The 288,358-nt window shown below is 42.5% G+C and overlaps 2 protein-coding genes across 2 annotated transcripts; both read left to right on the forward strand.

Moving 5' to 3' along the window:
* The first annotated feature begins 44,179 nt into the window (after positions 1–44,179).
* On the forward strand, positions 44,180–174,364 carry LOC148540777 (dimethylaniline monooxygenase [N-oxide-forming] 2-like). Its single transcript, XM_088481714.1, has 9 exons — positions 44,180–44,252; positions 105,197–105,336; positions 106,065–106,253; positions 110,737–110,899; positions 156,507–156,649; positions 160,336–160,532; positions 165,470–165,825; positions 165,948–166,020; positions 174,019–174,364. The coding sequence occupies exons 2-9, from the start codon at positions 105,205–105,207 to the stop codon at positions 174,362–174,364; spliced, it is 1,599 nt and encodes a 532-aa protein (XP_088337840.1). The 5' UTR covers positions 44,180–44,252; positions 105,197–105,204.
* A 104,444-nt stretch (positions 174,365–278,808) lies between these two features.
* Positions 278,809–281,716, forward strand: LOC148540778 (dimethylaniline monooxygenase [N-oxide-forming] 2-like). The gene is made up of 3 exons (XM_088481726.1): positions 278,809–278,963; positions 280,609–280,964; positions 281,640–281,716. The coding sequence occupies exons 1-3, from the start codon at positions 278,824–278,826 to the stop codon at positions 281,714–281,716; spliced, it is 573 nt and encodes a 190-aa protein (XP_088337852.1). The 5' UTR covers positions 278,809–278,823.
* Positions 281,717–288,358: the final 6,642 nt, after the last annotated feature.

The raw sequence follows: 288,358 nt of genomic DNA on the forward strand, positions 1-288,358 counted from the left end.
TGGTCATGTCCAGTGCCACTTGAGCTGACAATTTGCTTGCAAGAAGCACAAGATCTGTCAGTTAGAAATAAAACATTATATAGGATTTAAACCTAGGATCAAACAAGGTTGCCAAAATGTAGTGATCCACTTTCAAAATCATGGAAAGCCTTTGGTCCTGGTGAAGGAAATAACTTGAACTACAAGTCCAAATACTTAGCGGAACCACTTCATTTCATCTCCTCCTTCAGTTTCTTTAGCTGCTTTTCTCGTAGTTTAACTAATGGAATCACCTGATAATGTCTGAACTCACTTAATTGGTTACTATTTCAAATGGTTTCAGTATCTTTCATAAAACCGGGAGTATTCTCTACTACATTCCCGCTCCTCTTCCTATGTCATAGCTTGAAGTGTAGGGTTGAATGGCTTTTGCTGTTTCTACAATCACATAAGCATAGCAGGGTTAGAATTCCACCAGGTTACTACCTCATGCTTTTGTAGCTGCTGCAATCTTTTACATGTGGTGGCTAAATGCCTATAGTACCCAGAATTTTTTACATGCCATAGACAGTATCACCTGCAAGCACCTGTAATTTTTTTAAAATTCTGAACAACCAAATTTGTTGTGTGTGCAAAACATGGTAGGTGTTCAAATTCACCCATTTGTAATGCATGTATAATGTTAGTTGCATAATCAGAAATGACAAATCCTTAGGCGGTCTTAGCGGGGTAAGACATTTTGCTATGACATCCTTGAATTTTTTCATTAGGGTTACAAAAGGTATGCCTTTTAGTGAAGCTGGTAAAACATAGAGTAGCCTGCCTGTGAATGAGCTGACATTGTATGTTAGATAGTGCTGCTGCTCAAGGCAATACAGCCACACAGTAGGCTGTCACAGTCATGTAATCTTTCGTTTGACCAGCACTGCTTATCCACATATCTGTAGCTAAGTTGATACTTGGCACAATGGCATTTACTAGGCCAAAAATAAAAAAAAAATTATAGGTGAGAAATTGCTGTTCTGGTAAAATGGAATCGTGATGGAATTTGGCATCAGGGACTCAAATAAATGTTTAAAGCCAGATGCATTGATGGTGAAAGTTGGATGCAGATCTGATCCTAGCATATGCATCATGGCTTGAGTGATTCTCTGTGCAACTGGATGATAGCTTTCATACTTGCTTCTTTTTGCAAAGGATTTCTCCACAGTCATTTCTTTTTTAAACTACTAGTCTTCTTGGTCCCCTTCTATGATGAAGATTCACCACCACCACCAGCAGCAGCCATAGTGTGGTAGTAATAGCAACAATTATACAGTAAAAATAAAAATTCTATGAAAAATAGGTATCAATTGATAATTGTTGAAAATAATATCAATTCTCAAAGTCCAAGCTATATGAGAAAACAACACTCCTAGAGAAACCCTCTTCATTTTTTTCTCATATAACTTGGGGCCTGATTCAGACCCACTCGCAAGCGGCTGTCCGCTCGCAAGTGGGTCGATGTTGTGCTCTGCGCATGCGCACGACGGCGGGAGCTCCGTCGTGCGCATGCGCCAGACGTGATGAGCGAAGGACTTTCCTTCGCTTGTTGTGTCTGATCAAAGGGGGCGTGCTGTCGATGTTGATTGACAGCACGCCCCCTTTGGTGGGCGTGCTGGGGGCGTGCCTCCCTGATGGGGGCGTTCCCACGGGAACGCCTCCCATCAGAAGCCGGCCCACTGACATCACTAGTGATGTCAGTGGGAGTGATTTTGGCTCTGATAGAGCCAAAATCACTCCGGAGCTTGCGGTTGAGGTTTTCAACCGCAGACTCCGGCTCGCAGTTTCGATGGTCGCGATGGTCATGGCCATCGCGGCCATCAAACTGCACACTCGTATAGGCTGTGGGTGGTGACCCACAGCTATACGAGCGTCCAGGAGGACGCTCCATTTTTATGGAGGGCGGCCCTCATTCAGAGCGTGCGCTCTGCTCAGAGCGTACGGCTCTGAATGAGGGCCTTGGACTTTGAGAATTTATATTATTTTTACCCATTATACAATTATCAATTGATACCTATTTTTCATAGAATTGTTATTTTTACTGTTTAATTTTTGCTATTACTACCAAAAAAATATTTTTTTATATGTGCTCGCATAGTTGTATATTTTAAAGAATGAATTAAAAGTTATATTTTAATATTTCTTTCTTTTTTGATATACAGTAATAAGCAAGTAGTGCCCCCTCTTTTTGCATCAATACTTTTCCAGTATTCATTGGTGCAGAAATGTTGGAAGGAGGCTTCTCTAGGACTACAGTGTCAGAAATGTCAGACTCGCACATAGCACTTGTGAACACCCATAGACTTTCCTCTGGGATTTGTGAAGTGTGTGAACGCACAGTTTGTTCTTCAAATTTTAGTGGGATATTTTGTGCACTGATTTGTCTGTTTTAAAGGTGATATCTCTAGACTAAGAATGAGAAGGCATTGCATTTGAGGTTACAGAAGATACCTGACTGTGGCCCTCATTCAGAGCCGTACGCTCTGAGCAGAGCGCACGCTCTGAATGAGGGCCGGCCTCCATGAAAATGGAGCGTCCTTCTGGACGCTCGTATAGCTGTGGGTCACCACCCACAGGCTATACGAGCGTGCATTTTGATGGTCGCGAAGGTCGAGACCATCGCGACCATCGAAATTGCGAGCCGGAGCCTGCGGTTGAGGTTTTCAACCGCAAGCTCCGGAGTGATTTTGGCTCTATCAGAGCCAAAATCACTCCCACTGACATCACTAGTGATGTCAGTGGGCCGGCTTTTGACGGGAGGCGTTCCCGTGGGAACGCCCCCGTCAGGGAGGCACGCCCCCGGTACGCCCACCAAAGGGGGCGTGCTGTCAATCAACATTGACAGCACGCCCCCTTTGATCGGACACAACGAGCGAAGGACTTTCCTTCGCTTGTCGCGTCTGGCGCATGCGCACGACGGAGCTCCCTCCGTCGTGCGCATGCTCAGTCCAGAACATCGACCCACTTGCGAGCGGACAGCCGCTCGCGAGTGGGTCTGAATCAGGCCCTGTGTTTGGCCCTGGTTTCCATAATAGGCATTCTAGTGAATGAAACAGTAGTAGCAGGACCACCACTCACAAAGAAAGGCCATGGTCTGAGCCTTTTCTTGCCACTGCATGTGGTGTATAGCATGCTGGCAATTTTTCAGTAGTAAATTTTCCCAATATTGTTAGATGGGGATGTAGTTATGAGACTGGCGGCCACAATCTCAAACATAGTAGAGTGTTTTTTGGACAGGTGAACAATATGTATACGGCAGAAAAAAAAGGTGCAGTTTCACTTTTAGAAACAAAAATCAACAGCAACACAGACAGTAGTTAGCCTCTTTGTTTGTACTGCAGTATGTGAGTGTGCAGTGTGTGTAACAAAAATACATACACTACACTGACAAGTGAAAATGATGCCTACAGTTACACTAATTTCCTAGACACCTACTCCTGTCTCCAGATCTACCTTTTAAACTCCTAAATCTAACTCCTTCTAACCTAATGCTCAAGGCACTTTACTATAACAGCGCCTCGCAGTGCTCTTGCCCACAGTCCAACACCATCTCTCTCTGCTCTCCTTTGTTAAATTTTTCCTGATCATGAGGGAGGACTTTTATATGCAATCCAAAACACGTGAGTTCTGACACCAGGAAGATGATGTTTTGCCTCATTTTGGGATCCAAACTTGATGGGAAGACCTGAGCATGGAAACACTCTGGAAACCCTAAATGTGGGTGTGTTCAGTTTCTCTAATAATCTCTTAGTGGTATATTTATTAATGTGTGGGTGTTTAGAAGTGGGGTTGTTCCCCATAGCAACCAATCAGACTCTACAGTAGCTATTATTTTCTAGAAGGTGCTAGATAAATGCTAAGTAAAATCTGATTGGTTGCTATAGGCAGCAACTCCACTTCTAAAAACCCACATTTTAGTAAATATACCGCTTAATGTATCAAAAGTTAAATACCAGAGAGATCAGATATTTCTCTATTACTCACCTTAATAGCATCAAGTATTTACAATTAATTTATCAAGTGACAAAAGACAAAGCTTTTATCTCTTAGGTAAGTAAGGAAAGAAAATAATCCAGGCACTAAAGTCTATGGGTGTCCAACCTAAGCAAAACTTAATGACTTTAACCCCATTTGCTGCTCACCTCATAAATTGCATTACTTTTACCAAGAAATGAGGGACCAGCAAAACAAGGTAAAACTATTGTGCACATGACTGTTAGTTCACCTCCCATGAGCATTTTACTGTAACTGAATGAATTAAAATAAAGCATAAGAAATACATCAGAGACATGCAAATTATGACTATATATGATAGAATAAAGAAAAGTTATATAATAGAAGAAACTGTTTATACAAATCTAGAGAATGGAGGGAACAACAGGAAACCAAAGATATAATTTCAACCAGCACAACAGAGACATCATAAACCATTTGATCCCAGATTTATCCATGGATATTAAGACACTCAACATCCTAAAGGAGAGAATAATAGAACTAGATGACAGAAACTTCCATGGAGGAACATGACTAGACAACAAGAATTAAGAATAGGACCTAAATGATTAAATTCTTTTCAAATCAAATATACAACTACAAGAGAAGAAGAAGCAAAAAGAAGATAATGTTACGATTGTCTGTGATCCGACATCCAAGAATCCCTGTGGAAGAGCAGTACAGACAAGGTGGAAAGAGACGTTTTTAAATTGCCGTTTAGAAGAAGTCTTGTCGATGGTAGAAGACACCGGTGGAGGCATTTGCGCCAGATAGCTGTAGCAGTTGGCCAACCGGTGAAGATGAACCTGGTGCCAAAGATTTGGCTGAATGGCTGGGCAGAGCAGCTGAGGCCAAGGTAGCGGCTTGAGGCCGATGTTGCGGCTTGAGGCCAGTGTTGTAACTCAGGCCGATGTTGCAGCTTGAGGCCAATGTTGTGGCTAAAGCCCGATGTTGCGGCTTGAGGCCAATGTTGCGGCTTGAGGCCGATGTTGCAGCTTGAGGCCAATGTTGTGGCTAGAGCCCAATGTTGTGGCCTTAGGCCGATGTTCTGGCTTGAGGGCCTGACTCAGACCCAGTCGCAAGCGCTGAGCACTTGCAACTGGGTTGATGTTTGCCAATGGGCATACGCACGACAGAGCCGGCTCCATCGTGTGCATGCGCAAGATCCGGCTAGTGATGGGTGCTCCGTCGCTCCGGGTCTTGCACCAAAGGGGGCGAGCTGTCGATGGTGATTGATAGCTCACCCCATTTGGTAGGCGGGCAGGGGGGTGGCTGGCCAAACGGAGGCATTCCCGAAGGAATGCCTGCCATTTGGGGTGGCCCCACTGACATCACCAGTGATGTCAGTGGGAGAACTTCTGGCTCTATTAGAGCCTGAAGCTCTCTGGGGCTTGCGGCCATGAGACTCTACCACAAGGGTCTCGTCACAAGCCCGATGGTCATGATGTTCTTGACCATCATGACCATCAACCTAGCCGCTCGCAATAGCTGTGGGTGGTCACCCACAGCTATGCGAGTGGCCAGGAGGCCGAACAAAAAAAAAAAATGCCCTGATTCAGAGCGAGCGCTCATTCAGAGCATCCATCTCTGAATCAGGCCCTGAGTCCGATGTTGTGGAAGAATGGCTGCTGAGGTGGCTAAGAAGCCAGGAGTGCAGGCTGTTCGAGAATGGCTGCTGGAATGGCTAAGAAGCCGGGTATGCAGGCTGTGGGAGAACGGCTGCTGAAATGGATAAGAAGCCAGGTATGAAGGCTGTGGGAGAACGGCTGCTGGAGTGGCTAAGAAGCTGGGTGTGCAGGCTGTGGAAGAATGGCTGCTGGAGTGGCTTAAAAGTCGGTAAACAGTCCTCAGTATAATAGTTGGGAGAAAATAGCTGACCATACAGCTGAGCTGAGTGCTGTGAAATAAATGCTATAGCCGGGAAGGCAGCTAGAATCCAATGTGTAAAAATAGAGGAAGGACTCATCAGGTGACATGGGAGGAACCCAGCCCAAGTCTCAGATGTCCCGATCTCCTGGGAGCAGATCCAGTGGGGAGAGGAGCAGGATAATCTTGAGCTATGTACAAGTCCTGGACTGGACTTGTAACAATACCCTCCCCCTTGATGCTGGGTTGAATAACCCCTAGAGCCCAGTTTAAATGGAAAGTCCTGGATTAACACCTTCTTCAGCCTGGGAGCATGTAAGGTGTGTTCTGCACCCATGACCGCTCTTCAGGTCCATAACCCTTCCAGTGCAACAGAAACTGAAGGTGACCCCTAGAAACTCTATAATCCAGGATTCTTTCAACAATAAATTCTTGTTGGCCTCGAACCTCCACTGGTCTGGGTGTGGATACCTGAGGACTCCTGAACTTGGCAGAGGTGAAAACAGCCTTGAGAAGAGAGCAGTGGAAGGAGTTGTTGATCTTGAGAGAAGCTGGTAACTGAAGTCTGAAAGTCACCAGGTTGACCTGTGAGATGATCCAAAAAGGACCAATGAACTTGGGACCGAACTTCCTAGTGGGTTTATGAAGTCTGATGTCCCTGGTAGAAAGACAGACCAGATCTCCTCTCTGAAAGGTACATGGCCTTATATGTTTGGCAACTATCCACTTGGCCCAGGCAGCGGCTTCGATCAAATTGGCATGGACCTTTCCCCAAATGCATTGTAATCTAGAGATCGCAGGAGGATCTGTGGATGAAGAGAAGCTGATGTCAATGAATAAGCCCTAGGGTATTGGCCCATGACGCAGAAGAATGGTGACACAGCGGAAGCAAAATGCCAGAAGTTGTTGTAGGCAAATTCAGCTAAAGGCAAATGTGACACCCAGTCACTCTGGCACTGTAGATATTGCTCTAGGGTCTGATTGGCTCTTTCTGTTTGCCCATTGGATTGTGGATATTATCCAGATGGCAGGCTAAGATGTATCCTCAGGGCAGAACAGAAATGTTTCCAGAATATCGCAATGAATTTTGACCCCTGGTCGGATACCACATCGACTGGTAACCCGTGCAGACGGAAGACATGCTGAATGAAAAGTTTGCAAATACTTTAGCAGATGGAAACTTTGGCAGTGGGATACAATGGACCATCTTGCTGAACTTGTCCACCACTGTCCAAATCATGGAACAATCTGCCAAAATGGGAATATCCACAATAAAGCCCATGGCAATGTGGACCATGGCCTTTTGGGAACAGATAGTGGTAGCAGGAAGCCCGGAGAAGCGGTGCTAAAAGTCTTATTACGGGCACAAGTCTCACAAGCGAAAACAAATCCACGAGTATCCGCAAAGGCCAACACACAGTCTGGGACAACAATTCCATGGTCTTGATGATACCAGGGTGTCCAAAGGCTCGTCGGGCATGAAATTCCAGAAGAACCTGTCACCTGACTCTTTCGGGCACAAAGAGCAGATGTGGAGGTTTGTCTGCAGGTACTTCCATTTGATGAGCACAGATGATCTGCACTAAACCTTGGGTAAGTGCCAAGTGAAGACAGGAGTTGGGCGCAATAATTTCAAGATGAGCTTCACCCTGCTGTATGGGAAAGAAGCTCCTGGAGAGGGAATCCGATTTAGCATTCCTGGACCCAGGTCTAAAGGAAATGGTATAGTTAAAGCGAGTAAAGAATAGTGCCCAACAAGCTTGTCAGGCATTAAGTCTCTTGGCTGCCCCGATGTACGTCAGATTCTTGTGATCAGTAAAGATGGAGATCTGGTGCTTGTCCCCCTCCAGCCAATGTCTCCAGTCTTCAAAGGCCCACTTGATGGCCAATAGTTCATGGTTCCCCACATCGTAGTTTCTCTCAGCCAATGAAAATTTTGTGAGAAGAAGGACATCACAGGGATCTTTCTGGGACAACACTGCTCCTGCTCCGATCTCAGAAGCGTCTACCTCAACCAAGTAAGGAAGGTCCATATCTGGATGACAAAGAACCAGAGCACTGATGAAAGCATTCTTAAGGACAACAAAAGAGTGTGCATCCTTGTCTGACCAGTGAATGGTGTCCACACCCTTCTTAGTGAGCTCAACGATGGGAGCCGCAATGGTGGAGAAGGACCCAATGAACCTCTTGTAATAGTTGGCAAAGCTGACGAAACACTGAATGGCCTTTAAAGTGGTTAGCTGGACCCAGTCTAGGATGGCCTTAACCTTCTTTGGTTCCATAGCAAACCCATGGGGGGAAATAACGTACCCTAGAAACGTGACCTGTTGCACAAACTTTGACAAATTTTGCCCAGAAAATCCCGAAGGACATCTTTGATGAAATCCTGAAAGATAGCGGGAGCATGGCTAAGAGGAAGACTAAAAACCCAGGTCTGTGGGTCTCCTTGGAAAAGTGAGATTATAATCCCGACTCGCTGGGTCTCCGAGCCAGGGGAGAGAGGCTGCAGTCGGAAATAAAGTTTACAGCTTTCTCTAAAATTGGAGAACTGGTCCCTGTTCCTGAAGAACCGATCCAGGAGGTTAATCTTAGGTTCTCGGATGGTAGATGAAAGAGTAGCTGGCCGAACCTCCGTGATGCTAATGGATAGTTCCTGGAGCTTCTGGGTCAGGGCAGAAATCTGCGTAGCAAGCGCTTGCGCCAGACTCTGTGACTGCTCCATAACTAGTCTGTGGGGTCTCTCCCGAGGTGGCCTGCTATAATGTTATGATTATTGGTGATCCGACACCCAAGAATCCCTGTGGAAGAGCCATACAGACAAGGTGGAAAGAGAAGTTTATAAATTGCCCTGGACAACTGGCTGAAAGCCAGTAGAAGAAGTCTTGTCAATGGTAGAAGACACAAGTGGAGACATTTGCGCCAGATAGCTTTAGCGGTTGGCCAACCAGTGAAGATGAAGCTGGTGCCAAAGGTTTGGCTGAGTGGCTGGGTGGAGCAGCTGAGGCCGAGGTAGCAGCTTGAGGCCGATGTTGCAGCTAGAGGCCGATGGAGCGGCTTGAGGCCGGTGTTGTAACCGAGGCCAATGTTGTGGCTTGAGGGCGATGTTGTGGCTAGAGCCTGATGTTGTGGCTTGAGACCGATGTTTGCGGCTTGAGGCAGATGTTGCGGCTTGAGGCCGATGTTGCGGCTTGAGAACAATATTCTGGCCTGAGGCCGACATAGTGGCTTGAGGCCGATGTTGTGGGAGAATGGCTGCGGAGGCGGCTAAGAAGCCAGGAGTGCAGGCTGTGGGAGAATGGCTGCTGGAGTGGCTAAGTAGCTTTGTATGCAGGCTGTGGTCGAATGTCTGCTAGACTAGCTGAGAAGCTGGGAAACAGTCCATGGTGTAATAGTTGGGAGAAAATAGCTGACCATGCAGCTGAGCTGAGTGCTGTGAAATTAATGTTATAGCCAGCAAGGCAGCTAGAATCCAGTGTGTAAAAATAGAGGAAGGAGCCATCAGGTGACATGGGAGGAACCCAGCCCAGGTCTCAGATATCCCGATCTCCTGGGAGCAGATCCAGTGGGGAGAGGAGCAGGAGAATCTTGAGCCATGTACAAGTCCTGGACTGGACCTGTAACAGATACCAGGATGGCCTAAAACAGCGGAAGCCACAACCTACCAAACTTAAAGATAGAAAAGAACAATGAAAAAAATACACCGAAATATATATTCCAGGAACAGGAAGATGACACAGAGGATTTTTTAGAGATCGCCACCAACATTATGCAGTGCCCAGTCACACAATTTGGATTTACACCTCCAAGAAACAAGCTGGTGGACAATAGGAGACCCTGGTCATTCTCGAAAGGGAATATGACATCAAAAGCCATCTATTGGAATATAAAATAACTTACAGTATATGTTCAGGAAGCTGGCCGTTGCAATGCCAACAGCCAGCTTCCCTACTACTTAATCCCAGCGATTGTTAAAAGACAGGCATCTAAATCTAGACGCTTGTCATTTTACCAGCACCAGGAGACTAGCTTTGATCGGGATGCCGGACGCCGGGGCGAGATCAGCCGTGGGGGGAGGGTTAGGTTAAGGACACCCTGGGGGGACTTAGGGTTAGGAACCCCCCCGGGAGGTTAGGGTTAGGCTAGGGGGAGGGAGGTTTAGGGTTAGGCACCCCCGGGGGGAGGTTAGGGTTAGGCACTCACCTGGGGGAATTAAGTTTAGGTGGCGGGGAAGGCGGGGTTAGGTTTATTCACTTAGAGGGGGGATTAGGCAAAGGGGGGGAGGGTTAGGGTTAGGCACCCTAAAGGAGGGTTAGGGTTAGGGGGCAGAATTAGATTAGTTTATACTTACCTTTAGGATGATAGGGATTTCCTCCTCTGTCAGGCTCATGTTGCCGGTGGTGATTCATAACGAATGCCAATTTACAGTATGAGTAAATCCAACTGCCAGCTACCAATAAGACCTACGGTAGGGCTGTCACGAACCCGGGCTGACTCGCAGATACAACAATCTGGATCAGCTGGTTGTGATGCTGGCGCACCGCGGTCACTTATCAAAATACACGGTTCTTCTGCCACCACGCAGACTGTTCTCCGGAGGTCTGTGATCTCCCAAAAGATTAATAATAAATCACATTCAAATGACACACAAATATGTATCATGGGCCTATCCAGGCACGCAAGTTCAATAAGAATCACGGAGATTAAATGTGTTTAATCCAAAAAATATTTTCAAGGTTTAGTTACAAAAATATTAATAAAATGACAAACAGAATATAATGCAAATATTCTCTTACAAAATAAAAGAGAGAAATAATTCAGAGTCCCTAAGACAACTTACACTAACGTTCTTAGCACTGCTGATGGGGTGGGGGATCTCACCCACAGGAATATCCTGATGCACTCCCAGACCTGACTGTCTGAACCCCAAGGAGTGAACATGAGTGTTGGATGGTATTCCCTTTTTATACATCCCTAATTCTTTGTTCATACTTAACAGGGTCTCCCAATCAGGTCAGCAGGGTTTGAGATTAATAGATTTCCAATACAGGGTTACCTGGCCAAACTAGCAGGGTCCCTGCATTAAAGATAAGTGATGATATAACTCACTCTTCAACTTCCCCCTTCTAGACCTATAGTAAATACCAGAATCCTTATCTTAGCCTCTATAGCATAACAATAGTCTTTTGAAGTAGGGCACTGAAGTAACAGGAGGTCTGGTTCTGGGATTATGATCTAGGACACTGACTTCAGGGGTCATAAAAAGGGAGAGTTGTTCACACATGGCCTCACACTGTGAGGGATATACATTATTTTGTTACCTGACAGCCATTCACTTGCTAATTCCAGCCCTTTCTGACCTGCACACCAAATAGCAATGGACATACCATGTTTATACAGTCTATAGAACTAAAGGACACACAGTTATATAACACTCCTCAAATCATAGGACATAGATCATTATCAACCCCTCTTCCTGGAATGCCTATCTTCAAAAGAGGTGGGGTAATACCTCAGCCCTTCTAGACACACACAGTTCCATTAAAGGACTTCATAGTTCACAAAATATTATTTCTGGCGATTATTCTTGCGATTAATCGTCACACGCCCCCCTGAAGTTGGACACAGGAGAGGCAGCTGCTAAATTTACCAAGGGGTCAGGTTTCTGATCATTTTCATTTAGGTGACACATGGCTATTACACAAGTTTCCATGTCATGCCAAGCTCTGAGCAAATTACTGTGGTACACAGTCTCGCTCTTCCATCCCTCCCCTGCTGCCAACACATAATTGACATCTTGGAGATGTGGCACTATTAGCTAGGGACTTTCCCAGGCAGCCTGTAGCTTGGTCAGCTGCATAGGGCTCTTCACCAGGCCCTTGTGGCCCAACTCATAGGTGCCCTCCCTCATGCTGCAGTCATACCAGAGCTTTTGTTTCATCTGTGCAGGGTTCAGGTCATTCTGCGCCATTCCCCTTAGGGACTGTAACTCCTCCCTGAACATCACCATATACGACACCACTGACGTTTCATGGGGAATCAATTTACCTTCCCACTCTTTCTTAACCAAATCTCTGCACCCATATAGGAGTCCAGAGGGTGAGAAGCCAGAGTGTTCCTGCGGCATCTCGCAGTATGCAAAGAGGCGACGTGCAGGAACCCCTCCTGGTCTCTTCCCTGAGACTCCACGAAAGTCCTAAGTATTTGGTTTAAGGTGATAGATTGGGATTCAGAAAGGGAGTATTTGGCAGTACCTAACATAGACATGACCTTCTCATCAACCTTAGGGGTAGACCCTGAAGCTAAAGTCTCCCCCAGTTCTGGTAGTGGGTGAAGGATACCTCCTTTTTTATTATTATTATTATCCTTTATTTATATGGCGCCACAAGGGTTCCGCAGCGCCTTACAAAGTACAAAAACAAACGAGCACACAAGACAACAGTTAGTAACAGTACAGACAATGCAGGACAAGTACATGATTTATAAACAATGCTGCATAACACCTAAATAAGCAGCAGGGTGTCAGTAAGCAGTTTTAGGCACCATTGTAAATGAAAGTAAAAGTAAGGCAAGAAGAAGTACGTGAGGAAAGAGGGCCCTGCTCGTGAGAGCTTACATTCTGAGGGGAGGGTCAGACAAACAGGGGTGACACAGATGGGCTAGATAGTGAGGAAGGAGCATAGAGTAGTGGGTTAGGATGAGCGCTGGAAAGCATTGAGGAAGAAATGGGTCTTGAGGGCCCAGTTGAAGATTAAAAGCCAGGAAGCCAAGTGATGGAGGAATTTTGTAGGAGCAGTGGTGTCAGAGGGGTATAGCCAGGGTTTGGTGATGGCAAGGAGATTCAAGGCATTACAGATGAAGTGCTCTTGAACAGGGACCAGTTTATTATAGACAAAACTGGCTTTCCAGAGGGAACAGGAGAGAGGGACAGAGTTAAGAGGCGAGAGGAGAATGAGATTATTAGGGTTGATGTAGTGTGGCGGTGATATTGATCTAGAGAAGGGGGGTAAGGAGTGTGGGGTTATGTGGCTGGCTTCTGAATGAGGAAGGGTGACAGCAGGTGATGGGTAAGGTGGAGGTTTAGTGTGGTGTGGGGGGGGAGAAGGATAAGTATCTTGGAGAAAAGAGAGGGTGCAGAGTTTAGTGGTGGTGCAGCAGGACCATGGTGGGAGAGTAGAGAATAATACCGGAGTTGTGGGAGATGCAGTTGAGAGACTAATATGTGATGAAGAGAGACAGAGGAGGGGGAGAATGTAGAGGGGACTATGGATGGAGAAAAGAGGCGAAAACTGGTGGTAGAGGAGAAAATAATGTAGCAGCTGAGTGAGGGAGGAGTAGAAGAAAAGAGACATTGTGTAGATGAGGCAGTCGGGGGGGGGAAGTCAGTAGTAGTAATGAGTGTGAGATGAGGGAGCAGTACAGGTCAAAGGTCAAAATCAGATAAAAGGAAGAACAGTGCTGGACGATGTAAAGGCACAACTACAATAGTATATTATAACCAAAAAAAGAGTATAGAGCTGTTGAAGTAGCAAGACTTGAGAATTAGTCTAAAGCATGAATATATATATATATATATATATATATATATATATATAAAAAGACAAAGGTATACGTGTGAAACAATGGTAGGTACTACAGTGGTATAAAGATAAATTGACAGTGGTATTGGAATGATTTAAACAATGTAGAGAAGAAACGCAAACATACAAGTATTAAATGTTCAGTAAGCAGGTAGTTGCTTACAATGATGAAGCAGGGTGTTGGCAAAAGGTGTGTCCAGGTTATAATGGAAGCTGGTTGCTCAGTAGTAGGGTTTCCAGAAGCTCAGAAGATCCTTTGCTTTTTTTCCCAAGTTATAGAGAGTTCTTTTAAAATGTTGTCCTCCTGTCTTCCTCCTGCTTAACTCCTGACTAACTCTTTAAGTTATGCTGTACATGTAGTCCCACTTAGAAAAAAAACACTTTGAAATAAAACCTAGCAGCCTTGTACAAGCCTAAAGCCTTGTAACCTACTGATTATATAGTTAAGCATAACATGTGTAGTCACTGATTACACCCACCCTCAATACCCTCACCCACACCAGAGACAAGTCATAAAATTCTAATACAAACAAGCAGAGCCAAAACAGCATCCCATGAAGCTAGGAGATAAGATCTGACTATATAATTACATTTAAAGTTACTCTGGATTTTACAGATATTAATTAAAGACAGTATACCTAGCAAATGAGAATTCCAAACAGCATTGGTTTTTCTATAATAGATGCCTGGTGCAAATATATGATTACCTAGCAAATGAGAATTCCAAACAGCATTGGTTTTTCTATAATAGATGCCTGGTGCAAATATATGATTACCTAGCAAATGAGAATTCCAAACAGCATCCTTCTACCCTGTGCCTTGAGTACGGCACCTCACTCATGTCTTCTGGGCAGTCCTGGGCCTCCAGCTCATCTGACCTGGTCTGAATCACTGCTGGCTCAGGTAGAGAGTACTTCCCTTTTTCACTCTGCCCTGGCTCCATCTCCTTACACAGTATCTGGGAGTGATCATTGTCAATTTCTAGCTCCCTGAGACCTGCAACAGGAAAGGGAACTTTTGCAACCTCAATGTCAGTCATTGGAGACAAAGTACAATCCGACACCACATTTTTAAAAAGTTGATCACCAGCCTGCTTTTCTAATTCAAGGGGTAGGATCAGCTGTGACTCTAACACACCCTCCTCCCTCACAGGATCATCTAATGCATTGCTATCCAGCATTCCAGTCAGGTCCTTATCCAACAGCCCAGTGGGGGGGGGTGTGGCTTATGACTAGGTCAGTGGTGTGTGACAGGATCACAAGCTCAGCAGCAGGAAGTTTGAGGCTAAGGTTCTCTCTGTCATAGTTAGTTGGGGCTTGAATCCTTTCCTCCCCCTCATGACCCATCTTAGCACAGAAGTACATCACATACTGAGAATCATATGATTTGGCCCTGATCTCTTGACTATCAGTTCCCATTCAAACAAGGGTAGACTCTAACACATTACTGACCCTACCAGTCTTCCTAGATCTGCTGGAATGAGGGTCTCTGTGTGAGGGTGGGGAGACTTTGGACACACAATATTAATGTCCTCTGTGACTGCTAGCAGACCACTGCTCATTCCTTCAGTGATTACTGCACAGCTCCTCTGTGCTGCTTCCTCCCAGATACTTACAATTATGGCAGGAGTCACATCAGACACATGTTTACACATTTCATTACCATCAATCCCTGGTAGTTGTAATTTTTCCAGATCATTTGCACAAGGGACTGGAGTAATTTCACCAGTACCATATACAGCGGGACACTCGGCTATGCCAGTAACTGCACCTTGTTGTACAACTCTGACACTTCTCTCCCAAGATATTTCATTTTCCAGAAAAATTATATCTGGCTCCCCTTCCTGGTATTCCTGGCTGATTCTAACATGTTTCCCTTCCTGACCTGCTCGGCTAACTTGTGCTCTTACAGATTCCAGGCTAAGGTCAGTGTCCTGTGCAGCTTTGATAGCATCCCTCTGGAATACCTGGTCATTGTGAGGAGTTAGGGCAGCAGCTGCCCTGCCCTTTCCTAATTCAGTGTCTGAGACTGACCTGTGTACAGGGAGGGAGGGGGGATGAGGGGGATTAACCTCTATTGAGCTGGTTTCCACACCTGCAAGGGTTAACTCTCAGCCCATCTGCGCTGCTGTGGGCCGGGTCATTACTGTAAATGAAGGGGTTACATTGGACTCATTGTTGCATACAGTATTAACTTCAAATACTGCTAAGGGAACAGTTATCAAATCATTTGCTAACCCCATATCACACATATTTGCAATGTAACACGGTTCTGCCTGCCTAGATTCTGCACTGGGAAACTGCAAAGGGTTAGTTTCTGGGACAGACAGATCAGCAATATTTTTGTCATCACATACTGTTATAGCCAAATTGCACTGGTCATCATAATTCACCTGGGGGAAAACAGGGTTAGCTTGTATTATGATCGCAGCATTACCAACATCAGCAATGACATCATCCTCACATGTCTCTGTCACCTTCCAAAATGCAAAAGGATCACTGAGCATTACAGGTTCTTGACACAAAGTCACAACATTGCAAGATTCAGTATGAACACATACTACCTGAGATGAGTCACACGGTGCAATAGAAGCAATAGAGATAGCAGGAACAATATTTGCAGGAACATATTGGGATGAGAATCGTCCAACTTCAGTGTCCACTAACACATTTGTGGGATTATTTGCAGACATTCCTACCTCTCTCATAGAAGTAGGAATCTGAACAATTATGTCCTGTGCAAAATTGGCCTCCCCCTGTAGCAAATTCTGGGCGTCCTGTGGTGGTACGCTGCTAGTACCATCAGCTTTCTTCAGCAGCGTGAACTTGGCCTCCGGACACAATAACTCAGCAGAATACTCCACGTTGACTGTAGCTGGTGAGGGCATCTTTTCCTTGCGGGCCACCTCTGTAGGCTGGGTGGCTGCTTCTCTAGCTTGTGTAATAAGCTGTTGCAGGCGGTGCCTTTCAGCATCCACCCGGCTACACTGGTCTTGCCAAAATGGGGAATGGAGTTTCCCCCAATCACATGCTCCTTGAAAAGCGCATTCAAAACACTCCTCTAGACACCACAGCTGGTATGCAAGACTCATCTTTGGACCCGGAGGAAGAATACACATGCGATAATCGCTAAAAGCATTGGCTGGGTCTTCTTGTGCAGATATTAGCTCCTTGATTATCTCACTGCGATTATTGCTGTGGCAGGAGACACCTTGCAGCTGACATTCTTCAATTAGCTCTGCTATACTCATCATGGGCAATGGATCATCCGGATCTGGTACAACATGCTCACTCTGATCCCGTGGTGCTGATGGGGTTCTCAGCTCAGGTTCCAGCACAAGGAAATTCTCTGGGAGAGTGACATGTAAGTCTTTAGCTGCAGGCTGATACTGTAACCCAACCTGGTCCAGCTGGTATAAGCACTCTGCTTGGCATTCTGCAGCTTCACATTCTGTAACCTCCCGGGTTCCTTGTCTGCCGCACGTTCCGCCACTTCCCATTCTGCAACCTCCCGGGCAGCTTCCCTAGCAGCAGCAGCAGCACGTTCCGCTGCTTCCCTGGCTTGGGACTGCTGCATTAGCTGCATTTGCTGCAGGAGCAACACAAAGTCCTTTTCCCCAAAATCTTTGCGGGCGTTTTTCAAGAACTTATAAAAGGCCATAACCTCACTGGAACTAGCAAAGGTATCCGACCTTTCCCTAATATCGGTGGTAATGTCCAGTGTCAGAGGATTTCTCCCAACAAAGTTTGCCTCAGCTTTATCCTTTCCAGCATCCTGGCCCTTATCTGCCTCTAGGAGTGCTTGGATCAGCTGATCTTTGCTCTTGTTGGTGCCGACAAGCCCTCTGTCTTTACATAGGTCACAAAGCTCATCCTTCTTTAGATGCTTGTACCCAGCGGCCATCTCGGATCTCACTTCTTGCCAAATAAAAATAGAAAAGGAAAACCAAGAGAAGGGGGGGGGACAGAAAGTATTTGCAACTGTATGTCTTTTACAATATTATAAGCCTTGAGCTTACTCTCCGGTCAATTAGAATGCTGATCCTATCCAGAATCACACAACTAATTGACTTAAGTTCTTATACAAATAAAAATGATTATCCCACCGCTTGCCACCAATTTGTCACGAACCCAGGCTGACTCGCAGATACAACAATCTGGATCAGCTGGTTGTGATGCTGGCGCACCGCGGTCACTTATCAAAATACGCGGTTCTTCTGCCACCATGCAGACTGTTCTCTGGAGGTCTGTGATCTCCCAACAGATTAATAATAAATCACATTCAAATGACACACAAATATGTAGCATGGGCCTATCCAGGCACGCAAGTTCAATAAGAATCACGGAGAATATGCTAAATTAAATGTGTTTAATCCAAAAAATATTTTCAAGGTTTAGTAACAAAAATATTAAGAAAATGACAAACAGATTATAATGCAAATATTCTCTTACAAAATAAAAGAGAGAAATAATTCAGAGTCCCTAAGACAACTTACACTAAAGTTCTTAGCACTGCTGATGGGGTGGGGGATCTCACCCACAGGAATATCCTGATGCACTCCCAGACCTGACTGTCTGAACCCCAAGGAGTGAACATGAGTGTTGGATGGTATTCCCTTTTTATACATCCCTAATTCTTTGTTCATACTTAACAGGGTCTCCCAATCAGGTCAGCAGGGTTTGAGATTAATAGATTTCCAATACAGGGTTACATGGCCAAACTAGCAGGGTCCCTGCTTTAAAGATAAGTGATGATATAACTCACTCTTCAACTTCCCCCTTCTAGACCTATAGTAAATACCAGAATCCTTATCTTAGCCTCTATAGCATAACAATAGTCTTTTGAAGTAGGGCACTGAAGTAACAGGAGGTCTGGTTCTGGGATTATGATCTAGGACACTGACATCAGGGGTCATAAAAAGGGAGAGTTGTTTACACATGGCCTCACACTGTGAGGGATATACATTATTTTGTTACCTGAAAGTCATTCACTTGCTAATTCCAGCCCTTTCTGACCTGCACACCAAATAGCAATGGACATACCATGTTTATACAGTCTATAGAACTAAAGGACACACAGTTATATAACACTCCTCAAATCATAGGACATAGATCATTATCAACCCCTCTTCCTGGAATGCCTATCTTCAAAAGAGGTGGGGTAATACCTCAGCCCTTCTAGACACACACAGTTCAATTAAAGGACTTCATAGTTCACAAAATATTATTTCTGGCGATTATTCTTGCGATTAATCGTCACAAGGGCTCAATCCAATTAGGTATGAGTTTGCAAATGTGAGTTTGTTTCATTAAACTCGCGCAATTTGCACTAATGTAGGCTCCCGGGATAAATGAGATCCAATTAGAAATGCCAATTTGCAGTACTAGCAGCGAGGTTGTACCCATTTTATACAAAAAGCGATCTGGGAAAAGAACATGAAAAAGTGTGAATCCATCCTTGACCCCCAAAAATTGAAGATAGCAGGACCAGTTGCAGCCTAAGTGGCTGGTGCAGAGGTCTGGATGTAATTGCATGTGGGGGACCTATCGGTGGATATCCCTGGAGGTAGGCATGTCCCCTGGCTTGATAGGAAAACAGTGCAAGCTAAGGCTATTAATTACATGAGCTCATAGGGGTATAATTAACCCTTGCTATGCTAATAAGTGCATTAGGCATATAAGAAAACTACTGTATTGGGTGGCAGTAACCTAGTATGAAAAAAACAAGATGAGAGGAAGTATAACATTTAATAATATGCATGTGTACCATGGCTAATTTATAGATGAGTTGAGCTCAATGAGAAAGGATGGTACAAAAACAATAAGGAAACATAATAATAAAAATGCCACACTATATAAACAATTATAAAATGCATCATTTAGAAAAAAGAAGAAAGGGCAAGATTTAATATCAGGTGCATTAATTAGATCAAATAATTTTCTTTTACAATCCTCTGGAGAAAAAAATAATAAAACATTAATCTTTATTCATTATTATTTAAAAGATGTAGTCCAAAATTTAGGTGAAATATTGTATAATATCAAAAGAGAACACCAGAATAAAGAATGTGTATTAGATATATAGAAAAGTGATATAGATTTAAAATAAATTCCTACTGCCGTCTGACCTATTACTGTCTAATATCCATACTCCCAAAGTCAATTTAATAAAGTGATGTAAGATTACAGGTAGGTATAATGTAATCCTGAGATAGTGATACAATAAGTGTTATAATACTATGTTTATTAGAATGGGTATCAATTTAGTGGGTTTATCGGTATGTCAGAAGAAATATATATACCTTGTATGTTCTTCATTACATTTACATACCCTCCTTATCCTTCCATCTCTCCAATGAGATTTTATATATGTAGGATGTCTTAGGTATCTTTAATATTGTCAATTACAAGTTTGGGATTACTGTCCCATTTTAATCAGAAACACTGTAATTCCTGCATTAATAGCTGATATCTTGTTTTAATGACCACATACTGTAACTGCATCGTAATATCTGATAGTATCCCTTCTTTCATATTACAAAGTAATTATGAAGTTAAGTACTAATGTCAAAGAATGTATTCCTATGACTGGGTATATAGAAAATGCAGTAAAACCGATCCCTGCGTGATATCAGTTTGTCCTGACCTTTGACTATTAAACACTTACATGCTCCCATGTATCACTATAACCTCCATCTCATATCACATTCGGGATTGAGTACTTAGTCATTCAAAACATTTGGTACATTATAGCATAGTGTTGCTAAGTCCAGCGGAAGCATGTGGTTTGCCAACGCGCGTTTTTTCGCCAAGTGACTGCTTTAACAAGGCAGTGCAACCAGAGTGTCTTCTGTTATACTGTCTCCGTGGACCTTATTCATCTGTTAAAATTTCTCATTGTCCAGCTCATCATCTGGTTGGTTGTTACATTCCTTCACATATGTCCAGGTTGATGACATCATCTTATTTGTTACTTTAGTTACATCAATACTTTCTTATTAATTTTAATCAATTAAAGTTATTGATTTAGTATACACTTTATACAAATAATTTATCCCTTATACGTGTATACGTAGTATTTCCGCGACATAGCTTTATATTCCATAAATTTAATAGCTTAGAAAGAATCATAGTTCTTATAACATAATGGATTATATGCACATAGTATCAATTATATCATTCCTGTAGCTCATTAGCATATATAACAGTTATTTAAGTTGATATGAATTACTATTATTGTTTATTTTCTCTGACCATCTTATCACTGTAGCATTGGTACAATTTTATTAGTTGTCATATAGATTTATTGTATAGTACTGTCCAAGAAATCAAAAGGGGAACCTAAATTGATGTTAATTTATCCCTTCACAATATAATTAGCGTTCTGTTAGATGTTGTTACTATCCCTCATTCTACATGTGAATTCCTTTAATAAGTTTTATTTTTAGAGAATTCTTATTTTTACATGGTTGACAATGCATATTAATTACATATTATTTACTTTTGCATAAGTTGATTTCTAACAATATTTATATAGCTTGTTGAGAATCGATTATCCTATAACATTCTATTAAATTTTATGCAAAAAATATATGTATATTTGTCATGACATTATTAGATCAAGTAATAAATCCCAATTATTATTAAGTTTTTCACATTTCTTTATATGATGGTTTCAGTTCTATCACATTTCTATCATTTTAAATCGTCTTTTTGTAATATCTGATATCCACTTGGAGTATAATTTTAGCCAGATTATTATACAGAGGGATATATATGGAGGCACAGGTGTAACTATATATCCCAGCATATTCCTAAATAATTTAGTTTAATAACCTCATATCATTTTAAACTACATAATTTAGTTTGATAGCCTCATAATATTTTATTATATTATATCTTATCAGTGACATATTCCTAAAGTGCATATAGTATCATTGTATAAATATTGTGTTCCTTATATCTACTATGTTTATCTACATATTTTGTATCATAAATCAAAATAATTATTATATTATTTTAGTATATAAATGTAAAAATAAAAGTCTCAAACTATATCATCTCTGGATCAGTTATTTATCAATACATATGGTGTGGGACCATTCAAGTTATTTGGATAATTATAAAATGGGATAAGTAGAAAAACAAAAAAGTAAACATAATGAAACTGCAACACTGTATAAAAATAATAAGAGAAGATATAAAAAGTTATCAAGGTGAGTGCTGTCTAATATCTTGACAGCCAGATTATCCAAGCCCTAAATGAGCTGCTGCTCATGTAAACAAAGCCCCATCATCCGTATTGTGCAAGGAGTTCTCTTTGTGGTCAGCAAAAAGCCGTAGGTAGGGGTTGTGTGCCATACAAAACTTTTTGGCTGATGGGACTCCAGAAAATACAAGAAAAATTTTGTATTCATTATGCTAATATTGCAATAATACAGCTTAAAGGTTATAAAGGGAAAGGTAAGTGAATACCTACACTGATAATTATAATAGATGATAATGAACAGCATATAAAAAATGTATATGCATAGCAACTATTAGAGAAAACTAAATAAAGAAAGCTAGGATCGCATCTAATAATCTAAATTAATCTTATTCACATTTAGAAAAGTGATGCTATTGAGATATAAATGTACATATAGATAGTAAGCACTACATGGGTCATCTTGAAGAGAGTCTCATGTGGGGTGGCGAGTTCACTGCAAACCAGGAGGTATATTTACTATGGTTCGATTTTGCTTTCTGTTCGATTTTGCATTCGATTTCCGTTTGATTTTGGTTCGATTTTTTATGAAGGGATTTACTAAAGGCCAAATCAAATGTCAAATCGAACAGAAAAAGGAATTTGAAATAAATTTCTGAAAACATTAATGTTTTCACATAGCGGACAATAGGATCCCTTCATATACTAACATTCGATTTGTAAATCGAATGAAATATGAACTCAAACTCGAACTGCAAATCCCCAAATGAATAGATGAACTTCATGCATTTGTTTTCAGCATGATCAGTTCAATTTCACACAGATACATGCATACATCACTGTAAAAAGCTTGTAAAGAGTTAGTGTTTTTTAAAAAATGACGTAGGGTCCCCCCCAATACACAATCGGCCCCAGACTTTGCATAATCCTGGTTGTGTAAGTACAGGAAAATAATTGCGTAGGGTTCCCCTGTAGTTAGCACAACCAGTACCAGGCTCAGATCCGATCCTGGTTCTGGAATTATAGGGGAACAAATATGTAGGGTTTCCCTGTAATTCCCACAACCAGCACGGACTCTTTCTAGTGGGGGTGTAATGTCACAGCCAGGGAAAACCTATCACTGGGTTCCACAGCCAAACATTACCCCTGACCACTAGTCAGCCCAGGACTTAAGGGCCCGCTGGTACCTGTAGTTCACCTGTAAAGAAATGTTTAAATAAACACAATACATGCACACCATGACAGTATAGTTTTAATACAAACATACACACTCACACGTACTCACCTACACTACCTGGACTGGTCCATTTCTCCATGTAGACATCCTAGGTCTTAATAAAATAAAAAAAATAGTAAACATGAGCCACACAACAGGTAAAACCACGATGGTTGTTAATGAAGAGCTTAGACATGGCTCTTCCCTTTGTAGAGTCGTGTCTGTGCATTTATTGACTGAGAGATGTTAGCCCTTGCCTCTCTCTGCCAATGAACAGTTTCCACCATTGAAGTCAATGGTGGGAACTGCAGAATCACCTTTAGTAACTATGCGTCTCTGGGGCAGGAAGTCTGCATCTTGTGCTGCGGTCTCTGTGCGTATACATTGATTAGCATATTCTCACAGTGGCCGGGTGCATGCATTTGCTAGCATGCATTCCTTGCTGATTCAGGCCCTTTATCCATTTTAAAAGCAATCAACAAAAGTTGGCTCTAAAACATTCCCTCAGGACAAACTAGACATCTACAGTATACAGAAATTGTAGAAAAAAAACGAATTTTGAGGAACAATCTATTGTTCTCATGGAAGCTTTTAGAGAATAAGAATACCCGTTGTCCCTTCTGAATGAAACTTTTAATAGGATTTCTACCCTTGACAGAACTTCCATCTTGACCTAGAGTTCTAATACCAGCAAGAATAGTCAGAAGAGTGCATTTCAGAACTCATCAAAATTTATCACAAGATTTAATACATCAAGCACTATTAAAAAAATTATAAAAACTAATCAGAAAATATTATCCAATTCTCAGAGATGATTTAGGAACAGGAGTGAGAGTAATTTTTCGGAAAGCAAAGAATTTAGGAAACTACTTAGCACCTTACCTTTTGAGGACTGAAGAAACCGAGATGTTAAAATCTACAAATTGGTTAGCCCCAGTCATAGGCAGCTTTAACTGTGGTGCAAAATAAGTCTTCTACCTTTACTTCTTTTAAAACAAAAGAGATGTTCACTAATAAATCACATATGAACTGCAACTCATCTTTTATCATTTATCTTTTGCATTGCAAATGTGACATGCAGTACATCGGATGTAGCACACGCCATCTGAAGGATAGGTTTCTTGAACATCGCCGGAATGTTCTGCACAAAAATGTTTAGACCATTCTGTAGCTAAGCATCTTGTGGAAGAACATGATGGAAATATACTATTTTTGTCTATTAAGGGATATAATTAGTCGGAAAAACCAAGAGGGGGGAGATACAACAGGTTGTCCCTGAGGGAAGCATTTTGGATCCAAAAAATTAGAACATTTAAACTGGAGGGTCTCAACGAAACATTTGATAAAGATGTTGATTTTTAGGTAATATTGTATATATTCCCTTTTTCATATTGTCAGTCATTTAAATATTAGCCCAATTTAACATCATGTTCAAGGGTATCCATTTCTGATCCCTGTTCAATTGAGGTCCCTCAGGGTCTGGGGACAGTGATGTTACTTTACCTTAGAGCTCATTGAGGTTATTATTTATATTTCAATAGCATCACTTTTCTAAATGCGAATCTGATTAATTTTAATTATTAGATGCGATTCTGAAGTTGGAAGCATTCCAGTCTCCTAGCTTTCTTTATTTTGTTTTTCTCTTATAGTTGCTTTGTATATACATTTTTTATATGTTATTCATTATCATCTAGTCTAATTATCAGTGTAGGTATTCACTTATCTTCATCTTTATAAACTGCAAGCTGTATTATTGCAATGTTAGTGTAATGAATAAAAAGTTTTCTTGTATTTTCTGAAGCGATTTGCCTTGAGTGAATAATTAGTCATACTTTACAATCCCATAGTGACAGATTTCTCTTTTAATGCAGTTGTTTTTAGCAATTTACATATGTAAATATTAGTTTAATTTTTTCATCCAGTAATTATTGGTCTCAAGAAAAATGTTTTTCTTTTTTCGTTTTGTAGATGATTCATTATTGTTATAAATATTTGAACATTGTTTTATTCTTAATTTCTTTCCTGCTATAACAGTGTTTCCAAATGGATTCACTTATGTATTATCAGCAAGGCGATACATCTGTGTAGCAACCAATTACGCTACCAATTAGTTACATTGCTGGCTATAACAAAACCCTCAGAGAAGGGTTTTCTTATCAGCTCCTGAAGAAAGTGTCATCTGACACAGAAAAATACATTGAGCACCTGTACCTGTATCCTAATGAAATGTCCAGGAAGAACCGCCCGGTCCACAATCAGAGCTCCGGAGCTCCATCAGCCTTGTACGGCACACAGACCCTACCTATGGGTTATCTCTGTACACACAGAGAACTCCTTGCAACATATGGATGGAGGGGCTTTGTCTACACGAGCAGCAGCTCATTTGGGGCATGGATAATTTTGCTGCCTTAAAATCCATCCTGGATTTTAAACCACGCCTGCAAGTAAGTCGGCAGTGGCAGAGATACAGTATAACATAGCTCGATATACCTATCTTCTATAAGTGTTGTTTACACAAGCTGATTATCAAACAATGATTGATGACTTTGACTGCTGCATTGCCTTATAGTAAGTTGGCACTGGCCGGGACATATTACAACACAGGCTGATAGACCTGCCTTCCATAAGCACTGTGTGTACAGGCAAGTTGTGAAACAATGTCTGATGACTAAAATTGTTATATTGCCTTACATTGGAATTGAGGTGTTACGAGACACAAATTTGTTAACCCTTGTGGTGCAGTTTACTGTATTTTTTGATTTCTCTATTATTTAATAGGACAACATAGAAGTTGTTAGTGGGCATAAGTTTAGTACAGGAGGTTATTAACATTTGTTAAATATCTGTGTTTTGCACTCTTTAATAATGGTTGAAAAATGATAAAAAGCAAATTAAAGAGGCAGCACAGATGAACTAATAAAAAATACAATTTACTTCAAATATTCTGCCTCACAATTCAATGACACAGTAAATAATATAATAAAAAGTCAATGCAATATAAACAGACAATATAAAAAATACAATGTAAAAATACAATATAAAGTATAAAAATCCCCAGATACCACTGTTCATAAATACACATACACGCATGTGGTTAAAAAATGGAAATTTAGAATGATGTACATATCCCAGTCAGAAAAAGACACATGTAGTGAAACTGTTAGTTATGTTTTAAATTGTAGTCTATTCAGTGTAGACAGAAACAACAGCTACCAATCAGTGGCTGCAGCAATGACAATAGGTATTTTGCAAAAAAACAAACATATAATGCCATCCCTAAATGCTGTTATATACTGAAAATCCTTATTTCAGAAAAAACTGCACTTACAGAGGAATCTTATCCAATCAGTCCTTGCAGCCAGCTGGAGTTAAAGAAATATGACATTGATCACCAGATAGCCATTGCATATACACCATAGCAGAATTGTGTCAGCCAGTGGGCCAGTTACAATATTATGGAGAGTGCGCAGACTCTGCTGAGTGATGTGGACCTAGAAAAGTGTTTTTGGGTAGAAGCAGTGTCTACCGCGGTATACCTGAAGAAATGTGCACCCACAGTAGATGTAAAAGGCAAAACAGGGGCGTGGCCTAGCAAGCACTGGAGGAAGACGTGTGTTTGGGGAGCTCCTGCCTTTCTCTGCCCTCCTTGAAGCCTACCTGTCACTCCTGCCTACCCTCTTTACCAGCCCACATGAAGGGGCACGGTCCACAGAATCGGAAGGCATCAATACTCCTTTGCGGGTTGCACCTGCCCTCCCCTTTGAAGCTGGGGACTAGATTTTGGTACTTACCTGCCATGGCACCTATGTGTCATGGTGTCTGGTCCTCCTGCACCACCAGTCATCTGCTGAGCCTCCCCCTGCCTCAGACCACCCAAAAGGACTTATCCGCTCCTGACCCAGGCCATTGGTGTGACATTCTCCTCCTCTGGAAGCTCTGCGCTCCGATCCCCACGCCTACACCCTGCAGCTGAAGATGCCCCCAACCTGCATCCTGTAATGCGGATGAAGGCTGTACTGTCTCCGACCTGGCTGTCATGACTGTGGCTGCGCGAGTTCCCGGTGGTGCCTCGTTTGTTCCCCGGTCATCTGGCTGGAGGGTGGTGAGTGGATCTGACCCCGCAGCTTCCCCTTGCTCTGTCTCCCTCTCGCCTAACAGCTGCCACACTGCCTATTCCCTTACTCTGATTGTGGGGTGTCACACTTGGTACCATAGCCTGGTGTTTAGGGGCTGCAGTGTCTTTGCAGTGTCTGTGACTTTCTGTGCCTGTGTCACAGGCCTTCAATTATAAGATATACAGAACCACTTTTTATATGGGTTTAGCTCCCTCCTGTGGCACTTCTCTGTAACTACACAATTACTGGGAGAAATTGCATCTCATATATATTTTGTTTCTCCCTATTGTACTCTTTCTCCCTGACTCTACCTTTACATTAACGGCTGGCAGTGGAGCCTGCCCCCCTTACAGGTGGGTTCTAATGTGAAGCCTGTGACTCTCTGTGACCATCCCATGCTTGCTATGTAGTTTCACTAACAGGAGAATGTGACCTCCACCATCCATTTATCTAACACACGGCCTGATCATATGACTACTCACACCTATTCCTGATGGGCAGGACCAAGAGAGGTACAGAGAAAAAGGATCCCCAGATGCCAAAGGTCAGTTCTTCTCAACTGAATCTGCATTCATATGCATCCATCTCACACGTTGCAGAGTCCCCTGTGTCTGCACCTGCACATGTACTGATCACCTCTCCCACCATGGCCAACTCTCCCTCATCCGGATATCTTCATGCTCAACTATCTCAACTGCAAGGAGAAATTACAGAAGTTCTGACTCATGTTCAAGCTCTGGAATCATGAATACAGGACTCTATGCATACGCAGATTTCTCTGGTACAAGCTGATGTTAAACACCTGGGTTCTTGCACTATCACCCTCAAAGAAGAGAAAGAGTCTGTTGACAAAAAGTTATCCCATCTTCATGAGTTACTTACTCAACAATCCTCGGATATGAGGGCTATGCAAAACAGATTGGATGACCAAGACAACAGAGGACGCAGGTACAATATTCGTGTTTGGGGGCTTCTTGAAGATGTTCCTCCATCTGGCCTGATTGATGCACTCAATAAAATCTTTGGCGAAATTCTAGAACTTGACCCTAATGACCCTATTGAATTCAATTGAGCCCACTGAGCTCTTCATCCAAAGGGTCTTACAATTGATCGTCCGAGACATGTTATTTGCCAGGTCCACTGCTTCTCACAAAAAGAGGAGCTTCTCTGGAAAGTCCGCAAACTTGAGGGCGTGGACTTCAATGGTACTCATCTTCATATCTTCCAGGAACTCTCTTGGCGGACTCTCCAACAGCGAAGGTTATTGAAACCCTTAACAGATTCCCTGCATAAACACAAAATCAAATATAGATGGGGGTTCCTATTCTCTCTTCACGTCACCCATGCTGGTAAACATCTGGTGCTCCAGTCTCCTACAGACTTACCTGACTTCTGTTCTACACTCAGCTTGGAGCTTATTACACTCCCCGATTGTCAGGCCTTTTCACTCCCTCTATCTGTTCTTCCTGGCTGTCCAAGGAGAGACCAATGGCAGCAAGTACAGCACCATAAAAGAAGTCTAGAAGTGCTGACTCTCCATTAACGTCTGATCCCACTTGATATATGACCAGTTTGTTCTGAAGATATCCCCGGTTGAACCTGTAATCAATATTAGCTTTTGCCTCTGATTGATTACAGAAATTAGTGGAATTGGGCCTCTTTGGCCTCTCTCGTTCTATTTACCATTACCAGAGTCTTGATGTTATTTCTAATTCCTCAATGTTAATTTATAGCCAAATATATTGGATGTGACAAGTCGCTCTTATTTTATTTCCTTGTCTAAAATTGCTTTTAAAAGCTGTTTCTCCTTTTGCCTGCCGTTATAGCTATTTAAATTATGTTTAATTTCTTCTGAAGAGTTGTATGACTATAATTCTGTTTATTTAATTTATATTGATAATATTCTGTGTTTTCTTTATATAGTGTTCATTTTTACAGTATGGCGTGGTCATTATACCCCTATATGCCCCTTACCGCTAAGTTTTCCTGTGACATTGGTACCCTGGTGGTCCCCTCATTGTCCAGCAGTGGTTCTTTTTTCTTCCCATTAATATATTGTTGCATTAATATATTTTTTGACCCTGTGTGTCTCTTCCTGTCTTCCTCTTGTTTTTTCCTTTTTCCCCTTTTTCTCTTTATCCTTCTGCTTTTCCCTCCACTATTTTTACTACATTTCTTGTTTCCACTTACAGTACCAAGTTGCTTTTTCCCTCCTTTTCATCCATGGCTATGTCTCTTTGTATAATCTCTATTAATGCCAGAGGGCTGAATGTCCCTGAGAAGAGAGCCCAGTCCCTCCGCTCTTTCCATGCAGATGGAGTGATATCATCCTTGTACAAAAAACGCACTTCCTCATTCCCCTTCTGCCCCACAGCTTAGTAATCGATTTATCCCATGGAATATTATAGTAATTATGCCCAATCGAAATCTAACACAGGGTCAAAAACCATGAAGTACATATTTTGGAGGAGGGGAGATGTCTGCTTGGCAAATGCTCTATTTTTAATATATTTTTCACATTTGTTAATATTTATGCCCCAAACCAGAGTCAACCAATTGTTTTTGAGAGGGTGTTGGATAAAATTGACATGCTTCAACAGGGGATCCTGATAGTAGGTGGGGACCTCAACTAGGCTTTAGACCACCTCCTGGACACTTCATCTGGCTCTTCAATGGTTCCTTGCTGTACTTTGAGGAAGGTAAGGTGCTTGCTTTATACTCATCAGCTGTCCAATGTTTGGCGTATATCTCATCCCTCAGAAAGAGATTACTCATATTATTCTAATTACCACCAGTCCTATTCCAGAATAAATTATATACTGGTTGGCCATAGATTTCTCCATCTGGTACAGGCTACTTCCATAAGATTGACAACATGGTCTGATCATGCCCCAGTTAGTGTAGAGCTCTCCCTCTGATTTTCTGACCCAATCTGCAGATCCTGGCACTTTAATGAGTCCCTTCTGTCTGACCCTTAATGTAAATCTCAAGTGGAATAGGCGATTGATGTTTATCTAGAATGTAATACCATTCCGGACGTATCTAAACTCACTATATGGGAAGCCCATAAATGTGTTATTATAGGAAAATGCATCTAATTGGGTTGCTATATAAAGAAAAAAATGGTGGGACAGATACAGGACTTACTGCAGAAAATACAGGTTTTGGAGACTACCCATAAAGCTTCCCATTCCTCTGATGTTTATGTAGACAGTCCAGGCTCAATCAGCTTTAAATAAGCTTTTACTGGAAAAGGTCAAATATTATTTTCAAAAATGCTGTAGCCAATATTATCGCTTGGGTAATAAACCTGGAAAAATGTTAGCTAGAGCTCTGTGAACTCAAAGAGCTCGATCCTTTATGCCCTCTATTAAATATGGGAGGGGACAGGTCTCCCATGATACTCGCAATATTGCGGAGGCTTTCTGTTCTTATTATTCATCACTGTATAGTCTACCTGTCCCTTTGGCCTTCCCTGATGCTTTTGGGAAACAACAGGCTATTGAGGCCTACCTCTCTAGGATCGAGTTTCCCCAAACTTGAATACCTTGTCAGTGAGGACTTAGAAAGACCCTTTACTTTACCTGAGCTAGAAGAGGCCATTAAATCCACCCTTTTGGGGAAAAGTCCTGGCCCTGATGGCTTCACTATCCATTATTACAAAGCCTTTAGGTACAAATTGGCTCCTCCACTCTTGGAGGCCTTTAATTAAATTTCTGATAAGACCCCCTTCTCCTTCCAATCCCTTGAAGCCTATATAACAGTTATTCCCAAGGAATGCAAAGACCCTTCCCTCTATCCCAGCTATCGTCCCATCTCCCTTCTCAATGTAGACATTAAACTGTATGCGAAACTCCTCGCAAGCAGATTAAAATGTTTCCTACCTTCCTTGATTCATAGCGACCAGGTAGGTTTTGTTCTGAGCGATAAAGCTAGGGGCAATCCCTCAAAACATATAGCTCTCATCCACTATATCTTGTTTATAGATACCCTGGCTATTCTGCTGTCTACTGATGCCAAGAAGGCATTCAACAGGGTAGACAGGAATTTTATGTCTGGAGTACTGAGACATTTGGGACTGGGCCCCATTTGCCTTCAATGTGTCCTTGCTCTTTACCATTCCCCCTCTGCCCACATTAGAGTTAATGGTTCCCTTTCTGACTCCTTCTCCATTAACAATGGGACTAGACAAGGCTGTCCTTTATCCCACCTGATTTTTGTCATCTGGCATGATCGATCAGGCTGAAACTGAATATATCGGGCTTTAGAATACATGGTGATGAATACAAATTGGCTCTCTTTGCCGATGATTTATTGGCTACAATCACAAATCCTGTTATCTCATTACCAAATCTATTAGAGGAATTCAAGATTTTCCCTTGAATATTACAGCACCCCCACAGATGGTTGAAGGCCTTAAATCAGCGTTCCCGTTCACTTGGCACTCTTCTCAGCTAAAATATCTGGGGGTTACTGGGAGATTTTTCCCTCCTGTTTGCAGCTATTTTCACTCCCCGCTTAGACAAACTGCCAAGAAGAAGAGACCACCAAAAGCACCCCACCATCAGGATAAGAAGAAAGGACAGGATAATACAGGTGGCAATACGGCTTATGTGATTTTTTCAATCATCTTTCACCTCAAGTGTTCTATACATCAGTTTGCACTATATTATTATTAATATTACTATATTGCCATTTGCTGGACATTGCATATTTTGATACCCATCGGTTCATATATATGTGTGCTCACTTAACAGGACATTGGTCTCTGTTAACTTACTATTTTATATGTGACTAATCAGAACTTTTTGACATTATTAAAATAATTATTTATTTTCCACGATTCTATCAACATACTTTCATTTAGTCTAAAAGGTTGAGCGCAGCCCCTGGCTATCTTTTCATATTATCCCCATTGGATGAGGTCAGACATCCCCCAGGACAGCAGCACACCTTTTTGAAGTCTACACCATTTACTTAAAGTGCGCTAGACCAATATCCCTTATATAAAAACCAGTTGAGCTCGAAATCAATATTAAGACCTTTTGGAGACAAAGTGTCTAAATTAAAAATCCACCTCATCTCACTAGTGGCTAGGCGTTTTTCTGTATTTTTACATCTCCAATTAGGTTTAATTAGCTGAATCCCCCAGAAGTTTTTTATATGGTTTTCATTTTTGTTATGAATTTTTGATAGTTTTAGATGAAGGATGTTTGATTTAAAAGAAAAATCCTATAGAATTGATACGGGAGTGATCCGGTTGGACGGTAGAGAAATCTCTTCCAAAATGGCGGCAATTGGAGCCTAATCCGTCCCCTATTGAAGTAAGAATGTTAATACAACACCCAGCAGGAGAATAAAGAAATCCCTTACAAAATGGCGGCGACTGAAGTTCAATTCATTCCCTAGTGAAGCAAGAATGAATAAAACGACTTCCGCGCTATGGAACGCACTCAACTTCTGGCCAAAGAGGAAGTTGTAATCAGTGGAACGCAGATGACTTCCGGTAAACACCGGAAGTGACGTAATCGCCGCGTGTGTCCGCATTTTAGCGGGAATTGGAAGACCAATAAGGAACTATTAGAGGGTATAAATTAGATACCATATCCACACCACAAGCCACCTTTGCCTGAGGAAGGATCTTTAAAGATCCGAAACACGTTGCAGGAGGTGTTTTGTGGAATACGAAGGAACTTGAAATTTGGGAATCCAGTTATCCTGGGATTGTTAAAGCTCCCTGCGGTGGTGCCGAGCTATTGAGGCCCAGGACCCTTTGCTGGTAACTAGCACTTGCCCACCGCAGCACCTTATTTAAGTGAGAGGCTCTTTCTGGAATCCCAATCTTATGTGCCTGTATTGGTATACACCATTTTGATATTGCATGTGATATATTTTTAATTGTTTTTATTTTAAGTGTGTAATAAATTAGATTGTTTTTCACACTCTGGGTAATTTATCCATTATCCTATCTATAGGTCTCAACAATAAGCGCTATTAGACACACTTCTGTTTCGTAAAGATTATGTTTTAGAAGTTTGGTATTACTTCTGTTTCTGTGTTGTCTACAGCTGCAGGATTGTTTTTTGCGCAAGTCAGCTCAACTCATTTTATCGATTTATAATTTTTTGTCAGCAGACAATAGCCTCTCTCTTCCTAATTTCACTAAGGTATGGGTCTGGGAACTTGGAGTTCCCGGTTATGGAATGGTTAACTATATTAGATTTATATATGGAAATGGAGGATATACTGACCTCTGCTGATGGTGATGATGAGTCTTTTAGAGATACCTGGTTCTGCTGGTTAGATTTCAAAGACCTTCAAGAATATCCTATCCTCTTCCCGCCCTTCAATTCTCTAGACCTGACCCTACCTGTGGTAAAACCTATGCCCTTACACCTGGTTAATAGGTTGTACAACAGCTATACTATACATCTCTTATTACTTTTTCTACCCATTACAACAGGTACTGATGGTTATGAAATTACATCGTTTGATTTGAGGTTACTGTTCTCTCTTTTTCTGACTTATTTCTATTTCCTTTCCTTCCCTCCTCCCTTCTTCCTTACTCTATTGTCTCATGGTTTCTTTGTTTGTTTTCTTTTACTGTATGTGTTTTCCTTGTTTATATATATATTCTCTCTTGTATTTTTTCTGAGGATCCATGATATCACTGGTGATTTCTTCTTATTGAGTTTTAATTTCTTCCAGTGTATTACTATTTTTGAAGTATGTCTTATGACTATGACTCTGATATTGTCTAAGTATTTGTACAGTTATTTAATTGTTTCTGACAATTTCCTTATAATAATAAAATAAAATACATTTTGCACTAAAAGGCAAAACAGCACTATTGGGGATATTATTTACTGTGGGTTTTTAGGTAGTGGAGATGTTACCCATAGCAACCAATCAGGTTCTACTTAACATTTATCTAGCACCTTCTAGAAGATAATATCTAGAATCTGACTGGTTGCAACATCTCCACTTATAAAAACCCACACTTTAGTAAATATACCCCTAGGAGTGATCTGACAGTAAGCCAAACATCAATCATCTAAGAGTCTCATATGCACACATATCTAAGGAGAAGAGATGTAAGCTGAATCCCAAGTCATGGTAGGGTACAGGAGGCTTAACAAGACATTGGCCCTCATTCAGAGGTGGTCGGCAGAAGCGATCGCTCTCTCTGAATGAGGGCGGGCGCTTCATTTTTTTTGTGCGGCCTCCTGGTTGCTAGCTAAGCTGTGGGTTACCCATCACCCACATTCCATCAGGACCGCCTCCATTTGTGTAGCCACCCCCCTGCCCCACCTACAAAACGGGCCGAGCTGTCGATCTACATCGACAGCCGGCCCTTTTGTAGTGAGCTACACAGCGAGAGAGTTTCTCTCTCGCTCTGGGGCTCGCACACGTGCAGTGCGGCAGCTGCGCGTGTGCAGGACCAAAACATCAACCCGGTTGCGAGCTTGCAGTGCATGCGACCGAGTCTGAATGAGGTCCATAGTGCCTTGTGCCAGAAAGAGTGTTGTTGTTCCCGCCCCCCGCCATTTGAAAAAAAAGGACATTAGGCAAAAGGGGCATGGCTTTGTGGGGAAGGGGCATGGCCTCTCTATAATGTTACAAAAAAAGCAACAAGAAAATGTTTATATCTCCTTTGCTCATACTTTCTTTCTGATGTTCTGCTACACATGCGCCTACCACCACTTCGGAGCCCTTATATCTGTTCTTCCTCATACCTTTGCCTTATCGTAGACATACAAATACTGTACATTTCTCCAGCTACAACATAAACCACAAAAAAAACGAATCTCCCAATATTACCCTCACTGAAACACCAACACTTGCCCTTTTGCCCATTTTTGAACTAGCAGCAAGACTGGCTGCTAAATTACTAACTGGGTTCCAGACATATAAAGGGCTTCTTTGACACTGCCCAGTTTTGATCACTAGCCTTCACCAGGTGCCCAGGTCCAGCCCTCTCTCAGCTGTGCATTTATTTTTACTGCGGAGCAGGAGGCGGCATCATGGGGAAGAAAAGGCAGGGCACAGTATGGAGGAAGAGGCACCTGTATGGGGAGGAGATGGCAGAACAGGGAATAGAAGGTTGATATTATGGTGAGCTCCTTTATCTAAGATCGATGTGTCAGTAAATCTGGGTTATTTGGGGGTGCTGCCCTGGATAGTGGAAGGTCTTTCCTACCAGCCTAGCAGAATCTGTCAAACTTAGAGGTGATATCCTTAATGTCTCAACCCTTTAAATTTTGCTTAAATTAATTAGAGTGACAGTTCTGCAGTGCAGGTTAGATTATTTTATAACATTGAATGTGTTAAAAATGCACTTTACAGTATGTTGACTTCATAATACATTATCAAATTGAAAAACAAAATTGTTATATAAAATGGGATAGAATATACAGACACTTTTAAAATGTGGATGAACAGAGGTTGCAGCTAAAAAGGCAGAGCAAAAATGAGAGAGTAATAACATAGCTCATAAAACAGGCAAGGATAGGTAGTCTTTTATAAACTGGGTTTTATAGAGTGCCATAATAAAGATATCAGGAATGTTTTTTAGATCCTGTTTTAATATTATGTGAACTTCTGATTGAAGTGCCATTCAATGCAACTCTGATTTGATGCAGCTGATTCTGTATATAGGAACCGGGGTTGCGGGCATGCACACCACCTACCTGCTAGATGGATCTGGGGAGGAGGCTGTAATAGCCTTCAGTGTGAAGAAGTGAGTCCCCGGGTGTGTTGTAGGGTGGTACCGCAATTGCACCTGGTCTACACACGCCGCAGGCTGAGCTAATAGCTGGCGGGGAGGATTCCATGGGTCTCCCATTACCTGTTACCTGGAGCTGTCAGACTAGAGTGAGGTCCTAACACTTCCTGGTTTTCAGGAAGGGGGAGAGATAAGGAGGCAGCTCGGGGAGGAGGAAAAGGACAAGACAGGCAGGTGGAGGTGAGACAAAGTAGGGGAGGCCGTGGAGCAGAGGGCATTGCACTCTGTGCAACAGCACCGCTCGCACACCCGTAGTTATGGCCCTGGAGGGTACCATGCTTGGAAACTGCCAATAAAGTTAATGATATGGGACAATACAAATAAAAAGCTTATAAAATACAGAGATGTGGTGTTCTAAGTGACAGTGCCACCTAACGTTAGGCTAAAATATGAATCTTGTTATGCTGGATATGCAGATAGCTGGAGGTCAGTCTGAATCAGAGACTGACAATGTAGATACACAATCACAGAGCAGGAATTTGGTGAGAAACCATAAAGGAAAAAAAACCCTGGAAATATTATGAGGACTTTGCAAATATGGCATAAATTATCCAATAAGCAAAGTCAAGCAACAACTGGGAGAAATTAAAATTAGCAGTAGATAAAGAAATAATGTCATTGCATGACAATGATACAGAGACTGTTGTTAACAGGCCAAGTCATTGCAAGACAGTCAAGAACAAGCAAGTCTTTTGTAAAAAGTTAAATGCAGACAGAACCATTGCCCATTATAAAGCATGTCTTGTCACTAAAGGATATACTGGAATTGACTAAAGTGAAATCTGTGGCAAGGTACAGTACATTACGGTTAGTCATTGCTATATCTGCCATGCATGATTTGTTGCTCTACAAGTTAGACTATGACCCAGCTTTCTTAAATGGAGAGTTAATTGAAGAAATGTATATGGAACCTGTAGAGCATTACAATGAGGACATGTTCCAGTATGAAAAAAGTCAGTTTATTGAAGAAAGCATTGCATGGTCTAAAGAAAGAGGTTGTTATTGGTACCTTAAGCTAGATACTGAAAGGAACTTTTTATGTTCATAGACTGATCACTGTCTTTACCACAAGACAATAGAGCATACATTTTTTATCATAGTCATGTATGTGGATGGTCTGTTGCTAGCAAGTCATGAAAAGTACATAGTGTCAACCATCTGCTTTGGCAGCCTCCCTGGGACCACCACAGTCTAGCACACAGCATCATGTACTGGGCTGGGGAGAGAGGATGCTGCCATTGACAGGTAAGAAGGGGGGCACTGGACCAGAGGATCTCCACCAAGCCCAGGCCCAGGTAATTAGTACTCGCTTAACCCCCCTCTTATGCTCCTAGATACCTGTTTGTCGGTATATAGGAGCAGTCAGCTGGGCAAGCAGAAAGCAACCCACTGTAGCCTTTTCCACCACTGAGGTGGAATACATGGCACTTACAGAAACTGCCAATAGACTTTGGTGTTTATTTACTAAGTGTTGTGTAAAATCTAACACTTTTGTTTGTGTTCATGCCCGATATTTAAAAAGTCAGTGCTTTACTAGCTATGCCTTGCTAGTAAAAGCACTGCCCTTTTAAATACCAGGCATGAACACAAACAAAAGTGTCTATACTCGCACATTTTTAGAATTCACCCTATGTACTATGGTGCAAAACCATGCAAACTCTTGTGTTTCTTTCACCCCTGCAACTCGCATTGGTAAAAATTAACATAGGGGGTAAAATACATAGGGTTCCCCTGTATTTTCAGCAACCAACACCGGGTTTAGTGAGCCAGTCCTGGTTGTGTAAATACAAGGCACAAAATGAGTAGGGGTCCCCTGTATTTTCCACAACCAGCGTCAGACTCTTTCTTACTAGCGGGGGTGTAATGTCACAGTCGTGGGACCCTTTTACTTGATCCCCAGTCAAAACCTTCATCACATGACCGCTAGTGTGAGATTACCAGCAGTTTAACTCACACGCTCTCGCATGTGAGTCAAACTGGTGCACTCTAACTCGCACCCGTTTACATTTGCGAGTTTCGGGACAAACTCACACCTTCCAAATGTAAGAGAAGGTCCAAGTTTGTCCCGACTGAAACTTGCTCCCTATTACATTTGACTCTTAGTAAATTAACTCCTTTGTGTTAATTAAATCTTCTTGGTCATGGTGAGACTATTAACACAGAGTGTGATAACAAGTGTGCAATTGACTTGTCCTACAGCACCAATGTTGGTCCAAGCACATTGCTATCAGTCACCACTTCATCCGGGAGTTAGTGGAGAGAAAGTCTATAAGTATCACATTTGTAGCAAGAGAACATAATGCTGCTATGTTAATAAAGATACTGCCATCACAACTACTACATGTGTTCATGAGAAAATGTGTACTGATGTATATTTTAATATTTTATATGTTGCTATGTTTCACTGTTTATTTGTTGCATAACCTCATGTCTCTTGGGTAAAGCTGGACTTTGCCAAAATGTATTTGAGTGAAGTGTAAATCTATTATATGTTTATGTAACTGCATAAGAGCGAGGGGGGTTTGTATGAGAGTAGTGCACTCAGGCACCGACCTAAAGTGAGGAAGGGGTGTATGAGAGAAGTGCGTTCAGGCATTGGGCCAGGAGCCAGCCTGAGACGCGACCCATCCAATGATGTCATGGCGCATATGCAGCCCTGCACACAACACTGTATATATATACATATATATATATATATATTTATATATATGCCTATTGGCTGTGAGTGTCCTGAATGTCAATCACCAGGCTCTGGATTTTGTTATTTTTATTGCACGGGAAGCTACTGGAGAAAAGGACCTACCTGTACAAAGGGTTAGATGAGTATTCTTTTCCCAAACAGCGGAATTCTACTGGACAAGAGGACTGAACACCACTGACAAGGTGAGTATATTGTGAGTACGAGTGTATGTACAGTATGTTGGTGTATGTTCCAAATACACCAGATATCTGCAAAAGTGTTCATGAATTGCTGAGCCCATCTGTCTCACCAACTCTGACATCCTTTTCCCCTGTTTCAGGAGAGGAAGTCATGGCCCTAATACGGTCCTCCCCTCCTTGACACTATCCCTTCCCGTCTCCTCTGTTACCTGTCTCCTTCTGCCTGTTCCCATCTTGCCCACCTCCTCAATCTCTCCCTATCATCTGGCACTGTCTCTTCTGCATTCAAACATTCCATTGTCTCCCCCATTCTTAAAAAACCTACACATTTTCCTAACATACTCTCCAACTACCAACCCATCTCTCTCCTCCCTTTTGCTTCCAAACTCCTTGAGCGGATTAAGATAAATGATACTGACGCACTGTCAATCAAGCAGCTGGTAAAGGGATCGTCAGTCCCATCAGTAGTAGTGAAAAAATATGGTACAAGAACCAGAGCTGAATAATCACAGAAATCACAATGATAAAATAAAATAATAGACTAAGATTGGATGGTTTTCAGCTAAAAATCAAGATACATTTAATTCATTAAAAAGAATAATACACGAAAAGCTTTGCACATAAAAATTCACATTTAGATGTTAATACACAATAAATAGAATGCAGATCTTGCAAATATTAGCAATTCCAATTTTGTTTATACTAGGATTAGGGCTCCCTTAAGTGTCCAAAGGATAATATTAAGCAGCGCAAGAGATTACCAGTCTGTGGAGTGTGTTCCAAAAGTTCCTTTTAGAAACCGCTGTGCAGTTCATAAGGTTCAGTAAAAATGGAAACATCTGGGTTTCTTGTAACGCCACAATCCTTGCCAAGGAGGTTGTAATAAAAGTCCAGAGTACATCCAGTGAGTTAGGGAATTTGCAGAAATAGCCCTCTCAGCGCGGTTTGCTGGTATATTGTCCCCCAGCTTCCTCAGGAGTATAGGTGAATGAGTATGTGGGTTACTGGTAGGATTTAAATATCCATTCATAGATTGGAAATTTTGAACACATGCAATAATTAAATACGCACTTAGAAAAAAAATCGTTCATCAAAACCATAAGTTTATACCTAGTTAATCTTACTTGCTCTTTAATAGAACAGATGTTTCACAATACATCAAGTTAAGAAAAGAAGTTACATATACAGCTACCCCGTTTTGTTGTAGTTTACGATCTCCCATTGTTGTTAACCTGGTTTTGTAAATAGCCCGGTCACATGGTCAGATCTCCCAAATAGTGTTCAATCCGATCACGTGACTATTCAGACCACGTGTTTAGATCATCACCAATGAAATCAAGTTTATGTAAGGCATCCCGATCATGTGGTTCAGATTGTGATTATATTATCTAGCATAGAAAGTAGTGGTTACTATTAATAGCCAGTAATGATAACGTTGTTATTACGACCAAGGGGTAAAATTGTCAAAGGTCGATTTGGTATTTTGAGTGATTTGAGGAGCGATTTTCAATTGAATCATGTTCGATTTAGCATTTGGGTATTTACTAAAGGCCAAATCGAATGTAAAATCGAATTTCAAATCGAATTTTAGTCAAATCTGCCCCAAATCGAACATCGGGAAAACATTGCTACTTTTACATAGCCCAACTACCAAAACCCTTATTAACTATCATTCGATTTGAAATCGACCTCAAAATCAGACTTCAAATCGAACTTTAAATCACCAAATGAATAAACCTGCTTCATTCTTTCGATTTGAGCATGATCAGGTCAGATTGACACAGATACATGCAGACATCAGTGAGATGCCTGCATGTATCTGACTGTAAAAAGCAAATAAAGAGTTAAATGTAAAAAAAATTGATGTGAGGTCTCCCCCCAAAACAGAACCAGCCCCAGGCTTTGCAAACCAAGTTCTGGTTGACTAAGTACAGGGAAAAGATTACGTAGGGTCTCTCTCTACTTAGTACAACCAGCACTGGGCTATGGGAATCAGTGTTGGTACTGGAATTACAGGGAAAAATTTGCATAGGGTCTCCCTGTAATTCACAGAACCAGCCCTGGACCCTTTCAAATGGGGGACTGATGCCACAGCCAGGGGACAGGGGAACCCTATAACCGGGCCCCCCAGCCGCAGCATAAGCCCTGACTGCTAGTCAGCCCAGGCCAGGGATCCCTGGGGAGTTGAAGACCCCTCCAATAAAAGGGTCTCCCTCTCTAGGGCACCCCTAGTCTAGGCTGATAGCCCAGGGCTATCCCCGCCACACCTGGGAGGTGGGTGGCAGGTTGATTGTGTTAGTGTAGTGTAAAAATAGAAGAATAAAAACATTGTCTTTACAGTAGAACTGCAGGTCCCAGCAAGCCTCCACCACATGCTGGTACTTGTAGAACCACAATTACCAGCATGCGGGGCATTAAGGGCCTACTGGGACCTGTAGTTCACCTGTAAAGAAATGTTGAAAGAAACACACACCTTACACAGTATAAGTTTAATACATTCATACATAAACACTCACACAATACTCACCTATATTACCTCGAGTGGTCCCCTTGTCCAGTAGGCATCCCAGGTGTTGTTAAAATATCAAAACGATAAAGCCGACCCTTGCACTAAGCAATAACCATCCTTTCCTGGATGATTATTCCTTCCCTAATGAAGAGCTCAGATGCGCCTTCCTCCTTTGAAGGTCCGTGCCTGAACATTCATTGGCTGAGAGGTCAGGCCCCACCTCTCAGCCAATGAAGGGCTTCCTCCATTGAACTCAATGGAGAGCCACAGGGTAACTAAAGTGTTTACTTATTGCCCTAGGCTCAGGGTACAAATTGTTAATGTCTGTGGTTTCCTCACTTGAAGCAGGGATCAAAGAGTGGAGTCTGGTTATAACAACACAGGGGGTCAGGCTTACAGGCCAAGGAGAGACAGACTGACCAGCAAGGTGTCGAATCCTTCCCCTAGCCAGCTGTAAGAAGTGTCCAGTTCTTTGTACACAGGCCTAATCTCTGAGGTCAAAACAGGATGGAGTGAGCAATGATTAACTAAATAAAATAACCCCTGCTCAAATGTCTGGAACTCTAGTTAGAGGGACACTGCCCTCTGAGTTGACAAGGGTTAAAATCAGCCCAGGGGGAGATGAGGGGGGGTGTCTGGATATACAGGCATAAAACTGTAACTGACTTCTGGGTCAGCGTTCATTTCTGAGGGGCTATCGTGCGGTACAGAGTGATCCAGAGTTTGTCATTGAGACTGCCCCGTCTCACACCACGCACAGTCAATGTGGTTTGTTTATTCCCCTTTATTTTATTTCTGAAATTGTAAGTAATTTGTGTGCAACCTTTTATTTAATATTATTATAACTTTTTGTAACTAAGCTTTGAATGTATTCTTGAATGAAAACATTAATTCTAGTTCTGGAACTGTGTTTTTATGACCCAAGGCCTAACTTGGCCCATGTTACCTATGTTTACTAAGTGTGCATAATTGTTTAGCAGGTAAGAGCAAAGGCTTACCCTGTATTTAATACTAAAGTTCCCCTTTGCTGGTGGCAGCTCTCAGGTTTATTTAACCACAAGTGCTGAGTTAACTTGTAAAAGTCACGGGTGGCGATTCTCAGTTTGGCGTATCTGGAAAGATCAGCCGGAGGTCCGTGACAGAGAGGATCATTTATCAGTGGATGTGCAGACTGTTTTCTATCTATATGGTTGATGCTAATGAGGATGTTGATAATGAGGGTGTTGTTTGTGTATATCGGCCACCAGTGGCAGCAGTTCTGCTTGTGATAAAAAGAGATCTTTTGTCATGCCTTGGCATAAGACCAGAAAAGACACCTCTTGGGTGTGGAATTATTTTTACCCAAATCCTGACAACATTTGAGTAGGCATCTGTACCATTTGTGAAGCCAAAGTTAGTAGAGTTAGGTACGTTAACCATCTAGGCACCTCTTCCCTGTTACGTCATTTGCAGTGAGTTCATGCAACTTAATTAACAAAATTATAATCATTTATAAAATAATAACTAGCAGTCCAGTATTAGCTTCCAGCAGTTTGGACCAGCACATGCAATCTCCACCACCAACAACATAATCATCAACCTCCTCATTAATGGACAGAGGTAGTCCTTCCAAAAAAATGTTTTGTGGGGGGACAAATAGTTTTTTAATACATTTGACTGTATTATTATTCCCTGGCATTCATGAGGGAATACTGAACACTTATATAGTACAGTACCATTTGTCTTTAGGTGGTATGCCTCGATACTAACTTCATGCTGAATGGCAGTGGCAAATTTCCCACATTCTCATAAGGCATATGTCTAAGGGCACCAGCTGCTGGTGGTGACACAGCAGGTCACCCACTTCCCCTGCATCAGTGTCGCTGATCCCAAAGTAATCTCAAGGGCCATTTGAACAGAGCATCAGCACAAAAGCAATACCCCATAAGGGTGCTTTGCAGCCAAGACCCGATCAAGATTGGTGGAAACCACACACCGCCAGTTCTAACTTTGCGCTTAAGCAGCTTTGGAGTCCTACTGACAGGTGAGAAGTCTTCTGTGGGGGGTTGAGGCAATAATTCATGTATTTTATTTTTTTACTATGGGGGGCAATGTGTTTTTTTTCTGTAAGGGCCAATGTCTTTGTTTGTTTGTTTTTCTGTGGGGGACAATGTGTGTGTGTGAGTTTTTTTCCAATTGAAGAAAATGTGTTTTTTTTTTATATATATAAACTGAAAAATGCTGCTTGTACAAGTATTCAATTCCTGTGCTGTGGAAGCTCCAAGTTTACACATATGAAAGATATTGCCCCAACTACTGGCGTTCAATTGGCATCTAACTTTGAATTATTTAAAAAGGTCAGCTTTTATGGATAAATACAATTGCCCATACTCAGAGGCTTGTACTGCCAAATGGCAAAAAAAACTCACAAATAAACATGGTATAGAATAGAAAGACAGTTGTGACCCAATGGCACCTGCACCCACAGCACATATGGAGGATTTGCCCTTAGTCATACTATAACTCTGAATGAAAGCTGTGAAAATGAGGACATAGGGGTATATTTACTAAATGATGATTTTAATCGATTTTGATCTAATTAAATTCGATCAAAATCTGTCAATATCAATGTTGTGTTTCTGGGGCTAAATAACACATTTACTAACAGACAAATTTTATTCATTTTTGAAGTCTTAGTAAATATGTGATTTAGCCCAGAAACACAACATTGATGTTGTTTTTATCGATTATATATTGTTCATAATCTTTAAAATCAACCTTTAGTAAATATATCCCAAAGAGCATTCTAAGAGAATTAAATATAAATTTATAGAGATGCACAAAATAGGAAAGGCTGCAAAATAATTAGTACTTGGATATCCCAGTCTGCATTGTTGGATTGACATGTGTTTGTCAGCATCACAAAATATATGGGCTGTGTCTCCAAACTTGTTACTGTAGATTATTAAGAAAAAAAAAACATGAATGTTTAACTACCTTGTCCTCCCTTTCTCACATTTCATTCAGTTCCATCCTCCCTGTGGCAAGCTGACTAACCTGCGATTGTGAAAGAGACAAGAATATTTCCAAGTTAATAAACTAAACTGTGAGTATTTATGCTACAATGCTAAAGTCATTTTTGTGCTACTAAAACTTTTACAGAGAAAAAATGTATTTTGAAATGATATTATAACAGTAGATTTGAGATTTTTATTCATCAGCATGTTACTCTACATTAAATTAGGGGTGTGCACCGGCCACTTTTCGTGTTTTGTGTTTTGGTTTTGGATCTGGATCTTTCTTCGTGTTTTGGATCTGGATTGGTTTTGCCAAAACCACCCTTCCGTGTTTTGGGTTCTGGGTTTTGTGTTTTGGATCTGTATTTTTTTTTAAAAAAAGCATAAAAACAGCTAAAATCACAGAATTTGTTGGTTTCTCTGCTCCTATGCTATTATTAACCTCAATAACCTTAATTTCCACTCATTTCCAGTCTATTCTGAACACCTCACACCTCACAATAGTGTTTTCATGTCCAAAAGGTTGCACCGAGGTAGCTGGATGACTATGCTAAGCGACACGAGTGGGCGGCACAAACACGTGACCCATCTAGGAGTGACACTGCAGTGGCAGACAGGATGGCAGTTAGAAAAACTAGGCCCCAAACTGTACATAATGCAAAGAAAAAAAAGAAGTGCAAGATGGAATTGTCCTTGGGCCCTCCCACCCACCCTTATGTTGTATAAACAGGACATGCACACTTTAACAAATCAATCATTTCAGCGCCAGGGTCTGCCACACAACTGTGGCTGAAATGATTGGTTCGTTTGGGCCCCCACAAAACAAGCTGGCAATTAATGTGTCCCTGCACAAACTGGCTCTACGGAGGCAAGATGTCATCCTCATCCTCCTCATCCACCGATTCCTCACCCTCTTCAGTGTGTACATCCTCATCCTCACAGAGTATTAATTCGTCCCTGCTGGAACCACAGGTCCCTCTGTACGTTCTGGAGGCTGGTCTCCCTGGAAGAGTTGATAATTCATTTTATGAACATCATCTTCTCCACATTTTGTGGAAGCAACCTCCTACGCCTTTCGCTGACAAGGTTCCCGGCTGCACTAAACACTCTTTCGGAGTACACACTGGAGGGGGGGCAACTCAGGTAAAATAGAGCCAGTTTGTACAGGGACCTCCAAATTGCTTCTTTTTCCTGCCAGTACAGGTACGGACTGTCTGACATGCCTACGTGGATGCTGTCACCGATGTAATCCTTTAACAGACAGACGCACGCTTGTCGCTGCTGCTTTGAGGATTCAAGTGCGGCTACAGCCCACACAATTCACAAAGACAGAAAAAAAAAAAGAATATTTTTATTGTTTGTGGAGCACACTTTGAGGGTTACACCACCCTTTAACAGACAGACGCACGCTTGTCGCTGCTGCTTTGAGGATGCAAGTGCGGCTACAGCCCACACAATTCACAAAGACAGAAAAAAGAAGAAGAATATTTTAATTGTTTGTGTAGAACACTTTGAGGTGTCACCACCCTTTAACAGACAGACGCACGCTTGTCGCTGCTGCTTTAAGGATGCAGGTGCGGCTACAGCCCACACATTTCACAAAGACCGGAAAAAAAAAGAACAATATTTTAATTGTTTGTGTAGAACACTTTGAGGTGTCATCACCCTTTAACAGACAGACGCACGCTTGTCGCTGCTGCTTTAAGGATGCAGGTGCGGCTACAGCCCACACAATTCACATAGACAGAAAAAAAAAGAACAATATTTTAATTGTTTCTGTAGCACACTTTGAGGGTGTCACCACCCTTTAACAGACAGACGCACGCTTGTCGCTGCTGCTTTGAGGATGCAAGTGTGGCTACATCGCACACAAGTCACAAACACATTAAAAAAATAGTTTTTTATTTTTTGGAACACTTTGAGAGTTACACCACCCTTTAACAGATAGACGCACGCTTGTCGCTGCTGCTTTAAGGATGCAGGTGCGGCTACAGCCCACACATTTCACAAAGACCGAAAAAAAAAGAACAATATTTTAATTGTTTGTGTAGAACACTTTGAGGGTGTCACCACCCTTTAACAGACAGACGCACGCTTGTCGCTGCTGCTTTAAGGATGCAGGTGCGGCTACAGCCCACACATTTCACAAAGACCAAAAAAAAAAGAACAATATTTTAATTGTTTGTGTAGCACACTTTGAGGGTGTCACCACCCTTTAACAGACAGACGCACGCTTGTCGCTGCTGCTTTAAGGATGCAGGTGCGGCTACAGCCCACACAAATCACAAAGACAGAAAAAAGAACAATATTTTAATTGTTTGTGTAGCACACTTTGAGGGTGTCACCACCCTTTAACAGACAGACGCACGCTTGTCGCTGCTGCTTTAAGGATGCAGGTGTGGCTACAGCCCACACATTTCACAAAGACCAAAAAAAAAAGAACAATATTTTAATTGTTTGTGTAGCACACTTTGAGGGTGTCACCACCCTTTAACAGACAGACGCACGCTTGTCGCTGCTGCTTTGAGGATGCAAGTGTGGCTACATCGCACACAAGTCACAAACACATTAAAAAAATAGTTTTTTATTTTTTGGAACACTTTGAGGGTGTCACCACCCTTTAACAGACAGACGCACGCTTGTCGCTGCTGCTTTGAGGATGCAGGTGGAATCTAGACGGGATTTGGAACCGAGGACACACTACCTCCATCAATTGTCTAAATCCCGACTAATGTCGGATACCGGACGCACGTCTAACACCAACATAGCAGTCAAGGCCTCAGTTATACGTTTTGCTTCAGGATGACTGCTGTCGTACTTCATCCTCATCGCTAGGGACTGTTGGAGGGTCAATTGTTTAGTAAAAGTAGTGATGTTCCTACTTCCTCTCTGGGATGATGAACAACTCCCAGCAGCAGCAACAGCACTAGGAGGAAGAGGTTCTTGATCTTTCCCTATTTTATTTTTATCGGAGAAAGTTTGGTCCTCCATTTATGTTATATTGATATATATACGTGCGGCTAAAGCGCACACAAACAGAGAAAATATTATTTTATTTTTGCTGGAGAGTAGTGCACTTTGTGGGTTACACCACCCTTTAAGAAATGAGCCAGCCGGCTCTTTACTTATGGGACACAGGCGCACGCTTGGCGCTGCTCCTTTGTTGATGCACGTGCAGCCACAGTGCACACAATTCACAAACACAGAAAATAATTTTTTTTTTGGTTTGGACTGGAGTGTACTTTCGGGGGTTACAGCACCCTTAACGGTCAAGCCAGCCGGCCCTTTACTTATGACACAGGCGCACGCTTGGCACTACTTTGTTGATGCACGTGCGGCTACTGCGCACACAATTCACAAACACAGAAAATAATTTTTTTTTAGGTTTGGACTGGAGTGTACTTTCGGGGGTTACAGCACCCTTAACGGTCAAGCCAGCCGGCCCTTTACTTATGACACAGGCGCACGCTTGGCACTACTTTGTTGATGCACGTGCGGCTACTGCGCACACAATTCACAAACACAGAAAATAATTTTTTTTTGGTTTGGACTGGAGTGTACTTTCGGGGGTTACAGCACCCTTTAACGGTCAAGCCAGCCAGCCCTTTACTTATGACACAGGCGCACGCTTGGCACTACTTTGTTGATGCACGTGCGGCTACTGCGCACACAATTCACAAACACAGAAAATAATTTTTTTTTAGGTTTGGACTGGAGTGTACTTTCGGGGGTTACAGCACCCTTAACGGTCAAGCCAGCCGGCCCTTTACTTATGACACAGGCGCACGCTTGGCACTACTTTGTTGATGCACGTGCGGCTACTGCGCACACAATTCACAAACACAGAAAATAATTTTTTTTTTGGTTTGGACTGGAGTGTACTTTCGGGGGTTACAGCACCCTTAACGGTCAAGCCAGCCGGCCCTTTACTTATGACACAGGCGCACGCTTGGCACTACTTTGTTGATGCACGTGCGGCTACTGCGCACACAATTCACAAACACAGAAAATATATTATTTTTTTAGCACTTGGGGGGAGCACCCCTGATGGACAGAGCACCCCCTGGACAACACTACAGCACTCCTTTAGGACTGGGACACTGCACAGGACTTTGGAGTGGACACAGCCCCTATGGAGAACTGACTGCACAACACAGTGCAGCCAGCCCCTATGGACTTTGAAGTAGTGGACACAGCCCCTATTAACAACAGCAGCACAGCACAACACAGCCAGCCCCTATGGACTTTGAAGTAGTGGACAACAGCAGCACTACACTACACTACACTACACTACACAGCCCTAACTCCCACCCTCCCTCTTCACTGTCCACAGCCGAGTGAGAAAATGGCGCCGACGCGGGTACCTTATATAGGATCCAAAACCCGCGAGACTCGGAAGGCGGGATGATGACGTTTTGCCTCGATTTCAGATCCGAGTCAGGCGGGAAAAGTCGAGCCTGATTCGGATCGGACTCGGATCGGGGGGGCTCGGGGGGGTTCGGATTTCAGAAATCCGAACCCGCTCACCCCTACATTAAATAATTACATTTTATAATCTCAATAAAAATGCAAATCAATAGAATTTCTCCAAGCATGTTTTTTTTTACAATTACTTAATGCAATGGTACAGAGCAATTTCTCAGTGGTCAGTAGGTGTGTTCACAGCCACTAGCCTAGTGAGCAAATGTTAAGTCTAGTACACAAAGTGAAGACCAATTGTATGATTTTCAGCTGCTGTATGTTATTGTTCTTGGAAATATGTTTTACACATAGGGACATATTCAATTAGGTGCGAAAAGTCGAATAGCCGGACTTTTCACCGTCATCGCTGGTTTTCTATGCGAAAAAGTGTCGCATGTGTCACCGCTTTTCCCCGTATTCAATAAGAAAGCGGCGAAAACGGCACCTGGCGAATTCGGAACCAGTGAAAAGTCCTGTCAAAAATTGGAAAAACAGTCTGTACCCTCCGAAAAGCTGCACTAACATAGGGATCACTATAGGGGTGTTCTAGTACCCCTAATAAAGCTAATCTGTTGTTTTTCTCCAAAAGTTTGATATTAGCGTCTTTGCATAAGTGGTGAAGGATGGCACTAAGCAATATTTTTTCAACAAAATAATTAGTCCCAGCAAATTTGGAGTACATGAAAATGGGTGCTAGCATATTTGGAAGTTGCTTATGTGAAGTTTTAAAAAAACGTGAAAAATCCACCTGCAATCTTAAAATCACCTGGGGCATACTTGGGGAGTCTATTTCGCTAGTTTTTAAGTTTGTCCCCAAACTTTGGTGTTTTTCGCCCCCAAAATGAAAGTACTTTTTTGGGGTGTTCTTAAGTTTTTTTGTACTGTTTTGACACAGTTTACCTTTGGCGGGCTGTCCCAAGGGTACAGTGTGGTTCCCGCAAGTTTGCACCCCAAAACCCCAATTCTGCACTTTTTTTGACAGCTTTCATAGGCAAATCTTTTTTGCCTATTCTAGTGCATTGACTTTCCGCACCAGTGAAAAGTATTTGGAATTGAGAACGGGGATAAGTTTTCACCGGGCGAAATGACATTACCGGCGAAATTTTTTCACCGAAAACGGCTTTTCGCACCTAATTGAATACCCCCCATAACCTCTAATCTAATGTGTACAATGTACCTACACTCATCTTAAACATTATTAATGCTATTCAAGCTTATTTAAGTTGTACTCTATATTTAAGGTATGCTCTGTATTAAAATCAGGGAATTAGTTCCACCTATTGCAATACATGTTAGACTGACCAACTCACGCCAATGTCTTCACTTTCTGGCAAGCTCTACACTAAATATAAGCACATATTTCTTTATACTGTAAATATTCACATAATCATACTATACAGTAATAGGGCAGATTTGCCAATAACCAGGAGATCCGGCTGTTATATTGTATAGTGTGTAGACACGATCGTCTCTGCACTTTGACAATAAAGCGGTTAAAAAGTGGTCGCAAATGGACTCCTGCGATTATACGATAGATCAACCTTGGCAGAACATACCAGCTAAAATTGTCCAAATAATGCAGTGTGTGGACATTGGAATGAATGATTGCCTCATCATCCTTGTGGTCATACATATGCAAATTAACTGCAAAATTCACCAGGTATTTATTTAAATTGTGTAGTGTGTGTCCCAGATATTGGCCTCTTCCAGTTGCTAAAAAATCATGCTCTCATCGACCAAATAAAATTGAATAGTGTGTAGATAGCTTTATGCCTTCCCTGCAACCAGCTTGTAAAGGTAAGGACATCCCAAGCAATAGCAGCAGACACCTAGGGAATTACCTGACATACAACAGATAATACTATAGGTTTGTGCTATACGGAATGGGTATGTAATACTGACAGTCGGAATGCCTCCTGTCAAAATACTGACAGCAGCATCCCAATGGTCGGTATCCCAACAGGGGTTGGGTAAGTATACTTACCCTGCCCCCTACTCCCCCTAACCCTCCCTACTTGTAGCCTAACCCTCCCCACCCCGCATCATAACCCTCCCCGTTAGTGCCTAAACTTAAGTCTCTCCCCTTCATGCCTAAACCTAGCCCTCCCCTCTTAGTGCCTAAACCTACCACCCGTGGTGCCTAACCCTAACCTCCCCCCCAAATAACTCTGACCCTGCTACGCTGCCTAAACCTAACACTCCCCCCCTGCAGCTAACAGCTAAAATGACCCGGACTTTCCTCGTTCGGGATGGCACTGGGATTAAGGCGTCGGGATTAAGATAGGCTTTGGCATTTGGATGCAGGGGCGTATCTACCCATTGGCCAGGGGTGCCGGCCAAAGGGGGCACCATCTGGCAGTGCCACCAGCAGCCAATGGGTGGACTGCCACAGGGGCTTGAACTAGCCCCTCTAGTTCCTCCGGCCCCACAAGTGTAGGGCAGACCGCAGTGTGAGCAGTCTGTCCTACACAGTAACAAACACACACAGCCGCCACTGTTTGTGTTTGTTATAGCAGCCAGCCAATTAGTCAGACAGACTCTCATTGGCTGCTGCATCCATGGAGGGAGCCGGCTGGAGCTCACTCATGATCTCCACCTTCCGGCACCCCCCATGATGTCTCTCCCATTCCAGTGCAGAGCGAGAGTGGGCCCAGAGGAGTGGACAGCAGCAAACGTTGGCAGGAGCGGGGATCAGGTAAGTTGCTTTTTTTCTGTGTGTGTGGTTTTTTTTCTGGCACATCACAGGGAGTGTGGCTACTAGGGGGCACTGTATAGGGGGTGGCCACTACTGGGGGCACTTTATGGGGAGGTGGCCACTACTGGGGGCACTGTATAGGGGGGACTACTACTGGGGGCAATGTATAGGAGGGATTACTACTGGGGACAATGCATTATGGGGACTACTACAGGGGGCACTGCATAGGGTGGACTACTGCTGGGGCACTGCATAGAGGGGACTACTACTGGGGGCACTGCATAGAGGGCACTACCACTGGGGGCAATGCATAGAGGGGACTACCACTGGGGGCACTGCCTAGGAGGGGCTGCTACTGGTGGCACTTCCTGAAATTATGGGGGGGAGGGGGCGCCAGTCCATTACTTTGCCAGGGGCGCTCGGATCCCTAGATACACCCCTGTTTGGATGCCTAGCTTAAGTCCCGTGTCGGGCTTTCCCCATTGGGATTTAGACCAGTGGCATCCCAGCCTCCGGTCTGCTAACTACATTCCGTGCTATACCACCATTAATGTAAAAAACAGAAAAACTGGAGTGCAACAGAGGTGTAACCACGTTCTACAAACAAAAATACAGGATCCTCTGGACTTAAATGAGATATTATTAATGCAGAGAGATAAAGAGAGAAAACGTGGAGAGAGTTAAAGTACCAACCAATTCACTCAGTTTACAGGCTATGTTTAAGAAATGACAGTTAGGAGCTATTTGGTTGGTACTTTAACTCTCTCCACATTATCTCTCCAAGGCTTAGTAGATCAATTCCTAAATTTCCAATAAAACTTCAGAAAATGCTGTTTCTGATTCGCTACTTTACTGGTCCCTCGGCAGAGCAGCCCCCATAGGTTTCTATGGGGCTACGATCTGTATGAATTTATCAAGCTATGCTTTCCAGAGCCTGGCCTCAATAGCTAATATCATGTTTAGCCATTGTAGCCTATGGGCAGATTTTCCCTGAGAGGGATCCTTTTGATCCCTCACTGTTGGTCACTGTTTGCATCACAACTCCAAGTCAGAAACCCAGAACTAGCTACATCACCGATACACAGCTGTCCCGGCACGATTTAGATGAAGCCTTCCCTGAAGATACAAATGCTGGTAAGCTGCAATTATCCGGGGAAATGGCCACAAACAATTACAATCATTGATACATATCACCTATTGGATATTCTGCACACACCTGAAACATTATTAATGCTATTCAAGCTATATATCCATTTTTACATGTCAGAACTCAAGCCTAACTTTGCTCTTGACATCAGTGTTATTAATGATTGTGGATTACATTCTGTTCTAGGAGCCCAATTAGAGTTACATTTATGTTTGTGTTTATATCTGCTAAATAAAAGTGCTAGAGGTTGGTATTAGTTGATGCTCTATGTTACAGGTAATAGCAATTATAACCAGTTCAACTGATATAGAAAGCACAAAACATCATCTTGACACCTACATATCTAGCATTAAATGTAAATGTTACCTTTTTGGTGGACAACAGTATCAGATTATAGTAAGGGTGCTTTAGCCAGTGGTCAGCAGTCATCCAACACCAATATGGTAAAGTAATATTAAGATAAACAGCTCAATGTACAGTCCAAAACATTTTGTGAGATATTTTTGGTGTTAATTGCAAGTATTTCATACATATGTATTAGTACAGTAATAGTGAGAAGATTGTTGTGTGTCTTAATGCCCCCAAATTATTTTAAATTAAAATTAACATATAAATGGATATTGACATTATAAGACATGAAAAAGCATGCAGAATGGGCGTCCTTAGATGCAAAATCAGCCAGGTTTATAGTAGTTTACAGTTTGTGCCACTGCTAACCACTGATAAAGTAGTTGATTAACTACACAACCTGAAATGCGATCCTGTTCAGTGTACACTGTTATACAACCAGTCATTTGGCCAATACCGTTGAGGCATTTAACCTATAAAAAGATTAAACCATTAGCTGAATCTGAGAAAATTGTAATGCTATTTTTCTAGAGCATTTCCTAATCCGGGAGATGCAGTTAATGATTTATGATTCAAGAATTATTATTGGGTTTATTCAAGTTTAAATATTTGATGTGCCCAACCTCAAATCCACTTTGCAACCATTTGAGCTGAGAAATACTTACTGAAATTCTGCAGGTTTAATCATGATATTGAAATGTGTATTACTATTAACATTATTAATGCTAGGAGACATCTATGATGTTCCAAAAATACAGACTCACATCCTAAATTCAGTCTTGTCTGATTTCTGTGTTGTTGCTCTCCATAGCATTGCTTGTCAATATGGTACAACAGTATGGATATAAAATTATTAGTTTTAAAGGGAGGTGATGGGCCAAGCAGGGAGTTTTGGCTAAATGTGCAATACACCCAGAATATTTTGTTGCATCATATGATACTTAAATAAGCTAAAAACATTTAAGATTGTGCATTGGTGAGGGGGAAGCGGGGGAGGGGGTGTTAGTAAGGATTTTGATTTCTGCAGTGAACTGATTTGATCTTTACACATTTTTAAGGTGACAGTAATGAGGCTTTATGCTCTCTCTTTATGATGTCAGTCAAGCACACTTTATACCATACTCACCAACTTTTATCTGGTCTTCTCTGTGAGATCTCAGAGATGAGAATTCATGGATGGGGTCATGCATAGAGAATCACATAATCTAAGTCCCGTCCCTGTGGTACAATGCCATAATTTTACACATGGTGCTACAGGGGGCGAGGGTAAGAATGACACATTTTACCACAAATATACCTCAGCCCATTGCACTGGGAAGTGGGCTATATACAAGAGGCTGGTCTACTCTCCCAGGAGTCTAGGAGGACTTCCTGTAACTCTGGAGTCTTGTGGAAAATCTGGGAGAGCAGGAAAGTAAGTTTTATACAGGATTGCATATTCAGTAACACAATTCCACCAATGTATAAATATACATTTATAAAGCACACATGTGGCACATGAAATAGAGACACTTCCAATGTCCCCTTACTATTGATTTATTTAAGGCATAAATGGGGTTATGACCTGCAGAATATTATAAGAAAAGTAAAATTGTGCAATTATTATGGGGAAAGGCAGAATCAAACTCCAATTATGATCCTGATTCTAAGTAGAATACTGCAGCATCCATGTGTGCAAGTTCTGCCGGTACTGTTTCTGTGACTATATGCAAATACCGCTACAAGTCCTTCACTGATGCACCTCCATACATCTGCAAGAACTGAGATGCACACTTCAAGCGTCTGTCATGTCCTGGCCCTTGAGGTTTCCAGCCAGAGGACTGGGAGTCGGGGTGACTAGGTGGCAGTGGCGGACCTAGAGAGTGATGGGCCCAGGTGCAAGAATATGCCCAGTAGTGGCTCCCCCATGCAGTGCCCCAAGAAGTGGTCCCCCTTATGCAGTGCCCCTAGTAGTAGTCCCACCTATGCATTGCCCCCAGTAGTAGTCCCCCCTATGCAGTGCCCCCAGTAGTGGTCTCCCCTATGCAGTGCCCCCAGTAGTGGTCCCCACTATGCAGTGCCCCCAGTACTAGTCCCCCAAGTTGTAACCCCCTCTATGCAGTTCCCCCAGTTGTAGTCCCCCCGATACAGTTCACCCAGTTGTAATCCCCCCTATGCAGTTCACCCAGTAGTAATCACCCTATGCAGTTCCCCCAGTAATAATCCCCCTATGCAGTGCACCCAGTAGTAATCCCCTATGCAGTTCCCCCAGTTGAAATCCCCCTATGCAGTTCCCCCAGTTGTAGTCCCCCCTATGCAGTTCCCCCAGTAGTAGTCCCCTCTATGCATTGCCCCCAGCAGTAGCCCCCTATGCAGTGCCCCCAGTAGTAGTCCCCCCTATACAGTGACTCCAGTAGTGACCAGCCCCCCCATACAATGCCCCCAGTAGCAGCCATGCCTATACAGGGACCATAGTAGCACCCCCCCACCCTATAAAGTGCCCCCAGTAGCTCATATGCTGTGCCAATGCCCCCATAGTAGCACCCCCTCCCCTTATGCTGTGCAAGTGCCCTCTTACACAAAAAAAAAAAAACAACCCACACAACTTACCTGATTCCCCGCTCCTGCGGATGACTGCCACTGTCTGGACACTCCTCCCGGCCCGCTCTCGCTCTGCACCATGGGATGAGAGAGACGTCAAGACGTGACGTCTCTCCAATCACCGGCTGCAGAGGGAGCCGGAAGACGGAGCTCATGAGTGAGCTCCAGCCGGCTCCCTCCGTGGATGACACAGCAGCCAATGAAAGTCTGTCTGACTCTCATCGGCTGCTATTACAAACACACAGCCGCCGCTGGCAGCTGTGTGTTTGTAAACTGTGTAGGGCAGACCGCTCTCACTGTGGTCTGTCCTACACTTGTGGGGCCCGGGGGACTAGCGGCGGTGCAGGAGTGGCTATGGGCCCCTGCACCACATCGGCCCCTGTTGCAATGCACTGGCTGCACCGCCGCTAGTTCCGCCCCTGCTAGGTGGGGAGGCAGCAGTAAATGAGGAGGATTCTGGGTGTTGACGAGATCTGACCAGAGGTGCAGAGTCTAACTCATTGCTGGTTTTCCCCAGTGACCCCTCTAATTGGGATATGGGTTTTAGCTGTGCCCAATGAGCAGGTCTCGGCCCCCGGTCAGGGACCCAGGAATTAGCAACTGACAGGGAGAAAAGAAGACAAGTGAGTCACTGGAGATTATACCAGTACCAGAATATCAGTAATCACTAATGTTAGTAATACTGAAATATATTGGTAGATACCAATGTAGAATATCACTGTAGAAATATCGGTTGTAACCGATGTTGAATACCACTGGTAGTGACTGATGTTGAATTTCACTGAAGTGACTGATGTTGAGTATCACTGAAGTGACTGATGTTGAACATCACTGAAGATTATTGGTAGTGACCGATGTTGCACATCACTGGTAGTGACTGATTTCAAATATCACTGAAGTGACCGATGTAGAATATCACTGGTAGTGACTGGTGTTGAATATCACTGAAGTGACGGATGTCGAATATCACTTGAAACAGCGATCCGAAGCAAGCAGCTACTGGAGAAGAGAAGTTGTTCAGGTGACTTCCTAGTTCCTGGAGAACTGCTTTATACCCTTAGGTAGCCGTCCATTGGAGGAGAGAGTCAGCTGAGAGGTGACCAGGCTACCATTGGTGGAGGGTCCGATCAGATTAGACAGACAATATGGCTGCACCCATGACCGCCGCCGCAGGAACTCTGATATGGAGCATTGCATGGAAGTCAACTGGGCCCATAGGATAATACACTGTACTGTATGTCACTCACCACCCTATCTGGCGTCTGACCGCACGACTATACAGGGGAAGTCAGCGCCGAGTAATGGCCAATCCCAGGCTGAATCCTGACAGCATGTTCATATGGTTGGTGCATCTTTAGATGCACTATTGGTTGCATTATCAAACTTGCACCAGCGCGAAGACAGTGCAGATTAACCATTTGAACATGGCCATCTGCATCTCTTTACTCAACCATTATTAGGGAAATGTCTGCAACCTCAACTGTTGTAAAAAGTTACTAGTCAGTATAATGCTTTGGTTTTCTCCCATAGTGCCTCACACCCTTTGTCACATATACTGTAGAAGTACACCTCTGTGTAGCAGGCCTGATTCAGAAATTTACGCAAACCCGATGGTTTACGTACATTTCCGATGGAAAAGCGCCTGTACATGTGTAGAATGAGTCTTGCATGATTGCAGGCAGTGCCCCCAAGCTGCAGCATGATTGACATGGTACGGCAGTTTGGGAGCGGAAAGAGGGTGGCATCAGACTGTGGGCCCGATTCAGACCCGCTCGCTAGATGCGTTCGCACGCAGCCATCAGCTGCCAAAGTATGCAAATCCAGCGATCGCATGGCAAGACAATAGCATGTGTATTTAGATGCCCACCATCCTGTCTTAAGACGCCCACTTAAAACGTCATATCCAGGGAGTGTATGCAACAATCAGTAACATCGAGTACCACTGGAAGCGTACGCAGCACTTGTGGCTGACCATACCCTACCGCAAGCACTGCGATTGCTTCAGTGTGTACTTCAGCCATGTGACGTGTCTTATGATGCTACATCTTAATTATGCACTCCTCTGAAATGGCGTTAAGACGCTCAGACACGCTTGCGTTCGCACCACCACTCCCCCGTTTCCATCGACCAACCTTTGTCACCACCCACAAACGGCTCACCTTGTCACTCAATCTAGTGATCAATCTATGCTTAAGGGGCGATTGCTTTGTGATTGCATGGACTAGTTCGCGTATGTGCACTGCGATGCATGCGCACATTGCAAACATTGGCAGGCTATGTGTGAATGCAGCCTAGCGAGCAGGTCTGAATTGGGCCCTATGTTCCAGGAAATGGAGGCGTGCCATCCCCTTTCCTGGGACTGCCACTGCCAGGGTCTGCGTTGTTTGCAATGTCGATCCGATGCTACGCCTTCAGATGCAGCACTCGGATCTGCAATGCCAGCTGGATTTTCCCTCAATTTTTGTGCATATTCTTCACTTTTAAAGTGTCAGCCATTCAGTAGGGATGGGACATCAAAAGCCACCATGGATGGTTTGTGACCAATATTCTAATGGTATTGAGATACGGAGTGTGCTGCTACGCATTTTCCATGAGCTCTTTTAAGGAAGCATCAATACATAACCAAGATGGCCACCCTTAAATCTTCTGCAAATAGTGGCGGGCTGGGCCAGTGGTCCAGTGTGTTATTCTGCTTTGCTGCTACAGCCTTGGCTGCGTTCCGAGTTTGACTGTTGGGGGAGCCACATTCACAGGCTCTTACTATGTGTCCTGCAGGGCTACAGAAGCCCTGTGGGTAAACAATTAACTAAGGCCAGCAGCACGTGCATGGAGGAGTGGTGTCTGAATAACCAGAAACCCCCCCTGCCCACCGATCAGTAAGTGTACTGCCGACCGCAGTTAGTGCAGTCTGCACTACACCAGGGGCAGAACTATGGGAGACAATGAAAGCGCCTGCTGCCGGGCTCCAGCTCTGAAGGGGCACCTCCTCAATTGTCCACAACATATTCACCCCACTTAGGGCTGTAATTATGTACCCAGATTATACCGTGATATCCATCCAATACATAGCACCCCTACCCGGCACCTGAGAAGCCACCATACAGTAGTGGAGAGCTCCATGTTAGACCATCAGCTGCTGCCTTCGTCTATCTATAGCCTGTCTGCATGCGAATTGCTACATTACAGTGTCAGCGGATGTGATGGGGGCATCAAATTATAACTTGCCTCTGGGCACCTGGGATGAATTTACGCCACTGCACTCCACAGTGACAAACACACAGCCGCTGCCACTGCGGCGGCGGTGTGTTTGTTTTAGCAGCCAATGAGAGTCAAACAGACTATCATTGGCTGTTGCATCCACGGAGGGAGCCATGCTGGAGCTCACTCATAAGCTCCGCCTTCCAGCTCCCACAGTGGGTGATGGGCGAGATGTCATGATGTCTCTCCCATAGTGCCGAGTGGAAGGACTAAGGAGCAAATGGTGGCGGGTGTAGGAAAGAGGATTCAGGTAAGTAGTCTGTGTGTGTGTCATGTGTTATATATGTAAGGGGCACTGCATAGGGGGACCAATACTGGAGGCACTGTATAAGGGGACCACTACTGGTGGCACTGTCTAAGGGGAAATACTGGGGGCACTGCATATGGGGGACCCACTACTGAGTGCACTACATAAGGGGGCACTGTATATGGGGCACTGTATATGGGGCACTGTATAAGGACCACTACTGGGAGCACTGTATAAGGGGCACTACAGATAACACAGTATATGGGGCACTACTGGGGGTACTGCATAGGGGGACCACTACTGGGGGCACTACATAGTGGGGCACTGTATATGGGGTACTACTGGGGGCACTGCATAAGGGGCACTATTGGGGACACTGTATAAGGGGCACTACTGGGGGCACTGTATTAGGGGCACTACTGGGGGCACTGCATAAGGGGCACTACTGGGGGGCACTGCATAGGGTGGCCACTATTGAGGTGCACTGTATAAGGGGCACTACTAGGGGCACTTCATAGGGAGACCACTACTAAGGGCACTGTATAAGGGACACTACTAAGAACCCTGTATAAGGGGCACTACATAGGGGGGCACTGTATATGGGGCACTAATGGGGGCACTGTATAGTGGGCACTACAGGGGGTACTGTTTAAAGGACATTGTTTAAAGGGCACTGCATAGGGGGACCACTACTGGGGGCACTATTTACGGGGCACTGTACAGGGGACACTACTGGGGGCACTGTATAAGGGGCACTACTGGGGGCACTGCATAGAAGGGGCCACTACTGAGGGCACTATATAAAGGTCACTACTGTGGGCACTGCATAGGGGGACCACTACTGGGGGCACTGTATAAGTGGTACTACTGAGGTGCACTGTATAAGGAAAATTAATGGGGACACTGCAGTGGAGGACCACTACTGGGGGCACTACATTAGGGGCACTGTTTATGGGACACTACTGGGGGCACTGCAAAAGGGCCACTGCATAGGGGGACCATTACTGGGGGCACTGCATAGAGGGGAGGGGAGTCTTTGAAAATCATGCTGGCTGTATTTACTTGCTTGCTGCATTCATGTTTTTTAGTGATAGAGGTATGTGTGTGCGTGTCTGTCTGTGTCAGTTAGTGTGTGTGGCCCCGTCATAGGCTGAGTGGTATATTTTACTGCAGTGGTCCTAAATCCTGTGTAAACTGTGCTATAAATATATATATATATATATATATATAAAAGGTTTTGTAAACCCCCCCTTTCAAAATCCTGTGTGCCGTGCCACCCTGCTGCTAGGTGCCATGGTTACCCTGGAGCCCCACGCCCTCACAGATTGGCAGTGGCAGGGACTGCAGTGAATCACAAAGTAGAAAACCTATCTGCTGTGTGGTTAAAAACATACAATGAGCTAATTTCATCATCTGTTATGTTTATCAAATGGAACAAACAGTACAGTACAACTTTAGAAAACCACCTGGGCTATTTGGGGGTTACATTTTAGTCTCCCTTAATTTAAAATAGCATTATTTTTTTTTAATTACTTGTATTTTGGATGTGTCAGTAAATATTTTATGGCAGAGTAACATAAAATGTCACCCCCCAAATGTACTCACTTGGCCAGAACATTAATATTATTGCAGACCATTAAGCTGTCCGAGCTGCCAAGAAAAGGCAAAGACCTGGTCTCTCCTAAGATCTCCTCTGTTTTTTATCAGCTTGATTGAGTGCTCCATGTAATACCTGGAGGGGAGCACTGTGTAGGATGTGGATTGGGAAGGGAATCGCCGAGTGTGGGATGCGGAAGGAGAGCGCAGTGTATGGGATGCGGAAGGGGAGCACAGTGTGTGGGACGCGGAAGGTGAGTGCAGTGTGTGGGATGTGGATGGGGTGCACAATGTGTGGGATGTAGATAGGGGAGGGGGAGCGCAGTGTGGGATATAGATAGGGACAGTGGCGACACTAGGGGGGGGTGCGGAGGGTGTGTCCCGCACCGGGTGTCACCCTTCAAGGGGGTGACACCAAGAAGAGCAGCACATCACACCCACGGGCCTCACTCCCATGGAACCACCGCCGGCGCAGACCATGAGCTGCTGGAGCCAGAGATTGTCTGTTCTGTTCCCGATTCCCGCTGGTCCGTCCTACCGCTGGTCCGTCCTCTGCTCTGCCCAGCCGCCGCAGGGTTTCAGCTGCTGTTGCACATTCTCAGTCTCACCGCGCCCGGCATCCAGAGCCACACACAGGCACAGAGAATCTCTGTGCCTGTGTGTGGTTCTGGACGCCAGACGCGATGACGTCATCGTGCACGCCGGCTCCGCAAGTAATTCTGGAAGCCGCTCAGCCTGTAGAAGGAGGAGGGACTATGCGCCTGCTGTGAGCGCGCTGCCAAGTGCAAGAGGGATGTCTCAAGTCAAGTGCGCACTCCACCTGGACAGACCCAGTGCAGGCCAGAAGGTCTTGAGGAGAGGCAAGTACTGACTGACTGCACAGGGGGAGGGGGCACTGCATAAGGGGCAGTACTGGGGGTACTGTATAAGGGGAATTACTGGGTTACTGTATAAGGGCTCTATAGGGGCACTCTATAAGGGGCGCTACTGGGTATACTGTATAAGGGGCACTACTAGGGGCACTGCATAAGGGGAGCTCCTGGGGGTATTGTATAAGGGGCAATACATAAGAGCACTACTGGGGAAACTGTATAAGGGCACTACTGTCTGGTGGCACTCCTGGGGGCACTGCATAAGAGGAGCTACTGGGGGTAATGTATAAGGGGCACTACTGGGGGCACTGCATAAGAGGAGCTACTGGGGGTAATGTATAAGGGGCACTACTGGGGGCACTGCATAAGGGGAGCTACTGGTGGCACTGCATAAGGGGAGCTACAGGTGGCACTGCATAAGGGGCACTACTGGGGGCACAGCACAAAGGGCTATAATATAGGGGGCATTGCATAATGGGCTCTAATATAGGAGGCATTGCATATTGGGCACAACTACAGGGGGCATTGCATAAAGGGGTACTACTAAGGGGGGAACTGCATAATGGGCACTACTACTGGGGGCATTAAATAAGGGGCACTACTACTGTGGACGTGGTGTATAAGGGTCAATAATGTGGTCATTGTGTAAAATGGGCACTACTGTGTGTCAGAACATAAATAAGGACACTACTTTATGGTGTAATGTGAATCAGGGGCACTATGTGCAGTGTAATGTGGATAAGATTGTGCTACTGTGTGGCGTAATTCGAATTGGGGATAGTATTGAATGACCATGCCTCTATCTTTCAAGATCATGCCCCTTTTTTGTGCCACACACCTTAGGCGCACGCTGTCCTTTTATTGATAAATCGCCGGGGGAAGGGGGGTTGTTCCAATTCGTCTCTAGGACCACTTTAAGCTCTGCTACCCAGAAAATCAGGCGTGGCATCATCATGCCCGCTGGGTGTGCCTGGCATTCTGGGAGGAGCACAGTGTGACTGCTGGACTGGTAAGGGGAAAGAGTTTGCGGAGCTGCGCACCTTGGTCCTGATTTTTAATTTTTCTTTGGTAGAGAGGGGGGATGTCACCATGCATTACAGCACCGGGTCACACCAACCCTAGTGATGCCTCTGAATAGGGAAGAGGGAGCGCAGTGTGGGATGTAGGTAGGGGAGAGGGAGTGCAGTTTGGGATGTAGATAGGGAAGAGGGAGCGCAGTGTGGGATGCAGATAGGGGAGAGGGAGTGCAGTGTGGGATGTAGATAGGGGAGAGGGAGCGCAGTGTGGGATGTAGGTAGGGAAGATGGAGCGTAGTGTGGGATGTAGGTAGGGGATAGGGAGTGCAGTGTGGGATGTAGATAGGGGAGAGGGAGTGCAGTGTGGGATGTAGATAGGGGAGAGGGAGTGCAGTTTGGGATGTAGATAGGGGAGAGGGAGCGCAGTGTGGGATGTAGGTAGGGAAGAGGGAGCGCAGTGTGGGATGCAGATAGGGGAGAGGGAGTGCAGTGTGGGATGTAGATAGGGAAGAGGGAGCACAGTGTGGGATGTATATAGGGGGAGAAGGAGCACAGTGTGGGATGCGAATAGGGGAGGGGGAGCACAGTGTGGGATGTGGATAGGGGATAGGGAGCGCAGTGTGGGATGTGGATAAGGGAGGGGAGGACAGTGTGCGATGTAGATAGGGGACATGGAGCACAGTGTGGGATGTAGACAGTGGATATGGAGCACAGTGTGGGATGTAGATAGGGGACAGGGAGTGCAGTGTGGAATGTAGATAGGGGAGGGGGAGCACAGTGTGTGGGATGTAGATCGGGAAGATAGAGCACAGTGTGGGATGTAGATAGGGGAGAGGGAGCACAGTGTGGGATGTAGAAAGGGAAGAGGGAGCACAGTGTGGGATGTAGATAAGGGAGAGGGATCACAGTGTTGGATGGAGATAGGGAGAGGGAGCACAGTGTGGGATGTATATAGGGGAGAGGGAGAGCAGTGTGTGATGTAGATAGGGGAGGGGGAGCACAGTGTGGGATGTAGACAGGGGACATGGAGTACAGTGTGGGATGTAGATAGGTGAGAGGGAGGGCAGTGTGGGATGTAGATAGGGGAGAGGGAGCATAGTGTGGAATGTAGATAGGGGACATGGAGCACAGTGTGGGATGTAGACAGTGGATATGGAGCACAGTGTGGGATGTAGATAGGGGACAGGGAGTGCAGTGTGGAATGTAGATAGGGGAGGGGGAGCACAGTGTGTGGGATGTAGATCGGGAAGATAGAGCACAGTGTGGGATGTAGATAGGGGAGAGGGAGCACAGTGTGGGATGTAGAAAGGGAAGAGGGAGCACAGTGTGGGATGTAGATAAGGGAGAGGGATCACAGTGTTGGATGGAGATAGGGAGAGGGAGCACAGTGTGGGATGTAGATAGGGGACAGGGAGAGCAGTGTGTGATGTAGATAGGGGAGGGGGAGCACAGTGTGGGATGTAGACAGGGGACATGGAGTACAGTGTGGGATGTAGATAGGTGAGAGGGAGGGCAGTGTGGGATGTAGATAGGGGAGAGGGAGCATAGTGTGGAATGTAGATAGGGGAGAGGGAGCACAGTGTGGGATGTAGATAGGGGAGAGGGAGCAGTGTATGGGATGTAGATAGGGGAGAGGGAGCACAGTGTGGGATGCTGATAGGGGAGAGGGAGCGCAGTATGGGATGTGGATAAGGGAGGGGGTGCACAGTGTGTTATGTAGATAGGGGAGGGGGAGCACAGTGTGGGATGCAAATAGGGGACATGGAGTACAGTGTGGGATGTAGATAGATGAGAGGGAGGACAGTGTGGGATGTAGATAGGGGAGGGGGAGCACAGTGTGGGATGTAGATAGGGGAGAGCGAGTGCAGTGTGGGGTGTAGATAGGGGAGATGGAGTGCAGTGTGGGATGTAGATAGGGGAGAGGGAGTGCAGTGTGGGATGTACATAGGGGAGAGTGAGCGCAGTGTGGGATGTAGGTAGGGGAGAGGGAGCGCAGTGTGGGATGCGGATAGGGGAGGGGGAGTGCAGTGTGGGATGTAGATAGGGTAGAGGGAGCACAGTGTGGGATGTAAATAGGGGGAGAAGAAGCACAGTGTGGGATACGGATAGTGGAGGGGGAGCACAGTGTGGGATGTGGATAGGGGACATGGAGCACAGTGTGGGATGTGGATAAGGGAGGGGAGGACAGTGTGCGATGTAGATAGGGGACATGGAGCACAGTGTGGGATGTAGACAGTGGATAAGTAGCACAGTGTGGGATGTAGATAGGGGAGAGGGAGCACAGTGTGGGATGTAGATAGGGGAGAGGGACCACAGTGTGGGATGCAGATAGGGAAGGGGAGCGCAGTGTGGGATGTGGATAAGGGAGGGGTAGCACAGTCTGGGTTGTGGATAGGGGAGGGGGAGCGCAGTGTGGGTTATGGATAGAGGAGGGGGAGCGCTGTGTGGGATGTAGATTATTATTAATATATACATTGCGTATATTTATATATATATATATATATATATACATATACACACATGTACATATATACATACTAGATAGATATAATATTAGGGATGTGCACCGGACCCTTTTTGGCGGATTTGGTTCTAATTCGTCGTGCAGATTTGGATTGGCCAAACTACGGTGACTGGCTTTGGATTTGGATTTGGAGCTAAAGCTAAAATCACATAAATTGGGCTTTTTTTCTTCCTAGAGTATTATTAACCTCAATAACCTTAATTTCCAGTCATTTACAGTCAATTTAGACCACCTCACAGTTTAAATTATAGTTTTCACCATGATTGGCCAAAGGTTGCAGTGAGCTGACTGGTTACCAAGCGACAAAGCAGTGGCACAGACACCCCAGTTCAAAGCACATCTATGACACATTGCCACACAGCAGTTTCAGAAATGAAAAGTAGTGCACCCACCCAGTGGGGCACGGCCAGCAGAATCACAGTACTTGTTTACAAATATGGGCTACGGCCCTAGGACTCACAGTGCACAATCTTATTCACATTACACTGCACATAGTGTCCCTCATTCACATTACACCATAAAGTAGTGTCTCTTATTTATGTTATGTCACACAGTAGTGTCCCTTTTACACAATGCCCACAGCAGTGACCCTTATATACAAAGCCCACAGTAGTAATGCCCCTTATACAATGCCCACAGTAGTAGTGCCACTTATACAATGCCCCCAGCAGTGGTGTCCCTTACACAATGCCTCCAGTAGTGGTGCCCCCTATGCAGTCCCCTTAGTAGTTGGGCCCCCTATGCAGTTCCCCCAGTAGTAGTATGCCCCCCAGTAGCAGTGCCCCCATTAGCAGGCCCCCAGTAGTGGTGCCCCCATTAGAATGCCCCCAGTAGTAGTATGCCCCCCAGTAGCAGTTCCCCCAGTAGTGTGCCCCCAGTAGTAGTGCCCCCATTAGCATGCCCCCAGTAGTAGTATTCCCCCCAGTAGTATGCACCCAGTAGCAGGCCCCCAGTAGTAGTGCCCCCAGTAGCATGCCCCCAGTAGTAGTATGCCCCCCAGTAGCAGTGCCCCCAGTAGCAGGCCCCCAGTAGTAGTGCCCCCATTAGCAGGCCCTCAGTAGTAGTGCCCCCATTAGCAGGCCCCCAGTAGTAGTATGCCCCCCAGTAGCAGTGCCCCCATTAGCATGCCCCCAGTAGCGGCCCCTTACAAACACACAAATAAAAAAAGACAAAAAAAAACTTACCTGAATCCCCGCTCCTGCCGCCGTCCGCTCTGCTCTATTACGTGCGGAGGAAGCCGGAGCTCATGAGTGAGCTCCAACCGGCTCCCTCCATGCAGCAGCCAATGAGAGTCTGCCTGACTCTCATTGGCTGCTATTACAAACACACAGCTGCCGCTGGTGGCTGTGTTTTTGTGTCTGTGTATGGCAGACCGCTATCACAGCGGTCTTCCCTACACTAGAGGAGCCCTGACGTCAGATTCTCTTGCGAGAATCCGTAATCAGGAGGCCGCCATTTGGCCCCAAACGGGGATCCGAGTCAAGCGGGGAACACCCGAACAGGGTTTGCCCCCAGCCTGAAAGTTGCCAGCCATCCCCTGTCGGCACACATGCTGTGCCATCTTGTCACTGTGAATGAGCACCACATTGGGGCACAGATGTGTCCCACATAGCTCTGAGAGACCCTGTGATATCCTGCATTATATGCCTCTGTCACTGCTTATTACAAGCACCGTTACCCACATAAGTCATCGGCTGGTGACCTGTATGCTTTGAACAAGCTCTGCTACATCCAAGAGTCTGTACATGCATAACTGTGCATAACTGCATATAGCTGTTTAAAAAAACACCCCACTGATTATGTACTGGGCTGTTCCGTGACTTGAGGGATCCACTGGTGTATACTATTACACTGCTATTACCATCACCAATAGTACACACATATTGAATAGGTTATGGGCCCAGACACAAAAGTGCTAGACACACATGTGTCCAGCACCTGATACACCCAGCAGTACACAGACACCATTAGACATGTGCAAGCATAGATTGAATAGCACAGTGTTCCAGAACAGAGTGTTTTATAGCACAGATTGTTTCAAGCATAGCTGTCACTACACAGTGTTAACTAAAGCACTTAAGCTGCATAACTATGAGCCTGATTCAGAGTTGTCCAGTATAGCATAGCCACAGGGAAGCAATTCCATACAACTAATGCAGCAGCAGGTGTGTGGTGTAAATAGCCCTGAGGTTACGCAAATTGCCCCTCACAGTCTGTAGCCCAGGCCAGGAAGTCTGCATCTGCACTTCTAGAAAATGGGGGTGATACGCACCCATTTTCTGGAACAGAGGCCGGCCAACTCTCTGCCCCCAAACATTAGCAACCTGTCAGTCAGGCTGCAGTATGGGGGAACTGTGAGCGATCTCACAGACCTGCACAGAGAGACCTGCACATGTGCAGTACAGGCCCTGCACATGCGCAGGTCTCTCACAATCAATGTTGTGCGCAAATCATCAGGTTTGCATACAATACTGAATCAGGCCCTATGTCAGTACACAACATATAGGAGCTAAACCCATGATGGTGTTCATTAAGCTAAAAGGTGCAGATAATTATACTACATCATAGTTTGCAATGTAAATGCAATTAAAGTGTAAAAGGTTGTGGAAAGTTACAGTTTACTTGGGGGACAGTCCAAGCCCAGATGATTTAGATCCATGGGAAAAATTGGCTTACATGTTGAGCAACACGAGTATTCTATCATACATGGGAACATGTCAGCAAATGACATGTGCAGCACTGCAGGCAGCATATGAGGACTGGGATTTGATGAGAAGAAATAATTTGAGACAAGTACTATATAACATAAAGTTAAATGATTGCACAAGTAAGGATCACTACATTGCCAAACTAATGTCCATATCCCAGCAATTAACGTCTGTATACACTATGCGACAGAACTTAATGCCTGAGTTTGACTTTCTGTTAGTAGCATTAGAAGCAAACACAGCCTAATTACAGAACTTATCAGACCAAAACTGCTACAGTTCCAAGCAGGAATGGACTGTATATCAGCCCTGGCAGTCCGCCCTGCACTTCCGTGTTGAGGTGGGCATGGCAAATGCAAGGGGGCGTGCCACGAGTCACGGCGGCTGGTGTCGTGGCACGCCCCTGTCTCTTTTCGGCCCAGCATAGTCGCCGCCGGCCCATACACACCTCCACTCCTTCCGGCTCTGTGAAATCTTAATGATTTCAGAGCCGTTGGGTGGAGGGCGTGGGTCTTTTTCCTTCACCCCTCCTCAAGCCAGCACTTAGGCCATTGGCCCTTCTGGCATATGCCAGAAGTGCCTGATGGCCTGTCCAGCCCTGGTTCCAAGAATGTGTGCCAGTTCAGTTAAATGCTGAGAATAGGGCGGGTTCTTGGCGGGTTCAACTTAATATTTTAAAGCAGCAGTCAGGGGCATTGGAACAATTTTATGTTGGGAGGGCTAAACTGTAGTCTTAAACAGTTCCAAGGGTCTTATACTGTACACCTGCTGGTAAACAGAAGAAAAGAGTCAGGCAAAAGCATATAAATGGTCTGATGCATGTGAGGACAAAGAATAGTCAACACAACTATAAAGTGTAAATGGAGTATACACAGAGAAATCAGTACATAGGGTATCACAGGAGCAGATTATGATGGTCAGCAAGCTAGAAGTGCCACAGACAAGTCAACCATCTAGCACTGAGTAAAAGGTCTGGACATCCTATGTATCTGATAGAGGTAGAGAACAAGGTTACATGAGGCTGTTATTACCATTATGCATGCAAAGAGAATTGAAGACAGTGATGCTGGTATTTCTTGACTTCAGTCTGCAAGCAGTCCTACTATTTAGTTGTGACTCAAATCACTTTGCAGAAAAAAAGGAAAATGCAGGTGTACACTCTAAGCACCAAGATTTCTGATTATCAGAAATAAACTGTAACAATTAACATGTTTTTTTAAGTAAGGTTTTTAATAAATGTTTTGTATAAGATGTTTGCCCGCCTACCACGTCACGGTGAACCTCATTAGGTGGGTCACAGTGTGAAGAGGTTGTCATTTGTTAAAAATGTAAAACCTTTTTCTTTAATAAAAGTTGTGTGTTACAATAATGATCAGTAGGTGCCGTGCCACCATATTAATAATATAAGCATTGTGTGACTCACAGTGTAAAGTGGTTGTCAGTTTTTAAAAACTTAATAGAATTATGGAGCATATTTAGTATTATTCAGTAATATGCACAAGATCATTTAATATATTTTTCACAACAGTCAACAGATATGCTTGCAAGCTTGTAGATCATGGATAAGCAGAACATCTCTCTGCTTGTGGACTAGATTTAGGAGAAAAAACATGGTATTTTCTCATACTCAGACTCTCTGCTGCACCTCATAAATGTACAGTACTGTTACCTGATTATGAGAGAGGGGGTAGTGTGGCCTGCAGGTCAGCCTTCTATTATTTGTCAGTATGAGATTTTGAGTTTGCTGCTCTGCAGTGAAACTATTTATTTTTTTGGCTTCTATTTCAACTCTTGTGAGGAAATCTTGGCTATTAACAATGTGTTCTTTTTTGGCCTTAAATGTAATTTTCTTAATCAATTATAATTAATTCATGAATGAATCAATCAAGAATTCTGCACCACTATCATCCATTTTGGGTGCTTGATTTTTACTAGCATTTTCCACTTTCCACTCTGATTTTTTTTACAGTAGCAATAAAATGATGATTAAAAAATCAATTAATCAATCCCTGTACTTCCCTCTGGCCTCTAATCTAGTTTTTGATTAATGAAAACATGCTATAGCATCGTTATATTAAACTGCCATCCTGTCTGCCACTGCAGTGCCACTCTGTTTCCTAGATGTGTCATGCTTAATGTTGAACTGCCACATGTTTGTGCCACCCTCTGTTGTCACTTAGTATAGTCAGCCAGCTAGCTCGGTGCAACCTTTTGGCCTAAACTGAGTGAAAAATATACTGTGAGCTGTGAGGAGATCAAAATTTACTGGAAATTAATGTTATTAAGGTTAAATATACTATAGGAGCAAAAACAGGGCCAATTTACATGATTTTAGTTGTTTTTAAAAAAAACAAAAAAAACAAATCCAGATCCAAAACAAAAACACACGAGGGAGGTTTTGTAAAACAAACACCCTAACATGAAGATGAATTTACAAACAAAACCAAAACACCGGGGTCCATGCACATCTCTAGTTCTAAGACTTTAAATGTCTTTATTACCCATATTAATTAGAAATGCTGGCTGTTGTTTATTATCTGCCTTTTGGTTTTATCTCCATTGAGCAATATGTAAATCGTTAATTAATGTTTTAAAAATGTATTTTACATGTGCAGATCTTACTATTCACGCTGGAAACAGGAAAAGGTTGAAAATTAAATCTAGTTGGTAAAAAATAGATCAGACAAGGTAGAAGAATCTTAGGCCCTCATTCAGAGCCGCTCGTTAACAGCAGTACGCTCGTTGCGTTCTGATGTAGAGAATGCGCGCATGCGTCGGTGTAACACTGCGCATGTGCGTACGGCATATTGCGAGTTTTTTTTCTCTCGCTCGTCAAATTGCGTACAGGAAGTGACATGTCAAATGTGATTGACAGAACAGGGCGTTTTTGGGCGTTGACGGGGGTGGAGATGGAAAAATGCAGGAGTGGCGAGGCGTTTTTTGGGCGTACATACGAACATATCTGATGCGAACGTCAAATGTGTTCGTACCAAGTCATATGTCACTGGATGATCCTCTTTCCATTCAAACTGCTCGCACAGCTTGGGGTCTGGATTACTCGACCACATTGGCGATGGCCTTCTCCTCGGTCCCGGCCCTCCACGATGTTTCATCGATTAATCACGGCTTGTCAGAAAAACAATCAGTTTTGTATTGAAAACCAGCTTGTAATGTGTTTTGAAAACAGTTTTTTTGGTTAGCACAAAACCGTACGCAGGTGGAAATTATAGCTGCTAATTTCAGGATTACACAATCAATTAGCGTACATTTGTTGGTCTGGTTTTTTTGGTTGATATTTGGTTTTTGTGCTATTGTAACAATAATGTCATCATGTTTGTGGGTATTTTTCCATTTTGATTTTGTCTGGAGAATTTGCATCCTTATGTAAATTTTAAAGTGTTCCTTAAAGTGCCCTTTTTTTTTTTTCGTTTTTATTTTTTGGGAGCTCGTTTTTGCCTTGTGGGCCAGGATTAAATGTAAACCATTTCTAAAATATTGTCAGAATACAATGTCAAACATTTTTTCACAATTTATTGGAAACTAAAAACATTTTCTGGCACATTTTTGGCCCCAACATTTTTGGCAGTGTTATTCCCAAAAAAATTATAATTTGTGCAAACATAAAAGGTATGGAAACTTAAATAAAAAAATTAAAAACAATTCACAAGAAAGGAGAGGGAAGTTTTGGCAAGAAAGGAATATGGGGCAAGCACAGAAGGAGTGTGGGAAAAGTAGCCACTGCTGTCAACGTTTTTCCCCCGTTTGGCTGGGGGAGGGAGGGCGCCAGACCGGGTCCGGGATGTCATCGGGCTGGCCTGTCCAGAGGCAGATGTTGTGGCCTCTGGACTAGGCACAGGGCTAGGCACATTTGGAGGATTGGCTGATGTTGTGCCAGAGGTGGAGGATCCTGATGTTCCGGCTGGAAGGGAGGTCGGCTCCACCATGTGCTGGCGAACGAGCTGCTCCAGGGCATTGGCGATGCGGATGTTGGCCCTGGTATTTTCCGCCAGGGCCTGACCAATGGTCACGTTGGCTGCAGCATTTTGCTCCAGGTCCTCAGCCACCCGTACCAGACTGCTGTCCATCCTCTGCAGAATCTCCGTATGGAAATCCGATTTAAAATTGAGTTCTGTGAGGAGGGACACTGCTTGCGAGGGGGATTGCCCTGGACTGGCTTCTGCAGGGTCCTCAGCCGGATGTACTGGTTCCTCCCCTGCAGAGCCAGCAGAAATTCTGTGGCCAAGGCTCCCCTCTGGAGCAGACTCATCCGCCTGTGTCTCTGTTTGAAAAATTAGAAAAGAGTCACATTAGAATCTACATATTGGCACAATAACATTTCACAGTTGGTGACATCACAATATTTACCTGGGACAACATGAGGAGCCGCAAAGTCTGGCATGTCCATATCCATGTTGGACACACCAAACACCTCCACAGCCTGCACACACCCCTGTGCCAGCTCTTCTAAATCATTCAACTACAATGACACAGGGGTGGGACCCCCACCTGTCCCCCTTGCATGCCTAGCCCTGTCCGCCATTTTTTGTTTCAGGCGATATTTGAAGGCTTGCCATCTGTGGGTGAAAAAGGAACCATTATTCCATTTTTTGGGGGGGTTTTGGTTTTAGTGGGGTCAAGTTTTTACTTACCGCCGTTTGACATCCCGGGCTAGACGGACATAATCACCCACCCTATTGACAGCACTGGCTACCTCCTCCTACATTCTCCACTTCTGGCTTGCACCCATATTCCTGTCTGCCTGTGGCAGGATGTCCACACACTTCTGAACCAAAACCTCCATCTCCTTTCTTGTGAATTGTGGCTGCCTTTTCTTTATCCCTGCTTTGCCCGGAATACTCCAGCAGCCTCTTCCATGTCATCCTCCTCACCTATTTGTTTAAACGTTGTGAAATTTAAGCTTGCAAACTTGCACTATATTATGTTTCAAAATAATCCTTGTTTGGAAATGCATGAAATACTTACCGGCAGACTCTTGGCCATTGTTTCCCTGGTCGGTAGCCATTTCTTATCTCCAAACAAAAAATACACCAGAACGTTTTTTTTGGGTCGTGACATATTTATACATGCGTCCTTATTTTTCGTCCGCATCATTGATTGTGCGTTCCTATGATCCCTCCTTAATTTGTGCTGGAAAATAAACACTATTTATGGCTTGGGGCGTCTCGAGTCGAGGTGGCGGGTGTTGGTTGTTGGAGGTTACGTTGGTCGGAGTGGATTGTTGGTGGGATTTGTATTTGGCGTTGTTTGGAGTTGTTTTTGGTTTGTCTTTTTGGAGTTTTTTTTTCCGTTCGCTTTTTTTGGTGTGGTTGTTTTCTTTGTCGTGTTTTTTTTTGGTAAGTTTTTGCCCGTCTTATTTTTGTTCACTTTTTGTCTCCTTCTTTTTGTGAATTTTGGCTCGTTCATTTTTTCAAAAATCTCCTTTGTTAGGTTTCTTTTGGCTCTGCCCCAACGACCTTTTTATCCGGTGACTTATATATCCTCTATTGGTAAGTTTATTTTTTCACTTGTTTATTAAATGTTCATGTTTTTTTTAACGCAACTTTGTTTGACCTTACACTTTTAACCTTTGGTTTTGTGATTCCGAAATGTATGAACTAATTTTCGCTTCTTTATCTGCGTATTTTTTGACTTGTATTTGTGAACTAATTAGCGCATTTTTATCTGCTTATTTTTTTACTTGTATTTGCGAACTAATTAGCGCATTTTTATCTGCTTATTTTTTGTCTTGTATTTGCGAACTAATTAGCGCATTTTTATCTGCGTATTTTTTTACTTGTATTTGCGAACTAATTAGTGCATTTTTATCTGCTTATTTTGTACCGTGAAATTGGTTGGGATTTCCCTTTAGCATTTTTTTAATACATTTGGGCCCAAATTGAGGGAGTCTGCGCACTGTTGTTTTGCTCTTTGCCCAAATGTGTGTTTCTCCCCTTTTCTGTTTTGTCTTGCACCCAATTTAGATTCCTAAATGCCCACCCTAAATTGTTGCATTGTTTATTTGTTATTATTTATAGGTTTGGAAAATCATGACAATACCCCGGCATGTAAGCATCATTGGATTGTATCATCAAGCTAAGTAATTTTTCAAATATTTTTTGGCCCAAAAAGCCTTACATTGAAATCTTGCCATTTCAGGTTGATCTTGGTCGGATTGTTCTGGCCATGCTCCTGGAAGCCGACTAACCTCAATCTCGTCCCAGGCATAGGCATCGTAGGCGTGCAAGGCCCCAGATATATTGAACACGTGTCACCCTTTTTGGAATGCCCGATGATGAGGTGTTAAGACGCTACCGTCTTCCGCCCCAAATCATCATAGACACTCTCTCATTAATAGAGAGTGATCTTGAGCAGCAAATTGACAGTCCTACAGCAATACCACCACTTACGCAATTTATGGCGGTGTTACATTTCTGTGCCTCAGGATCGTTTCAAACAACGGTGGGAATAGTGGCGGGAGTCTCCCAATCCTCCTTTTCCTGGATCCTGAGGGCAGTGATGGAGGCCCTTTTCAAGCACCTCCATCATTTTATTCAATGCCTTTGGATATGGGTGCCCTTAGTGTGGCCAAGGCAAATTTTTACCAAATAGCTGGCTTCCCACACATCATAGGGGTTGTGGATGGTACTCACATACCACTTCAGCCTCCAGCACAGCTGGAGGCCATATTTCGCAACCGGAAACACTATCACTCCCTGAATGTAATGGTGGTATGTGATGCCTCCCTCCAGATCCTGTCCCTCATTCGTCATCCGGCAATCAGGGATATGGCACAAATTAAACAACCTACAAGCTGGTGATGCGTGGCTTCTGGGTAAGTGGAGACCTTTAGTACATAACAATGTTAAGCATGATACACAGTGATCCTGATGTTGTCACTTCTTTTTCACAGGAGATAGTGGCTACCCTTGCACGCCCTGGCTGCTCACTCCTTATTTGGCTCCCACACCAGGGCTACAAAGTAATTTTAATTCCGCACTTACAGCCACCAGGCAAGTGGTGGAGCGCTGTATCGGCCTTTATCATGTATTTGGTTTCGAAAATTGTGGTCCTGTGTGGGATATTTCACAACATCGCCATAAGGAGTGGTGTCCCAATGCAGCCAGAGGATGCCTTGCCTGAGGATGGCCCCCCGAGGTTGGTCGGAGGTCAGTATGTGGGGGGGCCATACGCGATGATGTGGTGGCCAGATATTTTAGGTAATTATTGGCACCTAAGAAGTTTTTTGACACAATGTGGTAATGATTTTTGGAGACCATCTAATTAATTTGTTTTTTGTTTCCCATCTTCTGTTTGATTTCATAATCTTTGGGACTCAAACGATGACTACTTCCTGCTACCAAAAACAAACCTTCATGGGGACACATTGGATATATATTCTGGAACCAATATTGAAACGCAACATTTGTGGAATCATGTTGGCATGCTCCTTCGTCAACCAGTTCTTGATTTTTCTTAACTTTTTTCATATGGTTTTTATGGGTTGTATTTTTTGTTATCACTGTGTGTATTGTTTGTGAGTCAACACTTTGGTTTTTTAGTTATGTTGTGAATAAATGTTTTGAGAGTGTAATTTTGCAAATTTTATTGACCATTGCAAGCAAGTGTAACCAGGTTCACCCATGTTAAAATTGCTTAAGGGTTAATCCTGTAATGATGCAATTTGATCTAAATTTAAATATGCTTTCTGTGTCAAAACCAACACCAAAAGGTATTCTGTACAATCAGTAAGCTTTGTAATCTCGGCCTAAGCAGGTTGCCCCCCAAATTGGAACATGTAAAATGTAGTAATATATAAATTGTCACACACAAAAAAAGGCCAAGAAGATTGTTACTGTTAGCTGTTTCATGTGCCTGTTTCCAAAAAAACTACAACACACAATCTTAGTGACATTAATTGCAAATACTTGCTGGAAGAGTCTACTTATGTCAGTGTAAACAATCTAAGATTTGGAGACAAGGAATGAGACAGAACGCTAAGTTTAAATTTTTTATTAATACAAATATTTTTAAATGAAAAAAAAAAATTAGGGACGCAGGATCACAGACATATGGTCAAGGACCACCAGCAGCCCGATGACGTAGCCCCGCATCCTTTGGATGCACCCGGCTAGGTCCGCCAAACGCCTCTGGCCCTCTGTGGGTTAGAAAAGTGTGGGGCTTAATACATAATTAATGAAACCCAATGAAAAAACAAGCCAAACAAAGGTATCCAAAAATGACAATATTGTGACCAAAAGCACATTTAACCCAAAAAATCCAAGGACACAAAAATGGACACCCAAAAAATTGCACCAAAAAACAACAAATTTTGACAGGTGGTATATGTGTATGGGGAAATCAGCAGTAAAAGGTAAAGACAAACAGAGATCTACACCAAATTCTGACAAACCAAAAAAAGTAAAAGGCACAGAGACAGGATTAGATCCAAACATTTAAAAAAAAAAAAAAGATAAAAGGGAAACATACCGTTCAAAATGACGCCTGGCCCAGAAGCAACTCCCTCGTCCTCCTCGGAGGTGGCAACATTCCCCAACGAGGTGGGAGGGGTGATTTGGGATTCAGGGGAGGGTGTAGTTACGAGAGGGGTGGTTGGAGGGGAGGGGGAATTGGGATGGAGGGGAAGGAGCCCCGACACATGTGCCACAGGGTCTGTGCAGGCTGGGGAGGAGGGGGAATTTAGGGAATTTTGGGGTGTGGATGTTTGGCTGGGGGTTGGGGAGAGGGGCAGAGAGCGCCGTCTTTGACGGTGATGACGCCGTAGTCTTCGCTCTGCCCCTAAAAGATGGAAAACAAATTGTGGTTATTTTCGAACATGACCTTGTTAAACGCAAATTTTTTACACCACAAATATGTAAACATGCCCATGCAGATATGAGTACAAAGAATAAATAGGCCATACATGAAAACATGCACATGCAGATATGAGTACAAAGAATAAATAGGCCATACATGAAAATATGCACATGCAGATATGAGTACAAAGAATAAATAGGCCATACATGAAAACATGCCCATGCAGATATGAGTACAAAGAATAAATAGGCCATACATGAAAACATGCACATGCAGATATGAGTACAAAGAATAAATAGGCCATACGTGAAAACATGCACATGCAGTTAGGGCCACAAAGATAAACATGAAAACCACAGTAAAAAAAACTTACTTTCCGCGATCTGCATGCGAAAGCATGCCAGCAAGCGGGGCGTCTGCCGTTGCAGGTCGGACCACCTGCGCTCCAGCTGGCCGATCTGGCGGCGTGAGCCGAAGGAACGCAGGCGGCCACGTAACTCCGCATATGCGGAACGCTTTTCCCTATTGGTGATGGGGGGAGGCTGGCTGGTGATTCGCCTGTCCATCACCTCGGTTAACACCATCAGCTCGCGCCTGGTGAATGCCGAGGCTCTCTTGATGGCAATGGTGTATTTTATAAAAAACTATTTTAATAAAGACCCGAAAAAAATTTTGATTGGCTAATGTATTTGGGTAATTAACAGGACAAATTCTATTGGTTAGTGTATGAGTCATGTGTTCGACAGGGCCACAAACCTATTGCGAGTTATGATAGGCTTGATGCAGTGACATGCGTAAGCTAATTTAAATAAAGAAATGAACCCAGTAAAATATGCGTGGTTAAAAACAAAGAAAACAAATGGATAATTGGCTCAAACATGTATTTTGACAAATAAAAGCGAATGTTTAAGCCGTACGTATTCTGTGGGTAAACACAAACACGGACAAGAGTAAAGTTTATTGCATTGCCAAAAAAAAAAATTGACGAGCAATTAAGATAATTGATATATTGATTGGCATGATACGATTGAGGGAGGTAGGCAGAATAAAGGAGCAGGTAATCGGAATCTGACAGGCCCACTTCCGGGTTGAACTTGTGCGTGCGTTCCCTGCAAGCCACACTGGGGATGTACGCTCACTATTTGGCACGCTCGTTAGTTAGAGGAGGGGTTGGTAGAGTTTGGGGAGGATGTTTAGATGCGTTCGAAATTACGAGCGAGTGCTTGAATTAACATATTTCTGTACGTACGCCGAACGTACGAACGCCCACTTGCGTCCGGGTCTGAATGAGGGCCTTAGTCTGAAAATGGACAATTGTGCCCAGATATCCTGCTGAAAATTGCTATAGCCATGCATATATTGACCCAAGCATTGGTTTACCCTTTATGTTTGCAGTTGGTAACCAGGGGACTACTTTAACTGGACATTTTGGAATTCACAACATACTCTCCAAAAACAAGATACAAATTGAGTGCCCCTATATGAGAAAATGGTTTCGGGACAGCCGTGCATCTTGCATTGTGGGCCTGATTCAGAGCCGCTCGTAAGCGGCCGCTCGTTCGCTCTGAGCGATGTTCGCACAACTGCGCATGCATCGTAATACGCATGCGCGAACCATTCATTGCGGTCGTAAATTGTGTGCTCGCAAAATAGCGAATGCCTGCTAATTTGAGTGACAGAATCAGGTGTTTGTGGGTGGTAACAGGGGAAGGTGCTTGAAAACGGGGAGTGGTGATCCGAACGCAGGCGTGCCAAAAGGTCAAAACGGGCGTTTTAAGGGTGTGCATAATTAACAAAGCAGTGTCATCGACCACGTCACTTGGTTGTTTCTTAGCCTGAACTGTTCGCATGATTGCGGTAGGAAAATCCAACCACAAGCACTGCGAGCAGTTCAGATGCCTTTCGATGTACTCGATTAATCAAATAAATAGCGGAGATGACGTATGATGCGAGCGGCCAGGGGGCGTCTTTACAAAATAGCGAGCGCATATTTTGTTCGCTCGCTCAGACATAGAGGCGTCAACAGACCGCAAAGAGCGAGCGCTCAATTTAAATAGCCGGACCCTTTTTATGAATGAGCGAGCGCAAATAGCGTCCGGCTCTGAATCAGGCCCTGTGTTTGATAAAGAGCTGAGCTGTCTATGGGCAATTTAGACAAAGGGAAACAATTTGCAATTGATTTCTAACACAGTTTGATCAGTCTTTAATAAACCAGTAAACAGACTTAGTGAATTCTGGTAACAAAAATAGATGGGAAACCAATTCCAGAATGGTCAGCAGTAGGTGTAAAATTATGTTGCTCTAGGATGCCTTTTCGAAGATTATGAGTAGAAGTGTACAGTAAATCAAGACTTCATAAACAAGCATCATTGTCTAATTGCTTGGCACCTGAGGCCAAAAGTTTACTTTTTACTGGGAATCTCATCTGATGTGTAGTCATGGCTATGCTGTCCTCTAAAGATGTGCGCCGAGCCCCATATTTTGGTTTTGGTTCTAATTCATTGTTGGGTTAAATGAAAAAAAAAAACACAGCTAAAATCACATCATTTGGGCCTATTTTTGTTCCTACAGTAATATTAACTGCAATATCATTAATTTCCAATAATTTCTAGTTAATTTTGACAACCTCACAGCTCACAATATTGTTTTTATACAGTTTAGGCCAAAAGGGTAGGCAGCACACGTGGCAGTTCAACTTCCAACATGGCACATCTAGGGAACAGTGGTACTGTAGTGGCAGACAGGATGGCAGTTTAATAAACTACATGACCTCATATTAGAAACCGAGTAGGTATTTATTAATCAAGAACTAGATCAGGGGCCCAAGGAAGGTGGAGTATGTATGTAGTGGAAGGCAGGGAATGGAAGGAAGGATTGATTCATTTGTAAATTTAAGTTACGTTTTTGATTCCGAAGGAAATTGATGAGGGAGGAGGGGTGCGGTTTACAGAGATCATTTTCGCATTTGCATCAGTTCCTGCCCCAGTGGAACTTACAACAATCTATGTTCCCTATGATATGATGATACTAGTCTGCATCTGCAAAGAAGCTGCAGGAAATGGGGCCTATATGCTTGGATGAGAAACTGGTGATGGATGACAATGCAGGATGCAAAAGAACGTGAATGCCCCAGTAAAGTACAGTAATATACAGTGCACTGCCTGCAAACACAATGTTGGCAAAGCCCATAATGAAAAGTGGTGCATGATGGAATTATCCTTGGCCCTCCTACTCTTATGTTGTATATTAAAAAGGACATGCACAGTTTAACAAATCAATGCACACACACATATACACTAGGGCAAATTTTTGTAGGGAGCCAATTATTAAATTACCAGTATATTTTTGGAGTGTGGGAGGAATATACAATCTCTACACATGATTAATGTTATTAATTACTAGGGGTGTGCATCGGCCACTTTTCGTGTTTTGTGTTTTGGTTTTGGATCTGGATCTTTCTTCGTGTTTTGGATCTGGATTGGTTTGGCCAAAACCACCCTTCGGTGTTTTGGGTTCTGGGTTTTGTGTTTTGGATCTGTATTTTTTTTTTAAAAAGTATAAAAACAGCTAAAATCACAGAATGTGTTGATTTTTCTTCTCCTATGCTATTATTAAACTCAAAAACCTTAATTTCCACTAATTTCCAGTTTATTCTGAACACCTCACACCTCACAATAGTGTTTGTATGTCCAAAAGGTTGCACGGAGGTAGATGGATGACTATGCTAAGCGACACGAGTGGGCGGCACAAACACGTGGCCCATCTAGGAGTGACACTGCAGTGGCAGACAGGATGGCAGTTTGAAAAACTAGGCCCCAAACAGTACATAATGCAAAGAAAAAAAAGAGGTGCAAGATGGAATTGTCCTTGGGCCCTTCCACCCACCCTTATGTTGTATAAACAGGACATGCACACTTTAACAAACCAATCATTTCAGCGCCAGGGTCTGCCACACGACTGTGGCTGAAATGATTGGTTCGTTTGGGCCCCCACAAAACAATCTGGCAATTAATCTGGCCCTGCATAAACTGGCTCTACGGAGGCAAGATGTCGTCCTCATCCTCCTCATTCACCGATTCTTCACGCTCTTCAGTCTTGTGCACATCCTCATCCTCACAGAGTATTAATTCTTCCCTGCTGGAATCCACCACCACAGGTCCCTCTCTACATTCTGGAGGCTGGTCTCCCTGGAAAAGTTGATAATTAATTTTTATGAACATCATCTTCTCCACATTTTGTGGAAGCAACCTCCTACACCTTTTGCTGACAAGGTTCCCGGCTGCACTAAACACTCTTTCGGAGTGCACACTGGAGGGGGGGCAACTCAGGTAAAATAGAGCCAGTTTGTACAGGGGCCTCCAAATTTCCTCTTTTTCCTGCCAGTACATGTATGGACTGTCTGACATTCCTACTTGGATGCTGTCACTGATGTAATCCTTTAACAGACAGATGCACGCTTGTGGCAGCTGCTTTGCTTTGAGGATGCAGGTGCGGCTACAGCCCACACAATTCACAAAGACAGGAAAAAAAAGAAGAATTTTTTTATTGTTTGTGGAGAGTAATTTGAGGGTTACACCACCCTTTAACAGACAGACGCATGCTTGTCGCTGCTGCTTTAAGGATGCAGGTGTGGCTACAGCCCACACATTTCACAAAGACAGAAAAAAAAGAAGAATTTTTTTATTGTTTGTGGAGCACACTTTGAGGGTGTCACCACCCTTTAACAGACAGACGCACGCTTGTCGCTGCTGCTTTAAGGATGCAGGTGCGGCTATAGCCCACACATTTCACAAAGACAGAAAAAAAAAGAAGAATTTTTTTATTGTTTGTGGAGCGCACTTTGAGGGTTACACCACCCTTTAACAGACAGATGCACGCTTGTCGCTGCTGCTTTAAGGAAGTAGGTGTGGCTACAGCCCACACATTTTCACAAAGAGAAAAAAAAGAAGAATTTTTTAATTGTTTGTGGAGTGCACTTTGAGGGTTACACCACCCTTTAACAGACAGATGCATGCTTGTCACTGCTGCTTTAAGGATGCAGGCGCGGCTACAGCCCACACATTTCACAAAGACAGAAAAAAAAGATGAATTTTTTTATTGTTTGTGGAGCGCACTTTGAGGGTTACACCACCCTTTAACAGATAGACGCATGCTTGTCGCTGCTGCTTTGAGGATGCAGATGCGGCTACAGCCCACACAATTCACATAGACAGAAAAAAAAAGAAGAAATTTTTTATTGTATGTGGAGTGCACTTTGAGGGTTACACCACCCTTCAACAGACAGATGCACGCTTGTCGCTGCTTTAAAGATGCAGGTGAGGCTACAGCGCAGACATTTTCACAAAGAGAAAAAAAGAAGAATTTTTTATTGTTTGTGGAGTGCACTTTGAGGGTTACACCACCCTTTAACAGACAGACGCATGCTTGTCGCTGCTGCTTTAAGGATGCAGGCATGGCTACAGCCCACACATTTCACAAAGACAGAAAAAAAAGAAGAATTTTTTTATTGTTTGTGGAGCGCACTTTGAGTGTTACACCACCCTTTAACAGATAGACGCACGCTTGTCTCTGCTGCTTTGAGGATGCAGGTGCGGCTACAGCCCACACAATTCACATAGACAGAAAAAAAAAGAAGAATTTTTTTATTGTTTGTGGAGTGCACTTTGAGGGTTACACCACCCTTTAACAGACAGACGCATGCTTGTCGCTGCTGCTTTGAGGATTCAGGCGCGGCTACAGCCCACACATTTTACAGAGACAGAAAAAAAAGAAGAATTTTTTTATTGTTTGTGGAGCGCACTTTGAGGGTTACACCACCCTTTAACAGATAGACGCACGCTTGTCGCTGCTGCTTTGAGGATGCAGGTGCGGCTACAGCCCACACAATTCACATAGACAGAAAAAAAAAGAATTTTTTTATTGTTTGTGGAGTGCACTTTGAGGGTTACACCACCCTTTAACAGACAGACGCACGCTTGTCGCTGCTGCCTTAAAGATGCAGGTGTGGCTACAGCCCACACATTTCACAAAGACAGAAAAAAATAAGAATTTTTTTATTGTTTCAGGAGCACACTTTGAGGGTTACACCACCCTTTAACAGACAGACGCACGCTTGTTGCTGCTGCTTTATGGATGCAGGTGTGGCTACAGCCCACACATTTCACAAAGACAGAAAAAAAAGAATTTTTTTATTGTTTGTGGAGCGCACTTTGAGGGTTACACCACCCTTTAACAGACAGACGCACGCTTGTCGCTGCTGCTTTGAGGATGCAGGTGGAATCTAAATGGGATTTGGAACCGGGGACACACTACCTCCATCAATTGTCTAAATCCCACTGCACTAATGGCGGATACCAGACGCACGTCTAACACCAACATAGCAGTCAAGGCCTCAGTTATACGTTTTGCTTCAGGATGACTGCTGTCGTACTTCATCCTCCTCGCTAGGGACTGTTGGAGGGTCAATTGTTTAGTAAAAGTAGTGGTGTTCCTACTTCCTCTCTGGGATGATGAACAACTCCCAGCAGCAGCAACAGCACTAGGAGCAAGTGGTTCTTGATCTTTCCCTATTTTATTTTTATCGGAGAAAGTTTGGTCCTCCATTTATGTTATATTTATATATACGTGCGGCTAAGGCGCACACAAACGCAGAAAATATTTTTTATTTTTGCTGGAGAGTAGTGCACTTTGTGGGTTACACCACCCTTTAAGAAATGAGCCAGCCAGCCCTTTACTTATGGGACACAGGCGCACGCTTGGCTCTGCTCCTTGTTGATGCACGTGCAGCCACAGTGCACACAATTCACAAACACAGAAAATGTTTTCTTATTTTGTTTGGAGTGCCCTTTGGGGGTTACAGCACCCTTTAGCGGTCAATCCAGCTTGCCCTTTATTTATGGGACACAGGCGCACGCTTGGCACTACTTTGTTGATGCACGTGCGGCTACTGCGCACACAATTCACAAACACATAAAAATATATATTTTTATTTTGTTTGGAGTGCCCTTTGGGGTTTACAACACCCTTTAGCGGTCAATCCAGCCGGCCCTTTATTTATGGGACACAGGCGCACGCTTGGCACTACTTTGTTGATGCACGTGCGGCTACTGCGCACACAATTCAGAAACACAGAAAATATTTTTTTATTTTGTTTGGAGTGTACTTTGGGGGTTACAGCACCCTTTAACGGACAAGCCAGCCGGCCCTTTACTTATGACACAGGCGCACGCTTGGCACTACTTTGTTGATGCACGTGCGGCTACTGCGCACACAATTCACAAACACAGAAAATATTTTTTTATTTGGTTTGGAGTGTACTTTGGGGGTTACAGCACCCTTTAATGGTCAAGCCAGCCGGCCCTTTACTTATGACACAGGCGCACGCTTGGCACTACTTTGTTGATGCACGTGCGGCTACTGCGCACACAATTCACAAACACAGAAAGTATTTTTTTTTTTGCACTTGGGGGGAGCACCCCTGATGGACAGAGCACCCCCTGGACAGCACTACAGCACCACTTTAGGACTGGGACTCTGCACAGGACTTTGGAGTGGACACAGCCCCTATGGACAACTGACTGCACAACACAGTCCAGCCAGCCCCTATGGACTTTGGAGGAGTGGACACAGCCCCTATGGACAACAGCAGCACAGCAAAACACAGCCAGCACCTATGGACTTTGGAGGAGTGGACACAGCCCCTATGGACAACAGCAGCACAGCACAACACAGCCAGCCCCTATGGACTTTGGAGGAGTGGACACAGCCCTTATGGACAACAGCAGCACAGCACAGCACAGCACAGCATAACACTACACTGCACTACACTACACTACACTACACAGCCCAGCCAGCCCTAACTCCCACACTCCCTCTTCACTGTCCACAGCCGAGTGAGAAAATGGCGCCGATGCGGGTACCTTATATAGGATCCAAAACCCGCGAGACCCGGAAGGCGGGATGATGATATTTTGCCTCGATTTCAGATCCGAGTCAGGCGGGAAAAGTCGAGCCTGACTCGGATCGGCCTCGGATCGGGGGGGCTCGGGGGGGTTCGGATTTCTGAAATCCGAACCCGCTCACCCCAATTTATTACCAGTTATTTATATAGCGCACACATATTCCGCAGCACTTTACAGATAATATTTGTCCATTTACATCAGTTCCATCCCCCAATGGAGCTTACACTCTTTATTCCCTATCACATGAACACACACTTACACACTAGGGTTAATTTTGTTATGACCCACTTAACCTACCAGTATATTTTTGGAGTGTGGGAGGAAACTGGAGCACCCGGAGGAAACTCACGCAAGCACAGGGAGAATATACAAACTCCACACAGTTAGGGCCGTAGTGGGAATCGAACCCAAGACCTCAGTGCTGTGAGGCAGTAATGCTAACCATTACACTGTCTGTGCTGCCCCAGTGTTGATAATTTAACCATGAAAAAGCAAAACAAAGATGTGGAAAGCATAAAAAAAAACAAGCAACCAAAATACCAATGATTTTGATTCCGCAGGAATTAAAGCCTAGTCAAATTGAATAATTATTTATGTGATATGATGATCCTAGTCTGCATCTGCTGAGAAGCTGCAGGAAATGGGGCCTATATGCTTGGATGAGAAACTGGTGATGGATGACAATGCAGGATACAAAAGAACGTGAATGCCCCAGTAAAGTACAGTAATATACAGTGCACTGCCTGCCAAACACAATGTTGGCAAAGCCCATAATGAAAAGTGGTGCATGATGGAATTATCCTTGGCTCTCCTACTCTTATGTTGTATATTAAAATGGACATGCACAGTTTAACAAATCAATCACTTCAGCGACAGGGACTCATGTTATTGGTTTGTTTGGGCCCCCATAAAATAAAAAAATAGAAAAACTATAATGAACTGTTCTAGTGTTATTAATAGTAAATGTTTGATTGATTGATTAATAGTAAGGCTTTTTTTAGTACAAAAACATTTAATCAATATAACATATATAATGCACATATAAATATTAAAATAGGTAAATCAAATATCTAAATGAAGCAATAGGTATATGTGCTGCCTATAGTGGGTACATATTGCACTGATATAAAAATCATGCTATGAACTGAGGGCCTGATTCAGACCCGGTCGCAAGGCTGCTTTTGCACGCAGCCATCCGCATCCAAAGTATGCAAATCTCACGATCGCTAGCAAGACATTAGAACGCCCACTATGTTTTGCCGTGCGATCACGGTATGAAATTAGACGCCCACCAGCCTCACACAAGATACCCACTTTCCCTTAGTAACATACGTAATCTCCAGGAAGTGTATTAAACAATCTGTAACATCAGCTGACTTCGGACCTATATGCACCACTTGCCGTACCGCAAGCACTGCGAGTGCTGCGGTGTTTAATTCAGCCATGTGACATGTTTGCTGACGATGTGTCTTAATTATGCACGCCCCTGAAATGGCATTGCACTGCACAGAGATGCCTGCGCTCGCACCACCACACCCCCATTGCCATCGACCACCCCCTGTCACCACCCACAAATAGCACATCCTGTCACTCATGCTTGTGGTGTGTCTGTGTACTGGGTACAATCGCTTCCAGATCACAGTGACTGGTTTGCACGTACTGCATCTTGATACATGCGCAGATTGCCAACATCGGCAGGCTGCGTGCGAATGCAGCCTTTCAACTGGGTCTGAATCAGGCCTTGAATTCCTAATGCTCTATGCAATCAATAATCAATAGGAGCTATTAGCCTTATGCTCACCGGCTGGCTTTGTGGTCAGAATATCAGTCCAATATAGTAATAGTGTAGTTAAGAGTTATAGCAAGCTTGGAATGAAAAACGGACCTTTGACACAAAGTATCCACAGAAAATGCTGGTAATGTGATCCTTCCTGGATAATGAGCTCACGGTTCACTGCTCCTTTGGCGCTGCTGCTTAAACAGTGTCCTTGTCTCCCTCCTCTCTGCCTCTGGTCTCTATGGGTGGGGGTGTGGCACACCATGCTAACAGTGTGTTCTCTTGTCCATACAGAGCTCTCCTCCAGTTATTTAGGCTGTGTGGCTGTGTACAAGTTCTGTAGCCAATATAGAGCAATAAGGATATTCAAGCTGCTACCAATGGGCAGCTAATAGTGTTGTTGTTAATGATGGGCTTAAGTCAACTAAGCTAACAGTGCTGTCAATGATCTTTACAGTGGCAAGATGTTATCATCATTATCATTCTCAACCTCATCAGTGTTTACTGTACGTCATCTCTACACATTAATTCATCCCCGCTGGTATCCACCATTACAGAAGTCTCTGTATTTTGGCATAATTGGTAAAGATCTTCCTCATGGATTTTATAGTTCATTTTTCCACATTTTGAGGAAGTAGCCTCCTACACCAATCGCTCTGTGCTGAAAACTCTTTCCAAGTACACACTAGAGGGTGGGCAGCTTAATTAAAGCAAAGTCAATTTGTACAAGGGCCTACAAAATGCCTTATTTTCCATCCAGTACTGTCTGATATGTCTGTTTGTACAGTGTCATTAAAATAATCCTCCACCTTTCTATGATTAGTGACCATATAAGATTGCATTATGGTAGGGTGTCACAAATTTTGGGCAACTCTTTTAAACCTGTCCAGATGTCAAAATGCTGTGTGGACTCATAAGCATCACCAGTGGGTCTCTTGGGAAAGCTCTGTTTTCTCCTGGCAGCCGCAGTTGCTGGAGAAACTGAAGTAGGAGATGTCATTATGTCATGTGCCACTTCAACTGACAAATTGCTCACCAGGAGCTCTTTGCATCTCTTAAGATCTGTGTCAATTGGAAAGAAAGACATGATGTATGACTTAAACCTAGGATCTAGCACAGTCGACAAAATGTAGTGATCCAATTTCAAGATGTTGACAACCCTTGGATTCTGGCAAAGCGAATAAAGAGCTTGATCTACAAGTCCAACAAAACTTAGTAGAATCACTTTGTTTCATCTCCTCCTTCAGTTTCTCAAGCTGCTTTTACAAAAGTCTAATTATGGGAATCACCTGACTCAAGCTGGCAGTGTCTGACCTCAGGAGCTGATTCTGACCCACTCTCTAGGATGCTTTCACTTGTACCTAGGTGATTGTTTCTATTTTCTATTTCTATTTTCCACATGTGTATGCATTGCAATGCGCATGCGCGAACCACTGCGAGAGATTGGGAAGTGTTTGCTCGCCCAGCATAGACAGCCCAGCAGAGTGAGTGACAGGAGAAGGTATTTGTGGATGGTAACATGGGCTAGCCACTAGAAACGGGGGAGTGGAGGTGCAAACGCAGGCATGCCTGAATGACTTTATGCTGTTGCAGAGGCATGCATAATTAACAGGCAGTGTCATTGTACACATCACCTGGTTGTATTTCACACTGAAGTTATCACAGTGCTTGCGGCAGGGTATAGTCAACCTCAAGCGCTGCAATCGCATCCGATGGTGGGCAATGTACCAATGGTTTCATGCACTTCCAGGAGATGATGTGCACAAGTGGGCATCTTATAAATGGCTGGTGGGCATCTGCATACACATAGTGATCACATGCAAAGACATAGTGGGCATGCTAATGCCATGCCATGTGATTGCCTGCCTTGCTGGGTGTGTGCTGGATTTGCATACGCTGGGTGCGAGCAAACGCATCTAGCGAGCGAGTCTGAATGAGCTCCTCACTTCACAAGTGACAGCTTTGATAAGTTTTAGCACCTTGCACAATACAAAAAATATTCCCCACTGTACTGGACTAAGGTACTTTCCCCCTCCTCGCTCTATGTCATGGCTTATTGTGTAGGTTTGGATAGCATGTTACAGCTACTCCATTCAATGAAGCATATAAAGGGTGGAAGTCCACCTTGTTACTACCTCTTGCTGCAACTGGTGGCATGGCAAACTTAACTTTTCTTGCAGCCACTGCAACCTTCTACATGCAGTTGCTGAATTGTGAAAATGTCCCAAATTTTTGGGCCCACAGGCAAGAACTGTTTCCACCATTGCCTCACTTACACAAACAACATCCTCATCATCAATGTCATGAACCTGTCTAGTTTTTACCTTTTGCCTGTTGACTTACCACTGCCAGCTGTCTCCATGGATCTGTATGTGTAATTTGCCTGGAGGACCTGTTCTGATCATGCTGCTGCAGCACTTCTCTATGCATTCCTTCCACAGTGATTATTTCACCTGGGTCCTTTCCTGTCTGTGAACACTGCTAACCCTGATTGGAATCACAGGTGTAGTTCTGACTCAGTGCTGCAGAGATGAATACTCCCTCTGCATGTTGTGCCTTCCACCACTCAGAATGCTACTGCTAGACCACCTGTTCATATCCACCAATTGCAGCCAGACCCAGGATATATATATCCTCCCCTGATAGCATTCTGGGCCTGAACATCTTGTTACTTCCTGTGGTGTATGGTTCGTGCTGTTTCTGTGTACATGTGTATCCCTGGCTCCTGCTGACAGCAACCCCTGGTGCATTCAGAAAACCTGCTGGTTCCCAGACCAGTTAATTTCCCCTGGCAATCCAGAATACCTGCTACAGCAATACCTGGCAATCCAAAAAAACCTGCTATAGCAATACCTGGCAATCCAGATGTCCTGCTACAGCAATACCTGGCAATCCAGTAATCCAGCTAGTTCCCAGGCCAGTGCAACTCCTGTGTTTTCAGCATCAGCTATAAGTGAGTTCCTGTGCTTCTGACCTAAGTCCTGTGCTCTGCTGCTAGCCATACTCCTGGTTGGTCCCTGGCACCCTGCAAACCTGTATCGTGTTACCCTGCATCGTGCTTCCTGCTGTGGATCAACTCCTGCTCCTTCTACCTACCCACCCCCTCCCTGAACCTAAAATCCCAAACCTACCCATTCCTTCCTGAACCTGTTATTCCCAATTACCCTATCCAGCCTGCACCTGAGTTCCAGCCTTTGTCACACTTTTTCCAGATTACCCTGTTTAGCCCTCGTCTCAGCATTACCTGATTTCCCTTCAGCCATTGTCACGTTATTCCAGTCCAGAGTCAAGTTCCAAGTTCTTCAGTTCAATCCATGTTATTCCAGTCCAGAATCAAGTTCCAAGTTCTTCAGTTCAATCCACGTTATTCCAGTCCAGAGTCAAGTTCCAAGTTCATGAGTTCAATCCACATTATTCCAGTCCAGAGTCAAGTTCTAAGTCCACCAGTTCAACTGAATAAGTCTTCCTGCTGGTCCCAGTCTGGTTCCTCCAAGTTCCTGTCATTCATCATCAAAGGCAGTTCTCACTGCTACATAAATCTCGCAATAGAGCTATCTACATCATCTGTGGTTCCAATCATGTCGGTCTCTGTTGAATCCCACTCATCACCTGAGACAGGTAACTCGCAGACACCATTCGTGACAATCAACACCTCATTAATGGCATCAGCATCTTTACTTGTGCTGCTTATCCCCACATTTGTAGAGGGCACATAAATGGTGGAAGGAGGTTTCTCTATGAGTACAGTATAAGAAAGGTGAGGCTCACACATAGAACTCATGGACACACTTAGAGTCTGATTCAGAGATGGATAGATTTGCAGAGCCACACACAAGCAGCTGTGCAAATCTGTCCATCTCACATGCAAATACAGAAGGATGTGTTAGATGATCCCAGCACTGTGGCCAATGTTGCAGGCTGGGATCACGTTTGCAACCATTATGATCAATAGTCATGATGGCTGCTCCTTTGGTCAGGCTGCAGGAGCAGGAGCTTCCCGCATCTGGACTGGGTGCTGGCCACCTAAGAGGCAAGGAATCTGCATCCACCAATGCAGACCCTGGCTTTATCCCTCCCAGAAAACTTGGGTGACACGCCCCCATTTCTAGGATTGATGATCAGCCACTCCACCTCCCCAAGCACCACAGCTTGTCAACAATGCATTACAGGACCCATTCTGCACCTATACAGAATGAGTCCTGCAGAGGCTCAGACCTGGAGACATCTAAGATGTACATTCATCATTGGATGAACATACATCTCTGAATCAGGCCCTTAGACTCTCCTTGGAGATTTGCAGTTTTTTCTTCTGCCTTAAGATTTTTTTTTAGCACTGATTTTCCAGGTTAAATTTTTTTTACACCTTCTCTAGCACCTAAGTGAGAGGGTCTTGCATCATCAGGTTAGGCAGAAATAGATGCCTGACTGATAACAGTTTTAGAACCACCACTCAGAAATAAAGGCCATGGCCTGAGCCTTTCTTTGACACTGCATGTGGCAAATGACATGTTGGCAAACTTATGTTTTTCTGCAGTCGACATTCTTTTTATTAGAGGCATTTTTTTTCTTTAGCAATATTAAATGTTATTTTGATTTCAGTTGCCTTACTTAAACCCTTTATGCCCTTGAGCACCCACTTTAGTAGATGACGTTGAAGGACTAGTATCATCCTCATGACTGGAGGCAGCAGCTGCAGTGCTAGTACTTGGTTGCTGCTCCTACTGTTCTATTGATTAATCTTCCTGAACCATTTTGATACACTGTGCAGATATTATTAACATTGTGACTCTGAAGCTACTGTGCATTAGTCTTGTATCACAGGCCTGCTGGCGTTCACTAGTCTGAAAGAAACAAATGATTTAAAACAAGAAAAATATTATCTTATTTTTTATAACTTTGCACAAACTGTCTGTGACACACTATGCAGGTAACACTGTGACCCTGAAGCTACTGTACGTTAGTCTTGTATCATGGGCCTGCCTGGTGTTCACTCATCTGAAAGACACAAATTTTTTAAGTTATTCTTCTAAAAAGTGAGTTGGACTAGCACAATAAAGGCATTTTTGAAATTCTCTGTATTGAAGGCACAGGGTTTATGTATTGGTATTGTATTTGGGTTTATGTTAAATAAATAATCCTTTTATGGAAGGATTTCTCCTGATTTCCTCTCATTTTTGCAACCTACTTTTATAACTTTCTCATGTATGATGACACTATGCTCTTAATGCTCTTAATATTTGTCCATAGAGGGACCCTAGTTTTAAAGAGTACTTAATACAGGTCTCAAAAAAATGTGCAACATGGGAACACTTTGGATTCTGATGAACATGATCAAAGCGGGAGACCTGATAAATGTACAATGCTTGGCAAATATTGTAAATAGAGATGATCGAACCATTCATATATCATGTCTTAAAATAATAGTTTGTCGAAAGAATGAATACGTCTTAAAAAACAGATGATACTGTTGTGGTTAGCTTCCTGGCTCACAACATCGAGTTCTTGGGATTGATTCACACCAGGTAATTTGAATTAATAAAATGTAAAAAAAAAAATTATTATTTAGAAATATTATTTAACATCAATAATATTTATTGAAAATTTTCAAGGAAGGGGTACAGAAGAAAAAAAGGGAGAAGGGAAAAAATTTAAGGGGGAAACAATAAATCACAATCCAAAAGACATACTGTACAATGTAATGTCAAGCAAAATGAATCAACTATATGAGCATATATAATGAACCTATCGAAATGCATAAAAAGGAATGATTCAGTTAAGTGTGGCAGATTCATTAAGACTGAATTGTAAGGGACTGACAAAGATGAATTGGAAACCAATATAGCTCCTTCTCCATCAGTTTTTATTCATGCCAGGCCTTCCACTTCATCAGTGGGGAAGATAGAGAAGTAGAATACAGCATAGCTTCTGTCTCCATCAAAAAATGAAAATGGACTTTATGAAACACTTTAAGTAAAGGGGAAGGAAGGGTTTATTTCCAGCATTGAGCCAAAGCAACTCTCGCCGAAATACAAATGTGGCCCAACACCAGTGCCTGACTGGAACTAAAAAGAGGCCCTGGCATTTAAAGAGCACACAGGCCCACCTCGCGTCAGCATCTGGCTCCAGGCAAAGACTCCTCCCCTTACTATTCATGACCCCTCCCACTTCTTAGTCTATGCTCATACATATATAATTAATATTAGAAAAACATACAAGCAGTGGCGTAACAAGGGCATTTAGAGCCCAGGGCAAATTTAAAAATGGAGCCCCCTCCTATGTGCGCATCAATTAAATGGACGTGGTCACTTAAAAATGGGGCGTGTCAACATGACTCACACCCCTTTATCGTCACTCTGAACATGCCTTTCCATATGCACCTTAACAAAGGTTCACTCTAGCTCCGGCGGCAGGCAGGGCGCTGGTGCTAGAGAGGGCACTTCTGTGCGCGCACCGAATGCGCGCGCGCCTGAAAAGGGGGCGTGGCCATTGAAAAGGGGGCATGTCTACAAGACGCGTCCCCTTTTCATCACTCTTGGGGCATGCCGGGCAGCCCCCTTATATAGTGCCCTACATGCGCCAAGCGTCTATTCTCCGGCGGTGACAGGGTCATCGCACATTTCCCCACCTGCGAGACACTGCAACCCGCGGGTGAAGACGGCATCCACAGGCTGTGAGGGAAGGGCGCATTTTGCCCTCCTTCTGGAGGGCAGGGTGCTTTTGCCGTCTAGAAGGAGAGCAGGGCATTGCGCCCTGCTAAAACAGCATAGCGGCAACGCTACTTAACCCCAGTAGTGCCCCTTATACAGTACCCCCAGTATGCAATGTCCCCAGTTGTGGTCCTTCTTATGCAGGCCCCTAGTAGTGCCCCTTATACAGTACTCCCAGTAGTGGTCCCCCTTATACTGTATTCCATTAGTTCCCCTTATACTGTACCCCCTGTATGCAATGCCCCCAGGAGTGGTCCCCCTTATACAGCCCTCCATTAGTGCCCCTTATACAGTGCCCCCAGGAATGGTCCCCCTTATGCAGTGCCCCTTATATAGTGCCCCCAGTAGTAGTCCCCCCAAATGCAGTGCCCCCAGTAGTGGTACCCCCTATGCAGTGCCCTTTATATAGTGCCCCCAGTAGTAGTCCCCCCCATGCAGTGCCCCCAATAGTGGTCCCCTTTATGCAGGCCCCCAGTAGTGATCCCCCTATTCAATGCCCCCAGTATTGGTCCCCCCAGTGCAGTGTCCCTTGTAGTAAGCCCCTTATATTGTGCCCCCAGTAGAAGCCCCCATCAGTAGTAGTCCCCCCTCCTGATACAGTGCTCCCAGCAGTAGTCTCCCCCCCAGTAGTAGTATCCACCCCAGTAGAGGGTCCCCCCCCAGTAGTGGTCCCCCCGATGCAGTGCCCCCAGCAATAACAGTAGCCCCTCCAACAGTAGTCCCCAGTAGAAGACCCCCCCAGTAGTGGTGCCCCCAGAAGTGACCCCCCTCCTGCAGTGCAGATACAAACATGTAAAAAAATTAAAACAAATACACTTACCTGAATCCACGCTCCAGCCGCAGCTTCTGCCATCGTACGTCAGTACTCCCGGGCTGGAGTGCTCTGCATTATGGGAGAGACATCATGACGCCTCTCCCATTACCCACTGCAAGAGCCGGAAGGCGGAGCTCATGAGTGAACTCCAGCCTGGCTCTTGCAGTGGGCGCAGCAGCCAATGAGAGTCTGTCTGACTCTCCTTGGCTGCTGATTAACACACACATCGCCGCCGCATGGTGGCGATGTGTGTGCAGCAGCCATCCTCAAACCCGGCCTCCGCTCGCGTAATGACGTCATGACGTGGCCACGTCATGACACCATCACGCAATGATGCGGCCGCGGCGAGAGGTGAACCCAGTCGCGTAAGCCTGTGCTCGCCCAGACTGGCCCATCTGGCCATCGGCCCTTCTGGCATTTGCCAGAAGTGCCTGATGGCCAGTCCGGCCCTGCCCAACACACATCGCTGTTAAGGTAGAACACTTGCGGGAAAATAAGGAAATGCCAAGCACTCTACTCTTCAGCAAAAATAAGACAAGATCAGAAAACATGAAACACATGACCCACCTCCCCACAATTGCAGCCACAGTACTTAGGGCCTGATTCAGCAAGGATCGCTATTCTGCTACAACGCACGCACCACAGATGCTATTATTAGCGGTGAAATGCAAATGTTTGCAATCGCATTGCTATCACAGCTTACCATAAGAACGCCCATTTCCCCTTGCGCAAATCCGTATAATTGGGCAACATAGCAAAATAATCAGTAACATCGGATCCATACACACGGTTAAGGCAGGTCAGAACTCACTCAGGAATTGCTAACTACTAGTCAAGCTATGAGGCCTCAGACTGCGTATGGTATTGCAGTGAATAATTTATGCACGCCCCTACAACGCCGTCCCAACACACTGGCACGCCTGCGTTTGTCCAACCACACACCCCCAGTCACCACCCACAAATGGCTCTTCCTGTCAATCACTGTGCTCGGGGTCTGCGTAGCCTCTGCAAACGCATTTTCCATTGCAATTGCTAGTTTGCACACTGCGATGTATACGCATGCACAATGTGAAATGATCTACTGATTGCGTGCATCTTTGCAACTGCAATCCTTGCTGAATCAGGCCCATAGAACATGAGGGCCAATAGGTGTGTAGTCTATCAGGAGTCAGGTATAATCTATGCAACAGTTTAATAGGCATTTCTGAATGGTTCAAGCATTGAGACATGTGGATAGACATAGAGTAGATCATCTACCACTGTGAATCATAAATATGGGGGTATATTTACTATGGTTCGATTTTGTTTTCTGTTCGATTTCGGTTTGATTTTTTATAAAGGGAATTACTAAAGGCAAAATCAAATGTCAAATCGAACAGGGGAAAAAATGTGTAGAGTTCCCCTGTAATTTCCACAACCAGCAGCGGACCCTTTATAGCGGGGTGTAATGTCACAGCCAGGGAAACCCTGTCACTGGGTTACCCAGCCGAAACTTTACCCTTTACCCCTGACCACTAGTCAGCCCAGGCCGGGGATCCCTGGGGAGTTGTGGACCCCCCCAATAAATATGCCCTCCTCTCCAGGGCATCCCAGGCCTAGGCTCATAGCCCGGGGCCATCTCGCCACCCGTGGGCAGTGGGTGGCGGGTTGATAGTGTAAGTGTAGTGTAAAAAAAATAATAGTAAACATTGTCTTTATGAGTAGAACTACAGGTCCCAGCAAGCCTCCCACACATGCTTGTACTTGGAGAACCACAGCATGCAGGGCATTAAGGGCCCACTGGTACCTGTAGTTCACTGTAAAGAAATGTTTAAATAAACACAATACATACTCACACATTCTCACCTACATTACCTGGACTGGTCCTCCTCTCCCAGTAGGCATCCTTGGTCTTCGTAAAATAAAAAAAATGAGAAAACCCGAGCCATGCAATAGGTAACAACCACGATGGTTATTACCTCCTGAATGAATAGATCAGCTTTTCCCTTTGTAGGGCCGAATCTGAGCATTCATTGGCTGAGAGAGGACAGCCCCCACCTCTCTCAGCCAATGAATAGCTACCATCATTGAAGTCAATGGTGGGTACCGCAGAATTACCTTTAGTATGCCTGCATCTGTGTCAAAACAAACTGCTCGTGCTGAAAATGAAAGCATGCAGCAGTTCGATTCATTTGGGGCTTTGAAGTTCATTTTGGAGTGGGAATTGCTGTTCGATTTGGACATGAACATGCAAAATCAAAGAGCACATCCCTTCTTAAACTGAAACAAGACGGAATTTGAGTTGAAAATCGAAAGCATAATCCATTCTTAGTAAATTTAAGATTTGCTAAGGGATTTTGCTGTTCAAGTACAATTCGATCTCAGGAGATTTCAGTGATTCATAATAATGAATCTCTAATCAACTTTAGTAAATTTACCACATGGTGTCATAAGTCTAATTCTCAGTGAAGTTGTTGGGAAGATTTAACAACAGAACATAATTCTAAAATAAATTTATACCATTAAAAGATACTCCCTCTACTCCCACCCAATCTCAAAGGGGATAAAAGGACATTGGGAGGACATTGTAGAGACCCAGAAGAATGCACCACAATTTGGAACAAATTACAAATCTGGAGATACTGAAATAGTTCCTTGAGTGGGAAGTAAGTAATAATTTTGCAGTATAGTAACTGAGATGAAACTACCCCCATCCTCGAGATCTCCTAGAACTGTTACACCATGGTCAAATCAGAGGGATTAACTGAGCTATAGCCTTAAGGGAAAGATTGGGGGATGGTACATGTGTAATCATCCTAACCCAAACTTGTAACAAAGCTTTGACAAAGTAGAATAGAGGAAAAGCAAAGGGCCTCATATGTTTAGGAATCCACAATATATCTACTAAGGGGAAGCCAGAACTACATGTCTGTTCTAAGGGCACCCAACAAGTGGGAACAGGCTGACAAAACCAATCCTGAAGGCACACACTAAACATGCCTCTTGATACCGAGCTAAGTTAGGTAAAGCTAATCCAACCCACATTTTTGGAAGGATCATACGGGATCATGCCAGTTTCGAGGAATGATTCTTCCACAAATAACAGGATAATATAGACTGACATTTATCTAGATATTTACTGGGGAAAGCCAAATAAATTGAATGAAAGATAAACATAAGTTTAGGCAAGAAAGTAATCTTATACGCCGCTAAATGGCCCAGCCAAGATATCTCGTTGGAAAGCCTTGACTTAGTGAAACTTATCAAACATTCAATCAGAAGTGGATGGTTAAAATCAAAAACAGATACAAAGGATGGAGGGATAGAAATACCAAGATAACAAATAGTAGTTTTTCAATTATATGAAAATGAGGAACTGAGAGGATAAAGAACAGAGATATCAAGATTAATAGGCAGAGCATCAGTCTTAGTCATATTGAGCTTATAGTAGGAAACAGCACTAAAGTCCTCAAGAACCTCATGTAAATGACGTGATGAGATTAAAGGACCCATCAAAAAAGGAGGATATCATCTGCGAAGAGGCAAAGTTTATAAATCGTAGACCCCACCCCAACTCCAGGAAAGAGACCTTCAATCCAGAGTTTAGGGGCCAATGGCTTAATGGCCAAAACAAAAATTAAGAAAACCATTACTAAACACCCTGGCAGAGGGATGACTATATAATACTAATATAAAAATAAATATCTGGTCACTAAAACAAAACCTGGAGAGAGCAGCTTGCATGTACATTCAATTTAACCAGTCAAATACCTTCTCAGCACCAAGAGCAAGCAGGAGAAGACTACAGTTGGAAGTATTAATATATTCAATAATATTGAACACTCTATGGGTATTATCAATTTGGCATATAATTTAACATATCCATTAAGAAGGGCAATGGAACAGTAATTTTGACAAGGAACTGGGTCTTTCCTAGGTTTAGGGAGGGTCACTACTACTACTCCAGCATCTCTTTGCGGAATGCCCCTGAATGAGTTACATCATTAAACAAAGACATCAAGGTGTGAACTAGATGACCTGGAACATCATTCATAAAACCATCTGGTCCCAGCACTTTCCCACGAGGGAGGGACCTAATAGTGGCCTCCACCTTTTGTGAAGTCCAGGGAGCATTTAAATCAGTTAATTGTTCATCTGACAGAAAAGGTAAACCAATATTCAATAGGAAAGATTCAATAGAAGAAATGGAGGGTTGAGAAAGCGAAGAATTGATAAGTTATAAAGTTGAGAGTAATGATTGGCAAAGTGATTACCAATAACAGAAGGGTTTGAAATCTTGGCACATATGGGGGAAAGAAGATGTTACGTTTGTAACATCGGTATGCATGAAGAACACTGCAAAAGACAGCTCTCTTGCTAAGATCTGTCCTTTGTGAATGAGGACTTCCAGGTCTATGGCGTTCTGCACTGCTGGATACCTGTATCGCGGGGATGGGGGGTGCTGGGAGGGATTCCATTGGATCCCTCTCACAACACTCTCCTCATGTCTCTATGGGGATACACCATCTGAAAATGGTGTTACCCATCGCATCCAAGCCATTACGAGACTTGGTGCATATGAGAGATGCAGTCAAACCTGCATTCTTGGGGTTTGAATGCATTTCTCTTTGCTGCATCCTGCCCCATATTGTCAGTAGCCAGGGGCAGGTTGGGCCACCAGGAAAGCGGGAGAGTTCCCACTGGGCTGGTCCCATGCACCCCTCTGCTGGCCCGGATGGCTGCTGCCGCGATCGGAGCTTAGCTCAGCTCCGATCAGGCAGCTGTCAGAGCGAGGCTGGCAGCTGTAGTTTAAGTTAATGGCCATGGGACGGGGGGGCTGCTGCACATGCTGACTCAGACACTGCAGCTCCTCCCATGGCCCTAGAGGTAGTAGGTCACAGCCCCATCTGCAGCGGTGACAGCCAGCAACACAGGAGCTGGTAAGTTGTCAGGGACACGCAGCGTTGGGGCGAGCTAGTAAGGGGCACACAGAGTTGGGGTGGGCTGCACAGGAGGACACTGGGACACTTACTCGGCTGGTCCTATTTTAAATGCTTTGTGCCAGCAAGTCTTTCCCCTCTGTCATTGGGGAGGATGATGTTTTTTTTATTATTATTTTACAGTAGGAGTTGGTTGTGAGGCATTTGCTCTGCTGCATGGCCCCTACCTTTCAACTTGCCCCATATAGTGTGAGACTGTGAGTGAGACACTGACTCTTCATCTGTCTCCTTCCTCTGCACAGCAGGGCTCCTCCCCTTCCTCCTTGCAGACAGTGTTACAGTACCTCCCCTCATTCCTCTGCAGAGCGGGATGTTGTTGTTCTTCTAAGTTCTAACAGCTCCCATGTATCAGAGGTGTGCCAGTGAAGTGCTGGCTGAATGATACATAGCAAGGTAATGAGCTGTGGGGAGTGAGCAGAAATGTAGCATAACTGAGGGAAGTTACTGATGAGGGAGTCAGGTATGATCATATTGGAGAGGGGGTGCTTAATAATCTTAGCAGTTATGTTCATGCATGCCTGGCCCAGTGTGCATTATATCCAACCCCTGCAATACCTTTATTATTGTACTGTATGCACCAGATGGGAGCACTGCAGGGGGACCTGGGCCCACCTCAGCTGGCAATGCCACTGCATATAGAACTTCATGGTCTTACCCCATTTCCAGCACTGCCTGAGTGATATGGCTGGACATGGCTCTCTATTCCCTCTCTCTGTAGCTTTCCTATGACTGACTTTACCTTTCTGCTGTATGTCTCTCCTTCTGATAGTCACTTCCCTCTGTCTTCTCTCTTTCTGTCTCTTCCCTCTTTGTCTCCCTTCCTACTGTCCTCTCACATCCTCTGTCTGTCTGTCTCTTCCCTCTGTATCTTTCTCCTATCTGTGTCTCTGCCAGTATTGTGTTTCTTTTGGATATATGAATTGGAGTTTTTAGAGTACTCTGTGGGGGTACATGCATTTATAGAGGAGACTTTATTTAGTGCATACAGCCGCTTACATTGGATGACCCATACTTATTTACAGAATAGGTTAACTGTCATCTGTCAGTGGCATACCCATTTAATGCCAGTTGCTGAGGTGTGAGGATGTATTGCTGATGAGTATAGATGAGAGTACAGATGGGTCCTCTTACTCCTTGCGCTTTAAACAGCCCTTCTAGTAGCGCCATGCCGTGGTGTGACTCTGTATCGCTGAGCGTCTTCTCTGCAACTTTTTACCTTCAAATGCATGTTATTTATACAGTGATGCGACTAGATACTACAAGCAGCTTCTGCTGATTAAAATGATATGCAGCATGCCCATGTTCTCTGAGCGTGCGTGGCTGTATCTGCATTTCAAAAAGCTGCGTTACAGTGTCAGTGACTGTAACACTGTAATGTAGTGATTTGCGTGCAGATACAGCTGCAGTAGCACCCAGAACATAGGCATGCTGCACATCATTTTAATCAGCAGAAGCTGCTTGTTGTATCTAGTCACATCTCTGTGTAAATAAGATGCATTTGAAGGTAAATAGTCACACAAAAGATGCTCTGCCCTACCAAGTCACAAGGGGCGCCTGCATTATGTGTGGCACGACTTGAAGCGCACAGAGGATAGATGTATGTGGACACATCTGTAACTGTTTCTTATTTGTGGATACTTGTATGTACTTTAATAAACTGAGAGGAAAAAAGCTGCCTGTTATCTGTCTATATCTCTTTGTAATGAGGATGTTAGTGGTGGTCTCCATGGTGCTCAGGGTTAAAGCATGGTACAGCACAGCCCATCCCCTTGAGCTGATGCGTATAACACCGACCATGAATAGAGCAACGTTATTACAGGAACTCCTATATCGTCAGTGAGTGGTGAGAATGCACAGCAATGGCCAATGTGGGGACAATGTGTGTGTTTTTTTTCTGTAGGGGCCACTGTACTTTATTTTTTTCCTGTGAGGGACAATGTGTGTGTTTTATTCATGTGGGGACCAACGTCTTTTATTTTTTTCTTGTGCAATGTTTTTCGTCTGCGCATGTGTCTGAGTTTCACTTTGCATACATCCTGATGGTGTTCGTACAGAGGGCCTGATTCAGAGCCAGATGCTCTGACAGAGCGCTCACTCTGAATCAGGGCCGGCCCTCTGGTTTTTTAGAGCGGTCTCCTGGCCGCTCGCATAGCTGTGGGTGACCACCCACAGCTATAGCAAGCGGCCATGATGATGGTTGCGATGGTCAAGACCATCGCGACCATCGGGCTTGCGACGAGACCCTTGTGGTAGGGTCTCATTGCCGCAAGCCCAAGAGTGCTTTCAGCTCAAACAGAGCCGAAAGCACTCCCACTGACATCACTCGTGATGTCAGTGGGGCCGGCCCCCGACGGTAGGCATTCCCATGTAAACGCCTACGTCTGGGCAGCCACGCCCCTGGCCCGCCCACCGAAGGGGGCGTGCTGTCACTCAACATCGACAGCACGCCCCCTTTGGTACGTGACCCGGAGCGATGGTTTGCCCGTTGCTATACGGGTCTCGCGCATGCGCACGACGGAGCCGGCTCCGTAGTGCGCATGCACACTGGGCCACCATCGACCTGCTTGCGAACAAATAGCGCTCGCGAGCGGGTCTGAATCAGGGCCAGAGTTGCAGAACAGAATCAGATGCACACACATGGAAGTGTATTCCCGGCCGGTTACATGGGGTTAGCTGATCATACGTAGATGAAACACTGTATGGGCATGTTATTGGAGTGACATGGACATGTTGTTGAAAGTGATTGTGTACAGAGATGATGAATTGCTCACATTGGAGGCCATGCTCGCATGAGCCGCACCTAGCATAGGGATATGCAAGATTCAATGGTGCGACCGATGGTGGCTTCTAAAGATGCTCAAATTATAATTACAGCATCTGTAGATTCAGTCCTGGCACTTTCAGATGCACGAATGTACACCAGGGAAGGGCTTTGTAGCAGCACTAAAATAAAGTCACTACACAACTGCAGCAAAAGATGCAAAGAAGGTCGCAACTCAGTTGGAGCTGCATCCAGAAATTTCCCGGGGCTGGTTTTCCATCCCAATCCACCCCTGTCAGTAGATAAGGATTCCTCACAAGGGTTGAAAGAGAAGCCAAGAAACTTAATAGTTGCACTGCAGAGCAGCTAACTCCATATCAGACTATTGTATACTAAAAAGAGGAGACTGACCTGCTGGCCATACTGCCCCCCAAAATTGGGTAACACCCCCCCATAGTACATTTATGAGCATTAGAAATTCTGAGGCATAATACACAGATTAACATTTTGACACAGCGCTTATATGTACGTGAACAAAACACACTGGCTGACAGCACACAGACGTAGTACAAATAACTAGAAGAAATTATTTTTGTCACCTTTTAAATTCGTAGCTCAACTAAAACTGCGTGCAGTCACATCGCTTATATGTATGTGAAGAAAAATGCACTGGCAAACAGCGCCCACAGGTTGTACAAAACAAATTTTCTTTTTAACTTAATTGTTTTTTTCACTTTTTCTGCAAATGACAACTGTGGAGTCACACTACATATATCGCAGTGGGGTATGTAATGCGGAGTCACAGTGCAGCACTACTCTGTTACAGTTAGACTACTATAATAATATATGAACTATAAAGATAATAAACAATGATCTGCTATCTGCCTGTACTGTAAATCTAGCTCGGCCAATATTATTATTAGCAGTGTTTAACACTAAGGGGGCTGGACAGGATACAGCACAGCAGCAGCCACTGGAGGTTGAGAGGATGGAAACAGCAGCACTGCAGACACTGGACAAAGGGAGTGGATGAACACAGCAGCAGCCACTGGACACAGGGACTGGAGTGGACAAAGCACAGCAGCAGCCACTGGAGGTGGAGAGGATGAACACAGCACAGCAGCCACTGGACACGTTAGCTAGACTGGAATGAGTGTCATATAGAGCCCGAATCACCACGGGAGGGACTTATATAGAATCCAAAACCCACAAGAATCCGTGATGATGTCCTTTTGCCTTAAGTTTAAATCTGAGCAAGACAGGAACATCCGAGCAACTGCTCAGGTTCACACGGATCAGAAAGTTCGGGGGGCTCAGTTTTCAGAAAACCAAGCCCGCACATCTCTAATAAAAATGCTCTGCCACCACACACTAACCAGACAATTCCACATGTACAGTATGCATTCACTCCATCCTTTGCATTATCTTGTCCAGGAGAACATAATCTAATTTTTGCATGTACTGTATAAAATATTTAGGATTCTGCGCTGGAGTATAAAATTCAATCAATAAATGTATTATTCACATATAGTGGCATGAATAAATGAAAAATAAGATAACATTTTAAATACAAATTATAAATTGATTACCCTAAAAGCCAACTTGTAAAAGCTCCCTTGCATACATCTCAAGCAATGTGCGATAATTGTAATTAAGTGCAATATAATAAGTAGGGATGATCGGGTTCGGATTTACTTGGTTCTTATCGTCACATTACTGCAAGTTCGGATTAGTTCGGATTTATTTTATTGGCTATCCAAAACACGTGATAGCCGATAGCCAATAAAATGCAGTTTTGAGAACCGAGTAAATCCGTGTAAATCTGAACCCGCTCATCTCTAATAATAAGTAGCAGCATGTGATTTATAGTTGTAGCAGCTTTAATTCGATAGATACTTTTCCTTGTTTTTTAATACTCAGTCACAGTAAAGTATAACTATAGGTAGAGTCAATAATGTTTATACTGATAGGCAATTTGCAATCCACACTCACAGTAAGAAGATCATTTAGCAGGGCTGTAGAAGCCAATAGTTAATTTTCATATACAGGCCACTCAATTATCCGGAGCACAGACGCAGAAAGTTCCAGGTTCCCAACAGAGGGTCTCTATCGGCAAATACGGGTGTCCTCCTTACAGGTCTTTGTAACCTGTTTCTGTGCCCGGTGATTGCGGTATGCTTGTCCGGGCATCTGATTGCGGGCAGGTGTTGAATGCAGTGACACCGACGCTGCTGGATCCTGTCTTTCTCCAGGCGTGCGCTGAATGCCATATTATCACCACAGCCACTGGGTCTGAATTATCCAAAGCTGTATACGGGGAAACATCAGGATGCTTGGAGCAACTACGCATTTCGGTCACTCCTGTGACCTTTTTCAAGTTGCATGTAGCAGCAAATCAATTGGCATGGATGCACATAGCCAACATATAGCTAGGAAAGCCCTGATATGCTCAATAGATGTAATCATGAAATTTTAAATATTGCAAGCACATACTACTGACAAATATACATAATTTTATAGGGCTTGTGTTTACATATATCTAAGGGTGTACAAAATAGCATATCATGGGAAGGATAAGTCTCTTATTAGTGGAAATTATACTGGAAATTACATTTTACAGAACCATTATGATTGTAGTAATTTCCAGTATGCACACTATTGACCTTGCTATGAAATATACTTGGTGCCAGGGCCGGATTATTGGTGGGGTGGTCACCCAGGGGTCCCCACACTTTGGGGGCCCTCACATTGCCACAAACATTGTCTCTCCCTCCCTCTCTCTGTCTCTCTCTCCTTCTCACTCTCTATCTCACCCTCTATCTCTACCTCCCTCCCTCTCTCCTCCTCCCCACTGTCTCTCTCCCTCCCCTTCCATAGCTCTCTCTGTCTCCCTCACCATCTGTCTCTCCCTTTCTCTTCCCCTTCTGTCTCGGTCACCATCCTTGTCCCTCCCTCTCTCTCTCCCTCACTCTCTCTCTCCCTCCCTCTCCCTCCCTCTGTCCCTCTCTCTCCCTCTCTGTCCCCTCCTCTCTACCTCTCTCTTGTCCTCTATCCTCCCACCCACCCTCCTACCTCACTCTCTCTGTCTCCATCGCCCCCTCCCTCTATTCCTCTTTCTCACTCTATCTCTCCCTCCCCCTTTCACTCCATCTCCCTCCTTCTCTCACTCCATCCATCCCTTCTTCCCTTCCTCTCTCTCTCCTTCTCATACTCTCTCTTTTGTCTCCCTCCCTGTCCCTCTCTCCCTGTCTCACTCCATCTCCCTCCATTTCTCTCCCTCCTCTCTCCCTCTCCTCTCTCTCTCTAACTCCATCTCCCTTCATCTCTCTCCCTCCTCTCTCCCTCCCCTCTCTCTCTGCCTTCCTATCTGTCCCTGCCTCCCTCCCACTCTCTCTCTTTCCATCCCTCACTATATCTATACTTCTGTGTCTCCCTTCTGTGTCTCTCTCCCCCTCTCACAATCCTGCATTTGCCTCTGGAAATTTACTAGGACCATGTCCATTATGCTGCCGGGAGTAGGCACCCAGCAGTGTTGCGGACATAATGTAGTATGATGTGATCTTGACGGTTAGTGGAGAATCCAGAGACAAGTTAAGGGGCATAGTAGTCGCTGTGTGGGGCAGTTGCAATTTTATTGATAGGCCTCCACAACTTATTTGCCCTGGGTCCCCCACTAGCCTTAATATAGTCCTACTTGGTGCTTCTCCACTTGTTGAATGATGTGAATGTAAGGTTTAAAACTTACAGAATTTTTTTTTCAATCCTTAGAAAACACAATGGTTAAGACTGTTGCAATCATTGGAGCTGGATTCAGTGGTTTGGGAGCTATCAAAGCATGTGTGGAAGAAGGTTTGGAGCCCACCTGCTTCGAAAGAAGTGATGACCTTGGAGGTCTCTGGAGGTTCACAGTAAGTGCACATTTATTATATTTCCTTGTATTTATATATGACATTAAAAATCTAAATTTAAGTAATATAATAAAAATAAACTAATATTAAGTATCTATGGCCCTCATTCAGAGCCGTTCGCTATTTGCGGTCGTTCGTTTAAAAACAAGGGGTGGCTATTCAAATGATCCGTACGCACATTGCAGTCTGTTCACACCTCTAAGTCTGAACGAGCGAGCAAAACATACGCTCGTTTATTTCTTAAAAACGCCCCCTGGCCGCTCGCATCCTACGTCATGTCCGCTATTTATTAGATTAATCGAGTACATCGACCAGCGTATGAACTGCTCGCTATTCTTGTGGTTGGTGTTTGCTACCACAAATTTGCGAGCAGTTCTGGCTATAAAATAACCCAGTGACGTGAACAATGACGCTGCTGTTTTAAATATCCACACCCATAAAACGCCCGTTTTGACCTTTAAGCACGCCTGCGTTCGGATCTCCACTCCCCATTTTCAAGCACCTTCCCCTGTTACCACCCACATACGCCTCATTCTGTCATTCAAAATAGCAGGCACTCGCTATATTGCGTACCAATGATTTTCGGCCGCACTGACTGGTTCGCGCATGCGTACTAAAAACCGTACGCATGCGCAGATGTGCAAACATCGCTCGGAACGAGCGTACTGCCGCTAACGAGCGGCTCTGAATGAGGGCCAATGTGACATATTAAATATACCCTGTTTTAGGATAAAGTGGAGGATGGAAAAGCCAGCATATACCGGTCCTTGGTCACCAATGTTTCCAAAGAAATAATGTGTCTCAGTGACTTTCCAATGCCAGATGATTTTCCCAACTTCCTACCCAACAGCAAGACTTTAGAATACATCAAATTGTATGCTGAGAATTTTAGACTGCAGCAATATATAAAATTCAAGGTAAGATATATTTATAATTTACAAGTTAGTCACATTTAACATAAATCCCAAACCATAGAGAGATATATAACATTGGGGCATATTCAATTAGCCGCAGGATTTCACCCGCTGCTAATTGACAGGCTAAAGTCCCGCAACGCGGGGTTTAGCTATTCAATTAAATAGCTATTACCCCGTGTCATTAGACCGGGACTCTCGCGCGAGAACACACTGATTCCGCGAGAACTGCGGAATCAGTGTGTAATGACCTCTCGCGCGAGGCCGAATAGGGCGGCCTCACGGTGATTTTACCACGCACCTCATGTAGTCAAACAGCGGGGACTCGCGCGCGGGGTCTCATGGACACCCGTGCATGGAATCCCCGCTAAATGAATCCTGTCCAGCGCAAAAATTTTTACCCCGCGGCTAATTGAATATGCCCCATAGAGTCACTAATTTTAATTCCTTTAAAAAGTTGTTGACCTTCAAGAAACTTGGAGGTCGCAGTAATTGGAACGTAACTATAAATCTAATTTGAATAACTTTTATTCTGTTCAGAATGTAACAGAAGAATATGCACAAATATACAAACTAAAAATGTAATATTCTAACGCAGGTGTTGTCAATGTGCCCTTAGTGTATTTGTTATGTTCTGGGTTATTTGTGGACCTGGGATGGTAGCAGGAGCGATCACAGGAGCAGATTTAAAGGTAAATGTGGAACTTTTAATGATAGCCTTAACAGACATGGGAATGGCAAGAAATAGTCCTGGTATACTACTAAAGTGCACTTAATAACTGTAGTGGAGTAAATGGGAGAATGTCCAGAAAGTGACAGGCAGGAACAGTCCAGTTTGCAGGTATGGTGGGCTGTAACAAAATGCAGGTAGAGGTAACGAAGTCCAGCTTGGTGTAAATGGAGGTAAGGTGCAGGGAAACAGCAGGTTCAGGTTCTCAGGCAGGGGAAAAGGTAAATGGAGGGTGCAGGGTAAGTCTAGCCGACACAGGTGCTCAGGCAATAGGAAAGTAAATTGGAGGAGGCAGGGGAATCCAGCAGGGTTGGAGCAGGTCAGGTGAAGCAGGCTTAGGCAATGAAACCAGGTGAAAGCACAGGAACTCACTCTCTCAGCTCTCACTGAGAAACACGTTGCACTGGCAATCCATCTGAGCTCTGAACTCCCGTAAATCCCCAGTGCTCAGCCGTGACTGGTCAGAGAGGAGCATGTGACACAACAGGATAGGGAAACTAGGTCACCTGACCGGAGACAAGATGGCGGCGCCCATGCCAGAACGGAACAGAAGCACCACCAGGCCTAACCAGACCAGAGTGACAGTATGCCCACATGGAACCACGCACAGCCAATGCTCCCCGCCAGGCACCAGTGCCACCACCAGATGCCCCTCGCCATAGCGTCCTCACAGGTATTACCCATCGACTACCATGCCGAGAAACCCTGGTCGTGACAGTACCCCCCCCTTTATGGGTGGCCTCAGGACACCTTCTAGGCTTTACAGGGTGAGCCAAGTGAACTATGTTTTCAGGACTGGAAGCATGGACATCCTCAGCTTTGGACCAACAGGAACCGGAACTGGAAACTGAAAACCCCTCCTGGGGTATGAGACTTGAGGCCTCTTCCTGGGGTGCTAGATTTGAAATCCCCTCCTGGGGAACAAAACTTGAAACATCCTCTCGAGGTATGGGGCTGAAAACCCCATCCTGGGGCTGGACACTCAGAAATCCCTTAAGGGGCTGAGGCTCTGGAGTCACCCCTCCTGGGGCTACAAAGGACCTCCCAACAGGCGGTTGTAGTGGTATAGCTGTGAAAACTTTTGCCCCAAGCATGGGTGTATTCTGCAGTGTTTCTAGACCACTATTAGGGGATAATGACCGTGACAAGGCATCGGTCTTCGGAAGGCAAGACACTTGACATTCCACACTCCATGACTGAACCTGCATAGTGTTCCAATCAATTCTGGGGTTGTGCTTACACATCCACGGGTATCCGAGTATAACTTCATGGGAAGTCTTGATTATAATGAAGAAACTGATATGTTCAACATGGAGGTCTCCAACACGAACTAAAACAGGTTGAGTTCTCTTAGACACAGTTCCATTACAAAGAGATTTACCATCAATGGAGGTCCAGGAGTCAGAATGATCCAAGGTGCTGCAGGGAATTTGTAATTTATCTGCCAACCGAGACGACATGAAACTCCCCGCTGCCCCGAAGTCCAAAAGGGCAGACACAAACACAGGGCTAGAATTAATGTCTAAGGCTATGGACAACACAGAGTCAATACGTTTAGAGGACGGAAGAATTGCTCCTAGCTGAGTGCACCCAAAATTAGCTAGAAATGGGACGCTTCGCGGCTTGCGGGTACAGGAAGCCACCAGGTGACCCGAGTCTCCACAGTATAGACAAAGGTTCTCTTTAAAGCGTCTCTGACGTTCTTCGTTAGAGAGATGGGTATGATTTACCTGCATGGGTTCTTCCTCGGAAAGGGAGGGTGTGGGACGGGTAGGGGAAGGGAAACGCTTAGCTCTGTGTTTTTCATCTTGGTGCTCTCTAAAGCGTATATCAACTTTATTACAAAGGGAAATTAGATCACTAAGACTAGAGGGTAATTCGCGAGTCATTAGATCATCCTTTAAACGATCTGATAGACCTTGCCAAAAGGCCAATGTCAAGGCTTCTTCATTCCACTTGAGTTCAGATGCCAAAGTCTGAAACTGAATGACGTACTGGCTGACAGGACGGGTCCCTTGTTTTAACTTCATAATACTGGAGGAAGCAGAGGAAGTTCTTCCAGGCTAGTCGAAAATCCTCCTGAATGTTGCTAGGAACTCTGGGTAATTGTCCAGAAGTGGATCTGAATGCTCCCAGAGTGGAGAAACCCATTCTAGGGCGGAGCCGGATAACAAGGACACAATGTAAGCCACTTTGGTTCTAGGAGCAGGAAAATTAGAGGGTTGCAAAGTAAAGTGCACATCGCACTGATTGAGAAATCCACGACACAGTTTTGGAGTACCATCAAACTTATCAGGTGTGGGAAGATTCAAACAAGGAGTAGATCCGGAGGAATAAATCACAGGAATGGGGCTAGGAGTAGCTGCAAGCACACTAGGAGCCGTTGATGTAGCTTGTACAGTATCCAGACGGTGTGCAATGTCCTGCACAAACTGTGCCATCTGTCGCTGTATAGTCTCCACACTCTCCAAGCGAGTTGCTATGCTCTGAATTAAGTCCATGAACTGAGCCATTTGGTGCTGCATAGCTTCCAAGTTTTCCAAACGACCTGCAATACTTTGGAATAAATCCACACCAGACTCCTGTCCCGTGGCCGGACCCATGGGGCCAGTGCAAACTGTTATGTTCTGGGTTGTTTGTGGACCTAGGGTGGTAGCAGGAGTGATCACAGGAGCAGATTTAAAGGTAAATGTGGAACTTTTAATGATTGGCTTAACAGACATGGGAATGGCAAGAAATAGTCCAGGTATAGCACTAAAGTGCACTTAATAACTGTAGGGGAGTAAATGGGAGAATGTCCAGAAAGTTACAGGCAGGAACAGTCCAGTATGCAGGTATGGTGGGCTGTAACAAAATGCAGGTAGAGGTAACGAAGTCCAGCTGGGTGTAAATGGAGGTAAGGTGCAGGGAAACAGCAGGTTCAGGTTCTCAGGCAGGGGAAAATGTAAATGGAGGGTGCAGGGTAAGTCTAGCCGACACAGGTGCTCAGGCAATAGGAAAGTAAATTGGAGGAGGCAGGGGAATCCAGCAGGGTTGGAGCAGGTCAGGTGAAGCAGGCTTAGGCAATGAAACCAGGTGAAAGCACAGGAACTCACTCTTTCAGCTCTCACTGGGAAACACGTTGCACTGGCAATGCAAGGGAGCTCTGAACTCCCTTAAATCCCCAGTGCTCAGCCGTGACTGGTCAGAGAGGAGCATGTGACACAACAGGATAGGGAAACTAGGTCACCTGACCGGAGACAAGATGGCGGCGCCCATGCCAGAACGGAACAGAAGCACCACCAGGCCTAACCAGACCAGAGTGACAGTATGTCCACATGGAACCACGCACAGCCAATGCTCCCCGCCAGGCACCAGTGCCACCGCCAGACGCCCCTCACCATAGCATCCTCACAGGTATTACCAGTCGACTACCATGCCAAGAAACCCTGGTGGTGACAGTATTATGTTATATAAGACATGCAAGGGTGCCAAAAAATCAATATTTTAGCTGAAGAAATGAAACGTAAAAATGACTTAGAATGTGGCAATTTGTAATGTTTTTACTGATGTCAGCATCAGTATTTCTGTTACTGGTGATAAAATCAACCACAAAGTGGCGCCTTTACAGAAGAAAACTATAAAGAAGATGCATTTGTGCAAAATAAAAAATGCACATGTTTCCTGTGTGTAAATTACTGTAGCTAAATTTGACTTAATTTCCTCCTATTGACATCATGTATTCCTTGATGTATGTATGCTTGTGTTTGTTCTTAGACAGCAGTTTGTAGAGTGGAGAAGACTTCAGACTTTTCTCTTACTGGACAGTGGTTAGTTACTACGGAAACCGATGGAGACAAAAAGACAGACATCTTTGATGCAGTCATGGTTTGCAGCGGTCAATATGCACAGCCCGTGTCATCAGTCAACACCATTCAAGGTAATTTTTAGAGTGCATATACATATATGATATATGTAGCTGTCGCTGTTCCCCAGAGAATAAACTATGGGCCTGATTCAGCACGGATCGCACAGCTGCGTTCACACACACCCTCTAGCTGCGAAAATATGTTAATGAATGCAATCGCACGGCAACCACAGCATTATACCAAGATGCCCACCACTATATAAAGCCGCCCACTTCCCATGACATACATCTGCAAGTCAGTGAAAACATTGGTAACATCTAGTAACATCTAGTAACATCTAGTAACATTGGAACCCTCCACACAGTTGTGGTTGACCTGACCTACATCGCAAACTGCTAAACTTCCTGTCGCCATCTAGACCTCGTATACAATTGCAGGGGCTTAATTATGCATGCATGCCCCTGTAATGGTGTTCAAATACACAGGCATGTCTGCGTTCCGCCAACCACCCCCCTCTCCACCCCCAAACGGTCACTTCCTGTCAATCACTATTAGATGGGACTGAGGGCCTCATTCAGAGGCAGTCGTAGGATGCAAGCGGTCGTTCTGAAACAGGGTGGCTGCTTGCATCCTGAACGGCCGCCTCCATGTCGGTCGTTAGGCTGTGGGTTAACACCCACAGCTCTAACGACCGCTAAGGGTGATGGTCGCGATGGTCAAGACCATTGCGACCATCGGGGCTTACGACGAGACCCTAAGGTAGGGTCTCGTCAACCTTAAGCCCCAAGGAGCTTCCTGCTCTGTTTGAGCAGGAAGCTCCCCACTGAAATCACTGATGATGTCAGTGGGGCCGCCCCCAAACAGCAAGCGTTCCGATAGGAACACCTCCATTTGGCCGGCCATGCCCCCGGCCCGCCCAGCAAAACGAAGCGAGCTGTCACTCAACATCGAAAGCTCGCCCCGTCTGCTACGAGACCTCTAACGACGGATCACCCGTCGTTAACCGGGTCTCGCGCATGTGCGCGACGGAGCCGGCTCCGTCGTGCGCAATGCGCACTGGAGCAACATCGACCCGGTTACGAGCTCATAGAGCTAACGACCAGGTCTGAATAAGCTCCTGAGTGCTCACTGCGATCGCTTCCCGATCGCAGCAGCCGGTTCACGCATGCTCAGTGCACAAACATTGACTGTCTACGCGCAAACGCAGTCATGCGATCCAATCTGAATAAGTCCTTATGTTCCCTAGATTAACAAACTCTTATGTTTTAAAATATTGCTTTCATGAAACTCCCTATATCACAACCCCGTGAAAGAAAGAGCATGATCATCATTTGTGCCTCAAACAGTTAATTGAAAAGAAGAGATGTGCACGAACCCCCATGTGTTAGTTTTGGTTTTGGCAAATCCACCCGCAAATTTTATGGTTTTATTTTTGGCAAAACCACTCACAAGTGTTTTGGCTTAGATTCATTTTTGGTTTGCTTTAAAATTGATAAAAACAGCTAAAATCATGTACCTTGAACCTGTTTACATGCAATCCGAACTTACAGCAAACCCGAGCCGATACTTGGCTCCACTCAGAACCCCAAAAGTGATCCGAGCCAGGATTCGATTCAACTCGGAGTTCGGTTGTGTTCATTTTTCAGGAAAACCAAACTATACATCTCTAGTGACAAGGCACACACATAAAAAAGTGCATTTACTTGCATGTGTTTGGTCAGATCCACCTTTACAACAGTAATGCACCAGGTGGTCATCAAGAGCAGCAAGTGTAGCATAAAGAAAGTGCAGCGATGTGGCTTCACAGTATTAGTAAATACACAGTATAATAATGTAATGCTGTGTCACTTACAAAACTGCTAATATTTCTAGATAGTGTAATTAATATGTCAAGGTCTCATTTACTATTTAACAATTATATGCAAATATGAATAAAAGCCTAACTAGAAATTTTAATACATTTTCTTAATTTAAAACATATAATTTATCCTTTAAAAAATACTTTCCTGCCAATGTTCAAATAGAAATGTCTAATAAATAATGCAAACAAACGGCTATGACTTCATATAATGCAGCAGCCATAGCAATGTAATAAGTATCAGCAGGGATTTTTGTGGGGCCCGGGAATAAATAGATAGATAGATAGATAGATAGATAGATAGATAGATAGATAGATAGATAGATAGATAGATAGATAGCAAAAAATAACGGACGGCACTCCAGGTCTCAATAATGAAAATCACGACAAAACTAAAGTAGTGAAGTCATGATTTTCATTATTGAGACCTGGAGTGCTGACCATTTAACTGACCCTCAAAAAGAATAACAATGTATAGTGCAAGTGCACAGTCTGAAACTGACATTAGAGCAAGTGATAGGGCCGTCAGGCAGTGGGGCCCACCAGGGATTTCCCCTGTACCCCTGTGGGCCAGACCAACCCTGGTTGCAGTTATACCTCTTTAGGTGTGTTTTCCCATAGAAGCAAGATCCCAAGGCTTCACAGGGAGGATGGTATCAGAGGTAGAGACACTAGTAGTGGTTTGATAAGTAGGAAGGGAGTCATGAAAGAACTGCATTATGAGCAAAGTAAAGGATGAGCATGAGAACAGGATAATCAACAGTACTTAAAATATTTTAGAGGTCCAGATGGACCAGTGTGGAGAAGTAATTAGTGCAGTTTCAGTGGAATGTCTGAGTGGGAGCCCAATTGCAGTTGAGAATGGAGTAAGATGAAAGAAAGTTAGATGTCACAAAACTGGGACTTAGTCATTCTTGCCCTATCCAGAAGTGCTTCATTGAGCTGGGTCACTCAGTCCCAGAGCGCTGTCACTTCATTTCTGTGGGTCATGGGTGCAGCCATGTTGACTTTGATCAGGTGAGCACTGGTATGCAGCCTCTACCTGTTTTCTGAACTCACATGACCACCTCATCATATCCCTGACAAGAGTGCCCTATTTAATCCTGCATCGGAATAATGTGGTTCTTCACTTCCCATTGCTCTCCCTCACTAGTGAATAAGTGCTACCTCCAATCCACTGCCTGAACCTGCAGTGCTGACTATTGAATTCCAGTTCAAGCCTGAGGTTACACTTTGGCTGGCTGCTACCCTCTCCTGTCCCATTCCGGATTAAGCCTGTTGTTCCATTTTGACTGGCTGCTGTTCTCTCTGGTCCCATTTCAGTTTAAGCCTAAGGTTCCACTTTGGGTGGCTGCTGCTTTGTCTGATCCCATTGCGATGTCACTTTGGTTGGTTTCTGTCCTCTCCGGAACCAATCTGATTGAAGCCTGAATTTTCACTCCGGCTGGCTGTTACTCTCTCCAGCACCATTACGGTTCAAGCCTGCGGTTGAGCCCGGGCTTGCTGCATCCTCACTAGTTCTACTCCAACTAAGCTGCTGTTGCCATCGGTCTCATTCTGGTTCAAGCCTGAAGTTCCACTCTGGCTCAGTGGCTGTTACCACAGGTCCAAGTCTGGTACAAGTCTGTGGTTCCTGTCTGTGTCCACATCTGCTACCTATGGTACCAATCTGGTTCAAGTAAGGTCCAAGGCTATGACTTATCCTTATTTCCAGCCTGAATAGTAGTCTGAAGTCTACTAGGCATCCCATATACTTTTCCTAGTGCTTCCAGTGCCAAGTGTACTTCTTATAGTGATCCTGACTACATGAAATTACTCTCCTTTCCTGCTCATTACAGGTTTAAGTGGACTATACTTTCACTGTACTGATGTGCCCAGCTATAACGTGGCATCACAGCGCTATCTCTCACGCCACGCATGGCGCGCCACACACCACGCCATGAGTCGCGCCACAAAGAAAGTTTAGTAGTGAAAAAAGTCATTACGTGTAATACAACATTTTGCCCACCAGATGTCACTTTTCCTAAACTACATAGCACATGCGTCTGATTTCATTACGTGTAATACAACATTTTGCCCACCAGGTGTCACTTTTCCTAAACTACATAGCGCATGCGTGTGATTTCATTACGTGTAATACAACATTTTGCCCACCAGGTGTCACTTTTCCTAAACTACATAGCGCATGCGTGTGATTTCCAATGTACCGTACGGTATGTTCTGTATCACCGCCCGATGATTGTTTGACAGAAGCGGTGATTCGGTACACTATTCAGTATTACAGTGTTTTCCACATGGAATCAGGAATGTACGGTATAATAAAGCGGTAGAAGAATGTCTAATCCAGTTTGAAATCATTAAGCTCTGTATTATCCACTGACTGTGCGGTTGAAATCATACTGTGTTTGCGCAAATGTAAATACTGTCGGCACTGTCCCAGACTTAGACATTAGACGTTACAAACTACAGAACTCTAGTAATGGGTGAAGCGTGTGGCCTAGCGGTCTAATGCCTAGTCTCACTGCTTCTCCCCTCTTCTTGTTCCATGGGTTCGAGACCTTGAAAATACAGTATGTTTTTTTAATTTATTTTTAAAATCTTCACTTAAAATATTCAGTATTCAATACAGTACATATGGAGCGCAAGTCTGCCCAGTGCTTCGGGAGTCAAACAGCGAAACTAGGATTTTTATTATTGTACATACAGTACTGTACCTTAGAACGCAAACTTGAATCAATGCCGGCGCTGACATGAACGTGGACATTATAGTGATTTATTATGACCATCAAGTGGCAATGGGCCCTGTTAAAGAGACTGGTTTCTGTATATCAAACTGACTGCGCGTTTAAACCGCAAAATTGCGTCAATGTCTGCGCGTGCCCAGTGGTCGGGTTTTAATCACAATGGAATGTGTGCCGCATATCCAGTGGAGCCAAGCCATACATTAAGTAGCGCTATTTTATGGCGCATGCCCAGTTGTCTATATTGCTAACAGTACTGTTGAATTTTCACACTAGTGCCATTCTGCACTGTCCGAGACTTACCGCACAGTATACACAATAGTAAATTCATGACTTCATAAGGTGCTACAGTAGTGGACTAACAGCAGTTTGTAGGGCAGATGCAGATGCAGAGCGCAAACTTGCGTCAATTAAAATGCTGTCCTAGACTTGGAAACTTTAGTAATTTAATATGTTTAGTAACTGATAGTTAACTGTGTATAAGAGAGGGGTCTCTATAGAGCAAACTGACTCCGCGTTTAAACCGCAAAATTGCGTCAATGTCAGCACAGTTTGCGTTGTGGTAACTTATAGCCAGTTCTGATGGGTTACGGTACAAATAGGATCTCTGGCGCGTGCCCAGTGGTGGGGTTGCAATGCATTGCCAGTGGTGCTGCGCCATAGCCATACCCTTGAAGCGCTATGGCTATGTACTGTACGCCATGGCGTACAGTATGGAATATCATACTGTACAGTAGCGGGTCATGATTCACACACAGTGAAAGTGTGTTATTATTATTACACTGACTGTGTAATAATAATATTAAAAATAAAAAGTGTAACCTTGACTGTCTAATAATCAATCTATTGTACTGTAGATGTGCCCAGCTACAGTACTGTAGTTTGTTGCTCCATACGGTACGCCATACAGTATACCGCATTGCTAGTTGCGCGCTACACTGTGGCGTATTGAGTCTCATAGCACTTCGCATGCCCAGTTGTCTGTATTATACGGTACTTACAACTGTAGTTGTAAGTACAATACGATAGACATTGTAGTGATTCCCTGACTCTAGGAACTACAGTACAGTAGATGCAGTAGTCTAGGGGGCTAATGCCTAGCCCTACTGCATCTACCATTTTCTTGTCCCGCTGGTTCGAGACCTTTAAAGTACATACTGTTTACGGTAATTTTATTTCGTTTTAAATCTTCACTAATACATTATCCAGAAATTCTGGTATTTCTATGCCACAGTACTTTATGACAAAAAAGTGTAACCTTGACTGTGTAATAATAAAAAATAAAAAGTGTAACCTTTCAAGCTTCGAACCCGCAAAAGGGTTGTACAGGCAGCGTAATGTATTGGTTTGATTATTTACCTTTACACTACAGCCGCCTGCAATACCAAGGTTGCACCTGGCTTGAGTGTTTCCTACAATACTGTACAGCATCTTATCTCAGGCGCATGCCCAGATCTACTGTATACCCATGTAGCGCTTTTTTTTTTTTTTTTTAAAGTCTTCGCTACTTTTGTTCAGTATTGTTATCCAACCCTTACTAAACTCAGCACATTTTATATATTAGGGGGTAAATGTACTAAGATTGGAGTGCTATTAAGAAGTGATGTTGCCCATAGCAACCAATCTGATTCCAGGTATTACTGTACAGTATCTTCTAGAAGGTGCTACTGTAGATAAATGCTAAGTAGAATCTAATTGGATGCTATGGGCAACATACAGTACAGTAACTTCTTAAATAGAACTCCCATCTTAGTAAATTTACCCCTACAAGTTTCACTTTTTCCCCCCAATTTTTTTTCTTCCACCCCCAAAATGAAAGTGAATTTTTAGTGTGTTCTGACTTTTTTTTAAAAAAAATTACGCATTTACAGTACCTTTAGGGGACGTTGAAGGCTTCCCGCAACATTGCACCCCAATTCAACAAATTTTTCCGCCTGCTATTCATACAGTAGGCAAAACTTTTTCACATACTGTCTTACTGTACATTGCATTGACTTCCCGCCTACGGTAGGCAGAAAAGCTTTCAAATTGAATACAGCGATAATTTTACGGCTGGCGAAATGACGTAATCTCCTAAACTTTTTTTAGCCAATCACGTGTTTTTGCTCCAATGGGTGAAAAAGTGCCAACCAATGTTCTCCCAACTGTCATCTCACAGGCTGTTTTTGAAAAATGACAGTTGGGAGCTGATTGACTGACACCTTATCACTTTTTTATCACTTCTCACTGTCTCCTAACACTGCTTAGTACAGTAAACACACCCCTTGGAGTGAAAATACCAGACCGGCTAAAAAAAGTAAATAGACCACCCCTAAATTGAAAACGTCCCTCAGTGTATACAGTACTGTATGTCTACTGTACTGTATTCTACTGTAAGTGCCGGGCAGCTGTGAAATCACTGTGATGGGCAACAGGGACACTGTACAGTATATGACTGTGGGCGGCAACCCCCATCGGCCGGCGCGCCCCTGGTGAGTGAAATCCTGGCCAATAGGACGATACACCCCTACATCTGTGTGTTATTGAGTTTTTGTACCTTTTTAATGACAGATGCACGTGTTGGGTCTCAGGCGCACTTAAAGACTGAATTATATACAGTACAAACACCAATTGTATAAATTAATGACAATTTTTATTTAACCTACTGTAACATGCTTTACAGAGGGGGGGGGAACTTCTTTAGCTTTCCACCCCCATAGTCCTCTACTGTCCCACGCTTCTTTCTCCTGCCGCTGGTATGTCCTGGAGTTCCAAGCTGGACACGGACATGACTACTGTACAGTACCTAGGAGGAAAGAGATGACGTGAGAACAGTCCTTCCTCAATGCCGACCGATACACCCTACTGGACCGAGGACTACACAAAAAGATTAGGCTTTTAAGTTAAAATCATCACTGGCACTTTTGGCCTCAGATGCAGAGTTTCACCTATACCAGGTGCAGACTCTACCGTGCATCAGAGTGCAAGGTCCACTGTACGCCCTGAAGAAAGGAGGATAGGCAGAGACAGACAGTAAAAGACAGACACACAGGTTCTCACCGGAGATGCTCTTGTTCTTCATCCTGCTTGATCCCACACACCCTGTACTGTAGGAGAGAGAATCCGCTGTGCAGGGCCCTTCCCTGCTCTAACAGTGTCACACTAATCCACTTCTCCACATTAATATATGCCCTAACTAACCAGACTAACAAATTTATTAATAACTAATTTGTATTATAATTAAGCCTGGTGGTGAAATACTGTAAGCAGTGCCCCTAGGCCCACAGCCCATAATATAACGATAAAAAAAAAAATACATGAAACAAGACAGTATTTGGGTGCCCCAGATGGAGGTGAACACCAGCTGTCTGAATACGATAACAGAGCACTACCATTATCAAAAATGCTTTTCTCACCTTATCCTGATGTCAAAGGGACCGCCGGTCCAACCATACAGTAGATGTACAGTAGAAGCCTGTCTCTCAATTCACGGTGCACCCACTACTGTACAGTACTGTATGCCTGCAACTATGGATGTGGATGTTGAAGCAGCCACTACTACTGTACTGTATATGAACTAAAGGAACCTGAAAACTTGAAACATCTGCATTACAAACGGCAACATCAAGCGTAGTAGCAGAAACTGGCAGCTGCAGCACAATCTGTGACGATGCCAATGTGTGCCTTGGAACAGGGGGCAATGTACAGTAAAAGTAGGTGTAAGGAAAAGAGGAAAAGTATGAAGTACACTACATAAGGTACAGTAAGGGAAAGTTATTGTAGATAAAGAGCTTATAAAATAAATTAGGAGAATACTGTATAATGTAGGGACAGAAAGCACAACCACAATACTGTACATACAGTATGGACACAGTGTACAGTACTTAGCAGTCCGGATCACAAACTGAAAAGTGGAAGTTAAACCCCTCCTCCACATTACTAATTATATACAGTACAGTATAAGCTACATAGCAGTTGCTTGACCATTTCTTTCGATGACAAATGGTAAGACTGTATGGAGATGATCAATATAATTGTTACACTGGGCACGTTTCAATACTGTTCTCCAAAACTTCATTATCCCATCCAAAAGTTCCTGTTTAGTTGTTGGTTTCACATCAGACCTGATGAACCTCTTCAACTGGGCCCAGACCATTTCAATGGGATTCATGTCCGGTGACCTACAGGTAAGTAAAAAAAAAAATTCAGTCACAGTACTGTACTTTAGTAAAAAGTGTACTAGAATAATTACTGCTCGGTACTTTTTGGTACAATAAACAGTTAATACAGTACTATAGGACAATACTCACTCTGGTGGTGTGCGTTCCCAATTTATCCCTCTCTCTTCCATGAATTTTGCTGAAGCCGAATGTTTGGGATCATTATCCTGGAATAATCGATGTCCTGATGGAAAGCATTTTCTCACAAATGGCACCATACAGCAATCTACTATTTTTTCTTGGAAGAAGGTCTTATCCATGATGCCTAAAGAGATGAGAAATTGTCAGTAACAAGCGTACACTGTACAGGACTGTAAATAATTTTTGGAACAAACATTACTGTAATGCACCTTCAAAAATATAGATCGGTCCTGCACCCCAACGAGATATACCTCCCCATACATGGACCTTTAACGAATGCTTCGGACGTGGTTTAAGTGAGAGATGTGCACGGTGTCGGAAGGACAGTCTTGAGAACCTCTCGAGAGAAACTGAAGTTTCATCTGTGAAAATGACGTCATTAAAATTCTTTCCACTATCTATCCACCGTCGTGCTTGTTCAACTCTCTTTACTTTATTAACATCCCTTATCATGGGATTTATCCTGTGGAATAAAAACAAGTTTTAGTTTACTGTCATGTAAAATCAGTGCATTATTAATATACAGTATATATATATATTTTACAGTATGTACAGTACCTTGTAGGGCCAAAAGTCCATCCCAGTTCCTTACGCATCCGTTTGATGCTGGAACAGGAGATGTCCAGGTCACATTCTGCTTTTAGAATACGTTTGATTTGTAAAGATGTACGCTCATCATCCTCACAAGTCAATTTGTGCACAATCTTTTTGACGCTCCTACGGTAGAACACATACAGAGCATATAGCAATTATTGAACAGTTAGTGTTAAAATTGGAACACAATACAGTAGCAATCTAGCAACATACAGTATACTGTAATAAAAAAGGTTGATGTAAAGTACCTACCATGTGCATTTAGAAGGAAATCTATATCTGGTCCGCGTTCTCTCAAATGCATGATAGCGCACAGTCTGTAAACTAACAAGAACACCACACTCTTTCAGCCAGGCCTGGATCTATTGTGTTGTTTTGTGTTCTTTTTTCATGCTTGCAATTATCTTGCTGATGGCTTTGCTGATTTTTGCCATGTTTGATGACAAAATCTGTGTAAAGAACAAGAGAAATACGTTACAGTACTGTTGCTGAGTATACAGACTGAGTACAGTATACAGTACATAATTTAATGTTCAGTATCTTAAACACAGGGGGGTATTACATTCTTACTTTACATCAGCCGTAACATGTGTATACCGGTATATACTGTACTGTACAGTATAACCAGCTAGTAAATTTCATTTTGCAGGCTGTGTTTAATAAATGATAGTTTTGAGCTAATTAGTGATATATGTTTCCCAATTTAAACTCACATCAAGCTTTCATACAGTATGCCCCTAAATACGCAAATATGCATCTACCATATGAAGGAGACAAACAGGACAATAAACACAGCAATATTGCTACTGAAACTAAGATGGCCGCCGAGCAAAACAAGATGGCAACGGTCACTCACGGGAGACTATGAGGGGCAGCGGGAGGCATGGGGATGATCGTTGTGTGTGTGATAGTTACTCCATACACAAATAAGCGTCTACGGGGATGGGTGAAGGACGGGGTATACCGAGGCAGCGGGACGTTAAACACAGCAATATTGCGACTGAAACTAAGATGGCCGACGAGCAAAACAAGATGGCGGCGGTCATTCACGGGAGACTATGAGGGGCAGCGGGAGGCTAGGGAACGATCGGTATGTGTGTGATAGTTACTGGATTCACAAATAAGCCTCTACGGGGATGGGTGAAGGATGGGGCATACCGAGGCAGCGGGACGTTAAACAGCAATATTGCAACTGAAACTAAGATGGCCGACGAGTAAAACAAGATGGCGGTGGGTACAGGACGGTCACTCACGGGAGACTATGAGGGGCAACGGGAGGCTAGGAACGATCGGTGTGTGTGTGATAGTTAGTCCATACACAAATAAGCATCTACGGGGATGGGTGAAGGACGGGGCATACCGAGGCAGCAGGACGATAAACACAGCAATATTGCGACTGAAACTAAAATGCCCGCCGAGCAAAACAAAACGGTACCGTATATGCATTGAAAACTTGCTGCGCAAATCAGCATCTAACACAGCAAACTGCAAAATGACCGTGAACCTAGCAAGCTCCCATACTTACAGTACCAGCGGGTTGATACTGTAAGAAACACCTGTAGAAGCTCAGGGCACAGCAATGAGCAGCAACAACAGCGACTTAGAAGTCAGGCAGCATTGCAGGTAGTAGTAGTAGTAGTAGCTCAAGGGTTCGTACTGTTGATACGTGCCGATGAGACAATCCAAGTAGCAAGTCCATATAGTTAAGTAGCAGATTCACAGTGTGGATAGCTAGTGCGGTCTGAGACGCTCTTTTATGCTACCAGAGACAAAATAATTCCTTCCCGCAGAAAATCTGCCCGCTGATTGGTGTATTTGAAAAATGCATATCCTTGTGGTCCAATGGCATGGCAGAGTTTTGGCGGCAAGGTTTTCTGCGGGAACATAGCACTACATGGCGTATGGCTTGGCGCCACAGATCCCATTGTACCCCCCTCCATTTCTAATCCATCGCAGATGGCTGACAGCCACCATAGTGGCAACCGTTTAATACAGAGAGCTCTCTCTCATACAGATCCCACTACTACCATACTTAGCGTGCAAGGTTGGAGCAGCATCACCAATGTCATAAGTTTGCGATGCAACGTTATTTTGTGCTTCAAACGCACAGTCAGCTTTGAATACAGAGCGCTCTCTCACAGATGGAAACCACTCTCAGACTCAGTCCAAGGGACGTAGCCATAGTGCACAAGGCTGAGACTGCATATGCGTTGTCGCATGTTTGCGTTTTGTGTTTTGGGCGCACAGTTTGTGATGCAGAGCCCTGTCTCACATTCTAGACAGTAGATTCACTAGCAGTTTCTGCAGTTATGAAATCACTATTCTGTGGTGCTAAATTGTATGGCACCATCAGTTTTTAATATTCAGTACAGGCACATTCATAGCGGCACACTAGTTGTCCTAGCAGACGGGGGATGGTGTCCTTGGCAATGGTGACAATTCGTAGCATTTTTCAGGACACTAGGGCAGAGCTGACTGCTTACAGTAAATGGATTAACAAAGCTTCCTTTATTATGGTAATGTGAGGCTCTTTGCTTGCTTTGGGGGAAGGGACCTGATGCACTGTGTATGACTGTCGGCCCACTGGGCATGCGCCAGAAATCCCATCGCAACCCTCCTACTGGGCATGCGCCCGCCAGAGATGGAAATGCAACAGCATACAATACTGTACCGACTGCAGTAATACAGCCAACTGTGCATGCTCAGTGATAGCATAGCGCTACATGGCATATGGCTTGGCGCCACAGATCCCATTGTACCCCCCTCCATTTCTAATCCATCGCCGATGGCTGACAGCCACCATAGCGCGAACCGTGTAATGCAGAGAGCTCTCTCTCATACAGATCCCACTACTACCGTACTTAGTGTGCAAGGTTGGAGCAGCATCACCAATGTCATACGTTTGCAATGCAACGCTATTTTGCGCTTCAAACGCACAGTCAGCTTTGAACACAGAGCGCTCTCTCACAGACGGAAACCACTCTCAGACTCAGTCCAAGGGACGTAGCCATAGTGCACAAGGCTGAGACCGCATATGCGTTGTCGCATGTTTGCATTTTGCATTTTGGGTGCACAGTTTGTGATGCAGAGCCCTGTCTCACATTCTAGACAGTAGATTCACTAGCAGTTTCTGCAGTTATGAAATCACTATTCTGTGGTGCTAAATTGTATGGCACCGTCAGTTTTTAATATTCAGTACAGGCACATTCATAGTGGCACACTAGTTGTCCTAGCAGACGGGGGATGGTGTCCTTGGCAATGGTGACAATTCCTAGCATTTTTCAGGACACTAGGGCAGAGCTGACTGCTTACAGTAAATGGATTAACAAAGCTTCCTTTATTATGGTAATGTGAGGCTCTTTGCTTGCTTTGGGGGAAGGGACCTGATGCACTGTGTATGACTGTCGGCCCACTGGGCATGCGCCAGAAATCCCATCGCAACCCTCCTACTGGGCATGCGCCCACCAGAGATGGAAATGCAACAGCATACAATACTGTACCGACTGCAGTAATACAGCCAACTGCGTATGCTCAGTGATAGCATAGCGCTACATGGTGTTACAGTATGAAATCACTATTCATTGAAATACAGAGCCCTCTCTGGGCACTACAGATCCCATTGTAAACCCTCCACTGGGCATGCGCATGAAATCCCATTGCAACCCCTCGAAGCAGACAGCCACCACAGCGCAGACATTGACGAAAGTTTTGCACTATTGAAACACACAATCTGTTTGTAATATCTTACTTTTAAGCAGCCTTTTAAACAACAACACTACAGTATTACAGTACAGTACAACACTACTAAAGTAGTTTCACTATAGTGTCCAGAGCAGACAGTGACAAAAAAAAAATATACGGTACGGTATATTCTTTTCCAGGTATCGAACCGGGACCATAATTCTACCAAAGTGATCACCTAACCACTAGCCCACACGACAGCTACAGTGAACCACAGAGAGTGGCCTCATCCTTGTGCACTCCTCCCGCTGCTGTTTTTTAATTAAAAAAAAAATTGTCATACTGTAATGCATCCCATATCAGTGAAAGCTGTGCGTGCATCTCATTAATCTACAGTATCGGTTATACTGTGACAACAACTCCGGCAACTTCTCTACTATTCAGTTACTGCACCGTACCGTATGTACAATACAGTATGTGCAGTGATTTGCATCCTGTTATAAGATGTTACGTACGGTACAGTACTATATACTGTATATGTATATTATGCGACATTAAAAATACAGTATTGGTTGTGCGTACATGCAAATGCTGTGAATGTGATATCCATCAAATTTAGTGCACAGTAAGTTTAACAGTATGGCATTCTGGTCAAGGCATTCAGTACAGTGGAGCACTCGCCACCCAGCGGTTAAGCACTATATTACATGCAATTACAAAAGTGGAGCACTCGCCACCCAGCGGTTAAGCACTGTATTACATGCCGTAGCATATCCTTCGTTGAAGAATACCACGGTATTCCACAAGTCCATGGCGCAACTCAGAGGCCTGCACGCTACGCCACAAGTCCATGGCGCAACTCACGCCACGCCATGAGCAACAAAATAGTTGGGCAGATCTGTACTTCAGATTACCTTTCTGATCTGCAATTACATGCTTACTCTCAGCATTGTAGCTCCTAACCTACCCTGAGTCATTCTACTTTCTATACCATCAGTACCTTTCTTGATGGTGGTTGTTGCCCTGATGTTCCTCTCTTGGAGTGTTAGGGTTCACACTGAGTTTCTGCTCAGTGTTCATTCTGGTTGCTGGGAACTGGGTGCTGGATCTAAATTCCTTTTTGAGGGTCTAAGCTCCAGTGACCCAGCTCTGGTAATCGGTTTGCAGCATCTGTCAGCAAATTCCAGATTGGCTACCGATTACCTGTATTACACACTGCTCTGTTCCCTGAGATCTAAAACACTGGTTCTCGTACCTTATTCCTATATTCAGGGGTTGAGTTCCATTCAATGAGTTCCAGGGACAGACTGGGAGCCTTCCAGGTGTCACTGACTTCTCTGAAGGCACCAGGCATTTACCACAAGGGTCAAACCGATTGTCACGATCCGGACTATTTAAATTACTTTCTTACCTCTCCGGTGTCTATCCAGGATGGCACAGTGGGGGTCATTCAGACCCACTCGCGAGCGAAGGTCACTCGCAAGCGGGTCGATGTTGGGCGAACGCGCATGCGCACGACGGAGGGAGCTCCGCCGTGCACATGCGCGAGACCCGGCGAGTGACGAGGAATACGTCGCTCGGGGTCTCGCACCAAAGGGGGCATGCTGTCGATGGTGACTGACTGCACTCCCCCTTTGGTGGGCATGCTGGGGGTGTGGCTCCCAGACAGAGGCGTTCCCATGGGAACGCCTACCGTCTGGATCCGGCCCCACTGACATCACTAGTGATGGTACCACCATCAGTCATGATCAATTAGCATATTATTATTCTTCAAACATTGGATCCTCAGCAAACCAATTATTATTCTTCAAACATTGGATCTTCATCAAATCAATTACTATTCTTCAAACATCGGATCCTCATCAAATCAATTATTATTCCTCCAACATCAGATCCTCATCAAATCAACTTATTATTCTTCAACATCGAACTCATCAAATGAAGTTATTGTTCTACAACATCGGACTCTTATCAAAGCAAGTTATATTATTCAACATTGTACTTCTAGTAAATCAAACATTTGATTCCTCATCTCAACTAATTAATAAATTTGACTTTGTTTATTCTGTCATTGTCTTTTGGGCACTTCATTAACTACCGTATCTTCATATCAATATATGAGGAGGTCCTGGCTAAAGCCACCCAAGTTTGTCCACACTCATCCAATCTCTCCTTCAGCCTCCCAAACCTGTTCCTACTAAAGCCATTCCTCAAGCTTGACTCCCATGAGTAGACCTCTGATTCAACCACTGCCATTCTGCTATGACCCGACAGCCCAGTCCATGGGTCCTGACTAAAAATATTAAACTCCATATGTGACATGAGCTAAACAAATATTCACCCTTACAGTGCTTTTTATTTTATACAGGTCCATTTAACCATGTGTCATATAGGTTTACAGAATGAACTATATAGATTCTAGCTTCAAACCATCCAGAACAAAAGTTTCTTATCTTACTTACTGTGATTCGGACAATTCATTTAGTTGTACTTTCTGTATGATGATGGAATTCAAGTTTAAACCAACAAAGAGGATATTTATCTGAAACGTGTTGGTCCTTTTGCTGCCTTTTGGGGACCCCTAACTATCAGACCGGACTTTGTACACCTGCGGAGGAATGGGTTCTTCTCTCCTTGACCTTTCTGGGCTTTTTGAAGGAGGTTTTGACACCATGTGACTGTTAAGTTCATCTATTCACTGTTCAATGATTGCTTTCCAATCTCAATAGTGTGGTTCCAAAGCACAAAGTGATTTAATAATAACAGATAGCAGATTAACAATTAATGCAATAAGTACAAAGTACAGCCAATACAAACGCATGCGCCTGGGATCCAGCAAACAGCCATTCAATCCTGAAGTCTGTGGTCACACAAAGGAGACTGTTTGCTGGTCCCAGGGCTCAGAGATATATACAGTTTGTTACACAGATAACAAAGGAGGTGATTTGGCATGTTTCCAATGGTTCAGGCTTCAGGTCAGTCTGGTGTGAAACAGGAAATTGGCAAGTTCAAAGGGTGCCCACAAAAGGTGGGGGTCAGATCTCCAACTGCTGAAACATGATTTCCCTCCGAAAAACCTAGTTCAAACTGGTCTATTTAAATTACACAGACAATAGCATTCTGATCATTAATTCCCTATCATTCATAACTTGCATACGCAAGGTGCGATCTCTTTGCCGATAGGAACGGATGTCTGCGAATAAATAGGGATTTAGAATGATACCAAACATGATATGTCCTCTGTATTCTGAACCTTAGATCTCTATATGGTATATCATATTATTATTATTAACTATAACCCTGATTATAAACAACTGTGTGTTGGAACTATTTTATAAGTGAATGTGTACGTGTGCAAATGTATAAATATGCATATGTATAAAAATGCGTTCGCATGTGATGTGCAAATACACGCTAGCACGCCGTGGCGTGCTAGCCGCATGTTTTCATTCAAACGACTTCATCCAATTATTTGACTTCGACAGCTCGTATTCAATTAGCCAAGAAAAGTGCCATTTGGAGAAAAGTTTTTGCCAATTTGGACTTTTCATCTGTTTTCAACTTATCTCCGTGTTCAATTCCAGGAGTTTTCACCTAAGCAGAAAAAAAACAGGCAAAAAGTTTTCTCTATGTATAGGCAGGCTAATTGGAAGTGCAAAATCTCTATTTTGAGGTGCAAATGTTGGGATTTTGGCCAGAACCCTTTGGACACCACCCTTAATGACTAGTCAGTCCAAAAAACTTTAAACATTTTTTGAGAAGATCCCAAAAATTACATGTCATGAAAAAAGTGTTGGAAAATGGGTAAAAAGTGGGGGCCCGGTACTTTGGGTGGCTAGATGGATGGGACAGGTGTTTTTGGGATTGCACGAGGCTGCAGCAGGTGTCCTTTTAAGATTTTTTAAATCTTCACTTTAGAGACATCAAAATATGCTAGTACCCATTTTCATGTGCCCCAAATTTGACCTCGGTACTTATTTCTCCCAAAAGAAATTGCTTTTATCATTTTTTAGCACTTATGCATATAAGCATATAACATCCAATTCTGACACTTTAAGAACACAAAACACTTTTATTAGGGTTATTAGGACACTTCTATATTGAATTCTAATGTTAGTGCAGCTTTTCCTGCAGTACAAACTGATTTCCCCCAAATTTTAGGGACTTTGCGCCAGTTTTACTTTCTGACGATTTCACTTGTTTGCCTTTTCACGTCTTTTGGAATTGAATACAGAGATAAGTGGGAGCGCGCAGGGAAAAAGTATCGCCTAAAAGCACGCAAAGGTGGCGAAAGCATCGCGGCATTCAAGGGCTAGCGTGCATGTTAGCAGAACCCATTCTGCACACTCGCAGAACGGGTCCTGCGCGTAACCTGGAATCTGCGTGCACTGCTGAATCAGCCCCAGAGAACCATATCTATAATCCTATTACATAGGAGTGACACTAACAGCGCTTAATTGGCCTGCGTAGTGTGCCTCTGGATATGAGGAAGATGTTTCTGTAAATGCAGATTATTATCTTGCAGTTTAAACCAACTCCAAATTTATTTTTCTGTAAGTTTGCACATTTCGTTACAGATTAAACATAATTTTAAGGCTGGCAAATAATTAATCTGCAGTCATAGGCCCTGATTCAGACCCACTTGCGAGCGGCTGTCCGCTCGCAAGTGGGTCGATGGTCTGCACTGAGCATGCGCACGACGGAGGGAGCTCCGTCGTGCGCATGCGCCAGACACGACGAGCGAAGGAAAGTCCTTCGCTCGTTGTGTCTGATCAAAGGGGGCGTGCTGTCGATGTTCCCATGGGAACGCCTCCCGTCAGAAGCCGGCCCACTGACGTCACTAGTGATGTCAGTGGGAGTGATTTTGGCTCTGATAGAGCCCAAATCACTCCGGGGCTTGCGTTTGAAAACCTCAACCGCAGGCTCCAGCTCGCAGTTTCGATGGTCGCGATGGACACGACCATCGCGGCCATCAAACTGCACACTCGTATAGGCTGTGGGTGGTGACCCACAGCTATACGAGCGTCCAGGAGGACGCTCCATTTTTATTGAGGGCGGCCCTCATTCAGAGCGTGCGCTCTGCTCAGAGCGTACGGCTCTGAATGAGGGCCATAGTACGAGGGATGTAGCACAATAGTTAAAAATAACCCAACCAAATGTATTTAATGTTTATGTAACACGGGATTTCTTTTTTTAAATGATGATACATGTGTTAAAAAAAACATATTTAAAACAATGGGTCAGGCGCTCTCAGATGTGTACCCTCTTGATCATCTAAATAAGGTTAATTTATTCGCTTTATCCAATTCAATTTCTTATATTCTTTTGTCTGTCAAATATCAACAGAGGAATCTTCATCAGTCATAGTCATTCTATGTAACTTTTCCAGCAATTTCTCTCATCCATCCCCACAATCAAGCACATAGGGGAGAAAATAAAATCAAAGACAAAGATGTAATTAGTACACCAGCATGCGTATGTTAAAACAGATTTAACACCGGATTTAAAACCTGTAGCAGCGCATTCCAGTGCAGATGATTTCTTAGATGTTATTCCATGGATTTATGGCCCCCACACATCAGAACGATATCGTTCCAACCAGCCAACTAGTTGGCTGGTTGGAATGATAATCGTCTAGTGTGTGGGAGCAAACGATTGTCAGCCGTTTGCTCCCACATGCTGAAAAATGGGCAGAAACGGTCATTCCAACCAGTTGGTGAAAATCAAACATGTTTAATTTTCACCAACTATCGTTCCAGTGTAGGGGGAGCTTCCGGCCCAAATAGCAGCTATTTAACTACATATAATAAACAAATACGACAATTTAGCTGGCCACACACTAGAACAATATCGTTCCAACCAGCCAACTAGTTGGCTGGTTGGAATGATAGTCATCTAGTGTGTGGGAGCAAACGATAGTCAGCCATTTGCTCCCACACGCTGAAAAATGGCCAAAAACGGTCATTCCAACTAGTTGGTGAAAATCAAACATGTTTGATTTTCACCAACTATCGTTCTAGTGTAGGGGGAACTTCCCCCCAACTGAATGATAAGTAGGTGGACACTGGCCGGCGGCAGTGTCAGCCTACTTCTGTCACCATACTCACCTACATCACAGGAGCAGCCTATGGCAATCCATCAGTGCCAGGCTGCTCCTGTTACCCGGTCCATACTGCCGGACTGCCCCTGTCATTGGCAGTGGAGTGGGCGGAGGATGAGGGGCATTCCATTACTGCCGGGCTACCCATCATCCTGGGACACCTGGCAGCAGTGGCGGAGCGCTAAGAAGATAAGGGGCAGTCCATACTCCTGGGCTCCCCCTGTCATCGATGGCAGAGCATGGTGAGAATGAGGGGAAATCCATCACTGCCAGACTGCCCCTATCACCATGGGACCCTTGGCAGTAGCAGCGGCAGAGTGGTAGGAGGCTCAGGGGCGGGCTACATCATGTCCCCTGTCTCTCTATCACCTGGCTCCAGTACAGTCGGCCCTGTACACCACAGCTGCCCCTACCAGCTCTATCTCAGATGTAGTGGACATCCAGGGCACTCTGGTGATCCAAGTTTAGGTGCCTACTAGGAATGGCACTATGGGGGCACCTTGGTCACCCATATCTATGTGCCTGCTAATGTAGTGATATCTCATCACCCCCCCCTCTTGACCTGTTCCCCTGACAAGCTGCTACCTAAATATATGTATAATATATGTGTGCAAATGCATAAATGTATATATATGTGTGTGTGTGTGTGTTCATAATTTATATGATTTTGGGGTTCTGTTGCCTGTCTCTTGGCCTTGGAGCTGATAGACAGGGTGGACTGATTGAATCCTCCTCGGGATTCAACAGTCCCAACAGTATGTTGCCTCTCACCTGGCCAGGTCCCCTGGGTGCACCAAGACAGAGCCCCCCACTCTGCGGCAACGCTTTGCTGACTCATGGTGTCCAAGCAGCTCCAGCACATCCTGAATTTGGAGCATGCGCAATACTAGATAGAAAGGACAGCCTTTTTGGACAAAACGCCATATAAAAATTATTGGAGAATGGTTTGGAGAAGAGAAGATTTTTCTTCTCTCCTTAAGGGGACCATTTATTAATGTTCACATTGCAATGCGATCTGGACGCGATCATCGCATTGCAAGATGCAATCATACCACCCGCGTGTGTCACTAAACACCCGCAGGAACAGGGGCTCCGAAAGGAGCTCGTACCTGCAATGTGCCCGGAAGTGAATTGTCCGCATCAGCAGTCTCTTAACCCATGTGTCGGGGATCCTGCGCATCGAAGATCTACAGACCACGCATGTGCAGCAACCATTGCTGGTAAGTGTATTGCTGGCGATGCATAGCACATAGGCTACAGTGGCTTACTGGGACCAAATTCTGTAATGCTATGCATTCGGGAACCTGGTAAAGCTGACAGCATCGCATCCCCCATAGAATCCTATGGGGGTTGCGTTGCTGGTGGAAATGGAGGGACAGCAGCAGATATCGGAGAATACTTAATATTTGTGGCTTTCCCCTCAAAATGGGTGTTTTAGGAGAATACTGTATGAGAAATGGGCACCTATATATTTTCTATATACTGTATATAAAAACTACCTTGAAGTATATGCCAAGTTATACAGCAGGAAACCAGCACACCACCATTTAAATTGAAAGAAGCCAGAAAATATTTATTACATTTGTAAATTTTGTTCCCCTAGTCACAGGATGGGCAGCACGGTTCCACAGCTTGTGTTCCGTTGGTGTTTGCTGGGCGATGCTGGTGGGCGTGCTGGTCCTGAATAAGGGGCACTACTGGGAACACTGCATAGGGGGGACCTCTACTGGGGGCACTACAAGCGGTACTGTATAAGTGGCATTGCACTGTATAAGGGGCATTACTGGGGGGCACTGTTTATGTGGTACTACTGGGGGCACTGTATAAGGGGCACTACTGGGGGTACTGTATAAGGGTGAATTACAGGGGGTATTTTATAAGGGTGCACTATTGGAGGCACTGTATAAAGAGCACTACTGGGGGCACTGTATAGGGGCACTGCTACTGGGGACATTGCATAAGGGGCACTACTACAGTGGGCATTGCAAGAGGGGCAATACTACTTGGGGCATTAAGGTGCATATGGAAAAGAGAGGAATGTTCCCAGAGTGACAGTGGTGTGTCATGTTACTACGTCCCCATTTTCTGGTGGCCATGCCCCTTGTGCAGCTACTTTTTCGGTGCGCGCAACTACTTGGGGGGGGGCGTTGTTTAACTTGCCCTGGGCTCCAAGTACCCTAGTTACACCACTGGCTGGACGTGATGTTCGCAAACTTCTGGTTTGGCGTGGCAGGTGTTCTCTCGCTGTGCCGGCGCGACTGATTCTCGAGGTTACACTGTGGGTGTGGTGGATCTCTGGGATTTGGATGCAGCTCAGATGGAGGTCATGGATGCATAGGTAGGTGTTATTAATTATGTTTGCTCTTGCTATATTAAGCCGGTTTTCTGTGCTCATTTGTACAGCTAACCCTTGACAAAGGTGGAAAATATACCGAAACTGCCGTCGGGCAGGCCGTGAGCCATGTGGGGACTTGCACTTCATTATGTGCTGATAAGTTAGCCTCTATTACATCGAATGGCTTATATGGCTTATAAGGATGATTTTATGACAAATTTTATAAATATTTTCTGACTCTATTCTTATTAAATGGTGGTGTGCTAGTTTCCTGCTATATATTGTCGAAGCTTGGTAATTGGCTGAGACAAGATCAGTTTAAAATTGGATCGCAGCGACGCCATCTTGCGACTGGCCGTAAGACGCCATCTTGGAAATGAACTCGCAAGACGCCATTTTGCGAATGGCCGCCAAAGCGACATTTTAGATAAACTCACACTTAAGTACATGTGGTGATATTACTATTAGCATCATGCGACTGCAGCTTTCACCATTTCTCATAAACACATTAATATGCACAATTGCGCTGTTAACTAGTCGCATATTAGCGAATGCATAAGATCCTGTACGAAAATGCTGAATATTAGCTTCATGCACACCCATCTGCCCCAAGTTAACCAGCGTCTTTACATCAAATCCCGCATATTCACACATTACATGTTCACATACAAGGTTCCATAAGCTTTAAGGTATAAGATTTAAGTATGTTAATTTATTATAATTGCTGTGAAATAAAGATTATTTGGTAACTAAGGTTTTATACGTGATAAGTAAGCCATGTTTGGTATTCTACTGATGCATACTCTTTCAACAGTATTCCAGTAACATCGATGTGATCACAACATGCATTCTCAACTTATGGACCGTAGAGACTTCAAGCAACAAAATGTACATTATATGACCAACTGTAAGAATTAGCATGAGGCGGGAAACCAGAGACCACCAGTTGTTAGAGGCTGGACTGTGTCTATTTGAACCAACCTGTTAGATGCCTTGTAACAAACTTCTCTATTGTGTTGTCTATTTCTGGGGGGTTATAAATATGTGTGCTCTGACCCTGGGTTTCTAGTCTTCGTGCTGAATGCTGATTGACGGGGGTTTCTTGCTGATGCCTACATCTGGTCCAGAGCGCTGCGTATGTATAACTGTACTTGGGTCTGTATAATTCCTTTGCGATAAATTGTACTTAGATCATAGCATGTAACTGACTGTACTTTTACTTGAATAATACTTTGTGCTTTAGAACCATAAGTTCTAGAGTCTTTATTTACTATATGACTGCGTATGCAAAATAGCGTCATCCTTAGAGGTTTATAGGCAGGATATCAGAAGGTATAGGTAGGAGTGTATAGAGGTTCTAAAGCAGTATCGTTAATATCTTCACGAATACTTCAAGGTGGTTTTTGGTGAATGCATTTTTTGACAGGGCAGCCATATGTACCTAAAGGTGTGTGCGACTTACTTCTTATATATGCATAAACATATGCCTTGAAGAAAGATGTAATAAACATCTGAGAAGTTGCTGTAAACAAGCCTTTCTCATCTGTTGACTGTGGAGTGCTGCCTAAACCAAGTTTATATACTGTGTGTATATATATATATATATATATATATATATATTACATACACAGATATATATGTGCATGTGTGTTCAATATATTTATTTATTCAAAACATGCAGAACTAGGCAGGCACTCTCCGCCTAATTCTGTGACATCACAAGTTGGACAGAGGGGGTCAAACAGACCCGCTCGCGAGCAGCAGGACGCTCGCAAGAGGGTCGATGTTCCCCACTGCGCATGCGCACGACGGAGGGAGCTCAGTCGTGCACATGCGCGAGACCCGGCGAGCTACGGACTCACCATTGCTCCGGGTCTTGCACCAAAGGGGGCGTGCTGTCGATGTTGATGTCGATGTTGATTGACAGCACGCCCCCTTTGGTGGGCGTGCCGGGGGCGTGCCTGCCAGATGGAGGCGTTCCCATGGGAATGCCTACCGCCTCAAGCCGGCCCCAATGACATCACTAGTGATGTCAGTGGGAGTGATTTTGTCTCTGATAGAGCCAAAATCACTCCAGGGCTTGCGGCAGCGAGACCATACTGCAGGGTCTCCATTGCAAGCCCGATGTTCGCGACCATCATCATGGACACTCATTATAGCTGTGGGTGGTAACCCACAGCTATGCGAGCGTCCATGAGGACGCTTCAAAAAAAGGTAGGAGGGCCCTGATTCAGAGCGAGCGCTCTGGTCAGAGCGTTCAGCTCTGAATCAGGCCCAGAATTGGCTAGTCTGTTGAAAAAGTTGTCTGGTTGCCTGGTTGGATGAAAAGTTGGTTAGATGTGTGGGGAAGCATTTTAGTTGGACAGACAAGTTGGACGGTTGGTCAGTTGGTTGTTGGAGGAAAGTTGTTCTGATGTGTGGCCAGCTTAATTCAGGAGAATATTACAAAGACATACATTTACACAGCTAAAACAATTACGGTTATATATACACACACATAATACTATATATATATATATATATAAATATATATATATATATATATATATAAATAAATATACATACAGCGATCAGGGCATGCCAGTAACATCCCTGCAATGCTTCCGGAGAGCGGCCGACCACTACAGTCTCATGGACTGCACATGCACATCCACCATAGCTGAGGAGGGTTCCGGCGGATCCCTCCGCTGGCTAATAGTGCGCAAAGCTGACTTAAACTTCCATAGATGTGGAAGTAGCCTTCTTAAAGCTTATCTGGGTGTGTGGAGCCGTTTTCTTCAAATCTCCGCAGGTGTGTGGGCACGGCCGTTTAAATCGTCCACAGTCTTTCACCAGTTTAAATCTTTATTGAAAAACGTAGGAGTTGTCTTGGAATAGGAGCCACGCAAACAATAGAGATGTTAGACAATGATGTGCTGCTAATGAAAGCGCCGCTTGGATCGGCCCGTCGTATTATGCATATTAAGTACGGTACTTATGCAATAAGGTATTGTGATGTATGGTTTAAAATGACGATGAAGAGTGTTAGACCGTTTCCCAGAATTGGTAGTTTTGATAAAGATGTTTTAGATAATTTCCAGGATCACATCAGTCTGATGCGCTCCTGAGAGAAAAAATGTCAAATATTATGAATGTTTAAAGTTGTGGCAGCATGAAGGGGATGCGTGGCTTAAAAATGTGCAAGCGACGCAAACTAGTGTTGCGAGCGCATTGCCAGAGAATACATCCATGACGCTCAATTGCAATGCGGGCGAGCCACAAAATGGCGCGCATGTGCAGCAAGGTAGCGTTGCGGAAGGCATTGCCAGCAGTTCACGCGCACCACCCCCACCTTATGTGGATGGAGGTGCAAGTACAGTTATCAAAAATACCCATAAAAATGTAACAAGCAATTTGTACCCTCTCTTAAGCACCTATAAAGAAAATGTTCATGATGTGGATGATGAGCCTATTGTAATGTCTGCCATTTCCCATGCTGTACAAATGATAGATGCTACGCCATGACAATCACGAGTGGTGCCGCCATCTCCATCGGTAACAGCAAGGGAAGTGCTAACACCCTCTGCACCCGTAGAGGAAGTTGTTAATACCATACGTAGCAACAACAGATTAAACCCCCAGCCAGGTAACAAGGTCAAAGGCAGCAATGCTACTGGTCTGCATCCCATTCGGACAATAACTGTTCTGAATGGAAATGCAGATGCGAACGGTGTAGTGCCCACAAAGGAAGTGGTAATGCATTGTCCTTGGACAAGAGCAGAATTAAATTCTATCATAAATGATTTCCCCAATCCCAAAAAGGAACTAGCCAAATGTCAAAGATTTTTGAGGAATTTGGGTAGTTCTCATGAGCCAACTAATAAAGATTGGCGTGTGGTGTTAAGGGCCTGTCTACCACTCAATACCGACATGACAAAATTTATCACGGATTGTGTATTGGATGGTGACGTTCCCTTAACAGACCAAGTAAACCAAGGTAACATTTCCCACATTGTAACTCAATTGGGTATATATCTTCTGGTAGTAGTTAACTGGAACAAAATTTTCACCATAAAGCAAAAGGAGAGTGAATCTGCAGAAGAATATTGCGACCGGGCTCTGCAGGCTATCACCCAGTACACTGGGATAGAAGATATTAAAGATAGCACTCACCAAATGGCAATGATAGTCACGGAACTTATGGACGGTCTTAAAGAAAACTTAAAGACTTGGGTTCGGACCTCACAACCTGGCTGGAGGGGAGTCACAATAGATACACTCATAGAATTTGCCATAGAACATGATAAGAACATCTCAAAGAAGAGAGAGACCCAGAGCGAAAAACTAATGGCTGTCAGTATTCAAGCTCTGGAATAAATGACGGTAACATCACAGCCAACAGACACACTTGCATCTACACACACACTTACACCTGCACAGTTATATGCCCTCACTAATCCCATGCAACAGCAAAAACAGCTCTATTCTACTAACCCTACACAACCACAGGTCCCACACTACTCACAAACTTCATACCCCCCACAATACCCTTATCCTCCATATCAATACCCATATCCACCACCTTTTACCCCTGCTCAAACCTCACAACAACCCGTGTCTTCATCTGATTCACGAATATGTTTTAATTGTAACCAGCCAGGACATTTTATTAGAAAATGCAGAGTAAAAAGGGTAGGACCCCCAAACCAGAGAGTATCTGGATATCCCCATAAGGGATATGCACAGAGAACAGCAAATGTCCAGCAGGCACCAGCTCCAATTGTGGCCGTTAATGCTTTATTGGAGAATGGTAGCCAATGCTACGGGTCAGGTCATACCTGTAGTCTAGAGATAGTCAGGTTAACGGGAAGTACTAGGGAAGAACCGGTCATGATGGTTGATGTAGCTGGTACTGAATATCCTTTTCTTGTAGACACAGGGGCGACCAGGTCAGTGATAAAATCTCCCGTTAATTTACAGGTGACCAACGAGACAGTACCAACAATGGGTGTAACAGGTAAAGTGGAACATTATCGTTTAACAAAGTCCACAGAGGTTACTATTGGGCCGTTGCACACCAGGCATTCTTTTCTTTTGGCTGCTGCGGCTCCTACTAACTTGCTGGGTAGAGACTTGTTATGAAAGATGGGATGTGTTATCTATTGCACCCAGGGCTGTATTAAGGTCTGTGGGGGCCCCTGGGCAACAAACGTGTGGGGGCCCCATCAATAAGTTATATATATATAAATAAATATATTATATATATATATATATATAGTATATACATATATATATATACACACACACATACACACACTGGTCTATCTGCCTGATGTCCAATGCCCCCTGTAGTTGTGCCCCTGCCCCCTGTAGTTGTGCCCCTTCTGCAATGCCCCCAGCAGTTGTGCCCCTTCTGCAATGCCCCCTGTAGTTGTGTCCCTTCTTTAATGCCCCCAGTAATTGTGCCTCTTCTTAAATGCCCCCAGTAGTTGTGCCCCTTGCAGTGCCCCCAGTAGTTGTGCCTCTTCTTAAATGCCCCCAATAGTTGTGCCCCTTGCAATGCCCCTAGTAGTTGTGCCTCTTCTTAAATGCCCCTAGTAGTTGTGCCCCTTGCAATGCCCCCAGTAATTGTGCCTCTTCTTAAATGCCCCCAGTAGTTGTGCCCCTTGCAATGCCCCCAGTAGTTGTGCCTCTTCTCAAATACCCCCAGTAGTTGTGCCCCTTGCAATGCCCCTAGTAGTTGTGCCTCTTCTCAAATACCCCCAGTAGTTGTGCCCCTTGCAATGCCCCAGTAGTTGTGCCTCTTCTTAAATGCCCCCAGTAGTTGTGCTCCTTGCAATGCCCCAGTAGTTGTGACTCTTCTTAAATGTCCCCTGTAGATGTGCCCCATAAAGTAGTGCCCCCAGTAGCTCTCCCTCCCCTCCCACACCCCTGTTAAAAAAACTTACCTGTCTTCGCTCCACGCTGTCATGGCTCCCGAGTCCCGGCATCACTGCTACTGCTGCTGCCGCTGTCTGCTGGATCCAGTAGAGGCGCGCAGGCTCCTCTCCTCTGCAGTGTGCAGGTGACGTCATGATATCACCCGCGCAATGCATCACTGGGAACGATGGCCTCTGAAGCGATCAGTATTCAGAGGCCAACGTTCCCATTTACCTTAGTTGATCGCGATCTACAGGCGGGAGCTCCGCAAGCTTCCAGTAGATCGCGATCAACCTTTTCGCTGGGCATGTGGCCAGGGGTCGGGGACAGTGTGTGGGGGCCCCTGGACGACCGCCCCTGTCGCCCTGCCCTTAATCCGGCCCTGATTGCACCCCTGATGGTGTATTTTCAGATATCCCTGAGAGAGTTGCGCACGAGGTGCGGGATATGTTGGATACTCTCCAAAGGATAATGTATCACTCTACTAGTTTAAATGAAAATCCATCCCAGATAGATCAAATGTTGTCCCAAATTCCAGATTCCCTTTGGACTAAGGATGGACAGGACACTGGATTAATGCCAAACGTAAGCCACGTAATGGTACTTTTTAAAAAGCGGTAGGCAAGCTCCAAAAATTCCCCAGTACCCACTAAAACAGGAGGTAGAATTAGGGTTTTTTCCAATAATTGAACGATTATTGCAACAGGGAATTTTAGTCCGTACAGTTAGTGTAGCCAACAGTCCCATCTTTCTGGTGAAAAAGAGTGGTGGGAGGGGTTATAGGCTGGTACAAGACCTTAGAGGTGTTAATAAGGTCGTAGAGAGCCAATTCCCCGTAGTGCCAAATCCAGCTGTCATCCTGATGCAGATCCCACCATGTGCAACCCATTTCACTGTCATTGACCTCTGTTCTGCTTTCTTCTCTGTGCCTCTCCACCCTGACTATCAGTATCTATTCGCAATTACATACAGAGTTGTACAATATACATGGACACGGTTTCCCCAAGGTTTCATAGACAGCCCCATTATCTTTTCCCAGGCATTGCATGACTGTTTACAATCTTTTCAACCTGCCAATGGATCTGTTCTAATTCAATATGTGGATGATTTATTGCTATGTTCTGATTCATTTATGTCATGTTTGAATGATACTAAACTGTTGTTGCTTCATCTCTCGCATACAGGACACTAGGTGGCTAAGGACAAACTACAGCCATGCCAATCCAGAGTTAAATATTTGGGACACTGCCTAACCCAGGGGTTAAGACATCTCACAAATGATAGAATCCAGGCCATACAGAACATGACACTGCCGCAGAATCAACAGCAAATTCGTACCTTCTTGGGAATGTGTGTATAATGTAGAATGTGGATCCCAGGTTTTTCTATTTTGGCCTTGCCTTTACAGGACTTAGGCCCTCATTCAGAGCCGTACGCTCTGAGCAGAGCGCACGCTCTGAATGAGGGCCGGGCTCCATGAAAATGGAGCGTCCTCCTGGACGCTCGTATAGCTGTGGGTCACCACCCACAGGCTATACGAGCGTGCATTGTGATGGCCGCGATGGTCGTGACCATTGCGACCATCGAAATTGTGAGCCGGAGCCTGCGGTTGAGGTTTTCAACTGCAAGCTCCGGAGTGATTTTGGCTCTATCAGAGCCAAAATCACTCCCACTGACATCACTAGTGATGTCAGTGGGCCGGCTTTTGATGGGAGGCGTTCCCGTGGGAACGCCCCGTCAGGGAGGCACACCCCCGGCATGCCCACCAAAGGGGGCGTGCTGTCAATCAACATTGACAGCACGCCCCCTTTGATCGGACACAACGAGCGAAGGACTTTCCTTCGCTCGTCGTGTCTGGCGCATGCGTACGACGGAGCTCCCTCCGTCGTGCGCATGCTCAGTCCATAACATCGACCCACTTGCGAGCGGACAGCCGCTCGCGAGTGGGTCTGAATCAGGCCCTTAATCTCTTCCTCAAAGCCTGATCATGTCATACACACAGAGGAATCAGACTAGGCTTTCCTTAATCTTAAGGATAGTCTGACAAAAGCACCTGCATTGGGAATACCTCATTATGAAAAACCTTTTGATTTGTATTGTACGGAAGCCGATGGTTGTGCTGCAGGTGTCCTTACACAAAAACATGGTGATGCCAGTAGGCCCGTAGCATACTACAGTGCCCAATTGGACACTGTGGCAAGATCACTCCCCACCTGTTTGAGAAGTGTAGCAGCTACCGCTCTATTGGTGAGTAAAAGTGAGGACGTAGTATTGGGTCATGATATGATTGTATACACTCCCCACGCTGTATCTGCTCTGCTAAATTCTACTCAAACCAGACACGTCTCTTCGGCTAGGTTTACCAAATGGGAACTAGCTCTAATTGCACCTGCAATCATCTCTGTTAAACGTTGCAGCACGCTGAATCCAGCAACGTATTTACTATATGTACAACATGATGTACAAAGGGTGGAAGGAGACGAGTTGCTGCCAGGAGGTGAGTTCAGCGGACATAATGATACACACGATTGTATGGAATATCTGAATCAGACCTTTACTGCTAGATCTGACATACATGACACACCTTTAGAGAATGTAGATGTAACTTTTTACATGGATGGGAGTTGTCATAGACAAACAGACACAGGTGAATTATGTACAGGTTATGCTGTTGTAAATGATACAGACATCATAGAAGCTAAACCTCTTGGTGCTCCTCACTCAGCCCAGGTGGCAGAGTTAGTAGCACTAACTAGAGCGTCTGAACTAGCAGCAGGCAAATCTGCTAACATTTACACTGACACGAGGTACGCGTTCGGGGTGGTGCACGATTTCGGGGCTCTATAGCGTCTGAGAAATTTCATGACTGCAGCAGGCACACCAGTTGCACATTCCTGACACATAAAACATCTTTTAGAAGCAATCCAACTGCCCAAAGCGGTGGCAGTAATCAAGTGTAAAGCCCATACATGTGAAGATGATCCAGTGTCACTGGGCAACAACAGAGCCGATGAAGCTGCAAAATGGGTAGCAGGGTTAAATGTTTTCTCCCACTGAAAAAATTATGTCTTTCCAAACAATTGATATGCTGAAATTAATTGAGATGCAAAATTTGTGTTCAGTTCAGGAAAAGTCCATTTGGAAGTCCAAGGGATGTGGGCAAGAGTCCTCCGGGCTCTGGAGGGATGGACAAGGTAAGCCAGTAGCCTCGAAGGCATATTATCCCAGCCTGGCTGATGCAGCACATGGTCTGACTCATCTGGGAAAGCAAGGTATGTGTAAGTCGGTGAGAGCATACTGGTGCGCACCAGGTTTTTCTTCACAAGCAGAAAAGATAGCAATGTCCTGTCAGACCTGCTGGGGGAAGAGCATAGGGAAAGCGATCCCTACCGAACCGTCCCACATTCCACCGACTGATGGACCTTTCCAGGTTATACAAATTGATTTCATCCAATTACTACCCTGCAGGAATCTTAAGAATGTATTAGTGTGCACTGATGTATTTTCTAATTGGGTTGAGGCCTACCCAGCGGCCACTTATACTGCTGCATTTACTGCCAAGAAAATAGTTCAGGAATTTGTATGCAGGTACGGTATCCCTAAAATCATTGAGAGTGATATTGGTACTCATTTCACTGGTGATGTTTTTCAAAATATGTGTACGCTGATGGGTATTAATAGCCGACTTCACACCCCCTATCGACCACAAGCCAGTTCAAAGGTGGAGAGGATGAACGGGACTATTAAAAATAAGTTGAGTAAAATCATGGCAGAGACTGGACTAGGATGGCCAGAAGCATTACCTTTGGTCCTACATAGTATAAGGACCACTCCTAGACCCCCTCTAAATCTGTCCCCATTTGAAATACTGTTTGGTAGACAACCTCATTTGATTATAAGTCCACAGGAAGACTTGAAGGGTAACAACGAGGTAACTGTAAAGTATCTTATATCAATGAGTAAGCAGTTAAAGCAACAGCAGCAGAAACTGAAATTGTTGTCCAATGATATGCCTGAAACTAACTGTCATGATGTTGAACCAGGAGAATATGTTATGATCAGAAATTTCTTGCATTCAGGTTGCTTGATTGATCGGTGGGAAGGTGGCTGAGAGAGATACCTGGGTCCATTCCACTCACTGCAAAAAGGTCAATTAACCAGTGGAGAAACAAGTCAGAGACAAGGCTGATAGTGTGGACCTGTCACTCGCGAACTTGTTCCGGGAGGATTGAAAAGGTCGTAGTGAGATACCTGAATTTAAAGAAATCTGCAGGTTTTGTTGTGGCAATGGACGGGCCTGCTGTGTTCATTTTCATGTTCTCTTTTAGAGTGTTCACCATCCTGGTCGGTTCGGGAATGTCCGGTTTCTGTGAAGGGGGACCGATTGTGGAAAGGGGAGTTGATGGCAGTGCTGATGGAATGGAGTCAAAAGGAGTGCAATGCCAATCATGGGACTGTCTGACCAATCTTAGTACTGTTATTGTTAAGAGAGCTGTTATTCTGGATACTCGGACGGTGTGGAGGTTTCTGAAGATTCCTGTATTTGTGAGCTTTGTGGGTCCCTAGTTGATGAGAACTGTATCCAATGGTGCCAGCCTAAATATAACTCCTACTGGGGTGGGTATCCTTTAAAGGATTATCATTGCATGGTAGGCAAAGTGTTAAATCAAACTGATTGCTGGGTGTGTTCACATGTGCCACAGGGACAGCATAATGTAGGGTTGGTGCCATTTCCGCTGAATATCACGGAAATTTTAGAATTGCAAAAAGGGAAAACATTGGATGGAAAATTCCTCTCATCCAAACCACCTCATTTCAAACTCTATCAATTCCAAGTAGATAGATCACTTTTGTGTTTAAACATAACCAACCCCAATAAACCCGGGAGTTGGGAAGTGACAGGGAATAATCAGACGATGACCTTCTCACAGAGAGCTGATAATGAGTCCATAAACCATGATCTGTTATGCTCAATTAAATCTAGTGGGAAACATTTTAGGTACTGGTATACATTGAGTTCCACCAAAGAAATTATTGGTAAGGTGCCAGATAGTTATTGTGCTAAAATAATACAGCCAGAGACTTGCATGTACCTGATGGAAGACGCAGAAATAGGATTGTTTGCAAGGGAAATGTGCTTAATGATAATGATGCATACCATTCCTTATGTTCTCCCTGATAATGTGTATTTTATATGTGGAAGAAAGGCGTATAAGTGGCTCTCCCCAAGTTCTGAAGGTTTGTGTTACCTGGGAAGAGTAGTCCCAGAAGTTATGACCCTCACACATGTTGAAAAGCTTGGTATACATAAAAACACACCATCACCATATCTTCAAACGCAATATGAACACAGAGGAAAATGAAATATGATACCTGGTGACGTGCATAAAGCCACTCAGTTAATTAGTGAGACAACTGGCTTTCAAGTTTTAGTCGCATTGGATCCCACCAGGATCGCTCGGGATACATTAAATTTTAGATATATTCAGGAACTTGCTAAATTGATATATAATATCACCGAGATGTACAATGACACATTCAGGTATACAGGGAGAGAATTGCAAGTGTACCAGAAAGAACTGGTGCAACACAGGCTAGTGTCAAATTATTTAACTGCTGTTAGTGGAGGGTATTGCGTAACATTGGCCACCCAATTTGGAGTAAAATGTTGCACCTATGGCACCAATGATACCAGCGACCCCAAGGAGGTGATAGACCGAAAGATGGATGAAATTCTGCAGCTAAAATGGGAATTCCGTAAGAACCATAATGCTTCAGTGGCTGAAGTAGGGGAGAAGATAGAAGGATGGGTTTCATGGCTGAACCCAGTGAAATGGTTCTCAGGTCTAGGGGAATGGGTCCAGGATGTAATCGCCAGCATAGGCAAATTCTTGATCCTTATACTGATTGTCATCATAATAATTGGCATATGTGTCTGGTGTGTTCCTATTGTGTTGAAGTGTGGAAATGGAAAAATAGAGTAAAATGAAAGAACAAAATTACGATGGTGGTCAGTATGAATACCGAGGTGAATAAAGAACTGCATTTGAACCCTGAACTAGGAAATACCATAATTTAGTGTATTATATTTAGACCTGCATAGAATGTATTATTGAAATGTTATTTTTAAAACACCTCAGATAATGTAAAGTCTCAAATTTCCCCTTCAAGACTGCCTTTATAGGACTGGTGTATCCCCACACCTTCCACATAATCTTCCAAGATCCGCAGTGTGCATATAATAGTAGTTTTATGTCCCCACTCAGAGACACATTATTGATGGATTAAGAACCACCTTGTGCCATCCCATAATAACACTTGATAATCTTTAAATGTAAGCCTACATTATATTTTTAAAATCAGATTGTGATAGCATGTTGTTCGCTTTCAAAGGGTGGACTGTCGAAGCTGGGTAATTGGCTGAAACAAGATCAGTTTAAAATTGGATCGCAGCGACGCCATCTTGCGACTGGCCGCAAGACGCCATCTTGGAAATGAACTCGAAAGACGCCATTTTGCGAATGGCCACCCAAGCGACATTTTAGATAAACTCACACTTAAGTACATGTGGCGATATTACTATTAGCATCATGCGACTGCAGCTTTCACCATTTCTCATACACACATTAATACGCACAATTGTGCTGTCAACTAGTCACATATTAGCGAATGCATAAGATCCTGTATGAAAACGCTGAATATTAGCTTCATGCACATGCATCTGCCCCAAGTTAACCAGCATCTTTACATCAAACCCCGCATATTCACACATTACATGTTTACATACAAGGTTCCATAAGCTTTAAGGTATAAGATTTAAGTATGTTCATTTATTATAATTGCTGTAAAATAAAGATTATTTGGTAACTAAGGTTTTATACGTGATAAGTAAGCTATGTTTGGTATTGTACTGATGCGTACTCTTTCAACAGTATTCCGGTAACATCGATGTAGAGATCGCAACATGCATTCTCAACTTATGGACCGCAGAGACTTCAAGCAACAAAATGTACATTATATGGCCAACTGTTAGGATTTGCATGAGGTGGGAAACCAGAGACCACCAGTTGTTAGAGGCTGGACTGTGTCTATTTAAACCAACCTGTTAGATGCCTTGTAACACATGTCCACTCCTTTAGGACCAATGGTAATAGCAACAAACTTCTCTATTGTGTTGTCTATTTCTGGGGGGTTATAAATATGTGTGCTCTGACCCTGGGTTTCTAGTCTTCGTGCTGAATGCTGATTGACGGGGGTTTCTTGCTGATGCCTACATCTGGTCCAGAGGGCTGCGTATGTATAACTGTACTTGGGTCTGTATAATTCCTTTGCAATAAATTGTACTTAGATCATAGCGTGTAACTGACTGTACTTTTACTTGAATAATACTTTGTGCTTTAGAACCACAAGTTCTAGGTCTGGAGTCTTTATTTACTATATGAATGCATATGCAAAATAGCGTCATCCTTAGGGAGGAGAGTATAGAGGTTCTAAAGCAGTATCGTTAATATCTTCACGAATACTTCAAGGTGGTTTTTGGTGAATGCATTTTTTGACCGGGCAGCCATATGTACCTAAAGGTGTGTGCGACTTACTTCTTATATATGCATAAACATATGCCTTGAAGAAAGATGTAATAAACATCTGAGAAGTTGCTGTTAACAAGCCTTTCTCATCTGTTGTCTGTGGAGTTCTGCCTAAACCAAGTGTATATACTGTGTATATATATATATATATATATATTACATACACAGATATATATGTGCATGTGTGTTCAATATATTTATTTATTCAAAACATGCAGAACTAGGCAGGCACTCTCTGCCTAATTCTGTGACATCACAAGTTGGACAGAATTGGCTAGTCTGTTGAAAAGTTGTTTGGTTGCCTGGTTGGATGAAAAGTTGGTTAGATGTGTGGGGAAGCATTTTAGTTGGACAGGCAAGTTGGACGGTTGGTCAGTTGGTTGGTTGGAGGAAAGTTGGTCTGATGTGTGGCCAGCTTAATTCAGGAGAATATTACAAAGACATACATTTGCACAGCTAAAACAATTACAGTAATATATACACACACATAATACTATATAGATATATATATATATAGAGAGAGAGAGAGAGAGAGAGAAGGAACCAAAATTGGTACACCAGCACACCAATGTTCAATGCAAGAAAAAAATTTTTTAGAATTCCATATCAAAAAATCGTCAGAAACAACATCATATCAGTTCACTAAAAGTGCCAAACAGTGCTAGGTAGTGCATATCCAAAGGGTACTTATCAGTGACCATACAGCGTGAACCGATATAGCAGCATCGTGAGAGGAAGCCCGACAGCTGTTTCGGCGCCCAACGGCACCTTCCTCCTGGGGCGTAACAAACAGTGCGCGTCTGTCCCATATGTACCATCACAAATGAATCGCACCTGTTGATCAATCAAATGCACCTGCTTAACTCACCTTAATCATGTTTTAGTATCCATGGCCATGCTGTCCGCCGCGTCCAACGGGGACCCGGAAGTGACGCGTGTGTGCCAATGGAGTTTGCGTGTCAATAACCGGAAATGACTTTCCGGTCAAGCGAACACTGCAGTAAATCTAATCTTTCAGCATTCTGACTGTTTTGCCAACATAGAGATGGTTACATGGGTATTTAATGATATATACCACAAATTTGCTTTCACAGTTAAGACGATAATTGATGTGATATAATCTCTTAGTCTTGGGGTCTTCAAATTGGTCACCAGTAAGTAAAAACCTACAATTAATGCACCCTGAGCAACGGAATACTCCTTTCTTCAAAGACAGCCAAGTTCTAGGGCTCTTAATGCTGATGTCAGACTTGGTAATGCTATCTTTCAAATTATTACTTCTTCTGTAACTGAAGAGTGGTGGATTTTTACAGCATTCTGATAGAAAAGGATCCGTTTGCACTATGTGCCAATGACGTAGCACTGCACTTTTTATAATTTGAAAGATATCATTACCAAGTCTGACATCAGCATTAAGAGCCCTAGAACTTGACTGTCTTTGAAGAAAGGAGTATTCCGTTGCTCAGGGTGCATTAATTGTAGGTTTTTACTTACTGGTGACCAATTTGAAGACCCCAAGACTAAGAGATTATATCACATCAATTATCGTCTTAACTGTGAAAGCAAATTTGTGGTATATATCATTAAATGCCCATGTAACCATCTCTATGTTGGCAAAACAGTCAGAATGCTGAAAGAATGTATTGCGTTACACAGATCTTCTATACGCAAAGCATTCCAGACTATTGATGGTAATACTCCTCCTGTTGCCAGACATTTCGTGGAGAATAAACATAATCCTTTGGATTTTAAAGTTATGCCTATTGACCACATACCTCCATTTCCAAGAGGCGGGGATCGTAATAAACATCTGCTTCAGAGTGAAAGTCGATGGATATATAATCTACGAACACTATCACCTCTAGGTTTAAATGAAGAATTTAATTTTAATTGCTTTTTGTGATTAAGTTTTGTTAGTACAGCAATATACTTTTTTCTTTTTTTCTCTTATATATAAGTGTTTAATTGTTTGTTTGTCCCGTATTCTGTCACATAGTGTAAGCGCTACTAAGGTCATTACCTTTTGCACCGAGTAAGTTATTTTAAAGTATTAGATTTACTGCAGTGTTCGCTTGACCGGAAAGTCATTTCTGGTTATTGACACGCAAACTCCATTGGCACGCACGCGTCACTTCCGGGTCCCCGTTGGACGCGGCGGACAGCATGGCCATGGATACTAAAACATGATTAAGGTGAGTTAAGCAGGTGCATTTGATTGATCAACAGGTGCAATTCATTTGTGATGGTACATATGGGACAGACGCGCCCTGTGTTTGTTATGCCCCAGGAGGAAGGTGCCGGTGGGCGCCGAAACAGCTGTCGGGCTTCCTCTCAAGATGCTGCTATATCGGTTCACACTGTATGGTCACTGATAAGTACCCTTTGGATATGCACTACCTAGCACTGTTTGGCACTTTTAGTGAACTGATATGATGTTGTTTCTGACGATTTTTTGACATGGAATTATAAAAAAAATTTTTCTTGCATTGAACATTGGTGTGCTGGTGTACCAATTTTGGTTCCTTCTCTATATGCACTATATGACCAAGCACCCAGCATTTTAAATATATGTTTGAGTGTGCAGGACTTGCAAAATATTCTATATATATATATATATATATATATATATATACATACAGCGATCAGGGCATGCCAGTAACATCCCTGCAATGCTTCCGGAGAGCGGCCGACCACTACAGTCTCATGGACTGCACATGCACATCCGCCATAGCTGAGGAGGGTTCCGGCGGATCCCTCCGCTGGCTAATAGTGCGCAAAGTAGCCCATAGGCTACAGTGGCCAACGCCGTCTTCAGATGGTGGTTAGCTGCGGGGGCCAATATCTGGACATCGCATTCCGGATATTAGTAAATTTGGCATCTATGGGGGAGGCGGCTGCCAGCGGTAATGGAGGATTGCAGCAGGTATCCCCTTCTTAATACATTTGGGGAATACTTTGTATTTGAGGTAAACCCCCGGGGATTTTACCTCAAATACATTTTGATAAATGTGCCCCTATATATGAGCTTGATTCAGAGATGAATGGCAATTCAAACGCAACTGGATACTCTCACAGATTGCAGTTACTAAAATTTACTAATGCCTTATAAAGCATACCCCAGAATAGGGTCACCCACTGATGCCTTCTCATATCCGTACAACGTGCAACAGTGTACTTATCGGTACCATTGATGCACATTAGGCAGTCACACAGCATATAAATCATGTCTGACCAACCACTAACACTGCAGTTCTGACACACAGAGAGCTCTTATGCTGCACATAAGAGTGCAATGATTCATTTATGCCAAACACAAAACAGCGTTTAAATAGTCAGACACGCCTGAGTTTTTCTAATCACCCTCCCACCCGTTTCCATCCCCAAATGCTGACTACATGTCACTCACTTTGTGCGTGGACCCTCTGTGTGTGCGTGATAGTGATGGAATAGCTGCGCATGCAGTACTGCGTTCGTACATGCGCAGTAGCAAACAATTGCCGAATCTGCGTAAAAATCACCATTGCGTCCGTCTCTGAATCAGGTCAACAGGGTAACAGGAGAGAGGGTGTCATGTGTGTCTGGGTGACGTTAGGAGGTGTCAGGTACTATATGGGCACACAGCATTATAGGAGTCAGTTATTATATGGGTGTGCACCTTGTCAGGAAGAGGGTGTCAGGGCCAGGCATTACACGGGCTCACAGGTTACCAGGCAGTACAGTGGGGACACATTGGGTAATTAGTACATTCCTCATCTCTGTCCCCAGGAAAATGGTTTCATCTATAAAAAAATATATTAATTCTATAAATATTAAATATTTAAATATAAATAAGCTATCCCTGGGCTTGAACCCTGGACCATTGCATCAAGTTACTTGCACTGTAACCACTAGCCTACCATTGCCTGTTGCAGGTGCCATCAGGAGGGGAGGTGAGTGAGGATGGCCAGGCATTACACGGGCTCACAGGTTGCCAGGCAGTACAGTGGGGACACATTGGGTAATTAGTACATTCCTCATCTCTGTCCCCAGGAAAATGGTTTAATCTATAAAAAAATATATTAATTCTATAAATATAAAATATTTAAATATAAATAAGCTATCCCTGGGCTTGAACCCTGGACCATTGCATCAAGTTACCTGCACTGTAACCACTAGCCTACCATAGCCTGTTGCAGGTGCCATCAGGATGGGAGGTGAGTGAGGATGGGGCACATAGAGAGGCCAGGAGTAGTTGTTTGCCATTCGTGGGAAGGGGGTTGTGAGTAGTCTGTAGAGTTGAAGGTAAGCCCCACTTGTACTGGGGGGGAAGAGTATGGGGGGGGTGTAGCACCCACGGGGGGGTACACCTGTGACCGCATGGGGGGGACCACTGTGATCGCGGGTAGCACCCATGAGGGGTACATCTGCGATCGTGGGTGGGGGGAGTGGGGGTGGCACCCATGGGGGGTAAATCTTTGATTGTGGTGGGGGGACAGCACCTGCGGGGGGTACATCTGTGATTGTGGGGGTACATCTTTGATTATGGGGGGTAGCACCTGTGGGGGTTACATCTGCGATAATGGGGGGGGTGGCTCCCGTGGGGAGTACATCTTTGATCGCCGGGAGGGGGGTACATCTGTGATTGCGGGGGTAGCACCCATGGGGGATACATCTTTGATTATGGGGGGGCAGCACCCACGGGGGGGAGCACCCACGGGGTAAATATGTGATCGCAGTAGTGGTGGTCGGCACCCATGGGGGTACATCTTTGATTGCAGGGGGGGTTACATCTGAGATCACGGGGGGGAGGGTCAGCACCCGCGGGGTTACATCTTTGATCGCAGGGGTGGGGGGCGGCACCCACAGAGAGTACATCTGTGAACATAGGGGTGGTGGAGAAGACTTAGATTAATAAATGAGCACTATTATGTCATAAAAACTGATTATTAATGCGGCACCTGTGAAAAAAATTATGTGGCTAGATTATTTATAGCAGCGTATGTTTATAGCTCCTTTATGAACATTTGATTTTTGGATTCAAAATGAACACAGTCACTCTGTCCCGTTATTGAAGACCCTGACTTTCCCTACCTTTCCAGACTCCATCCCTCTGATGGCAAAAGTCCAGGCTGTGGGGAGGCTAGTGCTGCAAGAGCTGTCCTCAGCCCATGTGTGTTTGTTGGCGTGCCGCCGATTGCGGCCATGGATGATGATGTCACACGAGTAGTGGTGGGCAGAGTGAACGACTGTGAAGCCGGAATATCCAGTGTTTGGTTGAGTTACAGACTCCAACGCGTTTCGTGCCTCCAGGCACTTTATCAAGGATGGCTTAGGATCCATTGGGGAAGGTTTAAATACCCTAAAAACTTTATTGAATTTAATTAATAAAACGGAAGTTGATTGCCGGAAGTGGTAATAAAAAAGTGGTATCCATGTGTTCAGCTTCCAGTTTTTTTAAGGAAGATGTATTAATAAGGATATATATTCTTTAATTAAAAAATACTTTTCAATAAAATATTCAATTAAGGTGCCATATATTACTAAAATGTAAGGGATGACTTAGGAAAAGTATATTTATATATAAGCAAATAGGTAAATTACATTTTTATAAAAAGGCATTTAATTCAATGTCTATATTAAGACCATGAGGTTGTAGGGTTCCTAATTGGTATATCCATTTTGTTTCGAAAATTTTTAAGTTCTTTGCTATGTCCCCACCTCTCAAATTATGGTGGACTTTTTGAATAGCTGTGAACTTTAAACCTTCTGGATTCTTGTTATGAGCTTCCAGAAAGTGATTTGAGACACTATGTGTTGTTAGGCCTCTTTTTATATTATAAATGTGTTTGGTCAATCTGGTTTTGAGCTTCCTTTTTGTTTGACCTACATACTGTAGCATGCAAGGACATTTCAATAAATATATTCCCTCTTCGCTTTCACATGATAGGAATTCTCTAATAGGGAATATTTCTCCACTACGGTTTGATTTAAACTATTTTATTGGTTTTGTAGTTTTTTCTTTGAATTTTTACAGGCTACACATCTTAAACAGTAGTGGTAACCTTTATTTGAAAAACAGGTTTCTTCTTCTGGAGTTGAGTTCTGTATCCAGTTTCAAAATGTGCCAATGCTTTTTTATCAAATTTTCTATTGCATTGTTATTGCTATTGAATTGTGTTATGAATGGTAAATAGAAAGAAAAGGGATATAAACCAAGCATTCTGGAAACTCAAATGAAAAAAGTAGAACAATTAGAAAGAAAAGATTTAATCACATACAAAAGAAAAAACAAAGATGGAAAAATTGACCTACCATTCATAACACAATTCAATAGCAATAACAATGCTATAGAAAATTTGATAAAAAAAGCATTGGCACATTTTGGAACTGGATACTAAACTCAACTCCATACTTCCAAGAAACCCTTGCATTATCTACCGTAAAGCAAAGAATATAAAACAAGAATTGGTGAAAAGCTTCATTCCCCTAGAAGAAAAAAACCTGTTTTTCAAATAAAGGTTACCACTAGTGTTTAAGATGTGTAGCCTGTAAAAATTCAAAGAAAAAACTACAAAACCAATAAAAGAGTTTAAATCAAACCGTAGTGGAAAAATATTCCCTATTAGAGAATTCCTATCATGTGAAAGCGAAGAGGTAATATATTTATTGGAATGTCCTTGCATGCTACAGTATGTAGGTCAAACAAAAAGGAAGTTCAAAACCAGATTGGCCGAACACATTTATAATATAAAAAGAGGCCTAACAACACATAGGGGCATATTCAATTGTGTGCGAGAATAGCAAAACAACTGCACCTGCGAGGTTTTTCCTCTGGGTTTTTTGCTATTCTATTAGGTGCGTGGTTTTTTAAAAACACGCATCGGGAGGTTTTTTTTCACGCACCTCCTGAGCAAGCGTGATTTTTCCTAAACGCCATGATTTAAGGAAAAATCTCCGGGACTTGCTCTGACACCCACGAGGCACCCCCCCTGAGGACTAATGAAGCAATTGGAAGTATCCAATTAGCTTAATTAGTCCTTAATTACTTACCTTCGTCAGCACTGTCTTCTGCATCTTCTCTTCTTCTGCATCTAGCGTCGGGAGACGGCTCTTCTGCAGCAGCGGTGAGTATGTCAGTGTGTGTGGTGTATGTAAGTGTGTATGAGTGAGTGAGTGTGTGTGTGTGACTCCCGGTGCGGTTTGACCCCCCGGAATGGGCGCTGGGAGAACTACATCTCCCAGCAGCCCTTGCTCCTCCCATTAGCCCCCGGGACTCCTAGCAGCCCCCTCTCCAGTAAGAAGAGAGAGGGGAAGCCACTGAGAGACGCGGAGACCCCCTGCCAGGTAGGTGTTTTGTTTTTTTTTTTCATTTTACGCGGCGCAGGGTTTTCAGAGCTGAAAATCCTGCGACCCCTATTTTTTCAATTGAATACCACGGGTAGCGGGAGTGAGCATACCCGTGGTATTCCAGAATTTGGCACGAGGTGTGCAAGGTTTTTAACTCTCTAAACCTTGCACCCAATTGTATATGCCCCATAGTGTCTCAAATCACTTTCTGGAAGCTCATAACAAGAATCCAGAAGGTTTGCCGTTCACAGCTATTCAAAAAGTCCACCATAATTTGAGAGGTGGAGACATAGTAAAGAACTTAAAAATGGTTGAAACAAAATGGATATACCAATTAGGAACCCTACAACCTCATGGTCTTAATATAGACATTGAATTAAATGCCTTTTTATAAAAATTTAATTTATCTATTTGCTTATATATAAATTTACTTTCCCTAAGTCATCCCTTACATTTTAGTAATATGTGGCACCTTAATTGAATATTTTATTGAAAAGTATTTTTTAATTAAAGAAAATATATTCTTATTAATACATCTTCCTTAAAAAAATGGAAGCTGAACACATGGATACCGCTTTTTTATTACCACTTCCGGCTATCAACTTCCATTTTATTAATTAAATTCAATAAAGTTTTTAGGGTATTTAAACCTTCCCCAATGGATCCTAAGCCATCCTTGATAAAGTGCCTGGAGGCACGAAACGCGTTGGAGTCTGTAACCCAACCAAACACTGGATATTCCGGCTTCACAGCCGTTCACTCTGCCCACCACTACTCGTGTGACGTCATCATCCATGGCCGCAATCAGCGGCACGCCAACAAACACACATGGGCTGAGGACAGCTCTTGCAGCACCGGCCTCCCCACCAGCCCGGACTTTTGCCATCAGAGGGATGGAGTCTGGAAAAGTAGGGGAAGGGAGCACAGGTCCTACAGTATGATACTGACCTTGAGGACCTGTGTGCAGCAGCTGCACTGATCCTCACACTCAGCCGGGCCCGCTATCAATGACAGACAGGGGGATCCAAAGCTGACAGGGGCAGCACAGTCGGTAATGAAGTAGGCGGACACTAGCGGCCAGGTGTCCGTCTACTTATCGTTCAGTTGGGGTCAGCTCCCACCTTCCACCAATGCGTTTCAACTCTTGGAGTCTTTCTCAAGGTGTAATTTTTTGGTGGATGCAAACCCTTATATCCCCCTCCCTTCCTGTTATTGGTTCATAATTGGGAAGTGGAAGTAACAGTCCCAAACAATGTTAAACACGTTTTCTAAACATAACTTATATTATGAGCACATTCCATTCAAATATAAGAGTAATAATTACCTTTTATGGGTATCTGAAACAAAAAAGCGAGGTTTACAGTAATTTCCAGTATCGATGTTCTAATTTGGAATGCACCCATAGCCTTATGGGTAAACCTACTCCTCTATTTAGATACACTGATACCGACCACACAGTCAGCCCTAATCACTCCTGGAACGCTATCTACGGATGACAGCTCCGTCACATCTGGTTTACTAGCCAATTCCTGGATAGGCAGCCTCATATCGCTGTCCTATCACCGATGAGACAAGGTATTTCCTGTGTGATGTTTGCTCCGTTTGGTGGAACGCAAACTTTCCCCCATGTAGTAGCGATCTTTCCTCCTTCTATATCTCCGGACTCTGACCCAAAAGTTTGCGTTCCACCTTGGAACGCAGACTTACTACTATGGGGAATGTTTTACTAAAAAGGATGTATATACAGTATTTACAATCAACCTCTATTAAGGTGCTTCCCAATATACCAAGTATAGGAATGCATACAATGTTTTAAAGTGCTTGGTGCTCAAGAATGCAATGTGCACATAATTGACATAAAAATATCCAATACGACCCATATATAAACCTTTAAATAAATATATATATATATATATATGGCCCAGTTTCAAGGTATATAGACTATAATATTATAAAGAGACATATCAATTGTAATAAAAATATCTAAAATTTAAAAATTGATAAAATTCATAAAAACCATTTAATTTTAAAATCATTATTAAGGTCCCATGGAAACAGGGTTGTTAAATCATAAATTGCTTTCATTTCTTTTTTGGCCAATTCATTATCCATCCCCCTTTTTCTCCAATGTGGTCTCACTTGTTTAATCCCAACTACTCTCCTAATGCCTTTAACTAGGCAGGTGTGGCATTCTTTAAAATGGTTTGAGAGTGAATGATTTTCATATCCTATTTTGATTTTTCTTTAGGTTTGTGCATTTTGTTACAGATGAAACTTAGGCCCTGATTCAGACCCACTCGCGAGCGGCTGTCCGCTCGCAAGTGGGTCGATGTTCTGCACTGAGCATGCGCACGACGGAGGGAGCTCCGTCGTGCGCATGCGCCAGACGCGACGAGCGAAGGAAAGTCCTTCGCTCGTTGTGTCTGATCAAAGGGGGCGTGCTGTCGATGTTGATTGACAGCACGCCCCCTTTGGTGGGCGTGCCGGGGGCGTGCCTCCCTGACGGGGGCGTTCCCACGGGAACGCCTCCCGTCAGAAGCCGGCCCACTGACATCACTACTGATAGAGCCAAAATCACTCCGGAGCTTGCGGTTGAAAACCTCAACCGCAGGCTCCGGCTCGCAGTTTCGATGGTCGCGATGGTCACGACCATCGCGGCAATCAAACTGCACGCTCGTATAGGCTGTGGGTGGTGACCCACAGCTATACGAGCGTCCAGGAGGATGCTCCATTTTTATGGAGGGCGGCCCTCATTCAGAGCGTGCGCTCTGCTCAGAGCGTACGGCTCTGAATGAGGGCCTTAATTTTAAGGCTGGCAAATAATTAGTGTGCAGTCATAGTACAAGGGTTGTAGCACAATAGTAATAAAACCGACCCAAATGCATTTCATGTTTATGTAACACAGGATTTCTTTTTTAAATGATGATACGTGTGCTAAAACATACTTCCACCAAGTTCTGCTCCCAAAGCTCCTAAATACATTTTTATGGCAGTTACCTGAGCCATACTAATTCATTAAGTATTTTTTTTCCTAACCATCACCAATGAGTAATACAGCATAGCTAACTGCACATTAAATGTGGGGGCAAAGATATTTTCAACAGACATAAGGGGTCCTTTTGGAGGATCTGTAAAGAGATTGCTTTATTTGTCCCAAAATTCAATCAAATCCCCTTAATTAATAATGTAATATGGATATCATGGTTTGTTTCCATAAAGGTATTGAAAAGTTTAAAGGACAAGTTATACATTGTCGAGAATACAAGAGGCCAGTTGGGTTTGATGGCAAACGAGTATTAATAGTCGGAATGGGTAACACTGGAGTTGATATCGCAAATGAACTGTCTACACAAACCTCACAGGTATATTTCAATGAATTTGTATTTTCTCTAAATAACAAGTGGAGAATGTTATTTTTATTCAATATGACAACTGTGGTTTCTAATATAAGGGCCATAGTGTTTATTGTAACCTATGTGTAGTATTATGCAAGTATCAACAGCAAATTCTCATAATTATGACCACTATACTGTACATATTAGAGATTCATAATAGTGGGTAATACTCTATGTACAACAGAGCATCATAGTGATGATTGGTATACACAGGGAAGCATTAAGGGCCTAAGGGCCTGATTCAGGTTGGTTTGCAAGGCTGCATTCGCACGCATCCCGCTCGCTGCAGAAATATGCTAATGAATGCAATCACACTGCAACCGCAGCACTATTCCAAGACGCCCATCACTGTATAAAGCCGCCCACTTCCCATAACATGCATCCGCAATTCAGCAAAAACATCGGTACCATCGAGTAACATCGGAACCATTCGCACAGTTGTGGTTGACCTGACCCTACCGCAGAAACTGCTAAACTTCCTATCGCCATCTAGACCTCTGCAAGCGTACGCTATCGCAGGGGCTTCATTATGCACACCCCTGTAAAGGTGTTTAAACACCCAGGCACGCCTGCATTTCTCTGACCACCCCCGTCACCACCCTCAAATGGTCACTTTCTGACAATCACTGTGTGAAGACTCTGCGTGCTCACTGCTATGGCTTTCCCGATCGCTGTGGCCGGTTCACGCCCTGCGTCTTATACGCATGCGCAGAATGCAAACATCGTATCACTGCGTGTGAACGCAGCCTTGCGAATCAACCTGAATCAGGCTCGAATTCAGCGTTCCCCACTGAATGCAGATTCACGATGTTCGGGAATCTGCGCAGGTACCAGTCCCGTTCTGCTCATGTGCAGAATGGGTGTAAGAGTCTGCAGGTAAACTGGCAGCAGACTGTCAGTGATTGACAGTCTGCTGCCATTTGGGGGTGGGGAGGGGGCGGCGATGCCCTCAGTTTCCCAAAACAGAGGCGTGTCGCCACCGTTGTGGGGGAGGGAAGAAGCCAGGATCTCCATTGGCTGATGGAGATTTCCTGACCCCTTCCTCTAAACTGTGGCAGCTGGCTGCGGGACCCCATGGGTCACCGCAGCTGGCCGATGGTAAACAGTTTATCCGATGCTGTGTTGTACAATGCAGCTCGGATAAGTAATGCACAGAAGGCGTGATGCCTCCTGCTGTATTACCATATCTGCATGGATTGCAATTGCAAAGCTGTCTGCTTGCATACATCATATCTATAGCCTGTGTGCAGCTTTGCAATTACAATCCTTGCAAAATCAGGCCCCAAGTCACCTGCTGATCCTCTATGATTAAATACTAATATCTGAAGCAGGTAGAGCACAAATATTAGGCTCAGTGGCTTAGGATCTGAAGGTGCAGATATAAAGCACCATGGGGCATCTTTATCACAGTCTGCAATTTTTAATTTTAATACAGTTGTGATTTGATATTTTCACCCCAACTCACAATGTGAAAATTAATCTTTTTGCTTGTATTTATCACAGATTGGGTACCGGGACACAGTTTCCGAGAAAGCCCAGTCCCGGAAAAGGGTTAGACGTGTATTCACAGTCAGTGACATAACAAGGCGGCAGTGGCAGTGTGCACTGTGCTGGCCCTGCCCCCTCAATGTATGACATCATAATGTCATGATGAGGGGTGGTTCCACTAACACCGGGAAGTACAGCACTGCCTAGAGCAGGCTGTACAGACTGCAGGATGCATGCCTGGTGCGTCCAAAGGACACTACAGGCGGCACTGCAGCAGTGAAACTGGCTGCAGGGTATCATTCCAGTCACCATGCTAGCCAGATGCAGGGGCATTGATGGTACCGCCAACAGAGCCCTGTGCTCAGTACCACGTCACCACTTGCACACCCCTAGTTACGGCCCTGGTGGTAGTTACTGCTATCACTTTGCTCCCCGGTATAGACACGGTGAGAATAATGTGCATGCCTGGTCATGAAACAGTAGTGCATAGTGATTGTCTGTGTGATAAGTGAACTGTTTCTATACCACAATTTTTTTTTCTGGTGTCCAAGGGATCTATTTACTAAGCATTGGATGGAGATAAAGTGAACAGAGATAAAGTTCCAACCAATCAGCTCCTAACTGCCATGTCACAGGCTGTGTTTGAAAAATGACAGTTAGGAACTGATTGGGATTTTATCGCCGCTCACTTTATCTTAATCCAAAGCTTAGTAAATAGACCCCCAAGTCTTAAATACTTACAGTAGTTGGTAGAAAATATACACCAGAAAATATATCACTACAGTAAAACGTTCCTTCTGGAATTTTTGAAAACTCTGCGGGATGCACGAGACTCTCTGAGAGTTTTTTAAAATTCCAGAAGGAATGGTTTACTGTAGTGAATTGTAAAGTATTTTTTCTACCAACTAAGTATTTAAGACTTGGACATCAGAAAAAAAAATTGTGGTACATAAACAGTTTACATACATGAATGTATGTAAATGTCCCGTGCCTCACACAGAGAATCACCCATAGGCTTCTATGGGCTAACAATAACTGCTGCTGTCACCCTTCTGCGCATCCCCAAATGCTGTTTTCAGATAATTTCCCATAAAATGACTTTGATAAATATGCCCCAAAGTGAGTTATTTGGCTTTATCATCACCGAGTCACAAAATGTCATCATCTTCATTATCAATCTGTAATTTATCAGCCTCTCTCTTTCACACAATGGTACATTGTAGTGTATTGCAGGTACCACTATATAACAATGTCTTCCTTATACTGTTCTCCCATCATTCACCTGTAACAAATATTAATCATCAAATTAAAATACATCCATCACTTCCAGCAACTAGCGCTACTGCCATTCGTCCTGCCCTCTCTCCCCCTCAGTAACACACAGTGACATAAGAGATTAGTGAGCATAAGCAAGGAGGAAGCAGACTCACATACTGTATGTTTCCTACAAGGTATATAACCATACTATACATACCCCATTACCGCTCTGTTATAGATTCTGCACCATCAATAGCCACTAGCAAACCAGCTATTTTCTCATGATCCGGCATTATTTCTGGTAACAGTGTATGACCTTCCCCAGACAAATGGTCATCAGGAGCTGATTTGAGCTGCACACAAAGCAGCTGTAGATGTGAGCTATTGTGGAATCCTGAATTACTACGTTATGCTAATGTGGGAATCCATAGAGCTAATGCGGGGGTTTAGTATCGGCACATGCACCAGCCCAATGCTAGGCGCAGAGATCCTTCAGAAACAGGCTTCCCTTCTCCGTACACACAATTCAGAATAGCATCACATACAGTACACACCCATGACACTCCCACAAGACAGTCGCACAAGACTTCAACAAGACAGTCACATTGTCACTGCCCTGTTGCCACCCTGAAACACCCAATTTCACAGAAAGACAGCTTCAGCCACCAGGTTTCGGCCACCAAGTTTCAGCCACCAGGTTTCAGCCACCAGGTTTCGGTGAAGTTCTGTGGGATTCAGAATCAGACAGACACAAAAAAGCGTGAATTAGCATCTGCGCCTGCACTGTACATAAGTACTCACCACTTGTGCTCATGCACACAGATCCGCCTGACTCCGAATCACCCATCAGAGTCCTCACTTATTGCCTGTCCCTGTCTCTTACCTCACCTATGTCATATATTTTGCAGGTGTTTCTTAGCAGCAAAAAAGGAGTATGGGTTATTAGGCGCCTGGGCAGAGGAGGATTTCCTTTTGATTTGCAATTCCTGTGCCGTTTCAGCAATGTGATCGAAAACCTACTGCCACCTGCTGTATCTCGATGGATGATAAAGAAACAAATGAACCAACAATTTAACCATGAATTGTACAACATTGAACCGGAGGGGTAAATTGAAATCTGGGGAATCATTTCTATCAGGATGCTCATGCTATAGGATGTATAGTATTCTGTCATAATGGGAGCAGTGTACAAGGATGAATGGAAAATGCATAATTTATTCCATATACGCTGTTTAAGAAGTTCTATTGGATGTAATGTATGGGTGCTATTTGCTATAAAAATGCAGCAAACCCCACCATGGATAAAAATTATAGCACTTCTTAGATCATTACGTACACTGGTATCAGGACTGGTTAAAATTACATAATGCTGCAGATTTGAAACTGAAATTAGGACTCTTAGGGGTAATAAGAAACAAGCCTAAGCAAAGTAACACAAATTAATAGGGATTAAAGTCGGGAATTGGAATAAAGCAATGGTTATCAATGGCAGAACTCCACCAGCATTATCTCTAATAGCACCACACTCAGCACCCATCCCTGGTTTCTTACCTGTCCTGATTGTGATTTGTGCTACTGCAGGAGGGGTCTCTGCAGCATATGTAAATGGATAACGTTATAGACAGCGCACGGCTGGGACTAAAAATACTGGGTGCCCTATACTTTGGGCCCCAGTATTCCATAAATCTTCTCACCTATAGGTGCCCTCCCCACCCCCAACACTCTGGAGGAAAACAATTTTGTTGCCTCTAGGAGTTGTGCCCCCAGGTAATGCAGGTGAGCAGTACATTTTATTGTAGACAATACTGTTACAACAGAACCTAAATATTTGGGAAACCAAAAAGATTTAATAGGGGCATGTCATAGTTTATACAGCATTATCCAAAACAACTTAGACAGAGATTTAATATAATGTCTCATGTTTTGTGAATGGATACAATCTAAATTAGTCATTTTGTGCTCAAAATCCTCACAATCCTTTGCCCCATTGTTTGTAACATTTACTGTGTAAAAGAAGAATCTGGTAAAGACCAAGACAATTAAATGGAAAAAAATAATTAAAATTATCAAAATGTTATTTCAGTGTTTTCCCTCTAACAGTATTGTATTAAGTATGTGCCTAGTATTTGTTTTCCTAAATATTACATACAACTATAGACATGGGGCCTGATTCAGACCCACTCGCGAGCGCCTGTCCGCTCGCAAGTGGGTCGATGGTCTGCACTGCGCATGCGCACGACGGAGGGAGCTCCGTCGTGCACATGCACGAGACGCGACGAGCGAAGGACTTTCCTTCGCTCGTAGTGTCTGATCAAAGGGGGTGTGCTGTCGATGTTGATTGACAGCACGCCCCCTTTGGTGGGCATGCTGGGGGCGTGCCTCCCAGACGGAGGCGTTCCCAAGGGAATGCCTACCGTCAGAAGCCGGCCCCACTGACTTCACTAGTGATGTCAGTGGGAGTGATTTTGGCTCTGATAGAGCCAAAATCACTCCGGGCCTTGCGGTTGAGAAACTCAACCGCAGGCTTCGGCTCGCATTGGCGATGGCCGCGATGGTCAAGACCATCGCGACCATCATCCTGCACGCTCGTATATGCTGTGGGTGGTGACCCACAGCTATACGAGCGTCCAGGAGGACGCTCCATATTTATGGAGGTGGGCCCTGATTCAGTGCGAGCGCTCTGGTCAGAGCGTCCGGCTCTGAATCAGGGCCATAGAGTAGTCATTGGCTGTAGCATGTCTGAATCAGACTTACTTTAAGTTTAGAATCAGTGTTGAGGCAACCGTGGATGACGATGGTAGCTGTGTATTATAAGCACTTAGGACCATATTCAATTTGGAGCGAAAAGCCGTTCTCGGCGAAACTTTTTCGCCGATTACGTCATTTTTGCTGATTCCACTTTTCCCCGTATTCAATTTGGCCAACTTTTCGCCGGTGCGAAAAGTCAATGCATCTGACCTGGCGAAAAAGATTAGGTGGCGAGATAAAGTGCAGAATTGGGGTTTTGGGGTGCAGACTTCCACAAACCATCCTGCAACCCTTGGACAGTTCCCTAAAGGTAATCTGTGTTAAAAAGTACTTTAGGAGACCCCAAAAAAAGTACTTTTGTTTTGGGGGCGAAAAAAACAAAGTTGGGGGACAAACTTTAAAACTAGCTAAATAGACTCAGGGGGGGTCCCTATGTATGCCCCAGGTGTTTTTTCTTATTGCAGGTGGTTGCGGAAGATGGATTTTTCACGTTATTTTAAGCTTCATATTACCAACTTTAAAATATGCTTGCACCCATATTCATGTACCCCAAATTTGATGGAACTTGTTATTTTGCAAAAAAAACCTCCTAAATGCTATTCTTCACCACCCTCTTAAAAACGCAAAACCGCAGCTACCGCAGGGCTATTTGGGGGTACCCAAAGTAAACCCCCATGTCAGAACATCTTTTGGGGGGTGTCAGGCTGATTTCCCCAAAAATGACAGGACTTTTCGCTGATTTCGAATTCGCCGGGTCCCAGTGTCTCTGATTTCAAATTGAATACGTGGATACGCAGACACGAGCGTGATACTTTTTGTCACCAATGAAACCAGCGATGGTGGGAAAAAGTCCAGCAAGGGACTTTTCACTCCAAATTGAATATGGCCCTAAGTGTATTATAGCAATGTAATTGCTATAATACAAATTATAGTGTAATTTATGTAACAGTTAAAAAACAGTTGAACAAACGTTGAACAACATCTAAGACCAGGTAATTACAATATCATTACTTAACAGTAGTCTGTGTTTTTGTATATTTTTGAATGTTTAGAAAAAATTTTTTTATCAAAATCTTTTAATAATCTCACTCCATGGAATCATCTCTAAAGCTGGCCATACACTAGACCAACTTACATCCAACCACCCACTCTACTGGCATCTTTCCATCACTGTTCAAGCATGCAGTGATTACTCCCATTCTGAAAAAAAAAATACTTTCTCAAATTACCGTCCTATCTCCCAGCTCCCATGCCCTTCAAAGCTACTTGAGAGACTTGTCAACACCCGCCTCACACATTTCCTAAACTCACACAACTTATTGAACCCATTTCAGTCGAGCTTTCATTTCCAACACTCCACAGAGATAGCACTGACTAAGTTAGTTAATGATCTGGTCACTGCCAAGGCTAAAGGCCATTACTCACTCATAATTCTTCTAGATCTCTCTGCTGATTTTGACGCTGTTGACCACTCTCTTCTCATACAAACACTGCAATCCCTAGGTCTTAAGGACACAGCCCTTTCTTGGCTCTCTTCCTACCTATCTGATCGCTCTTTTACTGTTTAAATTTCTAATTCTGCCTACTCTTCGCTACCTCTATCAGTTGGAGTACCCGCAAGGCTCTTTCTTAGGTCCTTTGTTATTCTCAATCTATACCACCTCTCTTGGCAAACGAATCTGTTTTTTTGGATTTTAGTACCATCTGTATGCGGATGATACTCAAATCTACCTATCCTCCCCAGATTTATCACCATCTGTATTGGTCCGTGTCACTGAATGTCTTTCTGCCATTTCATCTTGGATGTCATCTCGCCACCTGAAACTTAATATTTCTAAGACAGAATTAATTATATTTTCACCAGCCAATAACAGTTACCAACCTGATCTCTCTATCACTGTTGATAACTCGACAATCCAACCTGCCCCACAAGCTCGCTGCCTTGGTGTCATCCTTGACTCTAAACTGTCCTTTGTTTACTAAAAATTTGATCTGTCTCAAAATCATGCTACATACATCTAAAAAACAGATCCAAAATTTGACTATATCTCACAGAAGACACTGCAAAAACTAATCCATGCACTCATTATTTCACGCATTGACTTTTGCAATAGTCTTCCCAAAAACAGGCTATCGCCATTACAATCCATTATGAATGCAGCTGTGAGGCTTATCTTCCTTGCCAAATGTTCATCGTCTGCTGCCCCACTCTGTCAGTCCCTCTATTGGTTGCCGATTTTCTACTGTATTGAATACAAAATACTTTTGCTTACACATAAGGCCATTAACCAAACCACACCAACATACAGTACATCTCTTCACTCATTTCAAAATATCTCCCAACCTGACCTCTGCGCTCAGTACAAGATCTGCGTCTCTCATCCCCACGCATTACTTGCTCCCATTCACGGTTACAGGACTTTCTTCGGGCTGCACCCACTCTATGGAATGCCTTACCCTGCACAATAAGACTTACCTCTATTCTCCAATCCTTCAAGCATTCCCTGAGAACTCACCTCTTCAGGCAAGTTTATCAGATTCCAGAACTGCCCACATAACCTTCATAACTTCCATGTCTAATTACATCCCCTTTCACAGTCCTCACTCCTACCTATATATCTGTCTGTTATTACCCAGTTTTGTTCTATTAATGTTTCCAATTGTAAAGCGCAATGGAATATGCTGCGCTATATAAGAAACTGTTAATAAATAAATAAAATAAAAAGTTACTATAGCAGTTACAGTTACTGTAGCAATAACAGTAGCAGTATTATTCTATACAATTTTTAAAATTTTAATATTACAACTAAGCACATGCAAAAACAGATAATGGGAACAATTTTGGCATATTCGGCCAATTTAGATTTTGGAATTGTCTAAAATGATTGCATGTCTGGGAATTACAAGAATTAAATTGATCATATTATTTTTTGGGTACGCATGCAATTCTGAGGAGCAGATAATTGCTATTGAACTGATGGGAACTACTACATCAAATTATATATATTACTTAAGTACACCACAAAGTCTGAACCAAATTTTCTTGTTTTGAACCAGCAGATAATTGCCTCCAGACTGTGTGTATGCTCATCTGCCAAACACTGTTAATCAGCCCTATGCAATCCAGTAGTTTGATCTGTCCAATATGGTTACTCATATAACTTATAGTTTTGCTTGGGACTTTAACCAAATTTTGGGATTAGCCCATTTATGCAATAATTGAGTGTTGCATGAGATTATACAGTATATTTTTATTGGTATTAATGGTGTAAAATATTATCTTTTTAATCATAGCATTGTATGGAGGGAGCCTTTGGTAAGTGAAGAGCTTCCAAGTCGTGTTTTATCAGGCTCAATTATAATCAAGCCAGAAGTGACATCATTCACCGAGACATCGGCCCATTTTGCAGATGGTTCTGTTGTGAACAATCTTGATGTTGTCATACTTGCCACAGGATATGGCTACAGTTTCCCTTTTCTGGATGAATCAGTTGTTAAAATTGATGAAACCAAAGGATCTTTCTACAAAAAGATTATTCCTTTAGGCATTGAAAAGCCCACAATAGCGTTCATTTGCTTTATTCTCCCGGTTGGGCCACTCATGGTTGTTGCTGAACTTCAGTCTCGATGGGCTACAAGACTCTTTAAGGGTAAGAGATTGTGATAATAATGAGTAAACTTAAAGGAAACTATACAATATATACAGTATCTAAAACTTGGCGCTAACCAATATCTCAGTAAATTATTTTTATACAATTATATTATTTTTCAGGATTACACAAACTTCCAAATGCAGAAGAAATGAAGGAGGAAATGATAAAGGATGAAAATAATAGAAAGAAATGGTGAGAATAGACACCACTTTTATAGATTTCTTATTTAATAATGGTTACCAAATAAAGATAAATTATATATATTACCTCCATTATAATGCATTCAAGGACATTGCTTCTCTTTTTAAGTATGCATGACTTATACTACAGTTAACTGCGGAAACATTTAAACACAGGTGTGGTATATTTTGTCTGCATTCATCATGTCGACATTCATTAAGTTGACATGAGATTATTGACATAGTTGTAATGTCGACATGCTTGGCAGGATATACCCCGAAAACTGTATACATTTAATATGCCGATGTTCGGGACCTTGGATGTCGATATACCGACACCAGAATCCCGATGCCCAGCATAATACCGATGCCGCTATCCTGAAAACATCAGGATACTGATGTCGGCACCTGGACCCCCGCCATCCCAAAGGTAAATATAAAGGTAAGTATTACACTTAGCCTGGGGATGAGGGTGTTAGGTTTAGGAACCCCCAGGGGGAGATTAGGGTTATGCACCCCCTGGGGAGGGTTAAGGTTAGGTTGCAGGAAGGGGGGTTAGGGCTAGGCACCACTGGGGGGAGGTTAGGGTTAGGCACCCCACGTGGAGGGTTAGAGTTTGGGGTGCGGGAAGAGTTACAGATCAACTGACAATTTATATTAAATAAGGCTTTAACTGTATTTATATAACAATTAATTATACATTATTTAACATACAATAATAAAAATATGTGCAGAATAAAAAAAGTTATACAAATATGAAAATTAAAAATGTATCAAAATGAGAGGATTAAGGCATAGTATATAGCCTCCACATGAAATTACGTTTATGTAGGAGGTCTATAGGTAGTATATAGTCTCTGATGTTGCTCCTTATTTGAATGGTCAAAGTAGAGCATTCCAGATAAATGTGTATTAGCCAATTTATAACCTGTTCTGCTATTTATATTTAGTCATTCACTTGAAAGCTAGTCCTATATAGAAATGAATGCGAGTATTCACAGTTTTATATTTACTATTTATTCAGTCAAGTAGTTAAACAAATCTCTTGGATGTCCTGTTGCTTACAGCAGAACGTGGAGCCTGGCAGTAACAGACTCACACAGCTCTGCACCACTGTTCCTTGGCAGATTTAATAGCCATGGCTTTGAGATGAAGGTCTGGCAGGTGAGATTAAACAAATATCTTAGCATCAGTACCAGCATTCATAGACAACTCTGGCCTCACTCACTCAGCAGGCCACTGATTGCTGGCCTTACCAAGTAGAATCATTAACAGAACCAAATTAGACTCAGACTATAGATGACACAACACCTCTCAGGAGTTACTACTAAACTCCAGCGCTCATGCGCAGAGTCACCCATCAGCCAGCCACTATATGAATTAGGGATGTGTGCCGGACCATTTTTGCTGGATTTGGATTTGGCTCTGATTCATCATCCAGCTTTGGAATTGGATTTGCCAAACCTGCCGTGACTGATTTTGTATTTGGATTTGGATTTGGATTTTTTACAAAAATTTACAAAAAAAGCTAAAATCACATAATGTGGGCTTTTTTGTTCCTAGAATATTATTAACCTCTTCAAAATTAATTTCCACTCATTTACAGTCAATTTAGACCACCTCATAGCTTATAATATTGTTTTCACCATTATTGGCCAAAGGTTGCAGTTTGCTGACTGGATACTAAGCAACAGAGCAGCAGCGCAGCAGCACAGACACCACAGTTTAAAGCACATCTATAAAACATTGTCACACAGCAGAGGCACAAATGACAAGTAGTTCAAGATGGAATTGTCCTTGGGAAGTGGAGTATGGCCATCAGGTCATAGTACAGTACTTGTATACACAGTGGGCTATGGCCCAAGGAGTCACAGTGCTTGTGTACACAGAGGGCTACGGCCCTAGGAGTTACAGTGCTTGTATACACAGAGGGCTAAGGCCCAAGCAGTCAAGTGCTTTTATATACAGAGGGCTACTGCCCAAGGAGTCATGGTGCTTTAAATTTATACACAGAGGGCTACTGCCCAAGAAGTCATGGTGCTTTTAGACACAAAGGGCTACAGCCCAAGGAGTTATGGTGCTTTTATACATAGAGGGCTACTGCCCAAGGAGTTATGGTGCTACTAATTTATACACAAGGACTACTGCCCAAGAAGTCACTGTACTTTTATACACTACTGCCCAAGGAGTCACGGTGCTTTATTACACAGAAGGATACTGCCCAAGGAGTCATGGTGCTTTTATACACAGAGGGCTACTGCCCTAGGAGTTATGGTGCTTGTATACACAGTGGGCTAAGGGCCTGATTTAGACCCGCTTGCGAGTGCATAGCGCTCGCAAGCGGGTCGATGGTTGGGCATTGGGCATGCACGGCGTGCGCAATGCACATGCGCGAGCCCCGGAGCGAGTGATAACTTCACTCGCTCAGGGGCTCACTACAAGACGGGGCTGCTGTCGATGTTGATTGTCAGCTCGCCCCATTTTGTAGGCGGGTAGGGGGGTGGCTGGACAAATGGGGGCATTCCCGAAGGAATGCCTGCCGTCTGTGGGTGGCCTACTGACATCACTCGTGATGTCAGTAGTGGACTTCCTGCTCTATTAGAGCAGGGAGTCCACTCGGGAATGCGAGACATGAGACCCTACCACAAGGGTCTCCTCGCAAGCCCGATGGTCGTGATAATCCCGACCATCACCTGGCCACCCGCTAAAGCTGTGGGTGGTCACCCACAGCTTAGTAAGTGGCCTGGAGGCTGGAGATAAAAAAAACCAGCACGCCCTGATCCAGAGCAAGCGCTCGCAAATAGCAAGCGGGGCCTAAGGCCCAAGGAGTTATGGTGCTTGTATACATAGAGGGCTATGGCCCAAGGAGTCATGGTGCTTGTATAAACAGAGGTCTACGGCCCAAGGAGTCACAGTGCCTTTATACACAGACGGCTATGGCCCAAAGAGTTGAGGATTCAGGCGTGCCTGAGTGTTTCAATGCCATTTCAGAGGCGTGCATACTTAGCCGGTATCGTCATAGTACACGTCACCTGGTTGAATTATACACTGAAGTGCTCGCTGTGCTTGCGGTAGGGTACAGTCAACCACAAGTGCTGCGGTAAGATCTGATGGAGCCTGATGTACCGATGGTTGTATATACTTCCTGGAGATGATGTCCGCTAGTGGGTGGCTAAAGACAGGCTGGTGGGCATCTGTAAAAACAAAGTGTTCGCTCGCTAAGACATAGTGGGTGTGCTTATGCCTTGGCGTGCGAGCGCCTGCCTTGACAACACTTAGCTGAATTTCCATACGCTAAGAGCAAGCGGCCACATTTAGCGAGCGGGCCTGAATCAGGCCCAGTGGGCTAAGGCCCAAGGAGTCACGGTGCATTAATACACAGAGGGCTAAGGCCCAAAGAGTGCCTGTATACACAGTGGGGTACAGCACCAAAAAATAAAAAAAAATGTATTTTTAAACTTTTAACTTTCTTGAAAGTTTTGTTTACTTTTTAAACTTTTTTTGTACACACAGCCATTTTTGAGTCTCGACACTTTAATCAGCAGAGTATAGCACTGTATACATCAGCATGCAGTGTGCCCCCTTACACAGTCACTTTGCCAGCACAGCCATCTGTGACTCTCTGGACACAGCCAGTGAGTATCACTACCAGCAGAGCAGTGTGTAGCGTACATAGTGTGGGAGTGAAATGGTGCCGAGTTCTGGTCTCGGCGCCTTACATAGAGGCGAAATCTCTTGAGAATCCAACGTCTGGAGGATGACGTTCAGCATCACAGTGGGATGCTTGGGTAGATTCGGATCCCTACTATGAACCTCCTCTAGTGCCTGAGCATCAATTGTATTCTACATAGGTGCTCCTGCTCTAGAACTATACTCTCCAGTATAGCTTTTTCCCGTGTTGTTTAAACTCCAGTGTTTGCTTTCCATGACAGCAAGACATCCTTACCAGCATTTCCAACTGCCATGTTTTCAGGCGAAGTCCTTATAGCAGCTAGGTACTCTATTGCTTTCATTGTGGGAACCAACTACACTGGGCTGCGACCTGGGCATTCACTGAGTCCATATGCACCAGGGTAATTGTTTGTGCCAATTCCATTTTTTTACATTTATCATGGTTACTCTGTTACACTTGCTGTCCATTTTGAGCTCTGGGATTATTACAATATACTCTGAGCCTCTCATTGCATGGTATGCTCTATTAGCACAGTTCCAGCGCCGTATCCAAACAGTGCCAATTCATCCATGCCACTCATTGCACACAATGAGGTGTTCCCACAGTGCGAATACATCTGTGGCTCTCATTGCATGCTACGCGCCGTTCCCATCACATATGTGTATCTCAGTTATTACATGCTGTCCAAACAGTGCCAGCTCCTCCATATACCCACCATATACCCACTTGCATGCTATGCGCTTTGCAAAGTGTCAACTCATCCGTGTAACTTGTGGAATCCTACCAAAGTTCCACACTTTGTGTAGTCACCTGTATCTTTGGCATTTATGCCTACTGTGTTATTCTGTGGCTACCACCACTCGGAGTATCGTAACTACACCTCTTTTGGTATGTTCTACCATAGAATCAAAATGCCAAGGGTTCACTCTTAGATGTCTTGTTGCTTACAGTCAAATGTCTAGCCTGACAGGAATGGGCTCACAAAACTCTACATATGCACATGCAGGGGGGTTTATGAGTACCTAGAAATCGCTCCATCGCAGTGCAGCTAAAAAATATATTTTTGTTTTGTAAAGTGAAGGAGCAGCTGGAGTTCAGGCATCAGTGCCTTCTCTAAAGCTGGCCACACATCTAAAGATTATCTGTCCAACCAGCCAACTATTTGATTGGTTGGAATGAAAATCTGGTAAGGAATACAATCAGCAATTTGCTCCCAAACACTGGAAAATGGAACAAACCTGTTGTTTGAACAAATAGTTTAGATCAAACATTTAACAAACTTGTCTGAACCACCATTTTCATCTGTTTTCTGGCATTTAGGAGAAAATTGCTGATCATCATTTATTCCCATACGTTACCAGATTTTCATTCCAACCAATCAACAAGTTGGCTGGTTGGATGTAAGTTGGTCTAGTGTGTGGCCAGCTTTACACTGGATGGGCTCACTGAATGTAGGGAAGCTGCAGCTTCTCCCAGACAGTTCCGATGGGGCATTGTGACGCAGATTGACTGTATTCCCGGCAGTCTCTCCTGGAGCTCCAAGTGAAGGGTGACAGGTGACTAGATAACACAATCATGTCATTTATCAAGGGGCTGCTGCCTTGTTCAGGTGTGCTCTCCCCCAGTTTCAAAAATATTTTTTTTTGTGTGCGGTTGTGTGCATTAGTTGCAACTTAGCTGCACTATAATTGCTTGCTGACACTGCTATAAGACTGCAGTGAGTAAGTAGGACAGTCACATGACAGGAGAGCAGGATCCACATACCAGTCTTGTAGCTGCCGGCAGCAGTCATGATGACGATACAAGGTCGTCAACATCATCTATGAAGGCCGATGAACCAGGGCTTAAGTCAGGCCATGTAAAATCAACTTTTACACTGTTAAAGAAAAAAATCTAAAGCTAAGTTAGCTTTAGAGAAACAAAAAATTGGCAATATGCCATTCACTACATGAAGTGGCAAGAAAAGGATAAGGCTTTGGTCTTTATTTATGACTGATGGTTCTAGTTGTGATGATTTAAGCCCTTCTGCTTGTAGGAGAAGTACAAAAAAAGTAAAAATTGTTAAGACAAGTAAGACACCAGAACCAACTGTGTGCTCCGAAAAGTTACAGATCCCCGAGGAAAGTCCAAGTGTTTCTGCGGTTGCCGTGTGTGAGCCTGACCTTTCTAATATTGAACTTGAAGAGGATCCTCCTTCTACCAGTTGTGTGCCCTCTGCAAATGAGGAGATGAGCAGCACAAGTCAACATGCTGGCGTAGAAATCGAGGATGCTTCTGTGGAATTGCTCCAGGAGGATGATGAGGATATTTACGTAGTTGGCTACAACAACAAGGATGATGAGGATGTTGATGATGATGATGAGCATGTTGATGGTGAGGATGTTTGTGTAAAAACTGTAAATCAGGCAACAGTTGTTGCCCATGGTGGGAAAAATCCCTTTGTTGCCATGCCTGGGCAAAGGACCAAATAATCCACTTCTCATGTGTGTAATTATTTCCACCCAAATCCAGACAGCCTTTTTCAAGCAATTTTTAACCATTGCCATGTAACAGGGAGTAGAGGTAAGGACCTTAACCATCTAGGAACCTCCTCCCTGTTACATCATTTGCAGCACATTCATCAAATTGGAAAATGTGGATCCAAGTGCCTGCAATCTCCACCACCAACAACTACATCATCATCAACATCCTCATTCATTATCAGAAGTAGTCCTGCATCCAATTACATAGGAATGACAGAATGACTGACTCCTCTTCTATCCGTGGTTCCTTAGAAGGATCCTTGAGTGCTACGCCTGTTGCTGCTGCTGGGGGTGGATCTTTATCCCAGAAAGGGAGCAAGAAGACTACTAGTAGTAGTCATTTAAAAAAACATTTGACTATTAAACAGTCCTTTGATAGAGGAAGTAAGTATAACAGCTGTCACCCAGTTTCACAGCAGATCACTGACGCCAAGATGGCTGTGTTAGTATTAGATGATGAAATAAGAGAAAATGAGGATAATAGTGTGGAGGAAAGCAAAAGGAGGATGAGGGGGGAATTTGTGTCCTATCTTACGCTAATGAGGATGTTGAGGATGAGGATGTGGTTTGCGTAAATCAGTCACTAGTGGCAGCAGTTCTTGCTCATGATAAAAAGAAAGCCAGAAAAGCCACGTCTTGGGTGTGGAATCATTTTTAGCTAAATTCTGACAACAGTTGTGAAGGCATCTGTTCCATCTGTCAACCATCTAGTCACCTCCTCCCTGTTACGTAATTTGCAGTGAGTTCATGCAATTTATTTAAAAAAATTATAATAATTTGTAAATTAATAACAAGCAGTCCAGTATCAGCTACCAGCAGTTTGGACCAGCACATGCAATCTCCACCAACACCACCCTCATCATCAACCTCCTCATTAATGGTTGGAGGTAGTCCTTCCAAGAAATTGTTTTGTGGGGGGCCCAAATAGTTTTTTAATACATTTGACTCTATTATTATTCCCTGGCAATCACAAGGGAATTCCGAATACTTATATAGTACAGGACCATTTGTCTTTAGGTGGTATGCCTCGATACTAACTTCATTCTTAATGGCAGTGGCATATTTCCCACATTCACATGAGGCTTCCTTAATAATTGAAAGTAGTCCTTCCAAAAAATGGTTTGTGGATGCCCATACAAACCAAAGAGTTCAGCCACAAAAGTGTCAGTCCTAATCGCTAAAGTGCTTGGTTTGTTAAACTGTGTATGTCCTTTTTAAAAAAAATCCGTCTTGCACCTCTTTTCTTTACATATTGCACAATTTGGGGCATTGCCGGTTGACATTATTATAGTTTATTAAACTGCCATCCTCTCTGCCACTGCTGTTTGGCAATGTTTCATAGATGTCCTATATTTTTTTAAACTGCCGTGCATTTGTGCCGCTGCTCTGTTGCTTACTTTAGCCAGCCAGCTCGCTGCAGCCTTTGGCCTATATTGGTGAAAAATAGTGAAATCAATATTGTGAGCTGTGAGGTGGTTAAAAATGCATGGAAATGCTTGAAAATGATTGTAAGTGAGGTATACTGTAGGAACAAAATAGGCCCAAATTATGTGGTTTTATCTCTAATATAAATACAGTTCAATATAAATTGTCAGTTGATATTTAGCACTGATATCTTTTTCAATTGTTTAAAAGACAACATTTTCATTAAAACATGTTGAATTTCACATTTTGCAGTGTCACAAAGATTGCATTATAATGCATGAATGTTGGCCTATTTTGTACTATGTTTGTCTTTGGACATTATTTTAAAATGTTGACAGCTATGCTGGAATTAAACCTGTTAATTTCAATATTTATTTTATCATCCGTTAAGGTTTGCAACATCTAAAAATAATTTTCGACGTACAAATTACATTACATATCTGGATGATCTTGCCTCGGATATAGGGGTAAAACCAAACATATTCAAGATGTTTTTAATTGACCCACTTCTGGCATTCAAAGTTGTGTTTGGCCCCTTCAATTCTTACCAACTTCGTCTGACTGGTCCAGGAAAATGGTCTGGAGCTCGAGAAGCCATTTTGACCCAATGGGAACGCATTGAAAAGCCCCTAAGAACGCGAATGGCAAAACGGGATTCCAAATCACCATTGGCATCGCTTTTTCTCAGGTTTTGTTTCTTTCTGGTGTTGCTTGCAGCTGTCTGGCTAAAATGTTGAAATGTAACAATTATTTCCTCTGTGATATATAAAATGGCAAATCAACTAACAACGCTGGAGCTTTGCATATGTGCTTGAAAATTCACAATAAACTTGCAGTATTTTAAAGCTTTTCTTAATTGCAAAAACATATAAATGAAAGTATCTCAACAGTAATCTGTAACTATTCATATAGGGTCAGGAAAACTGCTGGAAAATGGCTGCTACTGAACATGTTCTAATTGGATGCAATATGTATGCACACTTTTGATGAGGTTTTCTTATACTTTCCATGGGCTGAACAGAATCCTATTCATTGAGTTGAATCGAGTCCGGTCCAACACATGAATAACACACATTCATGCGTTTTCAAAAGTGGTGATCACTAATATCTTTACAAGTGAGACTCTTTTCCAGATGTTCATTAAAAGTGCTAAGGATGAGTCCCACTCATCCTAAGCACTGCAGAAGCACACATGGAGGAAAAAATACCTTGAAGAGCCTCCATTTCTTCTTTGTAGGGTGGGGCTCGATCACTCATCATGTCAGGGTTCAATGGTAATTTTTAAGTACTGTCCCTCACAGGAAACTGCTGCAGTCAAATGTAAAGTACCAGGAAATTGGGGAGACCACTAAAATCACTTTACTCCAAATCCTATCACATAAGGTAGTCCACGCTTCAAATGTTGTGGCCCCTTAGTGGCACTTCTCTGGTAAGAACAGGAATATAACCATAGAGCCTTGTGATGGGAGGCAGAGCTAATTTGCCTAATCCCCCACCTACACAATCAACAATATACTAGTTTAATATAGGTGAAACCTCTTTTTCAGATACATTTTAGTACTTATTGTCTGGTGGTCACCAGATAATTACACCCTACACTACAACAAAAAGTGTTACATTCAGAAAAAGGTGGTTCTCATTCAAACAAGTTTGATAATATAATATACCATACTATATACAGTATATATATATATATATATATATATATATACCTCCACATACATCAATCCTCCATGCACTTCCTCACACGTTACACACTCAGTAGCACAGAACGTATTTTCATGTGACTCGTTCCCTTAAAATGCATCTTATTCGCAAAGTGATGCAAATAGGACACACAAGCAGCTTCTGCTGATTAAAATGATATGTGGCATGCCTATGTTCTGTGTGCGACTGCAGGCGCATCTGCATGTGAAATGCTACATTACAGTGTCTGCAGCTGTGATGCTTTGAAAAACCAGCTCGGTGTTGATAACACTAAGTTAGTTAAGATACCTATTGGGCAGTGGGTGTGGGGTTAAAAGTTATTGTTTAAAGATGTCCTTTACTGGTGCACTAAAGGTACTACCTACAGCTTTCATGCCTAACTGAAATGTCAGAAATAAGGAGGAAACTGCGCTGGTAAACTCACAACGATCATAGACTAATATTAGTTATAAAAATGTAATCTCTACTTTATTGGTGACAGTCAAATTCAATCATGTTTCCAAATTAGATGAACACAATATTCAATAATAACAATTTTGCTAAAATAGATATCACATTGGTCAGCAGCACAGGACAAACTTATTAAAAATTCAGCATAGGGAACAATATCCAGAACAGTAAATTGTCAGCTTATAAATTAATCACATATATTGAAAAGTCTTGTTAACAATCTTTTCGTATCCTGCTTCCAATCGTCATATCCTCCATAGAAGCTTCACATTTCATATCTATGAAACTAGCATCATTGTAACAGTTTAGCTTAATATGCTGGAAATAAGGCATAAGAATATTTTCATAATAGTTCATAATGTCTGATGTTACAGTGTATATAACTATTTCTACCTATATCCTTAAAATATGTTGCACTCCTAATTTTACAATCCTGGTTGAAATTATTAAAATCATCTGCTGTCAAAGCAAAAATAACTATAATCTAAGACAATTGAGAAGTTGTTCCCTCCAAACTTATGATATGTTTGTACATTAGAATTAACTACCTTTATACCTAACTCATGCTCAAGAATTGTGTGTGATGATATCACATCATATGTTCCAAGTAGCATCACCTATTCCAACTCAATAATTTCAATGTGTTCCAAAACATGGCTTCAATCCCAAATATCCGCCAAATGTAATGGAATTCCTTTCACACATTCGGGTCCTGGTCACTATTGCCAAGTCCGGCGGTGTCATTATACTGCCATCTGCATCCCCTTTGGCCATCTATATCCCTGAGACCTGTGGTCACTAATCTGTAAATGTGGCTGGTGTTCCACTTCCCGCTGTTCCTGCTGTTCTGCATCATGGGAGCCACCATCTTGGACTGTATAACATGATCCATTCAGTCTAACCAGCTTACAGTACTCCAGTCACATGACTCACATGACTCACCCAACATCAGGAACCAAGAACTGTTGACAGCACATTGCCAATACAACATCTCTGTCTGAGGATTAGTATCATGGCTCCTGTTTCAGTATCTGCTCCAGTATTACTTCACAGCATTCTACCTCATCTGCTCCAGGAATTACTTCAGAAGCATTCTGAAGTGTTCTATCATACCAGCTCCAGTAATTACTACAGCATTTCTCTACAGTATATCCAGCAAACCTGCTCCAGTATTGTTTCACAACGTATATACTGTATATCACTGCTGCCTGCTCTATGAGTGCTCCAGCACTCAGTTCCAGTGTTTCCTGCAGCCTATTTCAGTTGTGCTTCTGGCACCCAGTTCTGGTATAATTGCAGTCTGCTCCAAGACTTATTACCATTTATTTATTGAATAAGGGTGTTGTGTCCAGTGCTAACCATTTATAACTATAAGTGTGGGAAAAAAATTTGGTGCGATAGTCAATGCACACGATGCAAGTTTAGGTTAAAACAGTAGGTATTTAATGAGATGAATAGGGAAAGAAAGAAAGAAAGAAAGAAAGAAAGAAAGAAAGAAAGATCCAGATTCTATATGATAATAATCTGTGATAAATACTGGCTCTTATTAGGGTGAGGTAAGAGAGCTCCTTAGGGTGCCTCTTTCCGTAGAGCACCAGTGAGTGTCTACATATCCCTATGGCCAAACTGAGTACTATCCCTATGATGTAGGGGATGTTTCTGAGTTTTGGTATACTCCTTCACCTTGTATGCGGGTTGCAGGTTACATAAGTAGACCCCTAAGGGGGGTCCCTTTCCGTATAGCACTTAGTGCCTACATCTCCCTGTTACCACCAATATGACAACCCGTATGGCTGTGATAGTAAATACAGTCTTCAGTGAGCGTATCTCAATGAAGGGTATGTCCTGTGCAGGATAGTGTAGGGTGTGGGTATACCCTCAATGATAGGAGCAATGTGACTCCTTCAATAATATCCTATTCATCTCATTAAATACCTACTGTTTTAACCCAAACTTGCATCGTGTGCATTGACTATCGCACCAATTTTTTTCCCACACTTATAGTTATATAAGGTTAGCGCTGGACACAACACCCTTATTCTATACTACTTACTCCCAGAGTCTGGTCAACTCTGCCCAGCAGCTTCTGGAACTATTGGTGGGGATACTGTAGTGCTGGTTTACACATCCTAGATTAACACTATTTATTTATTACCAGTTATTTATATAGCGCACACATATTCTGCAGTGCTTTACAGAGAATAGTTGGCCATTCACATTAGTTCCTACCACATGCTCACACACATATACACACTAGGGTTAATTTTTGTTGTGAGCCAATTAAACTACCAGTGTATTTTTGGAGTGTGAGAGGAAACCAGAGTACCCGGGGGAAACCCACGCAAGCACAGGGAGAATATAGAAACTCAGCACAGATAGCGCCGTGGTGGGAATCGAACCCACGACCTCAGTGCTGTGAGGCAGTAATGCTAACCATTACACCGTCTGTGCTGCCATACTTATTACAACAGCAACAGGCTATCCTGTTCTTAATACCTGTTCTGCTAATCAGTCTGCAGCATCAGTCCTCTGCTACCCTTAGTGGCCTGAATGAGGAATAGCATTATTTGGCCATCCAGCTTAATTCACACTCCACCACACTGCTAGTCCAAGTGGTCCCAACCTGAGTTAGCAAACTACTAGTACAGTGACACTCTAAGGGTTTTCAATATCAGATGGATTTGATCATGATGTTGAAACAGCAAAGTGGAGTATATAAAAATGTAAACAAGGTACACAATAACAAATTTGCTCAGGAAGTCTTGCAAAAAATTATCAAATACATTTTGAAAAATAGTCATTACACAGCCTAAAGAGTATGACACAATATTCATGGTGCCCAGAATAAGTATTAAAAGCCATTTTCCATGGATCATATCTAGGAATGTGTAATAGGTTGTTATAGAATTTTGGAAAAAAAATGTTGCCCCTTTTAGCTGATTAAAAAGCTGACATATCAATTTGTATATAAATACTTAATTCACAGTAATTTGCTCATACCTAAAATCAAAATATAGTAAATAACCGTTCTTCATGTTCACAAAAAAATAATCCGTCTCTCTAGGGATGAGCAGGATGGCCTTATGAGGCACTTCTTCAATATCTCTGAAATATTTTTGCCATTGCTTTGGCTTCATGAGCATAAAGAGAATATAGTCTGACTTTAGCATATTTACCACCTGGAAAAAGCTCAATGGCACTAATGTACGGGCCGACGTTCCTTCTCTGAAAAAAAAATGTGAATATGGAATTAGGTACTGGGACCATAGAAACCTATGGGGGCTGCTTTTGCATTAAAAAATATCTGATATTTTCTGCAGTCACCCCAGGGAATCCTTACCTTTTGTGGGTATCCCCAGAAAATGGCAATTTTGGGGGGATTTTCAACAAAACTACATTTATAAATATGCCTTTAAGAATGAAGTTATTCAATAGTAGTAAGTGTAACAATAGCCGTGTTTTCCAGTATATTTTTCCCAGTAAGCAAATGTCCATCTACATTGAAATTGAGACAGGTCTATCCAATGACTTGATAAAATGACTCTCCTTATCAGCTCTGGATAAATAGAAAAAGGAGGGGGATTTAACCCCCTATTGTTCCTCAGCACACTGAATAGTACTTGCAAAAATATATGAAGACTATATGGTCATAGAAATTCAGAGATATTGGTTGCATGCATTTGCAAATACATGGAATGCTACTAGGCCACATCACGGCTTCTCTGTTACTAGCAGTCCCTAACAATAAGGGGTTCACGTCCAGGGCGCAGAGAACCCTGAAAAACGTCCAGCCAAGGACCCCCCCAGGGCATCACATGAAAATTGGAAAAAGGGTGATAGTGCAGTGTAAAGTATAGATGTGTAAAACTAATTAATGAGTGTTTGAAAAAAGTGGTTAAAATATATGTGAAATATTACATGAAAAAAATACAAACATAACAAGTGATGTGAAATGCAACTATGTGTATTAAGTGGTGATGCCATGAGGGGGCCCAGCCAGACCAGCCCCGGGGGCCCTACGCTCAAACGCTCACCCCAAATGTAAAATGTACCAATTATAAGGCCTCATGATAAAGGCACATATAAATTTTGTCAAATGTAAGGCTTCCTGATAAAGGCACATACATAAATGCATCCACATTGAGAGCCAGGTTACCTGGGAGTCACCCCTGGGAACTCCAACTAGCACTACTAGAACTAGCATGCCCTACTAATGCTGGCTCCTTCATGCAACTCATACTAAAAAAAACAAAAATGGCAGCTGCTCAATCAACAAGTGATGTGAAAAGCAACTATGTGTATTAAGTGGTGATCCCATGAGGAGGCCCAGCCAGACCAGCCCCGGGGGCCCTACGCCCAAACGCTCACCCCAAATGTAAAATGTACCAATTATAAGGCCTCATGATAAAGGCACATATAAATTTTGTCAAATGTAAGGCTTCCTGATAAAGGCACATACATAAATGCATCCACATTGAGAGCCAGGTTACCTGGGAGTCACCCCTGGGAACTCCAACTAGCACTACTAGAACTAGCATGCCCTACTAATGCTGGCTCCTTCATGCAACTCATACTAAAAAAAACAAAAATGGCAGCTGCTCAATCAACAAGTGATGTGAAAAGCAACTATGTGTATTAAGTGGTGATCCCATGAGGAGGCCCAGCCAGACCAGCCCCGGGGGCCCTACGCCCAAACGCTCACCCCAAATGTAAAATGTACCAATTATAAGGCCTCATGATAAAGGCACATATAAATTTTGTCAAATGTAAGGACTCCTGATAAAGGCACATATATAAATGCATCCACATTGAGAGCCAGCTTACCTGGGAGTCACCCCTGGGAACTCCAACTAGCACTACTAGAACCAGCATGCCCTACTAATGCTGGCTCCTTCATGCAACTCATACTAAACAAACAAAAATATTGTTGCAAGTACTATTCAGTGTGCTGAGGAACAATAGGGGGTTAAATCCCCCTCCTTTTTCTACTTAGTATGACCCCTCCCTTTCATGCACCTGATTAGTGCTGCTTGATTGATTGAGCAGCTGCCATTTTTGTTTGTTCAGCTCTGGATAAAGCCAAGAAATTCTCACCTGCTCCATTCTCTATAATAGCAAGACTAGCAGTTCAAAGTGAACTAACAAGGAACTCTGGAATGTATCTGGAGGGAAAGATTACTCTTCAATGTTCATTTTCACTACAATCTGCACAGTCGCTTATAAAGTAATTGTGTCTTTTCTTTAAAAAAAAAAAAATGGACATTTCAGAAGCAATTGCACCCGACTTCCATCAATTCTGCTTCAGTCCCAATACATCCTAATTGTGATGACATATAATAAAAATAGAGAGAAACCCACTAAGAGGAGGTGATAAAAATAAATTTATTTGGCAACTAGAAGAACATTGGGCCTGATTCGGAGTCTCATTCAATTTGGCTGCAACTGTGGCAACCAGATTTACTACCTTACACTAAAGTGAATATCTGCATGTCTTCATGTGTATAGTCACACTGCTCACTGTGTTTACATCTGTAGCCACTGCCGTTATCATTAGTATCAGATCTTACACCTGCCCCATGCTGGGTGCAAAATATCAATCTGAAATAGATACCTCTTTGTTAAATGCATGCCTCATAATAGCGCAGAACTCTGCCCAGTTGACATTCAGGAACAACCCTTTCATGGACAGAAATATACATGTATATCCAAATATGTTATGCATTAACATCAAAAGTTATAGTCAACTGAGGGGTGCTCACCAGGGACCCTAGTGTCAAGGTCCACACACAGTAAATGTCATCCAAATCCATGGAAAAAAGGACACACCAATAGCCAAAATTACAAAGAGATATTTTCATAGCATGCATAATTAAGCCCACATCAATGTCGGTTTCGATTCTGCACAAATCTTTTTCAAGACAGCCTTGTTCCAACAAATTCACCAACATATATAACCAAAGAAAATAGAGCCAATATATCTCTGCTCAAACAAGAAATTCTAGTTGCCATACTTTGGCCTTGGGTTAACACCCCTAGACCCGAATAAATTCACTGATAAGTAATAAGGTGGCTACAGTTCTGGCACTAATTTCATGCACAGTAAAGAGTGAATAAATAAATAGTTAAATAAGCACTTCCCTTATGGTGATGATTTCCTCTATAACCCGATAGGAAGTGTCAAATAATTAGTGGATGTTCTCCATAGATATAAAACAAAAGGTCAGAAATGCAACATAGTGCAATAAAGACAATTTAATGATAGAACAATTCACAGTACTTTGAACATTCACACTCCAAAAAAACCCTGCTGGATAAAATCACTATAAAAACAGTTAATGAGTAGAGATGTTACCAGAAAGACGTGATAGTTGAGCATGTAGATGATATAGAGTTGGAGGCTCTGGAACCTTTAGCTCAGCTACCTCTGTCACGGCTGTCAAGTAAATTTTTCCAACTCACTGCATGAACAAATCCATCATCCAATACATGAGCCGCAACACATTCAATCTCCCCGTTCATGGAGCACATCCATCCTCCATATATGAGTTGCTTGTATATTACTCCTTTCTATGTCAGGACTGCAGTATGCATTATTTTATATGATGTCCATAATTCTGTGGACAAGTAAAAAGTGGGTACTCATAAACATAGCAATAAAAATATCTGCAAAAGAATCAATATTTAAAAAAAGTGACAAGAACTACACTACAATCTGCAGGAACAGTTGAACAGTGGGTCAACCATGGCTCCAACTATAAACAGTGGTGCAAGTGCCATTTCCCCCATTTTTTGTTTATGTGAACTTTGTATCCCAACAAGCTAAGACCAGGAATGATCCCTGCCAGGTGCTACCCCTATGCTACATGACTGTAACAAAATGTCAGGCTAGTCTCTCTTTATATGTATGGTTGGGACATTTAATTTTTTAATTTTCCAATTTTTTTTAGGTCCTCCAAAACTGATTTTTTAAAGCTATCAATGATGGACCCTTTAGATGTTTTGAGTAAAACTATGATTTCTTTCTTAATGTCCCATCTTTTTCTTACTCCTCTTTCCTGTTCTTTTCTCCTTTAGATTCTTTTAACTTGAAGAATTTTTTATAGTGAGTTTTCTCTCAGATTTCTCTATGTCAATGAAAGCATCAAATTGGTTGATGTTTCTAGGTATGAATTTAAAGCCCTTGAGGAGTTAATTCTCCTCATCCTTAGAAAGTTCCCATTTACTCAAGTAAAAAAAAAATCCTTGTTGTAAAATTTCACGTGACTTGACCTTTTTTTTATTAACTTTATTTCCCGAAAATGCAATTAAGCAGCCAACAGGTTCATTAGATGTATATCTGTGTATATAAGTGTTGCATATCAGATGAGTGCAGTCTCGTAAAGTGGTTTGTTGCATCCAATTGTGACTATGACACAATCAGAGACTTAAAACTTATATATAATGAGCAGATAGACCTCTTAATTAGATGGCTTAGAAATTAGTCAGAGTCAGAATCTAGCCTTAAAATGATCTGGGATATACGTGAAGAGTGCTGTCAATCCTGCCTTATAGATGGAGTCCAACCCTTCTTGTACTCTGGGCAAGTGAGACTGCCAATGAGGACTATGAATGACTACATCATCTAATGTGACGGGTCACAAAGGGTCCTTGCCACTTAGCCAAAAGTTTATTTTCTACTGTGGGAACCAACACTCTGTCCCCAGGAGCAAAGACGCATAACTGAGCATTGCGGTTGTATACCCTCTGCTGTGCCTGTTGGGCCTGTTCCAAGTGCTCCCTCACTATCGGCACCACAGCAGCAATTCTTTCACACATTTGAGAAACATGCTCAATAACAGCTTTATATGGACTGGACTGCCCATCCCATGTCTCTTTGGCAATGTCTAGTAATCCCCTTGGGTGTCTCCCGTACAACAAATCGAAAGGTGAAAACCTGGTGGAGGATTGGGGAACCTTTCTTATGGCCAACAACAAATAAGGCAATAAGTAATCCCAATCTTTACTATCTTTGTCCAGTACTTTTCTTAGCATGTGTTTTAAAGTTTTGTTAAACCTCTAACCCATCGGTTTGTGGGTGATACACAGAAGTTCTTAACTGATTAGTTTTAAACAGGCGGCATAACTCTTTCATGATTTTTGACATAAATGGGGTACCTTGGTCAGTCAGGATCTCCTTAGGTATTCCCAACCTGCTAAAGACGGTTACACATAAATGCCATCCCAGACTTCTCCAGCGCTTCTATCACAATATATATATACAAGATTCTCAGAGGTGGCACTCGAGAGTCTTCTAGGAAATATAGCAAATCACTTTATTGTGGATACATCAACGTTTCGGGACAATACGTCCCTTCCTCAGGATGCAAAAGACAGAATGACATATACAAACAAACAACAAGATTAAATAACTATTATTATTTTTTTCATTTTCCTTTTTCCTTATTTTTACATTTTGTTTGTATTTTTTGGCTTGGATTAGCCATTAATCACTATTGGTGACACAGTGCACAAGAAGTTTTGCTATTAAGAAACTATCAACTATTGTCAGTGAGCATACATGATGGCTACAGCACCAGATCCCAGTGAAGTGGTATCTTATATGCTACAGTGTGACACATCTGATACGTTCAGCTATTCTGATGTGGAAGCTGAAGGAATTTTGCTGAAAGAACCTGCATTTGATGTTTCGTTTGATGCCTCCAATGAGGAGATTTATAGGGATTGGCTCAAAATGAAAAAAAGAGAACTTGACTACACCTTACATGGACGGACCTTATCGGATTATTACAGAGCCAAGCAGATTCCCAGGGGCTTGCGCATTCACAACACACCGACCATAGGCAGACAGAGCATTCCATTTTGTAAGCGTTGGATCTCCATCCTCAATAAATGCTCGATGGACTTAATCCTTTTGATCATTGAAGAGTCAACGCGTGAAGTTAATATATTAAGAGAGAAAATTAAAACATTTGAAGCCGCCCATCAATCAACATTGTCAGCTGACGGAGCTATAGATTGGAATGACAAGCTTAAGAAACAAATGGATCAGTACCATTCAGAGTTGCTGAAATTTAAAAAACAGAAGCTACTTAAAGTCCAACAAGACTATGAATTTCATAGGGTGTACTCTTGGCTATGTTCCAGTACTAACATACAAAGAACCGGCCATAAGAATTATTCACGGCAGAATCGTGCCTATAACAAATACTCTAGCACATCAGCCAGTGAGGCAGAGGATTCTAGCCACACACAAAGGACCTCCCAAATTCAAGCATTCCCTTTGGGGGTTGGTATTTCAATCGGTATGACCACAAGAAGAAAAGACCAACCAGAAGGGGCGGGCAAATGTGGGAGGCAAAAATGCAGGAAGAACTCTGAAAGGGAGGAAGATCTAATCTTCAATTTATCTTCAGCTAGTCTTACACCTGCAGAAGTAAGCGTTCTTAGTAAAGGTCTCTCTTTTATCCCTACGAAGGGACTCGATGATTTTCAATGGAAGGTGGACAACTACAAATTCCAGAGAATGCTTAAATTAAAGGAATATTTCAGCAAGAATTCAGCAGAAAAAATAAATGACGCAGGGCCATTCTCTCTTCAAAAGATAGGGACTAGATCGACGTTTGAACCAATCTCCTACAATGCCTCCATTAAGACGTTTCATCGTATGGTTGAATCTTTGCCGTGCAAAATAGATACCCCTTTTTTCCACTCTAACTTGTCACAAGATGAACAAGCTGCCCTTAAAGCATTGGGTCAATGACAAGACATTATTATAAGAGGTGCTGACAAGGGGGGATCCATCGTCATTATGGACATTGCTTATTATAGAGATGAATGTCTAAGATTATTAAGTGATGTAAATACCTACTGTACCTTGCCTAGAGACCCTACTAATGAATATAAACAACGTTTAGATGCTTTGCTACCTCTAGCTGAGAAAGAGGGCAACATCTCAGGCTTTTTGTGTAAAAAATTGATTACTGAGTTTCCCATTGTACCGCTTTTTTACGCTATCCCTAAAATTCACAAAGACCCACAAAGGCCTCCTGGTAGACCTATCATCTCAGCCAGGGGGTCCTTGTGTGAATCTATTGCCACTTTTGTCGACATGTATTTACAGCCTTGTATACAGGACACTTTTTCATACTTAAAAGATTCAATGGCACTACTACGACGTTTAGCGCTAATTGATATACTTCCATCTGATGTCATTATGGTCACCTTAGATGTGACTAGTTTGTATACTAACATCCTGCATGAGGTGGGTATTCGTGCAGTCGAAAGGCTGTTGGTTAATAATTCCAAATTTGAGGGTCCCGATTTACAATTTTTCTTGTCTCTCTTGGAATTTACCTTGAATTATAATTATTTTCTATTTGATGGCGTTTTCTATAGACAAAGGACGGGATGCGCTATGGGTTCTGCTGCGGCCCCGTCCTTTGCCAACGTGTACATGTGGGAGGTAGAGAAGAGTTTGTTTTTTGACGATGCAGCCATTTCTCAATGCATGTATCTTTACTATCGATACATAGATGATTTATTAATCTTCTGGCATGGAGATGTCAACATATTATGGGGCATCATAGATCGCCAAAATGCATCATCGAGTCCCATCAAATTTACATCTCATTCTAGCGTTAATAAGATTCATTTTCTCAATGTTAATATTAAAATCGTGAATGGACGGATTCAAACTTCTCTGTACGTCAAACCCACTGATAGTTTCCATCCTCGTAATACTGTATATGGCTTACCTTATTCCCAATACATTAGAGTATGCAGAATCACCAGTGACAGGGAGGAAACAATTAGACAATTGGAGATCATGACTAACAAATTTCTTGACAGGGGTTACCCGAGGAAAGTTTTTCAGAGGGCACAAACCAAAGCCCTTTCTTTAAACAGAGAAGACCTATTACAATCGAGGGTTAAAAAGGGTCTTAAACATAGGGTGCCCTGGATTAATCAATTTAATGTCAAAAGTAAATGTGTATCAACTCAAGTTAAGCAGCTATGGCCTTTGGTCACTACAGACCCAGAAATATCTCTGCTGCATAACACTAAGATAATGCCCAGCTACACACGCAGTCGTAATATTAAAGACATTGTTACAAAATCTGACATCACACCATTCAAGACTCAAGTAAAAAATTTTCTTAGCCGTAAAACAGGCTGTTTCAAATGTCTTGGATGCACTACCTGCAGTTTCATGCAGGTAGGTAATTTTGTATCACATCCCTATTCAGGGAAGAAATTTAGTATCAACTGGCCGTTGTCTTGTAATTCACGTTTTGTGGTGTACATTCTGTCTTGCCCATGTGGCTTGCACTACGTGGGCAAGGCAGAACGTCAGTTTAAATAGAGGATGGCGCAGCATCGGACTGCTATTAGAGCTGCCCTCTCTTCGGGCTCTAGTGAGCAGCCTGTTGCCAGACATTTCGCTCTGATGAGACACGGCATTGCGACAGTTCGATATAAAATAATTGATCAGGTGCCAATTTCATTGAGGGGAGGCAATAGAGCCAAAAGGCTTTTGCAACTTGAATCTTCCTGGGTCCACAGGTTGGACACATTGGCACCATGTGGGCTCAATGAGTCAATGGGCCTAAATTGTTTTTTGTAGTCACAGATGGTTTCTATTGCAGTTTTTTATTACTATGAGTTTTTTATTACTATGATATTTATTATTATCTCTTATTTTTAGTTAGATAATATATTGTGACATTAGTTTGTCAACATAATGGGATTTGTTTGAGAGGTGTGGTCTGCAGCTTAAAGAGCATAATGTTTCTACGAAGGGGACTTTATAGATTACTTTTATTACATATTTCTGAGTCTTATATCTTGTGTGGTCTTAGAATGTTCTGTAATTAGATATTTATTTTTCTATATCTAGTTCACACTGATTATATTTTATTAATAGTTGCAGTAATATAGGTCAGGTTTTTTCCTGACATTATTGAGGTTCATTGATGCACATATCTAGGATCTAAGAATTAATAATATTATGTCAGTAGCACGCTCATTGATTTTTGTATCTCACACAGTTTTATGACACATTGTATCACATCTAAGCACATGCATTAGTGCATCATCCATTTATTAAGTAATAGTTTTTTTTAACACACCCACTGTTTGTTATGGACATGAGCACAGTTCAAAGTTTTTTGCATAATTAAGTCAGTATTATGTATTGCACATTCTTTATTATTGTTTGTTTTCATTAAGTGTTCATTTTTGTATTTTGTTTATTTCATCACCATGAGAACCGTTGGGCTGCTTGTTACCTCCGCTAGCTGTAGCGCCGGTGGTGACCACGTGGGTACGTGACACGCAGGATGTTTCCGGCGAGTCTTGCTGACCTAGTTCTGGTCTGAGCCTCGGCGCGACGAGCAAATGGAGCAACACGCGTCCAGAACGGTAAGCTATTTAATCTTGTTGTTTGTTTGTATATGTCATTCTGTATTTTGCATCCCGAGGAAGGGACGTATTGTCCCGAAATGTCGATGTATCAGCAATAAAATTATTTGCTATAATTCCTAGAAGACTCTTGAGTGCCACCTCTGTGTATCGTATATGGTGGGGACACAGTTCCCTGTAAGGAGGGCACCGGAGCAAGGAAGCTTCATTATTACACAGTGAGTGCCGGATCATTGGTGTTTCGTTATATATATATATAGCTGTATGAATGCTTCATTGGTATTAAGAACAATCATTTGTCACATTACAGCTACAGTATTGCTTTATTTAAAATAAGGCAAGTGGAAATCTAGCCAGATTTTTGTATTTTATATATATTTTCTATTCTTTTAGGGGTGTATTGTAAATTGTATGACATTTATGGCCATATTTCTATGTATTAATAAAATGTATTTTGTTTGATTACAATTGTGTGAGTAATCTATCCAATTGGCAGCGCTCCCTGTTAAGAATTGTTTCTACTTTGTTGTGTTTTGAGAGGGGTGGCAATTACCTCCAACAGGAAGCTGCAGCAATAATTGGATAAAGGGAAGTTTGTTACATACTAGATTAGGTGCCAGGTTGTTTTCTTCTTGCAATATCTTGCACCATCGGTTCCAGTCTGATATCCTGCATCATTGGTTCCAGTCCGATATTCTGCACCATTGGTTCCATTCCGATATCCTATACCATCGGTTCCATTCCAATGTTGGACAGTCTGGTTCTTTCCCAGAGATTTAGTAATCAGCTGCCAGTACAGGGAAACCCAAGCAGTGTATAATGATCTGCACATCGGGCCCAGCTATACCCAAACTCCCTTGCGGGGGTCCCTGGTTAAAACCACCAGCATATTAGACTCTGCACCTTTGTTCTGGGTCTCAGCCAATTCCTCAGTACTGTTCAGCTTCCTTCAGCTCAGATTACATCTCATGAGCCGCAGCTACATAAGACCATCCAGTTTTCAGATTCATGCTCCAGAACCCATTCCAACCAGCGACACCAGTCCAGCTCCACAAAGAGACAAAAGCATGACAGTAGGAAAGAGACCAGGGGCTGAACAGCTGATGAGGTCACAGTGCAGGATGGGAGACCAGCTGAACGGAGTCGCAGAGGGAGGACATCACCGGAGCAGTGATAACGGGGTTCACTAGGGGGGCATGGGGGCTCACGGGGGGCAGTCACGGTGGGGTCGCGGTCACAGTGGAGTGTAGCACCGGCCAGTTGGCGTATGCGCGGCAGCTTGTCACTGTATTTTTTTCAAACAATACCGTAATAAGGCGGCGGATCAGATTCTTAGGGACAGAGCTTTATCGCAAGCTCTGTCCCTGTAAGGGATTTTTAATATATCCCCATGATATTGCCTGAATTCGCAATATTACATCTAAATGCGGATTGTAGTAAATAGGGCAATAAGTAGTTTGTCAGTGGGAAAGCTCATCTGTAATCTAAACTGCTGTAGTGAAAGGGGTAAGATGTACAGCACTTTTATAGTGAACATGCATTTATATGTGGGGAAATGTGTGTGTTTCTGTTATATTGTACCCAGATTTTTAAACTGTATTTATGACACAGTATATTATATGTATATTTTTTATTGATGCAAGACATAGAAAATCAATACAATGTATATATCATATTGACGTTGTCAGTGAGTGACTATATACACTAAACCTAGGGTCCTCAAACTTTTTCTGGCGATTTCCATTTAGAAATGATGGGAATACATCAAGTACCACTTTGCAGAAAGTATAAATTATAAAAATGTAAACATTTGTAACATTCCACATAACACATTGCTTCTCCATAGCTCTCACTGTCCCCTCCATAGACCTCCATAGACCTCTCACTGACCCCTCCACAGGCCTCTTTATGCCCCCTCCACAGGCCTCTTTATGCCCCCTCCACAGACCTCTTTATGCCCCCTCCACAGACCTCTCATTGTCTACTCCACAAGCCACTATATGCCCGCACTATAGACCTCCCTCTGGCCCCTCCACAGTCTTCTCACTGCCCCTCCACAGGCCTTTTTCTTCCACCACCTCATGCTTCAGACCTCTCAGCCCCTGCATTTTCCTTAATCCTGTGTCTTCATGCTGCTGCTCCAGGCTCTGTTCTATTCAAGATTGGAAGTGGATAGATACCTTTCAGTATTTGTACCCTGACATCACTTACTGTCCAACATCATTCTCGACTATAGATGAGAAATATAAACCTATGGTGGACTAAGCGAGCTAAGCGAGCCGGCGAGGGGACAAATTTCTTCTTTTGGTGGACTTTATGGGCATGGAACCTCATTTCCACGTCACTTCCAGGTACAAATACTGAAGGGGATCTATACCTTTCCTACTCAGCTTAGGCAAGGATGTGAGCTCACTTCCTGACTGAACACTGCCTAACATGTCCCCTCTGATTGCTCAGTGATCAGTGGAGACTGTGCTGTTAGATCAGTCTCAGGCATTTAAAATGCATGAGACTAATCACTGCATGCTCACCATCAGTGTGGCCTCTCTGTATTGTGCACGCCACCTCCGTTGCACTTGAGTGTCACCTAGCCTTGCTAGTTGTAATACAGGTGATACATGTACAGTACCATAGATTGAGAACTGCTGCACTAAATAATGTTTTATTTTGCAAGGATACATTTCATAACTTACTTTTCCAATTAATAGAGGAAAACTTACTGTACAGTGAACAGAGGGAATTGTACTTGGAGCAGAAATGGAGCAGAATGGATAAACCAGTAATTCAACATACAGATTATATTTCCAGACAACTAAATAAACTTTATAGCAGACATGTACATACTTGAATTGAAACTGTGTGCTGCATGGGAAGGACAAAATCATATTAATAGGGAGGATTCCTCATCTCAATGCCAGTACAATGTCATTTGTGCACTCCATGTTTTGCAATTCAATGTAAGTGAAATACAAATTGCATTACTTGTTTGTTATTTGATTTTTGCTGTGAATTAAACTTAAATTTACTTTTTTAAAGTATTATTACTAGAGATGTGCAGGTTTGGTTTTACTTGGTTCTTTTCACCAAAATGATCGCAAGTTTGGATAGTTTGTATTTATTTTATTGGCTATCCAAAACACGTGATATCCGATAGCCAATATGATGCCGTTTTTGAGATCTGAACAGATCCGAGTAAAACCGAACCCGCACAACTACAATTATTACCTGCCTGTGCTGTCTGCTGATCTGCAAGTTATTTTTAAGTTTATATTTGTTACATTTCAATTTAGCAGTGTAGTAAAACATATAATAATATTAGTGTGTGCTGGGAAATCCATTTGTTACCAGCCCAGCCAAACAATTCCATTTTTCTTCATCTCTTGTACAATTATTGCTGTATGGATCATTTCGACATGTAGGTGCGGGTTTTTAGAAGTGGAGATTTTGCCAATAGCAACCAATCAGATTTTACTTACCATATTGAGGCTATATATGAAGTTGAGCGCATCTTAAACTTGCAGTCACACTTGGAGCGACATATCAGGGTCATTCAGGTGTTAGTGATGATCAAAAAAGACATAGGCATGCCAGTCACACCCCTTAGAGAAGCCTTTTATACTGACATAGAAATATCTTTAGGATGTGTATATTTGCACGTTCTACAGATCCGGTGACATTTTGCTGATGTATATTCAATAGAATGCTCAGGACACATTTTGAGTGAGTCTATTGATAAATAAGTAAAAACAGAGGTTGATTAGTAAGCTGGTAATGGTGAGAAAGAAGACAAAAAAGGGGGGTGGTTGAGTATCTACTGTCCCAGAATATATTTAGGGGATTAAATAGGGAATGAGTTGAAAATTCTACTTCCACAATCAAATAGCAGGGCCATGATGCATCTAAGCAGTCCCTATCTTTGAGAGGGATGTAGTTATGAGACCGGCAGCTGCGAAGCCGCCAGTATAAATCCCAATGGGGGAAGCCCGACATGGGACTTAAGATAGGCATCGATGCCAGAATCCAGATGGACACCAGCCCAAATGAGGTAAGTCTGGGGCGCCCTTAGCTGTTAGCCTCGGGGGGGGGTTAGGTTTAGGCAGCTTAGTGGGGGTTATGGATAGATTTTGGGGGGGTTATGGTTAGACAGGGGGAGGATTAGGGTTAGGCACCACTGGGGGGATGTTATGGTTAGGCACTTAGGGGGGAGTGTTAGGATGAGGCACCAACGAGGAGGTTTAGGGTGCAGATGGGGAGGGTTAGGCTACAGGATGGGAGGGTTAGGGGGAGAAGGGGGGAGAGTAAGTATACTTACCCAGCCCCTGTCAGGATACCAACCATTGGTATTTGTAAATATATGGTGAAAAGACCACTAGTAGCTTATGATTGGATTAATTGGGGTGTGCAATAAGCTTCTGGATGCACAAAAAGTTTGATATTTACAAACAAAGTGAACATTACATTTTTTCACAGTATTTGCCAGAGGAGTCTATGCAAATTTTCTTGTGTTCAAACCACTTGGTGAAGCAATTGGACCAGTCTGAAGCAGGTAAGTCTTCTACATGCTGGATGAAGGCCTCCACTGCAGCTTCCAGTGACTCAAAACGAATCCCATGCATCTTGCACTTGATTTGTGGGAACACAAATAAGTCACAAGGGGCCAGGCCTGCACTGTACAGCAGAATACCAAGCTGCTGGATGTGTTCATGGGCCAGAAAATCCACCACTGTCCTGGAATTGTGGGCAGGTGCATTGTTCTTGGACATCGCTTGGAAATGGCTTCCAGCACTTGTGGCAGGCATTGGTTGGCGTACCAGACCTCAATGACAGTGCGCTGCTATACGAGTAGTATGGTAGCTACATGACCAGTTTTGGACACAAAAACAGCCACCATCAGCTTGGCCATGCTGCACTCACATAGAAACTTCTGTGGCGGCACACTTGCAAATGGGGTCCACTGGGCTAACTGTTGTTTGGTCTCTGGGTCGAAACTGTAGATCCAGAATTCATTGCCACTGATAATTCTCCCAGAAAGAGTTTGAGTGACCACCATCAAATCTGTCCAGTATGTTGTGGCTCCAGGTCACACGAGCCTCCTTCTGCTCTCGAGTCAGCTGGTGGGGAACCCAGCATGCATAAACCTTGCTTATCAAGGATTATCAAGTGGATGGATCCCAATGAAATGCCTATCTCCTTCTCTAACCAGGCCATAGTCTCCCTTGCATCCACCTAACTATGGCCCGCATGGCAGAATGTTAACCTCAGTGATGTCGGACATAGGTAGCCCGCAGTGCTTCTCATCTTCCAGGGAACATCTCCTGCACCAAAATTCTGCAAACCATTAAAACACAGTGGTTTAGGACAGTGCTTCCTCCCAAAAAGCAGCTCACAGTCGGTCAAACTCTCCTGCTTTCACAGACCACTCTTGGGGGTAAATTTACTAAAGTGAGAGTTTTTAGAAGTGAGTCTTAAAAGTGATGTTGCCCATAGCAACCAATCAGATTCTAGCTATTGTCTTCTAGAAGGTGCTAGTTAAATGTTAAGTAGAATCTGATTGGTTGCAATGGGCAACATCACTTTTAAAACTCACTAAAAAAACATTCACTTTAGTAAATTTACCCCTTGTAGTCATAGAAGATCATGGCTCTCCAGTGGCTTCTGTTAAGTTCCATAACAAGTTTTTTGTAGAAAGTGAACAAGCTGACTTCTTTGGTGTGCAGTGCTGCTTATATAAGGTTCTGTGCCTTGAAATTACACAAGAAATTTAGTCAGAGATTACAGTTTCTAACCAGACAGATTGTGTCTACTCTACCTATGCACTGCTCATCCAGAAATGTATCATACAGTTACACATACAGTATGTATTTAATCCAGTTCTTCATATAGTACAGTTGAGAATAGAAAGTGTAGTCCTTTAATATGGTGGTGCAATGTACATGTACCAAGACCAAAGAGATGGAGTTTTATATGAGTTTGGAGCGTGAGAGGAAACAACAGAGCACCGAGCACTAGATGATTTTTCCTTATAGGGGATCTGCAATGACTCTAATCTTATTATGGGCAGATGTTTAGAAGACTATATAATTAATGGATGCCATTTGGATTTATTGTGCTTGGAGTAATGTTTTTCCTGAAGAAACACATCATCCATGTATTTAGTTTTATGGGAAATTAAGTTAATAGCACCTCTATAGTGATGAATCTGAGAAATCATCTCTCAAGAGAACTACCGTATCTAAATTGTCAGTGGTGTTCAGGCATCTGCTACTGGAAAGAAAGGATAATAAGAACGACAATAACAAAACTGAAATACCAAAATGTAGCGACCAGTAGAGTGTATTAAGAATTACTCAGATAGTAAATAGGGTATACAAGTTTATTGATGTGTGTTGGGACTAAACTTGATGGTTACATGACCACTCTTGCCCAAGTTTGCTATGATGGCATCTTACAGTTCACATTACATCTCACTGTGGCGTGAGAATAAGACTATGGAAAATACAAACAGAAACTTCATATGAAAAAAATCCAATAATGCAGAATACCACGTACTCCGTATTGACAGCAAGTACCTGTGTACAAGAAAAACAAATCAAGTAGGTCCTTATCTGTATAACTTTGTAATATTCTATGTTTTCCAAAAGCAGCCTCAGCTGTCATCAAATGATATCATGTGTGTAAATATTAAACAGGTAAAAAGACTAATAGGAACATTAATTTCTGAGCATTGTGCGGTGAGCATCACTATAATGTCTGGCTGTGCACTTAACTGCAATCTTTTCTCATTTTCCCATGCACTTCTATAATTACACATATATTGACCCCTCCATCAGAAGATTATTAGCATTACAATATGGCTGTTAAAGGTCAAATTGCGGCTGTCTATTCAGATTATTTAAAACATTTTACTACTACTGGAAATAAGTTTCTTGGATATTTGTATTTCATTAATTTTTTTGATATATGTGTGTGTATTTAATTAAATTTTATATTTAAGATGCAATTTTTTAGTTGTTAATAAATGTTGAGACAGTACATGACACTTCATTGCATTATTGTTATATTGTGCACAAACAAGGTACTATAACTTTAGCATTTACTATTAACACTGGCAAGCCACATTTATATGCCATTGTGGGATATAACTATACACAGTTCTATGCCTAACATACATCTGGTGCAAATGCTTGCTTTTGTCTTCAGATAGTCTGATTACACATATGCACATTAATATCTTTCTTGTGCAACTTTTCCTAATACGTTTAGCACTAAATGCAACTAATCCTAATTTAACCCAGTAGTATGAGAAGCAGTCTCACAGTGCACTGAAGAGCAACATGTTGTAACACCAACATCATATATCACGTTCTTTAGTAAATAATATATCCCATTGCTGCCATATATGATGAAGATATTATCTATATCCAACATTTTACATCTGAGATAAATAGTTTGTTTTGGCAGATGCTGTTTTCCTCCCATTTGGCCACTAGATTTGCGTAGTTTGGCACAAATTTTGTCCCCATGGCAAATCCCTGTTTCTGGTTCAAAATTATTTTTTCAGCCAGACACAAGTAAACTGTTATGGGGCCAAAATTTGTCTCTAGCTGACTCACATTTAAGGATGAGAAGAAGACATAGCACATAATAATTGCAATGCCTGCAATTGTAGCCAATACATCAACATAAAATGTCAGAAAGAGATACCTCCAAACACATATATAATTACAGACAATATGATGTGCAGTACAGAAGATTTAATCTAGAGTACCTACTATTTCCCATGCAGGCTACATTATGTAGGATGCACTATAAGAAAGCTCACATCTAGAGTAGTGGATCATATGAGAAATTGTTGAAATGGAATAACTACACATACAGATGTGTTCTCATATATCTAGCCTCAATATGCTATGCAGTGTGAGATGCCTGGTGCGAATGAACCACCAGGACCAGTATGAGCGTCTTTTCCGTGTCTTTATTTCCTGAAAATGCATTTTAGTAGCAAACAGCTTCTTTAGATGTATATCTGTGTGAGTCTGAGCACATCAGAACTTGGTGTGATAAAAAATCGGTGTCCGCTGCATTTTAGCACTTCATATATATTGTAGATTCAGAGTCAATCATACACAAACATACAAACATTGCATATCAAATTAGTGCAGTCTCATAAAGTGATTTGTTGCATCCAATTGTAACTAATGGGGCATACACACTAAATGATAAAAGTTCAACGACATATCGTTCATATAGTCCAGTGTGCATTCACCAAACAACCAATGATGCGTGCTCCGGTGGGTCTTTAATGATGCTTGCTGTCGTGCAAACATGCAGGCCAATCTGACGGTATCATCAGAAAGCGCCTGTTCAGGGATGTGGCAGGATGATGTCACTGAATGATATCATTAACGATATTGTTTAGTGTGTACACCCAATATTGTTTGTCCTGCACTCCAGCAAGTTCAAGGGAAATCTTTCATCAATATCGCTCACAACACACATCGTCTAGTATGTATGAGACTTTAGACACAATCAGAGACTTAGAACTTTCATATAGTGAGCAGATAGACCTCTTAATTAGATGGCTTGGAAATTAGTCAGTCAGATTCTGGCCTTAAATTGATCTGGGATAGACTTGATGAGTGCTATGGCTCACCATAGATAAAAGAAACTTTGATATTCAGAAGAATTGAGGAATTCCCTAGATTATCTAACAAAGGCTATCAGATACTTGGGGGTTAATGTATCAAGCAGTGAAAGAAGTGGAGATGTGGACCAGTGGAGACGTTGCCCATAGCAACCAATCCACTTTCAAGTAGCATTTATCAAGTACAGTCTATAAAATAATATGTAGGAGTTGATTGGTTACTAAGGGCAACTTCTCCACTGGTCCATTTTTTCACTGTTTTCACTGCTTGATACATAAACCCATTGAAGAACTAAGTGACATTATTTGAACTATGTAGCCAAGTCTGGAGGAGACTTACTAGGACTTGCAATCCTTGGCACAGCCGGAGCAAAAGTATGGATCAATAGCTACCCTACAATCTGCAGGAACAGTGGGTCACCCATGGCTTGTTGATATTTAGATATTTAGGTAATTATTCATAATTTTGGAATATTAGGATTAAAAAGGAAATTGTTTAAATCAAAATGTCATTAATGGTTATTGTAGATATATATATATTTTAAAGTGAGAAAAAGATTAAATAGGTTTGAATGTACTGTATAAGTTAAATGTTTAGTAACAGGTAGTTAGATATATGCTTTAATTGTAAGGTTTAGTAATTGTATAAGAAACAGGTTTTTACTGCTTACAGACACTGGCATGCATACAATTAAGATCAGAATCATAGTGTATGGGCCCTATAACAGACCTGGGGCAATCATAAAACCAGTTCATCCATTGTCCAAGCCAGGGGCAATGATAATAGGGCAATGTAGCTGCTATATTTACAGATATTTTAACAGATCTGTTCGCACATCAAATAATCAAAGGTAAATTGTTTGATGAACAAACGAATACCAAATTTTATAATCCCAAAACACATTCCCTGCTGGCCACCTAAGGGGTGAAATTGAGTTGACACTTTTACAACACTTCAGAATCTGGTTTTAGGGAAACCCGTAATTATCTGCCACATTGGATAGAGTGGGAGATGGCAAAATTCAACCTGCAGATTTGGGATAAAAGACAGCACTGGAAGTACAACTTAGTTAGTTGAAGGAGGACAGGGAAAGGACAGAGGAGAACAGAGAGGTCAGCACAATGTAACATAGAGTCCAGAAGAACATAAAGTTTGTGCAGGAGGAAGTACGGTAACTATAAATACTTGCAAGTATAGAATTTCTGTTATTATTAATTGTCTAAAGTTTAATTGTTAAGCTTTATGTCTTAGGAAGCATAAATATACTAGTAAATAATATGTAACTACTGTGTATATCTCATTCTGTATAATTTGATTTGCCTATAAATAAATAAATAAATATCAGAAATCAGAGCTTGAATATCACGTCTGAACTCACTGGAATCATAATATCATTAATTCATACGTATGCATGTATTTGCAAATATATATATATAGAGATAAATATATATATATATATATATATATATATATATATATATATATATATATATAAAACGTATGTTAATTGAACTTTATCTATATTTATAATATCTTTATAAACATAGTAAAGAAATAATATTATTGGAGACTCATCTTCAATGATTGGCACCCATGGTATAAATATATTAAATATAGAAACGATTCCTCTACAGGCTCCAACTATAAACAGTGGCACAAGGTGCCATTTCCCCATTTTTTGTTTCTGTGGAATTTGTACCCCAACAAGCTAAGACCAAGAATGATTCCTGTCAGGTGCTACCATGTTACATGATTGTAGCAAAATGTCAGTCACAATTCACAAAAATAATGTGTATCCTCCAGATTTCTCCCACAGGACCGCCAACTCTATCTGCCAAGACACCAGAGATAAAGATAATGGCAAGCAGTGTCCTCTGCATCGAAAACCACATCTCTTGAAATGCAAGGTCTTCAGAGAAAAGTACTTGGAGAACTGCAAAGCCTTCCTAACATCCCACTTCTCCAAGGACTTCTAACTACACAAAGTGTGACAGCACCGATCACAACACAGATCTACACTGTGGACCTCCCCCTGGGACTATACAACACAGTCATGGTGGCACCGAGCTAGGCGTGGAGGACACTGGAGAGGAAAGGAACACTACTGAAGTCACACCAGAGATCACTTCATAATATACTGAAGTCTGCAGAGAAGCCATAAGCTACAAATCTTACTCCAAAATCTGTTTAATTAGAGTCAACCCAAAAGGCCAGCCAGATAATGCAGTCAAACGTTATGCAATTCTAGATGATCAAAGTAACAAGTCTCTAGCAAGATCAACCTTTTATTAGATGTTTAGCATCAAAGGCCCCAGCACTCCTTTCTCCTTAACCACTTGCCTGGCATGGTCGCATCAGATGTGACCACACCAGACTGAGCTTTTCCTGAATCACTAAATAAATGGATAAGGCTTCATTCAGAGCCACTCATAAGCGGCCGCTCGTTTGTTCCGAGCGATGTTCACACATCTGCGCATGCGTACGGATTGTAATTAGGGGTGTGCACCGGCCACTTTTCGTGTTTTGTGTTTTGGTTTTGGATCTGGATCTTTCTTCGTGTTTTGGATTTGGATTGGTTTTGCCAAAACCACCCTTCCGTGTTTTGGGTTCTGGGTTTTGTGTTTTGGATCTGTATTTTTTTGAAAAAAAGCATAAAAACAGCTAAAATCACAGAATGTGTGGGTTTTTCTGCTCCTATGCTATTATTAACCTCAATAACCTTAATTTCCACTCATTTCCAGTCTATTCTGAACACCTCACACCTCACAATAGTGTTTTTATGTCCAAAAGGTTGCACCGAGGTAGCTGGATGACTATGCTAAGAGATACGAGTGGGCGGCACAAACACATGGTCCATCTCGGAGTGGCACTGCAGTGGCAGACAGGATGGCAGTTTGAAAAACTAGGCCCCAAACTATACATAATGCAAAGATAAAAAAGAGGTGCAAGATGGAATTGTCCTTGGGCCCTCCCACCCACCCTTATGTTGTATAAACAGGACATGCACACTTTAACAAACCAAACATTAAAGCGCCAGGGTCTGCCACACGACTGTGGCTGAAATGATTGGTTCGTTTGGGCCCCCACAAAACAAGCTGGCAATTAATCTGTCCCTGCACAAACTGGCTCTACGGAGGCAAGATGTCGTCCTCATCCTCCTCATCCACCGATTCCTCACCCTCTTCAGTGTTGTGTACATCCTCATCCTCACAGAGTATTAATTTGTCCCCGCTGGAATCCACAACCACAGGTCCCTCTGTACGTTCTGGAGGCTGGTCTCCCTGGAAGAGTTGATAATTCATTTTATGAACATCATCTTCTCCACATTTTGTGGAAGCAACCTCCTACGCCTTTCGCTGACAAGGTTCCCGGCTGCACTAAACACTCTTTCGGAGTACACACTGGAGGGGCGGCAACTCAGGTAAAATAGAGCCAGTTTGTACAGGGACTTCCAAATTGCTTCTTTTTCCTGCCAGTACAGGTACGGACTGTCTGACATGCCTACTTGGATGCTGTCACCGATGTAATCCTTTAACAGACAGACGCACGCTTGTCGCTGCTGCTTTGAGGATGCAAGTTCGGCAACAGCCCACACAATTCACAAAGACAGAAAAAAAAAGAACAATATTTTTATTGTTTGTGTAGCACACTTTGAGGGTGTCACCACCCTTTAACAGACAGACGCACGCTTGTCGCTGCTGCTTTGAGGATGCAAGTGCGGCAACAGCCCACACAATTCACAAAGACAGAAAAAAAAGGAACAATATTTTTATTGTTTGTGTAGCACACTTTGAGGGTGTCACCACCCTTTAACAGACAGATGCACGCTTGTCGCTGCTGCTTTGAGGATGCAAGTGCGGCTACAGCCCACACAATTCACAAAGACAGAAAAAAAGAACAATATTTTTATTGTTTGTGTAGCACACTTTGAGGGTGTCACCACCCTTTAACAGACAGACGCACGTTTGTCGCTGCTGCTTTAAGGATGCAGGTGCGGCTACAGCCCACACATTTCACAAAGAGAAAAAAAAAGAACAATATTTTTATTGTTTGTGTAGCACACTTTGAGGGTGTCACCACCCTTTAACAGACAGACGCACGCTTGTCGCTGCTGCTTTGAGGATGCAAGTGCGGCTACAGCCCACACAATTCACAAAGACAGAAAAAAAAGAACAATATTTTTATTGTTTGAGTAGCACACTTTGAGGGTGTCACCACCCTTTAACAGATAGACGCATGCTTGTCGCTGCTGCTTTAAGGATGCAGGTGCGGCTACATCCCACACATTTCACAAAGACAGAAAAAAAAGAACAATATTTTTATTGTTTGTGTAGCACACTTTGAGGGTGTCACCACCCTTTAACAGACAGACGCACGCTTGTCGCTGCTGCTTTGAGGATGCAAGTGCAGCTACAGCCCACACAATTCACAAAGACAGAAAAAAAAGAAGAATATTTTTATTGTTTGTGTAGCACACTTTGAGGGTGTCACCACCCTTTAACAGACAGATGCACGCTTGTCGCTGCTGCTTTGAGGATGCAAATGCGGCTACATCGCACACAAGTCACAAAGACAGAAAAAAAATAGTTTTTTATTTTTTGGAGCACTTTGAGAGTTACACCACCCTTTAACAGACAGACGCACGCTTGTCGCTGCTGCTTTGAGGATGCAAGTGCGGCTACAGCCCACACAATTCACAAAGACAGAAAAAAAAGAACAATATTTGTATTGTTTGTGTAGCACACTTTGAGGGTGTCACCACCCTTTAACAGACAGACGCACGTTTGTCGCTGCTGCTTTAAGGATGCAGGTGCGGCTACAGCCCACACATTTCACAAAGAGAAAAAAAAAGAACAATATTTTTATTGTTTGTGTAGCACACTTTGAGGGTGTCACCACCCTTTAACAGACAGACGCACGCTTGTCGCTGCTGCTTTGAGGATGCAAGTGCAGCTACAGCCCACACAATTCACAAAGACAGAAAAAAAAATAATATTTTTATTGTTTGTGTAGCACACTTTGAGGGTGTCACCACCCTTTAACAGATGCACGCTTGTCGCTGCTGCTTTAAGGATGCAGGTGCGGCTACAGCCCACACATTTCACAAAGACAGAAAAAAAAAGAAGAATATTTTTATTGTTTGTGGAGCGCACTTTGAGGGTTACACCATCCTTTAACAGACAGACGCACGCTTGTCGCTGCTGCTTTGAGGATGCAGGTGGAATCTAGACGGGATTTGGAACCGGGGACACACTACCATCAATTGTCTAAATCCCACTGCACTAATGGCGGATACCGGACGCACGTCTAACACCAACATAGCAGTCAAGGCCTCAGTTATACGTTTTGCTTCAGGATGACTGCTGTCGTACTTCATCCTCATCGCTAGGGACTGTTGGAGGGTCAATTGTTTAGTAAAAGTAGTGATGTTCCTACTTCCTCTCTGGGATGATGAACAACTCCCAGCAGCAGCAACAGCACTAGGAGGAAGTGGTTCTTGATCTTTCCCTATTTTATTTTTATCGGAGAAAGTTTGGTCCTCCATTTATGTTATATTGATATATACGTGCGGCTAAAGCGCACACAAACACAGAAAATATTTTTTTCTTTTTGCTGGAGAGTAGTGCACTTTGTGGGTTACACCACCCTTTAAGAAATGAGCCAGCCGGCTCTTTACTTATGGGACACAGGCGCACGCTTGGCGCTGCTCCTTTGTTGATGCACGTGTAGCCACAGTGCACACAATTCACAAACACAGAAAATAAATTTTTTTTTGGTTTGGACTGGAGTGTACTTTGGGGGTTACAGCACCCTTTAACGGTCAAGCCAGCCGGCCCTTTACTTATGACACAGGTGCACGCTTTGCACTACTTTGTTGATGCGCGTGCGGCTACTGCGCACACAATTCACAAACACAGAAAATATATATTTTTTTGGTTTGGAGTGTACTTTGGGGGTTACAGCACCCTTTAATGGTCAAGCCAGCCGGCCCTTTACTTATGACACAGGCGCATGCTTGGCACTACTTTGTTGATGCACGTGCGGCTACTGTGCACACAATTCACAAACACAGAAAATAATTTTTTTTTTGGTTTGGACTGGAGTGTACTTTGGGAGTTACAGCACCCTTTAACGGTCAAGCCAGCCGGCCCTTTACTTATGACACAGGCGCACGCTTGGCACTACTTTGTTGATGCACGTGCGGCTACTGCGCACACAATTCACAAACACACAAAAATATTATTTTTTTAGCACTTGGGGGGAGCACCCCTGATGGACAGAGCACCCCCTGGACAACACTACAGCACCCTTTTAGGACTGGGACACTGCACAGGACTTTGGAGTGGACACAGCCCCTATGGAGAACTGACTGCACAACACAGTCCAGCCAGCCCCTATGGACTTTGAAGTAGTGGACACAGCCCCTATTAACAACAGCAGCACAGCACAACACAGCCAGCCCCTAAGGACTTTGAAGTAGTGGACAACAGCAGCACAGCGCAGCACAGCACAGCACAACACTACTCTGCTCTACACTACACTACACTACACAGCCCAGCCAGCCCTAACTCCCACCCTCCCTCTTCACTGTCCACAGCCGAGTGAGAAAATGGTACCGACGCGGGTACCTTATATAGGATCCAAAACCCGCGAGACTCGGAAGGCGGGATGATGACGTTTTGCCTCGATTTCAGATCCGAGTCAGGCAGGAAAAGTCGAGCCTGACTTGGATCGGCCTCGGATCTGGGGGGCTCGGGGGTGTTCGATTTTCAGAAATCCGAACCCGCTCACCCCTAATTGAAATACGCATGCGCGAACCAGTCAGTGTGGCCGAAAATCGTGTGCTCGCTAAATAGCAAATGCCTGCTATTTTGAGTGACAGGAGGAGGCATATGTGGGTGGTAACAGGGGAAGGTGCTTGAAAACGGGGAGTGTAGATCAGAACGCAGGCGCGCCTAAAGGTCAAAACGGGCATTTTAAGGGTGTGCATAATTAACCACAAGAATAGCGAGCAGTTCATATGCCGTTCGATGTACTCGATTAATCTAATAAGTAGCGGACATGACGTATGATGCGAATGGCCAGGGGGCGTTTTTTTCAAAATTACGTCCGCATGTTTTGTTCGCTCGTTCAGACATAGAGGCTGAACAGACTGCAAAGAGCGAACAGTTAATTTAAATAGCCACCCCCTTTTTCTGAACGAGCGAGCGCAAATAGCGTCCGGCTCTGAATCAGACCCTCAGTGCTCTACCAAGTAGCAGCCAGTAAGGGATTGTCAGTCTCTGGATAAATAACAGATATCTTTAAGAGCAACTAGTGCTATAAATGATGAAATTGGAATTGATATCAGAGAAACGGATGTATCAAGATGTAACATTAATTTATTAAACCATGATGGAATAAAAGAATTTTAAGGCATTAAAAAGCAACAACAACATAATAAAAGGCAACCTGTGGATATTATTGGCCCTCCACACAGGATATGTGATATCAATTCCAATTTCAATATTTATAGCGCTAGTTGCTCTTGTATATATCTGAGCTTTTCCTGACATGGTCGCATCTGATATGACTAGTCAGAAATGCCCACTAGGTGGCTTCGGGAAGCTAATCTTCCTGCAGCCGCCTATGTCAGAGGAACCTGCTGGTCCCTTTGCTTCCTCAGATTCCCAGCCAGTGTGTCCCGATCACTGCTGGCCACAGTGATCAGGCACTCAATGGGACCTCCTTCCAGCAGCCATTTCTTCAATAGAAGCAAGAAGCAGCTGCGGCTCCTGATAGCCACAGTTGCTGCTGGCATGAACCCCCACCTGGCGCAGCTGCCCTGCTGTCTTCCCGGCCCTGGAAGCCAGCAAGACCACCACCTCCTTCTCCCCCGGTGTGGCTGTGAGCTGCTGCTGCAGCTCTGTCCCTGGCCACTCCCACCCCTTCCTTCCCCTGCGCAGCTGCCTGGCTTGATAAAAGCACAGCAGCAGCAGCCGCGCTCTGTTCCCGTCCGCTCCCACCACTTCCTTTCCCAGTGTGGCTGCCTGGCTTGATAAAAGTACTGAAGCAGCAGCTGCGCTCTGTCCGCAACCACTCCCAACCCTTCCTTTCTTGACACGGCTGCTTGGCTTCATAAAAGTACAAAAGCAGCAGCCGCGCTCTGTCCCCGGCCACTCCCACCCTTTCCTTCCCAGTGCAGCTGCCTGACTTGATACAAGTAGAGTAGCAGCAGCCATGCTCTGTTCCTGGTCACTCCCACCCCTTCCTACCTGGCATGGCTGCCTGGCTTGATAAAAGTACAGAAACAGCAGCTGCACTCGGTCCCTGGCCACTCCCACCCATTCCTTCCCCGACTGACTTGATGCAAGTAAAAGCAGCAGCCACAATCTGTCCAGAGCTGCTCCCGCCCCTTCCATCCTGGCGTGCCTGCTGACTTGATACAAGTAAAAACAGCAGCCGCACTCTGTCCCAGCCACTCCCACCCCTTCCTTCCCCGACGCGGCTGCCAGTGTTCTGTGCCTGGCCCCTCCTTCCGGCTACAACTCCATCCCTGTCAGTCCCCATGTCCCGATCACTGCTGGTCATTGTATTTTGTGAAAAAAAAATCACACACATATATGCTCTGGTGCTGTGGTAGAGAAGTAGCTGGTGAGAGAGTAGTTGCAAAGCCACTCATACGCAGTCATTGGGCAGTGACATCATGACACCAGGTCACATCATGGTGTCACGGCACATCCAAAATATTCTGTTTTCTTTTACTTTTAACATTGATGTAATAGGTTATTTTATTTTTGTTATGGTGGACCTGCTGTACAACCAAGACTCGATACGGGGCCTCCAATTAGGGATGGTATACTATACAGTATACTAGGGATAGCCACCGACCATCAATGGTTTGCAAACTGATATTAAGGAAATATTGCTGATTGTGGTCTCAAACAATCGATAGTTTATATTGATGGTTGAACCCATTGGCTATCGATGGTACAGCTGTCAACAGGGGCGCCAAGAGGGGGGGGGGAGCCGGTACAGATTACCCGGGCCAGGGCTCCCTGCGGGGCCCGGTGGGGGCCCGGGTCCAGCGCCGCTCCCCCCCTCACAGCAACTCAGCACACAGCGTGTGCTGAGCCGCAGTTGGAGACTGCTCGTGGCTGCTGAGCAGCAGCCACAGCGGTCTCCTATGCCTGTGGGGGGGAGCGATCACACTGATCGTGCCCCCCCTGGCTTTGCGCTGTGCTGAGGTGGCTCAGAGCGCCCCACCTCCCCAGCACGCAGCACCGCTTCGCGGCACTGCAAATCTTTTTTTTTTCTCGCCAAGGGGGCGTGGCCATGCTTCCCGCGATTAGGCCACGCCCCATATTACCGGGGCCCGCCACGGCTCTTGGCGGGCCTGGCTGTCAATGGCCATCATTACAGTATACCATAAAAATTGCTATTTTGATGATAAAGATGTTCTCCAAACAGGACCAGTCTTTAACAACACACTTCTGAGATTACTCATCCATAGCCTTTACTGCTGACATTCAACAAATGTTCCTCATGAGGGAAGAAAAAAAAGAGTTTCTTAAGATTCCTTTGGATCAGAGACAGTGACACTTCTAAATAACAAAAAATACAAGCTGGCGCTGGATCTCCGCACAGCTGTTTTATAATTAAAGGTCAGACTGCTGCTTCAAACTCAAGATAGGTTATACTTGCCTATCAAAAAATACCAAAAGAAGGAAATAAATAGATCAACAAATCGCTGTCTATATATTTAATGAATCCACGATTTTATTCACATACACATATGTAACACCACATTTTACCAGATCACCCCAGTGGTACCAGAAATAAAACCTTGATAACTCTAATCAGTAGGTGATTAGACTGCTAAAAACAATCTCAATGAATGGAATGCTTGTTTCTATGTAATTAATGTCTATAACAACATATACATAGACAAAATATGCAAACAAAACCACATCACTTTCACTTAGTAAAATTTTTCATGAAACAAATTAGAACATTTGCCTGTTTTGCAACACTCTTAATGCAGAAGGTCTTTCTACTAAGTTAATACTGAGTGTGCATAGCCCATAGTGTATCGAACATGAAATAAAGTCTCTGGCCTTTTGAAGCTGCTTCCCGCATTAGAACAATGATGGAGCTGATAGCAATGAAATGGTGTATTTGCATCCAACTCAAATGGAAATAAAAAAACACTTCAATAAAAAATAACTTTTGTATCCAAATTGGATGGGATATGCGCTGATAATCGATTCTCCAGAGTAATTGGAAAAGAAGAGCAGATGTTTAAATCAGAATAGTCTATATGACAACAATCGTTCAATCGTTCATATCTGAAGGAAAATCTGACATATCTGACATGTCTGAATGATGAACAATGCTTGTTCCCAATGGTCAGATAACGATATCTGACATCTGATGTGTTTGCTGTCAGATTTGGACGATTCCATTCATTTTAATGCAGTCAAAAATTGTTCATAGTTCAAATCGTTGGTAAAGTCGTTCATCAAATCGTTCAGATTGTTCAGTGGTTCAGTCGTTCATCTGACAAATCTGACCGTGTGTATGCTCCATAAGACTATGGAAAATACAAACAGAAACTTCATATGAAAAAAAATGCAATAATGCAGTATACCATGTATTCCATATTGATAGCAAGTGCCTGTGTAAAAGAGAAACAAATCAAGTAGATCCTTACCTGTATGACTTTCTAATGTTCTATGTTTTTCTCAAGCAGCCTCTGCTGTCATCAAATGGTATCATGTGTGTAAACATTAAACAGGTAAAAAGACTAATAGGAACATTCATTTCCAAGCATTGTGCAGTGAGCATCACTATAATGTCTGGCTGTGCACTTAACTGCAATCTTTTCTCATTTTCCCATGCACTTCTACAATTACACATACTGTATATTGACCCTTCGTCAGAAGATTATTAGCATTACAATATGGCTGTTTTATGTCAAGTAGCACTGCACATCAACCCGAAACGAAAACACCATACGTACATTGAAGTTCGAAGGTGGGAACATCATGGTGTGGGGCTGGTTTCAGCATACCAGTGGCGTAACTAGGGCAGGGTGAGCAGAGTGCATGCCCTGGGGGGGCACCACTGTCCAGCCCACCCTAGTTAGCCAGTGTAGCGCTGACCACAGTGAGTGAGGTCAGCGCTACACATTTATACAGGACCGGCACTAGGCTTCCAGGGCCGGTCCTGTGCTGCACAGCTGAGCCCGTTCCCTCCCCCTGAGCACTTGCCCAATAGCGCAAGGAGGCGGGCTCAGGCTGTGCATAACACACGCATCGCCACCAGCGCTGGCGGCGATGCATGTATTAAACAGCAGCCAATGAGAGTCAGATAGACTCTCATTGACTGCTGCAGCACCCACTGCAAGAGCCGAGCTTCCGTCCGGCTCCTGCAGTGGGTAATGGGACAGACATCATGACATCATGACATCTCTCCCATAATGCTGAGCGCGCCAGCCCAAGAGGACTGGCGGGCGGCGGGAGCGGTGTCGCAGTCCGGAGCAGCAGTGTGGATTCAGGTAAGTATATTTGTATATATTTTTTTTTAAAACCTGTCTGCACTACTAGGGGCACAATGGGGGAGGGGGGTGGCTACTACTGGGGGCACCATTACTGGGAGGACCTCTACTGGTGGGGGGGCTACTACTGGGGCACTTAATCGGGAGGGGGAACCTCTACTGGGGACTACTACTTGTGGGGGGAAACTACTACTGGGGGCATTATAAAAGGGGCCTACTACTAGGGGCACTGCACTGGGGGGACCACTGCTGGGGGCAGTAATAGGAAGGACCACTACAGGGGGCACTGGATACGGGGGATCACTACTGGGGGCCTGCATAATGGGGACCACTACTGGGGGCACTGCATGGGGGGGACTACTGCTGGGGGCACTATATAAGGGGCTTACTGCTAGGGGCACTGCACTGGGGGGACCACTACAGGGGGCACTAGATAGGGGGGATCACCACTGGGTGCCTGCATAAGGGGGACCACTACTGGGAAAACTGCATGGGGGGGTTACTGCTGGGGGCACTATATAAAGGGCACTTCATAGGGAGGGACTACTATTGGGGGCACTATATAAAGGGCACTGCATAAGGGGATACCACTACTGGGCGCACTGCATTGTGGGGACTGCTACTGGGGGCACTGCATAAGGGGGAACACTACATGGGCCATTGCATTTGAGGGGGCCACTACTGGGGGCACTGAATAAGGGGAACTAATTGGGGGCTGTATAAGGGGGACCACTACTATGGGCCTGCATAAGAAGGACAACAACTGCATACTGGGGGTACTGTATAAGGGGCACTACTGGGGTTAAGGTGCATATGGATAGGAATGTTCAGTGTGAAAACAAAGGGGTGTGTCATGTTGACACGCCCCATTTTTAAGTGACGACGCCCATTGTTTTTTGCCGCGCGGGCCTTCGCCGCGCACACATATCGGGGGGGCTCCCTTTTCAAATTTACCCTGGGCTCCAAATACCCTAGTTACGCCACTGCAGCATACGGTACTGGCATACTTCATATGATTGAAGGAAGGATGAATGGAAAAATGTAACTAGACATTCTTGATAAACATCTGCTGCCATCTACCAGGATGCTGAAGATTAAATCAGGGTGGACATTTCAGGAAGACAATGATCCGAAACACACAGCCAAGGACACTCTCAATTGGTTTCAGAGAAAGAAAATAAAGCTGCTAGAATGGCCCAGCCAATCACCTGACTTGAATCCAATTGAAAATCTATGGAAAGAACTAAATATCCGAGTTCATCGAAGAGGCCCACGGAACCTTCAAGATTTGAAGACTGTGTGGAAGAATGGGCCAAAATCACACCTGAGCAATGCATGCGACTAGTTTCTCCACACTGGAGGTGTCTTGAAGCTGTCATTACCAACAAAGGCTTTCGTTCGAAGTATTAAATAAATTTCAGTAAGCGTGTTCAATACTTTTTCCCTGTTTCATTTCACACTATTGCGTTATTGCACATAACTTAATTTATGGACATCTATGGTTTGATTTCTATGCATGTGTGGATTGCATGGGTAGTTGCTGAGATTTGTTGAAAATTTCTTTACAATAACCCCATTACAAATTTATTTACTGAGAAAAATTTATTTTTCCCGCTGTATACAGTGTGTATATATATATATATATATATATATATATATGTTCCAGTGAGACCGGCAGCACACACTTAATCAGTACAGTCCAGAGTGCAGGGCACATAAAAGTAGAGGCATGTAAAGAAAGGAGCCAGCACATCCAATAATATGAAAAGAAGAAAAAATTTATCCACATATGAATTAGTGCATCCAATTAACAAGCATATTCAAGAGAAGGCATAAAGAACAGGTCTAAATAATTAGCATCAAGCCAGGGAGTACTTATCCATGGCGGCATAGACCCGATTCCATCTGAGACAGTGCTGGCTCCTTTCTTTACATATATATATATATATATATATATATATAGTCCAAAGTCAAGTGGCACTAACAAAATTATTGGTGTCAAAGTTGTTGGGGTGCACATTTCTCAGGCATAAATACAGAGTCAATCCATAGTTTAGCCTAGCCATCATATAATCCATAAAGTTAGAGAGGACTCATCAGTCTTCTTAGTATAGACAAAGAGGTATATTTTATTACTCACATCATATAAAAAGAGAGATGTCGAAATTTTGGACCATACCTGGCCCTTTGTCAAGACCCAAATCCCAGAGACAAAAGCATCAAAGATGCATGTCCCACCACCTGCCCATCAGGGCCTATAAATACCAGAGGCATCCCAAACAGACACACCCCCCCCACTTGGCACCAAAAATTATAACACATAAATATCTAACACCAATAATCTCTGGAGCGCAAGCTGACTTAAATCACCATAGTAACTATGGCTCCAAGGGCACAGCCATCAAATCAGTGTCTATAAGGGATGCCGCCTAACACCTACGTGACTAACAGAGAATAAAGTGACATATATCTTAAAAGAGGACTCCACATAGAACAAGTAGATATCCCAATAAAACATACACTCATAGAAACAAATCAACCAAAATAGCTGAGGTGTAGTAGTTAAACTGAGAGGTACAAGTACATAACCAGTTTTTACACGTTTTGATTATTGTATCGACTATTATAAGGTCAGACATTAATTACAAATATCACTATGTACACATCAATTAAGAGGTTTTGCATTATCTGATTCAGAGAATCATGTAGATTAAGGTCAGATATTAACTACACATGTACACATCGAGTTTGAGATTTACCCCTGAAGCAGTCTCGGAATGAGACGAAACGCATAGGGTTAATGTGAAAGGTGGACACTATACTTGAGCATTCCTTTGATTGGAAGGTGTAGAGAATTCAATATTTCTCCAAAGAGTGGATGTTTACATATTACCTAAACTGTGTAAGATAATTGTCCATCTGATACATTGTCATATTTTAATAAAGGTATATTTTGATTTTCAATTGCTATTAATATTGGCCTTGGGTCTATTTCTCGGGTGTTTTTTGGCATGAGGGTATCTTTTTTAGAGCCTCGTGGAGGATTTAGAACAAGCTCAATTTTATGGACTAATTGATCAATATTGAAAACAAGCAGGAACAACGCAATATTGCTTCTTCAAAAGAAAAGAATCGGAACCTATAAGCCTCGGAGGGACTTTATTGCATTGCAAAAGTAATATATGTCTTTATTTGTACTTGAAAAATTGGGTCTAATAGAAGCGTCTCATCAGTAATCAAGTTGTTTCACTTTTAGATCAGTCCTGCTAACAGAGGACTTACCGAAGGGTGCTGCGGTGTCTAATTATAATAGCGCAGGCTAGGATTTTTAGTGACACCAATAACCTCAAACACTACACAAATGAAAAACTAACATGCAGCTTCAAAAAATGAAGAGCTGGGGCCTCATCCAATAAAACATAAAAATGAACACTAAAGGAAGCGCTGTCCACAGATAGTCATGAAAATGTATTCAAGTAGCAATCTATCAGTAATTATCCATAAACAACTCAATAAAAGAATATACAATGATCAAAACAATATAAAATTAAAAAACACAAGATATACTAGCATAGGAAGTCTATAATATCAACATTTAAATCACATAACATAGACTTGTTAGTAAAGTGAGCTTAAAAGACACTAATTGCTGGTTTAGTTATATTATCATCATCCTTCTTAGTCACTTTATATAAGCAGCATATGAAATCAGCAGCATATGAAATCCATTTGGTAGTCTCCTAATAGGATGTTAGTGCAATTTGTTTAGTAGATAGTCAGTGTCCTGGGAATTCATAAAGAGTGTCAGCAAGTTTTGGGTTAGTATCCAGTTGTTAGTAATTGTTCTCCTCCAGAAATATAAATCACACAGTCATTCATCTAAAGGTCAAAAGCAGCAATATATATAGGCAATTGAAATACTTGTGAGTAATTATCATTGGCCATGCATGGCAAAACACAAAGATTATACTCAGTTCACTGGTCACTTTGCAAAAAAATGTTCCAAGAGTACTGCAGGAGACATGCTAAGGGAGCCGGCAATGTTGCTTCCCTCTCCCCCTTCTGATGTAAAAGACCGGTGTCTCATCTCCTATATATACTGTAAAACAGCATGTATAATGCAGTGTAGCCATGGACATTCAGGTGCAGGCTGGATGCTGTGCCCCTACTGCTCTCTCTAGTGTAGACAGAGTAGCAGGTGTGAGGATCTCAGAAACAGAGCAACCAGACTGGAAAGACCAAATTCTAATTTGGACGTCACTCAGGAATTACCTGTTCAAATATCAGGCTTCACAAAATAACTTCCAACAGCAATGGTGTGATGGAAGCTTTTCCTTTCCAAGATCATACTAACAATTTTAGGGATTTGGATTTAAGAATTGATTCTTCATCAACTCAATGTAGCCTTGGACTTTTATGGACTTAAAATCTGACTCATTTACCTTCCAATTGAACAGTGAAGGATAACCCTACACCCGCAGAGGTACGACTCCTTAGGATTTGCAGTTCCCCACACTATTCGAGGTAAAGCCCTGCTCAGAGACCTAATCTGTGAGTCCTCTCACTGGGATGCCCCATTCTGTCTGCCTTAACTAAGATTTATATTAAACAAGAAGCCCGACCCGGGACTAAAGATAGGTGTCAATATCACGATGTCTATATTTAGCCCCACGCTGAAATCCCGAGAGCTGGCATCCTGAACGAAAGTAAGCGGAGCTTTCTAGCTGTTACCAGGGGGGGAGGATTAGGTTTAGGCACCCATGGGGGGATTTATGGTTAGGCACCCCATGGTGAGGGTTAGAGTTAGGCTAGAGAAGGGGGGTTAGGGTCAGGCACCACTGGGGGGGAGGTTAGGATTAGGCACCCCCTGGGAGGGTTAAGTTTAGGGTGCGGGAAGGGGGGGTTAGTGTTAGTCACCACCGTGGGGAGGTTAGGGTTAGGCACCACTAAGGGAGGGTTAGGGAGGGGACAGGTGAGGGTTAGGGTACTTACCAGATCCAGTCAGGATATAGACCATTCGTGCTTCTGGCATTCGTATTTCATCTGGCAGCTAATGAGCCACCAGCATTACATACCGATTCCTTATACAGAAGTTCAGCTTCAATTGTAGTCTGTACTGGCAATCTGCCATATAACCTCCAGCTGGTAGTTCTGTAGATACAGGTACAGCTTATTAAAAGTATCAAATATAGTTGTAACTAAATTTATCAGATAAGGGTACTATTTGCTGAATGTTACAGTTAACACTTGTTGCACTTTGCACTAAAACAGCCATCTCCTTAAAGATACTTCATGGCTCATAGGCCGTAAAGCCATTTCAAAATGTATGGAACATTCCTGAAAGTGAGACATTTGAGCTAGTAGACACATTCTTAGATGTGAAAATCCATCCACAAGTGTCTACATTCCATACCACAGTATCCGCTATTGTCAATTCCACACCCTTGACTTCAGCTTCTATTGACCCAGAAGATGCACCTGCCTGCTCCTGCCACTCTTCTTACTCAGAGAACTGGAATTATCTATCAATGGAGTCAAATACAAAACTTTACAAACACCTTCTGAGACAGGTAGAAAAGACAGTATATCTCTAACTCATACCAAGGAACAAATGGCAAGTTGCCAAAGCTAACTTAAAACCTGGTGACATTGTGCTCATTAGAGATTGCAAATCACAATATAATGAATGGCACTTAAGTCTTGTCACCAAAATATTCCCAAGAAAAGATGTGGAAGTCTATAAGGTCGAGGTCAAGATCTGCAGGCAAGGCGGTACCAAGAGGTAAATTTACTAATTGTTGTGTCACAATCAGCGGGTCACTTATCTGGTTTCCTGCTGCATGATCCAGCTCCATGACAGACTCTCTCTAGCTGTGGCATCTCCTGCAGTCTCTCTGGCTTCCACATGCAGCATTCCTTCAAGTGCTGGCTGCTGGGCGCAGCCATGACAGTCTGAATCAGGTGACTGTTCATCCTCCAATAGGGGACCAGTATGTAGTCACATGATGTCTGCAGCCAATCCTGACTAGCCAGGGGTATCTAAGGACTCTCCCTGCAAACAGCACTTGCCAGTGCAATGTTGTCTACTGTATAGCCCAGCTTGATCTCTCCTGTGAGGTGTACCTTGGTATATTGCTCTAAGTGCCAAACTCCATCTAGCTGCTCTAATGGCTCCTTATACCATTGGTTCCAGTCCAATATCCTCTACTTCGGTTACAGTCTGATATCCTGCACCATTAGTTCCAGTCCTACACCATCGGTTTCATTCCAGTGTACTTGGCTACCCAGCTATTCCAGTTCCATCACAGTGCACTTGGCTATCCAGCATTCTGGTTCCATTCCAGTGAGTCCAATTTTCTAACTTTATTTCATACATCATCTGTGATTAGGCATCATCTGGAGTTCCTTCAGGTCCTCGTCTGCATTTCCACCGCCCACGGTTGCCAGCAGCACTTGCCTGTCCATCAGCTTCTCACATAAAACTAATATTACTCCTCAGTCTTGTCATCATTTATGAGCAGAGATAACTTAAGGCTATCCAGTGTCCGATTGCTCACCACAGACTCCAGGTCAGCACAAGACTCCTGTTCGGGTTCACAGACAAACTGATCACTAAAACGCCGGTTCTAAACCAAAACCAATGTTTAGCAATGGACATCGATAGAGTTTAGCAGTGTGAAAAGTAACTATCATCCAGCTGGTTTCATCTTCAATTGAAACCTGACATTGATGTCAGTTGTTTTTTAAACTCTCAAGTACTGTACATTGGTTTTGAACTTTCCAAAAAATTTTCAAACTGATGGCAAATAGATGTTAAAATAGAACAGTAAAACACCCAAAACAGAAGCACTGCACAAATCACTATGATCTGTGCAGGTTCTTTAGGTTTAAAAAGGTTGTAAAGAGTTAAAATAAAAATCGATAACCAACCCTAGACTTCTCCGTCTAGCCTGGTATTGGAAAATAAAGGAAAAAAATGGCATGAGTTTCCCCCTATTTTCCAATAACCAGCACCAGACTGAACCAGTCAAGTGGATAATACCATAGCAGGGAACACAAATCGTAGCATGGGGTTCCTTGCCATCACATTAACCAACCCGAATCTGGTCATCCCAGGGCTGGAATTCCACTAAAAATGGGGAACCAAAAATAAAATGGGGTCCACCTCCCAAGGAACTAATCCCCTCATCCCTGGTGGCAGTGGATGCGGGATTAATAGTAATAAAATACTTAATAATATTGTTTGTTACAGGTGGACTACAAGATCACCCTCCCCCCCCCCCTTCCTGACATGCTGGCACTTGTAGAACACATTTTATGTTCGGGGTCCCCACTTTACAAAGAATTCCTTCCCTGGGCTGATCAGTTTGGGTCTAGTTAATGTGATAGCAGGGGACCCTCTCTGTGTGTTCCCTGCTATGGTATTATCCACGCAGATTGTTCAGCTTGGTACTGGTTATTGGAAAATAGGGGGAGCCTCACATTGTTTTTCCCCCTATTTTCCAATACCACCTCAGGCTCAGAAGTCCGGGGCTGGTTACCGATTTGGAAGGGTCCTCACACATTGTTAGCTTTTTAACCTAATGATGCCTGAATAGATCATAATGATCAGTGTAGTGCTTCTTTCAAACTCGGGTACCTCAGGCAGGTCTATTGTTTGGGCAGGTTTCCCATCATTTTGCGATCAGTTTTTAGTCAATTGTAAAACATTAATAAATCTGCAGATCCTATTCTCTATGTTGAAAAATCAATTGTTGGTCCAATGTTCTAAAGTGCTCTTAAGTAGGGTATTTGGTCATTTTGCCATCGGTTATGACTTTTGTAAATGTCGGTTGGAACACCGACTGAAAAACAACCAAAACCCCTGAACTGACCTTAAAATGTTAAATTAAACACTGTGTTGTGTGTTCAGCCACTGTGTTAAAAAAAATTACATATTTAGTGTGCCATTACTAAGAGCGTTGGGAGGCACAATGTAGTGTGTTTAGGCACTGTGTTAAAAATAACATCATTAGGGTGCCATTACTAGGAGTGCTGTGAGGCACTGTGTTGTGTGTTTACTGAGTGTTTACTGCTACTGAGGAAACTGTGGGTTATTCCACAGAAAAATGTGTTTAAAACCCCAAAGACACTGACTATTATACTACTGGGACCACTCCTGCCTTCCGGACCAGCATCTTCTACTTTTTCCAGTCTACGCTTCAGCCATCAACACACCAGTGCAGCCCATCTATGCATATTCATCAGGATGTGACTGTGGACAAAAATAAATCTGGTAACTTGCTGGATATTATTTTGGACCATCATATTGAGGCCAGTGACTAATTATTATGAAGTGCCATCTGCCATTTGAACTGAGACTTTTGTAACAGATATCATTACATTGATTACTTAATCATCTATTTAACATTCAATCACATTTGCTTTTTATTTATTATCAGCTGGATCTTTTATTCATTAATTATCCAATGGATTTCTATGCGTTTAACCCTTTATGAATTGCAGCAATGAATAAATAGCTCTTGCTTTTTCAACCAAGCTGTATAGAGTCATATCTCATGTGCATATATGTATTTTCTGTGTGCCAGATTTCCTATGCATGTTAGAAAGTTTTAACATATTTTTTAATACAATACAATTTATTATTATATTTTATTATAGATTTCATTTTATTTTTCATTTTATATAATTTTTAGGTTTGCAGCGCTGTTCATCCTATTTATTTCCCTTTTCTGTGTTAGGAGGCTTGCGCCCTCCATTTGAACCAGCTGCTTAGTGGCAGCACTGACCTGATCTTTCCCCTTTTCTTTTTTGTGTTGTGTGTTTAGTTAGTGTATTAAACAAAATTAAAATAAAACATTGTTGTTAGTTTAAGCACTGTTAAAAAAATAAAAATAAAACACTATGTTGTGTGTTCAGGCACTGTGTTAAAAAAATAACATCATTAGGGTGTCATTACTAGGAGCACTGTGAGTCGATATGGATCAGTTAATAGAAGAGCAGAAGTGGCATCCCAGTACTAGTGCTGTGGCCGCTGCCAGTCATGATAGGACTTCAACATCTACTAAATGTGGACCAGGGGGTAAGAAATCTTAAGAAAGTGCACCTGAAATCTAAACAATATTGCACAATGTCAAGAAACAAAGGGCCTGATTCAGAGCCGGACGCTATTTGCGCTCGCTCGTTCAGGAAAAAGGGGTGGCTATTCAAATGAACCGTTCGCTCTTTGCGGTCTGTTCACGCCTCTAGGTCTGAACGAGCGAACAAAACATGCGGTCATTTTTGGGAAAACTATTCCCCCTGGCCGCTCGCATCCTACGTCATGTCCGCTATTTGTTAGATTAATCGAGTACATCGACCAGCGTATGAACTGCTCGCTATTCTTGTGGTTGGTTTTTCCTACCGCAATCTTGCGAGCAGTTCTGACTATAAAATAACCCAGTGACGTGGTCAATGACGCTGCTGTATTAATTATGCACACCCTTAAAACGTCCATTTTGACCTTTAAGCACGCCTGCGTTCGGATCTCCACTCCCCATTTTCAAGCACCTTCCCCCGTTACCACCCACATACGCCTCCTCCTGTCACTCAATATAGCAGGCATTCGCTATTTAGCGAACAAACAATTTTCGGCCGCACTGACTGGTTCGCGCATGCGTATTTCGATCTGTACGCATGCACAGTTGTGCAAACATCGCTCGGAACGAACGAGCGGCCGCTTACGAGCGGCTCTGAATCAGGCCCAAACATCACATTTTAAAACAAAGGGAAAATTTACTGACAAAAACTTTAAAACTGCCAAAATTTACACCTCTACCATGACTTTTATATACTAAACATCAATAGAATGGTGGAGGATTATATTAATAAAAAATTTACAAATGAAAACGTCACACAGGCCCTTTGAATACTTGAATGAAAAAAGCCAATTTGATCCCCTTCTATGTACAAACTAGCTTTGCTTTACTTAGGCCGGGATGTGCTAAAGGGGTTTTCACAGCATTTTCATATGTACTAAGCCCCGGATGCCCGATTTTCGATGTGGAGGGGAACACCAGGTTTTTCTGGTTTTACCCTAGAGAAGCCTATGGGCTTCTGACCGCATCCTGCTCCTGACCCTTCGTCACAGCCTCACCGCCCTACAGTCACCCAGCACGGGGTCCCCCTCACCTCAGCCTCCTGCATGCTGGCCCGTGCTCTTCCTGGGTCCCTCGCCTCCTTCTCCTCTTCTACTTCTTCAAGGAGCAGGGAGGAGGAGCAACCCTGGACTGCCTATAGAGGTCAGCAGCAGGAAGCTGCCGAGGCTAGGAGGGGGAGGAGACCCGCAGAGACTCCTCACCTAGCGGCAGCAGCTGCACAAATGGCAACTCTTATTGCAAGAGCTGTCCTTTGTGATACTAATCGCATATATTAGTACATATACGATTAGTATCGGTGCGATGACTGGCGGGATGTACATCGCAAGGTTATTACATCCTGGCCTTAAGCTGCCCACCCTCCAGTTTGTATTAGGAAAGAGTGATTAGCACAGCCAGTAACATTTGAGCAATCTCTGTTGGAGGCTACTTCCTAAAAATTTGGAAAACTGATGTTCATAAAAATGAGCTACAAATTAGCTGCCAATTACATCAAAGTACAGAGACTTCTGTAATGGTGTACTCCAGAGGGGATGAGCTAATATTGTGTGATGATGATGTTATCACTGATGAAGGTGATGTAGAGATGATTAACAACACTGTTAGCTTCCGTAAGTACATTGGTAGCTTGGTTTGTTAAACTATGTTTGTCCTTTTCAATATGCAACATAATTCCTAAGGACAATTCCATTGTGCACCACTTTCCTTTTCATTATGAGCTGTATTTTTGGGGGCATTGATGACGGTCGCAAGGCCATTTGAATCTTTTATATTGTCCTGACTCGTAAGGCCTGTGATTTATTGCATGGCTCAGTTTGCAATTGGAGAAAAAAAAATCATTTGGATTCTTTCAATTTAATAATTTGCTCCATATGTCAAATTTCATTAATTTTATTTAGAAACAGTCATTCAATTAATCAATCAATTAATAAATTAATAATTTACCTGCCTTCCACTGCATACTTTACCTCCATTTCTCTGTACTGCCCTTGGGCCTCTGATGTAGTTCTTGATTAATGAAAATATTCTATTTCTGGGGTCACATAGTTTATTAAACTGTCATTCTGTCTGCCACTGCTACGCTGCAATGTTTTATCGAAGTGCTATATTCTTTTAAACTGCTATGTGTTTGTGCCACTGCTCTGTTGCTTAGTTATTGAGGTTAGTAATACCGTTGTAACAAAAACAGGCCCAAATTACATGATTTTATCTGTTTTTATCAATTAAAAAAAACAGATCCAAAACCAAACACTTGAGGGTGGTTTTGGTAAAAGCAAAACCAAAACACAAAGATGAATTAGAACCAAAACCAAAACACGGGGGTCTGTTCACATTGCAAATTTCAGGACACTTCTTGGTAGCAGTAGTGTATTGGATAATATTCACAGTGGAGTCCATTTTGATGTCAAATCTATAAAGGACACGTCCAATTGCTCTCATTGCACAAAAAGACCCCAGTTGGCTTTGTAAGGACATTCTGTCCACGAGTCATTGCTGAATTTGTACTTGAACAGTTGGGAATATAAATCTCCTTCTGTGACAAAAATTTCCCTCCACAGAAAATGAGCATTAAGGGGAACTAGAAAGGTCCAGTAGTTCGACCTTGAATCATATTTTTTCCTTGTATTCACATAAAAGCAAGCCATCAAGTGGGAGGAGCTTCAGTTCATACCTTGCTTGTTTCATTGATGCTAGCAGGGCCCAGACTCCAGTAAGAGGATTTTAACAAGTCAGCTTGTTGGTGCATGTTAAGCCCAAAATTGGACTTTTGGAGGCCTACACTCACCCTATATTACTGAGACCTAATGAATCTATTAAAATATTAGAGATGTGTGGTTAATTTTTCCTGAAAAACCAACACACTAAAACTTGTGTTCTGAGTCTAACCAAGTCCCAGTTCTGAATCACTTTGGGGTTCCAAGTCGAACCGAGTCCTGACTCGGGTCTTCATGCAGTCCCTCCCTCATGATTTCAGGTACTGTGAGGTGGTAAAAATTGACTGGAAATGACTGGAAAGTAATGTTATTGATCCTAATAGTACTAAAGGAATAAAAACCATTCCAACTTACATCATTTTAGCTATTTTTATAAATTTTTAATGAAATCCAAAACCAAAACTATATTCAAACCAAAACACCTGAGGGTGGTGTTACCAAAACCAAATCCATCAAATTTTGGGTTGGTGTTGACAAAACCAAAACACACATCTGTACTATATATATATATATATATATATATATATATATAGGATGGTTTAAACTAACTATCCCAGTCTTATATACCCTAATATTTTATTAACAAAGGCCCAAATAAGGAGCTCAGACAGATGTCCGGTGGGCACTGCCATTTTGAAGATCAATGCGCATGCGCGGGAGTGATGACACTCACGGTATTTGTGGAGGTATGCCATCATTAACTTACTCCGTCGGGAGTGCGATCACTCTCCGAGGCAGACACGTTACTACCAATGCGTGCTCTAGTGTCTATTCACATTATGTAGTCATGTATGCAGTGTTAAACAGCCGGTGGCCATTTTCTTGAAGTGCATACAATGTAATGGACGGATGACATTTTGTTAGTGTTTTAAATACAAAAATGGGTATATATCAATGCAGGGATATTAACATAAGGCAGACTATTCTCCATCTCACTCAGAGTAGTGTGCAGGGAAATAAATTATATGTTTTAAAATGGACAATCAAGAGTTAATAATTAATAATAATCACCACAATAGCACAATATAAAACCACATAAAAACAGTATAAGAAATGTTTCAAAATTCATAATATGAGAGACCATAGATCCACTAAAATTATAAACAGTGGACTAATGTGAAATAAGTTTAAAAACAGGATATATACATATATATATATATACAGCGTATAAAGAAAGTGGTGCAGCACTCCAGGCGTCTTAGAAATGAAGAACTCTTATGCAGCATATGTGAAAAAGGCCTTTTTCACATATGCTGCATAAGAGTTCTTCATTTCTAAGACGCCTGGAGTGCTGCACCACTTTCTTTATACGCTGTGTATCTTACCTTGTGCGGGCACCCGACGCTGCTGTATGTCATAAGGGAGAGCCGGACCTTCCGCTGTATATATATATATATATATATATATATATATACATACACATAAAAACATATAAAATATAAAGCCATAAATATCATAAAAATGGTGTAAGTTCATAGCTTTCACTGAAGCCATTCGGGACCATAGTATTCAGGGAAAAGATCCAAAACATTTCTCTCTGAGATAGTTTCTTTTCTCTAACGCCACCTCAATCACTTAACTGGACATGTTCAATAGCTTTAAATTTGAGGCCTGATGGATCACCGTTATGAAATTTAGAGAAATGTTTAGGGATAGAATGATTCTCCACTTTGTTTTTAATACCCCTAACATGCTCTTGTATTCTTAATTTTACATTTCTTTTGGTTTTCCCAATATATTTCAGGTGGCATGGGCATTCCAGCATGTATATAACCCACATTGAGAGACAGTTCATTCTACTATTAATATTATATGACACAGTATCATTAAAATTGGAAAATTTAGTGTAATTATTACGGACAAATTTACACATATTGCAACTAAAAAACCCTTTATTATGTAACCAATCTTTCGGTGTGCTACCTATGGGTTTTAAAGTGCTAGGTTCCAAGTGATTTTTTAAATTCCTTGCTTTGCTAAAAGCTATTGTCGGTTTTGCAGGAATCACTTGATTTAAAATAAGATCAGTTTTCAATATGTCCCAATGTCTATTTAAATTCCTTTTAATTTATTTTTCTTTATTGTTGTATTGTGTCACAAGATAATGTTATTTTCACTCTTTTCTTTCTTTTTATATAGTAGTAACTTTCTCTCTTTCCAGTGTATTGACCTTTTCTTTTGCTTTCTGTATCACCTCCTCTGGATATTGCTTCTCCAGAAATCTATCCGGGAAGGCCTCTATTTGTTGTTTACATATGGTGTCATTACTACAATTCCTACGAATACGACAGAATTGTGAATATGGGATATTCATTTTCCAGTGATTGGCATGGCCGCTTTTAAAATGTACATAACTATTCGTATACATACTTGATAAAGTTGCGGCTAATAATTCCTTCGTCATCACTACCAATCACTAGATCTAAATATTCAATCTCATCATCACTGATATTTGTATGTAAATTATAGATTATATTCTTTTACCTTCAGATACTCCATAAACTCAATGAATTCCCCTTCTGTACCATTCCATATGATCAAGATGTCGTCTATATATCATGCATACAGTACCAGATGATCTTTAAAACTATGTTTGCCATATATGTATTTGTGCTCTCAGCTTCCCATATGGAGATTGGCAAAGCTGGGAGCAAACATTGTACCCATGGCAGTTCCTTCTACGTGTATAAAAAAGGACTCCAAAAACCTAAAATAATTATGTTTTAAAATGAATTCCATTAAAAGACAAATAAATCCTTATGCAGTGTTTCTAGACTCTCATCACTTTCCATAAACTCTCGACAGCTAGAAATTCCCTTCTCATATGGGATAGATGTATACAAGGATTGCACATCCACCGTAGCCCACTTATATGAATCTCGCCCTTGGAATTTTTTTTAAATCTGGAGTATAGCGGTAGTGTCCTTAACAAAGGACTTAAGGTCCTGAATAAATTTGTTAAGGAATATCTCAACATATTTTGAACAACCTGATATTAGAGACTTGATGCCTGCCACAATAGGGTGACCAGGAGGGTCAATGAGCCCCTTGTGGATCTTAGGCAAATAATAAAATGTGGGAATCACTGAATTGTTTTTAATAAGAAATTGGTACTCATTTTTAGTAATGATGCCCTTATGCATTGCCCCTACCAGTATATATTGGAGTTCTTCAACATATCTAGCGGTGGGATCCTGGTCTAATTTATTATAGGAAGCTTGATCTCCCAAGAGTCTATTGGATTATTTAATATAGTCAGCTCTATTAAGTATGACCAGGCCTCCTCCTTTGCTTGCTTAAATATGAGTTGTTCATTTCCCTTCAACTTTTTTAGAGCCTCTTTCTCAAAATTAGTCAAATTCAGTCTTTTCAATTTTTTATCCTCTAAATCATTAAAATCTCTTCTAACTAGATTGTAAAAGGTCTCAATTTGGGTACTCCAGGATTCCAAAGTATAATATTTGGAGGGTGGTTTCCACCCTGATTTAGATAATTCTTCATAGTTTTTAAGTATACCTGAGTCTTTTTTTATAAAATGCCTCTTTAAAGTCAAGTTGCGAGTAAATTTACTCAAATCAATAAACATCTGAAACTTATTTATTTATTTATTTTTTAAATAATTTTTATTATCAATTTTTCCTTAAGAATACAGTTCTTTTAGTAATCAAAAGTTTGTAAATGTACATTGTCTGGAGTAAATGGGAAAGATTTCTAGACTGCACAACTTGACTATATATATGATGGGAGGTGCTACCTGATGAGACTAATTGCAGGCACAGAAACAGACAAATCTCAGGTGCACAACTCCAAATTATTAATAATATATATAAATGCAAAAAAAATTTGCAATCAATAGAGGTTTTTAGCATAATAATGGCCAAGGTTATGGGCCTACCCACCATATCCAGGTAACCTCTTTCGGGTAGGTCCCTAACATACTACGGTTCAAATCCAGAGCACAGGACCCCCCAAAACTGGCCCAGCCAAGCTGCCCCAGGGCACCACCCTAGTAAGAAAAGTTCAGTGTAAAGAGATAGTTAGGAGCAGCTGCAGCTGCATATAAAGAATGAAAATAAAAAAGTGTAGTACATATATATTAAACACACAATGAAGGGTTAAAATGTGTTACAAAGGAAAATGTGTTATAATGCAGTGCCATGACACAGAACAACCAATGCAATCTAGGGGGACCCACGCCCCAAAAATGAACCAAAGTTGCACTACAGTATATAACTTGTAGGACTTATCTAGAATTGTGCCTAATACAGTGTGCATATACATTACCATACTCCATGCTTTTAAACCAATAAGGAAGGGTGCTAATCCAGACTGAGGGCATCTCCTTTCCCTCAGAAGTGCAATAAAGCACATTAAATGGAGTATATGGGAAAGATTTCTAGACTGCACAACCTGACTATATATATGATGGGAGGTGCTACCTGATGAGACTAATTGCAGGCACAGAAACAGACAAATCTCAGGTGCACAACTCCAAATTATTAATAATATATATAAATGCAATAACATTTTGCAATCAATAGAGGTTTTTAGCATAATCATGGTCAAGGTTATGGGCCTACCCACCATATCCAGGTAACCTCTTTCGGGTAGGTCCCTAACATACTAAGGTTCAAATCCAGAGCACAGGACCCCCCAAATCTGGCCCAGCAAAGCTGCCCCAGGGCACCACCCTAGTAAGAAAAGTTCAGTGTAAAGAGATAGTTAGGAGCAGCTGCAGCTGCATATAAAGAATGAAAATAAAAAAGTGTAGTACATATATATTAAACACACAGTGAAGGGTTAAAATGTGTTATAAAGGAAAATGTGTTATAATGCGGTGCCCTGAGACAGATCAACCAATGCAATCTAGGGGGACCCACGCCCCAAAAATGAACCAAAGTTGCACTACAGTATATATATCACCTGCGAGGGTAACCTGTCTGTGATAACATCAAAGAGGGTTTTTACCACTGTGGGAGATGTGGCAATTGCACTAGATTGGGTTACAAGAGCACAAAACCCACTTGCAAGTTAATATCCCACCAGACTAATAAAGAATTTAAAATCAGAGGAACCTTATCATGTGACAGCGACAACTTAATATATCTTTTGGAATGTCCATGCGGACTACAATACATAGGACGCACAACAAGGACTTTGAAAGTCCGTATTTATGAACATATGAGAAATATTTTAAGGGGTTTTGATAATCATAGTGTCTCTGAACATTTCAAGAATATTCGCAATATATTCACAATTGCGACCCCAAAGGCCTCAAAGAAAGTAGGTGGATTTATGATCTGCAAACATTACACCATGAAGGTTTAAATATAGACCCTTAAACCGATAAAACCAGACATGTGTTCCACCAGCACATATACATTTCTCAATCAAGACACATAGGCAATTCTACACCTTGTATTAGTGTCCTGGGTAGTATTGTTTAACCCGTGGCCTCTAGTGATGACTGACCAAATCATCAACTCAATTGATATACACACCCATTCATCATATTACTATGATTCTATTGAGCTATCCATATCAGCTTTGAGACACAAAACTGTATGACTGTATCTATTCTCATCTATTTCTATTAATTTTCTGTGATCTGACTCCAGTCATGCTACCATATCCCTAATTACACCTGTTTAGATGTATCATGTTCATTGATCGTTATACTGATTACAAATTCAAGGCATAACCTTACCTGAGCACACACAGAATTGACCTTTTCATTATATTTTCATTATATTTTAATCCATATTTATTGGTGTGTAATTAATCGAATTAATTATGGACACCCTATTTTCTTTTATAAAATAGGGCTCTGTTATTGCATTCATTTATTTATTCATTTATTCATTCATTTATTTATTCATTTATTTATTGAATCTGAATCCAATTTTACTATGTTTCCCATCAATGTATTAAATATACACATAGGCATCCTTCCTTTCCCCCCCGCCCCCGCCCCTTGTTTACTATTCATCGCGATCAGTGATACAGCAACTGATAGCCATGATCTGTCTCCGTTTGTTCAAAACACACCAAAGATGGCCGTTGTCATAAATGCAGACATTCTGCAATAGTGTCACCACAAGGCCCAGTTATGTTATGGGAGGACTCCGCTTATCTACACAGTATGAGACACAATCTTGCCACTGAAGCGTTACCTCTATGTGCAGAGACGCGCGATGTGCGCATGCGCACATCACAGAACCCGGAAGTGCGGCTCACCACCGCATTCTGGCACCCTTCACAGGATCATTGCTCTATAAATAGAAGGTAGGGTCACATCAAAGACCTTTTGCCCTTGAAGAAGTCCCAGATTAGGGATGAAACGCGTTGGGACATTATCTGACATTTGTTGACTTTTTATGATTGCAATACCATACGCTGTATGGTCAATTTGTTCAACTCTATTTTCAATAAATTAGTTTTAGTCAAATACTGGCTTATCTGTATGCTACCAAATTATGGATCCCTCGATCACATGCACCTAGCCCACCTGGACGCAAGGAGTAGTCAGACCAGCAGACATCCACCCAGGGTAAGTAGGTTTCACTTACCTAACACTGCAATATAGTATCACAAGACATCCTGATACTGCGTTTCCTATCTTTGAGGTGGCGTTGACTACAGAGGAGGTGGTATCCACAGCATACAGCTTTCACCATAAAACAGAGTTCTTATTCCAACATCCAGCCTACAGTTTTTGTCTACCTGCATAGCCAGATAGATTGAAAGTGTTTTATATACCATGACAGTTGGTCCTATTCTCTGGCATACTATAAGGACTATATTACATCATATTATCTTCCAATTCACAACATCCAGCCTACAGTTGTTGCCCACCTGTCAGAAGCAGAGAGACTGATTGCTTTAATTATTATAACATCATTCACAATAATCATTGGACTAAATTCCAAATTATTTATCAACTACCAGCCTCAAGTTATTGCCTACCTGACGTCATACATCTATCTTTAAAGAGAATCATATTTATATATACATATATATATGTGTATACAAATGTGTGTATGTATATATTTGTATATATTCACTATAATATTCCGATTCTCCACTCACTACAGCCATTAAGATCACAATACCCAGACCCCAAATCCTTTAAACATTCTTACATCTGTATATCTCTTTACCACAGAGCGCTATTTTCCCTTTCTTGTATTTTCTGCTATTGGGAGAGTTTAGGACACCTTCCGGAGAAGCAGCTAGTGGTAATAACTGTCCCTTGCATGTGAGCGCTGACTGCTTTCTCTCTGTGTCATTTATCAAGTAAACTCAGCCCACTGAGTCTGGACTTATTACTTACTATATACCAGTATAGTAAGAGGTTATTTTGTCCTGCACAGGAAAGAAAAATATTACAACAATATATGCAAAAAAGTTATTATAGAAAAACAACTTACACAGATAATAGAAAAGCTATATATTAGCTGTGCAATCTGCACAGTTGGTGGTGCTCCCCTGAGTCAAACAACAGTATATCCAAATACTCACTACATTATTATTGACAAAACAAAAGAGATTACCATAAGAGCAGAATAAATAGTGTAAACAATATTGTTGGAGCATTGTTCCCAGGCGTCTCTGTAGCTCCGAAACCAAATTGTATGTGATGATAGACAAAGGAGATAAAGTATGTAAAATACCTTTTTCAGTAGAGGTATTTTGCATACTATGGAGTCTATTTACTAAGCAGTGTTAGGAGACAGAGTGAAAAGTGATAAGAAAGTGATAAGGTGCCAGCCAATCAGCTCCCAACTGTCATCTCACAGGCTGCGTTTGAAAAATGACAGTTGGGAGCTGATTGGCTGGCACCTTATCACTTTCTTATCACTTTTCACTCTGTCTCCTAACACGGCTTAGTAAATAAACCCCTTTATCTTCCTCTGTCTATCATCACATACAATTTGGTTTTGGAGCTACAGAGATGTCTGTACTGTACCTCCGCTATGTTGTTATAACTCTGCATGGCAGAAATGTCACTGTATCGCTTCATTCCTGATTGAACAGAATAATGTGCTTTGATTGACTATATCAGTGCTTTGTGGGAATTATAACAGTGCTTTGTGGGAATGGTTTCACCGATGTGTTTATGGGAACAATACTCCAACAATATTGTTTCTCTATTTATTCTGCTCTTATGGTAATCATTGAATACAGACTATAATATTCACTATAAATGCATTGTTGACATATATGTCTGTTTATCCTATACTATGAGGATGGTAGGTACATGTGTCCATGTACATGTTTCAGCGGACAACATAGTTTCTTCTGCCTCGTTTTTCTCTCTTGATTGTAAGATCCTGATGGGTTGTGAGAAAATAAATTAAGCATATAATGTAATTATAATTAATATTGTTACAGGTATTAATATCATTTCACCCTGCCGGGAGTGTGACTTAGTTTCAGCCAAAACCCTATTGTGGGACACCTACTAATATTTGTAAACAACGTGGGTGTCTTTTACAGATATACAGTATACCTTTCAGATGTCATAGAATAAAAAATGTATTTTCTAGGTTTATGTCTCACTAGTGAAAAGCATTTAAGTGCGGCTATCTTTTTTTCTCTTTTTAATAATGCATTAAAAGTTATATTTTACGTCATAGTATTATTGCACATTCGGAAGTAGTAACCCCGCAAAGGGTTCTTCCTTTTGAGTATTATTGCTATATACCAATATATATAGTACATAGGTAACAGACATATCAAATAGTAGGACTATAGTTCTCAGAAGAAGCAGATCTAGTAAATGAGCTCCATATGCAGAAACGCCCCCATGTCCTCCTTCTGTTAGGAGGAGCTATCCAGTAAATAACTTATAATAACCAGAAGAAAGTTGCAGCCAAATAAAGAGACAAGTGACCTCTGCTTGGCTAACATCAGCAGAAAGTTGAGGTGACAACTACATTTACACAAAGTAAGTGAGATTATGGTAACATTATAACTTGCTGGGATCTATATTTAAAGTTTTATACTTAGATGGGCAATGCTAAGTCTGTGGCTGATTTTGTCTAGTTATCAAACACAACATCCAACATACACTAATACAACACTTTCCTTGAGCTCCATTCCATTGAATATGCTAATCTGCAAAATGATTGACATTTGCAGAACAAGACCGTCTGATACTTACCGCATCATTGTGATAAACCAAATAATATTCAGAAGGCTGTGACAATGGGAGCTGATTTCAGCTTATTGATAGATTATTCTCTTGTTTATGACTTTTACACATTAACATCCTTTATGATGTAAAGTGTATTAGCAGTGGATATTCAAATTTTATAAAGTGTACTAACTGAGAGCTATTATCTTTGATCACAAGGGTAAAGTGAATTGTTCTTCACAAGGTGTTGCAGGTGGTTAACATTTTAATGTTAGTCTTTTATTTTTAAAGTGTATTTTGTACATTGGCTCAGTGGATATAGTTATTACATAAACACTAAATCTATTTGTATATGTTTAATGTATAGGTAATCACACAGTACAAATCCCATTTTTTTCTGCTGGCATATAGTACTGTAATTACCAATTGTTTTCTTATTTCCCAATTTTAAACTCATCCTTGAATTATTTTGTATGGAATTGACCAATCAAAGTCCAGTGGTGTTAGGTACCAGATTTCAAGGTAAAGCACAGCGTGGTGTATTCAAAATTAAAATTGAATTTTCCTGATTTAAATGTTGATCTTGACAGGTCTAATAAATAGGAAATGATCTCTATATGAGTTTTATAGTGTACTGTACACAAACACGGATGCTCATGGTAGTTTGGATAATGGGTCAGTTTTAGTATCGGTAGCGAATTACTAGCTTTTCCTCTGTCTGTAAAATATTTTTGCAAATGTTCTATTTTTACATAAACTTTAAAATGTGTTTTTTTTATGCAAATAGAATAATTTTACTGAATTATGTAAACACTAAGCACCCAGTGTTGTACTGTTGGATCTGAGATCTGTGCTAGAATTCCACGCACCTGCTTTACTCAGAAGGAAAATTAAAATGCTAAGTTATTAAGAATGTTAACCAAAGGAAGACACACAAGGGTATAAAAGATATTCATCCTTCCTGTTACACCTTCTTTAGAGACCTTATTTAATATGCAATTTCTTTTATAACTGGTGCTCACAGACTTTAGAAAGAGACATGTCACTACTAAGAAATCTATGTACCTGTTTTAATGTGTCCTTTGTAAGTGACTTGTTTAAGCAGTATATTGTACTTAAAAATGGCTAGTGTATCTGGGACTTTTGCACATTTTTTACTTTCGCTGTTGCCTCACCATTATGTTGAATGCCATTTGGCATTGTGGGCCTAATTTAGAGTTGGACACAATTTCTGTCTAAGAACAAATGTATAAAGCAGCAGTGAATAAAACTAGAGATGAGTGGGGTCGGCTTTCCGAATACCGAACCCACCTGAACTTTGCAAATCCAAAGGGACCCAAGTCCCAACTCGGTTATCTCTGTCGGGCTCGGATCCCAAAACGAGGCAAAATATCATCTTCCTGTTGTGATATAAAAGTCCCTCCCATGTGTTCGGCCCCCATTTCATGTTGGAGATACAAGGTAGTGTAGCTAGGGCTCTAGTACTAGAAAGAAAAAAGACTAGTTCAGTTAGCTTGGCAGCACTACTTAACACCAGTGCACAGTCACAGAGTGTCTCTTGTCTGTTTATAAGGCAGGGCACTAGCACACGTAGGGGGGGGTTGACCCAGAAACCTCTCCTGATAGATTGGACGCAGGCACCATCTACTTAAGCCCTGCCCCCTCTCGGAAAAATGCCAATCGGGAGGAGGTGGAGCCAATATGACGAGATTCCATTAGAATCACATAATTTGGCTCCAACCCTTTCCAGTTGACCCACAAACCATGGCATGTGTGTGTATGTGTGTGTGTAATAATCCTGCGTTTGCCCCTGCAGGGGTACTGTGTCTGTATGGAGTGAACTCAGAGAAGGAGCTGTGTTGCAGTCTAAAGCAGGGGCAGTGGGCACTTTTTGTCAGAAAAAGAAACCAAAAGAGATTTCTGCACTGGATACCCATCTGTATATATATATATATAATAAATTAAGTATCTCTCAATATAACCTTTATCTGACAAAATAAATTTAACAATTTGAAATATTGAAGTGTTCCCAAATGGTCATGTGACCTCAGTCAAAGACCTGATTCACTGGTAAGCTAGTGGGGAATCGGTATGATTTACTGGCGGACGAGATGCCGGTGGTTAGAAGACCGACAGCAGCATCACAATGTTGAAAATTCTGACAGGGGCCGGTAAGTATCTTAACCCTCCCCTCTCCCCTCCTAACCCTCCCCTGGTGGTGCCTAACCCTAACCTTCCCCCAGTGGTGCCTAACCCTAATCTCCCCTCAGTGGTACCTAAAACTAACCCCCCTTTCCTGCACCCTAAACCTAACCCTCCCCGGGCAGAACCTAACCCTAACCTCCCCTGGTGGTGCCTAACTCTGACCCTAACCCTCCCCGCAGCCTAACCCTAACCCTCACAGTTCAGCACCTAACCATAATCTACTCTGGCATTATTAATTTTTGCCCTGGCAGTCTACAGTGTGCTCTCCTTCCAGCGGTCCTGTGTGAAATGGCACCTGAATCACCATGGGAGGGACTTATATCGAGTCCAAAATCCATGAGATCCAACACCAGTATGATGATATTTTGACTCGATTTGGAATCTGAGCCTGTCGGGAAAACCTGAGTTGGGGCATGGATCCCCCGCCTCCTTCATAAATTTACTATGGCATAAATTTTTTTTATTAAATATACAAATAATCCAATCCATTCTTTCCCTGCCTTCGACTACATACATACTCTACCTCTCTAGGGCCACTGATCTAGATCTTGATTAATTAAAATATTTCTTGTTTTGGAATATGGGGTCATATATTTTATTAAATTGCCATCCTTTCCACCACTGCAGTGCCACTCTGTTACCTAGATGTGCCATATTGGAAATCGAACTGCCACAGCCACTGAAACATTCGACATGCGGTTGTTGAATGCCGAAATGTCTAGAATTTTTTTTGGCCACAGAGCGCATATCCAGTGTGTCCCTTTAATTTTTTTTTAAAATTATGAACCACCAAGTTTTATTTTCTGGGCAAAACTTGGGACATGTTCACCCAGTTGTAATAATCAATCAATCAATAACATACATTGTGGTTTGGATGCTTACTTTTTAATAATCCTTGCCACTTCTCTAATCTGCATTATTATGGTTCCTAAAATACACTCCCCTCCTCCATCGTAAATTTGCTTTGGAATCCAAAAATGAAATGAAATTAACAAATTAAGTAATCCTTCCTTTCCACGCCTTCCACTACATACATACTCCACCTCCCTTTGCCCTCTAATATAGTTCTTGATTAATGAAAACATTCTTTGTTTCTAATATGGGGTTGTATATTTTATTAAATTGCCATCCTGTCTGCCACTGCAGTGCCACTCTTCTTTCTATATGTGCCATGTTGGACTTTGAACTGCCACGTGTGTGTCCCGCTTGCTGATGTCGCTTAGCTTAGTCAGACAGCTAGCTATGTGCAACCTTTTGGCCTAAACTAGATGAAAACAAAATTGTGAGCTGTGGTCAAAACTGATTGGAAATGACGGGAAATTAATGTTATTGAGCTTAATAATTCTGTAGAAACAAAAACGGGCCCAAATTATGTGATTTCACCTGTTTTTTCAATTTGTTATTAAAATACAGAACCAAAACCAAAACATGTAAGGGTGGTATTGCAAAACCAGAACCAAAACCAAAACACAAAAGTTAATCCAGATCCAAAACCAAACCACGTTGGTCGGTGTACATCTCTACCGCAAGCATGCATCGGTAGCAAGTGTGCAATATATCCCCTGCAAATAATAAGAGCAGATGCATGGCTTTAATGTGGGAAAAACACAGGGGTCTATGTACTAAGCCTTGGAGAGAGAGGGAGAGATAAAGTATCAAATCAATCAGATCCTAACTGTCATTTTTCAAACAGTGTTTAAAGTGAGAGTGAGGAGCTGATTAGTTTACTTTATCTCTGTCCACTTTATCTCTCTCCAAGGCTTAGTACATAGACCCCATAGTACACAATTCATACACTTTACAGTAAATAGTCAGAAAATATAGATAATAAGCAAGACCAATATTTGTGTTATATACAGTGCTGAAGTATGTCCAATAACTTTCTTGATGGTGTCTGTACACAGAGTATCATTTTATTGTTTCAAAATATATTCATTATATGTTATGATTATAATTATCATCACAAAAAGGGTATAGCCTCCACAGGGCCCTAACTAGGGGTGTGCAAGAGGTGCAGCCGCACAGAGCGCAGAACACTGTAGATGGCCCTGCCGCTCACCCACGCCCCCTGCATCTGGCTAGCAGGGTGCATTTCCAGGCACCCTGCAGCCAGAATCTCTGCAGTAGTGCTGCCTGGAGCGTCCTTAGGATGCTTCAGGCATTCAGTGAGAGCGGTCCGCAATACACAGTAACAAACACACCGCCCCTGCAGGCGATGTGTTTATTTTAGCAACCAATGAGAGTCAGTCAGACTCTCAATGGTTGCTGCATCCATGGAGGGAGCCAGGCTGAAGCTCGCTTATGAGGTCTGCCTTCCGGCTCCCGCAGTGGTGATGGGAGAGATGTCATGACGTTTCTCTCATAGCGCCGAGTGGGAGGATGGAGGAGCGGATGGTGGTGGGTGCAAAAACAGGGATTCAGGTAAATAATCTGAGTGTTTCCGTATTGTGTTATATATGTAAGGGGCATTGCATAGGGGGACCACTACTGGGGGCACTGTATAGGGGGACCACTACTGGGGACACTACATAGTGGGACCTGCTACTGGGGACACTACATAGGGGGGACCCACTACTGTGGCCGGGGGCACTATATATGGGGCACTAGTGGGGACACTACTGGAGGCAATGCATAGAGGGCCCACTACTGGATTCACTACATAGGGGGGCATTGCATAAGGGGCACTACTGAGGGCACTGTATAAGGGACACTACTGGGGGCAACGCATAGGAAGACCACTACTGGGGGAACTACATAGGGGGCACTGTATATGGGGCACTACTGGGGGCACTGTATAAGGGAATTCCTGGTGGCACTGCATAAGGGGCACTACGGAGAGCATTGTATAAAGGGCACTACTGGGGGCACTGTGAAAGAGGCACTTTTGGGGGCACTGCATAGGGGGACCTCTACTGGGGGCATTTAATAAGGCTCACTACTAGGGGCACTGCATACGGGACCACAAATGGGGAGACTACATAAGGGGGCATTGTATATAGGGCACTATTGGGGGCACTGTATAAGAGGAACTGCATAGGGGGAGGCAGCACCTGGGGCTGGCATAAGTGCTGGGGGGGTTAAATTTTAAGTTGTGTGTGGGGGGGGCACCAACATTTATCTTGCCTTCGGGCAACTGGGATAAAGTTACGGCACTGGTCTAGTTAATTATTATTTTCACACTCCATATACCTAAAGCAGGGGTATTCAACATGGAGCCCTCCAACTGCCGTGGAACTACACATCTCAGTATGCCCGGGTAGATTTTTACTATTAGGACATGTAAACACTGTGGCACGGCATGCTGGGATGTGTAGTTTCACAGCAGCTGGAGGGTCTCAATGAACACAGTAATGTTCATTGAGACCCTCCATTGTGCGGTCTTAATGAATGTCATTGTGTTAGTGAGGTATATTGATAGAAACTATCAATGAACCTTATGGGTTGGCACTAAGTTGTAGGTTTGCATGTTATAGTGCCACTTACCCAGCCTGTCATAGCCTGCTGTTGGTTGCAGCATTTACAGAGTGACCCCTTGCTGGTCATTGCCCATATTAGCAATAGCTATCTCAGACTATGGACACAGGTGTTTTGTCCATTCTGTGGAGGTAGAAGACATGTATAATGACATCTCTGCTGGCTAGTTCAAATGACAACAATGATTATTAAATACATTTGTTTCTAAATTTATATTTATGTAAAGGAATTTTAAAAAAAATTGCTGCTTCAAGTAAACTCAGACCACTGAGTCTGGACTTATTACTTACAATATACCAGTATAGTAAGAGGTTATTTTATCCTGCACAGGAAAGAAAAATATTACAACAAAATATGCAAAAATGTTATTATAGATAAACAACTTATACAGATAATAGAAAAGCTATATATTAGCTGTGCAATCTGCACAGTTGGTGGTGCTCCCCTGGGTCAGACAACAGTATATCCAAATACTCACTACATTATTATTGTCAAAAAAAAGAGATTACCATAAGAGCAGAATAAATAGTGTAAACAATATTGTTGGAGTATTGTTCCCAGGCGTCTCTGTAGCTCCGAAACCAAATTGTATGTGATGATAGACAAAGGAGATAAAGTATGTAAAATACCTTTTTCAGTAGAGGTATTTTACATACTATGGAGTCTATTTACTAAGCAGTGTTAGAAGACAGAGTGAAAAGTGATAAGAAAGTGATAATGTGCCAGCCAATCAGCTCCCAACTGTCATCTCACAGGCTGTGTTTGAAAAATGACAGTTGGGAGCTGATTGGCTGGCACCTTATCACTTTTCGATCTGTCTCCTAACACGGCTTAGTAAATAAACCCCTTTATCTTCCTCTGTCTATCATCACATACAATTTGGTTTTGGAGCTACAGAGATGTCTGTACTGTACCTCCGCTATGTTGTTATAACTCTGCATGGCAGAAATGTCACTGTATCGTTTCATTCCTGATTGAACAGAATAATGTGCTTTGATTGACTATATCAGTGCTTTGTGGGAATTATAACAGTGCTTTGTGGGAATGGTTTCACCGATGTGTTTATGGGAACAATACTCCAACAATATTGTTTCTCTATTTATTCTGCTCTTATGGTAATCATTGAATACAGACTATAATATTCACTATAAATGCATTGTTGACATATATGTCTGTTTATCCTATACTATGAGGATGGTAGGTACATGTGTCCATGTACATGTTTCAGTGGACAACATAGTTTCTTCTGCCTCGTTTTTCTCTCTCGAATGTAAGAAACTGATGAGTCTTACAATCTGAGAATTGTGAGAAAATAAATTAAGCATATAATGTAATTATAATTAATATTGTTACAGGTATTAATATTATTTCACCCAGCCGGGAATGTGACTTAGTTTCAGCCAAAACCCTATTGTGGGACACCTACTAATATTTGTAAACAACGTGGGTGTCTTTTACAGATATACAGTATACCTTTTGGATGTCATAGAATAAAAATGTCCTTTTTCTAGGTTTATGTCTCACTAGTGAAAAGCATTTAAGTGCGGCTATCTTTTTTTCTCTTTTTAATAATCCATTAAAAGTTATAATTTACGTCATAGTATTATTGCACATTCTGAAGTAGTGCCCCGCAAAGGGTTCTTCCTGTTGAGTATTATTTACTATATACCAATATATATAGTACATAGGTAACGGACATATTATATAGTAGGACTATAGTTCTCAGAAGAAGCAGATCTAGTAAATGAGCTCCATATGCAGAAACGCCCCCATATCCTCCTTCTGTTAGGAGGAGCTATCCAGTAAATAATTTATAATAACCAGAAGAAAGTTGCAGCCAAATAAAGAGACAAGTGACCTCCGCTTGGCTAACATCAGCAGAAAGATGACGTGACAACTACATTTACACAAAGTAAGTGAGATTATGGTAACATTATAACTTGCTGGGTTCTATATTTAAAGGTTTATACTTAGATGGGCAATGCTAAGTCTGTGGCTGATTTTGTCTGTTATCAAATACAACATACAACATACACTAAGACAACACTTTCCTTGAGCTCCATTCCATTGAATATGCTAATCTGCAAAATGATTGACATTTGCAGAACAAGACCGTCTGATACTTACCGCATCATTGTGATAAACCAAATAATATTCAGAAGGCTGTGACAATGGAGCTGATTTCAGCTTTATTGATAGATTATTCTGTTGTTTATGACTTTTACACCATTAACATCCTTTATGATGTAAAGTGTATTAGCAGTGGATATTCAAATTTTATAAAGTGTACTAACTGAGAGCTATAATCTTTGATCACAAGGGTAAAGTGAATTGTTCTTCACAAAGTGTTGCAGGTGGTTAACATTTTAATGTTAGTCTTTTATTTTTAAAGTGTATTTTGTACATTGGTTCAGTGGATATAGTTATTACATAAACACTAAATCTATTTGTATATGTTTAATGTATAGGTAATCACACAGTACAAATCCCATTTTTTTCTGCTGGCATATAGTACTGTAATTACCAATTGTTTTCTTATTTCCCAATTTTAAACTCATCCATGAATTATTTTGTATGGAAGTGACCAATCGAAGGGCAGTGGTGTTAGGTACCAGATTTCAAGGTAGAGCACAGCGTGGTGTAATCAAAATTAAAACTGAATTTTCCTGATTTAAATGTTGATCTTGACAGGTCTAATAAATAGGAAATGTTCTCTATATGAGTTTTATAGTGTACTGTACACAAACACGGATGCTCATGGCAGTTTGGATAATGGGTCAGTTTTAGTATCGGTAGCGAATTACTAGCTTTTCCTCTGTCTGTCTGTAAAATATTTTTGCAAATGTTCTATTTTTACATAAACTTTAAAATGTGTTTTTTTTATGCAAACAGAATAATTTTACTGAATTATGTAAAAACTAAGCACCCAGTGTTGTACTGTTGGATCTGAAATCTGTGCTAAAATTTCACGCACCTGCTTTACTCAGAAGGAAAATTAAAATGCTAAGTTTTAAGAATGTTACCAAATGAAGACACACAAGGGTATAAAAGATATTCATCCTTCCTGTTACACCTTCTTTTAGAGACCTTATTTAATATGCAATTTCTTTTATAACTGGTGCTCACAGATTTTAGAAAGAGACATGTCACTACTAAGAAATCTATGTACCTGTTTTAATATGTCCTTTGTATGTGACTTGTTTAAGCAGTATATTGTACTTAAAAATGGCTAGTGTATCTGGGACTTTTGCACATTTTTGACTTTGGCTGTTGCCTCACCATTATGTTGAATGCCATTTGGCATTGTGGGCCTAATTTAGAGTTGGACACAATTTCTGTCTAAGAACAAATGTATAAAGCAGCAGTGAATAAAACTAGAGATGAGTGGGGTCAGCATTCCGAATACCGAACCTACTCAACTTTGCAAATCCAAAGGGCCCCACGTCCCAACTCGGTTATCTCTGTCGGGTTCTGATCACAAAATGAGGCAAAATATCATCTTCCTGTTGTGATATAAAAGTCCCTCCAATGTGTTCGGCCCCCATTTCATGTTGGAGATACAAGATAGTGTAGCTAGGGCTCTAGTACTAGAAAGAAAATAGGCTAGTTTAATTAGGTTGGCAGCACTAATTAGCACCAGTGCACAGTCACAGAGTGTCTCTTGTCTGTATATAAGGCAGGGCACTAGAACACGCAGGAGGGTTTGAGTACCCAGAAGCCTCTCCTGATAGACTGGAAGCAGGTACCATCTTCTTAAGCCCTGCCCCCTCTCGGAAAAATGCCAATCAGGAGGAGGTGGAGCCAATATGACGTGATTCCAATAGAATCACATAATTTGGCTCCACCCCTTCCAGTTGACCCACAAACCATGGCATGGCAGGGGAGGGGCCTAATGACATGGTGCCAGCCTGCCAGTTCCCATCTTTATCAGGTCTACAACCCGCACATGCTGCAAGGTTTGTGTGTAATGTATGTGTGACATACTGTAGGTGTGTGAGTGTAAGGTATGTGTGACATATGTATGTGTGTATGTATTATATATATACTGTATATATATATATATATATATATATATACATGTGATATATATATATATACGTGTGTGTGTGTGTGTGTGTGTGTGTGTGTGTGTGTGTGTGTGTGTGTGTGTGTGTGTGTAAAAATCCTGTGTTTTCCCCTGCAGTTGTACTGTGTCTGTATGGAGTGGAGAATATGTATGTATGTTGAGAATGTGTCTGTATGGAGAAGGAGCTGTGTTGCAGTCTCAAGCAGGGGCAGTGGGCACTTTTTGTCAGAAAAAACAAACAAAAGAGAATTCTGCACTGGATCCCTCTCTGTATGTATATATATGTATATATATATATATATATATATATATATAATAAATTAAGTATCTCTCAATATAACCTTTATCTGACAAAAAAAATTTAACAATTTGAAATATTGAAGTGTTCCCAAATAGTCATGTGACCTCAGTCAAAGAACTGATTCACTGGTAAGCCGGTGGGGAATCGTTATGATTTACTGGCGGACGAGATGCCAGTGGTCAGAACACCGACAGCAGCATCACGATGTTGAAAATCCTGACAGGGGCCGGTAAGTATATTAACCCTCCCCTCTCCCGTCCTAATCCTCCCCTGGAGGTGCCTAACCCTAACCTTCCCCCAGTGGTGCCTAACCCTAACCTCCCCTCAGTGGTGCCTAAAACTAACGCTCCTTTCCTGCACCCTAAACCTAACCTTCCCCGGGCAGTGCTTAACCCTAAACTCCCCCGGTGGTGGCTAACCCTAACCCTCCCTCCTCACAGCCTAACCCTAACCCTCAGTCCTCGCAGCCTAACCCTAGCCGTCCCAGTTCAGCACCTAACCTTAATCTACCCTTGTATTATTAATTTTTGCCCTGGCAGTCTAGTGTGTGCTCTCCTTCCAGCGGTCCTGTGTGAAATGGCACCTAAATCAACATGGGAGGGACTTATATTGAGTCCAAAACCCATGAGATCCAACACCAGTATGATGAATTTTGACTCGATTTGGAATCTGAGCCTGGCGGGAAAACCTGAGCTGGGGCTCGGATCCCCCGCCTCCTTCATAAATTTACTATGGAATACAAAAATTTTATTAAATATACAAATAATCCAATCCATTGTTTCCCTGCCTTCCACTACATACATACTCTACCTCTCTCGGGCCACTGATCTAGATCTTGATTAATGAAAATATTTATTGTTTTGTAATATGGGGTCATATATTTTATTAAACTGCTATCCTTTCCACCACTGCAGTGCCACTCTGTTTCCTAGATGTGCCATGTTGGAAGTCAAACTGCCACAACCACTGAAACCTTCGACATGCGGTTGTTGAATGCCGAAATGTCTAGAAATTTTTATGGCCACAGAGAGCATATCCTGTGTGTCCCTTTAATTTTTTTTAAATATTATGAGCCACCAAGTTTTATTTTGTGGGAAAAACTTGGGACATGTTCACCCAGTTGTAATAATCAATCAAACAATCACTCATCAATCAATAACATACATTGAGGGTTGGATGCTTACTTTTTAATATTCCTTGACACTTCTCTAATCTGCATTATTATGGTTATTAAAATGTACTCCCCTCCTCCACCGTAAATTTGCTTTGGAATCCAAAAATGAAATGAAATTAACAAATTAAGTAATCCTTCCTTTCCACGCCTTCCACTACATACATACTCCACCTCCCTTTGCCCTCTAATATAGTTCTTGATTAATGAAAACATTCTTTGTTTCTAATATGGGGTTGTATATTTTATTAAACTGCCATCCTGTCTGCCACTGCAGTGCCACTCTTCTTTCTATATGTGCCATGTTGGACTTTGAACTGCCACGTGTGTGTGCCGCTTGCTGATGTCGCTTAGCTTAGTCAGACAGCTAGCTCTGTGCAACCTTTTGACCTAAACTAGATGAAAACAAAATTGTGAGCTGTGGTCAAAACTGATTGGAAATGTCGGGAAATTAATGTTATTGAGCTTAATAATTCTGTAGAAACAAAAACGGGCCCAAATTATGTGATTTCAGCTGTTTTTTTAATTTGCTATTCAAATACAAATCCAAAACCAAAACATTTAAGGGTGGTATTGCAAAACCAGAACCAAAACCAAAACACAAAAGTTAATCCAGATCCAAAACCAAACCACATGGGTCGGTGCACATCTCTATCGCAAGCATGCATAGGTAGCAAGTGTGCAATATATCCCCTGCAAATAATAAGAACAGATGCATCAGCAATACTACAGGAAGTATGGATTTAATGTGGGAAAAACACAGGGGTCTATGTACTAAGCCTTGGAGAGAGAGGGAGAGATAAAGTACCAAATCAATCAGATCCTAAATGTAATTTTTCAAACAGTGTGTAAAGTGAGAGTGAGGAGCTGATTAGTTTACTTTATCTCTGTCCACTTTATCTCTCTCCAAGGCTTAGTACATAGACCCCATAGTACACAATTCAGACACTTTACAGTAAGTAGTCAGAAAATATAGATAATAAGCAAGCCCAATATTTGTGTTATATACAGTGCTGAAGTATGTCCAACAACTTTCTTGAAGGTGTCTGTACACAGAGTATCATTTTATTGTTTCAAAATATATTCATTATATGGTATGATTATAATTATCATCACAAAAAGGGTATAGCCTCCACAGGGCCCTAACTAGGGGTGTGCAAGAGGTGCAGCCGCACAGAGCGCAGAACACTGTAGATGGCCCTGCCGCTCACCCACCGCCCCTGCTTCAGGCTAGCAGGGTGCATTTCCAGGCATCCTGCAGCCAGAATCTCTGCAGCAGTGCTGCCTGAAGCGTCCTTAGGATGCTTCAGGCATTCAGTGAGAGCAGTCTGCAATACACAGTAACAAACACACCGCCGCCGGCGATGTGTTTATTTTAGCAACCAATGAGAGTCAGTCAGACTCTCAATGGCTGCTGCATCCACGGAGGGAGCCAGGCTGAAGCTCACTCATGAGCTCTGACTTCCGGCTCCCACAGTGGTGATGGGAGAGACGTCATGAAGTTTCTCTCATAGTGCCGAGCGGGAGGATGGAGGAGCGGATGGTGGTGGGTGCAGAAACAGGGATTCAGGTAAGTAATCTGAGTGTTTCTGTCTTGTGTTATATATATAAGGGGCACTGCATAAGGGGACCACTACTGGGGGCACTGTATAGGGGGACCACTACTGGGGACACTACATAGGGGAGACCCACTACTGGGTCTGGGGGCACTGTATATGGGGCACCAGTGGGGACACTACTGGAGGCACTGCATAGGGGGCCCCCTAATGGGGTCACTACATAGGGGGGCACTGCGTAAGGGGCACTACTGAGGGCAACACATAGGAAGACCTCTACTGGGGGATCTACATAGGGGCACTGTATAAGGGCACTCCTGGTGGCACTGCATAAGGGGCACTATTGTGAACACTGTACAAAGGGCACTACTGGGAGCACTGTATAAGAGGCACTTTTGGGGGCACTGCATAGGGGGACCACTACTGGAGGCATTGTATAAGGGGCACTACTGGGGGCACTGCATAGGGGTACCACAAATGGGGAGACTACATAGGGGGGCATTGTATATAGGGCACTACTGGGGGCACTGTAAAAGGAGCACAACTGGGGGCACTGTATAAGTGGAACTGCATAGGGGGCAACGGCACCTGCGGCTGGCATAAGTGCTGGGGGGGCACCAACATTTATCTTGACTTTGGGCAACTGGGATGAAGTTACTCCACTGGTCTAGTTAATTATTATTTTCACACTCCATATACCTAAAGCAGGGGTATTCAACATGCAGCCCACCAGCTGCTGTGGAACTGCACATCTCAGTATGCCCGGGTACATTTTTACTATTAGGGCATGTAAACACTGTGACACGGCATGCTGGGATGTGTAGTTTCACAGCAGCTGGAGGGTCTCAATGAACACAGTAATGTTCATTGAGACCCTCTATTGTGCGGTCTTAATGAATGTAATTGTGTTAATGAGGTATATCGATAGAAACTGTCAATGAACCTTATGGGTTGGCACTAAGTTGTAGGTTTGCATGTTATAGTGCCACTTACCCAGCTTGTCATAGCCTGCTGCTGGTTGCAGCTTTTACAGAGTGACCCCTTGCTGGTCATTGCCCATATTAGCAATAGCTATCTCAGACTATGGACACAGGTGTTTTGTTCATTCTGTGGAGGTAGAAGACATGTAAAATTACATCTCTGCTGGCTAGTTCAAATGACAACAATGATTATTAAATACATTTGTTTCTAAATGCATATTTATGTAAAGGAATTTAAAAAAATTGCTGCTTCAAGTAAACTCAGGGTCTGATTCAGAGCCGGACGCTCTGACCAGAGCCCTCGCTCTGAATCAGGGCCCTCCTACTTATTCTTGGAGCGTCCTCTTGGATGCTCGCATAGCTGTGGGTGACCACCCACAGCTTATGCGAGCGTCCATGATGATGGTCGCGATGGTCAAGACCATCGCGACAATCGGGCTTGCGACGAGACCCTGCGGTATGGTCTCGTTGCCGCAAGCCGAGGAGTGATTTTGGCTCTATCAGAGCCAAAATCACTCCCACTGACATCACAAGTGATGTCAGTGGGGCCGGACCCGGACAATAGGCGTTCCCATGGGAACGCATCTGTCTGGCAGCCACGCCCCAGGCACGCCCACCAAAGAGGGCATGCTGTCACTCACCATCGACAGCATGCCCTCTTTGGTGCGAGACCCCGAGCGACGGATTCCCCGTCGCTCGCCGGTTCTTGCGCATGCGCACGACGGAGCTCCCTCCGTCGTGCGCCTGCGCACTTAGGCACCATCAACCCGCTTGCGAGCGTACAGCGCTCGCGAGTGGGTCAGAATCAGGCCCTCAGCCCACTGAGTCTGGACTTATTACTTACTATATACCAGTATAGTAAAGAGGTTATTTTACCTTGCACAGGAAAGAAAAATATTACAACAAAATATGCAAAAAAGTTATTATAGAAAAACAACTTTTACAGATAATAGAAAAGCTATGTATTATCTGTGCAATCTGCACAGTTGGTGGTGCTCCCCTGGGTCAGACAACAGTATATCCAAATACTCACTACATTATTAATGACAAAACAAAAGAGATTACCATAAGGGCAGAATAAATAGTGTAAACAATATTGTTGGAGCATTGTTCCCAGGTGTCTCTGTAGCTCCGAAACCAAATTGTATGTGATGATAGATAAAAGAGGATAAAGTATGTAAAATACCTTTTTCCATAGAGGTATTTTAAATACTATGGAGTCTATTTACTAAGCAGTGTTAGGAGACAGAGTGAAAAGTGATAAGAAAGTGATAAGGTGCCAGCCAATCAGCTCCCAACTGTCATCTCACAGGCAGTGTTTGAAAAATGACAGTTGGGAGCTGATTGGCTGGCACCTTATCACTTTTCACTCTGTCTCCTAACACGGCTTAGAAAATAAACCCCTTTATCTTCCTCTGTCTATCATCACATACAATTTGGTTTTGGAGCTACAGAGATGTCTGTACTGTACCTCCGCTATGTTGTTATAACTCTGCATGGCAGAAATGTCACTGTATCGTTTCATTCCTGATTGAACAGAATAATGTGCTTTGATTGACTATATCAGTGCTTTGTTGGAATTATAACAGTGCTTTGTGGGAATGGTTTCACCGATGTGTTTATGGGAACAATTCTCCAACAATATTGTTTCTCTATTTATTTTGCTCTTATGGTAATCATTGAATACAGACTATAATATTCACTATAAATGTATTGTTGACATATATGTCTGTTTATCCTATACTATGAGGATGGTAGGTACATGTGTCCATGTACATGTTTCAGTGGACAACATAGTTTCTTCTGCCTCGTTTTTCTCTCTTGATTGTAAGACCCTGATGGGTTGTGAGAAAATAAATGAAGCATATAATGTAATTATAATTAATATTGTTACAGGTATTAATATCATTTCACCCTGCCGGGAATGTGACTTAGTTTCAGCCTAATCCCTATTGTGGGACACCTACTAATATTTGTAAACAACGTGGGTGTCTTTTACAGATATACAGTATACCTTTTGGATGGCATAGAATAAAAATGTTCTTTTTCTAGGTATGTCTCTCAAGTGAAAAGCATTTAAGTGTGGCTATCTTTTTTTCTCTTTTTAATAATGCATTAAAAGTTATATTTTACGTCATAGTATTATTGCACATTCTGAAGTAGTAACCCCGCAAAGGGTTCTTCCTTTTGAGTATTATTGCTATATACCAATATATATTTAGTACATAGGTAACAGACATATCAAATAGTAGGACTATAGTTCTCAGAAGAAGCAGATCTAGTAAATGAGTTCCATATGCAGAAATGCCCCCATGTCCTCCTTCTGTTAGGAGGAGCTATCCAGTAAATAACTTATAATACCCAGAAGAAAGTTGCAGCCAAATAAAGAGACAAGTGACCTCTGCTTGGCTAACATCAGCAGAAAGTTGAGGTGACAACTACATTTACACAAAGTAAGTGAGATTATGGTAACATTATAACTTGCTGGGATCTATATTTAAAGTTTTATACTTAGATGGGCAATGCTAAGTCTGTGGCTGATTTTGTCTAGTTATCAAACACATCATCCAACATACACTAATACAACACTTTCCTTGAGCTCCATTCCATTGAATATGCTAATCTGCAAAATGATTGACATTTGCAGAACAAGACCGTCTGATACTTACCGCATCATTGTGATAAACCAAATAATATTCAGAAGGCTGTGACAATGGGAACTGATTTCAGCTTTATTGATAGATTATTATCTTGTTTATAACTTTTACACATTAACATCCTTTATGATGTAAAGTGTATTAGCAGTGGATATTCAAATTTTATAAAGTGTACTAACTGAGAGCTATAATCTTTGATCACAAGGGTAAAGTGAATTTTTCTTCACAAGGTGTTGCAGGTGGTTAACATTTTAATGTTAGTCTTTTATTTTTAAAGTGTATTTTGTACATTGGTTCAGTGTATATAGGGCCTGATTCAGAGCCGTTCGTTAACAGCAGTACGCTCGTTGCGTTCCGATGTTGAGTAACCGCGCATGCGTCGGTGTAACACTGCGCATGTGCGTACGGCAGATTGCGAGCTTTTTTTGTCTCGTTCGTCAAATAGCGTACAGGAAGTGACATGTCAAATGTGATTGACAGAACAGGGCGTTATTGGGCGTTGACGGGGGTGGAGATGGAAAAACGCATGCGTGGCGAGGCGTTTTTGGGGCGTACATACATTATCAGATGCGAACGTCAAATGTGTTCGTACCAACTCATACGTCACTGGATGATCCTCTTTCCCTTCAAAATGCTCGCACAGCTTAGAGTCTGGATTACTCAACGACATTGGCGATGGCCTTCTCCTCCGTCCCGGCACTCCACGATGTTGCATCGATTAATCACGGCTTGTCAGAAAAACAATTAGTGTTGGATTGAAAACCGGCTTGGTATGTATTTTGAAATCAGTTTTTTGGGTTAGCACAAAACCGTACGCAGGTGGAAATCATAGCTGCTAATGTCAGGATTACACAATCAATTTGCGTACATTTGTGGGGGGTAATTTTGGGGTTAATTTTTTCTTTTTGGCCTATTGTAACAATACTGTCATCATGTTTGTGTTTTTTTGGCCATTTTGCTTTTGCCTGGTGAATTTGCATCCTTATGTAAATTTTCAAACGTTCCTTAAAGAGCCCTTTTTTTTTCTCATGTAAAATGTTGTTGTTGCGCGTTTTTGCCTTGTGGGCCAGGATTAAATGTAAACCATTTTTACAATAATGTCAGAATACAAAGTCGTACATTTTTTGCAAATTTATTGCTATAAAAAAACAATTTCATGCACATATTTTACTCAAACATTTTTTGCAGTGTTCATTCCAAAAATTTTAATAATTGTGCAAACATAAAAGTTTTTTGAAACGTAAAGCTAAAAATTCAAAACAATTCACAAGAAAGGAGAGGGAAGTTTTGGCCAGAAAGGAATATGGGGCAAGCACAGAAGGAGTGTGGGAAAAGTAGCCAGTGCTGTCAACGTTTTTTCCCCCGTTTTTTTTTTTTTTTTGGCAATTTTTTGCCTTTTGGTCCAGGATTAAATGTAACCCATTTGTACAATAATTTCACAATCCAATGTCAGATTTTTGGTGGCAATTTATTGGTCAAACAAAAATTAAGTTAATAAAAAATTTGGGGACATCGTTTTTTGGCAAAGATCTGTCCCAAAATCCAACAAATTGGCCCAACATAACTGTTGACATAAACATACAACAAAAAATTAAAAACATTTCACAAGAAAGGAGAGGGAAGTTTTGACCAGAAAGGAATATGAGCCAAGCACAGAAGGATTGTGGGAAAAGTCGCCATTGCTGTCACCGTTTTTTCACCCGTTTGGATGGGGGAGGGAGGGTGCCAGACTGGGTCCGGGATGTCATCGGGCTGGCCTGTCCAGAGGCAGATGTTGTGGCCTCTGGACTAGGCACAGGGCTAGGCACATTTGGAGGATTGGCTGATGTTGTGCCAGAGGTGGAGGATCCTGATGTTCCGGCAGGAAGGGAGGTTGGCTCCACCATGTGCTGGCGAACGAGCTGCTCCAGGGCATTGGCGATGCGGATGTTGGCCCTGGTATTTTCCGCCAGGGCCTGACCAATGGTCATGTTGGCCGCAGCTTATTGCTCCAGGGCCTCAGCCACCCGTACCAGACTGGCGTCCATCCTCTGCAGAATCTCCGTATGGAAATCCGATTTAAAATTTAGTTCTGTGAGGAGGGACACTGCCTGCGAGGGGGATTGCCCTGGACTGGCTTCTGCAGGGTCCTCAGCCGGATGTACTGGTTCCTCCCCTGCAGAGCCAGCAGAAATTCTGCGGCCAAGGCTCCCCTCTGGAGCAGACTCATCCGCCTGTGTCTCTGTTAGAAAAATGAGAAAAGAGGAACATTAGAATCTACATATTGGCACAATAACATTTCAGAGTTGGTGACATCACATTATTTACCTTGGACAACATGAGGAGCCGCAAAGTCTGGCATGTCCGTATCCATGTTGGACACGCCAAACACCTCCACAGCCTGCACACACCCCTGTGCCAGCTCTTCTAAATCATTCAACTCCAATGACACAGGGGTGGGACCCCCACCTGTCCCCCTTGCATGCCTAGCCCTGTCCGCCAGTTTTTGCTTCAGGCGATATTTGAAGTCGGCCCATCTGTTGGTGAAATTGGAACCATTATCCTTTTGTTTTAAATGGGTTTTGGTTTTAGGGGGGGTCAAGTGTTTACTTACCACCGTTTGACATCCCGGGCTAGACGGACATAATCACCCACCCTATTGACAGCAACGGCTACCTCCTCCCACATTCTCCACTTCTGGCTTGCACTCATATTCCTGTCTGCCTGTGGCAGGATGTCCACACACTTCTGAACCAAAACCTCCATCTCCTTTCTTGTGAATTGTGGCTGCCTTTTCTTTTTGCCAGCTTTGGCCGGAATACTGGGCCCAGCAGCCTCTTCCATGTCATCCTCCTCACCTATTTGTTTAAATGTTGAGAATTGTAAACTTCACAACTTGCACTATATTATGTTTCTAATTAATCATTGTTTCCAAATGCCTGAAATACTTACCGCCAGACTGTTGCCCATTGTTTCCCTGGTCTGTAGCCATGTCTGAGCTCAAAACAAGAAATACACCAGAATGTTTGGTTTGGCTCGTGACGTATTTATACATGAGTCCTTATTTTTCGGCCGCATCATTGTGCGTTCCTATGATCCCTCCTTAATTTGTGCGGGAAACTAAACACTATTTATGGCTTGGGGCGTCTCGAGTCGAGGTGGCGTTTGTTGATTGTTGGAGGTTACGTTGGCCGGAGTTGATTGTTGGCGGGTTTTGGAGTTGGCGTTGGTGGGAGTAGTTTTTGTTGGCTAAATTTGGTTTTTTTTTTCCGTACGCATTTTTTCTGGTGGTTTTGTTTTTGGCGTTTCTTTATTTGGTAAGTTTTTGGCAGTCTAACTTTTGTTCAATTTGTGTTCAATTTATTTTTTCGTAATTTCATCTTTGTTAGGTTTTTTTTTGGCTCTGCCCCAAAGACCTTTTGATCCGGAAACTTATATATTATCTATTGGTAAGTTAATTTTTTCACTTGGTTAGTAAATGTTCATGTTTGTATTTACGCAACTTTTTTGGACCTTACACTTGTAACCTTTGTTTTTCTTAGTCAGAAATGTTTCTAAAATGTTGTGTTTTTCTAGCTGTGTATTTTTGAACTTGTATTTGCGAACTAATTAGTGCATTTTTATCTGTTTCTATTGTGCCTGGTATTTGCGAACTAATTAGCGCATTTTTAACTGCTTCTATTGTGACTGGTATTTGCGAACTAATTAGCGCATTTTTAACTGCTTATTCAGACCCGTTAAATTGTTTGTGTTTTCCCATTAGCATTTGTTGATTACATTTGGACCCAATTTGAGGTAGTCTGCGCAATGTCGTTTGGCTCTTTGGCCAAATGTGTGTTTCTCCCCTTTTATGTTTTGTCTTGCACCCAATTTTGAAACAGAAATGCCCAGCATAAATTGTTGTATTTTTATATTGTGATTCTTTACAGTTTGCACGTATCATGACAATACCCCGGCATGTAAGCATCAATGTATGGTATCATCAAGCTAACTATAAATCTATTTATTTGGGGGGTTAAAAAGCCTTACATTCCAATCTTGCCATTTCAGGTTGATCTGGGTCGGATTGTTCTGGCCATGCTCCCGGAAGCCGACCAACCTCAATCTCGTCCAAGGCGTAGGCATCGTAGGCGTGCAAGGCCCCAGATATATAGAACACGTGTCACCCTTTTTGGAATGCCCGATGATGAGGTTTTAAGACACTACCGTCTTCCTCCCAAAATCATCATAGACACTCTCTCATTAATAGAGAGTGATCTTGAGCGGCAAATTGACAGTCCTACAGCAATACCACCACTTACGAAATTTATGGCGGTGTTACATTTCTGTGCCTCAGGATCGTTTCAAACAACGGTGGGAAAAGTGGCGGGCATCTCACAATCCTCCTTTTCCCGGATCCTGAGGGCAGTGATGGAGGCACTTTTCAAGCACCTCCATCATTTTATTCAAATGCCTTTGGATATGGGTGCCCTTAGTGTTGCCAAGGCCAATTTTTACCAAATAGCTGGCTTCCCACACATCATAGGGGTTGTGGATGGTACTCACATACCACTTCAGCCTCCAGCATGGCTGGAGGCCATATTTCGCAACCGGAAACACTATCACTCCCTGAATGTAATGGTGGTATGTGATGCCTCCCTCCAGATCCTGTCCCTGAATGCAAAATTACCAGGAAGTGCACATGACTCATTCGTCATCCGGCAATCAGTGATATGGCACAAATTAACCAACCTACAAGCTGGTGATGCGTGGCTTCTGGGTAAGTGGAGACCTTTAGTACATAACAATGTTAAGCTTGATACACAGTGATCCTGATGTTGTCACTTCTTTTTCACAGGAGACAGTGGCTACCCTTGCACACCCTGGCTGCTCACTCCTTATTTGGCTCCCACACCAGGGCCACAAAGTAATTCTAATGCCGCACTTACAGCCACCAGGCAAGTGGTGGAGCGCTGTATCGGCCTTTTAAAAGGCCGATTCAGATGCCTCCACCGCTCTGGTGGCGAGCTCATGTATTTGCCGGATATGGTTTCGAAAATTGTGGTCCTGTGTGCAATATTTCACAACATCGCCATAAGGAGTGGTGTCCCAATGCAGCCAGAGGATGCCTTACCTGAGGATGGCCTCCCCGAGGATGGTTGGAGGTCAGTATGTGGGGGGGCCATACGCGATGATGTGGTGGCCAGATATTTTAGGTAATTATTGTCAAAACAACAGTGTTTAGACCCAATGTGGTACGGTTTGTTTGAGAAAATCTAATTATTTTTTTGTTTTTTCTCCATCTTCTGTTTGTTTTCATAATCTTTGGGACTCCAACGATGACTACTTCCTGCTACCCTTAAAAAACCATCATGTGGAAACTTTGGGAATATATTATGGAACCCATATTGCAACGCCACATTTGTGGAATCATGTTGGCATGGTCCTTCGTCAACCAGTTCTTAATTTTTTGTGTGATTTTTTGAAATTTTTTGTATGTGTTGTATTTATGATTATCACTGTGTGTTTTGTTTGTGAGTGACCACTTTGTTATTTTAGTTATGTTGTGAATAAATGTCTGGAGAGTGTAATTTTGTTCCTTTTTTTGCCCATTACAAGCAAGCGTAACCAGGTTCACACACGTTACATTTGCCTAAGGGGTAATCCAGTAATGACGCAAGTTGAGCTAAAATGTAAGATGTTTTCTGGGGCAAAACCAACACCCAAAGGAATCCTGTACAATCAGTTGGCTTCGTAATATCGGCCTAAGCAGCTTGCCCCCCAAATAGGAACATGTAAAATGTAGTAATATATAATTTTGACAACACCAAAAAAGGGAAATCAGATTGTTACTGTTAGGTGTTTCTTGTGCCTGTTTTCCTAAAAAGTACAACACACAATCTTAGTGACAATAATTGCAAATCCTTGCTGGAAGAGTCTACTTATGTCAGTGTAAACAATCTCTGACTTTGAAACAAGGAATGAGACAGAACGTTAAGTTTAAAATATTAATTTATTTATATTTTGACAAAAAAAAAAACTAAAACTGGTTCCTAAGGAGGACCGACATATGGTCAAGGACCACCAGCAGCCCGATGACGTGTTCCCGCATACGGCCCACACAGCCGGCTAATTCAGCCATACTCCTCTGTTCCTCTGTGGGTTAGAAAAGTGTGGGGATTAATACATCAATAATGAAACCACATTAAAAAACAAGCCAAACCAAGCTAACCAAAAATGAAAATATTGTGGCCCAAAGCAGAATTACACCGAAAAAACCAAGCCCCCCAAAATGGTCTACCCCAAAATTACAAGTCCAAAAATCAGATTCAGACAGGTGTGATATGTGTATGGTGAAATCAGCAGTAACAGGTAAAGACAACCCGAAAACTCCCAAAAAGTCGACATAAAAACACAAAAAAAGGGAACGACACATCATTACATCCAAACAGTTTGTGGCGAAACAACAACAAAAAAAAAACATACCGTTCAAAATAACGGCCGCTCCTGAAGCCACTCCCTCGTCCTCCTCGGAGGTGCCTCCATTCCCCAAAGATCTTGGCGGGGTGATTTGGGATTCCGGAGGAGGGGGTAGTTAGAAGAGGGGTGGTTGGAGGAGAGGGGGAATTGGGATGGAGGGGAAGGAGCCCCGAAATATCCTCCACAGGGTCTGGGCAGGCTGGGGAGGAGGGGGAAATCGGGGAATTTGGGGTTGTGGAGGGTTGGTTTGGGGTTGGGGAGAGTGGGCGAGAGCGCCGTCTTGGATGGCGATGACGCCGTAGTCTTCGCTGTGCCCCTAAAAGATGTGAAACAAATTGTGGTTAGTTTCAACAAAAACCGAGTAAAACACTAATTTATGACAACACAAATCTGAAAACATGGCCATGCAGATATGAGTACAATGAATAAATAGGACATACATGAAAACATGGCCATGCAGATATGAGTTCAATGAATACATAGGACATACATGAAAACATGGCTATGCAGATATGAGTTCAATGAATAAATAGGACATACATGAAAACATGGCTATGCAGATATGAGTTCAATGAATAAATAGGACATACATGAAAACATGGCCATGCAGATATGAGTTCAATGAATAAATAGGACATACATGAAAACATGGCCATGCAGATATGAGTATAATGAATAAATAGGACATACATGAAAACATGCACATGCAGTTAGTGCCACAAATATAAACATGAAAACCACAGTTCCAAAAACTTACTTTCAGCGATCTGCATGCGAAAGCATGCCAGCAAGCGGGGCGTCCGCCGTTGCAGGTCCGACCACCTGCGCTCCAGCTGGCCGATCTGGCGGCGTGAGCCGAAGGAACGCAAGCGGCCACGTACCTCCGCATATGCGGAACGCTTCTCGCAATTTGTGATGGGTGGAGGCTAGCTGGTGATCCGCCTATCCATCACCTCGGTTAACACCAGCAGCTCGCGCCTGGTGAATGCCGAGGCTCTCATGATGGCATTGGTGTATTTGTTAAAAATCATTTTTAATAAAGACCCAAAAATAATGTTGATTGGCTAATGTATTTGGGTAATTAACAGGACCAATTCTATTGGTTAGTGTATGAGTCATATGTTCGACAGGGCCAGAAATCTCATGAGAGTTATGATAGGCTTGATGCAGTGACATGCGTAAGCAAATTTAAATAAAGAAATGAACCCCGGAAAATATGCGTGGTTAAAAACAAATAAAACAATTGTTTAATTAGCTCTAACATGTATTTTGACAAATAAAAGCGAATGTTTAAGCCGTACGTATTCTGCGGGTAAACACAAACACGGACAAGATTAAAGTTTATTGCATTGTGAAAAAAAAAAAAAAAAACAATTAAGCTAATTGATATATTGATTGGCATGATACGATTGAGGGAGGTAGGCAGAATAAAGGAGCAGGTAATCGAAATCTGACAGTCCCACTTCCGGTTTGTACTTGTGCGTGCGTTCCCTTCAAGCCATTTCGGGGATGTACGCTCGCTATTTGGCACGCTCGTTAGTTAGAGGAGGGGTTGGTAGAGTTTGGGGAGGATGTTTGGCTGCGTTCGAAAATACGAGCGAGTGTTTGAATTTACATATTTTTTTACGTACGCCGAACGTACGAACGGCCACTTGTGTCCGGGTCTGAATAAGGCCCATAGTTATTACATAAACACTAAATCTATTTGTATATGTTTAATGTATAGGTAATCACACAGTACAAATCCCATTTTTTTCTGCTGGCATATAGTACTGTAATTACCAATTGTTTTCTTATTTCCCAATTTTAAACTCATCCTTGAATTATTTTGTATGGAAGTGACCAATCGAAGGCCAGTGGTGTTAGGTACCAGATTTACAGCGTGGTGTATTCAAAATTAAAATTGTATTTTCCTGATTTAAATGTTGATTTTGAGAGGTCTAATAAATAGGAAATGTTCTCTATATGAGTTTTATAGTGTACTGTACACAAACACGGATGCTCATGGTAGTTTGGATAATGGGTCAGTTTTAGTATCGGTAGCGAATTACTAGCTTTTTCTCTGTCTGTCTGTAAAATATTTTTGCAAATGTTCAATTTTTACATAAACTTTAAAATGTGTTTTATTTATGCAAATAGAATAATTTTACTGAATTATGTAAAAACTAAGCACCCAGTGTTGTACTGTTGGATCTGAGATCTGTGCTAAAATTTCACGCACCTGCTTTACTCAGAAGGAAAATTAAAATGCTAAGTTATTAAGAATGTTAACCAAAGGAAGACACACAAGGGTATAAAAGATATTCATCCTTCCTGTTACACCTTCTTTAGAGACCTTATTTAATATGCAATTTCTTTTATAACTGGTGCTCACAGATTTTAGAAAGAGACATGTCACTACTAAGAAATCTATGTACCTGTTTTAATGTGTCCTTTGTATGTGACTTGTTTAAGCAGTATATTGTACTTAAAATGGCTAGTGTATCTGGGACTTTTGCACATTTTTGACTTTGGCTGTTGCCTCACCATTATGTTGAATGCCATTTGGCATTGTGGGCCTAATTTAGAGTTGGACACAATTTCTGTCTAAGAACAAATGTATAAAGCAGCAGTGAATAAAACTAGAGATGAGTGGGGTCAGCATTCCGAATACCGAACCCACCCGAACTTTGCAAATCCAAAGGGAACCAAGTCCCAACTCGGTTATCTCTGTCGGGCTCGGATCCCAAAATGAGGCAAAATATCATCTTCCTGTTGTGATATAAAAGTCCCTCCCATGTGTTCGGCCCCCATTTCATGTTGGAGATACAAGGTAGTGTAGCTAGGGCTCTAGTACTAGAAAGAAAAAAGGCTAGTTTAGTTAGCTTGGCAGCACTACTTAGCAGCAGTGTACAGTCACAGAGTGTCTCTTGTCTGTATATAAGGCAGGGCACTAGCGCACGCAGGGTGGTTGAGTACCCAGAAACCTCTCCTGATAGACTGGAAGCAGGCACCATCTTCTTAAGCCCTGCCCCCTCTCGGAAAAATGCCAATCGGAAGGAGGTGGAGCCAATATGACGAGATTACATTAGAATCACATAATTTGGCTCCACCCCTTTCCAGTTGACCCACAAAGCATGGCATTTTGTCACTAGGGGAGGGGCATAATGACATGGTGCCAGCCTGCTAGTTCCCATCCTTATCAGGTCTACAACCCACACATGCTACAAGGTGTGTGTGTGTAATGTATATGAGTGACATACAGTAGGTGTGTGAGTGTAAGGTATGTGTGACAAATGTATGTGTGTATGTATTATATATATACTGTATGTATATAAATATATATATATTTATATATATATATATATATATGTGTGTGTGTGTAAAAATCCTGCATTTGCCCCTGCAGGGGTACTGTGTCTGTATGGAGTGGACTCAGAGAAGGAGCTGTGTTGCAGTCTCAAGCAGGTGCAGTGGGCACTTTTTGTCAGAAAAAAAAACCAAAAGAGAATTCTGCACTGGATACCACTCTGTTTATATATATATATATATATATATAATATATATATATAATAAATTAAGTATGTCTCAATATAACCTATATCTGACAAAAAAATGTAACACTTTCAAATACTGAAATATTCCCAAATGGTCATGTGACCTCAGTCAAAGACCTGATTCACTGGTAAGCCAGTGGGGATTCGGTATGATTTACTGGCGGACGAGATGCCGGTGGTCAGAAGACCGACAGCAGCATCACGATGTTGAAAATCCTGACAGGGGCCGGTAAGTATCTTAACCCTCCCCTCTCCTGGTGGTGCCTAACCCTAACCTTCCCCTAGTGGACCCTAACCCTAACCTCCCCTCAGTAGTGCCTAAACCTAACCCCCCTTCCTGCACCCTAAACCTAACCCTCCCCGGTGGTGCCTAAACCCTGACCCTCCCCACTTGCAGCCTAACCCTAACCCTCCCAGGTCAGCACCTAACCCTAATCTACCCTGGCATTTTTCATTTCTGCCCTAGCAGTCTAGTGTGTGCTCTCCTTCCAGCGGTCCTGTGTGAAATGGCACCTGAATCACCGTGGGAGGGACTTGTATCGAGTCCAAAATCCATGGAATCCAACACCAGTATGATGATATTTTGACTCGATTTGGAATCTTGCTGATGTCGCTTAGCTTAGTCAGACAGCTAGCTCTGTGCAACCTTTTGGCCTAAACTAGATGAAAACAAAATTGTGAGCTGTGGTCAAAACTGATTGGAAATTATGGGAAATTAATGTTATTGAGCTTAATAATTCTGTAGAAACAAAAACGGGCCCAAATTATGTGATTTCAGCTGTTTTTAAAAATTTTTATTAAAATACAGATCCAAAACCAAAACATGTAAGGGTGGTATTGCAAAACCAGAACCAAAACCAAAACACAAAAGTTAATCCAGATCCAAACCCAAACCACGTTGGTCGGTGCACATCTCTACCGCAAGCATGCATAGGTAGCAAGTGTGCATCTCATCCCCTGTAAATAATAAGAGCAGATGCATCGGCAATACTACAGGAAGTATGGCTTTAATGTGGGAAAAACACAGGGGTCTATGTACTAAACCTTGGAGAGAGAGGGAGAGATAAAGTACCAAATCAATCAGATCCTGTCATTTTTCAAACAGTGTGTAAAGTGAGAGTGAGGAGCTGATTGGTTTACTTTATCTCTGTCCACTTTATCTCTCTCTCCAAGGCTTAGTACATAGACCCCATAGTACACAATTCAGACACTTTACAGTAAATAGTCAGAAAATATAGATAATAAGCAAGACCAATATTTGTGTTATATACAGTGCTGAAGTATGTCCAACAACTTTCTTGAAGGTGTCTGTATACAGAGTATAATTTTATTGTTTCAAAATATATTCATTATATGATATGATTATAATTATCTTCACAAAAAGGGTATAGCCTCCACAGGGCTCTAACTAGGGGTGTGCAAGAGGTGCAGCCACACAGAGCGCAGAACACTGTAGATGGCCCTGCCGCTCACCCACGGCCCCTGCATCTGGCTAGCAGGGTACATTTCCAGGCACCCTGCAGCCAGAATTTCTGCAGCAGTGCTGCTTGGAGCGTCCTTAGGATGCTTCAGGCATTCATACCGGTGCCCTTACAGCCCCCCTGGAGCATCCTATGGATGCTCCTGGCATTGCTGTAATTTCCGGAGTTTGTGACTCCGCCTCCTCTGTATGACATCACACATAGGGGGTGTGTCCTGCATCTGTAGCTGGAACCGCTGGTTATGGCTCTGAGCCTCCATAAAGACATATGTGATTGTCAATTGATGTGCCAGAGCAAGCTGTGAGCAAAGAAAGCTAAAACGTGCATTTACATTCAACTCTGAAAAAGGCCCTGTATTTTAAAATGTTTCTTTTGTATAATGTGTCCGTTAAGTTGGGATAATGATTGCCAGTTCATTCTGCTGTATATATAGAAATCCAAAAAAGACAGAAACTGGTGCTATGTAATATATATATGACTATTATCAGCAATTAAATACTAATGAACATTTTAATCACAAATAGAAGGTCTGTAGAAAAATTGGGGTATGTGCGCTCTAATCATCAGAGTTGGGTAATATGGATGGGAGCAGCTTGTTAGTCAGGTCACCACTTAACCCTAAAATCAATATATAAAAATAAACAAGCATAAAGCTTTAGACCAGCAAGCGCTCACCAATAATCCACTGTATGTCACTGTACACAGTTAGACTATGTGTATGTCACAATTCCTCACATCAGCCAGTAAAAAATCATTAGTAGATGAAATATAAGAATTGAAGATAACTGATCATTCACGAACATAAAATGACATTTTAATTGTAAAATATTCAGTCAGAGCAATCCAAATGTATACTAAAATAAATGATTGAGCTGTACAGAATAAATATAAATAAAAAATGTAGTATCTACAGTGAATACATAATAAAGGAAAAATCACCTAAAATGAATTGAACTGATGCAAGCCACTAATCTAGTGGAACTGATCCTAATATGACAATATGCAGTATATCAATAAATAATAATGCAATGAACACACATACATGTATGACACATAGGGAGGGAAAGAAACGTGGACAAGTGAGGATGATGTAATTGTATCTTCCTTGATGCACCAAGTAAAAAATCCAGCCATTAGGCAAATGATATTAGGATCAAAAGTAGCAGGGTCTCATGTAAAGGTGAGATAATTGGCCATGAACTTAGAAGTAATCACTGTGGTTATCCATTAGTCTTGATGAATCATGACTTAGCTGTGTCCTGTATATATATCCTACTTGGATAGTGGATAGGTATATTGGGCAATGCAATTACAGTCTCAATTGGCACTTTCCTGTGGATGGCCTGATCTTAGGGGTAGAGATGGAGATGACCCTGGCTCTGCAGTAGCCAAGGCCCGCACAAACTGCTGCACTGTTATCCGAATGAGTGCTGGAGTATCCCCGGTAGGAGCACACCTGCACAGCCTATGACAGACGAGCGGGGCAAATCACCTTCACCCTCCCCGGGATGATGAGCCCGCCGACGGTGAGGTGAGCACTCCGGCTCGCTGTGTCCCCCGTGTAAGTGAGGCTGACAGGCGCGCCTAACCCCGCCGCGGCCGAGGGAGCAAGACTCAGCGGCAGCAGGGCAGGTAATCAAGCGCCGGTCACCTGAGGATGTAAGGGGGATGTTCTTACCGGCTGAGACGATAGTTGGCGTCGCTGACAGGGATCCTCAACAGCTGTCTCCGGCTCGTGGCAGTATGCGTGCGTCAGAAGAAGGCTTTCTCTGTCCCGAACTCCACAGGAGTAGATGCACTTGGGTAGTCAGTATGTGTATCTCCAATGCATTTCGGCCGATAGTTATGGCCTTTTTCAAGGATGTATAGTCAGTCATATTCCATCAGTATTTGTAGAGGTGGAAGCCACTCCTCCAGTCGTCTGATTGGGGGAAACTGGTAATCACGCCTCCTGATAATAGTTGTCATGGAGGCACGGAAAACCCATTTGTTTAAAAGTAGTGCACACAGTGTATCACAGTGAGGGGACAAGAAGCAGTTATTGTTGAGATTAATATAGGACAGTAAGAGGGAAGTGGACCCTTGTAGACATCAAAGCCCAAGGAGTCCCATATAAATCAAAAGAAACCAGATATATTGCAAATATAATCCACTTAGGGCAGCGACCCTAATGATAATAATGCATAGAAGTGTATTGTGCTAACCTGGAACGAACCCCAAGTACTCAATATACATAAAAGCTAGGCAAAATTATAATGCAGACCCCATGAAACCTGTCTGTGTAACACAGTACAGGGATAAGCTATAATTATATACATAGTGTCTTGTGTGTCTAGTCATCTAGTACACATAAATAATAGAGGACCTCTGTCAGTGTGTTTACTTTACAATGCGAAATCTTGATCAAGCTGGCATTTCGCATTGTAAAGTAAACACACTGACAGAGGTCCTCTATTATCCAGCTCCCTTCTTCTCTGGCAACAACTCTGTCAGCTTATTTACTTCACACTGTAGCAGAGAGGCTAGCCCCATACACACAGTAAAATTACATATTGTGGCAACCTTGAAAAATAAAATAATCAAGTAGATATTTTAAAGGGGTTGAAGAGGATGTAAGTACAGGGCAGGTCACTGCATGATGAAAATAATCATCACTATACATATAAAAGCCACAAAAGGTATATGGCAAATATAAACAGTAGTTTGCAATATGGTGATACTTAGGCAATGGCAATACCTTTCTCTAATAATTAAATGGCCTTCTTTAACTCAACTGCTGCAGCACCTCTTTGGCTGTAACTAGGGCTAATAAAGTTTCTCAATTGCTTCAAAACACTAGATTCTAAACACGCTATAACCTTCACAAAACACACCTATAATGAAATAGCAAAACAGATTATTATTTAGTAGACTATCAAAACTCCTGATTGATCAGCAATTTACTTTAAAGTGAACATAAAAGTTCTGTTGTTGTAGTACTCTGTTGCTGGGTGATCACTGTCCTATAACATGCATGTATTTGTAATCCACAATAGGGAAAAGCGTTAGGATTAGCATCTAATGCTGGTCTTTATTGATCCCAGAGAAAACAATAGCTTTGTCTTGACAAGGCAAAATAAACACAGTTTTACTTGCAATAGTTTAGTTAACTTCAACCCTTCACAGTATCAATAGCTCAGTCCCAAAGTGCTTTATTCAGCTTAAGATTCTTTCACAGAATGGCTTCCTCTTTTTACACAGTTAGACTCACTCACTGGTTAAATTGTAGCTCAAACCAGGGAAATATCACAATGTAAGAATATTCAGATATTTAACTAAGTCTCTTGCACATGCTATGGTGCGAATCCACTTAGCGATTAAATAGGCTAATTGAATGATAACAACATTGTTATCATTCAATCTTTTGTTAATTGCTCGCAAATTGTCCATGTAAATGTCGAAAATGATAAGCGATGCGCGCGCCCCCTGGTCATTTTTTACATCTAACATCGCCAAAACATGCTGGTCAACCTGACGACGTCAGGTTGCCCATGTTCAGGGATGATTGATGAGCCTACACTGAACGACTCAACGTTCAGTGTAGGCACATCACAGACTGTGAAATGACTTCACGATTACAATTTTGTAATCGTACACTCGTTTCTATGTCTATTCTATGTCTATTAGTGGATACAGCACTTACAATATGATTCCCAATATACTTTCAATATCTCTCAATATCATCTCAATAAGTCTGTATAATTCTCAGTAGCTCTCAATAGTTCTCAGTAGCTCTCAATAGGGATGTTTCTTTTTATCAGTGTTTACTCACACAGCCTCCACAGGTTTCAGCTGTGGCTACCAGAGCTTACACACTGTCTCCGGATCTCAGACTCACACTGCTGGCGCTTCTGCACTGATCCCCAGCACACCATCAATGGGTATCCAGTGTCACTTGGCACCACTTCAGCGTAGTTAATTACCCAGGATCTATCCTCAGACCTGTGGTACCTCACCCTGCTTTCCTTCTCCAACTCTTCTGCCACGTCCAACCACAGCCCCTCCTTTCTGCTGTCCCTTTTCATTTTGTTCAATTGTGCCTCAGCCAAGTCGAGGCCCATTGGCTAATATAGAGCCAGGGGTATCACATATATACTGTATTATAAATGTTAGTATAATCACAAGATGTGTTTATGTAATGTACTGTACAGGGCTGTTAAAATGAAAGTATCCATACTTAGGGCACTCAAGAGCAAGTTCTAATGCTTGTAATGAAAATACATATGTACTTCTTTTGTAGGTGTGGTTTACTCAGAAGAATCGGTGTCTGTATTCAAAAAAATGAGTAAAGTAGTATTATTTGTTGTATTGTATAGTTGTAGTGCATTTTTGTCTTCCTTCCACCACATATATTAGACTTTGTAATAGATGCATTTGTTTGGCATGATTTCATTTCAGTGATTTCACTCCTTCTAACCATTATTTCAAACTTGACTGCAGCCAGAAGTGGAGGATGGCAGAGCTAGCATCTATGCATCTGTCGTCACCAACACCAGTAAAGAAATGATGTGTTACAGCGATTTCCCGTTCCCAGAAAACTTCCCCAACTTTCTTCACAACTCTAAAATGTTAGAATACTACAGGAAATTTGCAGATAGATTTGGTCTACTGAAATACATCCACTTTAAGGCAAAAAAATAATATATAGAACACACTGTCAATGATCTGCGTTATGCTTCCGCAGAGTCAGTCTATTAATTCCACTTATGGATGATAATGATTGTTTCTGAAGCTGGTTTGGAGGTTTTTGAGACTGTATATGATAAAACAAAATCTGTTATTTCTAGGCAATGCTATATAGGTCCATAAAATACCAAGAATTATGCTAAATTAGTTGTTTTTGTTATATAAAAAAAAATGAGAATTCAATTATTCTACCAGGCATTTTTTCAGCAGTGGCACCCTAGGCAGTCAACTATATGGTTTCATATGCCCAATGCCGACTCTGCACATGGACAATCAATTAGAATAATGAAGGCAGACTGGAATGCAGCTTTATCTTTTACCACCAGTCCACAACCCAATTATCAGATGAGCAAAGTAGAAAAATGTAACACATTACATATTAACCACTTGCCTGGCACAGTCGTATCAGATACGACCATGTCAGACTGGGCTTTACCTGTCATGGTTGTATAAGATACGACCAGTCAGAAATGGTCACTGGGCGGCTGCGGGAAGCTAATCTTCCCATAGCCGCCTGTATCAGAGGGACCACCTGGTCCCTCTGCATCACAGGATTCTCCTCCTGTGTGTCCCGATCACTGTGGCCAGCAGGGAGCCAGTGGCTAGCCCAACCCTAACTTCAGTGGCACTGGCTGCCCCTATCAAAGCCACCGAAGCAGCAGCCGCAGCATCGTCGGCAGCTGCTGCTCTGTTCCCATCCCCCACAGCCGGCAGCACCTCATGCTCTTCTCTCCTCCCCCGGCCAGGCGATTACATAGTGTCCAGTCCCCAGCACCTCCTACTGCCTACAACTCCGCCCCTGCCCTGATCACTGCTGGACACAGTGATCGGGCATTGTACATGCCCCCCCCACAAAAAAAATCACACAATCTATATACATTATAATATATATATGCGGAGATGTGTGTATGTATATATATATATATGTGGAGGTGTGTATATATATATATATATGCGGAGATATATATATATATATATGTATATATACATACATATACTGTGTGTGTGTGTATATCTATATATATATATATTGTATATAGATTGTGTGTGTGCAGCCCCCCAACCGCAGTCTCAAACAATCAATTGTTTTTATCGATGGTTGAACCCATCGGTCATCGATGGTACAGCTGTCAATGGCCATCACTTCAGTATTCCATAAAAATGTTTATTTTTATGGTATATGGTTTTTTTTTTTTTTGTAAATGCTTTGGAATAGTCTTAAAAAGATGTCCTTGACCTAATTCAATCATAAAGAAACCCGACAATTTCGGAGCGGTTTTTGGAAAAAGAATTTGTCAGTTAAGAGACCTGAAAAATGTTCAGGGTTACAATGAGCATCTACTTGAAAACATAGTGTTACTAGGTCTGCTATGTCTATGTCTTCTTGCAAAATATGCCATTTCATTATTGTCATCCCCATAATTCTTTTATCTTTTCCTATATTTTTCCTATTTTATTCATAAGTAATGATCTTCTGGCAATTAAATGACCCTGTAGGCATATCCTAATGGCTAGTTTTCTAGTAGGTAGGCATAAGGTATTGAGGAAGCCATTATTATCTTATATATAAAATTAATTGGTCTGTTTGTTTGTTTGTTTGTCTGTCTGGTTATGCATTCAAACATCCCTGCACCGATTGGGATGAAACCAACGCGAGGTGGCCCAGTTGTATCCTAGCCAGGTTTTAAGGGGGTTAGGGTCTCAGTCGGAACTCCTGTTGGTGTACGCTGGGCAGAACTTTGACCCAGAGAGCCTGTTCTGAACCTTCCACTGGATGGATTTGGATGAAAACTTCACAGAGTGGTAACATTCGATCCCAGAAGACATACTAGGGGGTTGAAGTCCCAGTAGGACCTTCCGTTGGTGTATGCTGAGCCTGTTCTGGGCCTTCCACTGGCTGTATTTGGATGAAAACTTCACAGAGGGGTGGTAATTGGTCTGGGATGCCTAATAGAGTGGTTGGGGTCCCGGTCTGACCTCATGGCGGAGTGCACCGAGAAGAACTTTGACCCATGGAGCCAACTCTGAGCCTTCCATTGGATGGATTTGGATGACATCCCTTAACAAAACGTAATAACTTGAAGATTTAAACCTGAGCATAGCTAGTTATTATTATAATAATAATAATAATAATAATAATAATAATAACAATAACAACAACATATTGTTCTATGCTGTAGCAGTGTATCTGGCTTTAAACTTTTAAACACATTTAAATATATCTGTAGCAGTACATAGCAAAGGAAGTGGAGAGATCCCCCTCTTATTCCTCATCTATAATCACTGATACAGTAATAATGGTACTACTAACCCATTGACCGCAGGAGAAACTACAGCTGATTGGTGTCACAGTTCACTCTGTCATGCAGTAGAAACCATGGAGACTGATAGGTGAAAGAGAAGCAGGACAAAGCTGTGGTCTAGAACCTTGTCACTGCTTTCCTAGAATGGTGCCAGCTGACAAAAGTTCCTCATCTCAACTACAATTGCTTAGGGTAGCTTTTATTCATTGTGTTAGAACTGCTCCAAATATATAATGTACATTCATTGTAATGACAAAATTCAATGTCAATTTGATTCAACATCAGTTTTTGAAAACAATATCATAAAAACCCTATCTGTATTACTTTCCTTAATGGCAATTTGCTGCAGATAATCTGTTGAATGTGGTGCATAACTGGCAGCTAAGAGAGGTGGTGGATAAAGTGAATGATATAGATTTTGCTGTTGGACATGAGTACACACCCTATCGGATGCCCAGAGGAAACAAACAGCCCAAATGCTTAACCAGTGGAGTAGTTTTATTGATTGTAGATGCAGAACAGAAGTACTTTGTTATACACACTGGTTATGTGGTGCAAGGCTTGAGTGGAATGGGGTATACTACAGCTCACAAGCTGGTGAGTGTATATGAGTAGCAGTGCAGACACTCTGGAAAGTTGTGTGGAATCAGTAAACTCTCTCACAGAGCTAAGTGGAAGACTTGCATCTACCACTGTGGTGCTCTAACACTGAGAAAAAGATGGTGCCATGCATGCGCACTACTAGGTTTGGGAGACATCTTGGTAAGGGAGTGAAGTTTGGTGGTTCCAATATCAATTCTGCACAGTGGCGCTCTCCATCTTCAACACTCACCCTCACTACAAGTTTTTCCATGTTACACAAATATTTACTCAAATCTTCTCGGCAAACTGGAAAAAAACACTCCTCTTGGTAGGTCTATAAGCAAGACTCATCTCACTCATCTTGGATCACAACAATATTTGTATTCACGAATTCTGGACTGGTGACTCTCATGATTTCTGATGTCTTCCACACTTGTAACTTTTAAATCTTGCAAAGTATCTTTGTTTATCTTGGGCTTCCATTCACACCAGTGACCTTGACTTTGGTTTCAGGATGTTTTGAGGTTCACTAAATGCAATATTTGTGAATTACTCATCATATCTTTTAGGTGGATTGCCAATATTTGATCTTGCAGAAGACCATTTTATAGCTGAAAGTCTCCACTGTTAGCTTCTGGTTCAGCCATATCTCCATTTCCTGGCATATCCAGTGACTAAACTTGCTCTGCGTTTTAACTTCCAGCTTTTCTGTAACTTGTGGTGTTTCTTTGAATATGAATCTCTTGACTTGACAAGCTTTCTGGTACTTGGATTCCATAAAATGTAGCCTTTACTTTAATGGCAAAAGCAAAGCATGACATACATTATGAAGTTTTAATCCAGATTGCATTTTATTTCTTTTGGTATGTTTACTTAGGCAGTACTGCCAAAAGTAGTGAGTTGTTTTACACTTGGTTTTCTCTTTGACCATGCTTCAATAGGTGTCTTGGCCTGTAGGTTAGCTGTAGGAGAATTGTCCTTAAGGTAAATTGCTGCGGACATGGCTTCCGCCGAAACTGCTTATCTAAGTCTGCATCCTTTAGCATACATCTTGCTTTCTCCACTAATGTACAGTTTGCTCATTCACTCACACCATTCTGTTCAGGAGAATAGGTAATGGTCAAATGTTGCTCAATTTCATATTTGCTCAAGAATAAGTCCACCTCTCTATTTAGATATTCCCCACCATTGTCAGATCTCAGGGTTTTGAGTCTATGACCGGTTAGATTCTCTACAGCTATCTTGTAGTCTGCAATCTTCTTGACTACTTCAGACTTCTCTCTGATTAAGTATTTTAGTGTCATTCTTGTGAAGTCATATATGAACATCACAAAGTATCTGTATACACTCATTGACTTTACTTCCATTGGACCACACATCTGTATGTATAAACTCAAGTGGTACTGCAGCTCTGCTTACTGACTTGATAAAATGGCTGATGGGTTTCTTTGTGTCAGTCTCTGACATTCTGGTGACAATCCCATTCAATTGTTTTCAAACATTATCATATCCAAGGTGACCAAATCTGTACCAGAGCTCTAGTGACTGAGAATCAGTCATCATCATCATCATGTAACAGTGCTGTGTATCAAGGTCATACAATTGCTGACATTGGCTGTCTGAAGCTATTACAGTCCCTTTTCTGTTCCTCACTAGCTCACGGGTGAAGTAGTTTCTAATAGTAATGTGCTTGGACCATCCGTGAAGCTTGGTGCTGTAGGACAGGTCAATTGCACCTTGTTGTCACATCCCACATTAGATCAGGATGAAAGTGTCAAACAAGTTAGCTCACACAAAGTTTCTTTCAGGAATAGTGCTTCCTTAGCTGCTTCTGCAAGTGCGATGTACTCCACCTCAGTGGTGGATAGGGCTATAGTTGGTTGTTTCCTACTTGTCCTGCTAATAGCTGTGCCTGCTAGCACAAAAATATATCTCATCTAATACTAAGTTGGCATCACAGAATTATTTAAATGTGGAATTTCCAGATTTGGAAAATTCTAGCTTTATGTAAGTTGGACCTTTCAAATATTCAAAGATTATTTTGACTGCTGTCCAGTGCTGCTTCCCTAGGGCAATAGCAAATTGGCTAACACATCATGGGGCATATTCAATTAGACGTGAAAAGTTCCGTACTTTTTGCATACTGGTCTTTTCGCCAACATCAGGCGGAACTCTAACATGCAAAAAGTGCTGACAGATTTGGGGAAATCAGCCTGACACCCCCTAAGAGATGCAGTGACATTGGGGATCACTACAGATACCCCCAAATAGTTCTGCTGAAGGTATTTGGGGTACTTAAATTATCTCAATAGCTGCTATTTAGAGTCTTTGCATAAGTGGTGAAGAATAGCAGTTTGTAGTTTTTTTTGAGAAAATAAGTTGACCCAGCAAATTTGGGGTACATGAAATTGGGTGCTAGCATATTTTAAAGTTGCTAAAGTGAAGTTTCAAAATAACTTAAAATATCCACCTGCTGCTACCACCTGCAAACTTAAAAACACCTGGGGCATACTTGGGGACCCCCCTGGAGTCTACTTGGCTAGTTTTTAAGTTTGTCCCCAAACTTTGGACTTTTTCACCCCCAAAATGAAAGTACTTTTTTGAGGTGATCTAAATTATTTCTTAAACTTTTTTTGACGCTATTTACCTTTGGGAGAGTTTTCCAAGGGTGCAGCGGGGCTTTCCAAAGTTTGCACCCCAAAACCCCAATTCTGCACTTTTTTTTGTCTGCTATTCATAGGCGAATATTTCTCACTGATTCCAATGCATTGAGTTTCCGCTGAAAGTCTTTGGAATTGAATATGGAGTAAACTTTTCACATGGCGAAATTACATCACTTACGATACTTTTCCGCAGAAACTGACTTTTCACGGTTAATTGAATATGGCCCCATGTATGATGTCTGGACGAGTTGCTACACTGGTATACATTAAACTTTCAATAGCACTTTCATATGGTTCATCTCTCATGTAATTTAACTCTGCTTGTTTGTGACATGGCTTTGGTTAGTTTAGTGCTCTTGTCAATGGGAGTAGACATTGGTTTTGCATCTGAAATGCTATACTTTTCAAGTATTGCATATTTGCTGATCCATAGTGATTGTTCCTTACTCTAATGCTGGGCATACACTATACAATTATCTATCAGATATCTGTCAAATCTGGCTGTTGAAATGAAAACCTAGTAATGGATGGGAGCAAATGACAATCGACTATTTGCTCACTAACACTGGAAAACAGACAAAAAATGGTCGTTCAGACAAATTGGTTAAAACACATGAATTTTACCAATGGAACAATTGTTTTTTGGCTGTTTTCCAGTGTTTAAAACCATATGATCAACTGACATTTGCTCCCATACATGACCGGGTTTTCATTCCAACCAGCCAGATTGGACAGATATCTGACATATAACTGTATAGTGTATGCCCAGCATAAGATATATGAAATTATGCCTAACAGGTGATGTGCAGGTCTTTCAACTTGAATTTCTGTTACAACAGCTGCTTAATACTTGTTATTTCCTGCTCTTGGCCTGCTAGTAATAGATCATCCACGTACAATACAATGATGAACAATTTCTGCTCTTTCTGTCGAGACAATGATCAGTCCTTGAATGTAGAAAGTCCATTTCAAGTAGTACAGCATCTAGCTTAATGTGCCAATAACAACCACTTTAATTTAAGCCATAAAAATCTTTCTTTAGAAAACACACATCTCCCTCTTTAAACATGTTCTCACAGCAGTGTTTGGAATGTTCTGTAAATCTTTTGTAGCAATTCTCAATTTAAGAAAGCGGAGTCAAAGTCTAATTGGTATTTACAATAAGTCATACATGACAGATATGGCAATGACTAAACGTAATGTACTGTACCTCATCACAGGAGACAGGTACATTTACTAAAGGTTGATTTTAGAGCAATTTTAAAATCAATCTAAAGTAACTGGCATCAACGGGATTTACGACTGCAAATTCCATAGATTTATCATCCATCAGGTTTGAAACCCAATGTTGATGTCAGTCGGATTTTATAGGTGTAAATGTCATCAGTTTTGAACTTTCAGTTCAAAATTGACACCAAATAGAAGTCAAACATGACAGCAAACACATCCAATGTACAGATCACTATGTTCTGTGCAGGCTCCTTAGGGAATAAAGCAATTAAATACAGTAGTTAAAATTTCTTTGGTAAAATGGGCGTGGAGTCCCCACTTTAATCCATGACCAGCTCATGACCTTTCAGCCTATTCCGGTCATAGAGAATTGGGGGAAAAAAACAGCATGGGGTTCCCCCTATTTTTCATTAACCAGCACTGGGATGAACCAGTTGGTGGGCTTACACTAAAGCAGGGAGAACCACAAGTAGAGCCAGCAAGTGCCAGCATGTCTAGACATTATTGGCCTACTGGCACCTGTGGTCCCACTTTGAAGAAAATATTACAATAATGACAGAACATGGACACTGACTGTGTTAATCCTTTATTAAACACACTCACACTTCATACTTACCTACTGCTTGGATATGCTTGCTTCCCATTCTCCATGTAGCAGTAAAACCATACAACGCAGTAACCAGAGCCAATGTTAATGTGAGTCATTCTTGTGAAGTCATCGATGAATGTTAGAAAGTATCTGTATATACTTTTCTATTTCACCTCCAATGGGCCACACACATCTGTATGCATTAATGCTAGGGTTGCTTCAGCTCTGGTTCCTGGTTTTGGAAAGGGGCAACAGCTTTTGCATGTCAGTCTGCCTGAGTCACTTACTATTATTCCTGTCACCATTCCATCAAGGAGTTTCAGAACATTATCATACCCAAGGTGGCAGAGTTGCATAAATTTATTTGAATCAGAGGGCATCATCGCACAACTATTCTCTGTGTCCAGGATGTACAGTTGTTGGCATTGGGTTGCTATTGCTATTACAGTCCCTCTTCTATTCTGCACAACTCATTTGCCCTCTGCAAACTCAACCTTTGAGTCCTTCCTGCTCTAGAACACTTATGGCAATGAGGTTTGTCCCCTTAGCTGGTACAAATAACACATCTTGAATATATGTGACTATGGTCTCACCTCTTACTCTTAGGTGAATCATGAATGTCCCAACTTTCGAGGCTGTAAAGACCTTGGGATACATTTACTAAAGAGCAGGTTTTTAGAAGTGGAGATGTTGCCCATAGCAACCAATCAAATTCTATCTATTATCTACTAGAAAGTGCTAGATAAATGTTAAGTAGAATCTGGTTTGGTCGTATGGGCAACATCTCCATTTCTAAAAATCTGCACTTTTGTAAATATACTGTACCCCCTTGTTTCCAATCCCTCTGATCTGTATAGCATCACAAATGGTTAGTGATGTAAACCACTCCTGGTTACAACTGAAGTTCCTTGTAGCTCCAGAGTCTATGTAATGACAGACTCTTCTGCAGCTGTCCGTGACACTTAAGGTGCATAAACATGGTCAGATTTGTCAGATCATTGATTTCGTTGAACGATAACAATGAAAGATGAACGATTCAACGATTTCAATAACGATTTGAATGATTTTATCAATGATGAATGATGAATGATTTCTGATATGAATTAAAATGAATGAAACCGTCCAAATCTTACTGCAAACACAATCGATGTCAGATATCATTATCTGACATGTGGGAACGTGCATTGTTGGTCGATGCATGCCCCACATGTCAAAGATATGAATGATTGAACGATTTTTACAATCGTTATCATTCAGATCTTTAACAAAACTTGATCGTGTGTATGCACCATTAGAGCTGGCTCATTCCTTTTGTCACGCTTCTTTTGCTGTGCTACATTCACATCTTGTGCGGAGGGGGAGGTTATGTTTAGACACTAGGGGGGAGGTTAGGGTTAGGCACTGGTGAGGGAGAGTTAGGGTAGGGGTTAGGGTATGATATAGAATAATACTTCCAAGTGAACAAGAAAAAAATGTAATACAGTGGGGCGCTCCAGATAAATAGATGTTCAAAAGCTGCTCACCTAAATGATAGGCTAACCCTTGATGTCTAACAAGAAAAGAAAAATAGGGAGCGCTACTGAAACCAATGAGTAGATGATTATAAAAAATATTTAATGTTGATAAGATAAATACTATGCATATATTAAAACAAAACATATAGGAATACAAATATGATATACATAAAAGATGCAATATTGACTTGTATAAAATGAGTGAGCAAATTGACATCAAGAGATGTTGTTGCTCTGTAGGTGTATGATCCATAAAGAGTGCCGTATTAGTTGGAAAAGTTAGTCATATAAGTGAGCGTCCAGTTGCAATCTTCAAATTAAAATGTTCATAATATGAAAAGTTCTTACCCACTGGATGATGTGACTCATAGGTGGTGGTAGTCACTGAGTGTCCACACACTGTCTATTTTCAGCTGGTCCCGGCTGGGAAAATATGTTGAATGATTGCTGTGGCAGCGATGGTGGGTATTCGTAGCCGCTAATTGGATGGCTCTGTCCGGCTGTGTGTCTGCTATGTCCAGGATATAAGCACTTGTAGCTTGTTGTATAATTGCTGTGAGAGTGCTGATTGTGCCGTGTTTGTCTTATGCACTGAAGCAGGACTGCAGTTTCCTCGGACAGATGCCGGTGTATATCGTGAAGCAGAATCAGTCCGGGATATATGTCCTCACAGCTTGAATGCTGTGAGGACATTAAGACTGACCCCGCTTTGTTCTAACACCAGCACAGACCAGACTACACTATTCAATATTTTTTAAAATCATCTACTCATTGGTTTCAGTAGTGCTCCCTATTTTTATTTTCTTAGAATAATACTTACCTGCCTTCCCTATGGGTGTCGGGTTTCTGGCTGTCAGGATTCCCCTGTCGGTATTCTGACCAGCGGCATCCCAACAGCCGGCATTTCATACCCAACCCGTTTGGGGCATTGTTGACTGTATTTTTGCATAGACGACAAATATTTTTATAGTTTATTAAACTGCCATCATGTCTGCCACTGCTGTGTTGAAATGTTTCATACAGTAGATGTCCTTTGTTCTTTTAAACTGCTGAGTGCTTTTACCACTGCTCTGTCGCTTAGTTTAGCATGCCAGCTCACTGCAGTCTTTGGACTTTAATAATAATAATAATAATAATAATAATTTTATTTATATAGCGCTTTTCTCCTAAAGGACTCAAAGTGCTTTACATTTACAGTACAAAATACAAAATAAGCTTAAACAAGGGACATTAGTGAAATGCTTGGGACTTTATTGGTGAAAACAATACTGTGAGCCTTGAGGTGGTCAAAATTGACTGGAAATGACTGGAACTTAATGTTATTGAGGTTAATAATACTGTAGGATCAAAATAAGGCCCTGATTCAGAGCCGGATGCTCTGACCAGAGCGCTCGCTCTGATTCAGGGCCCACCTCCATAATTATGGAGCGTCCTCCTGGACGCTCGTATAGCTGTGGGTCACCACCCACAGCATATACGAGCATGCAGGATGATGGTCGCGATGGTCTTGACCATCGCGACCATCGCCACTGCGAGCCGAAGTCTGCGGTTGAGTTTCTCAACCGCAAGGCCCGGAGTGATTTTGGCTCTATCAGAGCCAAAATCACTCCCACTGACATCACTAGTGATGTCAGTGGGGCCGGCTTCTGACGGTAGGCGTTCCCTTGGGAACGCCTCCGTCTGGGAGGCACGCCCCCGGCACGCCCACCACAACTTTCCTTCGCTCGTTGTGTCTGATCAAAGGGGGCGTGCTGTCGATGTTGATTGACAGCACGCCCCCTTTGATCAGACACAACGAGCGAAGGAAAGTCCTTCGCTCGTCGCGTCTCGCGCATGCGCACGACGGAGCTCCCTCCGTCATGCGCATGCGCAGTGCACACCATCGACCCACTTGCGAGCGGACAGCCGCTCGTGAGTGGGTCTGAATCAGGCCCTAAGACCCAAATAATGTGATTTTAGTGGTTTTTAGCATTTTTCACAAAAATACAGATCCGAAGCTAAAACATGTGAGGAAAGTTTTGTCAAAACCAAAATGCAACAATGAATTAGAACCAAAACCAAAATACAGGGGTCGGCACACATCTCTACTAGGAAATCAAATTCAGACATTAGATTCTGTAGCATCGCCATTGCAGAGTATGTGTGAGAAAAGAGTGTAGCTGTAACAGCAGTGAAGTTAGCGATACTCACACCCTGTGTCCATGCAGTACTTTCTCAGACACACACACTAAATGGCACAGGATCGCACATGCTCAGTAGCTGTACCAACGGCCATCTTGGTAAAGGTGGCTTGCCGGCTTCAAGGCAATACAAGAGATAGTGCTGGAGCGCACTCCTCTAACAGGAGAGCACATTGATATTTATTAGAAATGGCCTTCCCTAGAGGGTGCATCATAGTAACTCAGAATATCTATACATAAGAGAATGTTATAAGATGTTACAGGAGCTTCAAGAGCAAATATTTGAGTCTAAAAAAATATGTAACAATCACATGCATTAGTCACAAGATGACAACATGGCACCAGTTTACAAAATAACCAAAAATTATTTTTTATATAGAGGTAAGAGTTATATAAAAGCTGATTTTTCAAACTTGTTTTCTCTGTATGTGAGTGACTATATTAACAACATGTCTTTTAGACTTACGTACACAGTATAAAGAAACATCCCAATTTTGCCAGTAATGGACAGTGGATAGTTACCACAGAAAAAAATGGAAAGCAAGAGACAACCACGTTTGATGCTGTTATGGTTTGCAATGGCCACCATTCAGATCCATATTATCCACTGCAAGCTTTTCCCGGTGAGTATTGATAGTATATTACAGATACATGAATGCTTTGCTTTTTAATATGTATGAACTGTTAAATGAAATTGAGCTTGTGTACTGCTAAACATGGGCACAACAAAGCATTGTAGGGCATCATAGCATAATCTGGAAAACAAGTTGATGATACTGATCGACCCTCCTGCTCCTCTAAATATGTCTGTTTGCCAGTGCTCATACTTTGAAACCTTGAACAGATATCAGAGCAAGGGCTTTGCATGGATGGGTGGCATCACGGGGCCACCCTCAACGCCAGCCACAAAAGTGTACCTCTGCCATTCCTACTAACATACACTCCAATTTCTTCTCATTTACATGGTCTTTTTGGCACCAAGTCATCATAACAGAAGATGGTTCCAAGGATTCTGTTTGGTGGATAGGTTTAGTCATTTTCATTCTGTATGTTGGGACCTCCTTGTATGCTGATATTTAAAGGGCCAATTAATATTCGCTAATTAAATTTCTGGGAGCTATCTATTGGGTAAGACAGTTTATGGCATTCCTTAATTAAATCCTCTGCTGGCCCTGATAGACAAGGAAAGTATAGCTCAGGGGAGAAATACCATTGCCAGCTCTCCTCTGAGCAGGGACCTCCTCTGAGCAGGGACCTCTAAACGTAAGACCTCATGTAGAGTTTTGGAAGGTAAAAGAATACACTGAAAATTCCACTGCGCAGGTTTAACGAAAAAAAATATGGCTGTCCTTTAAAATGAAAGATACAGAGGTTTCTTAATGCAACATACAGCAATGCTGTATATTTATTACATAATTAAAACAATATAAAATATATATACAATGCAAATACATTATCAACAATCTCAAGTGAGAATAGTTGGTATCCTGCTATAAAGATAATAATAGCTTCTAATATAAATGGCACAATGGCCCTCATTCAGAGCCACTCGCTAGCGGCAGTACGCTCGTTCCGAGCGATGTTCGCACATCTGCGCATGTGTACGGTTTTTAGTACGCATGTGCGAACCAGTCAGTGCGGCCGAAAATCGTTGGTACGCAATATAGCGAGGGCCTGCTATTTTGAGTGACAGAATGAGGCGTATGTGGGTGGTAACAGGGGAAGGTGCTTGAAAACGGGGAGTGGAGATCCGAACGCAGGCGTGCTTAAAGGTCAAAACGGGCGTTTTAAGGGAGTGCATAATTAATACAGCAGCGTCATTGACCACGTCACTTGTTTTTTTTTAACTCAGAACTGCTCGCAAAATAGCGGTTGAAAACACCAACCACAAGAATAGCGAGCAGTTCATACGCTGTACGATGTACTCGATTAATCTAATAAATAGCGGACATGACGTATGGTGCGTGCGGCCAGGGGGCATTTTTATCAAAAAAACGAGCGTATGTTTTGCTCGCTCGTTCAGACTTAGAGGTGGGAACAGACTGCAATTTGCGAACGGATCATTTGAATAGCCACCCCTTGTTTTTGAACGAACGACCACAAATAGCGAACGGCTCTGAATCAGGCCCAATATCCTCTAGATGTTATTAAAAAGATCTATTTGCCAGATAAGCAACTAAAGCAGCAGAGAATTAGTGGCAGATTTCAAATCTATTGGGTATGACAGAACATGGCATATAATGTAGACAGCTCAGTTAAATGATTATCTGCTGGCCCTGTCAGATGATGAGAGTATGCAGGGCCATAACTAGGAAGGGGTGAGTGGTATCACTGCCCAGGGTGCAGGGCCTAGGGAGTGGCACCTGTATTTGGCATGCAGGGTGTCTGGAACAGCAAGTCAACATGGCAAGCTGCCGCAAAGCCACCAAGAGCTTTTTACTGTTGCAGAAATGCCAGATCACCTAGTCATGATAAGTTCCCATGTTGGGGGGCAGGGCTGAGACAGGGTGCATTATTGCTCTGTTATGGCCCTGAGAATATGGCTCAGAGGGAAATCAGTCATCTTCCATACTTGCTCCTTTGTGCAGGGTCCACGAAACCTAGGGCCACTTGGATAGTTTTGTCTAAAATACGTATTTCTGAACTGCACACAAATAATATGTATGCATGCTTCAATAAGTACTATAGATTAGGCTACATCTTACATGTGCAACTCTTTACTTTTAGAGATTTGAGAAATTGTTGGGCAAACATAGGCCAACTACATTAAGGGCATGTTCACATAAGTGTATCAAATTAGAAGGGGAAGCAGGGGCAGATCATACATGTCTACCCTCCCGGTTTTCACAGGAGGCTCCCGATTTAGGTACTTAGGTTTAGGCGGTGGGGAAGGGGGGGTTAGGTTTAGGCACTTAGAGGGGGGGATTAGGGTTAGGCTCAGGCGGGGTGGAGGTTAGGGTTAGGCATGCGGCCGGCGGTAAATCATACCGTATGCATTTTGGATATAGGATCATCAAGTGCTGAATTGATTCCAGTCCGCTACTCATCACTGCATGCCCCTTCTGCCAGCACCGAGTTGCCCTACCCGTGCCCCTCTTTCTCATCCTACCCAATCTGTGGTGTTGTATTGTTTTGTAGTTATGTTATATACTATACTCATGTTATGTTTAGCTTTTAGTTATTATTATTAGATGAGTAGTTAGTTTGGCTGAAAACTGAACACACCAGAACTTCGGGGGTTCTGAGTCGACCAAACTCCAGCTCAGATCACTTTGGGGTTCGGAGTAGAACTGAGTCCCATTACGGGTCCGGATCTACAGTAAAAACTGTATCACGCATGATTTGGACTGTATTTAAGTCCCTCCCTCATGATTATTATTAGCTGTGTGGTGATCAAAATTGACTGGAAATCAATGTTATTGATGTTAATAATACTATAGGAACAAAAACAGATCCAAGTGACATTATTTTAGATATTTAGCTGATTGTAGCTGTTAGCCCAAGCACATCCTAGTGTAGAAAGCTGTCTCAAAGTCTGTCACCAAAATTAGCAGCACTGCAAACATTTTGATGAATTGACCCTGTCAGTAACTGAGGCGTTCAATGACTCACAAGATGAAGCAGCACAGTGGAACCCTCTCATTCACTTTGTGCTATAATTATCCCACCGCCTGAGGAGTTGAGGATGGAGCAGTGCAGTGAGTTGTACATGTTTTATATAAAACACACTATCCAGTTCTATTTGGCATAGGTAAATATTTATCAAAGCTTGGAGAGAGATTAAGTGGAAAGATATTAAGGGATCTATGTACTAAGCTTGGAAAGAGATAAAGTGGAGAGAGATATAGTACCAACCAATCAGCTCCTAACTGTCATTTTTCAAACACAGCCTCTAAAGTGTCTGTGGAACTAATTAGTTGGTATTTTATCTCTGTCTTCTTTATCTCTCTCCAAGGCTTAGGACACAGACCCCAAAGTACCAATCAATCAGCTCCTAACTGTCATTTTACAGACTGTTTGAAAAGACAGTTGGAGCTGATTAGTTGGTACCTTCTTTCTCACCAAGCTTTGATAAATCTTCCCCAAAGTGTGAATTAGGGGCATTACTGTGTGGCATAGTATGATCACAGGTAAGTGCTGTGACAGAGTTGTGGATATGATGATATGGGGTAGTTTGGGGGGTGTTATGATTATAAGAAGGGGGATTGATGACATGAAAATACATGCCCCTGAGTGCACAGTATCTGTCTAGCTTTCCCTTGGTGCACACCCTAATTACTGTAAATGTGCTATGCAAGCCAATGAACATTATGTACTCACGTCAATGTGATAAATTTCCAAAGTGTGATAATGTACCTGTTTTTCTACAACTGCAGTAGACTTGGCTGATTTATTGAAGTTAGATAACGAATGGGTGGAAACACGATAACATTATGTTAATTGGTCTTATTGTCAAGTCTAATTATGCAGCTATTATACACTCATCAATTAATCTTTTCTTAATAATTTATGTTTATGTAAAAACAACTTTAGCTAAGTGTTTATTATATAAGTAAGACAAATAGTCTAAAAGAAGTATGTTTCATCGTAACACCTTCCATTTTATTTACTTGCAGGCATAAATACATTTAAAGGACGTTACTTTCATAGTCAAGAATATAAATCTTCTGAAAGATTTAAAGGGAAACGAGTTGTTATTGTTGGAATGGGAAATACAGGAACAGATATTGCTGTAGAGCTTAGCCGGACAACAGCTCAGGTATGATCTAAATAAAAAAATATTTTTTTATCCTACTAAAGAGTAGGTAATCCCAGGATATACTGTACGGTAGCTTCTGTGTTTTGTCTGTGAAACTTTTACAATTACAAAATATAAAACTTTGTGGCTTTAATCTTTTTTTACATCTTTATTATTATCATTATTAACATATAGTACCAGTGTATTTTGTTATACTTTACTATTGGGAACAAAACAGTTATAATATCAAACAGACAAAGAGGCAAGTGAGTCCTGCTCACAAGTTTACAATCTATAGACAGCATTTAATAGATGTCAAGACTACAGTACCAGTAATCCCTCTTTACCTCAAAATGTAATCTGCTCACTGTACCCCTATCCACAGTCTCTAGGACAGCTTCATTATCTTAGGCAAATATGACAGGTACAGAAATATATTTGTCAGTGTACCCAAGTTCCCTGTCAGCTGCAGATGCAGTACTAAGGCCTACCCAACACAAGTGAGTAAAAGTATTTGTTCTGCTTTGTGTGTTCTTCCAGATGTTAGGGGTATATTTACTAAAGTGTGGGTTTTTATGTTGCCCATAGAAACCAATCAGATTTTACTTAAAATTAATTTTGCACTTTCTAGATGATAATAACTAGAATCTTATGGGCACTTTCTAGATGATAATAACTAGATTGTTATGGGCAATATCTCCACTTCTAAAAAGCTGCACTTTAGTAAATATACCTAAGTGTCATTGCATTTTATATAATATGTAAATTATTCCTTGCTCCTTGCATTTATTTTGGGAGCTAATAAACTCTGGATTCAACAATCTTTTGTGAGCTACTGTATATATAAATGGTCCATATATCCTCATTGTGGTACATATTAGCAAAAGCACAGCTCGGCGCCCAACCCAAGACAGCCCTGTCCCCTGGGTATCATGACAGTTGGTCACGTTTATGCCAAAAATAAAACCAGTATAAAAACAAAAGTTGTATCTATAATCTCTATTTACTTCTATGTACTGTAGGTATATCTCAGCACACGATCGTGGGTCGTGGGTCATGAGCTGTGTATTTGAACATGGGTATCCTTGGGATATCTGCTTTGACACACGGTTTGAGACCTTGTTGAGGAACACACTTCCATCATCTGTTGTCCTGTGGTTTGATCATGCCAACTATGGAATTCAGCCTTGCGACGGGTAATCACTACTTGGTTAGGCTTAGTTTAGTGAAAATTTATTTTAGCACCTTATCTGATCTACTTTGGGTAACAATATGCAGCAAGTTCCAAATAAAATCCTACATGTACTTGGAATTGATGTTTTCATTTTTGCATAGTATGCCAGATTTTTCACACTTCTATACACTAGACACCCTTCTATTTGTAGCCTTGTCTCCTGAGTGGGGGGAGTGGGCAGGTGCCTTGAAGTACACTAGGTGAATGATCCAAAAACCCTTGGCAAAATAGAAAACATTGCCCTGATGAAAGTTATGCTTGAATATATTTTCCAATTTTCATTATTTTAATGTCTGTATTACTTTCATTTCTAATTGCTGATAGGTTATAATAATTTCAGTGCAAGTTTATACTTTAAAAAAAGCTAATAAAGGTTGAGTCTCCCATATCCACATATTCCGAAATACGGAATATTCAGAAATGCTGAATATTTTTAGCATGACTGAGAAATTGAAAACTTTGCTTTCTAATGGTTCAGTGTACATAAACTTTGTTTAAAGAACAAAATTATTAAAAACATATTATAAAAGAACCTTCAGGCTGTGTGTATAAGGTGTAGATGAAACCTACTGTAAATTAATTTCATGTATGTACACAAACTTTTTTTATGCACAAAATGATTACAAATATTGTATAAAATTACTTTCAAGCTGTGTGTATAAGGTGTTTATAATACATACAGTAAATGCATCCTGTGTTTAGATTTCAGTCCCATTCCCAAGGTATCTCATTATGGTATGTAATTATTCCAAAATACAGAATATTCCGATATCCAAAATACACCTGGTCCAAAGCATTTTGGATATGGAAGACTCAACCTGTACAATATTGAGGGATTATTTTAATCAGTTTGACAGGTTTTCATTATTTTAATTACTGTGTTACAAATTGACCAATTTTCAATATAGAAATGTTACTTTTAGAATGATTTCAGTGAAGAAGTAGTAAACATCATTAAAATGTTATTTTTAATCTTTAATTTACTGAAGCAATGTTCTCATAATTAATAGTTGTTTTTAATTTGTAATTACACAATAAAGTGAGGAATTTTATATGTAACTATAACAAAATTTTGCCTTAGGTGTTCCCAATGGATACCCCTATCTTCTCTGTTTTGTCTGTAATGCTCAGTCCTACTGCAATCACTGTCATTCCTGTGCCAGTTTTAAAATACAATGCAAAATATCCATAAAGTAGGGCTAAATCCAATTAGGAGTGAGACAGTGAGTTCCTTTGCGGCATTAGTGAGGTTGTATGCCACACTTACAGTACCACCAGATGTACATTTTTGTACGCAGCCCCATAGGACTGTGAACAAAAATGTGTGAGCCCGGGATGTGATAGGGCCATGAGAGAGGTGAATTGTATGATGTAATAACGGCAATTTGCAGCCTTCGCATCTGTTTGGATCGAGCCCATTAAGTGGTATGTGACCGGCAGAAAATAATACAGTAATCATCTTCAGGTATATCAAAATGAACAATGCTATGATCCAAATTTTGGTAATAGAAAGGAGTACTTAAAATTTTGCCAAAATAGTAAAGTATCTAAAAAGTAGTAGGTTGTAATGCTACAGTAAGTCTGATATGTTGTTCATTATTTCCTAGCAAACAGTTTAAAGAGCCTTTGTTTAATGATGAACTGCCGAGTCGCATAACCTGTGGATACGTGGTAGTGAAACCAGATGTGTCAGAGTTCACTGAGACGGCTGTAAAGTTTGATGATGGGACTACTGAGGAAAACATTGATGTAGTTATTTTTGCTACAGGATATCGAGTCTGCTTCCGCTTCCTGGATGAATCCATTATTAAAGTTGAAGACAATAAAATAAATCTATACAGAAATATCTTTCCCTTAAACTTGGAAAAGCCAACTTTGGGTGTCATTGGCCTCATCCAGCCTCTTGGTCCAATCATGTCGTCTTCAGAAATCCAAGCTCGCTGGGTGACCAGGGTCTTCAAGGGTACGATAACAGGACTGGGTGTGCTGGCACATGTTTGGCACCTGTATACTAATCTTGTTAATTACTCTTTGGAATTTTGTTAAATTACCAAAAGTAATAACATTGATTATAAAACATAGTAAGATCAATAGTGTGAAGATAAGTATTTCCTCTTTCAAAGGTTACAAAGTGATGCTTCATTAAGAACAGTTTGAATATTGTGCATGCCCTACTCTGTGGAACACTTACTGTATCTGCATTCTTTGAATGTCATAAAATGGTCACTTGAATGTATTTTTCAAGTAAAGCATTGCTAGGAACTTGACAGACAACTTTATTTTGCCCACAAATATGGATAGTAAATAGCGTTCAAGGAAAAATCCTTTAAATTTATCACAATCCTTCATACAAGGGCATTTTAAGGGAGATGGTAGCCCATATACAGCACTCCCGATCCCCTCCCACCACCACATGCAGCAGGGCTCTTTCCCTATAGTGCAGCAGGCCCCCTCATAGCTGTTCATGGTGGTGTCGTCTTGAAGACATTGCTACAAAGATGTGATGGCTGGATGCATGATTGAAGGCACCCTTAAACCCTTGGGCCCATGTTTACCTTATAGCCAGCACCTATAGCATTATAGAAACGCTACTGCCTTCATATAAGTCATATGAGTAAGACTGTGTTATTTGTTACAGGTTTGTGCAAATTACCTCCTCCAGATGAGATCAGGAGAGAGAATGATAGAAAAAGAAACATTTCCATAAAAAGGTAATTCTTGATTTTTGTTTTGTTTAATTTTGCCACAGTCAATTAAATATACATCACCATAAACTGCCACTACATGGTAATTGCAATGATCAGTCTATTAATACAGTGGTAACTGCACAACATAATAGTCATGTAATATATTCCAGAGGTTGTGGTAATTTCTTGCTGATCAATTTTCTGAAAAATATATATTTAGTATGTAATTTTCTTATTTTGATTGTGATCATCTTCTAAGACCAGAATGATTTTGTAACATAGGAATAGGTTAATTAAACTGTCAAGCCAACACCATCACACAAAGATGAAGTGGACATCAGAATCCTTTAAAAACAGTTATTAATTAACAAATCTGACCACATTAACTGCCAAACACTAGTCAGATAGTGTTATCAACATTCCTTTTTGATGCACTGATATTCTGTGTTCCTAAAAGAGGTCCATGTCCTTCAATCATTCCATGCCGATAAGTCCTTGGTAATTTCTGTATAATAGGTTCACAGAGCTCAGATATTCGTTAGCTTGCACCAATGCTCCAGTGCCAGATTAAGGTCCACATGGGTGTATTGAAATGTATGGGGGTGTGACCATTGCTGTGGGATGTGGCTAGCTAGGTGAAAATAGTGAATGAATGAACATTCTAGCCCCACTCCTATCAACCAGCCCCCGACATTCAAAAATAAACACCAGAACAAACTTACAACAACAAAGGGACACACAATAAACAAGGCCAATATATCCTACCTGCACTTGCATCCTTTACAACTTGCTACAGCTGCAAGCTGGTGATGTAAGTTCCTTTGGTGCTTGTCTAAATTCTGTCCGGTATGGAAGAGAGAGGTAATAAACACCTGCATTTAACCACTTACAGTAACTGATTATTTTTTCTAAAAGTGTTATCAAAATTGTTGTTTTTTTTATTATAAAATTATGTAAATAATAGCCACTTAAACCTGATTCAGTATCATTTTATGAATAAATATGCAGATTTGTTAATAAGATTATACTGAATTAGGGTTAAAGAAATCCAAAATTTTGGGGACATTTTTGAAAAATAGTTTTATATATTTTAACACTAGTATGCACAGGTCTCTCTCACTGCTTCATATCTCTTACTGCAACCTTCCTCCATATCTATCCCTGCCCTTTCATAGCTCTCTCACTGCCACCTTCCTCCATATCTCACCTTGTCCCCTCTATAGCTTTCTCAGTACTCCTTTTAAAGCTCTCTCATGGCAGGTTCCTTCCATATCTCACTGCCCTCCAACTGCTCTCCTCACACCTCACCTCCTCCCTTACACCTCACTGCTCCCACTGTAGCTCACTGGCCACCTCACTGCACCTCCCCCGCAACTCACTGCCCCTTACACCTCACAGCATTCCCTGCAATCCACTGCCCCCAACCTCACTGCTTCCACCACATCTCACTGCTACCCCCGCAGCTCACACTGCTCTTCTCACACCTCATTATCCCTACAGCTCACACTGACCCCTCACAATCAATGTTCTCCCTGCAGCTCATTCACTACTCTCCATCACACCTCACTGCTCTCAACTGCAACTCACTCTGCTCTCTTCACCTATCACTCCCCCCACTGGTCACACTGTCCCCCTCAGATCTCACTATTCCCCCCATAGCTCACTGCCCCACTAAACCTCCCTGCTCCCCTTCCCACAGCTCACTGCTCCCATGGCACCTCACTGCTCCCCCCGCAAATTGCAGCCACCTTACTGCTCACACTGTACCATCAAAACTCACTGCCCCTTACACCTCACTGTGCTCCCCTCATGCCTCAGAGCCACTCATGCCCTTGACTTCTCCCATCACCCCAAATCATTTCTCCCACTACCCTAATTTCTCCTATCACCTCAATTGCAATTCCATACACACTAACACACAGAGTTAACCTAATTCTACCCCAGCATTCAGACACACACATAACACTCACTTGTTGTCCTCCAATCCATCTTACTTTACAGTTGTCCTTCTACCCCCCTCACCAGCCTGCTCCTGGACAATGTGGGCCTACTTTCTGCTGCTTCACTCGTCCCATTGTTAATCCAGTCATGCATTTTGTCCATGCTCTGGCACACCACTTTGCAATGCATACAGGTTGAGTCTCCGATATCCAAAATGCTTGGGACCAGGGGTATTTTGGATAATGGAATATTCCGTATTTTGGAATAATTGCATATCATAATGAAATATCTTGGGAATGAGACCCAAATATACACACAGCATGCATTTGTGTGTTATATATACCCTATACACACAGCCTGCAAGTAATTTTATTCAATATTTTCAATAATTTTGTGGCTCAAACAAAGTTTGTGTACATACATAAAATTCAGTTATGTTTTATATACACCCTATACATACAGCCTGAACGTAATTTTATGCAATATTTGTAATAATTTGTGCCTTAGATAAAGTTTGTGTACATTGAACCATCAAAAATCAAAGGTTTCAATTTCTCAGTCATGCCAAAATAATTCCGTATTTCGGAATATTCCGTATTTCGGAATATTTGGATATGGGAGACTCAACCTGTACATTCTTGCAGTTTTGTGACAAGGCTGGAAATGTGAATTGGAAAAAAAAGAGTAACGTTCTCCCTAGAATGTCTTTATTACAATTCCCTTTATTACCGTAAAGGTTTAACCTTTTTCGTAATAAACAGTACTACTAGTTTCAGGCTCATATATTTATCAAAATACAAACAAACCCAAGGCACTGGTCAGGTGTATAAATTATTTGAAATATAATAAGATGAACCAAGCTGCTGTTAAATGGTAGTCAACCAATAATTAATCACAGAAAGACAAAAACAAACAGCGCTGCATTCATCAATCAATAGAAAGATTAGTTATTATATAAAACAACGCTGTAGTTTAGAATATTTATTCAGACAAATGTTAGCAAACATGAATATCTTCATCTAAAAGCATACTACACATACAGGACCTTATTCAGAGTCGGTCGCGAGCGATGAGCGCTCGCAACCGACTTGATGTTGGTCCACAGGGCATGCGCACGTCGGAGACTCCTCCGTCGTGCGCATGCGCGAGCCCCTGCTAACAACGGATCACCCGTCATTAGCGGGCTCAAAGCAGACGGAGCGAGCTGTCGGTGTTGATTGACAGCTCGCTCCGTTTGATGGGCGGGCAGGGGGCGTGCCCGGCCAAACGGAGGCGTTCCTTTCGGAACGCTTGCCGTTTTGTGGGCGTCCCCACTGATATCATCAGTGATGTCAGTGGGGAGCTTCCTGCTCAAACAGAGCAGGAAGCTCCCTGGGGCTTAAGGTTGACGAGACCCTACCCTAGGGTCTCGTCGTAAGCCCCGATGGTCGTGATGGTCTTGACCATCGCGACCATCTCCCTTAGCGGTCGTTAGAGCTGTGGGTGTTAACCCACAGCCTAACGACCGACATGGAGGCGGCCGTTCAGGATGCAAGCGGCCGCCCTGTTTCTGAGCGACCGCTTGCATCGTATGACCGCCTCTGAATGAGGCCCACAGTACTGCATATCAATATATTCATGTGATTATTGCAAATATGTTTATATATAATCATATGATTAATGCAATAAAACACACACAAGACACTCCTGCCAGCTAATCAAAACAATAATATAATGATTAGCCCAAAAGATAGGAGAACAAGGTAATTTTCTCACTAATTCAGTTCTTGCAATAAATGTCTTGCAGCTTTTACTTCTGTCTGCTGCATCCAGGACTCTCATTGATTGTTTACTGCCAGAAGGTACACAATCAAAAGTAGAATCACACGCAGCACTGGCCTGACCATTAAGCATGGTATGCTGGCATGTAGGGCGCCAGGCATCCTGCATGGTGCAGAGTACAAAACCTCACCCACCCGCCTTACCTCATGCTTGAACTGAAGTAAGGTGAGAGGGAGGGAATAGGAAGGCGGAGGGAGGTACTGGGAGGCGCACGATAAATGTGCAACTTCCCTGCTATAATCAGGTCTGTCCGTCACTGACCCATCTGCACTAATGAAAGTTCTTATACCCTAAGTTTAGGCAGTGGTGTCACAAGGGGGGTGTGCGCCATACCCGGGTGTCACCCAACGAGGAGTGACACCAAAGGGCAGACTCCTCAGTGACAGGAGCCGGGTTCTGCAGAAGACTGCCGGAGACTGCGATGTGTACGCATGCGCCGTGCGAAATAATCGTCCGATTGCGTGCTTATAAGCAACTGCAATCCTTTATGAATCAGGCCCTATGTATGTTACCTTATTCTTTTAAGAGGATACAACTTTGATATATAGTGCAAATCTATTATATTATACCTCCTTCTTACACCATACATATTTTCTCTGCACTCTCATCAGTTGTACCTAGCTGACAGCAGATGCAGGACTATTTCTTGTGCACCTGTTTAATATGTTTTAGGAACTAGAATCCTTTCATATTAATTTACTTGTGCTTTTTCCACTTTTTTCTTCTCTATCACCTGACAGCTGTGATCCAATAATATTATGTTGGTTGTGTTAGCGTAGGATGCTAAATTAGCTTATTAAATGCTCTATCTATGTGTATGTGTCTTTAAGGGTGATTTTAAAAGTTACATAAGGTTGAAGTTTCAGAAAAACATGTTGTTCACCATACAGTCTGGAGTAGACAAGATAAAGTACTATCAGGGGTGGAGACCCTTGGACGTCTGAAGATAACAAGATAGAAGATGCTGACGAGAGGGCAGGCGAGGATAACAACAAGAATGTGCATCGTAATGTCTTATGTTTATCTTATCTATATGTCCGTCCAGTATTGGGGGGCACAAACAAGTTGTTTGTGCCAGTGCATAAAGCTGACTCATGGTGACTGATCTTTTCAGACCCCTATAAATAAAGCTAGCACTCGTACCATTCTTCAGAACGGTCTACGCAGTGCTATGATGTGTAACTACATTGTTGTCTGTGTCTGATTTGTTCTCCAACCATGGTTGTCTGTTTGTCTGCTTGCTCTGTCTTGAAACGTAAGCTACTGCTGATTCCAGATACATCGAAGGAAGTAGTACAGCTCTCTAAACTACGCTCACAGCTTGTGACATTGGCCTGGAAAAGCTAAATCTGGAAACACTGACAGATCATCTCCTGCCTGCCGAGGGATAGGTTGAAAGCAAAACCGGTGAGTACATGAAAAGCTTTGCCGTTTGATGCAACTGTGTACTCGTTTCTGCTATCCCTCTGGCGGCTGGGAGCGTTCAGTGGTAAGGATAAAAACGCTTTTCGAACGGGTTTACCCGCTGTATTTGGAATCTAGTGTTTTATGTGTGTGTGTACGCTTAAACTGTCTTTTTTCCTGCTCACTATCACGTTTCCATATCCATTATCCTTATCTGTGCTTTGCAGATGGTTTTTTTTTGTAAAGTAACTAAAGATTAAAAGTGTCAATTTGTGGCATTTTTCCAGAATAACCGCTCAGATTGCACATACAATATTACAATTTAAAATTTTAATTAGACATATTTTTAAGCTTTCTAGTAGCACCAACTTGAAAATGTAATGCATTAAAGATCTTTAAAGTCTGATTAAATGGTATAACAGAAATACAGTAAAATAACTAGGATTGTTACAAGGAATATAAAGAAATGTGTGCATGTTGTAGTGGACATTTTTTAAGTTATGATTGGGAATATTTTTATGGGGAAATGGTGAGCGGGATGGTTTGAGGTAACTTGTAGGAAGTGTACATGAAATGTTTTGATGTTTATGTTTGTAAATGAGAACTGCTAGAGAATATAGTTTAAGTATTAATAGATTAAAAGGAAACACTTGACATTAATGCTTGTTAGAAGTTATATAGGAATTGAAATATTGATGAAATGTTTGTTTGAGTTTCATTACACCAACTGTACATATTGCTGGGTAAAGATAGACCACCACTAAAGCAAGGGTAAAAGGAGCTTTCAGTGATCATATAGTGTGTTCATACACTGACCTCAGGTAAAGACAGGATAGCTGCTCACATAGAAGCTAGTCTTTTGTCATAACAGTAGCATTAACTAAAGGTTAACCAGAGTGCAGGTTTCCTCCTTTGTCAGAAATAATTGCGTTATATACCGGCACTGTGACGACCCAGAAGTAGGGGCGTAGATTCACAATTGCCGGCCCTCCTAGCGTGACCAGGATACCAAAAATGGGGGCACAGGCAAGTAGGGGGTTATCAGATACAGCGGTTATGGAACCTCTGGATATTGTAACGGACAAGGAGGGCACAAGAGCTTTAAAAGGAATACTGGCCATATTCCTGCAGGCAGGTTTCACAGATGCTAGAATGTGGCAGGTTTTAGCTCCAAGAAGAGTTTACATTATGACAACAGGTTAGCTCAGGTAAAGAAGCATGAATATCACAGTGTGGCAGACTGTGAGGTAAATGCTCCATATACCCCTTCACCACAATGCATTCACACCACCAGCAAGACACCCAGATGTACAGTGATACATGCGTTACATAGAATTCCCCCCAACATGACTGTGCGCAAAGTCAGTGAGGGGAAAGTAAGATACAGTTTACGCAATAGGAAATTGAGAACCACAAGAAAAGATACTTAGAACAAGCATTATACACAATTAAAAGTAACAGTTGTTTAAAATGACGTAAATAGTAATTAACTCATAGAGAGGGA

Source organism: Taudactylus pleione, unplaced genomic scaffold (genome assembly GCF_031769625.1).
Source record: "Taudactylus pleione unplaced genomic scaffold, aTauple2 ptg000017l, whole genome shotgun sequence".
Lineage (NCBI taxonomy): Eukaryota > Metazoa > Chordata > Amphibia > Anura > Myobatrachidae > Taudactylus > Taudactylus pleione.

What these genes read in the sequence shown, in the direction of transcription:
- LOC148540777 (XM_088481714.1), top strand. Translation starts at nt 105,205, where the DNA reads ATGGTTAAGACTGTTGCAATCATTGGAGCTGGATTCAGTGGTTTGGGA. An exon ending in GAGGTCTCTGGAGGTTCACA is followed by an intron (nt 105,337 to 106,064) that starts GTAAGTGCACAT and finishes ACCCTGTTTTAG; the next exon opens with GATAAAGTGGAGGATGGAAA. An exon ending in GAAAATAATAGAAAGAAATG is followed by an intron (nt 166,021 to 174,018) that starts GTGAGAATAGAC and finishes TCATCCGTTAAG; the next exon opens with GTTTGCAACATCTAAAAATA.
- LOC148540778 (XM_088481726.1), top strand. Translation starts at nt 278,824, where the DNA reads ATGAGCTGTGTATTTGAACATGGGTATCCTTGGGATATCTGCTTTGAC. An exon ending in GGAATTCAGCCTTGCGACGG is followed by an intron (nt 278,964 to 280,608) that starts GTAATCACTACT and finishes ATTATTTCCTAG; the next exon opens with CAAACAGTTTAAAGAGCCTT. An exon ending in GGTGACCAGGGTCTTCAAGG is followed by an intron (nt 280,965 to 281,639) that starts GTACGATAACAG and finishes TATTTGTTACAG; the next exon opens with GTTTGTGCAAATTACCTCCT.